The sequence below is a fragment of the Vidua chalybeata genome, chromosome 13 (assembly GCF_026979565.1).
Source record: "Vidua chalybeata isolate OUT-0048 chromosome 13, bVidCha1 merged haplotype, whole genome shotgun sequence".
NCBI classification, from domain to species: Eukaryota; Metazoa; Chordata; class Aves; order Passeriformes; family Viduidae; genus Vidua; species Vidua chalybeata.
In genome coordinates this window covers 8,174,818-8,401,139 of record NC_071542.1, presented here as the reverse complement: position 1 = coordinate 8,401,139, position 226,322 = coordinate 8,174,818, and the positions used below count along the sequence as shown (strand labels likewise).

At 37.0% G+C, this 226,322-nt stretch overlaps 1 protein-coding gene across 1 annotated transcript; it reads right to left on the bottom strand.

Moving 5' to 3' along the window:
- Nucleotides 1-116,881: 116,881 nt before the first annotated feature.
- Nucleotides 116,882-217,080, bottom strand: WDR72 (WD repeat domain 72). Its single transcript, XM_053954793.1, has 20 exons — nucleotides 217,022-217,080; nucleotides 208,458-208,619; nucleotides 207,305-207,411; nucleotides 204,239-204,317; nucleotides 201,304-201,478; nucleotides 200,751-200,827; nucleotides 198,959-199,078; nucleotides 197,720-197,865; nucleotides 197,258-197,358; nucleotides 194,778-194,921; nucleotides 194,252-194,497; nucleotides 193,516-193,736; nucleotides 191,981-192,176; nucleotides 181,100-181,302; nucleotides 164,373-165,190; nucleotides 161,506-161,597; nucleotides 160,006-160,088; nucleotides 155,318-155,429; nucleotides 122,904-123,002; nucleotides 116,882-117,106 (listed from the first exon to the last, which is right to left on the bottom strand). The coding sequence occupies exons 2-20, from the start codon at nucleotides 208,608-208,610 to the stop codon at nucleotides 117,051-117,053; spliced, it is 3,228 nt and encodes a 1,075-aa protein (XP_053810768.1). The 5' UTR covers nucleotides 208,611-208,619; nucleotides 217,022-217,080; the 3' UTR covers nucleotides 116,882-117,050.
- Nucleotides 217,081-226,322: the final 9,242 nt, after the last annotated feature.

The window sequence follows — 226,322 nt, the reverse complement described above, 5'->3', positions numbered from 1 at the left end:
TCCGTCCATCCATCCCCATCCCTCCATCCATCCCTCCATCCCCCCCGCTAAGCACACAGCCCCGCAGGCTCGTTGCTCGGTGAAACACGGGTGCTGCAAAGATTTTGGAGTATCTCCTGACAGAAGTGCTGAGCACAGAGGATGTGAAACCCAAATGTAACGTGTCTGTGAGTCCCCTGGGACTGAGGCCGCTGCCCCAGCAGGCGCTGGGCGGGCGCTGGGCAGCCAGGGCTGGAGCTGCTGAGTGCTTTGTTGTACTGCTGCCTTTCATTACTCTCTGCTTTAGCCAGGTGGTGAGGGCCACGCTCTGAAAAGCTCCCTGGGGTCCATGTTGTCTAATAAGTATGGATGTTGCCTGGGGCAGTTGGTGAGGTCCCTGTATCTAAGGCCCAACAAACTCAGCTTTATAATGATTGGCAGATTTGGGGTTGAAGCGTGGCTGCTGACATGACATCGTAATTCATTACACAGTGCTCTTTAACGTGTAAATTACCTGAGATATTACCAGTATTTTGCTTTTAACCCTCATCTGCTTGTACCTAATTTTGTTCTACAGCTGTGTGGGCTGACTTTGGTGAGGCTTTACTGGTGCAAGACAAATGCAGGGGAAGCCCTAAGCTGCATGTTTTGTTACATGTTTTTTCTGTAAAACACAGTGCAGTAAAAAATTTCAACAGTTTCAGTCAAGTTCAACAAAATGTTACAGCTATGACATGAATGTCAGACCTCAAACCTGGTATTTAATCACTTAGTTCAAAAGGAGCATTTTTGCAGTGGTTTCTGTAGAGGAACAAACTGCGAGCACTTCACAGTCACAAAAAAAGTCCCTTTAAAGCACAATCAGTCTATTCCTACACCTTTGTATGGCTTCCTCTGCCAATGTGTGTTCAGTTATGGAGTTGCAGATATTGCTGTTTATATGATATCTTTATGTTTATATGTTATCCTGGCCTGCACACAGACCAGGACCAACAGTGCTACCCCCTTGCTCACTGCCACAACTTACACGTAGAACCAGCAAGAAAGCAAAATTAAGTCTATCAAATGTAGCTGATGTAAAGTGACAGATATGATTAATTCAATGCTGGGAAAATAGATGAGATATTTTGAATGAATATTTGAGTTTTATTGAAGAATGGTGTATTTTACATAAATTAGCATCCCCAAGCCCATTCAAGCTTTCTCCTTAGCCAGGACAAGTTACAGAGCTTGTCATTAAAACATAGCATCTGATTTTGATAATAAGCTCTACAATGGTGTTTCAATGATGATATCAAAGGGTGCTGTCTGTGCTGCTTTGGCCACAGCAGCCTCATGTTGCCAAGTGTAACACACGTAGATGGAAAATGAAAAGCTGGCAGAATGTGTGGGGCAGGCTCCTGACCTCTCTCCCTGGCTGAGACCTGCTGGGCCCTGGAGCCTTTGCTCTGTAAAGCTGTGTTTTCAAAAATTATTACAAAATAGTTGATATTTATAACTTGCAGCTGCAGATAGATTTTTCAAGACACCCAATATTAGCCAGCCTGGCAACCATTTAATTCAATGCTGAGTGCTTTGAAAAAATATATCCTGAGAGTGTTGACTGTCCTTGAGTTTCTCTGATGCCAACAGAATCTGGAAGGATTTATAATCCTCTAGGAGGTGGCTAGCAAACTGAAGGATTCAACTCACAGGCCAAAGAAAAATAACTGGGCCTTGTTTCAGGCCCTTCTAGAAATCTGCAACACAGCAAACATTTTTTGGCCACCCTTATGATGGTACAGTACCACTGCCAATTTATACAAACACTTTTATCTCAGGCTTCAGCAGGAAGCTTTTGGCCTGGATATGACTGAGTTAGCTCTAATTTTTTTCTCTTCCTGCATCATAAATGTCCTCAACCTCTGGTGATATGCACTAATCTCAGATTCACTTTCACCTCTTCTCAGTCCTTATGAAAGTTTTCCTTTTGCAATGAAAATTCAAAAGAATGCCAACTCTATTCAGACTTTGTACAAAACCTTTACATGTCCAAGCTGAAAACAGCATGCACAGAGTGAAGTACCAACCCCCTCCTCCCCTAAAGCACTGAACATCTTTGCTCTGTAGTGAACAGATGTTTTTGGGATTGCTGCTGTTCACCACAAACTGTTGCAAGAGTTCCAGTACTGGGAAGCCTCAGCAGCTCCAAGAATAATAATGCTCTTTAAGATCCAATTTTAATTTGGATGCAGTGAATCATCCACAGGTTCCCAGCAACTCAGGCATTTCAATGTAATGTATCAATACAGGATGAAAAAAAAGAAGTGAAAGCTAGTCCTGAAATCTGGATATGGTTTTTATGTATCTGGCACATTTGTTTTGTCCTTTTTTTTAGATTATATAGATTATTATTATCAATAAGATAATTCTTATTATATAGATTCTTCTTGTCGATACTAAATATTTGACTAACCTAATTTCTTTTTTTATTTGTTATACCTAAACTGATTGCACCAGCAATTCATTTGGCCATAGTTTGAAAACAACACAAAGCATCTCTTTTGGAGCACTTTGCTCCATATCAAGGTAAAGTAGCTTTCCATAATCTCACCCAGGTTAATACAGAAGAGATCCCTCTTGTCCACTTTGAGTGGAATAGCAGCTTTAAGGCTGCTTATGACATGACAGGCCTGTTGCTACAGAAGCCTGTTTCCTCTTCATCCCTGGCCCTTCAAGACAAGTCAAACCCTGCAAGACACTGAGCTCTCTCAGCTCAGACCATGCCAGCAGCTGCAAATGTTCAGGAGCCACAGGAAGGATTCCCAGCATCACACTGGCAGGAGGGTGAAGGGGAATCTTCCCTTGCCACAGCTGAAATTCCACAACAACTCGTTTTTGTCTGTTTTCTTGCATAGAAAACAAGTTATTTTTAGTTACCCAAAGCAGAGTTTTTCGTTTTAACAATGTACATTCTATATTGCTGTGAGGCTGAGGAAGACGCTGGAGCTGCAACAGCTCAATACTGGGTGGTGAGAAGCAGAGAGCTAATCACTGCTGAGCCAATATTTCAATACAATGTTGGTGGGCTCAGTGCTATTTCTAGCCCCTCTGCCAGCTGTATTCACTGCAGCTCCTGTGACTGTTTTTGACAGAAGAGGAACAGTTATCTCTAGTTACCTGGCCAAATTCTTATTCTGGCAGTTTCATCCTCCCTGCTGACAAAACTTGCGTAATGTCTAAGGCACGAACGTGTTTGTGCTCCTCCTCCAGCAGCACACAGCAGTAGTGTGTGAGGAGGCCATGCACCTTTCTCCTACAGGCGTGTGCTAACAAAGGTGGTGAGTGATCCCAGCAGGCACATCCAGCCATCCACGTGGGGGTACTGCCATGTCCTGCAGCATTTCTGTGCTCCAGAGCCCCTGCTGACCTGGGATGTTGCTGCTGACACATTGCAAGAAACATCCTGCCTGGTGTCCTCTGCATAATTTAAATTATGGGCTCCTTGGGAAAGCAATCCCATCTCCTCATGCACCAGTTCCACTGTGGACACACTGCCAGCACCCAGAAAAGGACAACATTTTCCTTCCAGCTCTTTGCCTTCACTGAGTGCCCACTGCCTGAACAGGACATGGCAATTCTCTCCAGTGTTCATGAGGGCTTTTGTTTCATCACACACAGACCTGGGCCCAAAAATGAAATATACCCCTGATGTTTGAATTAACTGTTATATTAAAAGAGGAAACTTCCCATGTTTTTGGGGTTATAAGGAGATGAAGTAAATGTCCCATGGCATTTTAAGATAAAATTTTGAGCCTGCAATTTTAGACATTGTTGTTTTAATAAGCTGTACTGCATTACATTAGAGTAGATTACAGATTCGAGCATACCCCTGGCTCCTATATAATCTCACTATCAAATGGTTTTTAACACTAGGATCTTCAAATTTTGCTTTTAAATCAGATTATCCCCCAAAACAGAAAAAAACAATTGACTGTGGAGTGCTATCTTTCCCTTGCCATTTTCCTTTCATGACACAATTCAGGCATACAACAGAAGATTCTGTACATTCTCTTCCTCCTTCCCTTTTAGTGCTGATCTTTCTTTTATCTGAAAGATCAGGCAGCCAGGGCTCTTTTTCTGCACATAAGTATGTGTGTTTTTTTCTCTGTACTTTGAATGATACCAGTGAATGCTGTGTCCACAGGTACACTGAGTGTAAAGATATATATTTGAGAGTAAAATGCTCCGTAAGTCTATCAGTCATCTGAAAACAGGAAAGGATTTAATTGTATTTTAGCTGCATAGGCATTTCATGTGCCTTAACTGATAAAATAAAGAGGAAAACTTTCATTATCAGGTTCTGGGATTCAGCTGTGCATCTCTCCTTAACGCTAATAGGAGACTCTGCTGTTTCTGCCCACCTAACACTGAAAAATTACTCAATAAAAATTACTTGTCTGGTGCAATTACACCCTCATCTTTTAATTAGCATTCTCTATAGTAGTTAGAGTGGGCTTTAGAAGCCCAGTAAAGAGATATTTCTTGGCTGAACAAAGTCATCTTCTTACCAAGTAGATTGGTTTAGCTTCAGCCTTTCAATGAGCACGGGATCCCAAAAGCATTTCATCCTCATTACTGAATCACAATGCTGCTGCCCAAGTGTGAATGCGGATGCTTTGGTCTTCTGGGAAGGGAGAGCTTAATATTGAATAAACAACTATCTGGGGAGAGGGAAAAGAGACTGAAAGGAGCTTCTGGGCAGAAGAGGGCTGAAGCCAAATATTTTTTTTGTATTATTTTTCTTTTAAAATGAAATGAGCCACTTAAGTGTTTTCTTTGATTTGTATTTGGCTGACTGAATTATTGTTGGAGAGAGGGAAATGCCTGCAATGCAATCCTGAGTGGGAAGTACACAGCACATATAAAAAAAGCAGCAGAATCCTCAAAAAGCATAATGAACACAGAGCAATGTTTGCATGTGTGGAGCCCTCTCAGACATGAAGTTTGAATCACCCAATAAATTAGAACCACAATTCTATTTACACTGTATTTTTTTCCCTCATACTTTAAAAAATTTCAGGCTGATCAAAGTCTTTTTTTCGTTTCCTGACATTTTAAATGAAAAGTACTTTGGAAAAAAAGAAGCCTGTCCTAAGCAGCAAGGACAGTGTGATGGCAGCACAGAGGCAGCTCACTGGGGAGCTGGGTGAAGGCAGCGCAGCAGGGCTGGAGCCCAGGGACCAGTCCCTGGGGCTGCTCCAGGGCAAGGACAAGGACTTGTCCTCCTCAGTTCCCAGGTGAGTGACCCACCCTGCTCACACAGGATCTTTTCAGGTGAGGTTTCTATGATCACACCTTTCAAAACCTTTTTGTCTCATATAAATAATCATACATTAAACCAGGCAGAGGAATTCCTGTCCCCTCACCAACAGAGGGTCCTACTTATTGAGCTCCATAAATTATTTTCTCCCTCCTCTGGCCAGATGTATTTTTACAAAACAGTGTCCAGGACTGCCATCAGAGTTTTGAAACACATGGGAGCACTTCCATCCTTTACAGTCTTCATTATGAGGAAAAGTATTTATGAGCTGAAGGACACACAGTATGTGTCTCAATTTACAATGCAGTTAGAAACACTTATAAAACATCTAATCAATTAAAGGCTAGTAGTTTTTTGTTTTATTTCCCACAATTTCTTAATTAACAGCAAATAGCATGGTCTGAAAGCAGAATATTTCAATAAATCTTGATGTAATAAATAACTTTGAAAGGTCTTTGTTAGAAGATTTTCTGATTTTTCAATTACAAACAAAGAAATATCTCCAAAATCAGATTAAATCATAGCTGCTATTTTACCACCTAATGTGCCCTTCTAGACCTGGAATCTGCTCCACAGTGAGAAACTCTTCCACCAATTGTCAAAATTGGCTGATGCTGGAAGAGTAAGGGCTGGACCAGCCCAACAGAGGCTGACATCCACATGAAGCTGGATGGAAGTGGTGACAGCCAAGCCTGGTGACAGCCTGGTGACAGCCAAGCCAGGGCTATTGTCAGGGACAGGCCCCTGTCACACCCAGTGCTGCCCAACACAACCTGGGAAGGAAGGGACAGAGCAGGACTGAGCAGGAAGAGTGCAAATAGAAATCTTTGAGGTTACTCACATTGTTCAGTTGATGATGTTGGCTCCTATACTCTGGGTGGGGTTTTATTTATTTATTTGTTTTTAAATTACCTGATTTTTTTTTTTTTTTTTTTTTTTTTAGCTCTGTAAACTAAAAGTCTTGATATGGGCCAAGCTGCCAGATACACTTGACAGGAGAGGTCAGAAGCTGTGGCAGTAGCACAGGGGCCAGTTCCTGGGTAATCAGCAGGTTCCACCTTTGGCAGTGGTGCTTCTGGGAGCATGCCCAGCTTGTGCAGGCCAAGGTGAGCTCTGCAGAGCTCACACTATTTTTACAAGCTGGATGGGTTATAATAATCATGTGTATGCAGAATAAACATATTTTGATTGCTTTTCATTTTATCTTTGGTCTGTGTCAGAGAGAGCAGAAAGACCAAAAGATTAGAATAGAATAGTCTGGAATTATATCAAGATGGAACAAAGAATCTGTGAATTATCAACCAAGACCTATTCCTGGAAATTCAGTATGCCAACTCACCTCCCAAGCATGCTCAGATGAGATTTCTGTGATCAAAAAAAGAGACTCACTCACATCACCAATGCATTGTGACCTTGACGCTGCATAAGCATATTAACAAACTGGGTCATTTTACAAATTACACTGCATTCCTGAATAGTGAAATAGAATGTCATGAAAGCTCAACATTCAAAATACATACATGGAAATGCATGATGCTTTGTTCAACTGGAGAAAGGTAATTTCAGATTTTAGCTTTCCTTTTGTTGTATGTTTCTCTCAAAATCAGTATCTGGGAAAATGTGCATTAACTAGCATCTGTACAGTGGGAGGATGACCACACAGTGATTTCAAAATCATGCTCTCATTACTGCTAAAAATATAGTTTGTTATCCCAAGAAGGGATGTAACACCTCTGTAATTAGGGACTTCTCTGGCCTCGGGGGAATCCTAATAAAGCAAATTTCATACATTGATGTGCTTCCCATTGCTTCATTTCTTTGTTCTATCACCCTGTTGTTAATAACACCCTGCAGCAAAAAATGTTCATGAAGCCAAGAGCTGTCCAGATAAGAGAAAAGGTCATGATCCCCCTAGTGCACGTTCATCAGTGAATGGACACCAATCTGAAAATAAGAGGATGCCTGTCAATATGGAATGGAAGGCAGCAGCATAACATCAAATTAAAGCCAACGAATGCTCATACAGTTGTACTGGGCTCCAACCTTAACCAAAAATCAATAGTCAACAAAGTATTACAATATGAAGTGACTGAATCACTGGGGAAGGTGGTAGCAGAGGGAGGAAGTGCATGAAAGCTTTGCAAACATTATTATACTTATATACACATACGCACACAGATGATGAGGATGATGATGCTCTGCTGCCTCTAAATTTCAGCAGGAAGTGGAGCCTCAGTTACCAGGGGTAGGAAATACAGCACAAGATTCTAGTCATGCCACTATTGTTACTGGGGGTGCAGCAGGTGCTCCTTATACAAACCCACAAAATGTGTTACACACAGCTTTCATGTTTGATCACAGCCCCAAATACTAAGGGTTACTGCTGAACATTTTTCATGTATATTTTATGGCAATTTCTTCGAATGATCACAGTAGCAGTAAAAATTTCACAGGGCAAGCAATGTCACGTGGCATTATGGGAAGCAGGGATTTTTGCCAAGGAATGGCGGCAATAAAAACATTGGTCTGCCTTTGACTTTTTTTGATAAGTTATGTTTCTGAGGAAAAATGCTGTGGAGCTACTTACAGATAAGGAATCACCCATATTCCTAAGAGTTTGCCTTAAAATCCTCTCAATTTATCAGTAAATTCGTGAACTACAGTCAAATTGTTAATTTCTATCCCCAGATGTAACTTTTTGCTAAGAAATTCTGTGCTTTCATTTTAGGCCATTGATAGCTTACTTCAAAACCACTCACAAGCAGTTAGGAAACATCCAAAATCTTCAATGGAATTTGATTCAACCCCCAGAGAATATGGAGATGACTCCATCCCTAACTACAGGCAAAACTCAATTTAAAAATTCTTTATTTTTCCCTATCATTTTCAAACAAGAAGAATTCCAAGAAAGAAAAAGGCTAAAGAAATTCAAAACATGCAACAATCCAAACAGTAGACTTGTCTAATAACTATTTTTCCCTTGAGCAGCTGAGAAGGAAGAGCAAACCAGGAATTTCCTATTTGTACATTATTTTGTGGTGAAATGAATAACTTTAGCAGTAAGATGGCCCTCTGGTTTGGAGCTCCTCATTTTGCCCCACTACATGTACAAGATTAATTTTGCTGCCTCAAGGCCACCCTGCACATAATTAGGCCTGATGCTGGAAAATTACCTTAATTTTATCCATCAGTTTTGCACCCAGAGTAAGTACAGGAGCACTTTATAGCCCTTAGACATCTGATGACCAGATGAAACATGGAAATCAGATAGCTGGACATCTAAGCATGATTAAATTCATCATCACTAACTTGAATCTATAAACGCACACAAATAATTAATTTTAAAGTTTGTCATTATTTCTAAAGATAAACTGCATCCACAAATGCTTCTGTGCTCTTCTAGAATTTCCAGTAAAGATCTTTATAGCTTATCAAAGAAACAGGGCAACTTGAGATTTCTCTGGGTTTTTCAGGATGAGTTGCTAAAAAAAAACCCTAATAAAGGCGTTAATTGGGATAGGGTCCGGTTGTTCTAGGCACTGTACAAAACATGCAGTGGTCACCCAGAGATTAGAAACTAAAAAGAAAGACCTTGGCAAATAAATCACAGGAAAAAGGGAAATTGCAAGGTAGAAATCCCCAAAAGAGGAGACTGATTGCAAAGAAGTTCAGATCCACTGAATTTTGTTATTAAAGTTGTTTCTTTCCCTTCCCTTCAAAAAATGCTTTGTATTACGCATTTCATCAAGGCAACAATTAAGAGTTCATGTTTACTCATTTGTTTAATTGCAAAGTGCAATGAAGAAAATAGAAGTCAGTCTTATTTCCAGAAGAGCTTGGATATGAACTTTGCTATCTGGGCCTCCACAATTGCTCGGTGCATTACACAAGAATTGTGTTGTAGCCTTTTCTTATTACTCAAGCTGTAAATTTACAAGACAATTATGGTCTACAACCTACAATGCAGTGTCAGTTCCAGTAACCCAGGAACCCTCATCAACCATTTTTTGTTTGGTTTGTTTCTTCTGGAAACCTTGGGCTCCTCATTATCATGACAAACTCTACCTGGACCTTTTGGTGTCTCAACAGCTGCATCATAAGCAAATCTTCAGGTTTATTGCCCTGTTAATTAGGGTCACTGCCCACTAATAATTTATCCAATAATAGGATATTTTTTTAATCAGCCAGTCATTGCATTTATTATTTCCTTTGGCTGAAACTGTAATAAACACTATGAAACACTTTAATTTATGATACTTCTAACCATCATAAAAGCATTTAACCTGGCCTTAAATTTTCTTTAATGGTAGCTTCCATTTCTAACATTTTAGATCTTTTAAGGCTATAATACATGTTCTGGTAGGTGGACTTCACTGCCATTTAGTGTATTAGCCTTACTAGCCAAACCCACTCCATAAACGCTCATTTCCTTTGCTTGCTAACAAGGATTATAGCAGAGAACTGTCCTGTTCCTAGGCATCATTATATAGGCTGTGTTACTGTGTTAGGGCAGGATAAACATTGCCTACAGAGGATGCTGCAGACCAGACAGATCATTCTGAAATCCTGCAGGTCACTAGTCCAGAAAAGAGAGCAGGATTGCCATGGGAACTATTTAGAAACCTCGCTCTACTCTGGTGCCCAGGCACCTGGAGATGGCAGCAGCATCTGTGGGGCTGATTGCAGGCCATATGATCCTCAAGAACCTCTAGGAAAGATCTTGAAATCTTCTCAATTGAGAGCATCAGGAAACTCTGCCCTGAATAAAACAGATGAGTTCAATGCTGTTATTTTTCCTATTTTCATGCTGCTGTTAGAGGAAAGGTCTGAATAAACCTAATGAAGATGATTAGGGAAAGGGGAGGAGGAGGGCTGGAGTATTGTGCCACTTTAATGAAAGGTGCTGCAGAAAATGCTTAGAAGTTAGAAGAGGTGGTTGCACTTCTCCCACAAAGAACCAAACTTCTAAAAGTGGACACACACTGGATAAATAAATGCCAGGAGTAACTAAAGGTTTCTTGGAGTGTAACAAATAATCAATGGTGTATGCAGAATGCAGTGCCAGCAGCTCCTCCTGGCAAGCAGAGATAGGCAGAAAACCAGAGTAAGGCTCCTTTTATGAGGGAGGAGTATTAACCATGAAGATGTTTTTCCACACCACTGGGACTGAATGCATTAGGATTAGGAGCAGAGATGGGCAAAGCAAATCCTGAGAGGTAAGGAGCTTGTCAGCATGATACTGATGTCACAAGTCATGCTGATGCCCAGGTAGTAATAGCACTGTTTTTTTGGTAGCTGTTATTTGTATTAAAGTAGCTGAGATTAGGATCTCTTTGTGTTAAGCCTTTAAGCAAGGGAAAGTCTAACCCCCAAAGAGAATGTAGTCATCAATAATAAGACAAGCAAAAGCTGGGAACAAGGCCATTGTTATTCTCATTTTATAGCTGGAGAACTGAAACACTGAGATTAAATGATTTGTCACAAAAAACCCTAACCCAAAATAAAGCAAACCGTCAAAAATCAACATTTTGGCACAGTTGTGACACGGAGCCACATCTGATTCTCAGCTTCTGCTTTAGCCACCAGACCAGCCCTCCTCCCTGTACAAATGGTAATAGGAGGTAAATAACATACTACTCACCTAAAAATAACATGCTACTCACCTAAAAATCTCAAACCACTTAATGTACTAACTGAGCCTAACAATGATTTTAGATAACAGTTAAGTATCCTATTCAGCGACCTAAACAGGCTGGCTTTGCCTTCCCTTGTTCCAGTATTGCACATCATATCAAGAATTCCAAGTTTTCATCCTGTCTTTGAAAGTATCATCCTAAATCACACTCAGGATGTAGGGGAGGATAAAAAGTGTGACTTACAAACGAATGTCTGTAACCATACTAAGTACGCTGTCACTTGCTGGATTAGAAGGCTGCTTGTGAAGTAGAGCCACAATGTATACCTTGACTCAGATTCCTGCTAGCAACAGAGGAATACTGCAAAAGATTGCCTAAAACACCTACCCCAGCAGGAAAAGAATGAGAAAGCACAGGGACCCTTCAGAGCTGAGGGTAGCCCTTGATACCCCTCAGCAAGCAGCCCCTGCTGTGCCCCCAGCAATGGGGAGAGCAGCAAGGCTGGGCATCATGAGGGTGTAACTCAGCTGTCCAAGGGAGGGGCTGGGATATAACAACAGGATTTTTGTTCCTTAGACTAGGGTAGGCTTCTTGTTATAACTCAAATTGCAGCTGAATTTATGGCTTTATTTGTTTGAGCAATACAGGGTTAACATCCTGTGTGAGGAAAAGTAATGTTTCCTTCATTAGAACAGTCTCTTCATGTAGAGTCCAATCTGTGGGGTTACCAGCAGGCTCTGGAGGAGCAGAGCACAGTGAACCATGGGTAGAGTTTCAGCAGCAGCTCAGCTCCAGGTGCCCATGTGGTGGCCTGAGGAGCTCCAGCAGTGGCACTTTCCATGGGCTGGCACTGATGGAGCCTGCGAAATCAGAGCTGCAGAAATATTGTTATTCAGCAGCTGGGTTGCTGAGTACCACAAGGGTGACACCAATGCAGTGTAGTACCTCTGAAAAATGGAAACTGCTGTGAGCTAAAGGTCCTTCTGCACCTATGAGAAACACATACACAAAGGGTCCATGTATATGTGTTGTAAGAGGCCAACAATGCTGAGCACAAGAAAATAGTTAAATAAAACTTAAAAAATGGAATAGAAGGTTTTGTAATTACACTAGATATTCCACAATTCTGAGAAAAACCTTAACTTCCATAGTATTAAAGAAGCAGATGGGGATATTCTCCAACAAAACTAGTATTTCTATTTCTGCCCAAAAGAGAAAAAATGAATGTTTGTTCAAACAGATTGTTATTTCTGGAGATATTAAAAAGGAAACATGTTACTGTAACAAATTTGTGAGCTTTTAAATAATAATTTTGACTGACGGGTACTCCAGTGAGTGATGCACAGCCATAATTAGCTAAATATATGCTTTATGAAGTTATGACACTGCCTCCCTACGTTACTCAGACCTAGACTGTCACCATCTGTGCATTGTGAAGACAGCAAGACCTCATTTCATAATTAGCATTGGTGGGAGCACTGTGCCACATAAGCACAGTGTTCTACATAACTACAACGTGGCTCGATAACAAGCTTAGCATGTTTAAGCATAATTGGTTGGAGAAATCAATCCTCCTCTGTGGTGTGATTGTTGTGCACACAAGTGAGAAATAGGGCTGGACCCGAGAGCTCTGCTAGGTGGCTCCTTTGGCTGCAGGTTCATCTTTCAGAGCAAGGACTAAGGAATGTGCTCAGAAATCAGCTAAGGAGGGGAAGTCACAACGTTTCTTCTCCTATTTCTGGGCAGATCACAAAGAGTAATTGCAGCGAAAGGCGATTTCTCCCATCATGCCTTGTGCTCTATCGAGTTCACTCAAGATGTAATTGGAAAACAAATACAGCAACACCATCATCAGGACAGACACAAGTGTTTGTCTTGGGTACAAGCTGTTGTATAATGTGATAGGTCTTATTTCCACTGACACTCTTTATTCTTAGCTAATAAAATACATTGCCACAGCCTTTGTAACCTGGTAGTAATAATTAAACCTCATGCATATATATATTGGTGCTCTGTACACATTCAAAAAGATATTTTAATGACTATTAAACATTAAGAATTGGCCTATGTCCAGAAAACAGAATCTAGTTCATCACCAAATTATTTTGTAAGTATAACATTCTCCTCCTCTCATACACTTACACAGCACATAAAGAAGTTTAGAGTAGCAGCTAATAAAAGTGAATCTTAGTAAAAAGAAATGTTTTTTCTGTAAACAGTGTATCGCATAGAGTTACGGTGATTTTTAACCTTTCTATTTATACACATTTCCAGTGCACTCAGTGTAGTATACAAGTGACTCACAAGATTAAAGATGCATCAATACATTTACTATGAAGTCCATAATATATACAAAGAAAATAAAGAAAAAGAAATTACTGGTGAGAAATACCACACTTATTAAAAATACCATCCAAAGCTTAAAAAAAGCTTTGATGAGAATTTGATGAGATTGCACATTTGTATGATACATTTGTTTGATGGTTTTAGTCTTAACAGGTACATGGCTAAACCTGAAAATATAATTTCTAAATAAATGTGTAGCTATTAGCTGCTGGACATCACAAAAGCCATACCAGAATAGCATGACAAAGTCAAACAAACTAAAATATTTCAACAGACACAGTGACACTGCAGTGACTGCAGCCAAAAAGCTTTTATCTGCCTGGAGTAGACGAAGATTTTAGACTTGAAAGCATCTCTTGGCTGCCTCAAATACATGTAATTTGTTGTAAGGCTGCAAGTCTGTAGGCATGATGTGTAACATGCATCTGCACAGGAATCCATTGCATTCAGTGTTATTCACAACCACCTACTGCTATGACAGTGCTCTTAATTTATGTCACACCCACTAACAGGGGACCACAGAGGTGCATCATGTAGATGCAATTCCAACTGCACAGTGGCTTTAAGTGATTAAACCATATTCTGTCTATATACTGCGAGCAATGCACCTCCTTTACAAGTATTTGTATCACAAAGGCTCACCCCCACCCCTCTGCTGATAAATACAAATCTTAATATTTACTACAGATAATGCAAACATACAGAATTCCTGACGAAGCCTTTAGCCCTGAGTACACTACCACAATTATTTAGTTACCTTCTCCTGTTTGCTTCCTGTCTGCTAAGTGTGATGCTTTTTTTCTGCCTAATATCCTGTGAATGTGCCAATTATCCTGCTGCTTATCAGTTGAAAACTATGCTTTGTGCAAAGGGAGCATCAATTATTTGTGAGCAGAGAGCAAAGCACGTTTGAATCATAATGATAGGATGCTGGGGCTTCCAGCAAATAGAACATATCAAAAGGTAACATAAATCTAATAAAGTGTAGGTCATAAGGGATCATCTCAGAAGTCCACACTTCAATCTTTAATTGTTAAAATTATGTTAGTTTTGCAGAAGGCAAGTCTGTGAGTGCACAGGGGTTTGCTATAGCTTAATAATAGGAAAAACCCACAGCAGAAAATAAATTTTCTTCACAACATTGTCTTTAAGACACATCGTTTCTTCCACTCAATTCATTCGAATTGTTAGGCTTTCTACTTCGGTGCTGTTGTTTATGCTTTGATTCTACCCTGATAACCATTTTGCAGCAAAACCTCCTTGGTCTCAGGCAGACATAAACATGCTGCAAACCTGTAATCCTCTGCAGATTGCAGAGAGAGGCTGTAAATGATTTTGTGAGGACACTGGTCTCTTTATTTGGTATCAACATTGCCTTTACAAGCTTCCCCCACACACACTTTCAATTTCAGGCAAGCTTTTGTACATCGGGGGATATGGGACAGAAAGATTAGGTTATTCCTTGAACTACCTCTGTAAGGTCAACTCTTTATATGCTTTTGAAACCCAATTTGAAGGGCTTGTCCCTACTTTTTCCTCAAGGATTGTGATTCACAAGGGTTACTACAAGCGACCATTATCTTATCGTAACACCTGCTCCGAGTGGTGGGACTGCAGGGCAGCTCCTGCAAACCAGCTTCTTTACTATTACAGAACTGCTTACCTGCTGACTGACAGAGTCTCATTCAAATGATGAACAAGTGTGGCCCAACCATTTACAGGATTATCGTGCTCTCCTCTCACGAGGCTACTGCCCACCCCCACCCCGACTCAGGTCAGGAATCCAGAGATGCTACTTCTGGGGGAGATCCAACTCAGTGTGAAATGTACAGAATAAATATCACAGTTTAAAGCATGAGAGTCTTATTTTGGATCATTACTCTACTACTAGGAGAACAGCAATGCTGCTTAGAGACCTGTTGAAACTTACTAAACCACCCAGTGCAGAACATTAATTTTAGGCCACTGAGTCTTAGGCAAAAAGCTTCCCGATTGTTAAAAAATTCCTGGTTCCTAATGCCTGCCCAGACTATGACATTGGTACTGTAAGAGAAAAAATAGTGGTGTGACTCAAAGGAGTCATCCGAAACACTACAGTACTAACAAAATGCACTTGCACACAGACATTAAAGTGAGCCTCTAGTGATGGTCATCACCTGGCAATAGCTGCCACTCAGTGGTCAGAGGTGTGTGAGATGCCTGAAAAACCCAGGGCAGCAGATGTGACACAAAAAGCCTGATGGAGACAGAAGCAGAACGAGGCAGCTGAGGAATGGCACATTTTTCTGCCTCATCTCTGCACATCTCAGACCAACCTACAATGATCTGTGATCAATTATTATACCTGCAAGTCTGCTTAGGGATCTCAAGAAATTCAATATTGTGAGCTGCAGCTTTCTTCCCAGCAATTGCAGACTTCTGGCTTCCAGAAAATCCACCCCACACACCAGTTTGTGACACTGTGCCCCTTATAGCTAAGAGCATGCAGGCACTCTTTGTGCTAGGAGAAAATTCTGGCGCTAACACCCATTAATCATTAGTGTTCTTCAAAGGAGCTGATGGATCAGTCTCTTTCCTGTATTAATCATTTCCGTGAGTAACCACCACTTTCTATTTCCAGCAGTCATGAGAGGGGCACCTGCTTCCCTGTCAGAGCACAGCCATCTCCCATCATTTGCCCAAAGTAGTCAACGATTCCTCTACTCTGGCACAACACTTGGGGTACAGCCATCACCATTACTGCCAGGTCTTCACCCTTACTCCTCAATTTTGCCTCTGGAGGAATTTACCAGAACATGGAATTAGCTGCTGCTGAAGTTCTCAGATTACATCTTGGAAGTTAAAAAATGGCCCCTAAAGTCAAAGCACAACCTGCACTATGTGTTGCTCTGGCCTCCTGTACCTGCTCCTCACAACATGAGACTCTCATGTGGCCCCAGAGACCCTTAGTTCTCTCATTTGGGAGGGATCTGAGGGACTTGGGCAGAGCCAGACTGACAAGCTCATGGGATGGGCTGCTATTTCCTAGAAGTGAGGCCACAGATTCTTTCTGCTACCAAGTGGATAAAAGATGGGAGCAGTTGTGTTTCTCTGAGCCACAAGTCTCCCTTTCATATCCTTGGAGAATAGCTCAGTTCCTTGCAGCTTGCCTGGGACAGGGGGCTGCAAAACAATAACCTGTGTCACAGGCATCCCAGATGTAGGACAAGCTATCAAAGTCAAGGTACCTACAGTGTTATTCAAGTTATTTTTGAGCAGCACACAAATAGTCTGTGGGCAACTGACTGCTTTCTCCTGGCATTTACAGAGCTTGGTCCAGCCCCAGCAGCTATTGTTGCTGCAAGTAGAGATAGCCAAGAAATCTCGCTAATATGTATAATAAAGATGCAAGTTCATATCCACAGTGAAAAACCACAATCTTATCAGAGAAACAATTCTTCAGCTTACACAGCTTTATTCAATTCACAATTTCTGGGAAAGGATGCAAGATTAGACAGACCTTGCCATGACCATGAAAGTCAGCAAATTTGAGTAAGAGAGGAACTTTTTAGATGCATCATGGCCATTTAAATCCAAGCAGCTGTAGACAGCACAGCTAGACAGCCTGGGAGAGGCTGGTACCTGGTAGGCACCACCTGATCCATCCCAAGAAACCTTGTAAACCAAGCATCAAAAATTGGACAGCCTCTCTGATCATGGAGTGCACGTTCTGCTGCACATCCCAGTGGTGTCCCACTGTCTCCAGTCCGAAACTCTTCTTGCTGAAGCTCCATCTAGCTCTGCCTTCAACCAGAAGCTAGAGAGCTGCTCAGGCCCTTCTCCACCGCTGAAGGCTGAGACGTGGTTGCTTTGGGGACTCTAGGGAAGGTGTGGAAGGTCTAACAGCAGCCAAGGTGATGTGTCAGATCAAGCATTATGTGACTCTCCCTGGATGCAGAGGGGAAAGATCTCTCTTGGCCTCAGCTTTTGTAGGGACAGCATCAAAGTGAAAAGACAGGAGAGAAACTTTGCACAGAACTGACCCAGATCACATAAATTAGATATTTGCTCAGACTTGCTCTCTGCAGGAGCACATCTCTTCCTCTATACAAATCTTGCAAGACTGGTGTCATACCTTAGGCATTTAAGACATGTCCCTATGGGGGCTTACATGAAAATTTAAATTATTTTTCCTTAGTACATGACCTCTTTCTGTTGTGGCTGATACTTAGTATTCCAAAAGTCAAATTAAAAAAAAATAACAGGGAAAATACTTACATGAATGCAGCAGCTTCTAGGTTGAAAGGTAACATGAAGGAAAGATTTAAACACAACAGTGAACAAGAAGTCAACCCCATGCCCAAGTCAGCAGTGTTCACCCCAAATCCTGGGGCTCCAAGAAACCTTGTTGTCCTCAAGGGGGAGGAGAAGGTTTGAGCCCTCCCTACCTGCTGAAGACATCACAGGTGGCAAAAGCCACTATTTATCCTGCTTTCCCTCTGCAGCACTTACACTGGAGTAAATCTGGTGTTTCTGAAGAGGGAAGGGCCATCATTTGCTCCCCTCTGCCCAGAGGTTTATTTTTCAGGAGAGACTCAGCGGTATTACTATCAGCTGGCAAGCACATCAATAATGCTTGCTTCCAGCTGGCACTTCAGAATTCACACAATGTGGTTTGTGGAGTTTATAGGAAATTTGAGATCCCAGATCTTCTGCACATGCAAGAGGACCAGTAAAGAAAACTCCCAACTGAAACCAAAATGGGTCAACTCCAGGTAGCAAAAGAGCAAAGGAAATTGCAACAAGCATTATCAGTGCTGAAATTAAAACTTGGGCATAATTTATCTTACAAGATATATCAAGGTGTTTAGATAGGTTTTTATTTCTTCTGTTATGATTTTTCCATCTCAGCCATTTCATATGGCTTTTCAAAAATGTAAAGGCTGAATCATAAATGGAGATTCTGGTCAGCTTACACTGTCCAGCACTTCTGTTATATCTGTTTACTCTCCCATGAGTTGACATTTCAATAGAGTAGATTTTAAAACAAAAATAGAGCAAGTATGGACGCTTCAAAATACAGTTCATAACTGTCTCATTACTGCTGGTGCAAGTGGTTAATGTAGTGATCCATAGTGCTAATATTTACATGTCAATTATTAAATGTTTTAGCCAGCCCAAATGTGCTAAGATCTGCTTATGTTTAGGAACTCAAAAGTAGATCAAGATAACACATCTGGGTTGAGGAAAGTTATTTCCCTCAGGTACTGTTCTGTCTTTCTCATGGATCCTGATGACTCTAAGCTAATCACTACTTACAGTAAGAGCAATATATTTGCCTAACCATTAAAAATTGAAACTTTAAATTTATAGAGTTTGCAGACAGTCCCTGGAGTGTTCCAGGACACTAAGGATGAATGCCAAAGAAGAATTTTTTATCTCTATCCCTTCTTCCACTCTGAAACAATCATCAATTACCCTTATCCACTAGCACCATCTCATCTAAGTTCATTTTCAAGATGAAGTTTCCTCGTTGGATGGTGGCTGTCCAATCCTCTTTCTGTCCATCATGGACTGCTTTAGCGCTGTCCCCAGATTGACAGCCTGAGAGCGAATCAATAATAATTATCAGACTGCAACCACAGCGAGCTGTGTAATTCTGTGATGGGATAGCACTGAACAAACAGCCCCACATCTACTGCCTCAGCTTTAAATATGTGCCTGTCCATTTAACTACTCTGATCACGTGGTTGGTAGTAAGCTCTTGGCCTTTTTTCCATGCCAAACATGAAACCTTTAAAAATTGCCTGCTACTCTAATGTGACCGTGCCATGTCCTGCCTTTCACTATGCAAAAGCATTTGCCAGCAGACGTTAAATACAACCATGGAAAAGAGTGACACAAGCAAAAAGGAGGAATAGGCCAGTTTTCCTGGATGAGAGCAATGTGCCACAAGAGAAGTGAGAGGCATTTGCACACTGTAAATGATAAAGGTCTGAGGGTATTTCCATATGGCAATAATGTTCCTGGCTCAGCCAGGATGCTGCAGGCATCTTAGCCTCACTGCATGTACATACATACAGCAGATGCTGCTCAACTGCCCTGGCAAAGAAGCAGCTGGACTAATGGAGAAAGAGGCTCATATTTTCCTGGGGAAAACATCCTGGGTATCTACATGGCAAGAGGAGGCATGTGCACTCGCTGCCATATAGTCTAGGAAAAAAGAAATGAGTACATACACAGGTAAATTGGCACTGAAATAGTTTCCAGGTCACTTTTGAATCTTAAAAGCAAAACTAATGTTCTGCAAGGTACATACTTCAAGGTATGAAATTAAGGTGTAGGAGAAGGCACAATGTGAAAAAAAGCACTTCAATGAGTAATTTTCACATGATCCAGATGTTTAACAAAAGCATGAAGCAGCACAAAGTAGCACAAGAAGCAACAAAAGCCTTTTTATAACCATCACGTGGAGTAGAGATTGGTAGGCTTGTAGGGTGAAGCCCAGAAACTGAAGAATGAAAAGGGTACAATAAATAAGTAAGAGGCACTATCTTTTTACCAACTGTTAGAAATGTGAAATTAAGATTTCTTAGATAACAAGACTAATTTCTTGACACAAGGAATGGAAATTTTAAAAAATACATAAATACATACATAATTACTATACCATAGTTTTACTAAAATGGTATAAGAGAACCTTTATGCATATGATGTTTACAGTAAAATAGCTGCAAGCTGATTTTATGCAGCATTTCAGATGTTTCTTGCAGTGTCAACAACAAACCAAGCCAAGGTTTCCTGATGTGACAGACCAGTGTGAGGACATCTGAAAGGGCCAAGTGCCAAGACCAATCTATATTATTGACCCCACAAATGTTAACATATAGCTGGGGAGAAGTGGAGATCTACTGAAACATTAGGCAGGAAACAAGACATCTTCTAAAATATATGCACTTATAAAAGATATTGAATGTTAAATGGAGAGAATTCATCATGAAAAGAGAAATTCAATAAATCTTAGCCAACAACTTGTCTTCTCCAGAATTAGGAGGACAAGTAGAGTCTATTTAGGACCTGGACACCGGACACTGAGAGAAAGAGTTATAAGTTATAGCAAACCAACAACTGTAAGGCAAAGAGAAACCTTGGAAGCAGCTTCAACAGTGCAATCCGTATCAACAGCACAAGGCAGATCAAGAGAGGTGGTCTCCATAAATGACAGGAGATTACAAGCTCTTTACAGGTTCTACCAGAAAATGAGACTTCCATCAGCGTATTCTTGATCTATCAAATATTAAAATGTATGCAAAGCTTCCAGTACTTTAATTCTTACAAGATGAAGGGTACATTGATGTCAAGTAGAAACAACATTTTATTTTGAGTAAGATGGGGCCAGTGACAAAAAACAAAGTCTGCACTTCTAAGTATTTATGATGATTTTTTATTAATTTATCAAATGGATTATGAAGAGTTCCAGCACATGCACGTCAATAAATAGTTAAACACAAATAAAGCAATTTGAACTTTATTTCAAAGAAGTAGTAGTAGTTCAAATCCCCTCTTGTTGGATTTCTGTCTTTCTGCCTTGGTCAAATTCCCTGATTCTATGACCAAGTGAAAAGGTAGCTGAGTTATTGCCTGGTTAGCAATCAGAATAAAAACAAAGGCTGAGAAGAAGCTTAGTGCTTCACAAGGACGCAAGGACAGTGAAAAAATGGCCTAGTCAGTCATAGAGCTGAAGGTCAGGATGCAGTCTTGAGTGTTATCTACCATTGCTAGATATTGGAAATCCTTATAAAGAGTCAGAAAGGTGTTGCATATTATGTGAGAGGTTTAACAGAGTAAAGCTATTATTGCAGGAGCAATTTCTAAAAGCCTAACAGAAAATCTAACTCTTCAGTTCCAAACACAAAACAAGCTTATCATGCTTATCATTGAATTCCCACTGGAAGATCCCCAAATTCTACCTCCTCTTGTGGCTTTTTTCTCTTTTATTTTCCAGTGCCTTTTTTTTTTTTTTTTCCAGAGAAGTACCTACTGCCTTCAAACATACAGAGCTGCTTACTTTCTACTGGTAAGAAAGAAATTAAATGAAACAACCCAGAGGCAGGATATTAATGCAGAGTGCATTAAAAGAAAAAAAAATTATGGTATGAACAGGGCAGTGACTGATTTATAAAATCAATCACATACTTTTGGCTCGATGTCATGTTATAAAATGAACAATAACCCTGTTTACAAGAAGGATGTAAATGATGATGATAAATCACTGTTTTCCTATTATTTAAGGTAGGCAATTTTTATTTCCTTTTCTCTTTCATATTAGTAGGCAGTAACATAGTTGTTTTATAATATCAGTCGAATAATTATATTCTGATGATTGTGAATTAAGTGCACTGCTGCAGTTAAAAGGTCTGTCAGCAGAAATCCTGAAACGAACTTTCAGGCATCTCTAAGTAGATATAAAAATTTAATATTGGATTAAACTTAAATTTTATCAACTTTTAGCAAAGAATTAAATATTAAAAACTTGAACATAATATCTGTAGGTCACATTGTATAGCACTAGATATCAAGGCAAGCATTTGAGGCTGAATAGATACGTGGTAAGTGTTTTCCTTCACACATACATGAAAACAAGCTGACAAATTTTCAGGCCATTTAAAATGTGACTGCTCAAGGTGCGTCTGTTAATTATAAATTTTCCAAAGGTTATTACAAGTGTAAAAGAGGATTATTTTGTAGTTGGCTAGTTCTGATAATTGCAAGGTAATACCTGTTTCTGATCTTTCAAATCAACAATTCAAACCCTTTTACTTTTTAGAACTCAATAAAACTCCACAAATAGTCATTACTAACACATTTACTTCAAAACACACCAATTTTGTGGGAGACACACAAAAGGGAGTTATGTAAAGGAAATAAAGCAGTGGCACTAGAAATTTTAACAAGACCATGGGATGTCCATGCAAAACCATTCTGATTTTATAGGTCCTGCAATATTATTGCCACAATTGATAGCCAGTAATAGACATAGTCTTCACTCTGGTCTGAAAATGTGTCTATATCTCATCTGCACTAGTGTGGAGGTATAAATATGCAGTACAGTTCCCTTCCACAGTGATTTTTGTCAAAAACTTCAAAGGATTATAAACTTCCTCCATTGCTTGAGCAAAAGACAGCAGAAATGCAGAAAAATTCACAAATCCTTGAAAGGAATAATGCCTAAAGAAAAATCTATCAAAACATCAAAATTAGGGACTATAGTGTCTTCTCATATTTCTTGCCTACTCCTGTACCACAGAACTAAGATAAAACACAATTGTTTGTCACTTTATAACCTTATCACCCTCTGTGTTGTTAAATGCCAGCTGTAAAGTCGGCTCTGAACATTCTTTCATGGTAGGTTTTGGTCTAAGGCATTCCCTCTTTGAAATACTTTAGGAGATGAGCTCTTGCAGAGAACAGAAATCAGTCAACCAATGCATCCTACTTTGATAGACTTTGAAATACCAAAAAAAAGGAAGTTACCTGAGGATCCTATAAATACCCAAGATGAGGACAACCTCGATGAAACTCATTTTCACAAGTGACAAGAACCACTGAAGATCCTTCAACGGTTGGTCCGGATAAGAGAGGGAGCAGCAGAAAGGTTAAGGCTTGACTGAAATAGACCTAGAGGCTGGACTGCAGGGAATCATGTCAAGACATGAGGGGGTCTGAGAAGTCAGCCTTTCCTTTTCTTTCCTGGAGAATTCCCAGGTGGCAATCAAGAACCACATGTGGGCATGTGGGAAGAATGGGATTTCAAACCTGGAACTGCAGTGGGAAGAATGGGATTTCAAACCTGGAACTGCAGTGGGAAGAATGGGATTTCAAACCTGGAACTGCAGTGAAGACCCAGAGTTGCCCCCAGCAGATGGTGCCTGTTTTGTAACCCATGAGGCAGGAGCATGAAGGATGTGGATGAAGCTCCCAGTGATCCCTGTGCTGCTGAGACTGGACACTGCTGGGGTGGGACAGTCAGTGCCACGGGCAGGGAGGAGAGCACACGGCCAGTCTGCACTGCCTCTGCTGGCTGTGGCACCAAGGGGGAAGCTCAGCGTTTCAAAAAGGGCCGAGGAACAGCTTGGTTTAATGTATGCACTGTGAAAATATAGCTAGAGAGAAATTGCCTACAGCTGATTTCAGCTCCTTCCCTGTATTTCCTAGCATTTCTTCACTTCTTATGGTGCAAATTTTCACACTAGTACAGCAGTGCTCGATCGAAAGGTAATATTCTAAAATTATTTCACACCATCTGGGAAAGGATGTTGACATAAATGTTGTTAGTAAAAATTATCTCCTTCTACTTCAAAAAAGGTTAAGCAAGACCTAACAAAATCATGTGGTATAATATTCTAAAGAGGAACATTATTTACATGATGTCATCACAGAAATTTTAGCAATCTATAAAGTGCTGTCAATCAACAACTATTACAGAGATGTACTTGAGCTTCTTGATGGGGTTTAAATTGGCAGATATTTTGAGACAAAAAGCCCTAGCTACGTTTCACTATGATACACAATTCATTCAGGTGGTAGGACAACAAAGGATTGCTTCTTAGCCATGAAGAATATAAAAAGTTAATTAAATTCTCGTCAGTGGTGAAAGCACTCCTTTCAAATTAAACTTCATTGAATACCAGCCTATACTTACATAGTTAAAATTAGAGTGTATTAAAATAATTTATCAAAATAAGCACATAAATACAATCAAAATTAACTGATTAAAAGTCCATTGATTAAACATATGCAAAATGTTGTTAATGTAATAAAGAAGAAACAGCACTGTTTATAGAAAACCTGTATGTTGCCATTTAGATCACATAGGCTTTTGTTGTAGAGCATTTAATTTTTATTAGCTACTGTTTCCTTTGGAAGCTAGCTTTGATATAGCTGTATAAAAAAAATTATCACCCAGACTTCTTTTTATCCTTCAATTTTAATTTACATTCTTGGAGGATATGGTTTGACTCCATAACATTGCTTCCCTCCCTGTTGCTGATAGAACAATGTTCTTAAATGAAAATTGTTCTCCATTTCTACTATAAATATTTTTCACTTAAACTTTGCTTAAAGTTATCTCTGATACAGTCAATGTAAGTGTTGTCAAAAAAAGAAGGGGATAATACAAAGCAAACCCGAAGTTTAATAAAATGCAAAATATGTAATTGTGAGCAAAACTCATTTTTGTTTGAGTATCGCAGAGTCCTGACTGTTTCAGCTCAAATGGCAAAAATGTAGCTAAGGAAACAAGAATGTCAGTTTTAACTTCCACCTGAGATAAACAAGGTTTGAAGACCTAAACAGCTCCAAGAGGTTCCTTTTGCTAGTCTTGTCTATGATTCCTGTGGTCAGCATGAGGTGTTTGATAAGGTGATTTCAAAAGGTTTTCTTTCTGACTCAGGCAGGTCAAAATGGGTGTCAGTACTCAGTTACTTTCAGTGAGTTTTCAGTGAGATTTGGAGTCATCAGTCAAATATAAACTCTGTATTCATCAGTCCATCAACGATGGAGTTAGAAAGCTTGTGCTCAGACTTGTTTTTTATTCTTCTAATCTGTGATTCTGAAGTCAGATATTGTGGAACCTCACTAAATCCTCATATTGCTTATATGCTATTTTTCTTTTCTATTTCTGGCAATGTTCTACACCTGGAATAACCCGTGGGGCAAGAATAGCTTTGTCATTTCATGTGATCAAGCATCACCCTGAAAGGCAAATGCACAAGGTGCATCTTTGGTTGATTTCTGCAGATTTCATTTATAAATAAATGGTCTTTATGCAGCTATATCTTTGCAGTGGCATTTAACTGAGTTCTGTATGAATAATTTCTCATTATTAGTACAGAATTACTCACGGTAAATATTTGACAATGCTGCATAGGACTCAGTAAAACTACAAATTACCTTTCTAAAATCCAGGGAGATATCCTAGATTTAACTTAAACTAGTATGTCCTATCAAAAGCAAGTTGGAAAATCCTAAGATTTGCAAAGGAAAAAAACAGAAGCTGCTTAGAACTTTCAGGTTTAAGCAGCAACACAACATCTGATGCCTACACCATTTTTTCTCTTTCAAAACATGACTTTCTATGTATTGTTTCATTTGTTGACTTGTCTGAATTATTTTATAAACTCATACCAACTGACAAAGAAAAACCACAGAGAAAAACTAGATTAAATTGTTCAGATAGAAAGAATTCCATTTAAGCATAATTCCCCCGATAGCATTAATTTGGTAAAAGCCCTGGTACATGACCCAATCCTAACCTTATATTGAGCAGTCAAAGATAGCAAAAAAATTCATTGTCAATTCCAAGTTGCAATTGCACTTGCTTGCCACCAACAAAGGCACCTTATATCGCGTGTGCAAAGTAACTAATAAGTGCCTGATTGAAGTTTTGACTTCTATTAGTCCAGCCAAGGCCAGAGCAATTTTCTGGGTTTGAATGTCCAGGGTTTAGTTGGATTCCCTTGAGGATGAGCAGGAAATACTGCTAGACAAAAGATGCTCTGTGGCTGAACTGCTTCTTCTGCATTCAGTGCCATTGCACTGCTCCAGCTGCTCTAGCCGAGCTACTAATAATGTTTTTGTATGTCAGCCCTGGCTCCCAATAAAGACAAGGACATTATTCTTAAATGACACATGAAGGTTTGATAATCAAGACACTGCATTCAGTTCTGGTGGGCATTTTGATAGTGCTACTTCTCCAGATTATACAACAATCTTTTGTTCAGGTGCCACAGTAATACCTGGAGTGTAATTTGCAGACAGGCAGATGAGAATTAACAGCAACTCTGATGCAATTTTTAATGTGTTTGGGCATCAGTGAAATGATAACCACTCTAATGGAGAACTACTGATGATTCTAGAAATGTTACGCTGATCAGTGAATGCACAAACCACTCACCTGATTCAGAGTCTGTGTAACAAGCACTGACTTCAAAGGGATTTGAATCAGACTTTCAAGATTTGCTATGTTAACTGTGAATAGTCCACACTTCACTGCTATTGAAAAGCACGGTCATTTTCAGCCAACCTTCCCCTTTCTTATACCTTGCAGGGTTTACAGTGTATTGCAGGTTATTACTTGTTTTTATTAAATCCACTTTGAAGCCTGGGGCTAAATCCTAAAGTCCTTGCCCAGCCGTTCCCTTCTTTCCCCAGACAAACATCCCACTGCCTGAAACAGGAGCCTGAAATCAGAGCAAGTAGAAATAATTGAATCTGCTTAAATTTAACATCAGCTTTTTGTTAACTGGTTTATCATGATGTACCTTTATTCACTGGATAAATGTACTTTATAGTGGTGTTATTCTTTATGAGCACTAATAAGGAGGGAGGGATTATACACAGAACTTTTTTACTTGTTCTCTAAATTTGATCATGAAGTGCTTCCACCAAAGCAGATTTTATTGAAGCTATTACTTATCTTGTGATTCAGCCAGTGCAGACCCATAAGATCTGCAAAGTTTACAAGGTGCTAAACAATACCCAAACCAACCAGATTAGCTGAGATAGATGTCAGGGTAATTACAGGCAGTAATGCCTCTACAGAGTCCTGAGTGTTCAGAATGGAAGACAATGTTTTATATTTAAAGGATCAGATAAAATAAGATACTGTCTATCCTTCCTGGAATCAAAACGGAATATGAATTGTTTATTAAAGTTTGAAATCCTGACTTAAACAGTATTTCCTCTAAACCTACTTGAAATCACTATTATTAGGCCATTAACACACAGTGTTCCACTGAGAACAGAGCCACAGTGGTAAGGAGTGCTACAGAAGCAGCTGTTGTCTGTCCTGAGCAAGCATTGTTGGAATCAAATGAGCCAGGACCTCCACATTTTCCACAAGAATTATTTTAAAGTTATTTCCGTTACTGAACTCCTTTCTATTCTGTAGTACTCCAAACCCCTCTCTCTCTCATCCACCACGGCCTTGTGCCCACTTCACCAGTAGCTCCCAGCATCTGTGAAGTGTCTGAGGGCCTGTTTCAAAGAGCAGCATCTCTGTGTGCAGAATCAGAGTGTGCTGCCTCTCACCACTGAGGCTGGTGCACAGAAATTCCCTAACTGTCCCACAGTGCACAGAAAGTGCCTGTCAGTGCCAAGGGCTGCGTGGGGACCCCCCAGCCTCCTTATCTGGGACCAGAGAAAGTGAGGGACTCGTGTTTTTCACAGAATCTCTTCCACACACAGTGCACATGAGACCCCACTGGTGGTCCCAGAGCTGCTGTGTGCCTCTGTGTGGAGTGTAAGGAAAGACAGACCACTCCCCTCAATCAATAATTTCCCTTGCAAAAAGAGGGTTGATGACACTGGAGGAGGCTGATTTCCAGCAGGGAAAAAGTTCTCATGCTGAACATATAACAAGTGACAAAACTAAGATAAGAAAATTGCACAGTTCTGCAATTTGGCTGAAAGTTCTGCTTTGGCTGAAATAACACTCAGGTGAAACATACACTAAAAGAAAAGAAATCAAAACACCTGACAAACAAAAACCCCATCTTTTCCACATTTTAAAAAATAAATTTTTGGATTTCCTTGAGCCTACAAGAGTCTGTTCATGTCACCTATTACGAATTTATTTGTGCCTGGGGATAAGGGAAAGACAAGACCCTTCATTTCCATGCTAAATGGAGGGGACATGAGGGAGATTATTGCACAAACCCCCCCATACCTGCTGCAGTTACACCCAAGCTGTAACAAGAGGATCAACACATATAGGCTCACAATTACCTACACATTTTTTAATGAATACCAACACCTTCAGGGGAAATCAGAATATTTTAATAGACAAAATAATTTCAGTTCAGTATAGTTACTACAGAAGCTCATTACTTGCATGTCTATCATGATGCTGGAAATTTTTTTAAAGAAGCAATGATAAGTGAAACCATGAATAGAATGGTTAAAATTGAACCTCGTCAATCAGCTGATAGAACAGAAGCATCCCAGTTAATTTCCAGAGGCCTTTAGGCATGTATTTATTACTTGATTTCTAATAAAAATTATATACATAACAGGAAAAAGTGCAATTACAGGTCTGTTGTGATACAAAACAAGTCCAAAAAACTCTGGATAATTGCAGTTGCACATTTCTAAACTAATATACTTACATGCTGCCAAGACTAATAAACTTTATTTGATTTCTGGCTGCAAAGACCAATGATATATGTTAACCTGGTATCTGATTTTCAGCAAGGATACCTAAGTACTATTTAACACTGACAGTTATAGATAGCTTAGCATTTAACTGGAGTCTCCCTTGACCTCAATTACCACATTAAAATATTGTTAACAAATTTAGAGTCAAATTGGCATTTATTATACAAGATTAGGTTCACTCTGAGTAATTTACATATTGTCATCAGGTCTGCCAACTGCTTACATCTTCATGTAGTTTAGGGAAAGCAGCCAATGTTGATATCATCAGGGCAGATGTGATGACAAATAATAAAGTTTTGTACCTATGACAAAGTGGAATTTTCCCTGTGATAGGGAATTCCACCCACAGAAGCTATTATCCTATTCACTGCCTGCACCCTTTGAACCACAATTTAAAGAATTCATATATATAAAGAGGAAAATCTCCATAATTTTGACCCATATGAAGAGTTTTCCCCTAGTTAGAAGTGGTATGTGTGACACTGTAGCCCGATGCTTTTGTGGCAGTGATTGTTTTGTTACGTATTTCAGTTTCAACATCAGTACTGGGGGTAACTGGGGGTAAATACTCAGTCTGCTTCCCATAATTTTACATCCTTATGTGTTCAAGGTGACACATGAAAGATGAGAATGAAAATGTGTTCACACTCATGTATGAAATATATGAAAAATAAAATACATATGCGTGTGTTTCATTTGTGCCTCTTCGATTAACAGGTTTTCCGATATTTAGAATTGATGACTGTCTCCTGTTTCAACCTATTTTTGTGCCCTTTAAATTTTAGTCATAAGGGAATAAGTCACAGAGCATTAGTAATCTAACTTTGATCAGCCTTGGAAGTCCCATGGGGAAAAGCCATGAAGCCTCTGCTCAGTTTAAAGTCAATCCCTAATCAGACAAAATGCCTAATAATTTCAGTAATGATTTTATAAGGACTCAGGGATTTGTTCTACTCTTACTAAGCAATGCAGAAGAGGGATGATAGAGTATTTCCAGTTTGCCCTCAATCTAAAAGGATATTTAGTGCATTAGGGAAGATCTCATAAGAAATGCTTTCTTAAAGGCAGATTCGGCAGTCTGGGAGATTTCCAAGGTATGTAATCCCTTTAGCAGAAACATCAATTTATCTCAGCATGCTGTAAAAACCATAATAGCAAACAAAACTACAAATCCAGAGATCAGTTTCTGCCTGATATTCAGCCTTAAGTGTTTTGTGAGACCTGCAGATACTGACATTCTTCGGTTGCTTCTAAAAATTACTTAGCTTGCTTTCATTGTAAATCTTTGAAATTGCATGCAACTCTATGGCTGGTCTTCTCCAACTGCTCATATCACGGCTGCATATTTGCAATGCTTTCATTCTAGCTTGCCCAGCTTTGTAGATCTGCCATTTCTTAATCTTGCTTGTATTTATTTTTTCTACTTAAAAGGAAAAAGGGTTTTAGGGTGAACTAAAGGGAGAAACTTTGTATTGAAGTTTGTAGAGGTTCTCAAAGAACTTAATCTGCCCAAAGACATTTTTTACATGAATCAGTCAGAATCTGGAGGGCTTTTTGAAGAAGAATTATCACAAAATTCCCTGTAGACCTTTCTACTTGCAAAACCCAAGATGCTCCTACTAGTCCTGAACTACAAAAAAAAACCAAAAAAACAACCACCCCAAAATAAGGCATATTTCAATTCCAATTAAGGTTGTGACCCCAAAAGACACTCTGTAGACTTAAGGAGGGTCTTTGGATTTAGAACTGGAGCCATGCAGGAGTTTTGCTAGAAAGCCTTCACATTAGTCAAATTCAAAATACTTCTTGCTCATGGAGATAGGTTGAAATAACTGCTGTTAGTTGTCTGGGGGTTTTTTGCTATTTTTTTTTAATAAGGAAAATGAAAATATTTTGAAATAGTTATTCTTATTACATGCTTAAAAGTTGCAGGTTTACACAAAAGAAAGATTACATGAGTGATATTGGAAAATTATGCAGGCATTATAAAAGGTGAGAAGCTCCTTTTTATTTTAACAGCATATTCTGTTTATAAAGAGTCAGAACCCTCCAACAGCCTCATCTCAAGGGGCTGTGTTCTAAGTTATGTTGAGGAAAAAAATCAGACAATATTCCAAATAGTGAAAATTTTTGAGTAATATTTGACTCTCATAAAGGACTTGGGGAATTTCTGACCCATCAACTAAAAGAATTTCAGACTCAGAATGTGTAGGACTGTCAGTTTGGTCTTACAACTATTTTTTTGGCCTTCCCTGAGGACAAGACTGGAAGTCTCTGCAGGTTTTTCACAATCATATTTACAGCCAAGCAGGGAATCACAGAGTTAATGGAATTCCTGGTCTTCTGGAGTCTGGGAGACTCTGTTAATTTGGATAAAATGCTTTAAGTAGTGGCCTCTGTGCAAATAATGGCCAAAGGCCCTTTGGTATACTTCTGTTTAACTACAACGAGGTAAATTGAAGTACTTTTCAGAATAAAGTTTAAGCAAAGAACATTAAGAATAAATGTCACAGTAACTACTTTCCTGGAAACCTTATATACTGGCTGACCACTGATGACTAGACTGAAATAGTAAATTTAGTAAAATACATATCCATACACAGGAAATGCACTGTCCTACAGAAATCCCCTTAACAGACTCAAACCTCAGGCTCACCTGGACCACTAGTGCATTGTCAAACCTACTGCTGGCCTCAGCACTGGGGCTGTGAATGTGACTTGGCAGAAAAATTGCTTCCTGTGAGCTGCAATAGCTGCTACAGCACATTGCTGGATCCCAAACAGAGGCCTCTCTGACATTTTCAAAAAGTACCACCTTCTTTGGTGAACAGAGAACTGGAATTCACCAGCTGAGGCTTTCTCTCCCAGGATCCCTACAAGCAAACTCCCTTCAGTTTGGAATGGGATCCAACTAAAGCCAGTTTACAGCAGGGTTTGCCAGTGGATTAGTATTCAGCTGCATTATTCTGGATTCCCTCCTTCAACTGGGCATTCTTCACAAATCCTTGATCTTTCTAGTCCTTGGGAAAGCTGATGTTCTTATATACATCTTGAGATTTTCAGTGGAATTTAATGTGCTTGCTGAAAATGCTCCTAATACAGAGCGTAAGTGCCAAGTCACTACAACAATGGCTGGTGCAGCACTGCAGTAAGATTTATTGTTTGCTATTTGGAATGTGAATGTGTGCCTCCACAGTCTCTGAGGGACCAGGCAGTTCTTATACATTACAGTGCCATCCTATACACCTCAGCCTCAAACCTCCTGTAGATCAACAACTCTTACTATAAAATTCCAGTAACATAATAACAGTACGTCAGGCAGTTTATGAAACTTCCCTCACTCTGTAAATACATCTTCCAAAAGAAAAAGGGTCCTAAAACATACCCTATAACTTGGCCATTTCAAGCCAGGAGTAGATGTCATTCCAGAGCCCAAGACTCTCACAGAGAAAGCTATTGCAGCAATCTATGGACTGAAAGGAAGACAACTGGTTTTTCTTACCTTTCTATATAAAAGACTTCAATGTGCATCACAGAAGCTTTTCAATTTTATTATAAAACCTCATTACTTCTTTTTATTGCAGACTTAGTGGAGCCTTCTTGTAGAAATTAATCATATGATTAACTATGAGATGGTCTTTTAATACTGTATAAACCATATATTGCTAAATGTCCTTCTTGACCCTTTATTTGCAACTTGGGTATTCTCATAGGACAGAAAATAAGAGACAAATCAATGCAATAAGATATTTCATCCAGGGCTTCCTGCCCTACCTTAAACTCACATTATTTTAAATCTTATTATGCAGGGAAGGTATGGGATCAAATTCACAGCTGTCAGAAGCCATTAGAGTCAGGGGAACTCTACCTGCTTATTCTACCAGGGAACCTGGCCAACGTCATATGTTTTATTCTTGATTATCTTAACACCTTAAACAAGGGAAGTTTTGCAATACAATAGAGATGAAGCATCTCCAAATTAAAGACACTGCCCAACACAAAATGCATGAACTTCAGAAGCAATGAGACTTCACAAGACACTGCAGACAGAAGTTATCAAGAGCAGCAGTATTCAGAACAGACAAAACAGGGAAAATCTCCAACCCAGACAGAAGTTCTGCTGTCCCTGGAGCTCCATAGCTATGCACAGAAACAGCTCTTTTCATCTGCTTTGCCCTTTGAGAGGTAGAGCTGCTGCTGCCAGTGTTGCAGGAAATCCAATCTGCAAATTCAAAATGGATTCAAGTGTCTTTCTTGGAGGAGTGGCACTGAATGAGCCCATCCCCACCCCACATTGCAGCAGCTGTCCCAGGACCCTCTTCCAGTCCTGATCATTACCCAGAGCTGGAGCATTTGTCAGCCTATTAAGTGGAGCAAATGTCAGCCAAGACATCTGCAGCACCTGAGAGCTTTTTTCACAGCTTGAAGTCACAGTACATGAACCTTGCTGTGGAAGCTCCAGAGGCTCTTTGGGAAAGGGATTTTGTCATGTATTTACCCTGGATCCTGGGGCTGAGGCAGTGATGCTGCAGCCCTGCCACCTTCTTCCCAGTGCTCCAGGCATGCAGCTCTCCCCTGAGCACCTGAGCATGTTGTAGCTGAAATTCCATTTGAATTGGAGTAATGTTTTCACCCAAGGTGAAACCCTCTCCACTAACCCCCAGAGCCTCTGAGGTTACTTTTTGCTACTTCAGAAATTCTGTAATACTCTACTTGCTTTAATCAGCAGCTCTGCCTAATGGCCAAAGCAGTCCTCCAAGGGAAAGAAATGAAAGAGTTCTAAGACCTATTGAATATTTTTCAGACTTTTCCATTGGGTCAGCACAAGGAATTTTAGGGTTTTAGTGCTTAGGGCTTCAGTTTTTAATTGTAGACATTTCAAATAGAAATATTTAATGAAATACATGTAAAGTTTATGCTAACATTATATTTAAAAAAAAGTTTATATCCAGTGTACTCAATTGAGGATTTATACTGACATGTTTCAAATATGATTTTTTAGCATATCTCAGTTTACATATTTGTAGACTAGCCACACTAGTCAAAGGTATGCAAGTATCTACGAGGGCAGATAGGTGTGTGCTTAGACATTTATGCCAATCTACCATGAATTTTCCCTGACAAAAACATAAAACACCTACATTCTTTTGTAAACCTGACCTGGAAAGTGGAGCACATCACTGCTCAGCACTTTTGTGTCTGACAAAAGTACTTATAAAAGTCCTTAAAATATTAAGTTAGCTATCTGCTGTTGATGTAATGTTGTAATAGAATCTGTTGTGTGCAGATATTTAGGAGCTTCAAAACAGTGTAGGGAAAATGCAGCAACATTATTTCTTTACTTTAGAACCAAGTAGAATACAAATTGCTGACTTAAAATACTGCCTGCTAATCTTCAATCACTGGAGCATTTTCATAGGACTGCAGGATTCAATGGGGCTGAAATGCAGAATTTGTGGTGGGCTGGGTCCTGCAGTGAGAGCCAAGACATCCCTAGAGGGGTTCAGCACCTGGCAGGAACAACAATATTGTTCAGCATGTGGGTAACGAGGAAAAAATCAGCCTCAGGAGTGGGTTTCTCATCTTTCCACAAGTATAAAACAGGAATATCTCTTCTGAATTAAAGCAAGGTTGATCACAGAGAGAAGAAAATCAGATTTTGATGTATCTAAATATAAACCTAACATGGATTACTTTTGCCAAAACCTAGCTACATTTACTTTTTACCCAGTGGAGACTGTATCCAAATCTGCTGCTCACCATAATGTGTATTATGCAGAGATATGAAAGCTGATGTGAATGAATATGCATAGTCCTGGCAGTCTTCTCTAGTTTATTTTAGTAGATTGCAAGACAGTCCAATATTATCCACTTCAGTATAAACTTGTCTTTTTAGCTATTTCTACAACGAATGAGGTGTGTGCCTTCTACTGCAGTTCTACTCAAATCCATCTATCATTTTATTGACCTGCCGAGGAAAAAAATGTCCCTTTTTCCAGCTCACAGACAGACACAAGTTCTTCATGACCACAAAGCAGAGACATTGCTGAAGATATTTAGAAAGCTGTAGATGCTTTCTCTTTGTGTAAATACGTGATGAATAAAAAAAAAAAAAAAAAAAAGGACAAGTGTCCTTAGAGGAATTGTGTCCTGCAGAAAACAGGCTTGATCAAGGATAAAATCCTTAGTATAAATTAAAGAACCCCAAACCATAGAAGAAACCCAGCACTGACAGAGAGCCCAGTAGAGGAGCTGAGCAGCACATCAGATTTACCAATCCTCAGCTCTAGAGCAGCTGAGCCTGGCTTGTCCTTGGCCCAAGGCACCATGTGAGGACCTGCCCCACTCCGTTTGCATGGTGTGTCCACAGCCATTGATCCCCCACGCTCAGATTCACCACACCTCCTTCTTGGAAACTTTCTCTTCTTCCTAAGTCAGCTCAGACTTGCCTTGGAAAGGCCCCGTGGGCAGGGATTCTCCAGGACAATGGGGGATTTTCCTCTTGTGGGAGGAAAAGTCTCCTCTGTGGGTGGGAGTGGAGAGGTAGAAGCCCCACAGTCCCACTGCAGCAAGCAGTCCACAGTGCACCTGCAGCTTGTGGAGCTCTGCCAGGCAGAAGTGAGCGACTGGGGGCAGTTTTTGAGATTCAAGAGATTTAGACATTTTATTAACCCAAGCCCTCTCCTTTACTAATGCAATGTAAGGCATATCAGTTGGCCATAGAAGACAAAGCACACCTTTAATATAGGTCAGTTGGCAAGAGGTGACGTGATGTTGTACTTTGTTAGCAACACAGACTTTTCAGCTGTGCTCTTGCTCCTTGTTACAAATTCTGCATAACTCAGCTGCTAAAACATTTTTAAGTTTCCAATGCTATGAATTTTTTTAATGTCTTCCAAGCTTGGTGATGTATGTTAAGTTTCTTGCCTATAAACCTTTTGGGGTTCCTCACCCGTTTGGTTTGATAGATGGGTGACATGTGAACATGTGACCGAAAACACAGAATACAGGGCTTTGATGTTAGCAGCATTAAACCTGTACCTATGCTTTACCAGTAACAAAATCCCTAGCCCAAAATGATACATCAGCATTTTTCATAGAATGCTGCTGAAGGGAGACAGGGTATTAGTCTGAGTAAGCTGTACAATTTGTCACAATTTTTTTTGTGTGATCATGGACACACCATTTCATTTTCCTATCCACCTTTCCAGACAGTCAGTAAGGAAAAATAGCATATCAATACTTTTCAGAGCTGGATATTCATGCTTTCAGGATATTTAAATATTATTGGAATGGGACAGTTTTATTCCACAGATAGATGAGTATCAAATAAAGAAAAATCTAGATATTCCAATTGTCTATACTGATTTTGTTCCTTAGATTAATGTAAGTTTCATTATAAAGTCCTGAAGTCCAGTTTCTTCTATGGCATGAAAACACTGTTTGTCCCTTTAAAGCAGGGATCTTTTGGCAGCAATCCTTAAATTCTAATTAAAGACCTTTTGTTTGATCTTTTCCCCTTTTTCATTCCCAGTACCTGTCTTTGAGATTTTTCCTAGCAGCATCTCTCATTTCTGACAGAGATAGCATATGGCTGGCTGAGACATTCATCTCCACCCAGCAGTTCCTTGTACAGCAGGGAAACCCAAGCTGTCTTCTTACCACTGACAGAGAAACCTCAGTTCTGGGTTATGTCCCTATCACTGCCTTTGCTATATTTGTAGTTGAAAGAAAGTTACAATTTGGAACCTAAAAATCAATGGTAATTTTTTGGTCTTTGTACAAATTATTTTTAAGTGAAAGACTCAATTTCATCTGATATCATACTGATTGGAAATCCATTTTTACCAGCAGAAGTATTTTTAGGCGTCTCATAAACTCATCCTTAAAGACCCAGCTCCTGTTTTACAGGAGAAGAGCATTTGTCTCCACATACATAAATATTCAGATCTTAAAAATTCAGAAAAATCCAAAGTGATGTGTTGGAAATGCTAAATAGGCTTTGAATGACTGGACATCTATCCTGTTGTAGATCTGTGAAAATAGGAGAAAAGAGGCACGAATGTGATTGTTTCAAAATCTTTCTCACTACAGATAGTGCACAGTGCAACACAATAAATACACTTTGTAATCTCACTGAGAGGAGAAATGACAACATCACACACACATATATAAAGATATATTCAAGTTATAAAGTGTGTTGCTGGCTGGCATACACTCCTATCCTCCCCTGCTGCACCAGTCTTTCCAACTGCACAAGAAATTAGGGAGCTGAACATATAAACCCATCAATTCAGACTCTGCCCTTCTTTCCCTTTCTTTTAGCTGGAGTACGAGCAGGAACCAAATGAACTGCTTTGAACTCTTAGAGTCTCAGCCAGCATTATGCTCACATGTCTTCTCAGCAGCACTCAAGGCCATACTTTTTAAATGTACATATCTGGAACCCAACTTCAAGATAATTTCCTATGTCCTCTGACCTTCTTTAACACTCTTGCTCCACCGTCTCTGATTAATAAAAGGAAATACCCCACTTCTTTTCTTTCTTATTTACGAAGCACACCCTGTTTTCTCTATATCTGCTGACTCTCACTGCCAGAGGTAAGTTCCTGCCTCTCTTCATCTCACCTCACCATCTTCTTGTTTTTTTAAGGAATACTTACATCCTTTCCTGTATTGTCCTTCTTTGTTTAGTTGAGCTTTCCAGAAACCTCTGGAAAGCTACAGAGGGATTTTCACCTAAAAATCAGTTTAAAAGCCCTATTTTGTGTGATACCAGCCAGGCCCTTGACCAAATGAGTTTAGGCCCATGCTCAGTTACTGTCTGATGTTCTGGCCCGAGGCACCTGAGCCCCCCAGCCTCCTGCCTGCTCCCTGGCTGGACACAGCACCAAGCTCAGGGTCTTGGATCAGCAGTCATCCATCTTATGATAAGACAGTTAATAGTGGTCTAAATGAGCCTCAGACACGCCATTGATTTGGTGATGCTATATGATCTGCGTGGCACTAGAGCATATATCTATCTCCAGATGGCTTCAGTATTTTTTTTTGCCCATTCCAGGATTCCTCACTCCTCCAAATCTTTTTCCTCTAACTTACAGAATACAGGTCAGTTCAATCCTTCTTTATAAGTCATACTTCCACAACCTTAAATCATGCATTTGTTTGCCTTCCACTGCACTTTTACAAGCTCAGTCAGCAATGTCCTTCCTATAATACATTGCAGAATTGCAGATATTCCAAATGGAACCTGACTAGTGATTTTCAAAGTGGCAGAGTAACTGTAGTAGTAACAGCACACATTTGCTTGCATTTGTACTTCTGCCAAAGTTTTCTGTTCTGTTTCTGTATTTGAATCTCTGGTTTCCCAGAGCTAGAAAGGAGCTGATGCATCTCTACATGCAAAAGAAAATGGCCTAAACCATAATGGTAGGGATTCCTTCTGAAATACATTTCTCCAAAATTGGCAAAATCCCTTTCAAAGTAATTCCCATGTCTAATCTCTTACAAGCAAACTTAACATACTGAATATATCCACAGCAGTGATTTTAGGTGTTGTAAGAAGCATCAATATTAAATCAGTAACATTCATACCCAGTTAATCAAATGAATCCAGAGCCAAAACCTCAGAGTGACTCTAAGGGCTTCTACCCTCTTTGATTTCCTATTCTTTGGATGAGATGCACACTACAATCTCTTTAGTAAAAATCCCTTAGAGAACTTTGCAACAACCCTTCAGTACAACACTCTGGCTCAAATCCATCTGCTATAATTATATTTCATTATCAATAGCCTCTCCTTCACAGTCTTCCTCTACCATTCTGTAATACAGTCTAATACCCAATGCCTAGGAGCTGCTGCATTATACCTTGCAGAGGGCATCATTTCAATAACAAGGATATTAATCCTAATTTAACTTTGCTTAAACTGATGTTTAGGGCAAAATACACCAGAGAGAAGCACTGCTAATGATCATCACCTCTCTCCCAAGACTCTCTCTCTGTGGATGGGTTAACTGTTTAGTTCTGTCAGAGATTACCTACTCCCCACAACTCCCAAACCTGATACAAGTAGGGGTTCTTCACTGCCCATGTGTTTACCTGTTGACATGGCTGGCTGCCATGATGCCTGGCTGCTCACAAGTTGGTCAGACACTTCCCCTAAGACATAAGTTTCCAGGGAATATGAAAGCTTAGACAGGAGGCCTAGATAACATTTAAGTGCCATCACTTTTACAGGAAATCCTTTCCACTGTGACAGCTCTGCCACACTGGTGTCACATCCCTCTTTACACTTCATCACGCCTGTTCACACTTTGGTGCATTGATGAATCAATTAAAGCATTTTCTTGGCTTTTTCCCTCTCCCTTTTGCATCAATATGGGACAGTTGGCTCACAGCATGACAAACTTTCACATCTAGATTTTCAAACTTTTCCTGGAAGCTAACAGGAATACATGTTCCACATGTAAATGAACCAGTACAGCAGGACGTCAGTGGAGTATTTCTCTGCCTCTACTCTGTTTTCTTGCAAACTTTACAAAATGGTGGCTCTGATCTCCCAGAACTGGTAGACTGAAAGGGAGTATCTGGTTTACTTTTTATGAGTATGGGTCTTGCAACAACTACTACTATTCAAAGCTAGTATGTTTGGATTGTGTGTTAAAAATACCATATTCCTGGTGTCTGTTCCAAAATTTGGAAATCTTAATGAACACACATTAAATTCTGAACCTAATTTGGGTTTCTGATATAATTGACTTGAATTTCAGGAGTGATACATGCCCAGAAATTCCAATACAATTAGAGATACTGCCAGTACTCGACTGCTTGGGAAACAGCTTCTTCTACCTAGATGCTGAAGCATGGGATAGAATTTACATTTAGGCAACCATGTTCAAACATCTTTGTATTATTGAGGTTACCATACACACAGCAGTGTAAAACATGCACAGCCTTTTAATATCAAGTCTATGGACTGTCCAATTCTCATAATTTTCAAGATCAATTATGTCACAGTCATATCTCTGTGAAAATTAGACTAAAAAAATTACCACCTTCTCAAGGTTTTCAAAACTGATTAAAGACAGTCATGTCTCTGGTTACTACCTGAGACAACTCTCTGTCTAGCTGAAAGCTTGTCCACTTTTGAAATTGTGGGATGGAATCTCCCCCAAAAGGAAATGAATGAGTCTCAGGTCTGCTGCTCTAGTCCTGGACAGTCACACTGTCATTGCAGAGCCAGCTCTAGAACTGGCAGGACACAGAAACAGGCTCCTCACCTGTTCTTACAGATTATACCTACATAAATGCACACACACACACAGATGTGCCTTTATATATGTACACACAAATCAGAAAAACAGTGTGAGAAAACAGAGATATTTTGCATAACAGCAATTGAAGGAAATACATGTCAACTCAAGTTTGGTATTATGAGTGTCCACCCCAAATTATATTAGCCTTGCCCAAAGATTTACCAGTGCCACTCAAAGCTCACAAAATCTGTACTGCTGAGACCATGACAGTACTTTTATAAAAATATGCAAAGTAATCCAATAATTACTGTTTGAATGTGAAATCCTTCACTAAGTAAGAAGCAAAATAAAATTCTCTTTGCAGACAGCTACATTATCCTTTAAATAAAAGGATTTTTAAGCTATACTTCTCTTCATATATAGGCCCTTCATAAAAATAAAGTGTTTAATACTACAGTTTTTCTAATGAAAGTTGACCCTACTATCTCCTAGCAAGTTTTCTAAAAGGTGTTTTCATGATGGGTCCAACCCATAACATGAACCTTTGCAACATGGATTTAAAGATAACATTTTATCCTAAGCATGAATAAAACTGTTACATTAAAACATCAAAATCTTTCTTAACCTGTTGCAGCTGCAAAGAGGCAATCTAAGGCTTTTCCACAATACCTTTTCAAGAACACAAGGTAAAGGAAATGTGTTAAAGCTTCTGTAACCTCTAATTCACAAAATTAGGTATTTCCCAATTAGACAAGAAAGCACTTCCAGGAGAAGTGACATGTGAGTGTTTACTTTCTGTTTAAAGACTTTTTTGATTAAAAGATATCGAAACAGATAACACAACAAAATTAGTTTTTGCTGTGATGGTCAGGTTAAGGTTTATGCTGTTGCTAGGATATACTGCCCTATCACAGCCAATCTTGACGGTGAAAATTGGTGCCTTAATTTCCCAGTGGTCCATGCTACTTCTGACTTAGGCCTCAGTCTGGTTAATCATGCTGTCATTCTCACTGCAGATTGCCTTTTGACATCTTCATCTGCAAAAGGATTCTGTAGTCAAGTCTGACCATGGTGAGTCAATTCAGTGTTTCACTGGTGGTCAAGACTGAACTAGTGGTCAAGTTTCTTGTGAAGAGATTCATGAAAGGATGAGGAATGCAGTAACTGAAGTTATTTTGCTTGGCAGAGGTGGGCAGGGACCATGCATGAGCAAAATGAAATTGAAGCAGTGATCACATTTGGGTGCTGGTACTGCTGTGTCAGGAGCCATTGGCACTGTTACAGGAGTCAGGAGACAGAGTCTGCCCCTGCTTGTGCTGGTTTAAATAACAAAGCAAAGTTGCTTCTGATTTACACTTGAGAACAGAAGTGAGCATTGCTCCTGGTATTTTCTTATCTCAAATGACAGATCCTGCTCAAGATGCATGTTTAAACGGATTAGACAGTTTAATTCCCTAAAAATTACTTTCTCAGATTTTGCTGTGATTTCTATTATATTGTTCATAATGTGTGATCTGTTGGTGTAATGGATCACCTGTATAAATTCCTTCACAAAGTTGCAATTGGCTCCCTCAGCTACCTACACATTTGCCCCCTGTAAGAGTTCCATGGTGGTGTGAGATGTGCCCGATACAGCATGCCCTGCAAAGACATGCCTGCTGTCAATGCTGTTCAAAAGCCTTTCTGAGCATGAGTGACAGGTGTCTTTGCCTGAAGAGAAACATAAAAAACTCTGCAAGATTCAAAGAAGGTGACTTCCAGCAGGCTGAAAAGCAGGCATCTGGCTGAGAAATAAAACTAACCTGTATGTTATACAAGGTAAGAAATTAATTCAGTTAGAAAATCAAAACGGAGACTGTAACTTATGCATAATTATATCTAAACAACATGTTCATTGGTTTTTTCCTAAACATGTTATTGCTCTCACTGCCATATAAGTTTAATGTGTCCACAAATTACATTAGATCCCCGTTTCCACCAGAGAATATGAGTAGATGTCAAAATTATACCAGTGGAGAGATGCAACAAAACACTGCACTGTTTTGCTATAGGTAGGAATGAACAGGAAGCATTTTAGTATTTTGAATAATTTATTGATGCTTTTGAAAAGCAGATGTGCTCTCATTAACACTGTCTCTCTGCTCTCACCAGCAAGATTTCTTCTGGTGCCAGTATTCTACTATTTTCCCCCACAATTATAAAAGCAGACCACTTACTACAGAAAACTGCAAAGATACAGTACAGTCAGCCTTGCAGAAGATTTCTCAACAAGTACTATTATTTTATTAGACAAGAGCAGAAAGATCATCTGATGCTCTTAGCACCTTCCTTGATACCTGGGATGTATTCTAGCTGTGAAGATATCAATTACTGGTAGGGGAAAAAAATTCCTTATTTGTAGTAAATCCAATGAGCCAAACTCTGCCACGCATACTTGCAGTGGTAATAGCCTCAGTAAAGGCATCTAAAATTAAGATTATCTTTCTTTCAGAAAGAGGAAATCACCTCAATATAACCTATATAAGAACTTGAAGTTTCTAGAAGACAGCATAGCCAAAATTAATCTGACTAATGTAGGAGCTAAAGGGAAGTACACAGAGTTACAGGACACTAGAACAGGAAAGTGAGCAAGGCAAGGATTGGAAGTGTGGCTAATGAAATAATTCAATTTGGAATATATAACCCAAATTCAGAATGAAACCCAAATCTCAGTATAAAGATTCTTCTTTACAAATACACAAAGTGGCAAATAAAACCATGCATTTTAAACAAAGCATAGGGATCTGCTTGGTCAAAGAGTTTCCAGAAAGGGTTTCCAGTTAATATCATTACGATTCCTCTGTTAATTCATATCATCAGTAGTAAAGGCACTGCTCCTGTCTAAAGCAAGGCTAACACCAGTATTACCCCTCACATGTAATATTCACACACAGCACATAGGCAGCAGTGACATACATGTACTAAACTCCCAAACCAAGTGATAAATTGCATTTCTGCAGCACCTCTGATCACCTCACCTGCACTCTGCCCACTAATCCATCTTTGCCAGGACTACCACTAACCTTCCAAACCTATCAGTTGCTTGCAGACAACCATCATTTTTTTCAGATAATAACCTGCTAAAAAAATGTTTTCTTCCTTCCTACAAATGAGGAATTTGCCCCTAAAATGTATTGGTCTGAGGTTCAGGGCATTCTTGGAGCACTGACAAGTTTAAAGTCCAATATCTCAGAACACTTGAAGGTTAGAGCTGAGTACTTTATATAAATGGGGAAGAGGCACAAATTCATTCCCCTAATTGTTCAGTATAGGCTTGACCAGATGTAAAAGTTTTTATCTTAGCCATGGTTGATCATAAGTTGTCAATTTTTCAATTTGCAGTGCTGTGAGGTACAGAAAGGTTCTCAGCTCCTGTTTAAATGCTCCAAAGTTAATTATTCTGGTTCTCTGTCTTGAAAGACCTGTAAGATTAAGTTCACAACACTGAAGAAGGCCAGTACAAAGGATATGAAGAGAAGGGCATACACACACACATGAGCCTTAAAAATTGCAAAATACAACTACTGCCATGTGGCCCTATGCTTTTCCAGTCTGAGTTTATTCACATCAAATCAACTTCAGGTACATCTGAAGTCTGTCACATGCCTGGATCTAATTTTTTTTTCTTCTGTGGCATAAAAAAAATACCAGGACCCACTGGCAACATTTGTATTAACTCAGTGCATGTGCAGAGAACTACTGAAATCAAGGTCTGTGCTCTGCCTCAGTGGAAGGCAGGCATTTTATATTGGAACTTGGGCTAAGCAGCACATCCCTCAACTGCACAGATAACACTCAACCAAAACACCAGTGAAACCACTGTTTCCCTTCCAGTTCTGTGAAATGGACTGTGATGGAGGGATATACGACACTGTAAAACATCAAACTGCCTTTAAGCACCCCAAAGCTCTCACACACACTCCTAAGGAAAGCTTTGTCTGTCATCTCCCTGATCTACAGCTGATGAGTTAGCAAGGTCCAGCCAGTTGTAAGACTGGGGGAGAAGCAGACCTACACATGCAGACCTTCTGGCAGATCCTGAGACCGTGGGGCAACAGTACAAGGGATGGTGCAATTAACACTCTTTATTTAAAGACTGGAACAAAAAAGAACATTAAGTGCCAGAATCAAGATTTCTCATGACAGTATTTCAGATCATACATGACCAGCATATTTTACCTATTTCTACAGAACCCTAGTGTGAGAGTTACTTACAGGTCAATACCCACTGGGGCAATTCTATGCAGTTCTTTGGTTTTGCATAGGGTTAATTAAAACTAACGTAAATCTCAGAAGAATGTGAAGGTCTTGGTTGATATGGCCCCCTTCAGAAGATCTATATGTAAACCTAAATTCTACAGTCCTTGGTTCCTGCTTTATTTCAGTGAGAGTTATATTTTCATAGGACATGCATTTCCACAAGATACTGCAAACAGACCTTATTTTATTTATCATGTAGGAGTGAGCAGTTAACAGAACTGGGATTCACACCTTGGGATCAAAGGAGCATAGATATTTGAAACCTGATGCCTATACCATTAAAAGATCTGCTCTGGGACATTCTCTGTATGTTTGCCCTCTCTCCTCAAACAAGTTATATTCGGTAATAAAAACTTTATATTCTCAAGATTTCTGAATATCATAAATTTACCAGAGAACTCTGCTTTAAAAGAAAAAAGCTAAAACAATGAACTCTGGATGACATTGATTCACTTTTAATAACCTTTCCTGGGCTTCCACATGGTAGCAGCATTAGGCTTAGTCATAGGACAAAGATACTTTTACATTCCAAAAAAAAAAGAGTAGCTACTTGTGGACAGACCTTTAGCCAAACAGAAGGAAGGGATAAGAAATCAGTGACAAATAAACATTTTATTTGCTAATAGTTTAAACAGGAGTTGCCTGTAATTACCTAAGCGTTCATGGTTTACTAAAGGAAACAAAAATTTTTAGCTAACATTTGGCTTTATTAGAAGTGAAGAGGGTTGTAAATGGACTGTACTGTTATCCGTGTCTTCCTTCATATGTTGTGATTATGTGTTCAGTAAATAGCACCCAGACTAAAAAGACCTTGTTGTGAAATCAAGCAACATTAACTCATTAAGTCAATAATTCATGGATTCTTTTATCTAAAGTGGCAACATCACACCATCAATTCACAAAACAGGCACTTCTCCGAAGTGTATGTGATGATAATAATGGATTTTCTAACAATACACTCTCAGAGCAAGGTCACTGCGCACAGATGCGCTGGACGCCATGATCTGACCTAGGTCAGCAAAACAAGCTTTATTATTGAACCTAATTATGAACTATCAAGATAATGGCCTAGACCAAACTGTTTCCTTAGGGATTATTTAGAAACTAGTCAGCCTTTTTAGGTTCAAATCTACTGTACAGCACTACCTCCCAATGCAGAGCAAAGGCTATATAGGTACAGTATATTTACAGACACATTACACACCCATTTCTGAATATCCCCAGAGTTGCCAAAGACAACTCAGGTGTGCAAAGCACACATTCAAATCAAAATGAACTCAGTTTTTGTTAGGGGCAATCTAGTCAAGTGAAAACACAAAGAAAAAAGCATGTGTACAAATCTTCATGGACATCCACAAAAGCGTAACAATTCAAATTTTGCTTTTGGTTTTGCCTAAGTCTAGAATTAAAAGCCTTTAAATACATTCTGATAATAATGCAATACTAATAAGTAAAGAGAAACAAAGCAAAAAACTGTTTGGAATACCATTAACTGTTTTCAGACCAAGCACAGTAACACTCATTATGCTATTCATATATTTCAAATATATTCCATAACAGAGCTCATGGAGGAAAAGTATTTCATGCATCTTACATTTCCCATAATTTAAAATAACACATGGGATCAATGCTGCTTTGTGTCATTTTTGCTCGGCTGAGGGTATTTTTATCCTTTACCCCCCAACCCCGGAAGATAAAACATTTCAGTTGAGTTCACTTCTCCAGCCAGAAAAGTCATTAAAATGTTTCCTCCCCCTGTGTGCCTCACACTGTAATTCTCCCAGGTATATAGAACTGACTCATTATTATTTTATATTTCAGTCCATGTAATTATATCCAAGTTTCAGAAAGGAACAGTTCCTTGAGATCAGAGATCTTTTTTGTGTTAGAAGTAAAGCCAACCTCTGAGTACTCCTAGCAGGGGAAGATTGATTCCCTGTATGATTCCCTCAATTATTTAAAATTATCTTGTTTTTATTTAAGGTTTTGATTCATATGATAAGAAGAGACCTAGTTTAGAGATGTTTGTTTTTCTAAGATCAGAGTTATGTTGCTGTGATAAACTTCTCACCTTTTCAGCTTCCAGTCCCAGTGAACCAGTCAACCTGTATGAATTAACATGATGTGATTGACCCTGTACCTTGCCTGTGGGTTTGTAATGAGATCCAACCCATGGGAAAACGTGTAGGGAGAAGGGAGGGGGTGGCTCAGCCTGAAACCTTTCCTTTAACTGGTTGGCCTGTGAACCCATGTGAACTGGATCTCCCATAGAAGTCATGGTTTGAAAGTAACCCTTTCAAATCACACTTGGAAAGGTTTGCATGGCCCTAGTGCTAATACACTGGGGCAATTTGCAGAACATTTCGTATTCCTTCACTCCACACTGACAAAGACTGAAGGTTCACAAGCTCTAAGCCAAAAGAAGCCATAAGGGAAAAGCAGTTTTTCACAAAAATCAAGATAAAAGAATGACTTTGTCATACACTGATGGAAAGAGTCTTTAGGAATAAAATGTAAGATGGAAGGAGGGGAGAAAAAGATTACTTTTGCAGGGGCACTGCTGGAAAAGTATGTTCTTTTTTAAGAAACAGACTTTTCTCCATTTCATATCCTGAATTAGCCAGGCTATGTTTATTCTATATTACATAGCGTTCTATAGCAAGGCTTCTGAGTTTTTGTATAATTATTTAATACAGTCTGGAGGAATCTGAGAGTTGGGTTAGCAATAGCTGCTTAGGAGAACATTCCTAACCATGTGACTTAAAGGCTTTTGAAAAGTACCTTTTAAAGATTTGTGTAATAATTTATATGCTTTTTTCTAATAATATGACAAGAAGAAAGAGCAGAAACTTCCCAGCTAGAATTAGAGGCCCTGGTAGCAGCATTCTCACATGAAGTACAGGTTAGACAGCAGAATTTCATACCAGGTGTATTATGCACCAACTGGAGTACAGAAAAATATCAAGCATTCCTTCCAAGTCCTAAAGCAACCCAAGCCGTTATTTTACAAGAAATTCATAAGGAAAAACAAACATCAGTTTTAAAAAAATTAAAATTTACAAATTTTTTTACAAATAATATTACAATTATTTTCAAATAAAAAATTGATGCAAAAAAAATAATTCTAAGCTACTGAAGTGCCAAGGAAGTAGTTGGAAACACCAGCAAAATGCTCAACAAATGAGAACATGAAAGAGCAGAGGAAAAAAAAAGTATGGCTGCACAGGGCTATAGTACTGTAAAGAAAACATGGTGAAGTCAGTTATTTTGAAAGAAGTTTAAAAAAAATCCTGATTTTAAAAGAAATATTCTGAACAAAACGCCTAAATCTCCAAAAGATCCCCCAAGTATAAGGAGCAATTGCTTCTCATCTGAAATAAATATAACTATACCATCTTCCAACAGAAAATTCTGGCTCTGAATTTAAACCATCTGTCAGTGAAAGCAAATATTTGTGTTTTAATAGCTCAATAAAGAACCAGTCCTGTTGTGGTACAGTCCTATTTATTCTTTCACAATAGCAGTTCAGATACCTTTCAAAGAGAACTTAATCAAGGTCAATAAATTTGGGACTGAAGTCTGTCTAGGCATCCTACCTACAACATTATTTTTGTACATGCTGTACTTCTACAATTCTCATGGATTTCATGAAAACATGGAGCTACCTGATAATGTCCACATAGATATCAAAATACAGTTTTAGACATATAGTGGCAGGTAAATGAAATCTGAAAGCAAAGTTTTTCTGCAACTCAGTGTTCTGGAGCAATCCTGCCAACTTTCCCACGCCTTATCCTCTTGCTTTTTTCCCTTTGCCCCTCACCTTGCCATGGCTGCACCAGCTGCACCAAACAGCTGGAAATGAAAACAGGTGAAAGCTGAGGAATGGCACAGCAGGGAGACAAAGAGCCAGTGCTTAATAAGGTTTTTGGGCACAAAAATTTCTTTCCTTCTATAGGAAAGAGAATACCTCAGTTTTGCATCCTTGCTCCAGCAAGCCACCTCAATACTTTAATTATTGTTTTAAGACAAGAGGATGACACATTCTACTGCAGTGTCCTACTTTCAGGAAGCTGTACATGGTTTCCCTGCCACAGGCTGCAGGGAGCATGGGCTGTGAGCAAAACATCAGAGACATTAAAAAGAATCTCATTTATTTAATTAGACTTCATTGTTTTTTTGTGGAGCAACATGAGAACAGAGGGTGTGGAAGGCCCTTAAGTTACTGCATTGCTAATTAAAAATTTTGGAATCTTTCTACAAAGGTAACGTAAAATTGTGATAACTCCAAAGAGAATTTGGTACAGTAAATTTGTAAGATACAAATGATAGAGGGAAGCAGTGAGAAGTATAAATTATAAACATATTAGTCAATCTGGTTTTTCGTGTGTGCCCTCACCAATCTGGTTTTACGAGCACCCCCACTTTTGGGAAGCAGACCAAGCCTTTTCCATAACCTCACAATACACATATGCTGAATCAGGCCAATGCATTTCTTCATACATAAGTGCATGCAACAAAATCAATTGTCTGGAGCATTATCTGATGTAGCCAGCCAGTGGAAGGCACTTTACATTTTGTTTATGCCTATTCCTGTTCACTGTTTTAAAATAAAGCATCTCTAAATGGCGATAGCTTTTCACTATAATTCTGCTACATTTCCAGATTCCAGATAAGGAAGGAAATGCTGAATAGACACGATGACAAAATATTAAGAAGCCAAATACTTTAAAACATTAAAAGCACTGTGTCATTTAAATGAATTTCAAGGAGAATATATATATTCTCTCTCTCCTACCTTGTCTTGACTACAATATTGAAAATAGAAGTAAGATTGATAGGCATCAGGCCAATCCTTCAAAAACTGTAAAGAGAAACTTCTTGACAGACTGGATTATACTTCTAACACTGTTCTTCCTACAGTCCTCAGTTATTGCCAGATCCTTGCTGGAATCAACAGTTTTTATCTGATTGTGACTGTAGATAAGTATCAGGATAGTAGAGTTACCAGCTACAATAAGAGGATACACAGCTTTTGTGCTAATAAGCACTTCTGTTTAAATGTTAAGAGCAATTAGTCCTTTTGTGCCAACTATTGATTATGTAGACTGATAGACAAAAATCTCACACAGCCTCATTCTTCTTTCTCCTGTATTTCTAAAGAGCAAAACAGGCTTAAAGCAATTGTAAAGCAGAGTGATATTCCATCTTTGGAATCAAGAGCAGCTTAGCTGTTTGAAAGAGCAACAGTGATGGGTTTGACTAGGAGTGAGAAAACCAATTTCTGATGTATTTCTTTTCCAATGCTATTTCATGAAAATACCCAATTTTGATACCAGCTTTCTGTAACAAGTATAAAGAAGGTTATTTCATAAAAAGTTTTAACTATAAATAATTATAGTTGTTTCTAATTATAACTTTTTTTTTTTGCAATTGACTTTTGGAACAGTTAGTCTACATGCATTAAATTTAAAAGTTGCTTTCTAAAGAATAAACATAATTCAAAGTTTGTGGATTTGGAATCATCTTCTGACTTAAGCAAGGGGCACCAGCATGACATTATCTGCAGCCATAACTGCCACATTTATAGAGTATATATGTATCAAACTGCTTTATTTACAAATCATGTAGCATCAATAGAATTATTTTAGAGAGTGTTTTATAAGAAAAACACTTTAAATAAGTAACAACAAGCACATTGCAATAGTACAAATGCAAAATCTTTCTAAAATGTAAAAATGTTCATTATAAAAAGAGGTAAAATAAGGATAAAAAGATAAATCAAAGTTTATAAAAATGTGCTGTTTCAAAATAGCATTTGGATTTTATTTGCTCAATCACTTCCAGGTTCTGAATACATTTAAGCTAAATATAAAGAAACACTGAAAAAGCAATTGCCTGGCATAAGAGTCACAATTTTTATTGGTAGCAACAACAGAATCAACAGTTACAGCAGGTGTTACAAGCCTATTATTGTATTAACTAAGTGCTTTCTATTCCTATGATTTTTCCTTTAGGCATATTTTCATCAAAACATGGGAATCCTTGAAAACCCAGAGCAAGACAAAGTTGGAATTCAAAATCTCCAAATTTTCAGCAATTTGTTGAAGACTCATTTTTGAGACAGATATAATGTAGACTAAAAGAAAAGCATAACTTCTTATAATTTCATGTGAAAAGCAGCAAGGCATTTAATTTTGTATGTGACTGCTTTTTCATAGTTTTTATATTGCTGCACTGCTGCTTCTCACAGAAGTCACTGTGAAGCTATTTCATGAACTACTCATTGATCTCTATGAATTTATTACAAGCACTCTGGACCTTATTATAACAGCATCCTTGAAAGACAAGCATTTTGAATGTCACAAGGAGATGTTGCTGTAATAAAGGAGAATGTAATAGGCCTTCATGCACAGTATTTGTGAGCCAGAACATTTTCAAAGAGAATAATGTAAGTTAGTGCCTTATAAGGAAGGTGGACCCTATACATATTGCAGTTTGAAGATTTCTTGATATAGTACATTAAATCTATAGAAGGGCTCTGTTTTCAGACATGTACAAGAGCCTATCAGCCTGTATCATAGTCCTGTTTTGAAGAGAATACACAAGAAAATTAATACACTTTTATCACTATTTTACCTGCATGAAGATGAATATGAGCATTTGGTGTACATCACCAAAACCGATTGGAACATTAAATTCCTGTGGATGTATAAAAGATTTCTACAAATTAATTGTAATTTAAACTTCTGGGGGTAATGTTTTGATACTTCTAATGCTATACATGTTTGGAATCTCTCTAAATACAATATTAGGTGTCTAAAATCCTCGTGTGCTCTGGCCAGCATCTGGACCCATAACACAAGTATTCACACAAAGGAAATACAAATATAAGAGCTAAATTTCTATTCAGATAGCACATAAATGTCTTCAGGGTTATTGGTATTTGACACATGCAAAATCATTGCCATGTATTTTGGCAAGTACCTATTAGCACAGTCATTTATGAAGTTTAAATGTTTAGTATTGGTTTATTCATGGCAGCATTTTAAAACCAAGTAATCTAATTATATGACTCTGCCATATCTGATTAATGTTTTATTTTGCTAGGATTTTTTTCAGCTTAAAAATACCTTCTCTGTTGTTTTGCTTTCCATGAGCACTGTTGATCCCATTATTGAAATCTCTACTCAACCATTAGGTTACTTTTTGTAAGTGCATGCATTGCTTTTGAAAGCTGTTGAACTTCCAGATTTATGACACTGAAAACCTAAGCCATTGATCCACCAGGCAAATACATTACAGAGAGCACTGACAATGTACAGCATCTGCTTTACTGAAGAGCTATTTCCACAGGCTTCAGCCCTGACCTGGGGCCTGTCTCTAGAAAGGAAAAGAGTTGAGACTTCTTGAGTCACTGAACTTTGCAGTCTGAGCCAGAAAATGTACAAATGCCATGTATTGCTACAGTGATGGCAAATCAGCAGTGGTGTATACAGCTCCTTATTTAGAAACCTGGTTAGGTCATGGCATTCTCTAGCCAGAGTACACAGGACTATATTTGCAAGATGTATCCTTCAAAAATAGTGTACATTTCCTAGAAATGTGGCAAGTCTTTTCTTGAAGACACACCACATAGTCAGAAGCTTGAGCAAGCTTTTAAATGACACACAGCTCTGAAAACATACTGGGTTTGGAAATTGGTGCTGAAATGGGATTGCCCAGAACAAGTACTAACCCTTAAAGGGCAAAACCCAGATATGGTTGCTTTCAAAAATCTTGATGTCAAGTAATGACAAAATATAGGACAATATAGATAAATCAGTCTTGATCCACTGCCACTTTTCAGTGATGTTTTTAGTGCTCAGATGGACAGTAATATCTGAAATGCAATAGCTAGCTAAACAGCAAATATTCATTAACTGAAATAGAAAGGGTTCTGAACAGATCCTAAAAAAACACAGAAAAAGTTAGATACAAGTTGAGTTTTAATAGCTCTTCATAATTCCTCTAATGCATAATGGTTCCTGGAAGATTCAAACTTTTATTTGGCTGTAACTCAATGTTCAGAAAGGTTCATGTCTGAAGGAAAGATTCCCTCCCAAGAACAAGCAAAAGATATTGTAAACATAATACAAAAAACCCAATTATACTTAAGAGAATATACTTGGGTGTAGGAATGACAGTTGTAAAGCCACTTCCTTGAAAGCTTACATTGGGCTGTTCTGTTGGCAATATCAACTACATTTGACACAGTGAAACCATTTCTGCTGGTGCAGGATTGTCCTGATGTTCCACAATAGATGTGTTTGCTTGCATAAGTACATCCTGCATGAAGAGACCAGAGCCAAGAAATTACTCTAAGTCAAAGAGAAAAGCAGAAACCTAACTCCTAAAATTTTCAGCTTCTCCAAACCACTACATAAATGCGAAAAATACATGTGCCTCCATTTTCCTATTCTGGCAAATCAAGTTAGGAAGGGCTTGGAAATGAATGAGACAGACACATGGTGCATAATTCTGATCATCTGGGAAAGGTACAATTTAATGCTGTGGGGGGAAAAAAAGAGCAGATGCCAGAAGCATATTTATAATAAATAATGAAGCAAGAATAATATAGCATATGGCAAGTCTGAATGAGAAACATCATGGGATATATATTTCTCAGGACAGTGGTTCTTCAAGAAAAGAATTAAAAATTTCCCACCAAAAAAATCCTCCTGATTCCTTATCAAACACTTAAAAAGGTGTTTACCAAAAAAATATTTGCAGTGAACTTTTGTATCATTTCTATGTTCTAACTGTTGGAAGGTGATCAGAAAGAGGTAAAATGTAACATTTAAATTTGCCACTTGAAAGAGATGTATATAAAGATTTAGAAAGAAATACACATCTGTTATTGAACATTAGATAGGAATATACTAACAATTTACTGTAAAATTAGCAATTACAATTAATAACTACTGCTGAGGGAAGCAGATAAACATATGGTAAAAATTAGACCATTTTTAGACTGGGGACCTTTTTCCCTTGTGAACTTCTTTAAATGCCTGGAATTAGTTTCTTTTTTTCCTTCATTTAATGTAAGTGTTCTCTTATGTTTTATGCAATTGGTTTACTAAAGAGAAATAGCAGCTTCTGTATAATGTAATTTAGGACAAATTAGAAACTTTGAAATATGTTTTTGTGTTGTAAAAATGATCTCAATCAAGGTTTAGCAATAATATATTGACAATAATGTCTGAAATGTTTTCCTGGAATCAAAGAGAAAAATTCTCATTTTCATAATGTATCATTCAACCAAAAAAAATAAAATAATTGCACTACCATTTTTATTACAGTTGTAATGACTTCTGGAGAGTCTTCTACATTCATCAGGTGTCTGCAGGCCCCAGTTCCTGATCTCAGTAATGATTAGAGTCCTGTTGCTGTGAGAAGGCTGATTAAGGAACCCACCTGGAAGGGTTAGGATCTCTCCCCTGTCCTGCCAGCACAGGAAGATCCACTTGTAAGTTCCAAGGTTATCAGCACAAGCTTTGAGAAAAGCTCATTCAGCTTTTCAAATTGGTACAATTTATGAAAGTAACTTTCTACTTAAGGGCAGGAGAAACTCTTGAGTAGCTGTCTAGCAAGAAAGATCTAAGCCCAATTTTCAAGAGCAACTTTTTTTTCCCATAAAGAATTAATTAAGTTAAAACATTGTTCCTGCAGCCAAAACTTGATACACTGATGCAGAAAGATTAATACAGCTAAGCATCACAGAGATGAAGAATTTCCTTCTAATTAAAACTTTCTGGCAAGATAACTGAATTGCCCTCGTATTAAAGATTAATGCTTTTGATAGCTTTGATGGCTCAATATCCCCTGTAAATCATAAGAGTAAGATGCTTAAAAAATTGATTCAAGCTTATTAATTGCAAAAATAAAATATCACAGCATCTGCAGCAACTATAAAAAGTTGAGTAGCAATCACTGGCAAGTTAATTTTTATTTCTTTTTAACAGGCTGCATTAGTGAAGTAACTAAAGCATTGCTGCCTCAGGGCTGCATTTTGCAGCTTCCCCACATGTATTAGACAAACATTCACTGACCCATGTGGTTTTATGGAAACTGCTGTGCTTACAAGAATAAACTTATTTTCCCTTCAGCAGGTGCGCAGCTGGGCATTAACCTGTCCTTACCCAGAGAGGGTATACGCCAACTGGAAAATCAGCTTCCAGCAGGCGGAAACACAGAATCACTCCAAGGTTAAGCCCTGAGGATTTTTGTGATCTCATACTAAACTTTACTCCTTAATCCTATTTAATTTGAATTTATTGAATTTTCCAATGGTTAGCCAATAAAAGCAAACCCTTTCTTCACATAAAGGTGTCTTCATTTGAATGTGAGGAATATAACTTATTTCAACATGAATTCAGACATTGCAAGTTTATATCCTGCTCTGCTAGAAGCCCTACAATAGAAGTGCTTGAATTTCTGTTTGTGCCGAGCTCTCAACAATATTGACCTTGGACTGTATGGGGCTGTTTGTGGAAAATATTATACATTCTAGAGACTTCTGATTTTTAAATTTATTCTTTAAGACATTAATGACAAATCAGCTGAAGATCTTTATACAATAAAATTCAAGCTAGAACTTGTTTAAAACAGGATATTTCTCCTTCCTGATGTCCTGTCTTTTGACACTTGTGGCTAAAGCAAGAATATAAGGTATAGAGGCACCATCAACCTGGACATATTTCCAGTTCACAGAAAATTGAGAAACTTCCTGGAAGTTAAACTATTTCAACAAAATAAGTGGAAACTTCGTTCTCCTGAAGCAGGTGGTAATAACACTTCCAGGCTTTCTTTTGCAAGTGCCACTTGCTAAGAGGTTCTAGAAATTGAAATTTAACAGGAATATTTTTTATATTCCCTCACACTGCTCTTATTTATCAACTCTGCTCATAGAAAAATTACAGAAGCAATGCCAGGAATACAACAAAAGTGGTCAATTTTTCATCAAGCAAATATATCACCTGGAGATACAATTTTTCACCAAAGTGCTTTCTGTTTATTCTGGTCTGTTTTAGTAATTTTTTTCTAATCCAGTGAGTTATATGTTTGCCATATTTTATATTATTAGCCATTAGATGTAAAAGAGAGCAAAATTGGATTACATATGCTAAAGAACAGTACAGGAGACATTGTAAAGTTCATTCTCTCCTGCAGGATTTGGAGAAGAGAGAGCAGATTATGTGCATCAAGGCATATTCTGATTCTACGACTCACAAGGAAACTGAAGTTGATTGCATGCACAAGAATTAACCTACCATTTTTACTTATAGAAAACCTTACTAGTTTTTTTTCCACTGCTTCTCCAGTTAACACAAAATATCTTATTTATTTGTCTGAAGAACTAGTTGCTGTATTTTGAAAATAACATATATTTTGAAAGTAATATAGAAGTCTTCTATACTAGTAAAGTTTCTGTTTTTAAGAGACCTGGAGGCCTGAGATAAAGAAAACCAATGAAAATCTTCCAACCTGAACCCAGTAACAGGCACTGATATTTATCTGTGCTCTTGTTTGAGCACTTCACGTTCACAACCATTTCTACATCAGCCATTATAAGGTTGAATTTGAAGGCTGTCTGTATTTAATTGCAGAAGGAACAATAACCTATAGCCTGATCCAATACAGGTGACATTTGCCCTGTTCACTGGGGAGCATCTTTTTAGTGTTTGAAGGAACAACTGCCTACTGCACTAATTTAATGGCTGCTTTGGAATGAATCTGCAGACGCAGTTATGTACACCCTGGCCTGGTGCAGGAAAGAAAAAAAAAATCAAAAGGGATTGACACTAAACACTGAGTACAGGGAATAACACAAGCATCTGGGTCTTTGTGAAGCTGATGTAAAGGTTCTAGTTCCCTAAAACTGTGCTATAGTGTCGTCTCTGTAAATGGCTCAAGGTCTTAAATATGTAAGCACAAAAAATTGCCTTCAGATTTAACTTCTAATTTGAAAAGGTGACTCCAAATAGCTTAGAGTGAATATTTTCTTTTTTTTTTTTTTTTTTTGGCTCAAATACCAATGGAATTTAGCATAGCCCACTTTGACAACTAATACCAGCCCAATCTTGTTTTTCTGTTTTTTTTAAATTTCAATACTTGCTTACACATACAGGCATCCCCAGGCACTTCAAAGGTACTGGAGCAACAGGCTGCATAATTTAACTTAAAGCAAGTTAAAAAGAGTTGAAAGAATCCATAGAATCCTGCCTTCCCTTTTGAAGTTCAGGAATACTTTCTTTGGTTTTTATATTTATAGTTGGCCTATCCCAGCCTTTGGGGATTCAGATTCTGCACTCACTGGATTGATTGAATAAGACTGTTTCCTCAGTGGGGGCCTTGTACACTGAAAATAGTGGCAAACACTACCCCAAGAGTCCTCCTTGCAGGATAGAGCTCATTCGAATCAGAATTTATCATCCTCTTGCATATTTTTTAAATTATTTTTTTTTCTATTTCAGGTGTGGTCATGCCACTGTTATAGAGCACACCTGAGAGCACATTAAAAGTCAATGGAGTAACTCCTACTAAATTCACTGGGCTTTGAAATCAATTTCTTCACATTGATTTCAAATGGAGCTGAAAGAGGAGTTGTGTGGGCTTATGAAGTTGGAATGGAGGAAAAAAATACTGCATTTGCTCTTATTATGATAAATAAGAATGAAACAGAATGAAAATGGCATCATTTTTACAGCCAATAGCTCAGACTGGATAGTATCAGCAGAGATTTCCTTATTTGAAATTGAAGTCAGTAACAAACACACTTAGATGCCTGAAATTCAATGTCCCCAAAAAATACATGCAAGGAAGGAATGGAGATGAACTTCACTGTTCAGCTTTTCCTCAGACCAATATTTGAATGCATTGCAAAAGGTGATCAGGAAGAATTTTGCCTGAGAAACTTGGTAAGGAGCTGTAGTGTGAGTGGGGTTATGCTCCTTATACAATTCTTCCTTCTGGGAGGTGTGATGTGGATACACAGCATCCACTGAGGAGCAGGGAGGTCACTGGAGTCAGTGACACACAAGGTACAAGGTCTGTCCATGCACCTGTCTAAAATTTTGCTTGCCTTAAACAGTAGCAGCACCACAAGATCTCTTAATTGAGTGCTCCAAATTTTTTCTTCTCGTGCTCAGGCACCTCCCTGTTTTCTCGACATTGCCACCACTGGCTCACTAAAAAACCCTCCTTTTCCACTGGGGTGTCACTGCTCAAAACTACCATATTGTAAAAGGGGCTGTGTAACCACTGCATTTCCTGACTGAGAGGAGTTTGTCACTGTCAAGGAGAAGCCAATGAAAGAGCCATACTCTGGAAAATGAAGACAGTTAAAATATCTGTCTTACAGTAATGTGATCATTAAAGAGGGAAATACTCCTTGCATATTGCTTTGAACCATGCAGATGATATCCTCTGCCAACCCCCTTCCTACTCATGAAGGAAGATGGGAGACCATGAGCTCAAACAACAAACACTGGGAAAGGCATCATTCCCCATTATGCTGGCTTTCTAGGGATAGAAAGGTTTTTGGAGAAGTGACCCAGATCTCCTAGTAACAAAGCATGTTTCTCAAGAAAAGACAGAAGAGTATGTTTATTTTAAAAAGGTGACAACACCAAGGAATCTCACATTTTTTACAATTTACTGTTAGGAAATTAAATGGAAAATATTTACAACAAATATTTTCAAATGGTTGAACAAATAGCACCAGACATTAAGAACTAAGAAACACTGAGAAACATCAGTAAACTTAATATTTCTGCCTTTTCTAGAAATGTCATGGAATGGTAAAGATTCAAGTGAGGCTAATACACTGGTCTGACAGTCTGTTTTCTTTTAAAAAATAGCCTGTTCTGTCTGCAAGAATAGTCCCCAAAACTATATTCTTTTGTGACAGAAAGATTATTATTGTTTCATCTTTATTTCTCTCCGGGAAGAGGCAATTCATCTACAGCCAAAATTAGAGTAGTGAGGAAAACCAATCTGTGCCTGAAGTATTAGGCCAAGTAAAGCAAACAGTGATTCTTGACAATAAAAGTGAACTTTTGCAGAGTGTAGAACTTGAAAGTTTTCAGTCAGACAGAACCCTAAGGACAAATGGCTGTAATCCTGTGGGGAAGCTGGAGAGCTCTGGGGAAGCAAGCAGCTTTGTACACCAACAGGAATGCTCTTGGGAAGCATCAGACAAGGAACTGGACCTGGGGAAATCAGCAAGGTTCTACAAAGGCAGGAACTTCTGCAGGCAGCTATCAAAATCATTGTGTGTAAAATGAGCACACACATACAAAATTTAACCTCTAAAAAAGTACTCACTAAAAAATAGTATTAGTCAAAATCCTTGAAATATGACCTTAGATGCTTAAAAACCTTTCCCTCTTTTCTCTATTTTGCTTGGAAGCATGTTTTTCCTTAGAAACAATTAATTTAAGATAACTTTCTCTAGTTTTTGAAATATTATACCAAGGTTTCCTCAAAATCGAAAGCACAGATTCAAAAAGTACCACGTCTTCTAATTATGTTGCCCCCTCCCCTTGCTTACTATGCTTTGCTTACTATGCTTAGGATTCAATTGCACACAAAAATCTAAGGTTTATCTACCCATTTAAATATTGTCCAGTAATTATGCATGCATAGCAGTCTCCCCAGTGCTGGAGAAAATTCAAATGCATCAGAGTTCCAATCTTCCTGGATCTTCTCCCAAAATCTTTCTAGGAGAGTACAGTTCAGTTGTTAAAAAAAAAACCCAAAAAACCAAAACAAAACCCCAAAAACCATATATTTAGGCAGACCCATTGTGATGATTTTAATGCAGATTTCATCTGGACTGAACACAGACTAAGAAATTATGATTATTAGCTACACACAGGGTCAAAGTGCAACAAAGCAAATTCATGGAAGGAAAATGCATTGAGAGCTACTGAATAGAAAAGGTACCACAGAAACCTTTCTAAGCTACAAACCATAGCAGAATAGATCCATTTAATGAAGTATCACTTCATGCTTGCCCTGTTCTGGTTCTTTTTCTTAAGTATCTACTTCAGGTTCCACTCAGAGGTCAGATAACAGGCTCAGAATCATCCCAAGGTCATCCTGGTTTGGCCATTTTTACATTTCACCATTTCTCAGGCAATCTAAATCAAATACACAAGAAAACTGCATGTTCTTTGGTTCCAAATTGAAAAGAACCATTTCATCAGCATAGCTGTGTAAATTAACAGGTTTTGCTGGTAAAGCACTAACAGGCTCTTGGATATTATTCACAACTACCATCTAAGGTGAATAATTGTGGAATCAGGCCATCTGCCAGCTGAGAAATTCTGTCACTTCTACTTTAACTGAGTATTACTTTACTTTGCAAGTTGACCTGTAATGAGATTCTGATGGGGATAGATAGAAGCTTTTCAGCCAGCCTAACTCAATGATGAAAAATGATGGGTATGAAATTACACTTTTTTCATATCATTCCCCTGCTTCTTCTACTGCAACCCTGTAGCTTATTTTTTTAAGCTATAGATAAGAATTTTATTACAAATACCCTTATTATAAGGGTAATAAGAAAAAATATTACCATCTGAACAGTAAGGCTTGTAGCACTCAATGACATGGGAAGATTGCCCTCCAAGGTTTCCCAAAAAATGTGTTTTCTGACAGGCAGTTGTGTTTCATTACCCAGAGTTTCCCACAACTCCCTCAACACATCCGAAGCCTAACACACCATCACTGCCCAGTGCACAGAGTAAAAGCACACACAGCAAAACTCAGGGACTTTTCACAGAAGATCATTTGTTGGTTGCTGATACTCTTGGTGCTCCCAGGATGAGCAATGCCAGCTCAGCACACGGTCCTTGCTAGCAAAGAGGCATCTGAAGAGCAGCCTGACACATCACACTTGCTTTCCTATGGCACAGCTGATTCAAAGGCCAGCTTCATGTTCATTGTCAAGGTGGTTTCAAACTGGGGAAGGACAGATTTCAGCCCTCCCACAGTATTAAATAATGTAGAGGAGAACATGATTACCAGCAAGAGGCCAAATTCATTTTCTTCTAACCCTTACTAAGCTACAGAGGAACTTGGCTTTGAGATGAACTGAGGTGAAAATGTTTGATAGGCAATTTATTTCAACTTCTCTTCCAAAACCCAAAATAATTATATGTACAAATCAGATTATTTCATTTCCATAGGTCCGAAACACAAATTCTAGACTTTTTCTCCTTGTATGAGAAGAGATGGTCCACAGACCCTAATATACAGAAGGAGATAAGCCATCAGTTCTCAAAAAGTTCCTGCCACAACTGGGGATTTTTGTAACTTTTACAGGGGTAGTGGCCTGGGCACTGTTTCTCCTGAGCAGTGTTCTCACTACCAGAAGCTGAATAGCATAAGGAGTTATGTACACTTTTCTCCTGAGAAATTAGACTCTAAAAAGCACAATAGAAACAAGTGCGAGAAATTAGCATAGCTGGTAAGAGGAAACAGGCAAGATACTTTGGAAATGAGTTTATTCAGGTACAATTTTCTGGAAATATAAATAGAGACAATAGATCCATGAAAGTGTAAATATTTCCATTAATTGTGCAAACAGACCTGCAAGTGTCAACCGGGTCATTATTATCTTTTTGCTTCTGAACAAAGGGAAGTCTCCAGAAAGAACAGTGTATGACAAAAGTGTGGCCTTTTGTAGGAGGGGAAAAGCAAATTTTTTGGAGAAGACCAAGTTTTTTTATTTATTTTAAACACAGATCATCCCGGGTCCCTTGGTTACTTCAGGGTAGTTCTCATATTTCATTCTTTGTTCAAAAGGAATGTTTGGGCTGGCTGCCTTTACGTCTGTTCATCCTCAGCTCTGCCAAAAGTTAGTTTTGAGCTGCAAGCAATTGACCACAGAGGAATAGGCTATCAAATAATTGATTTCTCAGAGCTTGTATGGCCTCAAACAGGTTTAGAGAGTGCTGAAGCAAGACAGCGTTAAAGGCTGTCTCTAATTCTGCAGCTCGTCAAGATGAGAGACAGCTTTATGGGCATTTCCAAAGGAATGGCTCTGCAAGCAGCCAAACGTGTGGGGACTCATAGCTGAGCCCTGCCAGATAATACTCAGTACAGTCGTTCTCCACCTTTGCTGGACACAGTTTGCAGCACAGCTTTTGTTGTCGGGGCATTTTCTACTTCCTTTCAAAACTGAATAAGCAGCAGGATTTTCCTACAACCTCACTGCTTTAAAAACAAAAGTCTGGGTTTATTTAAACACTAATACAACACACATTATCATTATGCCTCCAAGACCAATACCTCCTGTGACCAATTTCTATTGTCTGCAGGAAAATGTGACAGAACGGTTCTAAAAATTTCTCAGTGGAGGGGAAAATGATAGATTTCCTGACCAAGTAACTATTTCAAAAAGTTACCAGTTTATTCAGCGAGGACCTTCAAGTTGCTTAGTTCGAAGGTCTGTGGCTTTGTTTTCTTAAAAAAAAAAAATAAAAATCACCCTACTAACTAAACCTTGTATTATCACACTTCCTAGCAGCACCATTAAGGGATGCTCTGACAGATCTGGCACCATGACTGAAAGGTACCTGAGCTCTTAAGACTTTTTTGCAATCCTGAGCAGTGAAGAATGGCACAGATTCACCTAAGGAAGCATTTCTTTGTCTATTGCTCAGAGGCATTTCAGAGTACCTATCTCAGTATCTCTAGGCTCTTTGTCAGCTATTAATGACTTCCGTAAAATGTGAAAAACTCTGCAAAAACTCAAAGCTCCTGTGATAGACAGAAATTTTGTTAATGTATGAATTAACTATACATGTGGTTTTTAAATTCAATTTAAGCCTGAAAATCTAACCTTGGGGGTTTGAAGTAATGGGACATTAACTTCACTGCCTTTTACAAACTACCATGAAACATAAGTAAATGACAAAGATGAATAAAATCAGAATGATAAATGTTTTATAGTTGGTATTTTTTTAAAATAATGTTATTGCCATTCAAAACCTAAGTGAAATGAATTCGGTCATTCCAGCTTAGTCCCTGGTGGACAATAGTCCGCATTTCAAAAGCATCACACATAATTTGGCAAAATTGGCAGCTTTGGCTCAGATGTGGCTTAGGGCTGAGTAAGCATGCAATTCCCCTAGTGAGAGTGCCCCTTTCCTTGAGGGTTAAGGTCAATGGCTAGTCACTGTGGGGTAGGAAGGTTGATATTGTCTGCTTGCATTCATCTCAACTGCAGCCCCGGAATTCCAGCTGCTGGTGAGGCACAGCCTCCCAGTGCCAGGAAATATATTATACTCTTCCCTTAAATATACATGCACCTTCCCTCTCTCCCAGATAAAACACATACTTTCCCTTTCCAGGACAGACAGCCCTTCAGTCAGTTTTATAATCCTTGTCTTCCCCCTCCTCCCCTTTCCATCCCACAGTAATATTTCACCTTATACTAGATTTAAAAGATTGCCCATTCTTGACCCAGAATACAGCTGGGCAATATACTAGTTTAATGGCAGGAAAACAGGGGCATCAATGGAAATTATAGAAAATCAAATTGAACAGATGTCAGGAAGCACATCAGGCATTGTAAATGTGAGGGATGCCCATCAGACAAGGTTATGGAGGTGAAAAAACAGAACACGTGAAAAAAGCAGAGCAAGAACAAGAAACCCAGCCCTCCCCCAGCTGCCAGTGACATGCTTTAACTAATGCATTGGGAAGGTTATTCTGTGCCAGCCTTCAAAGTGACACTGGAATCTACTGCCTTGTGTGATTATAAAATATGACAAACAAGTGTTACAGTAACAATGTCACAAAAAAAATTTAAAAATATTCTAAGACTCATTAAAAGTTAGTGAGGATTTAAATTAAGACATCTCTGATTTCTCAGGAATTTTCCACTGATTTTAACCTACACAGGGACAGATTTTTTTTCCCAGAGGTATTCAGACATTTAACACAGTAAATTGTGTCCACTGGGATTTCAAAAGAGCCTGGACATGTAATTCTTATTAGTTAAAGTTTTGAAATGCCCACTGTCATCTCATCAGCATTCTTGGCATTTAAATAACTTTACAGAATTGGTTTAAGTTGAAGACCTTTTGCCCTTATTATGGCAACTAAGGAAAACTGTAGTATCAGATTCAAATACTAGTAGTGTACAAGAGCTCCTTCCCTTCCAATCAGGTAACTCCACTCATTGTAACACTAGCACAAGTTTTGCTTTCTTTCATCTTACTAAGTCACATTTAACTAGAACAGTAGTTGGCTCAGGTTTTCAGAAAGAACAAACAGACCTTGCTCCATATTTTGAGACAATGAATGCCTCTCTGACAGTAGTGTTTAAGTCACAAGGCATCTTTTTTCATAAGGTTGACAAATCACATAATATTGCATAGAATTTTCTGTCAATACCTATGCTTTTTAAAAGACCATGTAATCCACATGAGAATAATTTGTTCAGTCTCTGTGAAGAACTTATTATTTAATTTGCTTTAACAAGAAACAGTATCTTGCTGAAGTAGCTCTTAAAACACCTTCTGTTAATTTAGGTATTTATTTTAAATGAGTGAAGAAATAATTACCATATAGTTTTCCTACTTTGTGCTATTATAACTTGATGAAATTGTTCTGCTAACAGAAAGTCAATAGGGAATGTCATTGCAACCCCAACCCAAGCCTGTGCCACCCCACACTCAGAGTGCTCAGCTGGAAGGCAGGTAGACACAGGCATTACGGACTGATGGCTGAGAGCAAACAGGGCCAGGGTGAATCTCTGCCTACAAGTCAGGGATGTCTAAATAGATCAGAAAAAATTATATTCATTTTAGACTACAAATTTGCTCCTGGAGCCCTGGCATACAACTGTGTGTTGCTTGCAATGAAGCTCAGGCATAGGAGTTTATAAAGGTCCTGTGGGACCAGACAGGAATCAAACGATGTTTGAAAACAGCACTACTTATCTATATGCACTTAAAAATATATAAAATATATTTCTGCATGAAAAGCTATCACCAGTCACCAATCAGATACTCTTGTTGAAAAGGCCTTTTATTTTTTCCACATATTGAGCAGCACTGTGTGCTAGTCAATCTCGCTGCACATAGTGCAGTCCCTTGTCTGTGACTTGGCCAGTCTTAGCTGACAACAGTTCCACAAAATATGCATTTTACTAATTTTGGGTATTTCAGAGAAATTATACACTAAAAATTAAAGGAAAAGACAAAATAGCACAAGAAAATTTGGCCAGAAAGTTCCAAATGCAACAGTTTCAAACTTTTCTTTAAAGCCAAAATGCTTTGAAATTACTAACAGAAGTTTCCCTTAACTGAAGATGTAGCCACGTAATGTGCAACTCAGGTCACAGTAGGAAGTTATGGTATAGAGAGATTATTAAGTTTTAAGTGCACTAAATCATGCCAGAGCATTTCCCTTTCCACCAGCCAAATCTACCTCCTTGCTAGAAATGAGACTTGCCAAAATTGGGATGTCTGACAAATGACATCTGAGATCAACATGAAAAAGTGTTCTCAAGAACACAACTTTTGTCCCCACCAAGTTCAAAAATCTGCAAAAAGATCTGTTTACTATCTGAAGGTTGCTATCCACCTTGCTCGTCATTTTGCTCATTACTTCCAGTTCTTAATTGTTTGGACCAAGTCAGACCAGCTCATCTTTAATTGGAATAAAGAGTTAATCTTTCATACAAAGGACCCAGCTGAGTCTTTGTATGTGTTTGAATGTGTAAAGGGCTTTTGGCAGTTTAGAGTGTGTGTGGTGTTAGCAGGATTTAGCTCATTAGCAAACCACAAAGGCTCTGCTGACACTGTACTCTGGGTAAAATACATGAGGCCAACCTACACCCTGTGGACATGTACAGCATAACTACATAATAAACAGGCATTTATTAATAATTTTATCTGTCACACATGTAGAAGGAGAGGGTGAGAAGTCAAAAGCTGTCATATGTTGCAACTAAAGAGGCATAATTAAAATGATAAGTGTCATGTGATTATAACCCTTGAAGAATTAATCTAGCATGAAACAACAATGGTATAAATACAACAGCATATGTTCCAAAAATTAATTTCACATAAGAGGTAGCTGATGTAAGCATTTAGACCCAATTATGTATGGCCATACAATAGCAGCTGATGTATGGAAAATCCCTTCTATAGTATATACTAGAATAATCCCATTATAAATGAATGAATGGAAAGACTCCTTTAGAGTCTTTGCACTAGTATGTATTTACAGACAAATCAGAATTTATGGAAATATTATGTAGCTTTAACTTCTCCACTAATTTATTTTCAAGGTTTAATTTTCAAACCGGATATTCTGCAGTGTCTCAGACCTTTTGCTGTTATGCTGAAGGAGGATTTGTGGTAACAGCAGTTTCAACCTGTTACCACAGGTTGAATTTCAAGGCTAATTTGTTTAGCCTCAATTTTAAACAATTTAAGCAAATTAATTTCCTAATTTCTACTTTATGTAAATTAGACTTCATTCCTAATATTGTTCTACCCAATTCTTCCTCTGAAGTTGAATCAAACAGAATACCGCAGACTGCAGAAGTCAGAATTGAAGAGACTAAAAACCAATGAATGTTGGAGGATAAATCTTGAATATGTTTGCTGTACTTATATTAACATTTTCTTTAATGCTATGATTAGGATTTTTCCTCATAGTGACAAAGTGTGAACAGTTTATACACAAATCAAGCATGTCTGTGCTTCAGTTTACACTGGTCATGTGCACATGGGCTTTGCTGTTTCTCTGTTGACCTCAGCTCTGCTTGCGTGCAATGCAATGTCGCATGCCAAGTTTCAGCTTGAGAGCACAATGTGCATCCAAAGTTTTAAACCTGGAAGCACTAATAAGAATTCAGATGTACACAGATTACCTACTGACAGTGACAGAAATAAACTTATTCGAGAGAGAAACTGACTTTATCAATTAAGTTTTGGCCCTGAAATCACTTTGGATGCTTGTAAGGTCAATCACAATGACCTACCATATGTTTCAATAGCTTTCTGTTCTCTTTCAAATTACACAACTTTTAGTTATGAACCTGTGAACATTTCTACTACTACCACTGACCAATGACACTTCATATGCTTCTGCTTAGAAAAGCTAGAAGCAAATTACATTCACTGTCTCTCTAGAGTCATATATTAAACAAGAGAAGAAACAATGGAAGTATTATAGCACAGTGACAAGTAAACAATGTTATCTGCTCCCTGGAATTAATGTTGAACTGTAAAGCAACAGTAGTTTGGGTGCCATGCTAGGCAAAAAAAAAATTCAGAGATAGAAACAGATATGGAATTATCCATTCAGCTGATCACATAAAAGTCTATCTGACAAATAAAGAAAAAGACAACACTTAGTGGATGAAGTCTTCATTAAAAAGGAAAAAAATTACAACTTGTCTCCAAGAATTCATTTGTAAAGTATGCTAGTAGTTGTTTTCACTTGGGTACACATTTTGTTCTTTCCCTGTGCTGAAGAATGAATACATACAGTTCATTAAGCTGATTATTAACACAGTTCTTAGGAACTAAAAACACATCTGGATTTTAAATAGAAGCAGCAAGAGGTGGCCAAGATTAACAGCAAACTATATTTTTTTAGTAGACAAACTCAATGACAGAACTGCAAGTCCTTTTTGGGAAAGTAAATAAAGTGTTATATCTCTGGGGAAAATAATGTTTTGTTGGCATCAGTGAATTTCCAGGTGGAAGCTGCAGCCAGGACCCAGGTGTGCTTTCATCTGTTACCTAAGTAGAGCTAACCCTAAAAGTTTCATAATGAGGAAGCAATATACTTGCACTTGGGGGGGCACTGAACCATGAGGGAGTGACTTTCTACTTTGGGGACTGGTGGACTGAGAGTGAAATGAGCAAGATGAAATAAACCCCAAAAGTACCACAGCTTTAAAAAAAACGCCAAAAACAAACCAACAAAAACCACCAAAAAATCCACCATGATACATTTCCTATCAGTCAGAAGAGGAAAAATTAAAAAAAAACATATTAAGGGGAAATAAAAACACTTGAGAGAAAAACAAAATCAGAGAAGGCCAGCCACTAATTGTTTACCTGGAATAGGAAAGGAGAGTTTCTGTTTAAAGTTAATGCATTTACCCAGATTTTGAAATTTCACTTGACATTTAATTCCAGCCATTTGTAAACTGTTGCTTCAATTATGGTTCTAAGAACATTGACAAAGGCAAATGATGCAGTACGACTTTAAGAGACTAAACCAGCCATGATTCCTGAAGGCAACTGTTAGCACCTACCTTTTTTACCTACCCTAAAAATGACACTTGTCTCCAAGATAAAAGTGTTTCAACACATTGTTACTGGCAAACTGTGCAAGCTGTGCTGAGGCAAAGCAGTACCTCAAGATATGGTGCTCACAAGAGCAGATCTCTAAGATAACATCTCTGTGAGAACAGGCAAGGCAGCCCCCAGAACACCCACCAGGCTGCTGGGCTCTGCAACTGCATAAACCACCAGATGAACCAGGGAACTGGTCCAAATACACCAACTGGATTGGCCCTGTGGGGACCCATTCTGCCAGGAAGGGATAATTGGACTTGGCTTATATCCTTGCAACTCCTGGACATGCCTTCAAAGAGAAAACCTCTGCAAGGACTTATGTACTAATACAGACCTGAGTCCTATTCTTGTGTAGAGAGATGTTCATGGAAGTCCCCATGAATGGGATGAGAAAATTCCCCTTGGCCATTTTAACTCTTTAAATTTTCAGCTAATTTTCTTCAATAGACATAAAATAACTCATTACCAAAGGGTAAAGGGAGTTTTTCCTATTCTACCCTGCCACTCAGGATTTGATGCATGTGATGGTGCACCAGGGGCTGTGTGTGAATGGTGAGTACAAGTGACCTAGCAATGGGTTTGATCATTTGAGTGTTTCAGCCCCAAAGCTGAGACACTGCACCTAGGTATTCCTGAATGAAATCTTATCTTTAGCAAACAAGGCCACACATTTGGACCTGGAACTAGTAACAGCTGTACCTAAGCGAATGTTATTAAGAAAGGAAATAACGAATTGGGAAGTATTTGAAGTTCTGACCTTTCACCTCCAGCACTATGATTCAAGCTAACCCTGAAGACCTGACTGTGATCTATCAATGATTCCTGGTTTAGATCCCCAATAGTTAATTTGTTTCACACTGGGAGAAGTGGCTTGATATGGTTTAAAAACTGGACTACTGGGAACAGCACATTATCTATTTGTGCAAAATCATGCACACAAGCTGGAATTAAGCACTGAATAAAGCAGCAATATACACAAGACTGTGGAATACTAAATTGAAAAATAGATATGAATTTTGAGCATGTTAGATTAATTTTTTTTTCAGTAGAAAAGTATTCAGTGAATTAGCAAAAAAATATTACTGGACTTCATGCCATTAAAATTAAAGCAATATCTAATGAATTTACAAGTAGTGGACACTTCAAAGGCCACTTCATTACATCTTTCAAAAATATTGCTCCATTAGAGATGGATGTTATCAGTTAGAAGGGTGACATTACTCAGTATTAATGAAATATAGCAGAACACCTGAGGATGTACATATTTAATTTTAAATGAAATAATTTTTTATGTTTTCATGGATAATAAAGAACATTCCTTCTGAGTGGGGAAAAATGCTAAGGAGCCAGAGGTTACGGGAGGATCATTTAGTGATGTTGTAAAACCCTGGCAGCACCAAAGTGGTAATAAGTATGACATGTTCCCTTCTTAATAATTGTAGAAAGACTACACAAAAGAGCTTTATTCATGCAGTTCACTTGATCTCCATTTGAATGGAACAGATTTTTTTCCTTGCTTCTCCTCAAATTTTGATGTTGAGTAAGTATTATAATTTTTCTTTGTCTACATCATATAAACTTCACAAATGATCTAAATAAGTAGCCAAGATGAAGGGATAATGTCTTATCAGCAGCTTTCACCCTCTTAACTGTTGTTTAAGAAGAATTCTGAGATAAAAAGGAAAGGTTATTACACTTGGACAACCTTAATTCTTCAGGGAAAGATGCAGAGTTTAATAACAGCAGTCAGCCATCTGCTACTCCCAAGGTCTGCATGCAGATGGAGCAGCCTTGCAATTGTGTCAGCTCAGAGACAGCAGATATCCCTTCCAGGACTGTGAAAAAGCCCTGCCAGGACGTAATCCCTTCTCACCAGCAGTCTGGGCTCAAAGAGCACTGGGGACTCTGGGTGCCACTGCTGAGCACCCCTAATCTTCCCTTCTCTAATATGGCTGCATCAAGGCTGTAATCACACATTCTAAAGGATAGAATAAGTTGGATTCTCATTTTAATGCTATGAGTTTAAAGAAAAGTTTACAGATTAAAGTTTCTTTATTAGCTTCTTAAGTGTAGCAAGTAACTGTCCACATGGCACAGAGCATGACAGTTGGGAATGGGATGTTGTAGGAGACACATGTACCAATTTTACTACAGTTTTATTAGTTGCTACAAGGAGAGGAGGTGGCAGGCTGGAAGCCCAGACTTGGGGTGTAGACACAGATCTAACACTGCAAAGAGACATGGATATATTGGAGATAGTCCAACAGAGGGCCATGAAGGTGATTAAAGGATGGAGAGGTCAGGACCTCTTTTCTAAGGAAAGGCTGAGAGATCTGGGGCTGTTTAACCTAGAGAAGAGGAGGGCTGGGGGGATCTTATCAATAGATATAAATACCAGAAGGGACTGTGCAAACAGGACTGAGCCAGGCTCTTTCCAGTGGTGCCAGTGAAAGGACATGAGGCAATGGACAAAAAACAGAAACAAAAGAAGTTCTGTATGAATGTCAGAAAATACTTTTTTTACTGTGAGGGTGACCAAACACTGGCACAGATTGCTCAGGGGGGTTATGAGATCTCCATTCATGGAGATATTTCAAAGCCACCTGGACACTGTCCTGGTAAGCTGGCTCTAGATGGCCTTGCCTGAGCAGGGTGATTGGACAAGAGCATCTCCAGAGGTCCCTTTCAACCTGAACCATCCTACAATTCTAAGATCAATAAAGCTTGCTTAAAAATTTGAAATAATTTTATATTCATTGGGAATTCCATTCTCAGTCATACACACTGGATGACCATTTCAGAAAGTGCTTTACCCAAGGAGGCATTGCACATTTACTCATACAGAGCTTTTTGATAGCAATATTTCCAGCAAAGACATCTCTGTAGACTATGAGTAGAAAGAGGTGGAAATGTCTTTCCTGAAAGTTCTCTGCTGGAGTCAGTATGTATTTCTGAGAATGTTAAGCTGAAGGTCACCGTGATGGTCTATTTCCCTTTCCCACAGAAATACTGGAAACATTTTTTTATTCAGGTTTACACATAGTGTGAACTCTGTCACAGCATCAGCTAAAATGACCAATGTAGTGTGAGAAACTGGAGCCAAGTCTAGTCCTTTTCTTATGGAGCTGCCACAGCAGCTGTTTTTTTTCATCATCATCAGCACTATTGGGGATAATAAGGGAGCAATAAGGAATTTTCTGGTTTTTTACACCTTTGCATCAGTACAAATGACCCTGTGTACTGTATTATTCAAAGGCAAAGAAACTCAGAAATGTCAAACTTCCAGGGACAACCCATAGGAAAGAGGAGTAAAAAAGTTATTCTCATACTTTAATTTTTTTTACTAGCCAACATCAAATAAAGATTACCATAACAGTGCAGAATTTTAATATGAGTTGACCAAGATAACAATAAGAACCTGTGATATTTGAACTTGAGTTTTTCTAAGGTTTGCTCTAAACCACACTGGTATTCTGTAAAGAGGATTTGGGACATCCTACTGCATTTTCACTTGCTGCTTGAAATAAAAAGACATAAGTGAATGTCCCTTTTCAAAGTGTGGATGCCAACACAAAATCTCACACTGCAACAGATTAAAAACCAATTGCTGTATACAACACTAAACTGATTTATTTTTCAATACTGAGACAGAAATTGTGATCCTAGGCACTTAGGGAACGGCAAGCACAGGGTTCCAGGAGTAACAGAAGCTAGAAAGAGTTGCAATTAATTCATTATTTCCTCAAACAGTGCTTTGACAAAGCACTGAAGCAGCATCCTCCTGTAGATTTGGGAAAGGAGTAAATAAAATCTCTATTAATTTTGTGCTGTTGGCCTATGAAGTGCAGATGATTACCATTGCCTTCTGTAAGCCAGAGAGATATGAAGTTCATCTGACATTCTGAGATAGTTTGAGTCAATATTATCATTGAATGAGACCCATTGATCAACCAAGTGAAGCAGCAAAAAAATGGATTCCAGCTTTAGGAAAAATTCACTTGGGAAACTGCAAGCCTGGCTTGACTTGGCAAAAGTGAATTTTTTGTGCATTGACTGGGTTATCACTGCAGCCTGCACAGCCAAATGCAGACAACTACAGCCTAGATTTAGAAGCATGCTGCAGTTAAAATAGCTTCCTGACCAAGATTTCACTTAGTGAGGTCAGTAGTTGAAGCTTGACCTGGCTTGAGTGGACTGAGCCAATAATAAGGTTTGATACAGTTATGTGGTCAGACAAAACACTAATTAATTACAGCCCTGCCAGAAGCTTGACTTTCTAATGAGAGCTGGTTGTAGCAAAACTGTTTCCTTAATCTCTCTTGCTTTTTGGTTTATCACACTTTAATAGAGAAGACAAATAGATTAGAAATAAGGAGGGGAAAGCAAATGAAGCAAAGGATGGAACTGAATCCCAGCTGGTCCAGAGAGCTCATATTGATAGAAGTACCTTCTAAAACAAGAGCTTCTCTTTGTACTGACTGCCCAGATCTGCCTCACAGACAACACTGTAAAGCTTTTTATAATACCTTTATGGTACACAGATGGCTTATTCCTCGAAGCAGCAGGGAAAAAGGCCTATAATAAATCATCACACAAGGCTCCTTTAAGGTATGTGATAAGTATGGTGAGCTAGGACTGAATTCTGGACAATAGTAGTGAGCCAGGAAACAAAAAAAATGGTTACATATCTCAAATTAGTGTATCCCTTTCTGTAACCAAGGGTGCACAATGATAATTCATTAGAAACATGGATATTTCTTTTAATTTCTTTCCCACTGCACCTATGAAGATGACTACTATTGATCAAGGGCTGTCCTCAAGTAAAGGTATTTATTCATGTCCCACTAAAAAATATTGTAAGCCATTTATTACCAGTTAATCAAATTTTGTAACTTTCATAAACATTTATCCCCACTTAAAATAAGCGTTCTATTTTCATCTTTCATTTGACTTTGCTGAACAGCAGAGGGAGATTTCAAGTATTATCAATAGTGTAGGTCCCTAGCTGTAACAAATAACAGCCACCAAGAAACCTATTTTTATACAACAGACACTGGACTAGAAGTGTTTTTTCCATTTGGTACAGGTTATATATTTCCTTCATTACCACTGCATCCAGGCAGCTTTTATTAAAACATGAACTAACACTACTAACTTGCTGCATGCAGTTGGCTCCTCTGAGCATCTCTCAGGAGAACATTGTGCATTCAACATGTGCATGCAACCTGAGTTTTTCTTTGTTCATTATTGACTCTCTTTACCTATCTGGTAACAATAATCTATCAGCCTGCAATCTTAAATATTCATAATCAAGTGTTTTACCACAATTGCATCCATTATAATCTTAGCTTTAGAAACAGAAAGAAAACTCAATCACATTTTCTGATCATGCCCACTGTTTAAAGAAATTCCCCAAAAATTTAACTTGCTCCTCAGAGTCAGCTGACATGTCCTAGACTCATCTTCAGATGTTTCTTGTACTGCAATAATTGCAGCAACAATCTCTACAGAGAGGAGAGCCCATTATTCACATTTACAGGCTATTTAAACATTGTCAGCATGAGATAAATGACAGCATGTGCTCGCTGCTGTGCATGAGCCCCAGTCCCGCATCAGGGGCCCAAGTCTCACTCTCTGACTCTGCTTCAAGTGCAAGCACTGACTTAATCCAGAAAAATATTTAAAACATACATTTCAATTTTGGGCACTTTATTCAAATCTGAAGGCAAGTAGTGACAGAAGCACCCTAGAAGATTGATATGGTTTGAAGCATGTTATGTATGGCTTTGCTCTTCAACTTGCAAGTAATTTGTAAAGCGGGTCTGTCCTGACTATGAAACATTGTATCAGTGTGATTGGAATCAATAGTTCCTGCACTGTCATTTGTCACATATTTACAAGCCTGAAAAATAGTTCATTTTGTCCTGATCCTATAACTCAAAAGATTGAATCAGAACCCTGGAGGGATCTTGAGTACGACACATTCATTACTGGTCACTAGTCTTTGGTGACGCTGCGATCACCGCTGCACCACAGAGGGAACACGACTTAAAACTAAAACAGGGACACACCTGTATGCGTTATCTGTTCTAATACATTAAAGACTTGTTGTTAGGCCGTATCTCTACTGTTTTATTGTAGTGAACTTATACTTATTTAGAGTGTACATTGCTTTTAAGTTTTAATTGCCCTTTTTAGAATAGCTTTCAGAATTTTTGCCTCAGCTTTTTACCATATTCCAGCTTCTGCAACAGTTTTAGGAATGAGCCTGAGCCATGACATAGTCAAACTCATTTACAATTTTTCTCTTTAAGCTTCCTTTGCACTCTTCAAAGTGTTTTTTATGTAGAAATTTTTGTTTGAAGCTTTCTCTTGAAAAGATTTTACCATCCACTATACATCTCCCCCAAATGCTGTACTTTGAAAGTTTGGCCCAGCAGCTGAAGTCCCCTTCAATCTCAAAGGCTAAAAAAAAATAATTTATAGCCCTTAAGACAGTGTGGTGCAAGTTAGCAGTTCACTGCCATGAGGTAGCACTCTGCCACGAGAACAATCTCAGATTCATGTCACAGATCATCTCCATGTTCTGAGAACCGCCAGGAACTCTGTGCTATAACTCTGAATAGGAGGCAGAGATTCTGTACCAACCTTATGTTAAAATGTAAACCCTGATACCCTCTGGGATACCTCATCCACCTCCTGCTGCTCAGCCTGGAAGCCATCCTCTGCCCTGTTCTATTCACAGAACAGGAGGGATCACTAAGTGGTGCTCCTTGTGTATGGGGAAAGCTTCTCATATTTATACAGCTAAACCAGCATCCAGGGAACACAAGACCATTTCCCCCAGTCCTCTCTCACTCTGCATATTTGGCAAATTATTGCTTATTTGGGAAGAAAAGCCATTAACATGATCAAAAATTTGAATATCAAGGTTATCAAAGTGTGAAAGGCAATACTGAGAACCTGTGCTCAATCACTGGATACACATATGGTCTGCAAATACACATGTGGCCTAGGGTGATAACACTTCACTGTTGTGTAGTTTTCTGGTAAATCACATTTTCTGATAAAATGGTAATTTTAAAACATTCCATCAGATCTAGTAACTTAAGTGTAATGTAGTAAGACAAAAAGTCACCTATATCTAGGAAATAAAAATGCAGAGTATTAGCTTTTGGATCAGGTTTAAAAAGCGAGTCCAACTCTTTGTATCCACAAAGAATTCAGTCATCATTTCAGCAAAAATTTCTCTTGAAGTTATCTCTGCAAATAAAACCATCAGAGTCATTTTTCAGAGTATGCAGCATAAGACTGTGTAAGAACCTCAGTTACAGTAATTTTGCTTCCCAGTTAATGCATCACAAAGACATGAGAAGAGGCAGCATCTGGAGAGGCTGGATTAATAGAACCTAAAGTAGAGTTTCATTAGAAAGAGGAAAGATTTACCAAAAATAGTTTCAGAAAAGCATAGTTTCACCTCTGACACATACCTGACCATCTTCAAAAGTGAAGCAACCATTCCAATGCTGTCTTAGGAGAAAAACCCCTCTAATCAGAACTGTGAGCCAGGATTCCCTGGGCAGACTTTGCTGTGGCCCTCTCAAGTTAGGTTATACCAGTAGGAAAAGAGCCCTTTATTTCTCCAGCTCTGTTAAAATACATTGATAACAGCAGTACTTAACATTGCCTCAAAAAGTTTTGAGAATTCAGTCGTAACAATCACTTCAGATTTCAACTTTTATTTGTTGTAATCAAAAGGTGCATAAGGTTGTATAACATATTTTTACAGTTTATTTCTATAGCCCTGTAGTAGTATTTTGAGTACAAAAAGAAGAGTAAGCAGAAGTTTCCACATGAAAGCTACAAGAGGACAACACCTTTGATGGCTCACACATCATTTTCACAGATACAAAAAGACTCTTCAAGGATATTGGGGGCACTAAGCAAACACAAAGAAGTCAGAATAAACACACTTATGACTAAGAAAAGAACAGAAAGAAGCCAATGCAACCCCTGGTCCCTTCTAAAGTAAGGCAGACAATCCAGACTTGAAATGAAGTAGAGAAAGAAACTATCATGGATACCAGCTTTGCCATTTTACTCCATTTGCCCTCTCATAAGGATAGGGGAGCGTGGTGACCCCCTCTCCTCTTCCCTCAGCATTTCACCTTGCTTTGGTGGTTTTCATTCTTTCACCAAAATAGCATTCAACAGCCCAGAATTTGCTGCATCTCCAGCCCTGCCATGGGGCTTCTCCCTTTCGCTCTTCTCAGCAAGCTTTCCCTAACAGTGCCAGCCAGCACTATACTGGCACCAACTCCTTCCCACTTCCTTCACAGTACTTGCCAGCTCCCTGCTTGCAGCTGCCTCTCTTACCTTTACAGTCTTTTAACGCCAGGCTTCGCGAGGAGTAAATAAAATTCCTCTTGCCACATACTTTGTTTCTCTCCTCTCCTTTATTTCAGCCTTTTTATCTCCAAACACATGGGCTTACCCTTCTTCCTCCCACAAAACTTCCAAAAACCTTTTTCTTTCAGCCCTTCTATTTTCTGTTGGGTTTCAAACACAGTCTTCTTAGCATCTCCCCCACCCTTGAGGCCATCTGTATGGGTCAGCCTTCTCCTTTTGTTTTTCTCCCAGAAGTGATAGAGCAGGTCCCAGAAAAAAGACAAGGTGGCTTTTACCAAATATTAATTGTAAGACTTCTCAGGTACCAAGATGCTTTTAGCTCAAGAGGTAAAATGATGAGTTTCAAACATCTAAATCTTCGCATTTCTGCTAATTCTGTAAAACTTCTGCCATAGTTTTATATTTTACACTGACAGTAACTATTTCCTCAAGACCCCATATGTCCACAACAAAAGCCCTTTTTCTTGCAGCTGAAGTAATAACAGAATGCCTGGATAAGGTCTATTTGTTATGTATAAAACAGATGACCCAGGTTTGCCTTTCAAGTCTGACTTGTGCAGTCTTAGTCAAACAGGTAACAACCTGCAGGCCACAGAGTGCTTCTCAATACTAGCCAGTGCTAGACATGTGCCAAACAAATTCAGAGCTAATAGGTCACAGAAAGAGGGTAAATTAGAGGTATCTAAAGAGCTGGGAGTTTGTCAAAGTTAACTTTATCCTTGCAATGATGTTCAGAGCCGAAAATCAAACCAAGCCTTTCTCTGTTTCCAGAGGCAGAGTTCCACCTGTTTCCAGGGTCTTCCTCACCCCTTCAAACCACATTTATGCTTATACTTCTTGTATCCCTTGTCATTTGTCAAAAACATTAATAGGATTTAGAGCCTGTAAGCTTTTCTTAATCATCACTCGTGTTAATCTGCACACTTCCTAATTCTTCATCTGTTAGCCTTAAACATCTGATGCAGTCTAAGTAAATCACTACCATCTTAATTTGTAAAACCAGATGCAAAACAGTTAATAACTCTGCTGTTTAATATCTTATCCCTTAATCTGTGCTATAGCATCAACCCCTAAGAAGATCAGGTTTTTTAATATTTGTCTCCTGACTTCACAGCAAACAAGAACTCCAGCAACAGGTGAAATGCCTTGCTTTAATTACACTCCTTTGCTTCTGAATTCCTGAGCCTTTACTTTTCATAAGAAATATCCAAGAATATAAAATGAAGAAACCAAAGCAGGAGAAGGGTACTGCAGCCAGGGTTGTGGCAACACAGTCCTGTTTCCTATATTTCCACTACTTTCTCTGTATTCTTAAATATTTTCTGTCATCAATTGCCTCACTCTTTTTCATCATGGAGCTGCACACTCCTTCAGTCCAGAAGGATTCAATTATATGAACCCAATAAGGGGTGAGCACCCACAGCACCCAACAGATCTCTTACCTGCGTCTCAGCCACTCTCCTCAGACAGCCCAGCAGGCACTGCACACCACTCTGGCTTTCAAGTGTCCTTATGCAGTCTGCCATGGAAAAGCATATGATGCCTTTTATCCAGCCTCCTTTGTCAGTACAGCTCCTTGAAGTATTTCTTTTTCTGTCCCAGAGTCATTATGGTCACTAAGCTCATAAGCTGCACAGAGAGCTCTGCCTGGAGAATGGAGGAGACAAGAGGCTGCTGCTCACTTCAGTCATGATGGCCTCAGAGTCAGATGAAGAGCCTCAGCTGTGGTGCAGCCCCATGGCCTGGCAGAAAGAGCCAGGAAAAGCTTGGCTTATGCAGCTGTCCTTAGCAAAACCTTTGTCTTCTTCATGCCAGGGCACAGCAGCCTCTCACTCTGGGACCCACCAAGGCCAGCCCCACACAGCTGCAGCAGCCCTGTCGTGTGATGTGCCTGCGTGCACAAACCATTCCTCCAGAGCACGAGTGTGGGAGCAGCTCTCTGGCCACAGAGAGCAACACACAACATTCCCAGGCATTGTCCCCCACTGGCATGGGGGAAGGCTGTGAGAAGATCAAAGAAAAGAATGAGAAACAATTACCTTCACTTGCTGCACCTGTTGAGAACATGTGGAAGGTGTTATGGAGATTTGTTTACCAAAGGGTGATTTCTTAATTGGCCAATGGTGATGGTGTTTGGATTGAAGGATCAATTGGGTCCACCTGTATCACCAATGTCTGTAAGGGGATGAGTTTCTTAATAAGTATAGTATAATAAAGTGATTGATCAGCCTTCTGGAATCATGGAGTCAATGCTAATTATTACCTGGCTGTGGACCTGCGGTGACACACAAGCTCTAAGCAAGTAGAAAAGAATATTAGTATTGTCTGAAATTGTCAAGCAACATGAAGATTCTTGACATGAGAAGTAGTCTAATAGAGATATACACACATATCTCCACAGAAAAATGTCATCAATTCCTGACACAGGAAGGGAAATATTAATACCATTAGTAAAAAATAGCTTCTCAGAGTTATTACAGACACAGAAGTGACCTAGTAACATTTTTTCCCCAATTGAAAAGTGTTTTCAGTCTCATCTCATATATCATGATACATCATTTTTACACTGATGTATCTGCATAAAAGCTCATTTTATGGAGAAGTAGAGCTCTCAATTCATCAAATCATAAACAGTTGACTGATCTTAACAATGGCAATCATACAGCCAAACAGCCAGAAATTCAACACCCTCAAGCAAGCTAACACCAACCCATGGATAAGATGTATTACTTACATCAGTGCTTTCTCTCAGTGTGAACTATTTTCTTTTACTAGCTTTAGCCGTGATTTCCTGTTTTTCACAACTGTGGAAGACTTTATAGAGTATTTAACGAAACCAGAAGCAGTGGAACTGCTGTCCCATGCCCACACTTATTCTGGGTGGGGAGGGAGGTTTTGATGAACCTGGAATGATGGGAGGAGGCTGTGACCACTCCTTCACAGCAGTCCTTCCTGACTTTAGATTCTGGTCACAAGCAGCCCCTCAAGGATGCCAGCAAGGGGTATTTTGCTTGCACTTACTGAACGTCCATTATTTTCTTGTGACCACAGTGATAAAGCTGTGATCACTGTCATCATGGTATAATTACAAATGACATGACACTTGCTATGGGATGCCTAGTATTTGCAGAAGTAAAAAAAAGGGGTTTTTTTGAGATGACCAGATAGGCTAAAGCCAGTCAGGCATTTTTTTTTTTTTTCTTTCCTTGAAACTTCAATAGAGCCAATGGGATTCAAAATCTAAATTTTGTAATGTGTCATTACTGAATGAGTAGAGGCCATTTTCAGTAACAAAGATCAATGTGATCAAGTGGCCACCTGGGTAGATAAGGAGCTGTGGTCAAGGACCATGGCCTCAGTGCAAACATGAGTGTAAACCTTGAGGTTTGGGAAAATGGCTGGGCAGTTTCAAGACTGTGTCCATCCACAGTCAGAAAATGCCATAACCTGCTAAGTTCAGCCAGCCTACAGAGGAATGGTATCTGCTGAGATATGAGGAGCATCTTTTACACATATCTAACTTCCAGACAAAGCCAAGTGTCATGGCAAACTACATGTTGCACCTAACAAATTCCCAGTCACAGTTTCCCAGTTATGGATTTAGATAGAAAATTCAACAAGTCAAGTGGAGGGAAAGGTAATTCTCTCTCAGGTTTGGTAGCAGGATGGGAGGTGATTGGATTTATGAATGTCAGGAATCAGAAAGCAATTTCTTTTCATATGCAGTAAACCAGATAGGAAAACCCCCCAGGGAACAAAGCAAGCAGGAGTGTACTCCTCACATTGAGTGATGAGGAGTCTACAACACCTTGGAAAGCAAAACAGGTATGCTACCACCTGATCATCACTCAGTCTCAAAATACACTGTGTCAGACAGGAGAGAGACAGACAGGCACAATGGTCACTAACAGAGAAAGGGAAAGAAGAGCTTATCACAGCGAGGGCACAGCAAAGAACTTCACAGGTTCTGCTTGAGACCAGTGTGCATATAACCCCACCCAGCTCCCATTCAGCTACTTGTGAAACAGAGGCTTTCTTAGCTTAAACAGTGATTTCTCAGAAAGTTTTTGATAGGACAAGCTCTCCAAAGGAAGTAAACAGAAAAGAGAAGATATGAAGAAGCAAGGATTCATGCCAAACTCTATTAAAGGAGCTGAATGAAAGCTGGACAAAGCTGTGGCAACGAAAACAATAATTCCTACCCTTCATTACTCCTGTATTATCTAAGCATTACTACATTGTAACTTGAAGTAGGAAAAAGGAACTCCCCGTGCTCTGTAGTTTTATTAACTCCCAGTCGTCAGGAGTAAGTTGTGACAGAGCCAGCATTCACATCAAGGCTTGCTTAGCTCTCAGGAAATGGCTTCTCCTCAAGATTGTGTTTCTAGTGCCAGTGAAGGAAGCAAACCTGATACTTATCTTCCTGTCTCCCTCTCCTTTGCAGCCTTCTTTGGGAATTTGCATGTAATCATATCAGCTGCACAGTAGCTTGCATTTTGTACAGCAGGGAGAGATTCAAACTTTTCACAGTCCTGGCCATCTGTTAGTGAAACTGCCTCTCTGAGTCAGAACCCCTAACCATGGGATGTTTGCTGCTGCTGAGATGCTCTTCTCCTCATGACTAGATCCATGACAAAGGTGAGACAGATCTTTGCACTGTATAGTCAGTAATGTGAAAGAAGCCGTAGATGCAGGAGTTCATGGATTAGTTTTTATGCAGAGCTCATACCTCTGCAATAACACATGCAGTGTGTTTAATAACATGTGTTTCTCCAGAGTAAAAAACATAGGAAAGGGATGAGGTATACCTTCCCCTCCATGAGGTATATCTTCCACCTACACTCCATTTAACATTTTCCAAACACATTCAAAGGGGCCTAGTACTCCTGTTTATACATGGTTCCCCACTTTAATATTTGTCACTTGACTATTCACACTGGGGATTTTGATACAAATAGCGATGCTAAACAACACATGTGTTTTAAATAGAGACATGCTCCCAACAGAGTTGCAGCTAGGAAACTCCAGGGAGCGTGTTAACTGAATTTTTATAAGCACATAGCTCAACAAAAACACAAGGTCAGTTATCTACTGTTTCTGAATGTCCTCAGTCTTCAAGTTCACCACTTACTGTTCAGATCACAAATGCAGTGGCAGCATCTGCATGCACCAGAGCTCTTTCTCTCCTTGTGGATCAGACTTCAGCACACTGTTTGTCAGCCAACTATATTTTTTTCACATGAAAGCAGACTAAACACCCTAACAAAAATATTCTTTCTCCCAACTATATGTGAAGCATTTAAAGAATTGATAATGATTATGGCAAATGAATTGGAAAAAAATCGGTTTTGTAAAAATGAAAATTCTAAAACTCCTTAAAGCCAATTGCTTCAAGTTTAGACTAAAACAGTAATCTTCACCATGCAGAAAAGTGTCAAAAGCCTCTAAATCTCTTGAATAAAATCTGCTTCCTCATTTTGATCAAAAAATGCCATGTCCAAACCAGTATAACTTTTTCATCCCGATTGCTGTTTTGTTGTCTCCAATCTGCAGTGATATAATGCTTCAGAGTAGTAGCTCAGGCCTGGGCCTTGCCTAATAGGAACTGCCAAATATGCCAAATAGTGGCAATTACCTGATGGCTTTGTGATCTGAACCATTGCCCATTAGGGACTCATCTTTGACAACCAAACTGATTTAACTTAGAATCTGAGGATGGATTATACAGAGCTTCCAAACACAAAGGTCTCTGCTGTTAACACAGTTTAATTGCTGCCATAAACATAAATACAGGCTTAAAATTATATTTTCTTATGGTTGATATATAGGATGCAAAATATCTCGAATATCATGTCTATTGGCTTAAACTTGCAAAAACCCCCAAATGATATTTAATGTTAACTTTTTTTTTTATATTTACTATTTAACGGGAAAAAAAATTAACTGGGTAAGATATTTACTACTTCTTTATTCAATGTGTTATTTAGCTAAAGACATAATCTCCTCATTGCAGAACCCTGAACATCACAGCACTCAGCCATGGACTGCTAGGATGATGCTCCTCACAGAATGCACCCTGGGTTTTCTAGTTGTCGCATATGTTTAATTTAATTACAATTAATGAGTTACAATTTACCCTCAGGGAAAACTAGCTTTTGTTGACAAAGAGGTGTTTAGTAAATGGCATTCAAATTCTTGACCTAGACCTCAAATTAACAGGCTGTCCATTAAGAATGCATGAGTAGCTTTAAAGACTGCATTTATCTGTCATAGTCCTTTAAGTCCTCTGTGACGTGTTAAAAAAAGACAATTGTAACTGTGCAGTACTACTAAAAAAGATTCAAACTTTACTTTTGATGGTACTTTTTTCACTGCAGAACATTATTGAGTTCTACTGGGTTACAGTCCATAAAGACACCACGATGAATCAAGTTCTTACTTTTAAATCCTGCTCTGTTTCTATTGCTGCACATCTAAATACTGATGCCACTTTCCTTCATGCAAGAAATAAAATACAAGGACTCCAGTGAAGCAAATTATCAGCCACACTCTTGCCTATTACCTAAGCAGTGGGGAACTGCACTGATGTGTTTTGAAGAGGAAATGTGGGCTCAAGTGCAATAAAAAAGGTGGGTTAAATTTCACAGCTAAGTTAAGCAAACAATTAAAATTGTATGTCCTCAGAGATTCTCATTCTAACTACTGTGCCACAAAACTGTTTTCAAATCTATTTTTTAAGATGTTAACTGGGTATAAAAGTTAAGAATACCGATTTCAAATGAAAGGGGAAAATGGTTTTTTTTTCATGGCACTTCAGAAATCTATGTGGTCAAATGACAATGTTCAAGAGTTTTTATGTGATACAGTAAAAGATACAGTCTAGTTCAGCTTACATTTAGCTAAACAATGCCTGTTTCATTCATATATTATTTTCTTATTTCAGGGTGAAACAATATGTAGGATCACATTCAGTCTAAGGAAAGCACACACCGATGAAGGTACCATAAAACTGTGTAGATAACTTTGCAAAATATTTTCAATTAAAGTGTAGTAAACACTAGATTAAGGCATGAAAATGTAGATTTGTGAGATTTAACAGTGACTGCAAAATCAGTGCCAAATGGCTGCCTATGTGCCATTGGTGTTTTTGTCTCCCCTCGACTGTCTAGGGCTGCCATGTAACATTAAGTTTCTCAGAAGCATGTGCTCCTGATTTAAAAAAAAAATAAATTATTAGGCCATGCTATTAAGTGGATTCTTAGAGCCATAACTTCTGACACATTTGTCCTTCATTTTGTCCCTTTCTGCTCATTCTAACACACTAAATCATTAATACAACACAAACATGTTTGTAGATTCAAACTGCTAATGTGCTATGGGAAATTAATATTTCAGTGTTGCTAAATTTGACAAAATTTGCCTGAATTTCCCTGGAAGAATATTCCATACCCTGCTGGTGTGGTTTTCTGTAATTTGATTACTGGGAAATAAGAAAGTTAAATATTGTCATGAGTAAGGTTTCCAGGGAACAGCCATAGAGCATTATCAGCACAATTGGGAAGTGCCCCTTTGTTAGAATGCTACAGAACTGCCATGAGAACAGTTCCTACCTGGACAAACTGAGAAAGGCTTTGCATTTTGTTTCAGCTCTTTCAGAGGATTCAAGTTTAATGGGTGCTGGTACTTTTGTGGGAGCTGGCAAGGACAGGTGTGTGCACAGGTGAGGGCAGGAGGAATTATCAGGTGTGTGCTGACCTCATCTCTCTCAGAGTGGGGTTCTGGATGCACACAACTCATCATCTGGACAGAGATTATCACAGAGGCTTGGCTGTCTGGATCATGGGAATTTCTGCAATTCACTGGCAAAAGATGTACACACAACAAAATCAGCTTGAATTTTCCAGATATAAAGTTGATCCTAAATTTTCAGAAAAGAAAAAAAAAAAAAAGTCTTGGGAAGCAAACGGATCCTTTCACTATTAGTGAAATTCCTTTCAACCTGAATAATTTCAAAGGTTTTACAATTTAGAAAGCTATCATGCAACTCAGATATATTCAAGTCCAATTTTCCAAAGAATTAAAGCTGAGATGCTGTTATATTAGGTATATGTATCAACATATGGTATTTTTGGCCCAATATTTATTCATAAGTATCCATATTTTTCCTTTATTTTGAAATTACTGTAAGTTAACAGTATTAACTCTAAGTTAGTTTTTGGTGGTAAAAATCAGGCCAATGATGGATGAAAGTAAGAATCCAGACACTTGAAAAAGATGGCAAAGTATAAATCATTAAGAGTAGAGTACAGATCTTCTACCAATATGTAGACCTTCAAGTATTCTCTTATTCCTGTGTGAATGGAAAGTAATAATAAAGCAAGAAAATGAACTGAAAAGAGCCAGACAAAAAAACTAGAGCAATTTGTGATGTACAGCATGCAGGACTTTATGTTCATCAAACTCCTATACCTGATATGTCACATCTTTCCCACATTTTTTAACTGGAAATGACCTCATTTTTCATTGGCTTGTTAAAATACACCATCTCATTTGGATATTGCAGTGTATTTGGTAAGAGAGATCTAGGGAACAAAATTCCATCAGTTCACCCCTATTTCCTACATAGTCTTGCTTAGAGCACTACAGATTAAAAAGGAAGTTCAGGAATTGTTCGGTGTGAATTTACTGATCTGTGAGAGTGCATTGTGTTTTAAGCTTACACGCATACAAAGCTGCTGTCTATATTGGGGAACCATTCTGAGAAAGCTCAGGTTAACTGTTCTCTCAAGATATCCACTAAAAATCTCTAAGTGTCTGAATGGGAGCTCTTTGCTATTTAGATAGTGAGAGATAAGATTTCTTCTTTAAATATTAGCTGTCAAACTGTGTTATGTCTTATTATGTTTCATCAGATTGGCATTCAGCATGATGAGGTTTAACAGCACATGCTGATAATGCACAAATAGTGTAACATAACTTAGGAATAAAATTAAAGGGCAGAAGAATATTTTCAGCTCAGACACCTGCTTATCCATGTTTCGAGAGAGAGCACAATTCAACCACAATAGGAAATTTAATTCATGTTCACAAAACTGTAAAGTTCTTTCTCAGCAGCCAGCTAATTTTGAACAGCAGCCATACAGACTATATTGGGGTTTGTGAATATTTTCAAACACCATAGTATTTGCACAGTATGGTCAAGATGTGTACGTTCTGTAGTTTCCAGAAGAAAATACTGCCACCTGAGACGGATTCTTTGGGTTACGTGTTTTGGGTGAGTACATAAGGGATGTGTTCTGTGTCCAGTACAAATAACAGTTTGAGAAGATGCCAAGAGAAGTTTCTAAACAGTTCAAACAGCCTACACAATCTCTCTTTTATTCTCCATTCTATGCCCCACAGATCATACAGCTATACATCCTTTTCATCAGGAAGGAAGGTTAGCAGTCCATAGACATAACCTTTGAGAGTGAAAGAGACAGACTGCTGATTTTAATAGGTTACTCAAGTCTGTAGTCAAATTCTTCTCCTAAACCTTGTTCCAGAGTTGTAAGAACTCAGCTGGACCTCAATTGTTACTACACTACTTCCATGCTAAATTTTATTTTCTTCTAGTTTTGACTGCTAATTTATTAATGTCAGATATTTTTTTATTGCCCTCCCTTTCTCCCCTAAACCTCAATTACAGGTTGCATTCCAAAAGATGAATATTTGTGCATGGCTGGGAATTAAAACGCTGACCTTCGCTATACTTTTTTTCCCTCAGTGTTTTTCCGAGTATCTGCTCTGTACCTGACAAATGAGGCAGTGAGGACCCTCCATATTCTGTTTGGGGTCTATTGGCTGAGGAACTCTTGGTCATCCTACCTGCCTGACGTCTAGGATCATGATGAATTGTCTCCAACTCCAGCCTCAGATTGTTTTTTAACATTTAATTTAGTTTCTTCCTGTGCTTGGATGAACATGGCCACGTTATGGATTTCTGCTCTAATGTACACCAGCAGGTTGGAAGAACAAGCCTCAGCAAGCTGTGGAAATAAGAGAGGCTGGATCAATAGTCAAGGTCACGACCCTGGCTCTGATTCTGTACACTGTCCTGAGATTTTCTCCCCTTAAAAGCCTCTGACTGCTTCTAATGTGGATCCAAGTGCATATTGAAAGAGAAATTCTTAAAAATCAACCCCACAAAAGCGTAAGTGTAGCAGGATCCTCTTGCCTTCTCTATCTTAGAGCTAACAAGGAGTGTGTCTCTCTGAATTTGGTCTAAAAATAATGTCTCATTTTAAATATCTTCCCATACGATCATTTTGATAAAGAGATAGATCATTGCAAATTTTGTCATCTGGCACTGTAAAAACATTCATTTATTCATTCGTTCATGGAGTGATTCTGATCCTACTAGAAACAATTTCAGATGGATATTAATGATAATATGACATTTCAATTCAGATGCATAATTGTTATATAAAATAAAGAGCAAAAAAATACTAATTTCACAAGTATGCCTGACTTGTACTAAGTAGAAAATGCTGGCATAAAGAGTTGTGATAAAGGACCAAAGATGCTAAGTCATTTGTTGAGCCTGCCTTTGTGCTGCAGATAGAGCTTTGAGTCTTCAAATACACAACTGTAATGCAGCAAGGCACATTTCTGAATGGTAGTAATTTTCCGCTGCAGAATATAGTCATGCTGAGATTTAGTGCTTAAGAAAAAAAAGAGAGAGAGAAAAAAAGATAGAAAGAAAAAAAAAAGATTGCAAAGGTATTTAATGTATCACAACAGCACCCCCCCTCATTATTGATACAGATAAATTGTCATATCTGTTAAAACCCAGCCCACAATGATGGGTAGTCAATACAACAAACAATTCAGTCTCCAGTAGAGATGAGCAAAAGAATTTCTCATCTACACAAGAAACCTTTTTGTTGCTTCTGCAAAAGAGTGAAAATAATTACATTTCAGTTGGCCCCTGTTGCTGAATTTCACTTAGAGCAGAAAGCTGTATATCTCCACGGAGGGGGAAGGCTGAAGGTCAGTCAAGAAATTCAGCTTGTTGCATCACACTGCCCTGGTCTGAATCTGATCCGCATGCTCAGCAGCAGGGTGGCTGCAACCAATATTCCAAAAAAAAAAAAAAAAAAAAAAAGAAGAAAGCATTACAAAGGTTTCCCATCACAGCTGAAAATTGTTTACATGTAAACTTGGCATCCTAATCAAGGGAACAGGAATTCATAATGATTCACATAGTAAAAATCAGGAGTTTGCTCAATGTGAGAAAGAGGAAGATAAGTGAGCTTTGTGAATTGGCACAGTAAGGTTGTCCAGAGGTATTTAGGTGTCTCATGGGATTTTCAGTCAATGTAAATTAGATGTGTAATGGTTTTGAAAAATCACACTCCATGTCTATTGCATGTTGAAGTGCCAAATCACTTCTAATAATAGTCAGTGAGGCCTGTTACCTATTAAAAAGGAAAGGTAGAGGACTCTGCTTGAGCTTTAGAATTGTCTCTTTGGTTCCAACCTCCAACTATGAATTTAGGATTTTCTCTTCTACTATGTTGAAGAGTAAATAATCAGACTTGTCTCTTGAATGAGACTTTGTACCTACATCCCTGATGGTGGGACCACCAGTCTCTGCTCCTTCAGCAATAATTTAGCATTTTACTTGCCCCAGTTGCTCCATCTCTATCTGCAGTCTATAGTATAAATACACAGTAATATTTCACCAAATCTCATGTTACAGGATTATGAGATATATCTGGATGAGGTGACTGAAGAGAAACGTTGAGAAATCTATTAAAAATCATGAAAGAAATAAAGCCTTATTCTTATAAAAGGTACCAAATTCTGCATTATTTAAAACAGATAAACAAGAAAGAGTATAGAGTCTGCAATATTCTAGTAGGGTACAAAGACAGCTATAACATTGTTACTGCCATGGAGTTCAAGTTTCTCCTCCACTGTGTCCCAGTTACACTGCTCCATCAGCAGACAGGGCTTAGTAACCTCACAGATATGATAAGAACTCATTTCCATGGATTTTATATGGATGTGCAATGCAAGCTCTGCACTGGACCTGTGCTACAGATGGAGCACCCTGCTGCAGCAAAGGATGCCTCTGGAAGAGATCTGGAATAAACTTTGTTCCAGTCCTTCAAATGTTTTCTGAGGTTTCTCTTGATTCTTACCTCCCCATCATTGTTCAGGGCAGCTCTTGTCTGCCTCGTGGTTTGTTTCTCATTTGCCAATGTATCTTGTTTCCCTAATTCACTTGGCTATGAGAAATATGTTTTGGTAACATTATTCCATACTGGCAAACTGCCCACTAGGAAATACATCTGGAACAACTGAGCATAAAATAGGAACAGTTTTGTTCCTTGATTCTGACTTGGATGATCTATATTTTAGTCAGACTCAAATTTTCATAAGCAACCCTCTTGGGTGGATCTTAGTTTTGCATATTCTGTGTTTGATTTTGAGGACTTAATTTTCTACCATTTTTGAAAACATGAAAATATCTGTAGATGTTAGTAAGGCAGCATCATCCATGTCTCCTCGTGGGATTCTCAAATTATCACCGTGCAGATGTGGATTTGATCCTTAAGAAGTAGCATTTTTGATAATGGAAAAAGTATCAGAGAGAAAAAAAGTAGGATCTAACAAATTCTAAACACGTAGAGATCCAGGAAATATAAAGGAAAGGAAAAGAAAGGACAAATAACTCTAGTCTAATAGAAACAATCGATGATTAGAGAATGCAGATTCCCTAAGGAAAATAACAGACAAATGTTAAGGATGACAATGGCAAATATTTTTACCTTCCTTTACAGACATAGTATAGAATGTGCACTCAGGTATAGTAAAACAGCACTTTCACAGGTATTTTTTGTGTGAGCATGTATCAAAATGGTTTTTACTTTTCCAGAATGTCAGTTTCTTACCCTTTCAATTCAGACTTTTTTTTTCAATGTATTTTGTCCCACTTTGACTGTGAATACCAGTTAGTTATATCTCAGTTTTATTCAAAGAAACAATGCCTTTTGAAAAACATTTGCTACTTGAAATTTTTCTCCTGTAAGAACTATTGGAATTTGGTCAGACAAACTTGGAATCTAGGTGATTTAAGGTGATAAATTTGAGAATTAGGAATATGCAATAGTAGTGTTATTGCTTAATAAGGTACATTTTCATCTGTTTTTTTTTCTTTAAAATCTACCTGCTGGGTGAAACTGAGTAGTCTCCAGTGCTCCAAGGAACCCTGAAGAGTTGCACTTTAACAACTGTATTTCCTGTCTTTTTGAAAAATCTCTAAGAAATTGTTTCATGTGGAAATGTTCTGTTAACAAGCCAGATGCCAACTGGATCATAAACATGTTTATTGATTTGCATACCTGAGATGGTCCAGGTTCCTTTCTCAGTTACTGGTGAGCTTTCTGATGTGAACAGAATTGCTCAGATGCAGCTCCTGGTAGAACCTGCCCTATTCAGTCCTGAGAACAACTGCACAATGCTATGTACTGCTGCCCCAAAATGTTTTGTATTTACACAGCAATACAAGATGCTGAGGAGCCTCCCTAGAGCAGTTCTGGGAACAGGAGCATAAACACGTACCCTAAGGTTTCCAAGCACGTCTAGCTCCCATGTACTTTTTTTTTCTTGTAATTTCAGCATCCCAGCAGACACAGCTCCTCTTTGCTATCCCATTTCCCATCATCCACTCTCAGCTGTAGTGGATGATTGCCCCCAGTGTTCCATAATCCCCAATTCATAATTCCAAACACTTAACAAAGGTTTGCAAAACACAGTGCATGTAAAACATGGCTGTCAGTCTCCAAGACCAAACCAGGTATTGGCTGTCCAGGAATTTCAGTGTGTTCAAGTTCCTCCTTTCACTGAGAGGGGACAGCAAAAGGCACCAATAAAGTCACTCCTGGTATCAATGCCACCTCAGAGCCAAACTTTTAAATTCTTACACTATTTTCTGAATTCGTATTAAAGACAAGAACACAAAAGTGTGTCTATTCTAGGAAGAAAAAGAAGAGCCTCATTCTAGCATCTGTTTCTGTCTCTCAAGTTCTTTTTATGCTGCAGAGCTGGTTCTATCTGATGAGACATAATGTCATAATAAATCTGTCTACCTCTCACTCACTCCACTAGAAAGTAGATCTTGCTTTTTATTGTGGATATTCTTTCCACTTTTGTGGGTGACTTTTTTCCAACACTTCTAAGCAAAGTGCAGAAGTCCTTTTGTTCTCAAGATGTACTTCCCCTGACATTAGTTCTGCCTGTGAATATCATGCACAGGGGAACTTCTGTGCTGTTAAAAAAAATTTTAAAAAATCAGCAGCAACCTCAGAAAATTTGCCCAATCTATTCTCTCATGTACCATCCAGAGAAAAAAATGCAAAATTCCTCTTATAGCTAAGCCCTTCCAACATCAGCCGTGTAAAAGGCATGGCTGCCTTTTTGCTGCAATCTAATCCACTGAGGTTAAAAATAAATATTAGAATGATAGTTTTATGATTATGGTATTAATAAAAAAATACCTTGCAAGTAAAAAGGGAAGAATTACTTTTCTTGGCTTTGGAAAAATTACTGTCTCAGAAGAAGCTCTTGTGATTTTTTTTTCAACATTATCCTTGTTTCATGACTTTCTGCCTCCTGTTTATGTCCCTGGTGAAACAGTCAGAACCCATGCATCTGAACTGACCTCCATCTCTCTCCTCTCTTGAGTACAGATGAAATAAGCGAAGAGATCACAAGATTAACTCTTCTGTCAAATGCACATCTTCTGCATGTTGTGAACAATAGATACATAACATGCAAGGCACTTCTAAATCACTACTCTTTTTTGCTGTTGACATCATCTCAGCATCTTACTTAAACTTTGCACTCTCGTATTCCTTAAGTGCTGAGTTCCTGCAACATTTCCCTATTTATAAGCAAAGAAAAGTCAGGAAAAAAAGCCATGCATGAGGAAATTCAGCCAAGGATAAACCATCAAGCCATGAAACAGAATAAACTCTGTCTCACTTCTATGAAAGTAAGAGAAAACTTCTTATTTACCTGACTCTGTATTTCTGTCAAAATAACAGCTATTCTTTATGTCTGTCTTCAGGTATCAGATCAGACACCTAGGGAAAAGAGTGTTCATGCTTTGTCTCTAGCTCCTTGTCTCCTTCACTGTAAATTCTGGAAACAGAACTTTGATTGGGCACAATTCCCTGGCCACTCCACAGACCAAACTGAGATGAGGCCAATTATGGGAGTCTTTCATCTTGTAGAAGTGAGATATCAAAGAGTGTAGTTTGATAGAGGCAAAAACTTCTAGCGAGACATTATCACATGCAGTACACTCACACATGGGACTATGGACATAAAAGATCAATGCAGAAAAGTACCAAAAGGTCAGTTTTCAAGATTTCCTGAATATTCAAGGATTCAGCATAGATTTCTTTCTGACTATTGAACAAAACCAATTTAAATTAAAAACTCTGCTTGTGGATTGCCGAGTCAACTTCCCAGACCTTCCATACTTGCTACTGTAGAGAGTCAAAACAAAAAAAAATTATAAAATGTCTATTATATATTTAAATAATTTTCAAAAGGAAGAGTAAGTCTTAAGTAAATTTTCTCATTAGCCAATAGTTTCTATATTTTCCTGAAGTGGTAATTTAATAAACACAGCTACAGGATTTTTTAAGGGCAAAAGAGATCCTCTTTAAAAAAAATAACAACAAATAAACAAACAAAACAAAAAACCCAAAACAAAAAACCAACAAAAAACCAAACAAAATCCCTAAGAAGCAAAAACAAAGAAACAACAACAACAAAAAAAAAACTTACCAAAAAACCCCAAACAATAGAAGAGATCCTTCTTTAAGGGAGAAAAAAAAGTTTATTTACTTTTTCTGGGGGGGTCTACTGCGATTATACTCTCTTAAGAAATGCCAATTTTTGTAATTTTAGTTATATAAATAATTCCCAAATTTTTTTTCCCTGATTTTTCAAACTCACACAAGAAAATTATGCAGTCATACATAGAAACAGGCTTTTCCTAGAGTAATTTTTGAAAAGGAGAAGCCTGACTGAAAGCTAAAGTCCTAAATTTTCACTGAGAAAATGAACAGTTGTGTCCAGGAAGAATTTGTAGATTTGCAGAACTTAAAGCAAATTCTGTCTTTCCAAAAGCTGCTTTTTGCCTCCTTGCTCTCTCCTTTTCTCACCCAGAAACACACACACACAGAGCAGACGGGCAGATGTTTGTGAAAACTGCAGTTTCCGCAATCAAAAGTACAACATTTACTATGGCTTTTATCAAAGATTTCAATTCCCTCATCTTAAGGAAAATGACCCTTTTATTTTGTTGTGGACATAAAATTATGGCTCAGGGAAAATTGGAAGCATTTCTGTTGAGGGAAATCAATTTTCTCACTGCCATATATGATCAACATGTCACAGCCATCACCTAGATAATAATAGTAAAGTACAAGTAAAATGGCTGGTAATACTGCTTCAGGAAAAAAAAAAAAAAAAAGAGCAAGATAACACCTTTTTTTTTCCCCAACATGTTTTCAATAAAAAAAATATAAGAAAGAATGCAAAGGTTTCTCCTGTGATCATAGCCTTTCAGAATGAGAATGTTTTTTTTTGTTTATTGATAGTCTGAAGTGTTGATGAATCTGATGAGAAATTTGGTCTTCCTGGAAAATAGTCAGCGCTTTGTGTAAGCTGTGCTGGCCCCTTTTCAATCAGCTTGTTAATGGGTGGCTAATGGTGAGGAGAAGTGACCAGCCTGAGATTACCCAGGAGTATGTTTATGTAGAGGCAACACTCAGAGCAGAGAAGCATCTTCTTAATTTGGATACTACAAACAAAGGAAACATCAAATTTGACCTTGCTGGGGAAATGTTAATGGCTTCTGTTCATCCTCCTTCTGCCACTTAGCATCTCTTGTGCCCCACCTTGGGAAGCTTCCCGGCAGAAGTGTGCATTAGCAGAACTCTACCCTTACAAAACACTGGCCCAGGCAAGGAAAAAAACATTACAAGTGATTAAATGGTCTTTTGATGTTCACTTCAACAGATGTAACAGGTCACCACAGTTAAGCACATCTTCAGTGATGCCATAATAGTATATACAAGGTAAATCAGAACTCTGTAAACAAAAGGAAATAGTTTCATGTTTCAGGTTGAATCTTCAATGTTGTCAAGTAAAAATCAAGAAACTACAGCTGCAAAGGTTAAGGAGTGCAACACTGAAATGCGAATACATACCAACACTAATTTTAATTCATTGAAGAAATGTAAATGTGACAGAATCCTTCAAACCCTGGTGGTAATTGAGAGTAAATAATTTCTAGGGCATAAAATAATAATCATCTCTGCTCTTCCATTTCTGTTGTACCTTGAACTTTTCAAAATTTAAAGATGATGTCATTCACATCATGCTTCAAGAATGGTAGTGGGCTTACAGAACAAGCTGAAAAATTAGTGTAATAAGGTTTGTCTTAAGACAGAAAGGGAACAAAGAAGAAAATTAGGGCTAATCCATCTCGCATAGTTTTTGTTCATGATTCTAGACGTTGCTACTGTTCCTACTGCTAAATCCTGAAAGATCATTTCTATTAACCAGTTGTTTTAACATCTGCAGCTGGATGTAACTAGTTTTTACCTTTGAAAATGGAGTAGGTTATGCATTCCTAGGAACTTAAGTGTGATCCAAGAGCAAAATTAGTGACATCAGATCATCAAATGAGTTGGGGTCCCTGAAGAAAGGCATCAACAAACTGGCCTCTAGGTGTTTAGCACCAGTTAAGTGCTGTTTGGTAGAGTGCACAGAGGAATAATAAGGAGTGATTTTCCTTGGTTGTGCTTGACCCATGCCCTCAAACTACCCCCTCCAAATATATCCGAAGTCGTATGATTATGTAGGGTGGTGTAAACTGGGATGATTATATATCAGGATATGAAAAAGAAATGACAGCACCCAATTGCAGTCACTTCAAAGTATAGCTTTCCCTGACATACCTTTGCCAATAGTTTCTTTCAGAAAAGCCTCTGTTTCCCCTCAACACAAGAGAAATTGGTGCTTTGGCTGCCAAATTCCCATGAGAATTCTTGTGAGAGGTAGTCAGAGAAAGGACTCAATTTGTGTTCTTATTAATGACAAAAGTGAGGAAGGGACTTTCTACTTGGGTTTTCAGGCAACAAAACCATCTAATTTAAACACTCTGGTAGTTGCATTCTTCACTAAACTGCATAAAACAAAGCATATATTTATATTTTCGGGATGACTTATTGTGAATTGCATGAAAGTCCACTATGTCCTTGATTTGGCAAAATGTTTAAGAATAAAACTAGTGTGAACCCTAAATACTTAAAATCAAGCATCTGCTTACTTAGATGAGGAGCTGTGTGTAATAATTGATGAAGGTTAAACATTAAATTTTCCAAGTCTATCTGATCATTCTAAGAATGTGCAATGTCATGACATGCTTCAAATTTAAATACAATCTGTAAGTGTGTGTCTAAGGAGTAAAAAGTATAACTGAAATGTGCTAAAAATACAGTGAAGACCTTTCAAATCCTTTTTTAGCCTTTAATCCATTATTTAGCACTTCATTCTTTAAAAGAAACCTGCAGAGCTATATCCTCAGAAGCACAACCTTGAAACAAAGTGTTTTTAGACATGCACAGAAAGCATTAGCAGCTTTCATTGCAAAATGACACCTGTGTGCCCGTATGTCCTGATCCCTGAAGTCATACTTCATAGTATAGACTTATTCATTCAAAAACACTTCATCTGATTTATATCAAAGTACCTGCTCCTGTCTACACAGACTAAGTAAATGTCCAGCTCAGACAGCAAACATTATTGTCTTGAAATCTTTCATTCTGGTGTATTATCATACATTTATCATTATGGTGTTTCATACCCACATACCCATAAATATTTGGTTTTGGTTGTAGGCAGACCTGAGTGTCATGGAAAGCTGACCTGCAAGTAAGTAAGAGAAAAATCTTATCTGTGGCCTTGGAGAAAGGGAGATAAAAATGAAGGGAAAGTTTGAGCAGTGTGAGCAAAACTTTTTTAAAAGGTAAATTAAGTAAATGTCCTGTAGTCAGTTATTAACTTCACATGGTTAATGCTGCTGTTTGGTCTAGGAAGGTTATCTGCTGTAACATTTCTTAACATTTTCATAATGTTATCAAGAATTAAAAAGGTAACATTTATCAAACATTCACAGTGTCTGTGAGTCAGAACAAAGAGCAGCCACACAGTTGTGATAATGTCCGGCTGTCAGTTAGAAGCGAGTCCAAATACCTTGGAGATATTTGCTTTTGGATGATGCATTCTCTGTCATGTAAAAATGTAACTTTTCAAAGTACACATGTTACTGATTAAGTTAAAGTCAGAAAATCTTATTTCCTTCTAATTACTCCTAAAGCCACATGCAAAAGATGGAGAAGGATAATCAACGGGATGATCCAGATAAAGGAGCCTTAACACGAAGAGAAATCAAAGGGCCCAATCCTCCAAATCCTTCTATGATTAGTCTTTAATCTGCAGTGAGATTGCTCATGTGAAACAGAAGTTACAGGACCAGATCTTAAGTCTCCCAACTGCATCTTCCTAAGAAAAGAGGTGGATTAAAATCCAGACCTAATGTCTCATTGTGTCTAGCAGAATCAGAGAAACAATGGCAGCAGCCATTGAGTCTACAAAGATTTGTACCATTCCAGCAGGCTTTGATTTGGACAGTTAGGACTAATCCTCAATGCTGAGAAGGGAAAAATTTGATTACAGCACTTTGTGTTAAAACCCTTGCCAACAAAGCAATTGAACCCATGCAAGTGATCAAGCCAAAGGCAGCCAAAAAGCTAGGACTCACAAACCTTTTCACTACAGCAGAGCATAATCTCTGATTGAAAAGCTTACTATCATTTCAAAAGAAGAAAAAAAAAAAAAAAAAGCTAGTTGCTCTGCCTTCTAACATTTCCATCAATGGCTATCATTGCTGTTAGAGTGCTGGAAGTGTCTTGAGGCTCAGGCTAAGACATTGTGTGCTGATTTACATTTTACATTAACAATTATACATGTGGAGGCTATTCCAAGAGACAGCAATGTGCAAATTAGGGAACGGAGAGGCTTGTAAACATGGAACTAAACAGCCTTGACTACAACTCAGATCTCTTTTAGGTTCACCTCCAACCATTCATTCCCCTGTTCAGGTCTGGGCAGATCCTGGCTCTTCTGTATTAACAACTCTCATCCAGACCTATTTTTAGTCAATAATAAATAACTTGGGATGAGTAAATAGGTGAATAGAATTGCTAGTTATAATCTCTAACAAATTAAAAGGTATCAAATCAATATCATGTTTCAGCAGAACTCCACGCTTTCCAATTCACTCGATACTTCCTAAAATTATAATTTCACTAATTAATCAGGGATTAATTAAATAATGTGTTAACAGTGGCTTTTCTGTCAGTGTGTCTCCCAATATGCCCAGTAAAACCTGCATCAGGAAGTGGGACTAGAAGAGGCACCTGCTGATGTTCCTCAGTGTGTAGGTACACACAAAGCCTGGATTCTTCACATCCCTCTTTGGTTGGCAGCCCCTCTAATGGCAGGAGCAGCAAATAGGTTGGCTCTGCTTCTGCCTCAGTAGGACAGGGGACACGGACAAAGGGAGCAGCACAGGACAACTCCTACTACTTCTAGCTGTAGAGCTCCTTAGGACCTACAAATGCCTTGACTTCTCGGGAAGGAGAACGTACTTCTGCTCTACATTTTTCTTATTTCCCACATTTGCTACTATTTTAATGTAAAATACATCAAAATTATAGATGGCTCGGTGTCTTCTTTCAAGATGTTACCAAGGTTTCCTGATGTTCTGACTCCTCTGTGGAATCCAACAGGTCTTAGAATAAACCTACTACTCAGACCTGTAGATATTACCAATTCTAGTTCCATTCTTGACAGGCATGACACAAAATCCCTGCTCAAAATACATTGTGGGTTTTATAGCAAAATGCAAAGTAGTAGAACAGCTTTGTAAATTTATTGGGTTTTCTAACTATGGAATTGAAAATATTTGCTATTTTATTTAATATTTGGTATTAATTACAACCATCTATATTCTCCTTTGAGAGGTGCTAGTCCAGCATGAGCAATCAATTCCAGGCCAAATTATGATCCAGGTTATAACCAACAAGTACAGGATGATATTTTGATTTCAGTGACATTGCTCTAGATTTACTCTAATCTAACCAAGATCATTACCAGGCTTTCTTTAAAGACATTGTTCTCTCAGATGCCTTTCCAGATTAATTGGCACAATTACATCCTTCTTTCTCTCTTCCCCCTCAGGTCGATCTGTATGTCAGAGGGCTACAAGTTCTGTTGATTCAGAGCTGAATGAGTCCTGTAGGGAACCGAGTTACAAAGATCCTACTCATCTCTAAAGGCCCAAACTCTTTTAGTTTTGATGCAGCAGTCACAAAAATACAGTAATCTTTCATTCACCCAGACTTCCTTTTCTTCATTTGAAAGGTAAGAGACGCTTCCAGGAAGCAATGGGCTGTTGAAGCACTTCCTGAAACCCTTACATGCACTTACTACTTCTTCAGCTTCCAGAGTAAAAAGACTATTGGCATTTACAGTCAGAAAGTAATTTTTCAATGGGAGAATTGCTAGGCCAGAGGGGATAGCTTAGTGACCTGAACATTGAGGATCAAATTAAGCCTTGGTGCAAGAGAAAGCAACTCATCTGACTTCAATGGAACTGAGCACATTTACATCAGAGGTGAATTTGTCCTGAGAGTCTGCATGGGAGCAGAGACGCAAATCCCAGCAGCCACAGATAAGGGAGGAGTGGATTGTCAACTCAGCAATATGAGAGAAGATTTTGTATGAATGCTAGCTTAAGAATGGCTACTGTGAATAAAAGTGGAATCCTTTTGTGAAAGATGTGGCACACCCAGCAATGAAGAAGGCTTGCCTTGGAAATGTTTACAAATACATGGCATATAATACAGGAAAAAAAATCCCTCCCCCTTTCCTTTCACAATTTATCATTACTTTATTTCCTTCAAATATTATTTGAAGATATCAAGATATTTTAAAAAAATGTTTATCAAGACATCTTACCAAAATGTATTCAAACAGGGGTTTCCCTTATATAAAAAGCTATTTTATCTAGTAAAAAGCCTCAACAACAAAGTAAAATGAAATATAAAGAGACATTTACAGTTTGCTATGTGTTTACCTAAGTCTAAGTAACAGCAACCAGAAAGATACTTCTGTTAACTTTTCCTGAAATTTGTGATAATAGTAGTTTTTCCTCTTCTATTTTATCATTCAAATGCATTGGCTAAATAGCTGGCAAATTTTCATCAGAAGAGAATACTGCTAGATGTATTTCAATTGACCATCCCATGTGGACTGTGAATAATGTAAATTAAAAATCCATTAAATAAGCATTTCTGAATATCCCCCACTTTTCTGCACAATTTTTCAGCTGTTGTATCCATTATGTTAAAAAATTAAATAAAATCTTCTTTTCTGCCACAAGGGAGCAATTAAAACAGCTTTTTCTTTTTTTTTTTTTTTTTCTTTTTTTTCACTGCCCTTTGACTATATTCATTATTTCATCAAGGCTAAGTAATCAATATTTTCATTTAAAAATAAAGACAAAAATCTTTTTACTAAGAACATAAATGCCATTTTCAGACCTGCTGTATCAGACATTCTTAGGGAAAGCAGGAGAAATCAACGACAGCTCCTATTCTCTCCTGTGTTGTTTAAATTTCCAGGGGAAAAGGCTGTGGGTTAGTAGCATTCAAAGACAATGTTCCAATATTAGAAATCTCCCAACCAGAAAGTTGTATTTTGGGCTTGTGTTTCCCAGACCTCTGCAGCAGCAAAATCCCTCATTGCTCTTGGATGGCAATTACACTTTAAGCAAAAAGATATTGCAGATCATTGATTCCTGCAAATCTCTTCCCCTTTGAAGTAGCAGCACTTGCTTATGAATGAAGATACACACACTTTCACCTTGAAATCACATCAGCCTATTTTCTCCATTTAGTCCTGGAAGCACATGAATTAGATGTGCCAGATTGGATACATCTCATCAGAAGAAAAGAGGCTTGGTCCTGAGAGCCTTCCTTTAAGAAGGTGAGATACTTGCCTGAGGAGTCTTAGCAGTATGACTGACACTATTTGTGGGAATAAGAATTACAAACAGGAAGCTTGTCTTGGACCTGAACACCCCCAGCTCCACTCAGGTGAGGAAGATCCAAGTCCTGCTGAAGCTTTGTGTCTGAATGTTTGTGTGTGCAAGGATTCCTTGCAGGAAGAAGGCTCGCACACCTCCACTGTGTGAAATTATGCAGTTGATTGACAGAGAAAAAATAGTTGAATTAAGCTCTTCTTTGATTTTACAGAACATTGACTTCTGCAAATGTGACCTTAAATTCAAATTGATTTGATCTTAAATGCAGGAGATTTCATCTACCTTCCAGGCAGATATGCTCCATATGTTAAATACCAGTAAATATAGTTAAGTTCTCCATTGTCTATGAATGGAATACAGAACAGCTTTTCTGTAAAGACCAGATTCTCCCTTAGCAGCAGAAGATTTAAAAGGTCAGAACTGGTAATGATCAGCTGAAAACAAGGGCTGGCATGAAAGCTGTTAGAGTTTGCATTTCCAGTAGGTTCTAAAGCTTGACAGTCCTTATAGAAAAACTTAGGTGAAATGGCACCTTGTGGATTTTTTTCTTTTGTTCTGGTGATGATTGTTTCTTCTCTACGTTCTGATGGTGAACAATAAAACTTGAATCCTGTTTTTAGGACATATCATCAAAATTCAGGTATTTCCTCTGAGAAACTGCCACAGGTTCAGTATTTAAACTGACCACTACTGCAAGGGGTAAGAAAATAACTTTTAATTAATTAGCTCATAACTGCTTCCTGTAAGGTTTTGTAATATTTCTTAAGGGTATTGTACTGCTTGACACCCAAAACATATTTTTTCAACAATTTTGGCTACTTATTTGTTATGCATCCCTCTGATATCATTCTGGATAGCCTCTATTTTTAGCTCTTGGATCATACATCCTGGGGAAGGAGAGTGAGTCTGTTCTCTATCCCAAAGATAGATTGCCCCTGAGTGCCAAAAGCTGGCAATGGAAAAAAACAAAAACAGCAGCAAAGTGCTCATGGCAGAAGGCTTGATGGAAGCTTTAGGGGACTAATTCTGATATGTTTACTTTATTTTCTTTTTAATGGGTTGTCAGCTGAGGAGAACAAACAGCTCTTCCTGCATCCAGAAGTATAAGCATTTATTGGTCCAGATAAAGCACAGAGAAGAAAAATTGTTCAGGGTGTACTATAAGTCATCACCATGTCTCTTCAGGTAAAAAGCCAAAGTATTTCTGCTGTACAGTTTTCACTGTGCTGCTCTGTGCAGCACAGACTGGAACCAGAATGTTCCATGGCCATTGGAACAATGCAGAGTTGAATATTGAATATAACCTCTGAATCTCACCCTGCAGGAGCCACTCAGGTGAAAGCATTGCTGATATCATTAACAGAAAAAGCAGGTCCCTTGGGAATGATGTGTATACTTTCAGGAGAAGGGTGCACACTCCTATGCACATTCAGAGCCCTCCTGAAGCTGGGAGGGGTTTGGGAAGTTTGAAGGGTCAAGGTTTGCAGTGTCTCAACTCTGACAGACCTATACTGGGAAGCCCTACTGTCTTCGTGCTGTTAAACTAGTCCTTCCTGTGCAAAAGGAACTTGCTGTATTTTCTTCTTCACAATCCAAATCACCAGTAAAGCCTTGATTTTTCACACTGGCACTGGATCAAGCAAAGGATACACATGGAAATCACTTTCCTAACTTTTCAGGATAAGGACCTTCGTAAAAACATGGGGGATTGTTTTTAAAATGCCTGTGAAAGAAAATCACATTGATATTGTTTAACTGTGTTTCAGAATGTTGTCAGTAAAAGTGCAAAACTACATTTCCCCATGCCCACATTGGAGGTGTCTGGTAAATGTACTGCTGAGCTGACATTCAGTGTCCTTGTAATGAATCAAGTCTATGTCTTTACAGAACCTGGGGTTTATAGCAGTGCTCTGAGTTTATAGCTGAGGGTAGTCTTAAAGATCCATGTTTCCTTTATGTATTTCAAATTGATTTGAACCGTAAGCCTTTCTTTGCAAAGAATTCTCTAGAAAGTAACCTTACTAACTACCTAGTATATTCTGGACTAGGACCTTAGCTCTCTCAATAGGTTACATTACAACTGCACCTGTGTTGCTCTGTAAAACTCGCCAGAGGGAGATCAGAATGGCAAATAAATCTCATTTCCCAAATGACAGTTCTTCTGGTCAGCTTTGGAGTGGTTCTCTTGAACTGGTCAGTCCTGAAACTTGCGGACACTGGTTCTTTTTATGACCACCAGTATTGTGCATGTCAATGAGCCAAACACTCTGAGCAGCCTTTAGCTATCTGGTGCGTCCTTGTGGTGACAATGACATTACCCTCAAAGGTAACCCAAGGACATTCCCAGACTGAGCAAGCAGGTTTTGATGGTAGTCTAAACAGATGCTGGTGCCAGGCTCTCCGAAGGAGCAATGGAGATGCCAGGTGTCAGCATAGAAGGAATCCAGGGAATTGCTGGAACCCTGTCAGACACAGGGAGAATACGGCCAACGGGGATCAGCAAAAACTGGCTGGGTAACTCTTGAATTCCACTGTTTTAGGGATGTGAGAAAGGTAAGGTTGTCATTTTATCAGCAGCATGTCCAATAATTCCAGTCCCACATTCTGCTCAGGCATAATCATTCATCTATATCTGTTAATGACAATTTAATTGCATATCCTTATCTCATAAATACAGAAATATTTGTGTATAGTAATATGTGCTAAAGAACACATTGAACTTCAGTTTGCCATCAATTTCAGTTTGCTATTTATATACAGCATATGGATTTCAAGTTTTCCCTTGATACTGGCATTGTTGAAACAACCACTTGATCTATTAAATTTTTTGAGTAGCTCTTTAAATTATAAATAGTGCCCAGTTGTTTATTTCAAGTGCTTTCAATACTCCAAATGTGGTTTAATTGTATTTGAAAACTGCCAAATATCAATGGAGATCAATCCCAGCCCATTGATCTGTTTATGCAGTTAAACATGTAGAATATCAGATTCAGGCTCTAACATATTTAAATACTCCTCTATTGATCAGCTGCTGCCATGATCCAGCACAGATGATGGCATAGATGATTACAGGAAACTGCCTGCTCTGGTTTGCTCAACTGATACCTCCATCTTTCAAAAGGCAGCATGGAAAAACTGACCCACAGCTCAAAACCAGAGGGTGGGTCAGATCAACACATGAGCTTGCTATATAAAAATGTTTAATATCCATGGAAAGATTTGAGCATCTGATGTGGGAAAAAAAACACATACTGAAAAGCAGAGTACATTAAAATCCTGCACCTTTCTGCCTTAATGGGACAAGAGATGAGTTAGGGACATCAAATAATCTTTGTTCCTTCCCAAAAGCAGACAAATACCCTCCAGGGCTGCTTGTCCAGCTACAGGATAAAGGTCTAAACTTATGATGCAGGACTGTCTTCTTCTTTTGAACATATGGCAGAAAAATGCAGTAATGCCAGATCTTGCAATGATGGTACTTCAGTGATTTGGATGAGTATGTGATCCTGATTAGAGAGCTCTACAAGCAAGGGAAAAAGACTTTGCGTCAACCCAAAACACATATGAAAAAATTTTCAAGAGCTAAGTAAAGGTCCCTTTTATTTGTTAGCTATTTTGATTATCCATGAAGAGGCTGACCAGGAAACACTGACCTGTTGTATTTGTAGTTCAGAACTAACAGGGCACAGAAAGAGTGAACGGCTAAGGACAAAGTGTTAGTTCCTAATACCATGTACTGATCAGGGCCAGGTATCAGAGGAAAATCACTCTCTGGCCAGTGGTGAGGCTTCAGTGGAGCAGTCAGTTCAGTGTTGGTATCTCTCAGTCAGCAGAGGGGAAAGAACCTCACATAACCCTCAGACATCCAGAGAGCTAAATGAAAGCTGCAAAAGGCAGAGGAACATGAGGATTTAGATCTTGGGAAAAGAGGAGGAGTGGGATGGATTAAAGAGCAAACTTGCTCTAAAGGATTTGCAGAGCCTTTCTAGGTAAGAAGAAGAAAGGAATCTCATTTATAGTTCCATAAAGTGTCCCATGCATGTGACAATATTTGAGAGAGAGGAATGATGCAAGGAACTGTCAGGAGTGTGGTCCTCCCATTCCTAAGCACAGGGACTCAGAAAAAAACCAGCATTGCAGTGGATGAATGAGCAGAGTTCAGGCAGTTCAATGGCTCTTTCTGAGACGTGAATGCTTTATTTCTTGGATTTCTTTTGAAATTTCAGCTAGCTGTGTAATACTACAGTGAGAGCAAAAAACGAATACATATAAATTGCTCTGTGGTGTTTCAGGTGAGTGAAATGCTTGGAATGCAACCACCCATCATTATTATTATTGTGCTTTGTCTCCTAGTTAAGGTAAGTAAGAAATCGTCCTTGTCAAGTTTTCTTCAAAACTGACCCTTGCTTCAGGCCTTAAGTAAACAGCCTTCTCTGGGAAAGCTGCACGTGGTACAGCTGTTATCAGATAGGCACTTTTTCCTGAATTGTACACAAGACAGTGTTTGAACAAAGTCTAAATGTTTTTCAACTTCTCCTCATACCATAAAATAAGACTAAATCTGGTTTAAGGTAACTTACATAGCTGTTATGACAACCTATTAACTGGTCCTGAAGCTAATTCATATGGTCTCAGATATAAAGTAAAATACTTTTTCATTATTAGAGAGAATTATTGTTTTGTTTACAACAACTTTTGAGGACAATACTTCATCTGCTTTAGACACAGGACTTCACAGTTGATGACTGTCTTTGGCAGGATTTAAATATTTCAGCAGCTGCTGAAAATGAATTTTATCAGCGATACAACACCAAAAGTATTTTGCACATTAAAATATGAAAAAAGGAAAAGTAAGACTGTGTTGAGTTTAGAAGACTTCCTTCTTATCAGGAGTCAAGCATTGCAGGCACTGCTGGTAGCAACAACCTGAACCAGCACTCATCAATATTTCTAAATTACTAAGAAGAATCTAGTTAATAATTTGTTTCTTTACACCTTCTGGCAACTTGCAAAGATTTCTATGAGTTAATATAAATCCCATAAAGTTCAAAAATGTCGTCTGACTACTGAAACTTTGTGGGAAACACTAATAACCAACCTAGGGGTTACACTACAGAAGGTTTGTTGAAGGTACCTTGGTATCTGCTGTGGCTGACAGGGTGATGAATGATGATTGCTGGGCTGGCTTTGAACAAGAGTTCTTCCTTCAGCAAAGTCAAACAGACCTTGCAGAGGAAGTTATGGAATTTGCTTTCTGTTAAGGCAACTCAGAGATTAAAATCCATATGCCAAAACTTGGAAGCTTGGAATCCAGCTTCAGGAGTGGATGATTCTTCTCAAAAGAATCTCCCTGGAGCTCTCTTGTCACTGCTATAATAGCTAAAGTCTCTGATACCCCTGTGCTCACCAGCAGAGACGTCACCAGCAGAGCCCAGCACAGCATTCAGAGGAGAGATGCTGCCCTATCCTGTCTGCCAGGCAAATGCAAAATACCTGCCCAGGATTGGTATAAATAATATTTGACTCTGTGTGCTCAGCAGATTCTTTGCTGAGAGCTTCAAAGCAGGCAGAGAGAACAGTAAATGTTGTCTTTGTATGTGTGGATTTGAAAGCCTCAGTTAAAATTCACCATTTATGTTTAAAGGCTTAACATTCACATGATCTCTCTTCTTAACACAGCCAATACACATCATAGCATTCATTCATAAATGCAAGCAGACTGTCACAGAAACTGGAAAAATAAGGATGGAAGAGGGTAAAATATGCAGGAAGCTATCCTATCCCCCTATGGCCTGAAATTTGCTCAGGGTGTTATACATGTGATTAGCAACTGTCTGTCATCGAAAGGAAAAAAACTTGGGAAATTTAAGGAGGATATGGTTTTTACTGAAGATGAAGTAGTCAAATAATAAGGAAATAAAAAAGGCAGCATTGTAAATTTCAGCCTGAAAGATGAAGTCTTTGAAGACAGGGAAGATAAGTGGTTAAGATTCTTCCATCTTTTGTTTTTTGGCATGTTTGCTAAGACCTGCCTCATAATAGGATAACATTTCAAATGTGAAGCTAAGTCTATCAATTGTATTGTTGTGGTCTGATTGTCAGGGCCAAAATGAGACACATTTATTTTTAAAACACCTCTAAGAATACCTCTAAACATATGTGTGTATATAGAAGTATAGAAGAGTTTGATGAGGCAATAGTATTGATCATGAATGCACACGGGCTAATACACATAAAGACTGGTGTGCAATACATACATGCAGAGGGAAGAGTTAAGCATTGCCACAACCATTCTTTCTGCAGTCCTAGAGCTGACATTTCCTAATATAATTGCAATCTTCACATTCACTATTAAAATAGGACTAAATACGGAATATACAGTAGTGGATACAAATAAATGCCTACATATACACATGTTGTACATGTACACAAAGCTTGACTCAAAATACTTTGGAATCAGTAAATCTGTTTTAGTGGGGCCACAGCAAATAAATGTAATGTCTTAACATAAACCTGCAAATTTGAATTTTAATGCATTTTAAAAACCTAGTAAACATTTTAATTTAGCATCTGTAATAGGAGATATTTTACACCTTCACATATAAATTTCATAAACTAGACATTCATCATAAGCATGTATAATTTTGTCTCTCTGGCCACAGGATTTTCTGGATTTATGGGTAGGATAAACTCTGATAGTCTATTCACACCCTGCATTCTTAAGATGCCACTCAGAATATCCCATCGTGGATTCAGAGTTATTGCTGTTTCTTTAGGGTTCGCTCTACAGTTTATTTCAAAAGTACAATGAAACTTCTTTGGAGAAGGAAAACTACATTTGATCTCTTAATATAATGACCAGGTATATGAATCCATTTACGTGCATTTGTTCCATTAAAGAAATATAACAGCTTAGTTTCAAAATGTCAGTGACTTCTGAAACAGTCTTGATTCTCTTTCTTGTCGGTAGCTGAGAAAGAACAGAGACCACTCTATTCTCAGCAGTAAAGTGGTTCTGTCTACTTAGCTAATTTCCCCACACACTTTGTAGTTCACTGGTGACATATGTCCAATGCTTCCCCGGGCTTTAAAGAAAAGGAACTCACATTTTGCCAAAGAGACAAGACCACAACGGAGATGAAATATAAGATAAAGTAGTAACACTACAGCGGAGTGAACCCAAATGGGACCTTGATTTTTTTAAAGTGACGTATTACAGACATAAACCCTAGTTGGAGAGATCAAATCTATATCAGCAGCAAGAGCTAAGCTCTCCAAAATTTAGCAGGGCTCAGATCTCCTGGCTGGGCTTGCTCCCATCCTTCTGTGAGATGAAAATGTAATAGGAAACTCTAGCAAGAACATGTATTTTCAGCTCCATGATTTGATTAATATTGGTAGAGCACTTTCAAGATTACTCATATTGCATAGCATGCATTTCTCTTGAAGAGGGTTCAATCCACTTTTATCACATTCAGGAATACACAAATACTATGCTTGACATATATTCCATCATCCTGTGCACACCCTTTGTAGATGTATCTGTAATAGCAATGTTCCTCCGTTAGTTTTTTGGCAATACAGCCAATTGCCAATAGAACTGAAAGTAAGTTTGAGTGAAAAATTATTTTAGCCCCCAGAAAAGCATGGGCATGTTCAGACATTTCCTATCAGACGTGGAGTGTATTAGTTGTTAGTTGAACATGGAGATTGTTCCATCATTTTATCAGTTTATGTAATTTTCCATATCTCAGAATGTTACCTCACTCTAATTTACCAGTACAGATACAGCACCTGTTTCTACAGTCAACTTACAGCAAGTAATACCTGCTCATATAAGTACATAGCTATAGTACTAAAACCATGGAAAAGAACATAAATACCTCATAAGGAAAAATAGATTAGTACTTAATTTCACATTGAGCCTTGTTGGGCTCAATAGACCAAGGCTGTCAGAGAAGCACAGTTATAGATTAGTTACACACATTTTCATCCTATAAAATTTTAAGCATTTTATTTTCATTATTACTTATTTTCTAAGGATAACTCCAGACACCCAGGTTTACTAGTGTGATTTCATTAGTAGAATTTCATTCATTGGTAGCATTTCAACTGATAGGTCTGAGAACAGAAAGAGAATAGAAGTGCTCTTGCCGGGAAGGAAGTGTCTGAGGGCAGAGGAGGATGAAGTATCTGCTGTGTTTTTCTTTGGATACCACTGCAAAGTTTTAGCCATGGACTGCCACAGAGGACCTTATGATAGCTTTCACAAGAACAGTTCAATGCATTTCACTTAGTTGTCACTTTTTTCCAAAACACCGTTGTGCAATGGCAGTGGTGTGGAATAGAAGTTGAATTTCACTGTAGAGATAGCTACATTTCAGTGGTGGGTGAAGTGATCCCAGCAGACTTTGTAAAGCACTTTGGGATTCTTACAGATGAAAGGTGCTATATAAATGTCAGGTATTGTTATATACCACTTAGAAAAAATGTTCCCATTTATTCCTCTGGATTTACTGTTGAGCATTTAGAGATAATCATCATTGCTGATAATAACAGCAAGAATAGTATCTTGAACGCCGCAGACTGTGCAGATTGTTCTGTATTCTGCTTGTCTATAGCAGGAGGTCGCATACAGATAGGAAGGAGGAATTTTTTGACAATGTGATTATAGAGAACAAGCTATTTTTCATATTGTATGGTCAAAGTGCAACTGTCAGAGTTATTTACATGGCTGCATCGTTTACAGCCCAGGATTATTGAAAAGACTCAGCTGAAAGGTAAGCTGCTTTCATGACAATATTCAAAACAGCACAGTACAACAGCTGCTTGTAGTAGGGCCATTTGTTTTACTGTATTACCTCTCTATACTTGTCTAAGTTCTACTCATTCATTTTATTAATAGAATTTATTTAAATGCATGACAGATGTTTCTAACAATGCTTACCCAAGCACTGATCAGAATTTGTTAGAAGGATTCCAGTGTTTATCCTAATATGAGCACCTTTGGATTTTAGTGTTTTGCTTAGGGCTGGGGGGGGCACTGCTTTTTAGCATAACAGAGTTTCTAATGTAGTTCAGTATTGATTTTAACAGGAGTGTAAAAGGCAGACAGCTTTTGCCAGGTAGATGAGTAATTTCAGCAGTGCACTAACAGATCAAATGGTCTTTATAGTACTGGAAAACAATCCTGCCCCAGCAATTCTCTCAAGTGAGTAACACCTGAATATAAAGAAACTCACATTTTCCCTTCCTCTTCTGCTTCCCAGTCTCTCCTCTCAGATTTCTGTCTTCCAGTTGGGGTATCTAATTAACCTGCAGGCTCTATCCCTGCCTCATTATCTTCTCCTGAACATCTGAGGGAAGCAGAAGTGAGGCTGTATTAACCCACTGATTGCTGCTGACCGAGTGATGCCCCTGAGCCCTTTTGGAAGCAGCTTTGGCTGAATAAAAGCTGCTGGAGGATGTGGTCCAGGACTGACTACTGGTTAAGCACAGGAGTAATCTACAGTGGGGATGTTGTAGATGTTGTGGGGATTCCTTTTATTAAAACCTTTGGCAAAACCTTTGTGTGGAAGGGAGCTGAGTCTATCTCTGAGGAAGGCATGCAAGCTTCCCTGCTATTCCCAATGTCTTTTAGTACAGAAGTGTAAAAGCATTAAAATATACAGATCTACCTCCTCTCCTTCCTTCTAGCAGTAAGGGCACTTTCCAGCTAATCCAGAAAAATCACCCCCTGGAGAAAGACTAAATGCTAAAGAAAACTTAATGTTGCTGAGATTCCTTTTACAGTCCCATACCCCTATCAAAAATGCGACATGAGAGCTCAGTGCCCCCATCAGCATGGGTACTGTACCCAATACCTGCAGGATTGTAGCTACGGCTCTATGTATCCTATGCAAATTCCCAGAAATTTCCAGTCTTCCTAGAGTATTGACATTTACACTCACCTTCAGAGAACTCTTCAGAATTATCATAAAAGATCAGAGTGCAGCTTGGAGGGCAGTGTAATCATAATTTGACCATGCTGGTATATTTACTCTAGATAATAGAGTATATTTCCTCTTATTTTTCCTTTTGCTGCTTTTACCTTGGTCTCTCCCTGTGGAAGTTTAACCATTGACTATCATGGGAGGAAGAAAATCTCAAAATTCTGGAAAAAGTGCGATAGATTTTTCCCACACACAAAGGAAAACCAGCCAAATAGCAGGAACAGAGATTAGCATCTATAGATTAAGAGGGATAACACGGGATGCTACATGTTCCATGGGCTAAGCAAAAATTTAACACCAATTATATGTGCTTAAAGGACTTACATAAGAGAAGGCAGTTTAAAATGAAAAGTCTAGAATGAAACCTGTGAAGTACTTACGCAGTTAGTCAGACGTGATTTAAGATATGAGGAAAGGCATTTCTAAAATTTCATATAAAAAAACCCACACAAAGCTTAAGGTTTACTCCAACAGTATCATAAATTCTCCTCACACACAGGGTTAGTACAGGAGAAACCAAAAGCATAGAGTGTCTTTCAAATATTGACTCTTTTCAAGTGAAGTAATATTCTTAAGTATTTAGTGAAATAAACATGTACACAGAGTAGGACACATGCTCATCATATGATAGCTGGTAGATCCATCTAACTCTTCCCAGAAATTTCTTTATGGAAACCACCGAAGAACCTCTGTAATTTAATCACTGGCTGCTGCAACTGGCTGCTTGCCTGTTAATTGCTTGGACAATACCCAAATTGTCAGACCAAAAGACCACCCAGTGATTCATTGGGCTGTCACTTCATATAACCAAAGCAACAAATATAAGAAAGTGTGCCTGAAATGAAATCTTTGCTTGTGATGTTTTCTCTGATATTTTCTCAGTATCCAATTCATTAAAATTGTTCGTCATGTTCTTTAAAAAGCTTGAAATGTTATTGCTGCAAATCTCAAGTTCCTAAGGAGCAGTTATACTTGAAAGTGATTCTGCAAAATTATCTCTAAGGAAAGCTCGTTTGGTAGTAATAAGAGTTTCTATATTGTATTACTCAGGTGATTTTGCCGCTTAAGCCTCGTAAGTTTGGACAGAGATAATGAAAATCTACCAACATTTTTATTATGGAATTTTGCTTTTGTATTACAAAATGCCAGGACAATCTTTTATATATCCTTACAAAACTGCTCCAATGTACTACACAGAGGTAACACTAACATGGTGACAGTTATTTTCAGTTCCTAGGAGCTTTTAAAATATATTTTCATTATAAGTCATGAATAATCAGCACTAATATGAATTGTAAAATGTATGCTTGGTTGCAAAGCATGAAACTCTCCCATAACTACAATGAGTATATTACCAATGAGGTAGAGGGAAGGTGAAAAGATATTTTTTATTACTTAAGCAGTGGCATAATTTTGAAAATATAGGAGAAAAAAGTGGATTTGGGAGACCCTGAAGCAGCTTTTTGACAAATATCTGCTCAATGAAATGAAATCTAAGATTGATTTAATGGATGCTATGAAGTGAGAAGCAAAACCCATCAAATCTTCAAACTATATCCTAAAAGCAGCAAAAAAATATTTGCTCTCAGTATGCATTAGTCTGGAAGACATTTAAGAAGAGAAGTGCTTTTCCCATTACCGATGTCCAAGGCATTGTACTCAAATGTAGGAGAGACAAAAGCTGCCTACTCCAGTGCTTTGATGCAACATGTGTCCAGTTGCTGCTCTTTTCTCATCACTCATCTACTTTTACTCTTGTCACACATTTTATCAGCCAAGAATTTCTGCTTTCCCTTTGTAAATCCTTTGCCTGAAGCAGTAGTTAAGGAGTGCTGTCACTCCAGGACAGGTATCACAACATCTGTACCATGTTTTTGGTCACAGCCCCATTAGACATTAGAGGGTTGTTTGGTCAGAGTCCATCCACTGAGTGCAGTTTGAAGCTGTGACAGATCCTCCCATGTGGAATCCTGGCCTCTGCACACTGTCTGACAAACAGCTGGACAAACCCTGTGCCAAGGGTTTCTATTTCACACCACACAGCAAGGGCATAGAGGGATATCAGTTCCCATTTGTCTCCCAGCTTCTGCAGAGGGTTAGAACAGACCTGCCCAAATCTGCAGCTGTGGCAGCTGGATGGGGGTGGCTCAGTGCCACAGTCTGCCCACTTTCTCAGTTACTTCAGCTGATCTCAAAGTCAGTATGGCTTAAACCTCCATCCAATGCATCCTCAGACAGGATCCTATGGAATGAGATATGCTGTCCATTGGATATTTCATCTCCCTCTTCAGCTGCTACTGGTCTAGAAGCATTGAGGGAGCTAGTGCTGATCTTCTTTGTATGACAGCTCACTATAACACTTCTGTTTGCCCCCAACATTTAAACAGTATTTTCTAGTTCAAGGCACTAACATCATTATGCTTTCTTGTGCTAGTTTTCCCTCTGTGCACAGTTACACATATAACACCTGCTTTTATCTCTGAGGGCCTGGAGATGATCCCACAAAGTCTCCCTGAGGTTTCAGAGACTAAGACTACTAGACAGCTTTGATTCTGAGTCTCAGTTTTGTTGCTTCTCTTTCAAAATATCTCTCCTTCTTAGACAAAGTAAATGTCAGTGCAGACAGTTCTACACTATGCAAAGATAAAGATAATTGGACCTTCAAAATGTTTTTTTCCCAGATAATTCACAATATTTTCTACAAAGCACTGCAATTAGTGGAACCCAAAGCACAAAATCCTACACTGTGTATCCCACTACCTTTATCTGTCCTTCCTCTTTGTATCTTTGACAGGGATGTCCACAGTCAATAGCTTTCCTGCCAGGGCTGCTGCTCATTCTGCAAGGAAATAAAATTTTCAACTTTCAAAATCATCCTTGTGTCTTACAGCCTAGTGCAGCAGGAAGAATTCTAGAAATTTAATACACGGGAAAAACGTCAAAATGTAGAAAGAAAATAACAGTGGCAATTATGTTAATATAGACAGATATGACTTACTGTCTTCTAAACACTCATATTACAAAGTTAAAAGCTTCTTTAGAGACACATGTTACTAAACTAACATCCATCTTTAAAATAATCAGGCTTTTACTTTAGTCTCAGCAATAATATTCTTAAAGATGTTTTTTTCTAACAAACTCAAGAAAAAGCTGGAGTGAATTTCAAGGCTTGAGTACTGCTGCCATCTACATGGCAGGAAGACTATAAACCAAAACAAACAACAAAAATCTCTATGTTACATTTACTGGTCAGAGCTGTAAGTCTGCAGATCAGTGTGATGATAGAAAATACAGTTCTGAAGCTAAACAGAATCTTTTACTCTCCTGAGTTTCTGTGAGGAAAATTCATGATGATTTAGGGTATGATTTCCCTACATCCTTATTATCAAAAAGATCATACATTATTTAGATAAAATTTAAGAATAAATAAGGAAAATATCACTATTTTACTAGTTTTGGATATTGTTAATATTTTTCTGATGAGCATTATGTTTTTAAATTCCCTCCCCAAAAAAAGAAAATCTGCCAGTTGATGTAAAACTGGAGGGACTAATATACTTAATGTAACAACATATACTTACATATACTGGTTACTCCAGTAAGGTTATTTTTCACAACTGTCTTACTCAGAATATTGCAGAGGAAGAAAACCAGGTTTTATTGCTGTATTTGCATGGCACAATGCAAATTCAGGCAACACAACTCTGTATTCTGAAGTTAACCCTTCTTGAAAAACATGAAAGAAAAAGATAAATGTAATTAAATTTGTACTGCTAAGAAATTTTTTCAAATGCACAGTTTGCTCTAAAAAACTTTGCAAATGTCTACTAAGTTTCATAATCTTTGACACTGTTTAGCAACTCACATTGCTTCACCTTGGCAGCTCTGTTTGTACTCACCCATCACAGCCACATCCATCAGAAGGTGCTCTTGCTGTGCCTCTGTCCCACAGCACAGCACTCAGACACACTTTAGACTTTCCAGCAGGTGTCATTCGAAAAACAAACTTCCCATGGGCCCCAAGAAGACAATCTCATGCTATTGTGTGAATTTTATGTTGCATCCAAGTTCAGAACTACTTCTCCAAAAGTAAAATTGATGAATTTTCAGTTTGGGGATCTATGAATTCAAATGATACCCCAACCTAAATGCTAACAGCAATGCTAAGATCCTTGTCTAGCAGTTCAGACTACATATTCAATGAGGAGTATAAAAGGGGAAGACTGGTCCTTGAAACTCCTCTGCATCCTTTTCAGCCTCTGCATCCAAGAAGTATGGCCTGTAAAATCCAGCAGAAATCTCCATTACAAGAAGCAGGACTTTGTCTTCACAGATCCTCCACCATGGATGTGGGTGCAATGCTATTGAGCACTGGGGCAATGACTCTGGGATTTGTGCTGGAGCTCACTGTCCTGTCTGCCTTCAGAGAACTTGTTCTTTCAAAAGGAGTAAAATCCTGGGCAAAGGCAATGCTGTTCACTGAACTGTCATCTTCTTTTCTGAATTTTCAACACTTAGCTCAGTCAGACTTGCAAAACCATTTCCCATGCTAAACTGCTGCTATTTGGAGCTTGTAGTCCCATTGCATAGTGGTTTTGTTAAAGCATCTCTTTATTCCAAACACTGAATCTCATCGAGTCCCATGCCAATGTGCTTTGAGAACATCTTTCATTGGATTAGGGAAGGGCATTAGTCCACAAAATACAACCCCAAAATGGAAGCAGTTTATTACAATGATCAAATTCAAAATATGTAAATGGCAGAAGAGATTTCAAAATAGAATGTTTGGATTTGGAGACACAAATGAACAGTTCAAACTTTAGGGAGGGTTCCAAACAGGAATCTAATTCATTGACCATTCAGTATGACCAGTCGGACCAAGTATGAATTATTTGGAAAACTCAAAATCCCTCAAATAAAAGAGATGCTGAAGAGTTTTGATTTTGTCTTATACTAAAAGCAGTAAGTGTCCTTTAATTTTTTTAAAGTCCTTTAATTTTTTTAAAAATAATACAATGAACTGTGCATGTAATGTAAAAAATGCCTGTATGATTTGAAAGACAAAAGTCTATGTTTAAGTAAGACCCCTGCACATAGCTCTAAACTTCAATTTCATGCTCATTTCTGTGTGAACTGTCCCACATTTCCACTCGGGATTCCTTGTTCCTACTCTGGTCTTTGCACTGAAGCCAGTGCTTGCCTTGGCACAGCCTGGGCACACAAGCAGTAGTGCAAACATAAGTGAGGAGACACAGAAGCCTGAGGCTGGAGTGGGGACAAATCCCCCTGACTGTGAAACCACACCTTGAGCCACAGCTTATTGGACCCTGTGAGTTCTCTATGGAAAAAATCCAAGCCACACCAAAACACCACATTTCTTAAGCAGTTTAGGTATTCATGAATTTTCCACCCCATATTTTAAAAACTATTCAAAAATATTAGCATACTATTCCTTTTGACAGGATTCCTTCAGAGTAGCACAATAGAAAAATACATTCTTAATTGCCTTGGGGCTTTGTTGTAAACTCCATCTCCATAAGCATGAATGCAGTGGTACATCAGTTGACACTCATGTAAAATGCTTCTTCAGTTTGACTTGTAAAAAATTATTGCAGGAAGTTCATCTGTATTTGTGTATTCAGCTCTGAAATTGCCACTTTGTTGCAAAAAAGATTTTTCTGAGTGAGTTCACTGTGAGCACATATTATAGAGTTGGTTGTTTGAAAGACATCCAGAAGACAAGGGGAATATATTTGCTTTACTGGGAAATAAATGTACCTAATAAAAAAGTTCCTGCCTTACCTTACTGATCCTGTAATGATAATTAGCAGAAAGCACGCACAAGCATGTGCCAAACACCGATCATCACTGCACAAACCATTCCAGAGGGCTGGCTCTATCGGCAGGCTGCTGATGTGCACTGCTTTGCAGAATTAAAGACCAGCAATCAAATATCATGTTGCACAAATGTAATTGCTCCTACAGCAGTACTGGGTGTTATGGACAATGCCAATTCCTTGAGCTATGAGACCTCCTTGAACACATCCATTTTTGAAATATCTAGATGAAAATGTTTTCAAAAGATTTGTTATCCTGGCCCAAGTGAGCAGATGCTGATGCAAAGCAGTGATGCTTGCTGTGAACAGACTTTTTAATGTCCATGGAAGAGACTGCTGCAACAACTGGATGTGGTTGTTCACAGGGAAGAGGAGCAAAGGAGGGAGACGGGTCCATCCTTTTTTGCATTTTCTTCTACTGTCTGCAAGGTTCCTGTAGAGCTACTAAGTTCCTGTAGGTATATTTACAATTTTATTTTTACCTCCTTGATGTTTGCAACTCTCATTTAGCCACAAAAGTTAAGAGAAGGATATATGTTAGCTAAAGACATGTTCTGCTCTCCATTGTGTTGTGCAAGTATAAATACATAATGATATTATTCCACACATCCAGGACAAGAAATGCAAGAACAAAGCCATAGCACTCAATATTCAGTCATAATTCAAATACAACTACATATGAATAAAAGATACATTTTAAAGAGGAAAACGCCTTCTATGAACAAAGAAAATTGTTTCTGAAAAATACCAAATGCATTAAAAACATCGAATTTTCTGCCCAAAGATGCCATTTTTCTGCATGGTATTCACAATCACAAAAAAATAACATTAACTATCTTTATCTTCTCTGGATTGCAGCCAATTTGAATTATATATGCTTTAGTTAAATAAAAACTGGATACTTCTTCTCACAATGCCCTTTCACCACCCAGTGTGTCAGAATACCACACACTGCACTGAAGGACATGGATTTATGGGATATAAAAACCAGGAGGAAGAAGCTTTCATGTCTGCTTCATTCAAACTATACTGTGGCAACAGAAACCAGGTTTTATCACTCCTGCAGCCATGGCAATTCCCCACAAGGAAAAAAGAGATTAATTGCCAGAGAATCTTTTCACGCTGAAGAAATCTCCACTCTCCTAGTTAAGGGATCTTATGCCTAACGTGACAATTAGAAGGGATGAATCAGACCAGGATTTCCACCATGAGGTACAAATCCATAAGGCACATCTTCAAGACCCTTTGCCTTCAGTAGCACTCCAACTCTTGGCAACAAAGAAAGTGAGCTTACTGCTCTAAGCAGAAATTATTTGTCAAGTCCCGTTATTAAGTCCCACAGAATATCAGGTGATCAATGGATTTAATCAGTTGTATTCATTCTACAAATATAACTATGTATTTTTTTAGAAAAAAAAAAAAGTTAAAAAGGTATAGTTCCTTTTCCCAGTGAGCACAAATTGATATTCAATGAAGTATACAATTTCACAAGAGGACTCCAATTGGCTTCTCCAGTTCCATACTGGTACTACATTTCTACAGATGATGCTAATGGCAGTATTCAGAGAAAATGAAAATTTACATCCTAGACATGACCAGATTTGTTATCAATTTCCCATTCTTTCCAGTGCACAGAATACTCTTTGTTTTTAGTTATTTCTAAATATTCCATGTTTAATTCTAACTGGGAACTTCTCTTTTCAGTGAAAACAAATCTTCTAATTATTTGAAATGCATTTGGTTTTGCTCAGTGTTAAAATGCTATTGATAAGAAAAGTCATAAGGAAAGAGAGAGAAAAATTCAAATTTTATGTATATAAAATAATACTAAAATTTACATAATTGTTTAATGGCAATCAAAGTTGTAAAGATCACTACATAAACAAGTGAATGATATCTAAAAATGAAGAGTTGATATTTTCTATATCAAAATGACTCAAATTTAGTTGAATATATATAAATCTATCAGTGATGGAAGTGTGAATTGAAGCCAATAAATCAGCCAAAAGAAGGTGATCTTATGGAAGGTATTTCTTCCAATTCAAGAAAATGAATTGTTAAAATTTCCACAATAAATACAAAAAGGCATTTCCTGTTCACCACACCACATATGTCCTATTCCTTGGCTGTCCTTCCACATCTTCCAATTCTTTTGTCTCAGTGGTTTTTTTTCTAACACACCTTACAGGAGCACACCTTAGATATCCAGGGATGTTGCTTCATGTCATCTGGAAAAGAAATGCATGACTTAATGATTTACAATTTGAGGCATAATGATTTTACATTATGAGGTAATAGCTGAGACTTTGTTACTAAAATACATGATATTTTACAGTCTTTTTATAGAGTAGCAAACTCTATAATTTTTGTAATGGAATAAAAACTTTCAGCCTCCTCATATTAGCATTAAAAGTTGCAGAAATCTACCTCCAGAAGACTGTTCACATTATATCTGATATACCACAGGAAGCAATATGGAACCGAAAAACAGCTCAAGAGAATGTATGGCATTCCTCAAAACTCTTCTGCACAGACTTCTGCTTCTTCCTTTCTTTTGTTTTAAAGGAAAGTGCTCCAGTGGATCAGCAGAAACACAAATTCTATTTTAAATTAATAGGGTTTTATGTTTTCTCTGCAAAAATAATTGTCAGACTATATATATTTTTCTCTTAGCAGAAATAATCCTACAATAGCTGTAAACAGAAGTAATGTTATATTATACTTTAATCGTGTCAAGGTGTTTTAGAATTCCACAGAAAAGCTTTCAATCACTGATTTTTATCTTCATAATTTCTTTTACTGTGAGGTACGGTAATATTTGCAACCTGAATTTTAAATATTACTTGCATTAGAAACACTGCTCAGACAGGTACCACCACACCTTTCATGACTAAATGAACACTGCGAAAGCAGCACACATTATTTTATTCCCATCTAATGAATATCTTGTAAATTTATCATATTATCTGTGACCTTTCTGTCTATCTGCATCATAGACACAGAGACATATGCATTTTCTTGATGACTATTATGCAGTCTTCTGAGTCTAAAGTTTAATTTGCTATTAAAAAAACAAAACCAAAAGCAAACAAAAAATCACAAATCAAACCAAAACATGAGAGTCATGATTCTGGTAACCCAGAACACTGATAAGATACGACACTACATCTACTGCAGTGAAATGATGATGAATTCATCCATACCTACGCTGGAAATTCCAGAACCTTCTGGACTAATTCCTGGGCACTGGCATTTTATATACAGTCCCTGGGCCATCAGTGCCTGTGTCCAGTGGGCTGCCCCTACATTGCATCTTCTTCCTGCTTCATCATCCTCACCAGCAGCAGCCTCCAGCGCCCCATTCCCAGGTCAATCCTCATTTACTACCTCCTGCTTTTCATAAGCATGCAAACACAGAAAAGCATGACTTTCTAGGGTGCTTTGTACCTGGAAATTTACTGAATATTTACTTTCACATTCTGCCTGTGTTCTGATCAACAGCCACAGAGGTGACACAATGCTTATTTTAAAAACACTCTTCAGTGGATGAAACTTGGAGCTGGTAAGTGAATATTTGAGGCAGTAATTATAAATTGCCTAATAACAAGATAGTCACACTTTAAGTCCTGTATTTTAAACACAGTGTGGCTAATAAGAATCTGCTGTTCTTCATATATTTTTATTCCTATTTGCTGCAGTTCTGCCTTTCACACACTATTTCAGGGACACTCAGAGACCTTTCCCATTTCTGTGCCAAGGTCTCTAAATAAGACAAGTAATTAAGCAAGACTGTGAAAACTGCTTGGATTTTTCCTATTATCTGTTATGCACCCAGAATTACATTCTGTCCTGAAAAGTGAAAATTTGAAGAGAAAGAAAATTTAATATGGGCAATGGTTTTCGAATGAAGGGATGGCAGAGATCAGGAGCTGCAGAAGGGACCAGGCAGAGATTCAGGCAGAGACTCTCTGATCTAAAGGCCATAAGCATATATGGGTTTTACTATTTACGTGGTTTCTATCCAAAAGATGGAAAACACTATACTTTCCATCTACAGCTTCCAATTAAATCTTCCATTAGTGAGGCACATTTTCCCTCTATTACCAAGTGAAGTAATAGTCTATTTCCTACTCCACTGCAATGTGTCTTTTGGGGAAAATAAGAGGGAAGAGGCATCTGTGTCTATATGGTTTCTTGTGACTTCAGCTCAAAGCTATTCCTTTTTCCCACAGGACCTGCACTTGCAGAACTGTCCTTAGTGGGACTGGCTCACATATGAAAGCTAAGACACTTGAAGCTGTGTTTAGTCCCACTACAATCCTCATAGATTTTGACTAACAAAATTCAGAGCATTTTCAATCCCCTCAGGAACCATTTCAAGCAACTCCCTTTGGACAAGATGATCTGCATCTGGGGTGTAAATTTTCCACCACTGTTTGTACAAGAAAATTCAGGTGTATAGCTCAGACCTAGAAGTCTAACACATCCATGGACGCTCACTTTCAGCTTCTTTTTCAGTTTCCTTAAATGTGGAAAATTTGTCTCGTAAAATGGAAAACTGCTAGGAATATTTATTTAAAGAAAGAAGCACTTTAAGGGATAGTGAATTCTTTAGGGGAAATATGACTAAAAGTCAAGTTCTACAGAAAACTGTTGCAATTCTTATCTGATTATTATGTTCAAGGCCAGAGCAGAGACAAATTTGAAAAGCCAAGGCTTTGCATGTCAAACAGGAATAGTCCTCAGCATGTGGGGAAAAATGGCAGTGATAAACCTACTATTAGGCATCTGGGAGAGAAGCCCAGCATCTCCTCTGTGTGGGGCCTAAAATAGACAGGAGCCACTATCACAGATAATGGCAGCCTGTAGCCACATGAAGGGAGAAACTAAAATCTATTTCACTTAGACAAGAAACTCCAGTCTGATATTTACCTGTGTCCATCACTTGTGAAAAGTGTTTACTGTGAATTATCCAAGAGAAAAGTGCAGGTTGAGGGATTTCATTACCTATCCAAGAGTAGTTCAGATCACACATTAAACACAGGAAATCACAGGTAAATCTTGGATTGGTGTCTTGGGTAGTCAAACGGATTCCTGCTATTCATCTGAGTATCTGCCTCCTACAATTGCTGGAGGCCAACACGCAGAGCAGTGAGAACATGTGCAGACAAAGAAAATGTGAAAGTAAAACAAACATAGTAAGCTTCATCTTCATGTGATTTTTGAAAACAAAGATCGCTTTGGAAATAAAGCTCATTCTAATGTCAAGGAAAGAGACTGCACCTTTCACCACCAAGGAACACAATGTAGAGACAGATGTATTAATGGCTGCTCTACAGCCTTCCTGAATCTGGTAGAGTAGTAATAAAAAAACTATTCTAGCAATAGTTGGAATTCCTTCCAGGTATATTGTCATATTTTCCTCTTTTCCTCATCAGAAGAGATAATAAAATATTTCTCAACATCACTTTTGTACCTATGACAACATCTTGTAAGTGAAGCACAAGAGACTCTCTATAGATTTATTAATAAAAACTTATAAATTAAGTTGGTAAGTTTGCCCAGACTTTGGATATGTGTGAGAGAGATTCTTAAGTCACAGGTTTCACCAAATGAAATGCTGACTTCCCAATCATTCTCAGGTTCCATGATTCAAAGTTAAAGCACCTGAGAAAATCATAGCCAACTGAATGTCATATAATTGTTTCAATGTTTGCTACTAAAAGTAAATGGTAAGCTTTAAGTAAATGTATTGTGTTACCAAATCTTTCCTTTCAAACAAGCACTTCTGTCAGAAGTGTCTTAATTTCTTATCACAGAATTTCATCCGCACAAGGAGCAATAAATAATTCATGTTCCTAGCTCTTTGTTGTGTGTCCCTGAACTGCATAGAGCTGGAAGGCTGACAGCTGTGTCAGGACAAGCACCAAAGATCTGACATGACAAGTGACTAACAAGTTTCTTTCAGTCTATAGTGAAAGAAGACAATGGCATAAAGTGCAAAAACGAAATCCTGAAACAAAATGAAACTGTTTCTTTCTCTTTACCTAAGTGTTTGCTATGAGCTTATTTCCGACCCATAACCTCTGGTCATTTTATAGTACTGCCCAACCCCCTTTACTCCTCACATTCGCCTGGCCATTTACGCCTGTCCACGGATCAATATGAGCAATTCTTGGAGAAATACGATGTCTCCATGACAACCAAGCCACAAATTCTCAGTGGAAAGCAGTGAGACCAGTAGTGAAATCTCCTGAGGTTTTCAGACCTATAAGACAAGATGTCTTAAAATGCAGGAATGGACAGAAACAAAAGCCAGAGTAATTCATTGTTTATTACTAGTTTAATGATGTCAGATGGACCGATTGGAACTCAGTTTTTAAGTTTGGATGCTTTATCAACATGTATTTTTGCCAGTCAATATTCACCTCCTGAAAGGCTTTTATTCTTTCCATTACTTCATATAGATATGCAGAGTGGGAATTGGATATGTAAGTTCCCATCCAAACAGGCACACTTTGCCAGAGAGAATTAATTTAAGGTTAAAATTAGTGTTATCTTCAAGGTATATTAATTCTCCCCTAAACACTGTGGTGCCACCTTGCTTTAATCCTTCCACACTTCAAAACTGATCAAATCCATATTTCAGCCCATAATTGTTGTTGAAGTGACTACAGATGGTTTCTTAAGGAGATACTAAACATCACAGATTGTCAAACCTGGCTCCTTTCTGAGTAGATTATTTATTTCTTTCTAAATCTTATGCTGGTTTCTGCTGGACAACATTGAGTCCAAGTCTATGTGGCTTTAAAATGAATAGAGATTTACAATTCATTGGTTTCAATTATTGTAACATATACTGGTGTTCATTTCTCTGGAAAAGATGAAAAGGGAATGTAGTTCAAATCAGGTATATGACAGTAGTTGAACTCCCAAGGAATCTTGGAAGAGTGGAGTGTGCTGAAATATAATCCCCCAGACATGGGTCCTATCCGGGTTCTGAGATGACTTAGGGGACCTGACATGGATTTCAGCCTGCACCCTTTGACTGAAAATTAAATCTCAGCAGTGTTCCTTGGGGAAGGATCAGGGGACTGTTGGCAGCTGCCCCCTGTCAGCACAGGCTGCAAGATTTGGAAATCTCTTAACTAAGCTGACAGGCCACAGAGACGATGAATCAAAAATATGATACACGGATCAGCACACAAAGATGCAGGAGGGTACAGAGAAACCAGATAAAACAGGAAGGCAAATACCAAGTGAAGAAAGATGTTTAACTCTTTCACTAATGAGGACTGTGTGCAGGTTATGTGTGTGGTGTATATTGGTCAAGTGCACAGTTTGCTTAAAAGATCTTGGTATTTAGTCACACAGAATGTTTTTAATCAGCTGTGACTCGATACAATTTATATTTAATTGTTTCCTTTTGGGATTCATTTAATAAATTTTGTAGATGTTCCATAACGAGAAAGATAATGAAACTACATGAAGATAAATCTTTCAGTTACCAAAAAGGATGCACTTTATGGATGTTCCTGTATTTAGCTGAATCAATGTTAAGAGTCATTAAAATGAAATAATGATTGTGAGCTGATTTAAAGGAAAGAATCAAGCTATTTAATGCCACCAATTTGCTTTCCTCCAGAGATATGCTGTTTGAGTGTCCACTGCTGCATTCAGCTGCAGTATATACAGTACTTCTAATTTTTCATAATCTCACACTACCTTCAAAGGGTCAGACATTGTACATATATTAAGCAAGCAGTGTAGTCCAAAAGTAATTATAATGAACTAGTAGTGTCAGCTTTCTTTTTGGTCATAAAGCCTTTATCCTTTCTCAGACCTGGACTCCTGATGAAAGAGGAAAGGATAACAGCTCCACACTGTGACCCCTGGAGGTGACCATTAATTTGACATTGCAGCTGCTAAAAAGGAAACAGCATTACAATCTGCTTTTTTTACAGACCCAAAAGCTGTGTCAGATTTATCACTTGATACTTGTGGTTGTCTTTAAATGCCTCTCACCTGGACTCTCAGACTCTTCCAAGACACATCTGTCAGACGTATTCTCCACATTCTGGAAGTTTTCTGAGCTGGAGCTCTTGTCATGCTTCAGCACACTGACTGGAGCAATAAGAATAAAACACAGGGAGGGAGAAATGTAATGTATGCAGAAATCAACACTTCCTGGTTTTCTGCAGAGCCTTCAATGCTGAAGACATTGTAAACAAAAATAATAGACTGAAAAAAACCCAGAAACACAAACTACTTATAAGCAACCACAGGAGAGTTGAAAAATCTGTAAACAAGAATGTATGCAGGGTGAAGTTTGAGGCATCAGCTTAAATGAGGTCCCTTTGAAGTAGAAAACTAGTTTTTTCTTACAGAATCCTAAAATAATAAAATAATTAAGAAGTCATAAAAAGTGCTTGTCTGTTTCACCAAAGAAGCCAGTAAACAACATAAAAGAACAATTAGATGGTTTTGTAATTACTGGAGTCTTTCTGCAGGAACAAAAATGGTGTATGTTTTAAGATGAAAATATGTTGCATACAACAAGCTGGAATGTGTAAGAAAATTACTGATAATTCCAAATTGCAGTAAAACCCAGAGTTGCAGTTTAAAGATTACCAAATTTAGTTACATGTTTTACTTAACTGCTAAAAACATTTCCATTTCCGAGCATACAAATATTTCCAGGGAAACAATTACCTGTCTATATATGATTTTTTAATTCACTGGGCTTTTGAACAAATCCCACATAACTTTTTCTGAGGAGAAGAGAGGTGTTTCCCTTGTCAAAGCCCATTTCCCTCTTTTCTGCTTCATATCTCTACATGGAGCCACAAATACAGCTTAAAGATGAAGTACAATTATAAGTAGTATATTATAGTACAATTATAAGTACTATATTATAGAATAATAGCACAGTAAAGACTAGATCTTGATTTTTCTGTCCTGTTAGAACTCTTAGCTGATCCTATTTCAAAAGAGAAATTCCTTCCCTTATAAATTTTGATGGATTTTTTTTTTAGACCAAATGAATATTTGCTGAAGGATTATGTAATTTAAACACCAATTTAAATTTTCCAAGATTATGAGTGAATCATCAAGGCCTCAGGGCAGTATGCAGACATGAGGAACTCAAAAGACACATATTCCACTTCAGTGCTCTGTGCTTTCCATGAGTTTGCAGCTATTGATCCCAGGTCACCAAAAGGTTCCATCATTCTTGACTCCTGCAACTACACAGACTCTGTTTGAAGCAATCAGGGCTTCAATACTATTGTGGAATTAGAACCTTGATAACATAATAGTTAAACATAATAAATAATAAAATCTATGATAGTGACACCATGCATTTCACCTGAAAAAACAAAAAATTCTGCTTAAAAGGTTTGCCTTGGATAGCAATAAATCAGTACATCAAACCCTGCCCAGGCAAAGCAGGAAGTGTTGACATGATAATCTGCATGGGGTGAGTTGAGGAACAGTTAGGAACAGTTTAAAGGGAATGGAAAGCAGGGGTGGAAAGGGTTTTCATGGGGACAAAGAGACAGAACTCTGGACAACTTGTGCAAAAACAGCTGTCAAAGAAGGAACTTCAGCAAAGTGTGAGTGAAAGGAGGCAAGTGCTTGTTTCAGAAAACCAGGAGACAGGCCAGGACAGGCTGGGAGCAGGTCCATGGTGCAAGTAAGGGAAGTCTCCCTCAGCCCTGTCACCTGCTCAGAAGTACACACACCTCCCTAGGCAAAACCAGGCAAATAAACTTCACAAGACCCTGGTTTATGAAGTTACATAATAAGTGTATGCAGTGAGCAAGAAAAGGGACCAAGGCAGAGACCTTCAGATCTTCCTTTTCTGAAACATCACGTTATATGCTCAACTGGGAAAAAAAAAAGGTTTCTTAAAAATATCATAGAAGAACAAAGGGAATTGAAAAGTTAAAAATAAGGAAAGTACAGCCTGGCCCAAATAAAGAGTGAAAGTAAAAATGGCATTATATAATCAAGGAAAAATATAAAAAAATCTCAGCACTAACACCTACTTTACTGCATGTTCTCTTAAGGGAATAGGATTTTATGCACAAATATCAATAGGAGAAAGAGTGTTCTGAATTGCTTATACTGAGGATGCTGATAGAATTTAAGTTATTTAAACATAAACAGTGTCATCTTTATTCAGAAGACACTCTGTCCTACTTTGGGTTTAAATGGACCTTAAAATTACTTTTGCTTCCCTTTGAAAGGTAATCTCTGTAGTCAAAGTGACATAAATAGAGTGTAAATGAGCCCCAAATCTATGAGTCCTAAGCAAGTTAAAAACCATTTCTGATATTATAACTCCAATAACATTTCCTTTCTATTCAGTGCAGTGTCACTTCCATTGTTACACGGACAGTAGAGATTACCTTTGTTAGCATGGAAATAAGGTAAAAGCACATATTTCATTGAAGGAAATGACCTTGAACTTAGCATATAAAGATGAAATAAATCTTCATTGCACAGGATCAATCTTGAGAATTGTAGTATTTTTTTCTGATGTGTCTTATTGAGCTCTTAGGATTTGTTTACTGAACTTGATACCCATTTTCTTACATTATTGAAACAGAAAATTCATTAAAATAGATATGGGATTTAGAATAGTAAAGCAATGTCATCACATTGTAGCATTTAATGAAACATTTATGTATCTAGTTTCAAAATATTTCAAAACAATTCCACACAATAAAAACAAATAATTTCCAAAAAGATACTGGTGATCAGTCTTTAAAAAACAATCTTTGAACAAACTGTTGAAGCTGTTCTTTGTGAACATAGCCTAATCACGAAATACAGCAACAACTCACCATGGTCATTTATTTCTACATGTTTGGTTGAAACTCTGAAAAGCCTTGTTCCACTCTGTAAATATCCTGCACTAAAGTTTAAAAAACATGCTCTGTATACCAATTTTTAGAAGGCAGACACACTGGAGAAAGAAGTTTGCATAACTCAAGCAAATAAAACATTTAGTATTTTCTGATAAGAAGCCTGTGTTATTGATAAAGTGGATTAGTGACTTAAAGACAGTCTGTCTGCAGGGAAAACAAGAACTTATTTGTCATTCAAAATGACTGGATAGGGCAACAAAAATTATTTTTCATTTGAAGATGTTAGGCAAGAGAGGATACAGGTGATAAATGTATTTAAGGTTCAATATGGAATACAAAGCAACCTGAATCTAAATAAAACTGCTTTAAAAAAAAAAAAAAGCTCTAAAGGTAAACAAAATGGTGGTATTTTTTTATTTTTGAAAATGGATAAAACAATTGTGCTGTAATGTCACTTCTGAGCTGTTTGGCTTCTAAAGGCACTTACTGTATTATACCGAAGAAGCTTGATGGACCAATAAATGCTTTGAGTACTATTTTAAAAGCACAATTCATAGATATCATAAAAATATAATGAAAAGTTTAAGAACAGCTATATATGCTGAGACTAAAAATTATCAGTTTAAAAGTCCAACAACTATAAAATAACACTTTATCAGAAATTTCTCCTAAAGTACAATCTGAAATTCAAGAAATTACAAAGAATTTTTTCCCCTTCTGTAATAACTTAAGCAGATTTCTGTTTCACAAATTTCTTCAGTTTTTCCTTAAATGTGGAATTTTTGCATCTTTTACATCCTACACCCTAACTCACTTTGACATGGCAAACTCCATAGTTTTCTCACACAGGAAGGCACCTCATTTTGTCTGTCTGCCTTAATGTGCAACTTCTTGTTTGAGAAAAGGCACAGGTATAAGCCCAGCACACTCTCTCCATAACCCCTGTGGCTGAAGTCCTTTATTTTCTCTCTTTTCCAGACTGACGGTTCCTAATCTTTGCTTTCTCCATGTGTGGATATTCTCAGCTCAGTCAGAGAGAAAAAGAAAGGTTTTTTTAACCAGGCAAGAGCCTGGGAAACAGTTGGGAAAGGATGTAAATAATTCTCTAATCTATCTTGTTATTCATATTTTTTATAGATATGTTCAGCTACTGTGTGTCATTCACTGCACACCAATGGTGTGGGATGTCTTTACTCTAAGACCAATGAAATTAGTCTTCTCAATGTTCTCTATATATAGAGTGGTACATTTGAAATAAAGGGAGAGCTCATTTTCTTTGCCTTCTGATCTGGAGTTCCCCGTTCCCGTCCTGCTCAACGGCGTCATCCATGTATTTCCAGCCAAACTAAAAGGGTAAGATTATTTCACAAATACTACAAGAAAAGCAGAACATATTCATGAGCTGCCAAGAGAAATATCAGCAGAAACTCAGCAGTCCCAGAGACACAGGAGAGGTGGACACTGAGGTGACACGGTGCAGATGGCCCAGCAGGCAGGAGTCTGCCTGGGTGGGCTGTGCCCCTGGTGGCACCAGTTCTGAGCCCAGTTCAAGGATCACTCACAGGTTTTCCAGGTGACACTCCCTGGTATGGTGCTTGCCTTTGTTGCCACACCAGGAATGCTGTTGACTCATGCTCAGCTTGTGATCCAGATTCTTTCCTGAGAAATTGTTATCTTGCTTTTTCTTCGCCATCCTGTCTCTTTGCAGAAGATTAATCCTAGCTCAATCTAGATCCCTGTCATGATCCTTACTGAATTGAACCATATTTTCTTTCTAGGCCATTTCTCAGGCTCTACAAACCAAAAATTCATTTCACTGACAGAAGACATCAGATGCCAGTAATTTCATAAATTTTAGTGTAATTTGCAAAAATCTGCACAGATGTATGTAGTTGTCATTTAATTAAGAATAGCTGGTTGTTATCTTCTGATGATTAAATATCACACTGGCCCAGTTTTCATTAGATTTTAATTAAAAAAAAAAAGATGAAGATATTAACCTAGAGAAACATATTATTCTGAAATGAATACTGCAGTACATGGAAGTTGAAATAAGCCAGTAGGGAACCAGCCAAACTGGAAGGTCCTGTAACTTTAGTCCATTACAGTGAACGCAGAAGTAGGACCTGATGGCAGAGCTCAGTTTGCAGGACAACCAACCCACATGCCTGGGAAGCCTGAGCTGGCTCTTGCACTTCAAAGGCACCTGCAAACAGAGCTCATGCCGCTCGCCAAGTGAATTGCAACTAAAGAACATTTTTCCTTCTGTATGTGAGAAAGGTTTTAATATATCAAAAAACCCCTCAAAAGTCCATTTTCCTTTCTCCATATGTCTGTGAGGGAAGCAGTCCTCCAAACAGAAAAATTGAAATTCTCAGTGATTCTTTTCCCAATATACCTTGAAGTTTTATTCACCCAGAGGGACTTCCCTACTTCTCTCAACTAAAATATAATGGCATATAACAAATTATGCTCTCAAAGGACATCCCATTTTTGTTTCATTAGTGCAATGAAACATTCACTCAATTTTAAAGCAGTTGTCTTGATCTTAGTTGTGATTTATAGCAGATTCTGTCCATGTATTCTGTGTAGTATATATTATAAAACACCTAACTAGTTAAATTTGTCTCTGTGGGTTCTGCTGCAAGAAATAAAATGCTTTCCCATAAAATTCCACACAGCATCTACTGCACAGCTCTGAAGCATAAGCTTCTGTAAAACTTAGGAGGATTTTAAGAAGGAAAATGCAACCCCAAACAGCCTTTTATTAATTCTTCTATTGTTATATACTGTTTCTTCTTCTCAGTGTCCTCTCTGGATAGAAAGCCTAAATTTCTCTTTTCCAGTTTCCCTAAGTGTTTCTTTTAACCAAACATGATGTAAGACTGAATTATTTGATTAACATTATTTATCCCTCTCTCATTTTTTTTCCCAACCAGTAATTGGGAACAATAGGGAAGAAAAAATGGTTACAGAATTAGTAAAAGCCAAAAACTGCTAGTTACTAGATAATCAGTCTATTTTTAAATTAAAGTATATAGCATTTCCTCACCTATCCAAATTTCTAAAAATATCACAGAATATGCTGAGATGGAAAAGACCCACAAAGGTCATCAAGTACAACTCCTGGCCCGGCACAACACCGTGCCCAAGAATCCCACCCTGTGCCTGAGAGCATTATTCAAACTCTTCTTGAGCTGTTTGGCGCTGTGCCCACTTCCCTAGGGAGTCTGTTCGAGTGCCTGGCCACCAACCACCAAGAATGAAGAACCTTTTTCTAAAGAAATACAGCAAAATTCCCCCTGGTTTCTGTACATTAGACCAGTGGTGCTGCAGAGCACACAGTGGAGATGTGAATCCTAGCACTGTGTCATTAGCACCTACAAAACCAACAAAGAAATACTTCCTATTTTTAAAATTGCATAATTGACAGCATTGACATTATTATTTTCATGATAGTAGATTGATTTGGTATTCAAATATAAAATCATTAATCAGGAAGCTTGTAGAGGATTCTAGCTCAGTCCCTTTCTACAGAGAAATTCTTGCTGTAGTTTGCATCAATTTGCTTTTAAAACCAAAACTAAAGTGTGTAGCATGACACATGACACTGACACATCCCTGTGCATAATATGAGTGTTGCAGCTTTTATAGTTTTCCCATCTCTCGATCAAAGCTGTCCAAATAGCTTAATCCATGGGAAAAAAAAAAAAAACTCTTTATTAACCTCTTCTGGCCAGATTATTGTTATTCTTTTGCATTATGGCTTTGGAGATGTATTACTGATAGGGAGGTAAAGCCAACTGCAGCACAGCATGACTCTGCTGAATGGCTGCTGTAGGAAAGTGGAAGTACTTATTTCCAAGACATTTCTGTGATGCTCCCTACTGTTAAAATGTTATCTGACTTTAAAAGATTTTCAGTTCAATTGTAAGCAATAAGTAAACTCAAGCAGTACAGAACTGTATACTGAAGAGTTTCACTAGCTGGTCAAACAGGCATTATTCCAAGAAACTAATGTTGTTTAGGACTGCTTCCTGGTGGCTGAGACCCCTGATTGGCAAAAGACAGTGGACTTTTCAGTCAGCAAGCTAGTTACCCATGGATGTGGCTCAAGGCTGACACACAGATTGACTGGTTCACACTAATTTACTTCACACAGATTCCATTTATCTCCTAGAAGATCCCCTGGCAGCAGCTTATAATGGCATATCCTAGGATGCCTGCCTGCATGAGTTTTTAAAGCGGCAGAGCTTGATGAATCTAAGTCCAGAAAACAGTTCACAGATTGAGGACTAGGTGCAATCAAAAAACATCAAGTAGCACAGCTGGGACTTGCTAGCTTGCTTGACTGGTTTGAGCAGCTGAGCATTAACTACGCTTGCTTTCCTGCTGGCAGCCCTGTGTCACTAGGACAAATCGGAGCACTGTCCAACAGAGGAGGAGAAAAAGAAAAAAGAGGAAAGGAAAGGAAAGGAAAGGAAAGGAAAGGAAAGGAAAGGAAAGGAAAGGAAAGGAAAGGAAAGGAAAGGAAAGGAAAGGAAAGGAAAGGAAAGGAAAGGAAAGGAAAGGAAAGGAAAGGAAAGGAAAGGAAAGGAAAGGAAAGGAAAGGAAAGGAAAGGAAAGGAAAGGAAAGGAAAGGAAAAGGAAAGGAAAGGAAAGGAAAGGAAAGGAAAGGAAAGGAAAGGAAAGGAAAGGAAAGGAAAGGAAAGGAAAGGAAAGGAAAGGAAAGGAAAGGAAAGGAAAGGAAAGGAAAGGAAAGGAAAGGAAAGGAAAGGAAAGGAAAGGAAAGGAAAGGAAAGGAAAGGAAAGGAAAGGAAAAGGAAAGGAAAGGAAAGGAAAAAAGGAAAGGAAAGGAAAGGAAAGGAAAGGAAAGGAAAGGAAAGGAAAGGAAAGGAAAGGAAAGGAAAGGAAAAAAGGAAAGGAAAGGAAAGGAAAGGAAAGGAAAGGAAAGGAAAGGAAAGGAAAGGAAAGGAAAGGAAAGGAGCACAGATTGCATGGCTACTATTTACAGATGCAGGAGTAACTCATCAGAAGATTTAATCTCGTTCCAATCCTAGGATTATTAAAGTAAATAATGTACCATTACAAAATAATGCATGTTTTGAGGCTGTAAATTTGGAAAATTTTCTTTTGGTCGTCATGACAGTTCCTAGGAAAAAGACCTGAACGAAACTAAAGTTGTTCTCATTTCTTTCTTATTGAAAACAAAATATATTAAATGTACAATTCATGTACATTGAAAAATAGTTATTAATATAGTTGATTATTCATTACAGCAATGTGAGCTACATGTCAATGCATTGCCTTGCCCCATGGAGAACAATAGACTTCAATACATGCAAGTTTGTAAGCAGTATTTTAAAAAGACTAAAAATAAAAGGACTAAAAATACAGTCCTACACTCTAGCTCTCCAAACTCAGATAGATAGAGCCTATTCTAAAAAGTACTTTTAGCAAGGAAGCAAAAATTAATATTATCAGAGAATAACATTTGACAGCAAATATATTGTGAGAGATCCAAAGCACATTTAGTACTTAGAAGGTTAAAGACTCAGCTGTAGTGCTAGTTGATGAAAAAGTAGGATTAAGGCTTTAGTATGAGTCTTGACATGATCATGTTGTCTGCCTGCTGTCTTAAGCTTTGAAAAACAGCTGGGATCATCTTCTTATAAGCTCCAACTCAAAGATGTTTAAGCAGTTCCAAATCCAATTAAACAGAGGTAAATATAAGGAAGGGCCCTACTGAGCCAAATAATCTTATTTTTTTAATGAAAACCAGCATAATTGCAGGTTACACAACTCCTTAATCTCACTTTAAACCTAACAGACTGCTGCCTTACAGTGCACATGGCAAGTCCAGTTAACCCAAGCATTCTCTATTGGTGAGCTTAATTTTTGATCATTATCCTTTATTATGTTACTTGTAATCCTAAAAGCCTATGATTGTGTCCAGATATTTGGCAAGGATTGTACCTGGATATACAGGGATTCCTCTTCTAAGAGTAATGGATTAATTGGATAGCACCGTATGACTAGTAGATGGTTTGCAGTGAAACTGCTGTGCAGTTTTTAATTTGTGAACTCTACTGCCTTCTCCTTCTGTGCCCATCCTTTAAACAAATTGCCTTTTTGAACATTAGCAGTGTTGCTGGAGTAGCCTATCTATTGTCACCCCTAAGGTGACAATGGATTAGCAATAACACTGCCCTTTGGAGTGGGCTGTTTACTAAAATCCTCTCCATAAAAATTAATGGAAGATATGGAAATTGTATTTTTCACAGGGAATTGCATATTCAATTTAAAAGTAGCTATCTTATGAACATGACCCAATCAGACTATGATTACTTAAAGGCTTAGAGCATTAGACACTTTATTTTCCATAGAGTCAAAATATTTTTGAGGTGATCATACTGTACCCAAGGTATGTATTTTTTACATTAACACATTTAATACCCTAAAAGCAAAAAACACACATAGGTAATCCTTCTACTTTGTCCTATAAATATGTACAAGGACATTCTCCAAGGATGAAAAGGCAAAATCTCATCAGGGACTACTTCAAATACAAGCTCCTCGTGTGAGTAAGAGCAAGAAGGAAATTTGAATTATCAGGAGCGGACTGTTTGCAGTAGTTGTGTTACATTATGCATGATTCTTGGCTGCACAGGATTTAATTAATGATTTCCAGTTACATGACTAAGATTTGTAGTGAATTAGTGTTTAGGGCAGCAAACTCACATCTCACACCATAATTTTGTAATTTTTCCCAAACATCAGTTACTAGAGGTTGCTGTCCCCTTTGTTTTTTTGTAGCTGAAAATCAGTTTTGTATATATGGGAAATAATTCTGGGCTCTGTTACAGAAGCATGAGTTTAGATTAATTTCAAGGCAGTTATTCTCCTGTTGCAACTTAGAACAAAATTTGGTCTTTGCTATTCTCTGAAATAATGAGCAATATCTGTTGCTATGTGTAAATATCAGAAAGGTGTTTGTTGAACGGTCAGATTATACATAATTATTTTGGTAATGAACTGGTGGATCATCTGCTGCAGTTACCACAAAGTAGACACAGGTTTGGGAAACAGGCTGTCCACTTTAAGCACCACTGGTGTATCTCCAGAAAATGAATATGGCACTCCCTCAAATGAATAGATAATATGTGAGGTACTTAATGGGTAAAAGATGACTGCTGCCAAATACTGCACCTTCACTTACACTCAGCCCTATTCTTCAGGCCATCAGCAAGACCCATCTGTAAATGAATAAAAGAGCCTGGAGCCTCTCCTTTGAGACAGGTAATAAAGAGGCAAGACAGATACCACAGGCACTTCCAAGAAGTTGGACATCTAAGGAGGTGACTGACAACTGTTTCTGTGCTCCAGAGGCTGCGTGAGACCACATGTGCGAAGAACTAAAAAGCAAGGGTCCAAAAAGGGCAGCTGATCTGCCTTGCCAGGTAAGACATTGTATAAGTTCACATTCTTATTGGAGTTAGGGACCATGGTGGGATAAAGAGCCAAGGAGTAACACAAGTGTGAGCTTTTCCATGAGCTCTTTGATGCATTCAAGTGTCATGTATATGTGAGGCAGGAATTATCTAGATAGAGAAGTGGCAGGACATTTTAAAATGTCAAATTCACTGCATTTTGCTTAAATAAGGTTGGTCAAATGTAACAGGAAAATGTTGCTCAATACTGCCAAACTGAAAAGTCTGTAATCAGATTTGGTATTGCTCACTTTCAGCATAGGACTCAAGCCTCCTGAGGTATGAGGTTAAAAAAAAAAAAAAGAGAGAGAGAAAAGTGTTCTTTAGGTTCTTTTTTCACTTGTTTTGTAAGTGTTAGCCTTTCTGGGTGTTGAGCCTTTATTCCTTAGGAAGAATGACTGGATATAGCAATAATTGCATACTATCACTTTGCCATATGAACTGGGACTTTTGAGAAAGAAACACAAAATACCATAAAATTTACCATAAAATTATGAGGGTTGGTGAAACATTACATTCACTGGCTGCATTTATATTAAATCACTAATTAGAATTTGTTTTTTTCATGAATGTCTGATCATTAGTTTCTTGTTAGTTCTGAAAATAAACATTTCTATTGCTTTTTTTATTACACCTTGTTGAAAGTATCTGGAGTATCTTTATTTCGGTGTTCTGGAACTTAAGTCTACTAGAGTGTTGTTTATTTGTGCATATCTATAGTCCAATTCACACATAGAAAAGGTAGGTATACACTGACTATTGGGAAATTATCCAGTCCTCCAAAAGAAATCCTATATGGAAGTGTCCTACCAGTCTGCTGCAGACACTTCAAATTGTATTGCTGGTAATTTTTTTTACTGGTTGATTTGTTTCTGTTCCTATTTCCTTTCAACTACCAACTTGTCTGCACATTCAGAGGTGAATCTAGGGACAGTCATATATATCCTTGTTCATATGGAAGGATAAAAACAAATTTAGTGTTTCAGGATACAAAACTGCCAGTTCAAGAGATCACTGAAGGTTGCACTCCAGCTTGTAAGATGAGTGAAGTGGAAATGCCAAAAGGGCTCCTGCACAAAAAAAGGTACAAATGTGCAGCAGGACCTTGACTGCAGTTTCAAAAGCACTGTGCAATGGCTGTAGCCTAATTAACAGAAAGCACAGCAGTCTTGTAAAATAAACCACAGAATGCTCACTCTCTTCTTCACCTCTGTGTTGACTAGGTACACTTTTATAAAAAGCAAGAGCTGCTCTTGATTTAGCACAATCTGAGTTTGGCCAAGGTGACCGAGATGAAACAAGCAGGGTAGAAATTCTAATGGATATGTGAAAAGGATTAGAACAGATACTGTAAAAGTAAGATGACTTTCCATAAGTATGTTCAGAAAAACAGAAGACAAGTTCACTTATAACTGACACTCAGGAATCTGCTTAATCTTTTCCAAAATAACTCAAGTAAATTCTGAGCTTCAAAACAGAGCTTCAGACTTTTTATTCCAGTGATTTGAGACTGCACAGCTGTAGCACCACAGTGTAACTGCTTTCAATTGTTACTTAAATGCACAGAGCCCACCGAAGCTCACAGGCACCCCATCTTTGCACATCTTTTATCGCAAATGACAAATGCAGGTGAACCTCTAGCCATAAACTGCTCCCAATAACCCAAAGATTTTTCCAGAGGAGAATAGCCTACCTCTGGCAAGAGAGCTCCACATTTTTACATTGCTACAGAATTGCAGGAACTCTTGTGTCAGTCTGTGAAAAAATACCTACAGTGCATATGGCCTGTTGGACTTAAGAGGGTGCAAACAGATCTACAGCTGTGTAAGGCATTAGTACCTAGTAGTATTAATTACCTATAGAAACTATTTTCCCCAGAAAATATGAAAAGCTAAGAACAGATTTAAATCATTCTTACAATGGGACATATTAAATTCAGTATTAAAAAATTTGGATCAGCAGTATTTACCATACTGTATTGTTATAAAAAACATTACCGCTATCTACCTGACACTTTTATAGTTGCATACACAGCTGCCACTTCAGGTTCCATTCCCAGGGAATTACTCATTCAGAGCTAAAGGAAAGTGAAAATGTGGTTTAGAAGAACAAATTACTTGATTTGTTTCAGCTCATGAAGACAGCTACAGAGTGTATATGAATAGGTAAGGCTCATTTTCCTTCTTCTCTTATTTTTTATTCTAACAATGTCACGTTCTAAAAAGCAGATTTTTTTATTGGTTTCTTTGAGACTGCACCCTCTTTTGGATACGTATTTATTTTCTTTACTTTTGATTATTAGGGAGTTTCACTTACCACTCAATGTAAAGACAGTAGAGAGGTTCTCCTTTCTCTTTGTTCATTTGGTTGATACTTGTAAAGACAGGTCAATCTCTGCCCAGTTAAATGTTTGTTAAAAGAGGAATATGAAATTTATTTTTGATTAATCTGTTAACTACTGTTTTCTATGCGTTTTTCTGCTCATTATACGTCTGTAAGTATTACTGTTGAGTAGCTCTTCCCTTTTAACTAGAGTATTACTTTCTTTCATCCAGCAATTAGATGGCATTCTCCACATTTCTCAAACCTAAATTTTAGAACTTTTGAAGTGTTTATATGACACTGTGAAATCTAAATTTGGTTCCTTCTGTACACAAATCTCCTGCAAATTATCTTTCATGGACATGTAGCATTCATAATATGCGTAAGAAATAATGATGACTGAAAGAATGAAAATGCCTTTTTTCACTTTCTAAAGTACACTGAGATATGTGCTTGAGCATTTCACAAATGTTAAGACAGTGTTTGTCAAACAAACTACTGGGAATATTTATTGCACCATGATTTTTTTGTTTTGTTTTGCATGATAATAAAGGCCGGAATAGGACCCGGGTTTAACTCACATATGGCAGCACATGGCCATGTTTCTAGAAGATTCAGAGGGAACACTGAAAACTCTCCACACAGCTCATCTGTACAAAACATTGGGAGCATAGTGTATAGGTAGGAGCAAACAAATACTATATATAAAATTACAGAATACCTGCAAGATACAGACGTTACTTATGAACAAGAGAAACACTTCGCTTCAAACAGTCACAGGGCTAAACCCTGCATTTCATTAATACCAAATGGTTTTAACTTTTAGTTTAAAACAACCCCACTACAAAAACTCTAAATGTACCATCAAGACTGTAATGAGTACAAGACTGTTCTTAAAGCTAAGGAGTTTGTTAAAAGGACTACTGCACCCTATTACAACTCTCCCCACAACAAACAGACTTTCAGCTTACCATAGTTAGAAGAAAACACTTAATTCCAACCAAATGTTGTGCACACCTTGACATCTTACTAGTATACATTTTTTTCTCTCCTACTAGAAATACCAAAAGAGAAGAGCTGATAACCTTACTGAAGACTAATTAGTGACAGAGCTGCATTTACAAAAGTGATTGAAACACTAGAAATACAGTATTTGCAACAATTTGAGTATCTACATGAATACAGATATTCAGGGTTTTTTTATATAATTTTATCACTGCTCTTTCATAGCAATTTTCTTCATTTATGTACATATGATTGGTCATATTTAAGATAGGTACAAATACTATTACTTAAAGAATTTATTTTACAGCAGCATTTAAGAAACCATAAATTTATGATAGCATTACTAGAGGAAATCCATTTCTATGGAAGCTGTATATTTGCAGTACACTGTTGAAGTATATATTGCATTAATACTTCACTGTGCTTCTAAGCGTTAATACAGGTTATTTGTTTATTACTACGTCAAGGTTATTCATCATATGCAGTGTCAGAAAGCACAAGCTGACATCTCATATTGTCTGCTTCAAGGGCAAGACCAATGTGACCTTTGGCTCCTTCTTTTAAAAAGGATGAAATCATTTCAGAGGGATGATGCTGAACTGCACAGCTCCCTTTAAGAATCAATCTGCCATTTATGGTGTCCAATTTTCCATACTGTAGTATGGCTTTTTAAGATCTCATGGCTAATTTTCTCTTCAAAGTTTAGTGTTCTAAAATACCCCAAATATGTTTCTTACTACAATGTCACTTATGCTTCCTGTTTTAATCATCACAGAATTAAAATTTCCGATCATCAGTTCTTTTTAATTTTGCTAGGGTGCTTCTGGATTCTGTTTGGACTAAAATCATGCTGGCCAGTGAGTTCCTAGATCTAGATCGCACCTTGAATCAAAAAATATTTTAGACTCAATGTTTTTTCTTTCCGGATTCTGTTAAAATCTCCAAGGAAAAGTCTTCATGTTTATTGACTTTTCTTGCTTTACCATGCTTCTAAGCTTTCCTATGTTCAACTGACACAGGTGTGCAACTGATGGTAGAAGATACAGTTACCAGTGAAAATATGTCAGAAATAGAAACAGTTAATAGGTTACTGTGAAAAAATATGGGAGTGATAAAAATGAGATATCAACTGTTAACTATGGAGTTCTGCATTCATCTACCTCTGTACCACGCCAGGGGAAAGCAGATGCACAGTCAAATCATGAGCTAGATGTGAAGCTACGTGTGTTATTTCACAAGGATGACAAGGTGCCTCCATGATCTTGAAACAGACATATTTGTACAGGCAACTCTTCCAACTTCATCAACCTCAAAGTGAGTACATTTTGGGAGAGAAAGGATGAGATTAACGTGTATTGGTAATTTTATTATCTGTGCGTGATACTGATTTCACTATAAAATTCAACCAAGGAGAATGCAGCATTCTTTGACCTAGCTGATAAAAGGTCAGAAAGCAATTTTGAATAATAAATGAGACCTGCTGACCTCATGACCCAAGTCTGGCAGGGTCAGCAGCAGCCCTCTCACCAGATGCTGATGGCAGATATACAAACGCAGACAGCTCAACTAATGAGCTTCCCGGATAAAGGTTTTAGATCCAGTGACATTTAAGTGCTATGCAGTATATAAAATAAACTTACAAATAATCTGTGCCATAAAAAATTAAAGGGATATTTACAGTGAGGTGCAATATGACATACTTTGTAATCTTCACTACAGTGATTATTTTACTGCTTCTCCTAGGTAGCCATTAACCAGAAAATATAATACCTGACTAACATTTCTTCTAAGGTCTTTTCACGCTTATATGGTTCCCATTCAGTGGATGTACTTTGAAAAGACAGACTTTCACAGTGCATTTTCTTGGCACCTTATTCAGTAAAAGTCAACAAAAATTACTTTTAAGACAAGTTTGAATTTATTTTACTTAAATTCAAACCAACATATTTCTTCCTAGTGAGTAAAAGACAAGCTTAAGGTATGCAAGACTAAGAACTATTTTCTTCTCATTGCTTCATGAACACTTCCATACAGAAATGAGTTACACTGTACATGATTCATGAAGAAGAGAGGGAAGTGTGCTAAAATTCATTCTCTCCCTGCCCTGATATTTCACTCTGCAAATGTGTTACTCCATTCCAGACCTCAGAAACCCTGAGTTTCAACTTCACCCTGGGTGCTGGGTCTGAGATCCATGAACTATCATCTCATTCCTCAGGTATATTACGGCTGCTTGCTTGAATTTGTAGGAATAGAACTAGATATTTATGTTCTGCATAAATTAGCAGTATAAGGCCAAATTTCTAAATATAATTTTTGAGATTTGATTTGTAAGGAATGATAATTGATTACTTTATCTTCATCTGCAAATAATTCACTGTGAATGCAATTAACTACAGCAACCACAAAAATTAGTTTTTCTGTCTTTTTAAAGTCACTATTAATAATTCTATGGAAGATTTCTTTTAGCCATTTACTGACGTCTAGAGACTACATTAAAAATGCTACAGAAAAATTATTCTGCTCTATTCAATTCTGTGTTCCTTTGCATAACTAATTTTAACTTATACAACAACTGGTGTTTAAGAACTTAGAAAAATTAAAATACTAGCTGGAGATGGAGGAAAAAATACTGTCCCATTTAACTGAAGGGGAATCTGAGACACTAGATTACACAAAGAAATATTTTCTTTTAAACTTTCCAAAGTTTCAGCCTTTCAATTTAATTGCATTCCTGCATGGTCTTGAATTGTGAAAAAGGATAAAGAATGATTAGTTGATTTAATTTTCTCAAACAATATGTATACTTCTACAATATTATTTCCCATTTATCTCCTCTTTCAGCTAACTAGCTTTTAAAATTACATTTATATTGTTAAATTTTTTTGCCTATCTCTAAGGTGTCCTCTATTTAAGCCATAGCTTTTCAGAGTCAGTAAAAAAAGAACATGACCTCTCCAAAAGGCCTCCCAATCAATGTACATAATAAATTTGTAATATTTGCAGTGTTATTTACATTCTTCTTATATCTCCACAGTACATCAGCACTTCTGAGTGCCACTGTACAACTTTTGACTGAAATGTTACCCCTGACATTTATAGATGGAATTTACCTACCCAGTGGTGACTGGCATACCACTAGGGAGAGAGCATCTGTATCCTTCTGATCCAGGGGCTGCCAGGAGCCATTTAGATCTTTTTAATCAGTGCTGATTAAGGCAAGTCAGATGACTACCCTCAAATTTATCACTGCTTCTAAAGACCTTGTAGCTGCCAGTACCTTGGGTAGCTCGCGCAAGGGATTGTCTTGGCCACTCGCCTTTCCTCTGCGCTTGTGAGGACTTTGCAAGGGGAATTACACACTGTCTCTACATAATCTATCCCAATTTTTCAATGAGTCAAGTGTGTGCCCAGAATACAATTCTGGGACTTCAGTACTGTGTGTAGATACCAATTAAACTCATTGTTAGTGAACCTAGCTTCTAAATCTTAGTGCATTCATTTAGGGAACCAGTAACAGTAACCAGCTCCTGCACTCTCAGCCTGCATGCAATTGAAATAGAATTTGATTACAAATAGATTAAATTATAAAAGTTCCTCAAAAATCTGCCTGTAGCTTTGCCTCATGTATTTAAAACAGCAGTAGCTTCCACTACCAAGAAAGATTTTCTCACTGCATCCAGTGCATCAGTAAAATGTACTCAGTCTTGCCGTTTTGATTTCTGTCTTTCCACTAGACAATTATGTGTATTGCTGTGAGTCTGCTAGATTTCCTTAAAACATTACATTCAATCTGCCTTAAAATGGCTTCTCCATTTCATAGCTATGAGAGTTCAAAAATTTTGGAAGAGTTGTTCACAGTAGCTTCATAAACATTTTCCCCCAACAAGACACTACAAAGCTGTGCACCAGCAGAACCTTCTGCCTAGCAGAGTAAATCTTTCACTACATAAATCAGCCGGACTTATGTTAATTGTTTACTGGTGAAATAGTGTGAAGCCGAACAGAGCAATCTGAAATTAGATTCAGGGTTTAGAGATACATCTCTTAATGAACACCTCAGCATATAATTGAAGAGAGAGAGGAAGACTCAAGAGATCCACCCAGTGGGATCACCTATGAGCAGAAATTCCATTTAGCTTTGCTCAGCAGGAGAAAACAAATGCAAATGACAGAGTGGATCTCACTATTGGCTTGCAAGGATATATGTATGGAAAGGAGAATCAGAAAAATTACTGTACCCAACTGGTACTGTAATAACAGGAAAAAATTCTCTTACAGAAAATCATCCTAGATAGTTAATACATACTAAAGTTGTTAAATAAATCTAGCTGTGTTTTGATGTACCCTCTGCCCCTGCACAATTGTAGTGACAGCTAATGCATGATGGGCTGCTCTTTTCCACTGCTTGTCTTCCTTTTCATGCAATACAACACCACCATCCCATTTCATTTTTTATTCTGCACATTTATGCTGTGACTACATCCACCAAAGGATCCATTCTACCTCTGTACTCTAAATGAAGAATGTGTAAATTAGTACTGTTCACTAAAGATCAACATGCTTTTCAGAGTGTACAATATTTATTCTTCTTAACCTGGAATAGCGTATTCCCAAAAGCAATTAACGTGTCTTATGCTCTTTCCTGTCCTTCTCCTAAAATCACTACAAAGAAAACTAGAAATTAGATCTTCATCTTGGTACATTTTATCCCAATACAGGCCAAAAATCAAAGCTGTAGTTGCCAGCTTTCTAGCAAAATTATGCTTCAGAAGAGCCACATTCATATATTCCAGAACAGTTTCTGCTATCTGTGGCTTTCATTAGCTTTTAAGTAATTACATTTTTCCCTGAAAAGATTGTTTTATTCCAATTCTGAATGTGTACTACAGTTTTGCAACTTGAATGAACTAATCAGCTGTGAATTTTCAAAGTAGAACTTGCATATTATCACAGTAATAAACGTACTGCAATTGTTTGTTTTTTTTTTTTTTTTTTTTAATTTCAAAGAAACAGCTTCTCTGCATATAAGCTCCAAGATATCTAACAACCCAAAACATAAAGCTTTTACTTGTATTCTCGTTTAGGACCTTAATTACCATGACAGATTTTACAAGTGTTTTGTTATAAATCACCATATTTTCTCAATCCTTAAACTGCACTTAATTTCAGTCTTCTCTTTTGAATGTCACTTAGGACTCGCTCACAAATCAGAGGCAAGGAAACACTGGTCTTCATATATACTTGTCTAAAAAAGTATTAGAAATTTATACTTCTTGTTCATACAGATTCCCTTTAATTTTATTCTTTATACTTGGCAGCTTATTCACTGAGTAAAATCCAGTTTTCTAGGAGTCCATTGTATGCAGGGAAGCTTTCAAATATTACCATTGCCATAGAATAATAGAAAAAAAAAAAAAAGAAGAGATAATCAGAGCCTCTGGAATAATAATGGGTAAAAAAAATGTTTCTGATGAAAACAATTAGTTACAAGCACTACGAGTTGAAATTCAGTTCAGTGTTAAGGAGACAGTTTAGAAGCACATGGTACATTTATCACAGCTCCACAGACAAGTTATTGAGCTGTCTGTGAAAAACAGAGCCAAACAGGAAAGCTTTCAGCAGAAAGCAGTGGTTGAGGTCCTTGATTGATAGAGTTAGATGATGCAAAGCTGTCTGATGGCCTTTCTGCAAAATAAAGTGAAGGAACTCAAGGTCTTTCATGACGATCTCTGACCACAGATGAACAGCTACTTTATTACAGCGCAGATTGAGGTTGCACCTTAGTCCATATTCTGCCACTTTTGGATGCACACGGTTAACTTTACCAACAACCCACTGTGTTTAACATAAGTGTCTGCCATCTTTATACGATTTTAAAAGGGCAGCAGATTGCAGTAGTTAGAAGCTTAATCTCTTTTCTGTTTAACTGTGGTGATTGAAAAAATATAATCAGTTTTATCACAGGGTTCTTATTGCAGTGATAGGGCTGATTGTTCAGGGAGAAGTGCCTCATTTAAAAAGATACAGCAAAATCCCTGCTATGTGTAAGAGCCAAAATCTAATTGTGCTGCCTCCCTCAGAAAGGATCTAATTTACTTTTTCCAAAATGTAAATACTATCTTCCTAATGACTTGAGGGTGGTTCCATTCTTCACTGATGTGATGCTACAGATATCACAGAATACATCTTTGCAGAGTCTGAAGATGATTATAGCACATTTACTTTAATCAGAAATTGAATATTTATCTCCATGTTTGTGATATTTAACAAACATAATTTTTTAGGAAAATATACTACACTACCTGACCAATATAAAGTACTTACAGCCACCTAAACTGACTTTTGGGGCACAATTCAGACAAGAGCAGTGACTTCACAGTACGAACTGAGGATATTTTGTCTGGGGTTCTCACAGATGCCTGTGATTCATACTGTCTAAGGCTGTACTGCCTGTTTCATTTGGAAGTCCAACTTGGATTCAAATACTATGACCCAGTCACTTCTACACTTCCTGCATTGACTGGCACTTCTGATTTTAGAAAAGTAAAAAATTCCACAAAGAATTTTTAGAGTACATGAGTTTGACTCTGGGCTATATTTTAGTTAAAGTTCCTATTAGCTTAATTGGCTAACGGGGTTGCTAAAACACCTTTCCAGAAGTTACTCTCATTCATTCTCTTCAACTGTCCTTTGAAGAAAAGTATGTTTTCAGATATTTAAAGCCCTTTCTCCTTAATTATAGGTCTCTTTCCTCACTGACAAGGCCAAAGTAAAGTCCTGGGCTAAACAATCATTGTAGGCTCCTTCCAAATAAACTATTCCAGTCTAGTGCAATTTATATTTGAAATGCTTCAATTTATCCCTGCATTCATTTGTAGACATCATTCTGGGTTACTCTCTCAGCTCCAGTGCTCCACTGTGAGCATCCTCAGAGCAGAACAAGTTGCAGTAAAGCAGTAACCATCTCTCCCCAGGAAGTGTCTCAGTAAGCAACCAAAGTGCCATTGACCGCAAAAACCTCAGTTCTAACCAGGACAGGTTCATATATTCAGACACTGTCTACAAGAATTATTCAGTTTTCTAACATTTTCTGTTCTGCAGTGATGAGTCCTGCTAATACCAACACATCTACTCTCCACGTCTTTGACAGCCTTGGTTTTAAAGTCAGTGTTAATCACTACTCCCCAAACTCTTTTCCTCAGAATAGCTTTTTCTTTCCATTACCTTAGTTTAATATTTACTTTAGAGGCTGCTGCCTAAATTGTCTGGTTATGGAATTCAGTGTGTCATCTATCAAAGGACTGACAAGAGGAAGCCTGCACTGAAATTCTGACTTTTGAATTCACAGAACTGCCTAGCTCCTTTTTCATGGTTGAAGTGGCATACAGATACTATGACCTATGTACTCAGCTTTCAACTCAGTTATTCTACCATTTTTACAATGACATACACCAGTAGTAGTTTCAAATTGTAACATTTTAAACACCTCACTTGATATTATTTGGTCGGATCTATTCTGACTGCTGAAACAAATGCTGCAAGTCTTGCAGGATTTTTATGCAAAATGAAATTTAGAGTATTATCTAGGCTTTTCCTCCTGTATCATATAAAAGACTCCTCAGCACAGTACCACCTAAAACTTCCTAAAAAGGAAGATGCTCTCAATTTCTGAGTTTGATACTGGTTCAACAGAGTTGAGGAAAATAAAAACAACACTGAGTGCTGTCAGTAGAGACAGGCACCGGGAAATAAAAAAATATTTCAGTCTTAAACTTTAAACTGATGCTATGTGTTTCTAACAACAAAACAGTAAACAACTTCTAAAGCATTTACTATTATCTCAAAGTAGTCTTTCCCTCTGATTAACATTAGGAATACTATGTTTTGACATACTAGAGGCTGAACTATGAAAAGGATTGCTTTATTATACCTTGGTTGCGTAAGTTCAATCTTGAAACAAAAAACCCTTTAAAAACAAAACACCATGTCTGATTCATATAAATAAAGGTGTTTTAAAAACATGTATTGACTTTTCAATGTTATTAAGCTTTTTAGATGAATCCAGTTGTTAAATGGTTGTTCTAGTAACTGGCCTGTCATCTGGAAATGTTCTTAGATTGTTTTTTTGACACAATGTCCCTGCAGAAAGTTGGGCAGTGTGACACAGAGAGCACAGGTTTGCCTATCACACTGATTACTTGATGTAATAGTAAGCAAGCTTAAGTGAACTGTGTGTCTTCAATCTTTCCAATCACTTAGGGATGGGCACCAGAGGATACCATCCATCATCCATGGCCTGAAACATATGGTGCATCAGCAATCTTAGGCTGACCTAAATGATAGTAAAAGCTGCTATGCTGTTCACAATAAGGAATTGTTGTCCACTGAATTACAGGATTGTGATTAGATTGCTAACATGGCCAACTTGATGTATAAGTGAAGTGTCCAGGAAAGATATTCCCTAGGATCCTTTGAAGATTAATTTATACCCTTGAAATGTGCACCAATCACAGAATGAAAAAATATGTCAAGGTATTTTTCTTGTGAACAAAAAAAGCACTGCAGTGGTAACAGCTATTAATTTATTTTTGGCAGTTTTAGCCAACAGAATTCAATAAACAAGGTTCTTAAAGGTTTTTGTTTTGTTGCAAGGTTTTTACTGCTTGACTCCTAAAAGCAGTGAGTTCTACAACAATGTCTTTTATAAGGAGGACAGTTCCCCCTCACATTCCATTCTAAAACCTGATAAATAATTTTAAGTATTACACAAAGGCAGCAAGAAAGAGACTGAAAAGTCTTAATTTTGTATTGCTGTATTACTATGTAATGGGCATGTAAATATACTGCAGTATTATGTATCTATTTTTAAGATAAAAAACATACACATCTGACCACTGATCCCAAAATTATCAATTTTGTCTCTCTGTAAATTAGATTATGCTTGTCATGTTATTCATTCATCAATTTAGGAAAAATAACCCACATCACAGAGCTAAGGCTTCAACTGCAGTATCAACTCTGGTGTGACTCAGGGCAGGGGGCAACAAGGAAAGGGGGAGTTATTATTCCATAGTAGCTTTATCCCTTAAATTCTCTTTAGGTAGCAAAAGAGAGATAGTGAAAAGCACATTTGAGGAAGCACAGACGAAGAGTGGAAAAGCACATTATCTTATAATAGCTATGAGCTGTATTCAAAAGTAACTAAAAACCAGCATAAATTTGTGCTGACCATCCAAGGCCATTCAAAAATCAGCCTACTCCAGGCTAAGGGAAATTACTCCCTTATAAGATATGGAACTTAAAGAAATTGTTTTGCAAATATGTCTGCTATATGCAATTATCATGGGAAAACTGGAAACAATGGTCTTCTCTGCCCTATCTGCCAGTCTTTTTTTTGGAGATTTGCTTTCCTTATCCTGGAACATGTGAGGCAGATGTGCCTGCTGTGCCTGGCATAGACCTTAGCCCAGACCTTCTGCTGGTGCTTTTACTTTATTTCTAATGCGCTTGTCACCAGTGTAAGTCCCTAACCACATGCAAGTCCTATTTTAAAACATTCCTAACCATACAACTAAACCATTAAATTTCATTTCATAAAAGCACAGGTTTAAAGTCATGGACTCTTTTTTAACTATTCCCCAATATAATCTGCTGACAGAAGAGTAATTCATATAATACTCTATATATCACACCTTGACACAGATAACAATGGTCACTAGTGAAAGGGGGGCCTATTGAACCTTTCAAGGGGACATACTAATTAAATAATAAATTTTTTTCTGTGCATTGAGAATGGCCTTAATCTGCTAAAAATATCTGAGACACATCTATTAGAACAATTTGCCTAAAATATCAAAATGTTACTTTTCACTGAAAACACAAGCTAGGATCAATGTCTGTTTAACTTATATTTTAAAAAAATTGTCTTTTCAGTCAGGATAAAGACTTATGTTCATTGCCAGCATTAAACTTGACAGTTTGGTGAGATGCAAAACCCTGACAGCACTTCATGTCCAAAAGAAACAGAATAATTTTAGCATTAGCATGTTATTAGTACATTAAATTGAGCTTGCATGCTTTAATTATGTGAGATAGGTTTTGCTTCTCTCTTTTTACACTTCTGCAGAGAAAAGGAAAGGAAAAAAGAAATCCAAAACCTATTCAGATAAATGAGTGGTAGAGAGGAAAGAATACACAGACAAGCTACTAATTATTCTACAGGAAATACTTCCTGGATTCAGGTTCCTACTTCACCCTCTTCACTAGGCTATCTGAGCATCTCCTAGTAGTGCAGCAGGTGATGTGACTAACATCCACCATATGAGAACAATACTGGCACCTGGTCTTTAGGGAATTAGTGATACATATCTTAAGTGTGATATAAGTTGGATTTTTCCAAGAGTAGGGAGAAAAAATTCCTCTGCTGAAACATTTGGAATTTGACAAAAAATTTCCTCAGATACACCAGAAAAGTTTCTGTATTCTTTAATTCTTACTTCATTACCAGCAATACAATTAAAGAATTAAAACATGATGCTGAAGCAAGATAGGATACATGGTGGACGTAACTTTGGTCCTTAAAATAAAGCATACAGTGAAACACTGAATATGAACCAGCCATGAGAGAATAGTGAACAACTTAAGTTTCAGAATCAGGAAGTAATTGTGTGCTGATTGGTTCTGTGCACCATACAAATATGAAGTACTATTTCTATTAATGATGCTTATTTGCTTTGAAACAACACATAGTTTACTTTTATATAACAAAGAGAAACAGATTCTGTACACATGAGACATGAAATACAAATAGATGCATTAAGCCTTCTAAAAATGTGTACAGGTGCAGAAGTGTACCCAGAGATGAACACAATGGTCCATCCTGAAATTTAAAAGTTCAGTTGAGATACATTCTAGTGGTGATGGATACTTATGTACCTCCAACTGGTTCAATATTTTCTTGATAAGCTTGGTAGGCAAGAAAGGCTTCTTTTGAGCTATTTCTGTTTTTGTTTGCCGAGACAGATACCTTGATCTCATTGCTAGAGACAAGCACAGTTGACTTGTGTTAATCTCCTGTGTGTTAGCTGGGAATCTCTACTTCCATACTAATAATGACTTGTATAAATAAAGTAGTTTTACCTTTCAGCATGTTTTTCACAAAACACATAATGAAAAATTTCCATCTTACTGAAAACTATTAGGAATAGCTTGAAGTAATTTCTCTTTCTGCAAGTTTTTTTTTTTAAACAAACAAAACTATTAAAACATTTAACTGGTCTCACTGACAGATAATATTAGTAATTCTGTTGGTTCAATATTTGCATTATTAATTTTATAATTCCCTTCCAAATAAGGTAGGCGAGTCTGTTATTCTGGAATTCAAGGACAGAAACATTTCAAATATATGCAGTTATAGACCAGGTTCGGGAACACATTCTGTATCTCCTAAAAGTTTAAAAAATATAAGATGCAAAATTCAAAGGTACCTTGCTTCATATATCATTAAAAAGAATCCCTTCAATAAATTGTATTCCAATTACATGACAGAAAACTAACAAAAGCATGACAAAAATTAACAGCACGCTGCAGATTGTTCTGCCTTCACTACTGCCCAGTAGAAGCCATAGGTAGCTGCAGTCAAAATGTCTCAGAAAGGTTTTATTCCCCATGATAAGGAAAATTCAGACAACAGAGCCTGAAGAAAATATTGCCAAACTCTTGCAAGCATTTTTCAAGCATGGCAGCAATATAATCTCATAATGTGGAGAACTTCTGCCTGGGGATCATCCCTTTATCCATGCTGTTCTGAACCACTCCTTTCTCAGAAAGGCATCCAGCTTACAATCTTTCTAGGGTAGAACCTATTTAAGTCTTTCCAGGGCTTTGTGTACCCATAATATCCTACACGAATATCGAACAGCAAAGAAATTAATAAAAATAGTATCAGGAGATTACAAAACATCAATACAGCACAGAAAAACTCTAGATGGTGTCTTATAAATATGAACAAGGTATTCTGATACTGTGTTGTTATTTATGGCTGTTAGCACAGAGCTCAGTTTCAGTGTTAATTATGGACTGTACACAGTAGTACTTTTTTCCCCCTCCTCAGCCTGCTTCTTATAATAGACCCATCTAGAAAATCTCCAGCTTTGCAAGAACTATTTGCACAAAAAATTCTAGAGGGAGTGCTACAATTTAAGGAATCTATTTTTGCTGTTTTATTCACAAGATTTTACAGAAGCTGGGTGAGCAAAAAAGGACAGAGAAATATGAAAACATTGCTAAGGCCTATGTGTTCTTAAACAGTGTAGACAATAAAGAGGACAGAGTCTGAGCACTTAGAGATTGATTATTAGCAAGTTAAAATTGTAGAAGGACAAACTTCAAAATATAACCTAACCAAGGCGAAAACCTTCAGGTTTTGTTCTTTCTACCTTTGTGAATAAAATTAACACTATATTATACAGACAAAAATTGATTAAATAGGAGAGTATGACACAAAGAAATTAAAACATTACTTAGTAACTTATCCGCTTATTTCTTATGGTATGTTCACATGTCTTCCAGTTGTAAGGGTTTATTTGACCCATGGCTCTGTGTACTAAATTAGTCACAAGAAATCCAAGGCTCCAACTAAACTATAAGGATTACAGATAATATACTATTAGCAAGTCTGAACACTGTGTTCAACTAAGAACAACTACATAGGCAAGGAGATATTCAGACTAAGGAAAGAGATGTGAGGAGAGGCTCCTCAAAAAAAAAAAAACCTCAAACTAAATAAACCCAACAAAAGAACAAAAACAAACCAAAAACAACCAGTAGAAGACAGTCTTAGAGGAGACTAAGCAAGTAACAGGGAATATTTGCAGTTCTTTCACTCACTATTTTGAGGCCCCAAGTCAGAACTATGAAATCTTTCTAAGATTAACATTGCACTTTGCCTCACCAAATGAACTTCTAAATAAACAGAAGAGACTAAAAATGAACCAATGATATTTTTATATGTCTGCATTACTAGCTCCTCCCATCTCAAAGTATTTACCTCTAAAGATTTAAATAGAGCATTAGAGATTCCTTGCATTCAGTAAACACTGGAAAAGCACATAGAAACCAAAACTGACATTGTGCATTTGAATTTAGAATATACGCGATCCTCATGCCTACTTGACCAATGAATCCTTTCTATCCTAATGTTTTGTAGGAGTCTGAGACGGCGCCTTTTGAATTTGATTTTGTGTAAAAATACACACCAAATCTGATTTCTGCTACATTAAGGAGTCCTCTGGTAAAATATATGACGCATGGAATGAAATAAGCTGTAGTTCTAGAATGAGTCTTTAAGCTTACTTCCTTTAGTACTTGACCACTAATATTAAAGAGTACTGGATCAAACTACAGTTTTAATTGGATATATAGGACATGATACAGTGGTATAGTTAAACTGCAAGTTAGATGCTAAAATATAGCATTGATTTGTATTCTTTTACTGGAAATATTTGTAATATGAAACTAGGATACAATACACTCATTTTTAATACATATTCCATACAGAAGAAAGCTATTGCTGTCACCAGGTTATGCTCAAAGTACATTCTTCAAATAAGTGTTAGATTAATTGGTTTTCTGTTTCTCAGTCTAAAATGAGACTACAGATTAATCTAATTCACATTAATAGTGATGAAATGTTGATTATACAATTCTTACACTGCTTATTGCTAATGCACACATGTAAAACTGGCCTGCCATACCATTTTTAAAACATCCTGATGTCTAATAATCTAATGAATTGTTATGTATAGGAACTTGCCCAAGAGCACAAAATATCAGTTCCACCTAAAAACTTTGTTTTATTGGATGAAATGTTTGCGCTAATAAGAAGACCAGATTGGATAGAGAAAAGAAATTTCAGTTTGGTGATAATTTACTGATTCCTCAGATTCTGTTGGAGTTTTCTAGACATTTAGTATCTCACCAGAACACAAGCAATAAAACTTATATGAATGTGTTCATAGTTAAAACGTGTCAATGCATCAACACCCAAGAAGTTACTTCCCCAGCAGTCAGGCAACAGAAGTTTTCATTAAAATCTTGTGTAACCTTTGCTGACATCAGTGATCCACATGAGCTAATGCTCCAAGTCAGGATTATCTTTTGGGTCTTTGATTGTTCAAATGCAGAGTCAGAATGCATATCTAGACCAATACAAAAAGGCAGTAGGTTATAACAAGATGACAATGTGAAAGAATAGATCAGAGACAGAATAACCCTTCTCTTTGGCTGCACTTCCTTGACAAAACCTTCAGACAGCAAGCAGGCAAGGAGTTTAATTTGCTATATAGAAAGACAGACACAGAATTATTTCCTAAGAGCTGACATAAAAAAAGCCATCTGCAACTGGACAGATTTCTGAAACCCTGACAATGAAGTGTTTAAAGCCCTGCTGCAGGTCACTATTCCTCTCTAGTGAGCAGGAGCTGTTATATCCACCTTGCATTGATTTACTATTACTGAACGGATTCCTCATCTTAACAAAACATATAGTTAGATTCTAGGTAAGTCTTTCACAATTCTTTACACTGGCCTATGGAATTCAATTGCCACAATTAATTTCATTCCAGTATTTATCAGCAGAAGCTTTTGTCCTGCATGAACCAATTAATTTAATTGAATAAAGGGCTCCAAAACCACATAAAAAAGATGAGGTTATAGCTAACAGCTTTCAAATATACTTAAAAGCTTGAATCATTAGCCGCTGCTTAAACTAGGAATTTTTAAGTTCAATTTATTGCAAACTAGTCTTAGTGTTGTGATTTTTCACATTTCATTTTTTCACAAATACAGCAGGCAGTTAAACGATTATGCTGTATTTAGGAATAAAGGACAGCCTGTACTTTGCTGTCCTTCCACTTTTCCCATTTTTGGCATTCCTGGAATATCACATGCATCATTTCCTTAATTTATTATCTGAGTATTAAGTTCTTAAACACATTTATCCCCACAATTTTCTTAAATAGTAAATAAATCCAGTTCCTCAAATTTCACAAAAAACTGAGGCACACAATTCCAGAAGAACTGGAATGCTGTAATGCTGTTCCAGATAAGAAATGTTTGGCTCCCTATGCATTAGAAGAAACAGGCATCAAAAGATGGCACATGGGAAACTGCTTCAGTGCAGTAGCTATTGGGAGATTGCAGTCCTACACACAAAATGCACCTGGAGGTGGAAAATCTCATTTCTATCTCTTAACTGTGCAAATATTTGGATATTTCCACAAAAAAAGGGAAAAAAAATTCTGTAGATGGCTCATTGCTGAATGCCCTGAGGATAAGCAATGAGTTACCACTGAGAAAGATACAGGTTCAGATCTACTCCAGGAGGGAATATCCAATTTCTTTGTGTCCAATCAGTGAACTAGGGAATGACAACAGTGATATTATCCCCACACTTCCTCTGATCAAAGAAGTTCTGCATGTGACTTGGTATGGATTAGGTATGTATGTCATAAGATCAAACACTACAAATGAAAAATGAATGCCAGCATAGTTCCTCTTAGCTTTATGCTATGTGGACATAAAAGTGGATAAATAAATTTTCAAGACCTGAAAATCACTGTCTCTGACTCACATGAGAGTGGAAAACAACACCACACTGACAATCTGTTAAATGGTACAGAAATTATTGCTGTGAAGAAAAAGGCAAGAAGGGATAAAGTCCAATATACTCTTTCAGAATTATGATTAATGTAAAAAAAATTAGGGAAAACCTAAGCTTCTTTGAAGAACTGAAGAAAATCTTACAGAAATCAATAGTAAGATTGCTATCAATATGTTTGGAACAGGTCCAAAATTATTATCTCTAACATTAACATAAAGCAATTGCAGCTGTTTGTATTTATAATTCCTTTTAGCAACAATGGAAGAATGTACTAGGACAGAACAGAGTTAACCCTTTCTCTGGCATGCTTACATGCACAGTTTGGGTTTTTAAAATTCCTTATCTTAGTTTCTGGAAAAATATGAGTTTGGTGACTTGGGCTTTTTCTTTTGGTTTGGTTGTGGTTTTTGTTTGTTTGGGTTTTTTTAATCAAATAAGTAAAATTCTGTCTGTATGGAACCACAGAAAAATATGACATTTTAAATTATTCATCAAGTGAAGCTGCTGTCTACATTTGATCACCCTTAACCATGAAGTAAAGATGTAGGAGCTTCAAAGGAATAAGTATCTTTCTGAAAAAAAAAGTCCCAATTATATAATATACTATGAACCTCAAAGATTAAAATTGAATGGCAAATTCTAAAAGTTTGTATTTTGAAAAAAAAAAAAACAAAAAACTCCTATTCACGTCAGTGGAAATTTGTTGAGTTAAATAATATTAAACATCTCTAGATCTAACCTATTAATTCCAAGTAAAGAAAAATGCAATACAATGCAATGGTGATGGCATCCAAGATTCAGATTCTTTTACTTTGGATCAGAGGGCACAAAGCCAATCTTGAACTATAATTTAAAGACCCAAAGCAATATTTAACCTTTACCTTAATATTGCACAAGATGCCAACTACTGTACAGCCCATAAATACAGAGTATTTTATTAAATATGACATACCTATCAGATAAATTACTAAATCTAGACATAATTACTTGTCTTAACAATTACACTGGTTGTGGACTTACTCCTGCATGGGTTTTTAATAATTTCTGCATGTTATTACAAGACACAAATCGTTATACTCTTCCATATATTAGAAATAAAAAAAAATTGTTTAATTCCCTATGAACTCATCATGTTCTACAATACATGTGACAAAACACTACAAGCTGAAACAAGAATACTTCTGCTATTTACATACTGTGATAAATAATGCAACAAACATAAGTGGAAATGAGAACAAAAAGAAATCTAATATAATATTAAATACAGTGCAAAATCTCTTTTCCAATCATTCTGTATGTTTTCTGCCTCTTTCAGACTACATTAAATTCTAAATATGTAAAAACATCCACTCTTCTTTACAGCATGTATTTATGTAGTTCAGATCATGGAGTAGGTACAAATGCTTATGCATATTTTTCTCCTAGCAGTTTTCTAGTTGTTTTTTTGAATAATCATCAAATAATTAGGTCAAGAACAAAATAACAGTAAAAACTATCTGTTACTAGACAATAAAAAAATCCCCCTTTCAGAGGGTGGAAGTAACTCCCCTGAATTCATAACTTGTTTGAGACTTAATTAGAATTAAACAACAATTGACTAATAGAATCATACCAGCACTTTTTATGTAACAGAAATGTTCTTTTCATTTACTACAGAAAGTTTTGAAATAAACCCAAAGATCTAAACACATTTGGAGTTTGGAGACACCTGCATTTGCAACTTTCAGTTAGTTCCATCTTAGCTGTAAATCTGTGTCAAAATACTTCATTGAAATAGACACTGAAAATTCAGGAAATTGGAAATTTAGTCCATACATGAACTTTATAGCTGGGGCTGCTTTACTTACAATGCAGCTTGAGCCAAACCAGATAAACAAAATTATTAGAAACAATATTCAATGTAAGCAAAGTATAAACTCATATATGACAATCACTGAAAGTGTTTTGCATTTTAAAATTATAGAGACACCTCTTTGTATTGTGACCTGAAGCAAGTATCACTGATCATTTTTAGTATGCTGGAACAAGGATATTGGTAACAAATTTTCATGACAGACACACACACTCAATGAGATAATAAATTAGTTTCCCAAGTGAAGGCTCACTAATAAGATTGGATCTAAAATTTAGGTCACTTAATTTTAAGACTCAGCTAATGGGCTAAAAAAAAAAAAAGAGTATAACTACATAACATAAATTCAAGTTCAATCTTTTTTCACCATAAACATTAGCACCATTGTAAAGTTGCAAAGAGTAAGCTTCTTGTAAAATTAAATGATCTAATTGTAAAATGCATTTGATATCTCCTTGCACGGAGGTTATTTCTAAAAGAAAAATAAAATATTCTGTATTACATTATGAAGTTATAAAATTTAAGCAATTAATTTTTAGTGCTGTATAAGGTCTGATGTCACTGGAAAGATAAATTTGTAAAACTTCTTTCCAATATGATTTATTGATTGTATTTCAAATACATTTTGAATTTTATTTGCAAATATCAGACCTATTATACAATCAAAGAAACTTTACTTTTTCTTCTTGACTATTCAGAGGTGACAAGAAAGTGTGAAAGTCCTTTAACTCCTTGACAATCATATGAGAAAACTCCTAGCCTGATGAAGTTAGAAATAGGCCATTTGGCTTGTCTCACACACAAGTAAAGTATTGTGAACTCATACTCCCAAGCTTTTTCTGATTTCTAGAGGAAGTTCTTTTAAAATAATACACCAACAAATTTTCCACCTACAAGGAAAAGAAAATTTTCTGAGAGGGACGTTTTACAAGGTTGCATAGTGATAGAACAAGGGGTAATGTATTTAAAGTGAAAGAGGATAGATTTAGGTTAAACAAAGGTGGTGAGGGACTGGAGCAGGTTGCCTGAAGTTGTGGATGGCCCATCCTTGGGAGTGTTCAAGCCCAGGCTGGACGAAGCCTTAAGCATCCTGGTCAAGTGGAAGGTGTCCATCCCAAGGCAGGCAGTTGGAACTGGATGTTTTCTAAGGTCCTTTCCAACCCAAACCACTCTATTATTTTTAATATATTGCAAATCCCTCTCCTCAGTCTTTGGGAGTGTCCAAAACTTACCATTTCCATTCTCTGCTATAGCCAATGACTCTCTGCAAATTGCTGTCTTTCTCAAGGGATTAATAGTCCTTTGAACTTCTGCCAGCAGCACTGCTTGCATTGCCTCAACAATCTGTCGTAAATGCAAATTATTATTGGATGATATCAGTATCTCAATTATTTATCAAAGTATTTGACAATTTTAACCAATTTGCACAAAATCTGGAGACTGTCCTGGTGAATGTCATTAGAAAAATAAGTCTTTCAGGCAGTGATAATCATGTGTCTCTACATACACACTGAGGAAAAAAAGGTTAACTAGATAGCAATAAAATAGTGTAAGTTGTCAGTCAGGACTTCTTCCCAATAAACATTCATTTTCTTTCATGTCAAATCTAGAAACAGTCACCTACTGCCTCCTTGATTTCAAGGATAAACAATTACTAACAAAATAGTAAAACACAAGGTGATAACAGCTAATAAGTATCTTCATTCTTTTTTTCTGATGTGTGCAAAAGGGCTTGATAGACTGAATAATGACCTTGTTGTCTTGGGGTAACTTGGTTTTGACTATTTTAGAGTTTCTGGCATCTAGCCTCTCTGATAAAATTAAAGAATGTTTTGTTTTTAGTGGTGATGCTCTATTCCTCTAGCTCAAACATAATACCCCCAAATTTTTTATCTAACACAGAGAGAAATATCATTCCTCAAACCCCTCTTATGGAAAAGAAACACGTCCTGGAGTTGTGAGCAGCCTGTAAATGGCACTTGCAGTAGCTGATGCACCTCATGTGGGCATTAGGACAATGCAGTGTGGAGACAGGCTGACAGAGTTAATACTTTCCTTCTCTTTAGCAAAAGGGTGCCATAAGAACTAAGGGCATTTAAAGATGTAAAGACATTTATGAAGCACGTGAAGACCTTAGACAAAAGACCCCAAACCTTTCTAATTCTTAGTCTAATTTTCAGCATGGTGTACTTTCTTGGCATTTGGTATTTCCTTCAGAAAAGGAATACAATTTTTCCCATTTGGGAAGGTATTCATTCTCAAGTACAAGAAATTTCCTGACAAACAGGGTGAATCTAAGGTTTCAACTTCAACTTAAATATGAATTTAAGTTGAATACAAAAACTTGAAGTTTAATATATGTTATTATAAACATCTTAAGCTTATACACTATTTATATTATAATAAAGCTATTAAAATTATTTAAGTTTCATATGGCTAAAAGTTGATATAGTATCCTTCAAACTGCCTGGAAGAGAGATCGTTTCAACTCACTAATCAAGTACCTCAAAAATATCTCTAAATGCCCTTGTAAATTCAAATCATTAAGTGGAACAAAGTCTGTGGGTGTCCTTTGTGACAAAATCCTTTATTGTAGACAAATATACTATAGTCAGGTCCACAATGTAAAAGTTCACTGCAAGTGAACCCAGCCCTATGTGATTCAACACAGCACAAACCTTCATCTTGTTATAATAGAACTTTATTTTACAGGGGACACCAAAGGCAGTTCCCAGTTCCTCATGTCTATACAGCCCTGAGCTTTGGGGATTACAGATCCTGACTTTGCAGCAGACTCTTACAATATATCTATAATAATTAAGAAAGAGAAAGAAACACGGACACATTTTCATTGTCCTGGGGAAATTTTTGACAAAACAATTCTTACAGAGGTACACAAAAGAGATCTGCTAAGAACCTGTCACTAATCTGGATTAGATGATCTTTATTTGTATCACTGCTGTGCATGCCAGGCAGCATTTGTAATAACTTCCTCTAACATCTTAAAGCAAAAAACTGCAACAAATGGCACAACATGATATTATTGTAGAGGCACCTGTAGATGTCTCTGCATGTTACTTGACTGTGACTGTATCTGTAATTCCACAGTGCTTGGTGTGGTTTCATGTTTAGTTTTGTCTTCTCATGGAATCTTACTCCAAAATTTATATACCTCATCTAGCCTTATCACCAAGTTTAATAATCTCCAGTAGTTTTTCCTGTTTATAATGTAACAAATCTACATGAGCACCTTTCATTTTCTCTGATCATTTCCACTTTATCTTTAGTGTCCTTCTAGATATAAATTAGCTACCTTATTGGCTACATATGCTTTAATTTTTTTCCCTATAATTGTAACTGCTGTTGAAAATACGATTTTTTTTTTAGTTTGGAATTTTAAATGTGACAAATTATGCTGCTTCTTTGACTGAGGAAATATAAATACCATATGCCGACCTATAAATACTGATATTAAAAGTGAAAGATAATTGTTTGAAGTAGCAATAATACAGAGTAGTTCAAAAAGACAAGTGAACAAAAGTTGTACTGTTACATCCATACTAAGTTATCCTGGCTTTCCTTTCTACACTTTATCAATTACTTCCAAGGATTACTATTCTCTTTCTGATCAGTGGGTTTAAAGAGAGAAGTCAATAGATATCACTCCTGGTTATTGCTCAGGCCATAACCTCTACAGGTCTGAGCCTTGCAGAAACTGCCTCCCAGGTGCCTCCATAACACAGTCACATCATGGGGGAAAAATACACATCAAAACATCAACTTGAATGATTCAGTCTGCTTCACTCTAATTCTGCACAGTAATTGTCAGGACAGTTGTCTAGATACTTCCACTGAACTGTATATTTTTCCTTCATATACCTATTTGGAAACATGAACACATCAGTCATTTCTGGGTGGGATGGGAATGTGGCAAGGAATGCTATAGTTTATCTGAAAGAACAGCAAAACAGAAGATGATGACCTTTCCTTTCAAATCATCTGGGAAAAAGAAAATACTAAAAAAATATTTTAAAAACATACACATTTCTAAATTTTGATTTAGAAAATTACCTCCCTACAGCCTTCAACTTCAACAAGTCAGTAGACCCTTGATAAAAAATTTGCAGCAGTTTTTTTCAGTTTGTTTGCACAGAATCTGTTACGGTGCTGTAAGGAGATGAGGAACCAATAATCGGTAATTCCTTTGGGTCATGTTTGAGAATCAGTATCCATCACGGAAGATCACAATAGAAAAAGTTTATAAAAACTAGCCTAAATAGTGATGTTTTTGGTAAATGTACATGAGCACTTAATTAGGCTGCTCAGCATTAATAAATTGGGCATTAAACTGTGAATGCATAAATAAAGTTTTAACAAAACCTTATTGTCAACAAGAAACTATAATTTCATATAACTACTGGTAACTAAATATCATACCTACCATCAACATATTATTTTTGAATCTTAGAAGATTTATGGCACTTGGTGGGCAAGCAACCCAAAATCTGTGCTACTAAGTGGGTTATCAAAACTCAGTGCAGCTACAGTGCTGTACCTGAATAATGTTAAAATTTGAGAAGCATTGAGAGCATGATATTTGCAGTAGTTGACAATTTCAGTGTCTTACATTTAAAGTCTTTTCAGGTAAAAAAAGCATGAGGCAGCTTATTCCATACCTTATCTTTCAGCACACTAACCTCCTCTGCTAGATGAGACCAGGATCATTGTATACACTGATCAGTTGCTAAATACTCTCAAAAATATAAATACCTAGATCTCACATAATCAATTATGCTACAAACACAACTTCATAAATATATTAACTATTCTCTGAAGAGTTTCAGTGGCTGACCAGGTCAGCAAGAGATTTTATGCATTCCACATGACAATTGCAGTTATTGAGGTTTGAAAAGAAAAAAAAAAAATCTTCCTGTAAGAGAAAGGGGAGAGAAAAAGAATTCAGAAATGGTATGGAAGATGTGCAGACAGTAGGAATATAATAAACAACTGATAAGCTCAAGATGAAATGCTGGAATCAATTGCATGTGAATATTTGCAGAAACTATTTCTGTCTAACAGAACAGGGGACTATTACTGGAGCACCCCTGCAAAACTCAGCTCTGGAAAATATTCTTTGCATTTGAAGTAGCAGAAAGTTGCATTCAATTTCAAAAGTAATATCATAAACTAGATTTGTAACAGGTATTTCCCCTTTCTGGAATAAAATCCATTGTGGTCAGAGTATAACATCTTGAGTTTTGTATCCCTGAATATTAACTCATTCAAATAACAACACAACTTTATTTAAATGCATATTTCCAAAATGAAAAATGGTCTCCAGATTTCACTGCTTAGATTGTTGCACTGCTGCCTGTAACTCTCAAAAAGTTCTTTATCTCTCAAGACTTCAGGTTCTTCACTAATAATAGGAATGACCAGAAGAACCCATAATTACATGGCTTGCAAGTTATTCTTAAAGACTATTTCAATAATTAAAGACTCAGGATTTTTGCCCTTCACTACGGCATTTTCAGTTTCTTCTATAATAATACACTAATATAGGACACTGCCCTTATTTTTGACTTTTGTTTTCATGGAGCCAAAAATGGCTTTTTTGATGCAAGTTACAAGTGGTTGTTAGAGAAAAAAATAAGTGTAATTTATTAAATAAAAGCTATGAACAAGAGCACTTAGATGAAAGATTAGTAGGAGAGTTACTTTGTCACATCTAAACATTTACTTTAAGGCATACTTCATACTGTAATGCTAATCTGCTTTCCACAGACCTGAATGGCATGACTTATGTAATAGTTTCCCCATAAATTGTAACTATTAGGTCACATTACTGATTCCAAATACTAAATTACAGTAAACGGCACTTAGGATTACATTGCTACAACTGACACAGGCTATTTCCTACCTTTACAGATTGGTCGTTCCAACAACAAATGAGTTTCAGCAATGAAATGCTCCCAAAGTCTGGGGAATGACACCTACTCTTACCTGAAAAACACATAGATAGTTAATGAACTGACAATATATAGAGAAGCACACAAACAGAAAAATATTTTAACATTTTTAAGTTTTCAGCAACGCACCTGAAAAGATCTGAAAAAATGTAATTTCTTAGAAAATGCTCTCATCCAATACAATAAGCACAAGGTGTTCAGACAATCTATTGCTTTAACATTTATTCTTATCCTAAGTTAAATTAGTGTTGGGTTTTTTGGTTTTTTTCTTCTTTTTTTTTGTTAGGTTAGTTTTTTTAAACAGAGAACTGATATTCCATGGAGTACTCTTTCATCACAATTTTCTAAATATATTAAAAATACTTTCTATTTTGGACTACTTAACTATGCATTCCCTGTTCTGCTGTGCAGTCTGTCCTTGATGCTGAAGAACAGGTTGTTCCTAGAATCTCTGAGTCCTGCAAGTCTCAGATTAGATTTCAATTTATAAATCTGAACAACTGTATGAACTAGGAGATATGGCATATGAGTTAGATTACCTTAGAATTTTTAGGTCACTCAGTAAATATATTTTTATGTTCAGGAACATTTTAGTCACCATTTCCATGCATTTCCCCTACTTATTTTCTATTGTCACTTGATTTTATGTTCCATCTCTTTTTTCTAATGGACATTTCTCCTGTCATTGCAAGTTCTACAGTTGTGGTGCATATTAGAGAAGGAAAGGTAACTAATTTTTGATGGGGATATTAAGGTTTACCTACACAGCACAGTATCAAGATTTGATGTAAAAGAATTTGTGTTTTCAGCCTAGGCATGGCTTATTCTGTAAGAGGAACACTATATTTTTCAGGTACCACGTACTGACAAATGTCCATATTCTGTTTAGGTTTTTATTTAAATGTTCTTTGGTTAGTTACATATTGCAAGCAAACCAAGGCTGGCTTGCAAAGCCAAGATTGACGAGCAATGGCCTGTGGGACATTAACAGGAACAGATTACTTTATTCTGCCCTGAGCCAGAAGTCTAAAGGCATTATTGAACAGTCAGGATGGTGCTTGTATTACTAAGGCAACAGTTTGCTTGGAGGGCTGTATATATTATTGGGTGGGCACGTAATGGTGATGAGGGAGATGGGGGAAGGAGATGAGGGCAGTGTTTGTCTTATTACATTGCTGTTTTTCTGATTGCTGGGAAGTGTCTTTAGAAACTCAACTAAACATCTTGTCGTAACAGGAAAAAAAATCATTGATTCCAATTAACACTTTGTTTACACATTTCTTGTGATATTCACAAAAGAAACAGAGTAATTCAGTTTCTCTCTTCACAGATGGGACAGCATAAAGAGCAACATTTTTTATCATTACTGAAATTAAAGTCTATATTATAGCAACAAAAAGCATGCAAAACCAGAACACTTAAAAGTTAATACTGCCAATTCACATACTTACTGATTGGTAATTCTGCATAAAAATTGGGGCATGAAAGTGTTATGGCTTCTACATTTCGCCATTTGTCGTGTACAGATTCTGGTTTCTGTGGACTTAAAGAATATGAAACTATTAAACAAAACCTGAACACACATATGAGCAATCTTATGTATTAAGGTAGGGTTGGGGGTTTTTTACAGCAGGTATTCTGATACCAATTACTATCAACCCCAATTAAGTTTCTCCTCAGAAGTCACATTCTTTTGTCTACAACTAGGTATTGAAACATTCACAAATATACAACACTGAAATGTCTCATCTAAATGCAGGAACTTAAGCCTAATAAACTTTGAGCCAAATGTGAAGCTTTATTTTGCAATAAAGAAACAAATTCATATGTAAAGAACTGAATTAAAATACCATTTTCACAAAAGAATTTGCCTGGGTTTTTTTCCAAATGCACAGGACAAAAGTTCAAGGGAAACAAAAAGGCTTTTTTTATAGGTTTTCCTTTTTTTTCTACAGTGGTAAATAATTTAGAGTATCATTACAATACTTGGGATTTCAGTGGATGGCTACAATTTAGGAGACTAGTGTGTACATATTGCTCTTTCTGAGTCACTAACTCAGCAACCTAACCCTTGAAAACAAAGGATATGGATGGTGGAGAAAGAAAGTGAAAAAAAAACACTCCAAACCCTTGCACAATTTAGAACTATTTCTTTTAAATAAACCACTATAGTGACCTGCAAAAACTACATTTGTGTGTCATTTTAAAAATAATATATTTGCCTTTCAAATTCACTACAATGAACAGTGAGTTGCAACACTTCAAAAGACTTTACAATACCAAACAACTCTGAAAGCTTCAAGCTTGAGAGCTGTAAGTTCAAGACACAAAAAAAAGCAGAAGAAAACAAATTTGTTGAAGATCTTTTCTTCCCAGCTTCTTCCTGTCTCTGTCCCACTTTTATGATCTGACACATTTTGCTGCAGGTTCCTTTATTTTGACAGGTTGCATCAAGTTGCAAAAAATGGCAGCAGAACCCAATCAAGCTGTGAGAGCTGTTCTACTAACTACTTTTGCAAATACTGTTGTGAATTAGAATTCAGTATGTAGGTTTCTTTTCCCTTGAGCATACTGCAGTTTTGGATAAAGCAACTGTCCAAAGAGGTTTGGCTGCATACTGTACTTTTTGAAGGAAAACTCACCAAAATAACATTTGTTAAAGATGGTAGGGTTTATATCTTTATGTATCCTAGAGAAAACATAAAAATATATAGCATTGTTCTGGGGGAAAAAACCAAACAAACAAGAAAAAGGCATTTTTTCCCTTGCAGCAACTTTGATACTTATAATTTTACAGGATATATTTCCCAAAGTCAGGATGTCCTTGTCTGGGAAAAATGTTTGATTTTGGTATGCTAATAAATTTACACAATGTGTTTCCAAAAGAGTGCTGCACAAGGCAAGCATAAAGTACTTTTTTCCATGGAAGAGGATTCATGTTCAAGCTGGAATCCTGAAACAAGTATTAATGTAAGAGTTTGTACTGAATATGGACCAACAGACAACACAATTAGCAGCAAAAGTGAATAAGAAATGTGTATCTGTCCTGTGGGATAGTGCATATGTCTTAAGAGAGGCTGAGTGCCTAGAGCTTTGTGGGAGGTGCAGATATTTGCTGCAAGATCAATATTTTCTGTCCTCCCTTCTTGCCTTGGGGCCATAGCATCACCAACACTGAAGTTAATTGTCCCTAAAATACTAAATACAAACCAACACTATGTTTGTCAAACAACAAAAAATGCATGGACAATATCCATTGCCTGATTAACATGCTCTATTTGGCTTGGTCAAATAATGTTGAGCATGTTATTTTTCCTTTAATGCTGAAAAAGTATTTAGTCAATAAATTTGCTTTGAGTAACATAAATGCTATTTGGGATGGCTCTCACAACATAAGGGCTGATGAGGCATTCATTCCCAGGAGCTGCCATCATTACTGGGGGCATTGTACTTCAGATAGGATAACTAGGGCAGACTATTCTTCTCTCCTATGTTTTATTTATCTGTGAAGTCAAGGGTTCCATGGCAAAGGAAGTTTATTGCTTATAGGGAGTGGAAGTTTAAACAGCACAAAAGTGCTTAATGCACATCTCACTATGCACCTAAAGAGACCTCAGGAAAAAACTGGGTGTGAAGCCAGATAATTCAAGTTCTTGCTCTTTTGAAAAAAATCCTGCATCAATTCTTATCTGCTAAACAGAAAAATGTAAAGACACTTATATCCTGATCACCTTTTCTTCAAAGAACATCTGTCAAAAAGCTCTAGAGAAAGAACATAATCTTCATTAAAGAAGCACATATTTAAGAAAAGTTGTTTTCATTTTTCAACAACTACAAAGGAAGAGAAGACTTCAGAATATCCTCAGCTGGAAGGGGCCCAGAAGCCCACCTCTTAAGTGAATGGCCCATACAGGGATTGAATCCATAATATCAGTGATATTAGCACTCTAACCAACCGAGCTAATCTTGGAGTCCTGCAGAAGGAATGCAGAAACTGAAAATCTGGAGATGTGCTTGTTGAAGATCCTCTTCCCAAAACGTATGTGACTGGCTGTGTGTTACCTAATAAGCTTTTCAGAGGTAAGGTTTGGGGCAGGAATAATACCAATTCAATAATTTATGTTTAGAGATTACTCTGCTCTGACTTGTTCTTTGAAATCAAGGCATTGGCTTGGTGTTTTATTTTAAGGTATGCTTCATTTTTATGTGTCTTTGGGACAGAAAAGTATAACCAAGTGCATTACTGTGACTAGGAGGAATTTGTTTGGATGTAGAGACATTAGAAAATACAGTCCACTCATAATGAAGAAGTTCTTACCTTTTGATTTTATCTGTAACTGCTGAAGGTGTGTTAATTATCCTGTTGATCAAAGCTATTCTACTAAATAAGAAAAGTACTGTTTCCAAGTCCCTTGTTCCATAATCATTATTCTCAGGTCCATCCTTCTTTCCAAATTGCCCTTCAGTTGCAGCAAGGTATTTGTTTGATAAATCAAGGACTCTTTTTGAAAACAAATTGAAAACTCCATGTTCTTCTAGCATGCCACAATCAGTGCATTTCCATCCTGGCAACATCAGTGAGAGGTGGCTTTCATCTGACACAAGTCCAAAAGAAACAGGACACCGAAGCCTCAAGATGTCCAGGTGCCTTGCACAGAAATTGTCTATTTCTTTATCTATGCCCCATGGTAGGAGACATGACAAAAGCAGTTTAGCTGTATCGGTTGCGATGTTCACATCGATGTTTCCTGAGGGCTGCATTCTGATCTTTCTTGAACTCTTAGTTTTTTTCCATTTTTTTATGCCACCACTGTCTTCCATAGGTCTAGCTGCATTATTATCCCTATGAACTTGGTCTGAACAAACAGTCTCTGCCTGCCCATCTACTTGAGGTACGAAGGCAGCAGTTTTATTTCTTTTTAATGTCAGTGCCCTTTTCTCAGTAGTACTTTTAGCTCTTTCTAGAGTGCATTGATTGTGGAATGATTTTGATGACTTTAATCCATTAAGTTGAGATGATAGAAGTTCCTCAAGTTTTTCCAGGTCAAATAAGAGAATATGAAAGTTTGCATTGTTCCATTTTGTCTTAGCTGGTAAAATAGTAAAGGGCTGTTGGATGCAGCTGGTATCAGTCAACTGAAAGAAAAATATTAAATGTCCAAACAAAAATCCAACAGTTCTTTGTAATTTTCAAGATATCAACATAGAATTGCCTATGGAATAGAGAAAATCTATTAACTCCTTTAAGTTCAATTAAATTATAGTTATTCAGTTTTGATGAAGTAAAAAAGATTTGCTTCCAAATAGCTTAAGAGAGATCCATGTGTAAATAGTATAAAACAAGATCCTTCAATTACACAGCCGTACCTTAGATTGCACGTATCTGCAAAAACTCTAGGCTGGTATTTCTTCTGCTAAGTCTCATTTCAAGTTAAAAGGATTTTTGGAAAATTTTAAAGCATAAAACATTTGGTTTTTCAAAATAAAGCCAGAGAAGCAAATGCTACAATGGCTCAAGATTCTTGCAAACCCTGAGTGTTTGTATGCCTTTTTGCAATTTGCTATATGGAATATATATATAAAAATATATATTGAGGGGATTTGTATGGGATAAAGACTAGGTCTTTTGCTATTTCAAAACATGCAAAGCTGTCTAAAACTTCCTTCTGAGATAAGTCACAAACCTTCTTCTGAGATAAGTCACAAAGCAAGAACATTAAGGAACCTAGGTAAATAAATCCCCCCACACACAAGTAATTACCTTAGCTGAAAATGATTAAGAGAAAAAGGTTTGAAAAAAAACAGTCAATGTTTGTGAACACCTGACTTTACCTTGTGCCACCGTATTTCCTACCTGCATCTTTTCTAGAATTCTCCATACTTTCCCCCAAAATTTAAAGCCCATTCACATTAATGGCAATTTATAAAGCAAACTTTCAATTCTACATACTAACATAATAAATACACATGGCTAATTACTGTTGTTAATAAATGACCAAAGAACATAGTTTTTGAAACCAGAAGATCTGAGAAGAGCTACAGCTGCTCTCAACTTTAGAATCACATGTTAAAATGTAGAAGTAACTTAATGATGATGAACCATCAGCTGAACGTAAGGAAATATTCAAAATTATTTCCACAAAAAAACCCCACTCGGTTTTAGCCTTGCAGATTCATTATTTAAATGATAAATTGTCATTAAGAAGAGAACTTTCCATCTTTTCTTTACCAGTGCCCTTGGCATAGTGTGGACACTATGCTGTGACAAACTCCAATGGAAGGGATGTCTCCAGGCACTTTGAAAAGGAACTGATGAGTTCACACAGTGACACATCATCTTATATCATCATCATCCTGCTGCATCTACCAAAGAAGTATGTTTTACCTTCAGGGAAACACCAGAAGTGAGGGAATATAAACTCCTTGTTGACACTTCTGCCCTTTTCTTTAAGCATTTACAACTGGTATGTTTTTATTGTCCTGCACAAGCTTATGCTCTCAGCACCATGCTCAGCCTATTTCACCTTCACAAGCAGAAAGACACATCAAGAAGCAACTTCTCATCTCTGTAATACTTTTGCATACCATAATGCCAGTTTCTATATCACAAATTATAAAGAAATTTCCAGATCACTCTTAGTTTTAATTTTCTTTTGACCATTTGAAGCATTCCACTAATGCAAAGAACTTTCTGTTGAAGATAGTTAAATCTCAAAATAAACCATCAAGTGTTAGTAAACAGAGCAGCAACCAGCTCTTGCTGGAATGCAACACTGTTTATCTCATCTTTCTCATGACCACCTTACCTAACTCCTTTTACATTACAAACTATAATTTTATAGGATTAGCTATCTTTAAACTGTTAATATTTTAGTACAAATAACACAAAAAAAAATCAACTGCATAAACTCTATGACATGTGACTATTTTGTTTCAGGCAGTAATATAATTTGGCTTTTTGTTATTTAGGGAATGATGCTCCCAACCAGATGAGAATGTACTCTAAATACATAATCTCATTTAAAGATCTCCATAGGGAGTCATAAGTAAGAGATTATAACTGCTTGTTCAGGTTTTTTTATCTCTTTCCTTTTTTAAAAAATAATACATTGTAGTTAAGTATAAGGATTAAAATAATCTTTAATTATGCTGTTTTCTAAGAGATAGGGAGAACCCCACGTAACGCAAATACTGGAATGCACAGGCTAGCTTTGACATTAATTGAAGTTATTATTATTTAGCCTATCATTTTCTCTTTCTATAGACTTGTATTTGCTTGATTAACATTTAGAAACCTTTAGTGAAATCACCATCCAAACAAAGGCAAACATAGTGACAATATCAATCCATTGAGACATCTGGTGATGCTACTACATATGAAGTCACAATAAACATTCATGTTTTATTTTCAATATGAAAGCTTATTGACATTGATCCTAAAACTGTCTGCCAAGTTCTTAGCTCTCTGCCACAGGCATTTCATTCCAATGAAGGAAGGTGGGCATCCAAAGCTTTAGACATAAAATGCTATTTAGGATGGATGGGCAAGCTATTCTCTGCAATAAAAGATTACAGAGAATGGAAAAACACCCATAAAACTAACTACAAACCAGAGAGCTGGAAACTGCATTTGTTGACTACTGAAAAACAGATTAACAGATATTTATATTATATATTGTACCTTTCCTTTTCTATTTTAAACTTTTCTAGTTTTAAAGTTTGACATAGCCTATTGTTAGCTTTAAAGAAGCAAAAAGTCTGACTACAGACTAAAATTATATCCTGAGACTTGTGAACCTCCTGTGCATCACTGACCCACAGCAGAAAAAGCTTTCTATATTGAGGAAAGAGCAAGATTGAGGGAGGCTTTGAAATGCCAAGCTATTTTCCATGCATGGCCAGTGTCCCCTAACATCCCTCCAGCTTGCCACTAAAGATGTTTGAGCTAGGATCAGACAAGAGTTAGAATAAACTATTTCAGTTGGAAGGGGACCAACAGGATCATTTAGTCCAACTAGACTCTCCAAATGCCCCTTAAACATTCACTGGCTTGGGGCATTGTACACATCTCTCAGAAGCTTATTCCAGTTTTCTGGCAAGCAATTCATCACTGCTCCGCAAGTTACAACCCTGCTCCTCTACATCTTTTCTCCTTTACTCATTCTTAACACCCCAGGAAAAATTTTCCTGTAACTATGGGAAGGCGGCAGCAGGGGGCTGTGCTTACTGTGGCCCCCAACAGCATCCAATACAGATTTAAGACAGATATATCACATAAAAATTTCATGGGAAGTACAATTCAAGTGTTATTTTACCTAGCTGCCTTCTCATCTCTAAAGGCCTTTTTCCACTGGGATCCAGCTTATTCTGGGAATGGTATTCCACTTAAAATATACACTTCCATTAGCTGACAGGGATTCCCATACCTTTTCAGCTCCTCATATGTATGCACTTTCTCCACGTATCTGCTTTCTTTTTACCAGAAGTACTCTATTGTGGGTTTTGTACTAAAAACAGATTTGACAAGAATGATATTGACATTCCTTTTACATAAAGGAAATAAAGTGGCAACAAAAATCACAAGGTAGAAATTTTAAAAGGCAAAATAACACCACCAGCATTCAAAATATACTTACAGGTTGCTTTGATACCACTGAATAGAAGCTGCTCAGTTCTCACAGCACAAGTATCAACTCCTATGCCAAGCAAGTTCTGAAGTATTAAATGTGACTTTTCTTCCAGACTTATGGCCTTCTTTATTCATTGCACTCTCACTTTATCCCAAACATAACAGGATAGATGTGGCAGAAAATTGGTCCCAAAGCTGCCAGTGCCTTCAGAAAAAATGATGATGTACAAAGCCTAAGTGGGAGCTATCTGTTGATAGCCCATATGATGATTCTAAATAAGTTTTTTAAGTATGTAATATTTAAGGGGTTTAATTCTGCTCCTTTGAGCTTTCCCCTTTGAAAGAACATATTTTGATTCATTAACACTGGACAAGTTCAATCCCCTCCTTTAGCCATTGCTTGCCACCTGCAAAGGCTCAAGAAAATATTAGAAATTGAACAACTTTAATGGGATTTTTTAGGCAGATTAGACAGGGGGAGACTGGAGAGATGTGTGGAGCTTACATGAAATAACGTCAAAGAGACTGGAAGGTTGTTTCATTCATAGAAGGTGCACTGCTATTTCATTTTTCTTGGGGTCAGGGATTTTTTATTTCTGATTCACTTGAGAGTTTTTTTAAAGATTTTTTTTTTATTTTGACAGCAATTAGGCCATTGGCTTTTAATACAGATACAACAGCCCACTGAAGGGCATGATAAAAGAGTCTTATCTGATGGACTTTTAGAGAGTAATTGTTTCATTATTAAATAATCTTACTATTAATAAATTAATGCAAACTTAACCATTAAAATACCAGCACCCTACTGTTTGCTCAGTGAAGATACTCTGTGAATATCCCATTGTACAATGTATTTTCAAACAAGAGTTTTTAAACAAAACCCAATATAGAATCATCAAAACCACCATATCTTATAGGAAGTTTTTTGACATAATTTTTGAAATCTCACAATGATGTTTGATAATATCAATATGCTCATTTAAATGAAATTTACAATTGGCTTTGTCATCTGTCTTTACTGTAGTCTTTTTATTACATTAAAAAGAAAATAGAAACTGTAAAGACATATATATATAATGTCTGAATCAGTCTTCATTAACGCTGTAACAATCATTAACAGTAAACATTTTGCTTTTAAAAAACTAAATTGTGGAGAACCTGTTACAGAAATGAAAGAGGAGGGTAGTAGAATTTGCCAAACAGAATTTATTGATGGGTGAGAATTTTCTGTGTCTTGATCAGGCCAGTCACTGGACTGTCAACAGAAGTTCTGAAGTCATAGCTTCTCAGAATCACATCTCATCACTGATCCAGCTCTGGGCTCACAAAAAAAAAAAAATAAGTACATCACACACCTGCTTGTAAAAGCTGTTTAGGTACTCCTACCCTCCTGTTACATTTGCACTTTGTGGATACTGAAGAACTGTTAACTGAAGCATGGTTACCACAACTAAGGGTCTTATACATTATACTGCCAATGACAGCTCTATTTTATTCTATATAATTTATTCTACATAATTTTTTTATTCTTGATGGTGGGAAGGAATATCTGTGTTATCTTTTGCTGGATTTGGGTTTGCATTTTTAATCTGTTTTTAACTACTGAAGAGGTTAAAAATAATCTTTTCTTGCAAAAATATTTTTCTCTTCAACCTTTTAAATGAAATAGTAGCGTAACAGAAAGTATCTGCAAATGTGCCCCTAAAACATAAATCTATCTCATGCATAGTTTTGCAAAATAGGAAACTTGTAACTGTCTCTTGAATTGTCACAGAAAACAAATACATAAACAACACACAAAATGGCTGGCACAGTGTAAATTAAAGCATTAAATTTATTTCTAAATCCTCTGAGCCCTCAGTTGCTAGAGATGGTAGTCGATAGGAGTAAAAAAAAAATTGCCTCCTTGAAATGTGCTTGGTGAACAGCAGCTTGATGATTGGCAGCACAAATAGAAGACAAACGAGAAAGCCTTCAATCTGCAGCTGATGCACAGGAAGAACATGGGGAGCTGAGTTTACAATAGAGAAAACATTACCAAGCTAATGGCACAGGCAATCGTTTGACCACCATGCATCTCTGATAGCAGCAGGGCATCCATTTTCAGTTAAGTGTTAGAGTACCTTTTTGCTTTCTCTGACCACTGCAGGGGTAAAACAACCCAGTGCGTGAAACCCACTGACTGGTAATAAATTACTATATTGGATACTTTTTGTTTTCTTTCAGCAATGACTTTACTGTGTATTCTTGCTATCATTACCAATTAAAGTGGAGCTCACGTTAGCAAGCTGTATCTAACTGTATATCAGTCCTACGCTCCAATTGCTTTGGCAAGAACCACGGGGTCAAGAGGCTCCTTTGACCTTTATCAGCTATGTCTCTCTGACCACTCACTATTTGAAGCAATCTCGACTGAACAGATGGACACTTTTGCAGACTCTATAAAGCTTAGAATATAAAGATAAATGAAATTGTGTTTGGGGCTTCAAACTGGTTTATGAGCATAAAATATCGTTAGCAAGTTCCACAAAAAACTCAGATTTCAAATAGCACATCTTAAACCTACCCCATGAACGAAACACCTTTTTATCTACTGGGAAATTGTATCTTTTGGATGTGTCTTCTACATATAAAATTAAAAGCCTGATGTAACTTATGAGTCTTCTTAGCATTAAGTACCTTCCAAATTTAGGAAGCCTAATTTCCTTGATCACTAAAAGACAAGCAAGAAGAAAAGCTAGTATCACCTTTTCCCATGACAGCATAGCATACAGCACATGATCAAACATCATTCAGTGGAAGAGTAGTAAGAGAGTGCACATCACTCATCTATTTTATGACTAGAATTTTGATGCAATAATTAAAAAAGCAAGGGCTTTAAGAAATGTAAGATAGAGAAATCTGAAATGGGGGTCCAAGTCTTCCCTAAAAGAAACTTCAAATTCTCAATGTCATGCTTGAAGAACTGTTAAAAGTTAGATAGAAATATGGTCTTTCAAGCCTATTTACGTATTTGTAACTTAAAAATAATCTAAGCATTGAATCATGTCTTATTTCAGGTAAATCCCATCAGCAAACCTGCTTTCTTGAGTTGATAACCTTTTAGCAAATACACAGCTATCTTATTTTCTTGCCCTGCTGAAAGGTAAAGCAATCTAGGATATGTGCAAAGATGCATTTATTCAAAAATAGTTACAAGCAGCAGGTATACAATTGAAATAGCACTTAAACATACACCATACACCATCTCTAAAATAACCTGCTGAGGAAAAAGAGATGCAAATTATTGGCTACACTTTCATCTCCACATAAAAACCATATGCACTTCCTAATCCAATATTAGCTCCTATCAGCAGTCCACATACCACACCCCTGTCTAACCCTGCCCACCTCCCGAGCAGGAGCATGTGAATTTAGGAGCATGTGAAGACTTTCTGTCACTAAGAGGATCAATGGTCTCCCAAAGTGTACAAAGAGGCCAGCCTACCTGCCAGAAAGCAACGCTGGCCTCTTCCACAGGGTGAGCATCACACAGTTACAGCACCACTACCCCAAGGTCATTCATATTCCTTATCTTCCTAGACACCTGACCTAGTCATAGGATCCTTTGATGGCAGCATTCAGAACTTTTTTCTTACTCATTTACCCTTTTTATAGCTCAGTACTCACATATAAAGGACTATGTGTAAAAAGCCTGGAGTCAGTAGTAGTGCCCCAGTTTGCTTTCACATGCAATTTATGCTTGACCTGAGGCTGCATCATTTGGACAATGCAGTCTCGAGCAAATGTGTCAATTCATGATGAATTTTCCCATATGAACTAGTATAAACAAGCTGTTTTGAACTTGCCTTGCATTACTTTTATTATGGTATTTATTACAACTCTGGTTGCATTACTGAGGATGTCCAGATCCCCCTGTGAATCCACCTCCCAAGAAGAAAAGGCTACAGTATTTTTTGAGTTTGCACCAGTGTTTATCTATCAACTTAATTGCAACATAAGCAGAGTCACCCTTTTTCCTCCCAACACTGTAATCTTTCTTTTTTCTTTTGTTAAGTCCCAGTGGAAGGCTTTACTATCCCCACAGCACTTTGAACAGTAACTGTAGCATCACTGCTGATGCATCTGTGGCACAATGTAAGTAATTAAGCCAAGGAGTCTTCAGACTCAAGCTGTGTGATGAATAGTCTAAGCAACTGAATAAACCCTCTTTTTATCATGTATGGAAGGCCACTGTCAGGCAGATTGTAGTCCAGATGGATCTACTGGGCACAAAAATTTCAATTGTTCAGGAAGAATTGCTAACGCATCTATTCAATTGCTCAATGTGGAGGTCTGGTATGAAAATTTAATGTTTTGCACATTTTGTTTTCAAGTTAACACTCTCTCCCTGTAACACTCATCTTATAGTTTTCTATTGGATTTATTTAAAGTGTACATATAAAAGTGATTCTGGAGACAAATCCTTAAAAGATATCAAAGAATTACAGGCAAGTAAAATTAATATCCTGAATATCCTTCACAATTTTTCAACACTAGGAAACAAGTCTATCCTTTATTTTTCAGAAGAATATTTGAAGAAATGTATGACTTTACAAACAACTTTTGCTTTGCTCTAGAATTCATATCTCTAGCTGTTGTGTTCCAACACTTTGGACAAAATCTTGTCTAATAATTTTATCATAGAAAGAATATAAAAGTGAACTGTAAATCCACTCATCTCTAACATCCATTTATGACATGGACAGTCTTGGCCTTGAAAAGTTTAGATAGAAAGAAGGAATAAGATGTTGTTTAAAATTAAGTAGTATTTATACACTCAATATTCAAATACTCTGCCTACATCTTAACATATTAATTATTTTGAATGCAAAAGTAAATTTCCTAACCATGTCTTTAGAAATATTTACAGCTCAGTGCTGTGTGGTAGTGAAAAATGTCCATCCTCACTCAGCATTTTAGAAAAAAAGATGGAACATCTCCAAAGTTTTCTTGATCATCAACTGGACAAACCATGCTACAGCAATCCAAAGCCACAGACTGCTGGCTCAGGATTTAGGAATTATCATATTGAACAATTTACTGGATGAATGAACATCCTAGTATCTGTGAGATATAATGCTGAACATAGAGATACTGCCAACAGGACCTTTGTCGGAGCTTGAGAATATTGCTTTGTCCTAAGAAGGACTGATGCATATAAAAATTAAGTTATGTCTGAGTGCTGACTCCAACGGAAACAACATATTTTCCCTGGGCTGTTCTGAGTGCATTTCCCATCTTGAATTAGAAGAGTCCCACCAGAAAAATTACCTACATAACAGTTCTAGATCAATTCATAAGCAAGTGACTTTCTACTAAAGAAAAAGAATCAAAAACCATAAAGTCCTGTGTATTCTAGAAAGCGCCATTTTTGAGATTTTAAGAATAGGCAAGCTGGACTTTCTTCAGATCCTATAGCATTCTGAGATGTATCAGGATGGCAGCTAAGTTTCTGTACCCATAGATTTCATACTGTTCTTTCCTTGTAAGCTGTTCAGTTTTACTGCAGAGGCTTCCAAAAGGACAGGTTTTAGAAACAAACATTCTCAGGTGTCTGCTTACATGATTCATCTTTTCCCCTAAGTACTGCAAGAGCCAAACCTGACTACTGGAACAAATTAAAGTTTGAGTATTAATATAAAAAAAATATATATATATATCAAGAGAATGAACACATAACCACTGCTGTTGTTTTGTTTGTTTGAAATCAAACCATATGTTAGCCAAGGATTTTATTTCTGCTATATAACTGATTCAAGAGTTTCAATTAGCTATCAGAAGGAAGCTAGCAGATAACAAGTCTTTCTTTTGCAGGGTAAGGTTTGTTTGCTGCAATTCCTGTTTCTAAGTTGCATGTAAGATGACGATGTGCTTCTGAAAAAGTCACTTTTTTTTTTTAATAGGTATGTGAGGTGGAAACCTAGGAAAGAATCTCATACTGAATTCACTCTGAATTCTTGTTAATATTTTTCTTCACTAAAATAATACTAATTAAACTAGAGACCAGGGAATTAATGTTTAGAATAGAAAAGGTGATTATCAAAACTGTAAAGATTCCACCATATCACTATAATGAATAGTGAAGAATTTAAAGAATACCATTGAACAACAAGAAAACAAAGGTTAAAACAAAGATCACGTGATTTGTTTTAGAATTAGGCAGAGCACTTGGAAGGAAAAATCAATTAGGCTGATCTACAGAACAAGTCTTCTACACTACAAAAGTAGTAAGGGTAAAATCCAAAATAGGAAAACTCAAACTGCGCCCAGCTCCACAACCAGACCTAAAAGAAACAGTCCTAAGTGGCAAATATATAATGAACACCACTTCCATAAGAGAGAAACTGTATGTTTTTAATTCTAAATCCCTAACCAAAATGCAAACTTTGCTAAAGATTCCAGGAGACAGAAGAGAATTGCAGCATTTCAGAGGTAAAGGAAAAGACAACAATAGCTAGGTTAGCTTCAATAAATCATCCTTCAACATCACAAGGACTGTTGATATTGACTTTAGATTTATTTCTAGTAGGATACTATAGCAGCCTCTTTAGCTTTATCACATAGTCCAATTAGCTGTCTAGGAAGGGGAAGAAGTTTTAAGTCAGTCACCTGCAGTATAGTCAGAGAGTAGAAAAGAATCAGCGTCAGAAGCACTGAAATAAGTAGTTAAGACTTATTATTACATTTCTGACACCCTGTGTTAATTGCTATCCACATGTTTAAGACTAAAATGTGCTACAATATCACATTGGCAACTTTTTGGTTTCATTTTGTTTTGAGGCAATCAATGGAGAAAACACAAATCATCAAATTCTTGAGTTGGTGTACTAATTCAAAAACTACATAACTTCCATGAAAGATGGCATGTGGTCAAAGCTATCAATATCCCTCAGCATCATGGTTCTTTTTAACTGCTCCCAATTTAATCTCATAGCTCCCAAGTTATTACTTCACTGTAGTTATGTTGCTACTTTGGTCCCTTGATAAAATACTTAATTGTAAAATTTCTCAGGAAATGTAGTAATAAATATTTTGCAACTGAATTACAGAGAAAAAAAAAACCCTGTATATATTGAGTCCTTTTTTCTTCACTCATTTTCCTATTACGCTTACTTAATAAACTACTAAATATAGCTACTGAACACTAGTTCCCGAAAAAAAAACCCAAAACCTTGCAGCAGCAATGCAATGTTACCAACTTTAAGAAGAAATACTCTACTACTTTCTATTTTGCTTTGTCCTTAGTAATCCACTTCACATAAATCACCAAGATCTGTAATTCTCCATAATAATGCTCTAAATATTATAAAAGGAAAGAAATTAAAGGAATCCATGTCTGTGACACCATTGTTTATGGTGCCACTCCTGATTTCCTATTCGCTAAATATTATTTTGTATTTGTGCTTGTATCTTATTTCCATTTTTCTATCAATTTTTCCATCAGTAAGATTTAACTAGCAGCGATTTTCCAGACTTCCAATAACTATTTTATTTTCAAATTGCTTCCCTTGCTATACTAAAACAAATAGCTGCTATTATCCTACAGTCTTCATTTGCCTCTTACTTATTCTGTGCAGCAACAAAGTAGATATTTCTTTTATTATTTATAACTTCTGGACATTCTTGCCTTTACATATTTTTGTTTAGAGCAGAATATGTATACTATTATGTAAGAGAGTATCAAGTTCTAAAGGACTCCTATTACAACACGCATTAAGAAATTGCTGTGTTAATACATCAAAAAATACACATACAAGTCGAAATATAAATTAATGTTTCTCTCCCCATCTTTGCCTTGTCTTATATACACAGTAAAAATATCTCTTTTCTGATCTAGATTTTCAGTAGTATAATTTAGGAGTTCAAGCTTCAGCAACCATTGCACAGATTTTATAATCTTCTTTTCCCTCCAGTATTTTTACCCAGACCATACTGAAATCACTAGAAACACTAGTGCATGATAAACACAGGCTTATATCCAAAATATTGAAGCTGAAAAGGTAGGAAACTTTCCAACATGAAGGGTTTCTGGAACATCAGGAAAACAATTCCCAGACACGTCCAGCCTTTTATGTGCATCGATGAAATCTTCATATGATGCACTGGAGCATTTCAAATTTTTTTTTTTTTAAATCAGTTTTTCACAGAGCTCCAATTTTCAAACAGAAGTATGACTTAGAGCTATAATGAGAGCTAGTTCCATATGAACACCATGAGCACAGTCTAGCGTGTATTCTATTGTAATTAAGAGCAGTGATTCAATACCTATTGCTACTGGCTGGGTATCATAGCAACCTTGTGTCACTGAATACTGCTGGAAAACTGTTCAGCACTAGCAAGACCATGCTTCAGGAAAATCTACAATGGCACTACAGATTGTCAACATCTGTGGGGGTTGTTACAGAGAGAACAACAAAGAAACCTGCTTTAAAAAAACCCTATACTTAGAAAATTGACAGGGATACTACAGTAGCACTACAAAAAGAAAAAAACACAGAGGAAGGAAAGAACATTTTTTGTCATTAGTTACACAACTTATGCACCCACATCCTAACATCTACCCCTATAAATAGAGTTGCAATAATGCTGCATCATCACATTGTTTATGTATATCCACAAAGCACTGTCTTTTACTTTTTAACTAAACACAAGCATCATTCGCCACCAACATTAATCTGGAAATAAAACAGCTTCATTTTCAAAATAATATTTAAACTTTCACAATTGAACTCTAGATAGTCTTGTATAAATCTGCAAAAAAAAAAAGAGAAAACAGGTTACTATGAACAAGAACCCAATATTGATTTTTCTGCGGTGCAGTAAAGCATCTCCATTCTATTTGGATGCTGTCAAAGCCACTCTTTAACAGCTGGAGTCAAATTGCACTATTTACAGCAAGAGCCCTTGTCAAGTGGACCATAAGTATTCTAACAATACACTATTCAAATGGCACTTTGCCACACAAATTGCTGACTTGATGAATACCCTATGTCAATGACTAAGGCCAATATAAAAGTTTCATTTTTATGAGAGGTTTTACATTCACACATTAAGTAAAGCTTTCTTGAAGAACTACTAAGCTATATATTTTGGGTCTTTTGACATTAAAAATAATTAAAATCTGTTTAAATATATCAAGGGGATTTGACAACATTAATATGGATCTTGTGTTAACTGCATTTGTCACACTCATCTGTTATTGGTACTCCCACTGGCACGTGCAGCACAATAAAAGAATTAAAATGGTCAAAACACCATGAAATCAAAACACTCTGCTTTTGTATCCATGATTTACATGATGGCAAAAGTTCTGAAAGAAAACCTTTGGAGCTGGACTACTATGTGAGGATATTTATCTTTTTAGGATGGAGGAAAGAGACCATTCTTTTGAAAACCATTCTTTCATCTTAAATATGATATGAATGGTAAAACAATGTAATAATGGCAAGAATAAATGCTGAATTTTACTTGCAATCTTTATGTGGATAACTCATTGTACAAAAGGATCATTCTCAATTACAATACCAACAGGACAGAATAGCTACCCATTCAGTTTTCCTGTCACATACATCTTCTGAAATTGAGTTCCTTAATATATGCTAAAATTCATGATGGGGTTTTTTGATAGAAAAGTATTAACAATTTAGTATGTTGTTAAATTTCTAATACACAATTTGCCAAAGAAGGAAATTGATACTGAAATACTCATTCTATATTAAAATCTGCTGATAATCTCAAAGTTTTGTGATATTTTTACGTGTGTAGTAATTATATGCTTTAATTAATAGGGCATGAAATGTTGAAGTCTGATAAGCACAGTCCTCTCACTAATTACATGGGATCTGAATTTCTAGAATATTTCAAGATGCTAAAATAGAATGATGCAAAAGAGTCAATAGAGCACTTTTTCAAAAACCTTATAAATTTTTTTTCTGCACAAAACTTAAGAAAAACAGGAGACTTTATAACAAGTTTTCAATTTAGCAATTGAACAACAGTGCAAAAAATGCTGCAGAGTTCCACACTCCTTTTGTGTAGCCAGCACTGGGCTTCTGCAATAGCATTAAGGGGACTTCCATTGTTATGTTTTTCCCAGGTTCAGCTACACTAAATACATTTAGGCTCCAACATCTCCCACACCAATCTACAGAACCCTCTCCAATGCAGATGCAAGTGGGAAGAAGCTCTGAATGTACTGGATGACACATGTTTGATGAAAGAAAAGTGCTTTTCCAAGTACAGGACTTAATTTATTATGAATTTAGACAAACCTAACAGGTCTGCAGTGACAAAAAAAGAATACGAAACTAAAAAAAATATTTTGACAGAAGAAGTCTAAGAGACATCAATAGTATTCTTAATAAGTTTGCATTTGGACAAAACAATAAGCAATATTTAAACATGAATATAGAATAATATTTTGATAAATCAGAGCAGACAAGATGTATAGCAAATCAAAAAAGCACTACAAATTGCTAAATTTCCATGGTTTCCTGTTGTGATATTTCTCCCAATTTAAGATCATGATAATTCCTAAAGCATGTTAAACTCCACGCTTTAAAGTTTACAAAAAACTCTTTTCCCTTATTCCATAATCAGCACATTTTCTTTCCTCCCACCTTGTTAAATCCATGCATTTTTTATTTTAATAGTCATACCTAAAACTACTTACCAAACAACTACCAAAACTTTTTTCTTTTGTTCCTATTTAAGAAGGCAAGAAGAAACTATTCCTTTTAACAAACTAACAGGGAGATCAGATTCTGTGTCAATGGCCAACTAGTGCACCATCTGCCCCACAACATGCTCAGCAGGATTACGCACTAATAAGACTTTTCAGAAAATGGGATCAAAAAGAACTTTAGAAATCAGACTAAGGTTAGTAAAAGGTCAAAGAAAAATATTAAGAGTTAAACTACAATCATTAAAAACTCTATGTAATATGTAAATTTGAAGATACAAGGAAGAAAAGAATATAAAATTCCAGAGTGAGGACTTGGATCAAGCTGTATTTTATCAGTTTTGAAATACCTGCTACTTCATTTCCTGTAATTAATAAAGCCACAAATAAAGGCCAGAGACCATTCTGAAGGCTGTTTCTATGTGTGATGGAAGGCAAGCATTTTTTGCTCTCAATACTTGTGGTAAAATACCTTTTATGTACATTGAGGGTTGAGGAATAGCAGACATGACTTCTGTTTATTGCAGAGAACAGAATTCCCAAAATCCATTAATTAAAAAGTGGTAATCAAGAACAAACAACGTAAGAGCCCTATTCTTAAGATACACTCTAATCAAGAGTTCAGTGAATATATTACCTCCTGGTGCACTAATAGGGTTTAAGAAAATAAGTTTGTACCATTTTTTTGCCCTATATGAAAAAGGCAATGTCCATCTCATTGAATTTGAGATTGTATTAAATTAGACATAGTTATAATAATCAGTTTTAAATTAGCAAATACCATATTAATTTTTTAATATCTACAAATAACTGATAGAAGTACAGATTTATCTAGGCCACAAGAAAATAGAGGGACTATTACATTTTTAATCTTACTTCTTGTGATTTGATGTCTCAGTACTCATTTTCTCAGTTTTAACATCACAATCACACTACTTTAAGCATATTATTTGCTTCTATTACTTATTCAAAACAAAAAGAAAGAGCACATTTTTTCCATCCGTCTCAATTAGCTGGTTTAATGATTTTGGTAGGAAAGTATTTCTAGATAAAGCCAAATACAAATTTCTCCCTGGCCAAATCTTTCCTGAAGATGATCATACCTATTTGCAGCCCAGTACCTCACAAGAGTATTACCATCTTCTTTTTATCCAATAAGGTGCCAAATTTAATGACACTAATAAAAACATAAGGCACTTGCAGTCTATTCTGTGATGATGCTGAGAGAAAACACACAGCCCATAAAAACTATCTCTGATTGACAAGAGGGATCTGTGGTCTCATTAGAAGAGCAGTAAGAGAAAGACCAAGAGCATGGGATCACTGTGTGCTTGTTCTCAAGACATACACATTTGAGTGGGTCTAAGGCGTATTCAGCTGTTGTCAGGGTACTACTGACAGGTGCAGTCACAAGCTAGAGGCACGAGGAAATAGGATCTAACTACAGGTAACAAGGTCTGAGAAAATCCTTTTGAGATTAGCTACTAATGACCTTGCCTAAGTCCCTCTGCCACTTTTCCTCATTTGTCTATGAAATGGGGTTGAAGGCATAAAAACTGAGCTAGTCAGAAGAAGCCTTTATAAACTAAAAATGAAGCCACCATCCCACTTAGTCATCAGTGGGTGATATGGTAAAGAATTGGAAGGAATCACCACTAATTGCTCTGGAAAAATGCTCTCTCTTCACTTTTACCTTATCTGAAGATTTCTCTATATGAGCGGGATAAGGGCCCGTGCCATGCTTATATGAGCTGGAGTGTTTGTATCCAGAACTCTTGCTCCGTTTTGACTCCTGAGACACAGGAAGTAGAGCATCTGCCACTAAGTACTCTGAATCTTCAATGGAAGTAAGAATTGCTCTTGCTGCGTCACCAGTTTCATGCCGTTCCAGTGTGCCTAGAGAAACACAACAGAAGTTGTAACTTTTCCAGTGAGCTATACTATCACATGTCTATCATAGTATTAATAGAGTACACGACATGTGAGCAAATAAACCACAAAATATTTACAGATGAGGCAAATAACTACTCTTTTTAAAACTAAAAATATATTCTACACTATTACTATTAAAAAATAAAGCTTAATTTCTAAAGAAACCACTACAGCAAAGCAAATAACTTTGTGTCAGACCACAAGCAGCTCCAGATATTTTATACATGTGGAGTGAGATGCAGTTTTCAAAGGGAGCCAAAGATATTCACAAAAATATCACCTCCCCTAACTGCTCAAAACAGTAATTTGTTTTCTCTTCACAAACCCCTCCCACAGCACCTATATCATTAACAGCGTAAACAACAACACATTTATGTAATATTTTAGTGCTGTCCTCTAGTGTTCTGAATTACAAATAACAAGAGAAAGCTCAATTTTTTTTCATTCCATTACTAAAAATTTTCAGACATAAAGACGGTTTATACATTAATATACATGTAACTTAGTCATTTGGGATATGAATGTGATGTTTCAGAGACTACTTCACTTGTGTGACTCTCTGGAATCTAAATCCTCTAGATGTTATACCCAGTTATTACTTTAATTACTTTAGTAAAAATTTTATTTAGTAATAATTTTAGTAATACTATTTTAATTATAAATAACATTCAAAATATCAAAACTGAGCTTAAATGTGTTTGAAATCAGCTACTATTATATACTACACATATCCTGTAGGAATTAAAAGAAATTGCTGAAATAGCATGTTTCCTATAAATATCCTAGATACAATACATCTGAAGGGTTTTTCAAGTATTAAATATCAGCTATAAAATGAAATGTTTTTCCCTTAAGTTTGAATTCTTTCTACCCTCAAGTAATGCAACATGAATTTTCCCTTTCACGGCTACAAGAAAAAAATGTGTAACATTGAAGTTCTATCAGTAACACCTGCTAAAAATATTGGACTGGGATTGAGGGATCTCATACAATAAGTCTTTGTGTGTATATGTGTGTATAAAATCTCTTTATCTGAAATTATTTCTCTGAAACTCATCCATTTCTTTTCACTGCTGTATCACCTCTACTACTCATATGACAAGTCTTTGAATTCAGAGCAGAAGAAAATAGGGCACCTGTTTCTTTGTCCCCTATAAAAATCAGTTGAACACCACAGACTACCACAATATTACACTGAAAGAAATAAGAATCAGCCCCAGTTGTTTTTAACATGCCATTCTCTTAATTCTTCCCCAGGACTTGCAGCCAGTGCCAGGGACCATTACAGAACAGAATGGTTACTGAAAGGAAAGTTAAGTTGCCCAGAAGGTCTTCATAGTTAGACTGTCTACCAAGCTCCCAAGCACTGACACATTTCAGGAACACAAAGAGTGTGTCTATAGATGCCTACAAGGGATGATTGTACAGTTCACACTGGACATGAGCAAACATTCTTACAAGTACTAAAGCATTTACAAAGTGAAGAAGTTTGGAAATAATACAGTCATTCAGCTAATATTATTTTGCCTTCTTTATATATGTAAAGTTGCCTTTCAAGCTATAAACATGCCACAGAACTATGTAGATTATTCAGAGCACAATATGTACAAAACTCAAATAAATCATTGTGCTTCCTACTTTTAAGTGGAGGGGTCTATCACCTTCTGTGGCAAGTCCACTACACAGTGAATATTTGTACGCATGTATATACAAAGATATATCAAACCTTGCTTTCTGTAACACTTTTTTCAATACAATTCACTGCTGGAGTCCTCAAGACTATCATAATATTCCTGTGAAATTACCGGGTATCCTGTTCCTTTTAAGAGAAATTACAGTAAATTTTTAATAAACCCAAGACTTTTGGGGGCATGGTACAAAATTTTGACAACCTGACTATATATAGTCTTTGGTAAGAGCTTCCAAACATGTCTTGGTAGCACCAGATGCATATGAGTGCTTCAGCAGCAGTCGTCCCTCAGAGTCAGACCATTCTGTGGGATAATCTAGTGGATATATAATAGAATATAATTTAGTTAAGGCTATCACACTACAGACAGACTTGGGTTATTTTCCATATATCAGAGCTTTTCTCTGGCAACAGCTTCAGAGCCAATTTTTCGACTTCTGGTTGAAGAAAAAAATTTTAGTTGACAGAATAAGAAACATACCAGAAGTAGTAAAAGGTACAGAAAATCTGACAGCAGAATTTAACCTTGGGAGGCAATGGCCTGAATAGAATATACAGGTATTCTCGATGTACATTAAAGCAAATTCATGTTTTATATATTTAACACACATCTTATTTTAAGCAGATGACAGATATGGTTCTATATATTACAGACTTACCAGATGCAAAGTGAAGTTGTTGGGTTACTGAACATTTCTGCTGCTACTGAACATTTCTGTTGCTAACAAACTTTTCTTTAAGTGCATCAGAACAATGCCATTGCAAGAATACCATTGTTGAATAATTTGGAGAAGGGAAAATTAACATCTTATCAACTGAAAAAAGCCCTTCTGGGTTTACACTAAGCAAGAAACAGGGCTTAGCTTCTCACATAGAGAACTTACAATTGGTCTGTTTTTTAATTTTCATTTGTAAAGCACATTTATAGGGAGGAACATTGAATAGCAAATGCTCTAGACAACCAGCTTATTTTCTCACTAACAGAACACTATGACACCCTAAAATCAACTTGAAAAACTCCTGTTACATATTTAAATCATTTATATATATCTCATAACAGCTATCTCAAATCCCTTTAAAGTAGCGCCTTCCAGAAAATGCCTAGTTTCTTAAAAAAACCCCCATCCTTTCTTGCATATACTACCCAATCCTGTTCCCTATTATGAACATCTGTATGTACAAATTTTGTGTACAGCTGGTACTGCAATAAAATGGCACAAAGTGCATAGGAAAATGCATGATCCTGAAAGTGTTTATATTTATAGTATATAAATATTATTTATATTATATGCTAAACTTTACTCTTCTGAATAGCCCAAAATACTCATTTACAGAGCAAATAGTTAGCAGAAACAAAATAAAGGAAGAGACCTATAGTCTGTGATGCCTGAATACATCTGAGAAACAAACAGGAAAGATGAGGGAAAAGGATTTAGAAACCTGTATATATGACAAAGACTTTCTGACTACTGCAAACAGGTAAAATAATACTGGGGTGGGGTGGTTATTGTTCAAAAACTGTTATTTGTTAGGAATATGCTTAAAGGAAAATAAAAATAAAGAGTAAGAAAAGAAAGCTTGTAGATGAGAGTACAGGAAAGAGGACAGAAATAAGATTCACTCTCAAACCTGAAGTATTTAAGTACAAATAAGCCTAAAGGATTTTGATTGAAGAGCATAAAATAACAATGGATGAACAGGAAAAGATAGGGGTATCCACACAGCAGCAACACTACTGCTATGACCCCCTACTATACATACAAAATACAGGAAAAGAAAGTCTTTATCTCTCTAAAGCTGTGACCATGGCAACCAAGTCTCAGGAACAGACAAGAGTGGAGTATTTCACTCTCCTGGGCAGCTCTGGACCACCAGATGTGACTGGCTGGAGACTGCTACAACATCTTATTCTTCCTGTGGACCAAGTACTACAAATTGTGTCTCTTGGTGCTAGTGCTGTCCACACAGTTCTCTGGGTTCTGCATACTGAAGGATGCATTTTTACTGGAGAGGTCATGCATATCATCCTGCCTCAAGACAAGGCATTCACTGCCATCACATGACCTGTCATATCATCAGGCTCCAGTGCTCTCTGTTTGCTGTCACAGCTAAAGTATTGAAAATCCTCAATATTGCACTGTTGCTGTGACCTAGTAACTCAGATGACTCTTACAGCATAACAGTGCTCTGTGAATGAGAAATTATTTCAGAATTGATTTTATTTAAAAACAGCATGTGGTTGAGAACAAATCCTTTTCTTTACTAGTAGTCAAAACAGAAAACTCAGCATTCAGAACAAGTACCATCTGTAATGTTAGTTGGTTTATTTTCTGTTAAGATCTTCTCTTCTATAAATACCTATTTCACCTGAAAAAAACCCTCCCAACACACTTTCTTCTATGATGGTAGAGTACGGCATACAGAAATTTTGTGTTCCTTGCTACAAAAATACTTGAATTTTACAATTCTACAATCTTGCTCCAAGACAGCTGGCAAGCACTTTGTTTGAAAAATTTCTCCTTACTGCTAGTACTACCACTCCAATATCAATTGGCCCAAAACACATGGAACAAACACTGCATTAAGAATATATATTCCAAACAATATAAAGACAAAAGTAAATGCCATCTAGCAAATAGAAATACGATAGATTACACAAAGTCCAGCCTATTAAAATAATTAATAATATTTTAAAAGGCATTTTACTTTAAGCATGACATTAAAAATGGAGATGCCCTGTGATGTGTCTTTGCAGACCCTCCTTACTCATTTTTGCATTTGGAAGATTTCTGTCATGTCCAACTCTGTGTGTTATTGACATTCTTCAGAATACACACTTTCAGAAGAGCATTAGCAAACTACTGTCAATATCCTTCAGCTGAAAAAAAGCAATGAACATCAACACAAAGAAACCCACTGAAATAAAATTTATAATGGTAGTTTATATATGTGGGTAAAAAGAGCAATTCCCCAATACAGCCAGTCCTTACCTCAGGATTTCTGATGCAGGCACAAGACCCCAAAAGAAAGGACACTCCCCTGTTCTCTCCCTGACTCCATCTAAACTATTCCAAACAGTTAAGGACAATAAGCCTTTGAATGAATTGTTAAGATGCAATAAATGTGCTAAACTGGGCTGAATGGAAGATATTAACTTGGCAGCTCTGAACTTGGAAGATATGCAAGTAGTTTCCATCTACTCCTTTATCACAAACTGAAAGATGGAATGAGAATCCCTCCCTTTGTGTCTGGAATGAAACCCCACCCTGGCATGCACTCTTCTGATTGCACTGGATCATAGCAGTTTTCAGTTACACTTCTTATTTATAAATATATATGTACACACTTATAAAATCCTATTTATTAATAGTAAGAATTAAGATCAATTGTCAGCTGGAGGGAACAGATACATACAGCTAAATTCCATACCTGTTCCACTAAGTATACATAAAGTACATAAATGTACATATGCATGCATATAAATATACACTCTTGTATACTGACAAGAGTCAGGTATCCTCAGCTTCTGCAAATTGGGGAGAAGATGACACTGCCTTTTTTTTTTACCTTGAGACAGACTTTCCCAAGCTTCACTACCCTTTATTATTCTACATCAATAAGTATTTACTGAACAATGACTCAAATTTACAGAGCTATGAAATATTCAAGTACAAGCTACAGACTGACCCGAGGCTTACACATATAAAATAGAAGATACAATAAAAAAAGGCAAAACATTAGTTAAATTTTACCTTAAGACTGACAAATTAAAACAAACAAACAAAAAAAAAAAAAAACAAAAAAAACCAAACCCAAATGCTAAGTTCCACAAGGCATATATATTCATTTTTAAATCTGATTTTGAGATTTGCAGATCTTTAGGCTATGCAAAATTCATTAAAAAAGAAACAAGAAGGTAGTGACTGCTATGACTTTGACCCTACATCGTGGCCTCTAGCAGATGAAACACAACTACAGGATTTATCAGTTAGGCCACAATCACCCACTCAGATCTAATTCTGACCAATGACCTGAAGAGAAAAAGAGAACAATGGAGAGACAGGGAAAATGAAAAAGATATCAAAAGAGACTGTAAATCCCTAAATTTTACAAGGACAAAAAGTCACAAAAATGTAATTATTCTTGGTTCTGCAATTATCTAGGCAAAAATCTTACTAAAGTAATGACCAAGTTTACTTTGATAGAATTCTAAGTTTCATTCAAACTTTACAGCTTATTTTCTCACAGCCACCTGATGAAATCTAAGCCTTAACTTTCTAAACAGTTCAATCCCTAATACCTATATGGGATGAGAAAAGTTGTTAGACATACTAAATAAAGGTCTACTTAGGGAAAAAAAAGGCCAACCAAACAACCCAAACCCCACCCCTCACGCTGTTCAACTCATGTGATACTTGCTGTTTACTATGAGTTTAGAAGTCACACTGTTGGCATCAATTATAAAAATATTGGAGCATATATAACTACATAATCAAAGGCTTGATCCATAACATCATCCCTGCAGAATAATTTCATTTTCTCTATGGCAGGTGCACTTCTGAAACAGCAGAAGTTTTATGCAACATTTAAATTAATCGATGTGTCATTAACACAACAAGAATTACTTGCAGAGTATTTTCTTTTCTAGTTTTCATAAAAGTTTTTTATGATCATACAGATGGATTTGACTAATGTTAGACACTATATATTTTATCAGGGCTGACAAACTCATTAAAAGGCTGGTTTCTTTTATTGATACCTGTGTAGCTTTTAAACACTTGAGGTAAATTTTTCTATGCTTGACAGCTATCTTAAGGTGGTATGATTTTTTTTCCTTTCTCAGCAGAAGTGTCTCAAGCCATTAATCCTTCTTGTTAAAGTCATGAAACATAAGTGTTTCAGAAAAACTTCATGCCTTAAAGGATGGACTCAAAGCTGAACATTCACCTTCTGTGAACTGAACCTCCAAGCTGACGCCTTGCTCCCACCACAGTGCTAGCATTGCTTAAAGCACTGTTGCTTTTCCTGCTTGCTTAAGCAGGAGAAGTCCATACAACCATTCCACATGAAACAGTCAGTCTCCTTACACCTCTACCAAAAACCCTGAGATAAATACATCAGTATCACCCTGAAGCTACATTTGCAAAAACAGGTAGAAAGAGCAAAGAAAACCTCTGAATTGAGGTAGCAGGTACTTCTACATACACACTCTGGTATGCTCAATGCATCAAAAAATGGGGGGTTTAAAATTACATACCAGCTAGAGTGTTCACAGAATAATTCTGTAAAAAAAACTTTCATTCTTAGGATTTCTGGTTTGTTTAGATGCAGACATTAGAAGCCAAGACAACTGTAACGCTTCTGCACTTATAAAGAAAAGGGCAGAACTATTGTTACTAAGCACTCAGATACTGTGCTAATAAACATGTCAAAATACAAGGAAAAGTATTCTATTCAGAAAAGGATTCAGGTAGAGCACAGATAGGGAAAGTGATACATGAATAGTGTGGATAAAGCAAAATACTCTATATTTCATTATTGTCTATCATTTATTGATGATTTTTTACCTTTTCTAATAAGGATTGTAAGCAGAGTTAGTTTTGGCTATTCAGGAGATATGACCTCATAAAAATATTTTTAGGCATATGTTTCAATTTTTTTTTCATGTTGGAGCTAGTAGTTTGTAAGATAGCTCTGAAAATTTGCACTCCCTGGGGGAGTACGAAAAAACCACAACATAGCCAGTGTAAAGCTAAATACACAGGATGAGAACTGAACAATAAATTCAAGTTTTATTAAGTGATGTTATTCTATATTTAACCCAAACTAAACATATCCTTAACAAAACAGAGCAAAGCTTGCAAGGCAAAATAAAGTAACAGCAAATTAGTAAATGATTCATTCTGCAAGTATTATTAACTTCGAGGAATAAATTCACTTTAAACTCATACAAATTGAAAAACAATTTATCACTGATAAATGAAGATTATTAACTCTGAGCAAGGAGGATTGCTATTTAAAGCCCACCCATTCATTCCTCACTCTTAACACACATTGGATCTAAAGACAGCTTGGCAGACATGTTGCCATATGCTTTACACAGCAAGCAAAAATCCTTTGATTCTTTTATTACTGTATCTTATTGTAATGATATTTACTTTTGTAAAAAAAGCAAAGATAGCAACTGGTTAGGAAAATGTAAAAGCAATACAGATAACAGCTAATTTCCTTATTGAAGGGGTTTTCGAGTAGTGGCTATTGGAAGAAATATTCTGCACTTTAATTAGAATAAAATTTGTTATTGATTTTCATATTTGTCTTCTAGCACACAAGTTTGGAGAATATCCTGTACACATACTATATTAATATTCCAAATGTATGATTAGATCAATATTCATTGTCATGGAAAGATATTCCACTGTAATGGAAAGTTGCTGTATCCATCTATTAAAATGTAGGTAAAATACATTAAACTACACAGATATTTCATGGCCCCTGTATTGTTTTCGGTATCACTAGCCACATGCAGGTGCAATATCAACATTTAAACTTAGAATAATTTTACTATGCTCTGTAAATCAAGGGAATAAACAATATAAATAAATATATCTAATTCTAGACCTGTAAGAGCAACAGACAGTTATCTTCTTCCTTTTTATCCCCCACCTTTTTTAGACTTGTCTCGTAGTCAGTGGGGAAGAGATATAGACCTGTCTGAGACTTAAAGTCAACTATACTCCTAGTATTTGATACTTCAGCATAAGCTACGCTGAAATCCTATTTATTTAGGACATATGTAGACAACTGTACTCAGAAATCTTCCCAGTGATCATGTAAAATAAGGTCATCTTTGTAAATCTCATGAGAGTACAAGAAGTTGTATACGAAGTAGCACTGGTTTAGAATTTAACCTAGGACACAAAGTTTCCTCTGCCTCATAAAGTGATAATTCTGAAAGCCTGTTGAGACAAACATTTTTAAGTCCTTTAGAATGCTTTCTGTAAAAGTGTGTCAACCTCTGTCACAGGAAACTGGACAATGAACCATTATGCACAATGAAATCTTCCATCTGCTCTAGGGGCCACCCTATTAATTACCTGATGGAAGAACCATTCTAGAGTCAAAGTGGTACTAAGCCGCGAAACTTTTCTAAAGTCACCTGTCAAACTCAACAATACAGATACAACAATAACACAGAATTATTGCTGACTCTACAACAGTGTAAATACTGAAATATTCATTAGAAGTTTTTTAATCCACAGCCTGAAATTGTAAACAGACTGGTTGTTTTCCCAGCTATCCATTACCTTTTGCACAGGAACACTGTTCAGATTCGTTTTTTTAACTGCAATCAGTGATATATGAGTCTGACACAGTACTCCACTGACTTTGACTTAGAGGCAAAGCCTAAGTCATGAAGCTAACTGCATAGCCAGAAGAAATATAAACACTTTTTAACTGTAAAAGCAATAAAAGCTATCTTATGTCCCTTCCCATAACAGAACTCATGCGCAAGGCTACCACTCAGATTTTATCCTATTTAACTGAGTTAGGCAACATGTTCAGAGGTAACTCTGTAGGCAAGTGGGACTATGCTTGGTCGCCCATTTATTTGCCAATAGATGAAATCCTAATAAAAGGTGCTGTGCTCCTGCAGAGGTGCCTCAGTGATGCTGTGGCATCTCTGTCACACATCTGAACAATGCTTTGTCTGCCTGAGTGCCACTGAAGTATCTACATAGCTCTTGATCTAGGTCAGGCCAATTTCAAGGATCAATGCCATGACCTCTTGTGTTCTGCTGCAATACAGATGTAATTCAACATTAAAGCAACTACAGTATATCCTACTAGGCTTTCTCAGGTATTGACCCTAGATGGCATCTTTTAGTCAGCAATGCATAACAGGAGCCACAACAAAAAAGACTTGTTAATTGCTACTGTAAAGCAAATAACAGCATCTTTTCCTGTGTGAGGTAGTGACTGTGGCACTCATTCTTCTGTGATACTCGTAACAAAAGACACACTTTTAGCTATCTGTACCCTGTCTGAATATGCAATATGCATGAGCAGTGGTATCAATTTTATTTCCTCTTTAATCTTGAAACAGGCAATGGCTTTATGAGTAAAGGAGGGACAGTTCAAATATACTCTGATTTTTCCTGTTTTGTCTAAAGCAAACAGTGTAGATAGTGTGTTGTAATAACCTGTAAAACAAATTGTGATCTCAGGGCTCAGTTAGTAAAATTGGGTTTTGATACAGTTTTAACATGCTGTGCATTTCAGTGGCTCTGGACTCAATGCACCTTCCTGTTCTCAGGACACACAGCTCTGAATTGCCTAGACACTCGTAGTGTCTAATACCATTATAACCCCTAATAGTCCTGTCTGTCCAAGCTCAAAGAAGTACATTTATTACCCACATGAATCAACATTGCATTATCAAATCACCTGGGAATCTACAGTTTAACCTGAAAACACTCACCTTTAGTTTTGCTGACTACACGGTTATGAGCTTTGCAATTATTTTCCACTATTAACTGATTATCAATTGCATCAAAAGATCTCAGATCATGATTTTTTGAAAGAAAGCATAACTTTGTGCTCCAACTTGTGACAGTTTAGACCGAAAACATCAGTCTTTTTAATAAGTGTGATTTTTATTTATAGGTCCCAGGAGTATTCTACTCAATTCACTGCCATGTCAGCTAAACTTCTGATTATCAGGATGGGACTTATGCCATTCTATTTTACTAGTGGCATACCTTGAACTGTAAGAAAATTTTCTTTTTTTCTTGCTTGTATAAACATTGAAACACTCCCATTCATATAATCAATGTGTTACTACTTCTACTAATGTTTTGGCCTTCTATAAATAACACCATGTGGCAGACAAACCTTCAGGAAAGTGAGCAAAACATTGAAACAAATAGGATGACCCCTTTGTGTTATTACCTGTTTCAATTTCCCAAATATAAACTGAATTGTCTTCACATCCAACAATTAGCACATTCTCAAGAGGGTCAAATTTTATCTTCTTCACAGGAAACAGATGCTTTCTGGCATGTAAGAGACATTGTCTCTTCTGGAGGTGCAGAATTGCTACTGAGTGGTCACTGCACACACAGCATACTATACTCTGGTCTTTTACCTGCAAAACAGAAAACTCCAGTTTCAACACTGTAACCACATTCATAACCACATCATTTTGCCTGGCCTAGTAAGAGTATTCCAGTAATTTCCTTCCCAGAACATATTCATTTTAGAAAATTATGTTTTATGTCAGCCAACATCTTCAACTTGTTTTCAGCAGGTTGGCTATACAACTCATTTCTTGACAGGAAAACATACCTTCATCTTTGTTTTTTCAGTATTTTAACTATAATAATTTAAATTCCATTTAGTCATAGTATTTAGCATATCAAAGCTGTGATTATATAACCAATTAAACAGTAGCAGTTTTTCTAGAAGAGAAAGTTTTAAAAAATTACCTTAACAATTACAAACTAGTGTTCATGTGATATAAAATTATGTCAGGTCTAAAAAGCCAATGGTAAGGTATTTCTAACAAAAAAAAAAACTAAGTTAAATTCATTTCATACTGTATGGATCTGATACTGCAAAACCTTCCCTACCTGCAAGTAATTTTTGGTGACACACAGAGGAATTCCCCCACAGAACAATTCAGCTCTTTAAACAACACAAACACAAGCCAGGCAGGCATTAAATCCTACTCAGTTTTCAGAATAAAGATGAAAAGGAACCTTACACATATTAAAAACTTTTTTATTGCAAATAATTTTTGACCACTTTATTTTGGCATGTAAGTGAACTGTGAGTCATTCATAAGTATCAAATCTGTCTTTGCAGGCTTTCTAATGGAAAAATGGAAATCCCAGCACCACAGAATACAATGTTCAAAAGTTATATAGAACATTCAGTACAGTAAATTTTCACCTAAATTTAACTTCAAAATTCAATTAGAACATGACTTTAAATTATTCTAAATACCATAAAATGTAAAAACATACACACAAAGGACCAAAGATGTGTCAGGAACCAAAATGAAGTATATATATTTTAGACCCACAGACAAGATTAAAACACTATGTTCAAGCTCCTAGCCTCAGTAAGTAAGTTTTTTAAATTTCAGGAGGCAGAGTTAATCAGATTGACTTATAAGTCAATCATGATAATAAAACTGGTGAATAGAATGTTATTTGTTATTAAAATGTTAATGAGAACAGAATGTTCAATTTGATATGTCACAAACTCAAAAACTCAACTCCCTGCAATTAAAAGCAACTTCCAGCGACAACAATTAAGAGAAGGTAAATGAAGAGTAAAGTGGTATGGTCTAAAGTACTGCCAGACAGTGTTTTATTTTCTCTTGTATATAAATATAAACACACACACAGATAGGTATACAGAGGTTTGTTTTTTGTTTTTTGGTTTTTTTTTGAGACATCATTTATTATGCATTTACTTACTCTGTAGGGTTCTGGGGATCTCAAAAGCTCTGTCACTGCACCAGACTGCAGATTAAACTGCTGTAGGATGCCTCCAGTAAATATATCCCAGCAGATCACAACAGAATCCTGGCCCCCTGATAACAGCCAGCTTGGATCAAATCTTACTGATTTGTCATGTGGATAAAGCAAGCAAGTGACTCTGCTACTGTGCCCATTCAGAACCTTATAAGGTAGATTATCTGAAACAAGATGACACATTATTTTTGCTCTTTAAGAATAGGAGTTCCATATTTTACAGCACATTTCCTGAAAGTCAGGATAAGTATAACCAGCCTTTACATGATGTCAAAGAATTTTGGTCCTGTTCCTAAAAGGGAGAACAAAGGTCTGCACTCTGAGCTTCACTAGTGAGAGGTACCCTTTATGTTCCCTTCAGTGGAATGATCTTTTAGAGAGCAAATGAAATAGAAAACTGCCAATACAGTGACATGCCACATTTCTCACTTCTAGGGGACATCCAATCCCACAGCCATTCCCAGATTCCTACTACTGGAAAGCACCTTGGTTGTACTAAGCCAATAGATCAGCTATTGGAGGAGAAAGATCATCATAATCTTCCATTTTCCTCATTCCATTCCTGACTGCCAGCCCTACTTTACAGAGAATTTTTACAAGGATCACTGGAAGTGATGCCAGAAATATGAAGTCTTCTGTGCTTGACTGAGATGAATCTGAACAAATTGTTAAAACTTACCTTTAAGAAAAGATATGTTTTCTAAAAGTCTTGCTCTTGCAGTTTCTAAACCTAATGTTACAAAAATTTTCCCATTTTCACATCCACATACAAGCTTATCAAGACCAGGTATGTACACAGAGGAACTGACAACTGCACTTCCAAATCCATCTTCAGATTCACAAAGTTGATCAATAAAGCCCTCTGACATGGAATGATGTTTATCAAAATTATCCTGAAGAGTCCACATGGTTGTAATTGGGATCTCTAGAGGGTAGGACAAGAGAGAATTTTTTTGTTTATGCAAAGCAAAATATAAAAAGTCAAACTAAACAAAATACACCTTTTCATCTCTTGATCACTTCCCTTTACTTATCCTTTCTGCAGTCTAGGGTTGAAAAGGCAGCAGTTACTACTCCTTCTAACTACAAGCAATCACCACACAATGAATAAATGAGCATCGCTTTCTTAAACTTCATGAGAATTTTGATTTTCATGAAAATTGACTCCAAGACATAAGGAAAAATATGGTAGTAAAGTGCCAAACCTTTTGGAGATCCATCAAACGTTGACACAGGAACATCAGGAACATGCCATAAAGTGATTCGTCCTGAAGCTTCACCAGAAAAAAGAACCTTGTAGAAAGGCTCCTTTCTTTCATTCACGAAGCCCATGACAAAAGGAAGACTCTGTCAAAAACAACAGTAAGTCAATATTCGGAAAGAAAATGGATAAAATTATGTAATAATTCCAAATGTGAAGGAGTTTTTTTTTTTATCAAAAGCTGTAAAAATACAGAACAAACCACGGTTGATTCCTTTTCACCACTAAATCCTGCTCAGACCAAGTCTACTCTCCCTGATACAAATCTCTCAAGGATCACCTCTGCTTTGGGTAAACTTACATCCTAAGTGGAAAAGTAGACTGGGAATTCTCCCTGTTTTATAGTTTGACCACCATAAGGACCAAGGTCAGGCTGAGAAAACAATGCAGTGAAATACTGATAATCTTTGCATAAAAAAAAAAATTCATTAAAGCTTCAGTCATCACAGCTTGCATGACTACAAATAATGAAAAGTAATAATTATGCTTTTACACAGGTAATAGCCTATAACACCACCATTCAGTCATGAGGTAGTGGAGCATTTCCAAAGAGCAATGAAGATGCTGAAGGGTGTGGAGCACAATTCTGGGGGGGTGCAGCTGGGGGAGCTGGGGTTGTTTACTCTAGAAAAAAAAAGATGCTTAGGAGAAAGCTTATTACCCTCTACAATTGCCTCATATGTTAGATATACTTATTTAAAACATTGAAATTTGAGAATAAGTTCCAAAATAATTAGCTGTGCTGTAAAATGGTTTGGTTTATAGTCCCAAAATGGAGTTCAAAACAGATCATCACACAGGACTTGGCTGTCTCACACATCTATTATAAAAACTATTCAGGCAGTAAGGCAAGTATTAAAGCAGAAATATTAAAAAAGAGCAAGTCGTCATTTTTTAAAAAGCATGTATTTGGGGGGAAGCATATGTGAACTCTGTACCAGCACTGTAACCTTATTATTTGCTAAGCCATGTGTTTTGGCTATTTCTTTTCCCTCACCTTTCCTGACCTTTTGGCATCCTTCAGCAGTTATCCTATCTGATTTTTAGATCACAGCATTTGGGAAAAAGCTGAATGGCTTATTTCCCTTCAACTTAAAATTAAATCTGTCAGGCTTCACAGGATTATGCAACAAACATGCTTTTAAAAGCCTATATTTGTTAACAGAAAGAATGCTAGAAAACCTCACACAGGTATATATTTAGCAATGTTTCTAGTCAGCTACAAATAAAAATAGGTTTTTGTTGCATATCTTCAGAAACTGCTTAACAAACTGCTTGAGCTGTCACACACTCAAAGCAATTTCAGGCAGGAATTAAATCCACATCTTCCAACAATTACAACAGCATTAGCAATCAGCATTAGCAAAAAAAAAAAAAAAAAACAGAACCAAAGCTACACAGAAAAATGCGTTCTATTTGCTCCAGTTCATTTTTTGCCCACGTAAGAAGGCCTACCACATATCTTTCCTGTCCCCCATTCCCTGGCTTCCTAATTATAATGAATTTTCTTATTTTCCAATCATCTGGGTATCCTTATTTATTTGTGATCACAAAAAGCACAACATAAAAAGTGAGTGAAGATGTAGGTTTCCAACACAGCTGTGTCCATTTGAGATACCCATCTACACAGTAACTTCAAGTTTTAAATTCGTGTGACATGCTCTGCTAAATATAAATTCTCAAACAAAAATATAGAGATCAGCTACTTTTTCAGCTTCCTCTTTTCTTAACATTAGAGGCTTCTTCAAGCCAAGACCACAGTTCTGAAGAGAGTCATATGTGTTTCATTTTATGCACTCTGGGTATATCAGTCTGCTCACAGTGCAACAAAGTTCTGCATGTGATTATGCCTCTGAAGGTGCAAGCCAGTAGTATTCTGGATAAAATGCCACAGATTCAGACCCCTTCAATTTCAGGCGGATACACAACCTATTTATATAGTTACACTGAAACATGCATACATTCATAAAACAAGAACTAAGTAACTTGCTTACATTTTGCTCATGGGTTGCCTTTTTTGATTTTGATTTTATGGCATGGTTGTATTTGTTGAGAAATTTTATTATTATTAGTTTTTACAGATTTGAAAGTAGAAGCTTCTAAAAATATTTTAGACCACATCTTTGTTAAAAAATATTTTTCTTTTTGCCAAAATTAGAGAAAATAAACAAGAACCAGTCTACCTGGAACTGAAGAGATAAAGGCATTTTTCCACTGCGGAAAAAAACTAAATATAGCCAAAAATCAGACAAAATACATTATGAGCCTCTTCAAGTTTGTAATTAACAATTTAAAAATGAAGGAATAAATATTACTCCTTGTTTTTATAGAACAATTAAATCTGTTGATGAATTTATAAGTTCTTCTGGGATTATTCAGGTTATTGCAAACAGACAATAAATAAACTTTCAAACCCTTATGAATTTACCTTATTTTCCTTCATACCAGTAAAGCTGAGTAAATGAGCATAAACTGTTTCCTTCAGCGCCTTCCCATCAGCAGGGTACATGCTTTTAGAAAGGCCACTGTATAATTAAACAAGAAATTTTAAACTTACAAGCTTTAGAAAGTCATTTTTTAGAAACCAGAACAGTAACATCCAAGAGTCCCAAGTTCAATTAAAGGTAACCAAATAAGTAATTACAGGAGACTTTTTGAAATCACTGCACCAGCTGCCCAAGTTCTACATGGCTAATCTTATTCCTATGTCCCCTGCTGTGTCAAACAAAGACTGAGGGCTGCCAAACTCAGGGTAAATCTTTGAGTGCCAAAGAGGTTTTGTTCTGGTTTTTGATCATTTGCAACATGCAGAGATTTTCCATAGTAACCCTCCCAAAGTTCATCTTGTACCTGAACTTTTTGTGTGAATTTCCCATCTGAGCCCACCTGTTTAGCAGCTGGTAGATGTAACTGTGGCCATCTTCTGTCCAGATGATAAGTCTGTAAGCTGCCAGCACTTCCCCACCAGCAAAGCACTGACCACTCTTACAGAATTCAGTACAAAGCAAGGAGAAATCACAATAATCATAGACCTAAGTTCAGAAAAACAACAAAATATAAACAAAGAGTATTGGCAAATTCATAAACCTAAACTGGGTTTGGGCACTGAATCAGGAAGTAGAACATGAGTTCCACTCTTCAGAGTTGAGCAACTATTTTTAAAGCCTAACATGTTTTGAAAATAACAAACTACTGCAAAGTCATAGTCAAACCATACTGTTCAAAATTAAAGAAACTGACAGTTAAAAAAGAACACCCAAAAGGTAGCACTAGGGTCTTATATTATAGAAATTAATAGAAAACAATGCATGTTACAGATATTTTCCCATGAAAAGTGGAAAATCCATTCTACACATGAACTTCCTCTATAAATGCTTTCGTATAGAATTTAGGTAGACCAAGAGGCATCTCAAAGATAGCCTACATTATTTGAAGTTGATCCAGGTATATGGGAAATTTTTTGACTCATTCCTGTACCCACAGAGATGTTGGAATCAGGTATACATGTTAAAATAAATCTGAGTGATTAGTGTAAGAGAAATTTTGTAGCACTGGAAAAAAAAAATACAGATTTTTTTTTTTTTACAATAAATTTCAGTTTAAATAAGTAAGTTTCCTCTAAAACTGTTATTCATTTTTCTTTAAATTTTAGTTCATTTATTATAGCTTCAAGAAAAAGCAATATAGCCTGGAGTCTTCAGTTTTGCTGCTGCTATCAACAAACAAAGGTCCTCAACTACTGAGGACTTGCCAACTGTGAGTACTTCTGTCATACTTAAACAGGGATTTTTATTCTTTGTCTCCCTTTCAAATGCACTGTGGAGGGGACTATAATGCACTCAGTGCTCTAAAACTGTCTAATACTTAAATCCCCCTTCTATCCAGCCAATTTGGAGTTAAACTTTAAAAGCAGAATTACATTCATAAAAAATAAAAGCTTCATCTCTTTCACACAGTTAAGATAAGCCAAGAAGTGTTGCAGGCATAATTGTATCTGAATTTGTATCTGAATTTGTGAACACTTTCTTTAACCTAAGGAGAAAAACAAGTATCTGCATGTAAGAATCATAATAGCTTTTCAAAATGAACAACATTAAAAAGAAAGTGCGATTCTCAATAACGTACCTGCCAGCACATGGAGGACACAATAAGAAGGAGCCTTTCCGTGTAAGTACAAAATCTTACTGCTTGACAGTTTATACAGTCCAGAGATTTTGATTCCTTCTCGCACACACTTTGTTTCTCCTTTACAGCACAGAGGGGAAAAAAGCTATACAATTTGTTTCAGATATCTGAGCTTTTAGGATAGAAACAACTCACTGAAATTTCAAAATTCAAAGCAATACATAATTCATAATTAACAAGAGAAAGACAACATGTTCACAACTAACATGTAAACCGAAGAATGTAAACATTTAGTGTGGCTCAGACTGTGATCTCACTTTAAAAAATGCTAATGAACGTGGAGAAGGACCAAAGGCAGGGAGTATCTGCTAGGTATTCTTCAGTGAAAAAATAGCTACACCACCTATAAAACAGAGGATCAGACTCAGAAAAGCTGATGAATATTTTACTTTCCCACTCATTCTTCTTGCAACCCAGACAGTGAGACAGTGGTATTGCCATATGTCTTGTTTGCTCTTAACACCTTTAAAGGTAGTGCAAAATTAATTCATTTTCTTAGCTTTGTATTGCTTTGTACTGTTAAAAACAATATATGTATTTTCACATTTTTTTGTGGGAATATCAGACATATTAAAGTCATCACATTCAAAATTATTCTATTGGAATTATATTTATCAATTATTGATTTAATCACTTAAAATGCATTTTTTTTTCTGTTTAAGATACCAACAATCTCAAAACTTCTCAGAGAAGAGAATGGCTATAAAACTGAAAGCCATTTTCTTACAAGATCTTGCAGCTTCAGTTAATTCCAAGTAAATCCAACAATATTTATTAAAATGCTGCTTTTTAGAATTTAGCTGAATTGTTACGAACTTTGCAACAGTCCCTCCACAAAAGGTGCCCTCAGGCAGTAAAAAGACTGCACCACACCATATGTTCCTCTGACATCTGTAATCAGTTGTTAGAATCCTCAGAATTTTTACAACACAGCAGTGGGGTTTGCTCTAGGAATGTCAAAAAGATGCACCCACTCCAAAACACCACAGATAAATCAAAAACACCAGGATGGTATCAAATGTGGCATTCACCTCAGGGGCCTGATTCTACCCATGAACAAGTAGTGTTGCCCACACCCTGGCCTGTCCAGCCAGGCAGCAATGAGTTACCAATGTTCAGAGAAGTCTGTTGATATTTTGCCATTTCTGTCTCACTGTTGAAGTCCCTTTGTGAATCTAGCTTTTAGAGCATAACTAAAACACAAAAATTGCATCACAATTCTAACACCTGTTCATGGAAGGTGACAGATGCTGAGAATATTAACCTAAAAAAGAGTGAGTTTGAAGATGGAAAAATAGGACACTTGACACAGCAAGAGTCTTTTTCAAGTGAAGATAGCATTGTGAAAAGCAGACCGAGGAAAACAAAATCTAAAGGACCGTTTTGAAGAGAATAACAAGGGTGAAGAGGGAGTACAAAGGCCAATATTGAAGGGCTTTGAGTTTAAAGGACAGAGTGAAGGGGCTCAAAGACATTATCAGGATAGCAGGAAAGCACTGCAGCTTAAACACCCTGGAATATGAAAAGACAAGAAGCCTGGCCAAAAGATAGCACAGTTGTCAAGGCGAGAGCTGTCCAATGGCCCAATTTTAAATAATGCCATGAAGGTGTGTTTTCAGAATTTTCTAACAAAAGTAATACAATCTATTTAATACACATCCAGAAGACGTAAATTCATTCATATTCTGCTTCAATGTAGCCTTTACTTGAGAACATTCATGTTAACACTGACCTGAATGCTATTCAGAGATGAAGACAGGTCCCATACTTTGAGAACTCCAGCTACAGACACTGCAACTAAAGAGTCTTCTGTGAAAAGTTAACAGTGAGATAGTCAACTTGAAGCCAAGTATAAACAGGCCCTTTCTATTCAGCACTAAAACAAGGATTCTTCAGGACACTGCTTATGTGAAATATCAGTTTTACACAAAAAAATTAAATTATATACAGAAATACAAAACATGTAAACAAGCAGTGACTAATGTATTAACAGAAGGCACAGAACTGTGGTATTGTGCCTTTAATTTACCCAATATTACAAAACTTATTTATACTTAAATCCAAGAGCTTACAGCCAGTATAGAACATGCTTTTTTCTCTAAAAACATATTAAATAAAAGAGGAGCCTTAAAAACACCTCTTGTGCTATCAATGAAACCTTAACTTCTTCTACATAACAGCTCTGTGAAACAAATTAATATCAAATCAAGCAGGAACATACCATCTATGTAGAAATATTTTATCACAATTTGATTTACCAATATAAATACATGTAAAACATATACCTTGAATTCTTGCAGAGTGGACAATACACATACAATTTATCCAGTCAGAAGACTGAGATGATGATAAAGTGTGAAGAACACCCAAAGTTTTAGCATCAATAATTAGAACATCTTGATATTCTCCACAACAAAGAAGCCAGCCTTCACCTGTCATTCGGAATGAGCAATGGTAATACTGTCCAAATGGAAAGCAGAGAGTCAGCACACAGATACACAAATGGCATGAAGATTTTTCACACTGAACATGTCATAATCAACATTTGTAGCATCACTAAAAAAAAGCTAAGGCATATGTGAAACCATACCCAATATTGCTAGTGACACTAGCAAGGCACACAGCTTAGTAAAAGGTGCTTCAGCCTGAAAGCAGCACCTGTCCCTCCTAAATATTAGGATTTTTGTAATTTTTGGAAGAAAGCCAGGTGTTAATTTTGCCTATAAATTGCTAAGGAGTTTGAGACTTGTTTCTCTGAGAGGCCCCTCTCCAAACATTTCATAAAGCTCCTGTCATCAACAGTTATATGAAAAGGAAGAATCAGATAAAGATGCAGAATATTCATAATTAAATTTTTCATAATTAATTGCTGATTACTCTCCAGGAAGGATTTATACTCCATAGGATATTCTTCATTATGACATTAAACACCCAGTGTTCAGAAGATTCTTTCTCAGCAATCACAAAGGGAAAAAAACCAACAGACAAAGCAAAGAAACAGAGACAGAGTACAGAGTGACTATGAGGATTTCTTTTTTGCTAGGTGTTTTATATGTGCAAGGACATCTGCATTGCATCTCTAGCTGTAATTGTAAACAATTTCTATAAATGCATAAGCAGACACCTCAAAGCAGATTTACATTTAACACTAATCTTAAAGGAAACAATCATCTAGTCAGACAAAAGTATCAGACAACCCAAAAAAACTGCACCTCATTTACAAACTTTCTGTATCGTTTTAGTTATATAATAATTTTTATTTTTTTTCAGTAAACTAACTGAAGTGTGTAGTAAAAATAACTGGAAATAGGATAAATAGTACTACAGATATAATGAATAAAATATATGGCAGAAATTATTAGAATTTACAATTACTGTTACCATTAAATTAGGCTTGAAATACAGGATTTTTATAGTCAGTAATTCCTGAGAAAATTCCACACTTGTTAAGATCCACAAATGTTTAAGTGTTGACCCTGGTGTTAAATTTCATTTCAAATGGCAAATATTCAGTTTGCACTACTTGACATCTGCCATTCATAGCTAAATCATCCACACTGAACAAAAGGAACCTACTAGAGCAGATAAGTTAGTAGTTCAATTAAAACCAAACATCAACTACAGCACAAGCAACCATTCCCCATGGAACAACAAGAAAATAATCTACAACAAAAAACACACACAAAAAACCACAATTTATTATAGTATCTGAAGGCTGCATTCTAAGAATACTTTCCCCTCCCAGCAACACCTACTTTTCCCTAAGAAAGCTTTCCTGTTAGATGTTCCTATTTTCCTTCAACTGTCTTGCCTAAGTTATTAAACAAATATTACTAGCCACAATTAGGTTTAGCTCACTTCTAATAGAGAGGAACTACCTATTTTCTCCAAGTATTTGCTACACTTATTTGAAAGGCAAGAATGAATATTCTCTCTGATCTTCACAAAAAAATGTACAGATTGTCAGCTAATCAACTAGACCAGATTTGCCTACTTCCCTGCAGAACTTGTCGGTAATTTCATCTATTAAAATCTAATTAAGTACTAGAACCTAGTACTAGCAAGTCATATTGCTCCTTAAATTATCATTTAAGTATGGCTTTGTTTGTGTACATACATCCATTTAAGGAATCTATATGCTTTAAGCATATGCACAATAAAAGTGCAGAATAATTCTTAATTTATGTCCTTATACACATATATATCTGTAAAAAAATTAAGAAGTTAATCTTCCATTATTTTTGTTGACAATATATCCAAGGTTTTTCCTCTTCCCTTTACAATTAACAACCGTATTTGAACTCCTCATATCAAAGTAGTGTCAGGAAAAACACTTTCTTCTGGAAGCTTTAAAAATTTTGGTTTCCAAATTGGCTGTGCTTTGGTGTTACATGAAGGCTCAGATACCCATCATTTGGAGCCTTAGTTCCATCTTCGACTTCCTCACTGAAGAAAACCAGCATTTTAACTAACACAGGAACCCTGAGCTTCTCCTCCACGAAGATATCCAGAAAAAAGCCACATCCCAGAATCAAACTAATAGATGTTGGGCCCCTCAGTCTCACTCACATGTGTATTTCAAACTCTCCCACACTCCAAAATCTAGATACTTCTTTTACCTGGATACAGTTTCAACCAGACACACAAAATTATCTGAAGCAATATTGAAAGTCTCTGACAATAAGGGATTTGTCCTACAGTTCTGCAGTGAATGAAAGTGTATTTTTGAAAATCAGGTGAACTCTCTTAGAGGTCATGAGTTCTGCACCAAAACCATTCAAAAGCTTAAAAATAAGTCTTTCAGCAGACTGTCTCACAATGTTTGGCCAGATTACTTGTACTTTTAAAATGTCATGAAAAAGTCAACATCAAACTTGAAGCTTCCATGCAATTTTAACAAGACAAGAGCAAAGATTAAGAGCATTTCACTTGGCTACCTAATACACAAACAGTAAGTTAATCAATACTGCATTTCAAATATTTGCAGCTCAAAAATAATCAGTCTGATTTGATTAAGGAATGCAGAGAAAAGTAAAAGTCTCAATTCTTTTCTTAGGAAAAAAGAAACTGAAAAAAGATATAAAAACTACTTATACTGTGATAGGGTCTTTTCTCCTATATTACAAGCCATACATTTAAAACTGTTTCTGAAAAATATCATGTTAATAAAGCAAAACTCTTGTAATGAACAGAGACCCCATGAAAAGCTGCTATACTTACATGGATTGCTGTATGCCTATAAGGAAGCTTTGCGTTCTCAATGCACTGTCCACTAGTGACATTCCAAACACACATCTCCCTGCCAAAGATAACTTCGTATTATTCTCTGTCATTTCCACTCAATTGGCTGGAATAATTTTGTGCCACCAAGTTTTTCTTTAATGCTGTATTTAAGTGCAGTCCGGTCATTTATAAAGCTTTTTGTTACAGATTGCTGGGTAAGAAAATGTAGTCATTAGCAGGGGATGACATACAGTATCTGTTTCTTTTTGTTTTGGTAATTACACCCTGCTGCCTTGCAACCAACCTGACTTTAAGACCAACTCTGGTCTACAACAAATTGTAGGCATACTGCCATTACAGCTCGTCAACATGTCACTGTAACTATCTGTCACTGCAACTACATCCTCCTGAAAATGATTCATTTCACTGAACTTAAACCACACGTTTCGGAAAGCATCATGCATCTTCTCCCACATCAGACTTCAGTTCTTGAGGAACAACGTTTGTTAAGAAGAAACAGTGCCATCATGAGGCTGTTCCCAAAATCTGCTCTCAACACACTCAACCACCTGAGTACCTGTGCAACACTACAGCTGCACTTGGACACATTTAAGGTTGTTTGAGAGAGACTTTGGCACACCTTCCTTATCTATACATTATTCAACATGCAGTGGGACTGGATTACAAGAGACAATCAAATTAAATGTTGTAAATGAGGCTGTATACCTTATCATAGCTCAGCAACTGAATGTTAAACTTTGATGCTTTTAGATTTCATTAAAAAAACAAACATTACTTCCAGAACTGAAACATTAATTTCATTATTTCTGACATTACATTGTAAGAAATTTTCTGTATCAAGACTTAAAGAATACACTGGAGAGAGTATTTTATTATATAAGAAATACTACTTAATGATTTACATTTTAACTTACCCACTTTCCCATTTGATGCTAAACTCAAAGCATTATTTCTTAATATTTTTCAGCTGAGCAATAGCAGGATCAAAGTTGGTAGATCCAAAGACAGAACTAAAGTGAAAGCTTTACACTGTTAAATATTTCAGAGCAGTGCTTTTCTCTTTGTTTATATCAGAACTTTACTGCTTTAGCTACATTACTGTGATACATGTATCACAAACATGTAAACATGCACAAATGAGACCAGAATGTGAGAATATAACTTCAGCTTCTGGATAATGCAATCAATTTACTGTGTGTACTAATAAGAAGTGAGCAATATCACACATTCCATAGAACATATGCTGTAGGAAAGGTCTGTCACTCATAGGACATCACTGAGAACTCATGAATCATTAGAGATTCATTTACAAACTTTCATATTAGAAGTACAAAAAATAATGTTCAGTGCTCATTCTTCTGGGATTAGTCAGTTATAGAAACTCTGAAAATAATCTGGAGTGGAACAGGGAACATGATCATAGAATCGTCTTCCATAAGATTTCTTCCATCCTTACTACAAGGAGATAGAAGCTTGAAAATGGCAGAAGTGAATTATTCACAAGCCAGAAAAGGCATTTTGGCAAACTCTCCATCTCCTGAAGACAAGGATTCCTACTTGTAATTACCTCAACTTCATGTTGCAACCTTACAGGAATCAGTATGCTTTGCACTTATGTAATACAGGTGGGAAGTCAGCAGCAATTTGGTAAAAGTGAGCATTTAAAGGGGCCAGAAGACAATTCAGTCCGACCTACACACATTCCAAACAAGTCTAATGATCCCTTCAGAGCTATAATCTTTAGGATGTGAACATCCCTGTATGGTATATCTACAGCAATATCCTCATTTGTTTCTTAACACTTCCCACTCCAGTTTTTTTGGAAATATATCTTTGCTCCCAGTATGATCTGAAAGCAGTATTGCACTAACAGAACGTCCAAACTGGGATGAAAAGCAGCTTCATCTCTTCATCTCAGAACCCTTGGATAGAACTTAGAAGGGCAATAAAAAACTGGTTGTGTAGATTTCTCACCCTCTCTGCACATCAACAGTAATGTTTACCACTACCTGTCCAGCGAGGCTGTCTAATCTTTCAAGATTAACAAACCTGAAATAGTTTTTTTGCAGGTTACCCCTTTGTAGTATATTCATGATTGAATGAGAGACTCCACCAGGGATCCTAGCAGCTGGAAAGGATAAATAAGCTACTCAGTGAGAAACCAGTAGCCTTAAGGTGTTGGGAGGTACAGCTTAAAGGACAATTGACAGTTACTCTTCATGGAAAGCCATTTTAACAGCACTGCCCTGTTAATTAGAAAAGATGAACCACCACCCCCCCCCCCCCCCCAAAAAAAAAGGAATATAATTAAGCAGCAAGACAAAATTGCTTAAGAAAGCCCTTAAAGGAAATAAGCAGCTAGCCCTGTTTTCAACAGATGAAATCCTAACAGGTCTTCAGACTGCAGCTGAAAAGGTTATCAAATATTCTTAAGTGTAACCTAGCAGAAACACAGGAAGTAGTTTGACTCAAGTGACAGGCTATGTCATAACAAACACATAGCAGAAAAGCTGCAAGATCAGGGCCCTCTGAAAGGATATTCTCCAAAACAGCACATCATATTTAAATACAGAAAAGGAGCACATATGCCTTTAATTCATGGCCATTCTGTTTCCATACATACTGACTGAGGAACCATAAACCAAATTAGAGTACATTAGCCGTTTTACTGGTTCAGTTCTCAAGACTGAGCTCAGGAAGAAACAGAAAAACACCATGATATTCAAATGCTGTTGAATTGCTGATGCCCCCCAATAGCCCATTAATTTCCCTTTGAATAGGGTCTAGCCAACCCCTTTGAATAATTCCTTTTTTCTGTCCATTAAGTGGATATGTGAATTTGCCAAACCTTTCTGTTGCCCACTGGAGAAGCTCTTAGTTGGACCATTGTATATTAACAATGTAGTCACTATCCTAAGTAGCTGCTATCATTTTATTATCATGGAAGCAGATTGAAACATTTCTGCAAATGCAAAATCTGACCTACACTTGACACACATTTCATGATTTAAGAAAGGAATAATTGAATATTCAGTTACCTACCCATTTTCAGCAGCACTTACTACATATGGCTGTTTCTCAAACTCTCTTGCTTTTGCCAAACAAGTCACAGAAGCAGTATGGCCAAAGAGAATTTCTTTGGATGAAATCTAGGAGAATAATATAATGATTTATCTTAAACAATTTTTGTATAAACTAAGGATATCATACACCAAGAGAATATTACTTTTTTTATAATTACTTGTGTTTTTATAATTACTTACAATTATATATTACAATATATCATTGTCAAGCTGCTTCATAGTCTTACGTTCTTCCATCATGTTTCTGGAATGCAGAATGACGTGGAAAAATTTTTATGCAGTTTGCATAAAGCTAAGTTTTTGTATTCACTGCATTCATCTTCTGAAGAATGTATGGAACATCAAATGTTACAAAACAGGCAACCTGCAGGACATCTCTGACCTTCATCCTACAGCATGCACCAAAAGTGGCACAGTGAAGTAAAAACTGATAAAGCTCTCAAGCACGTGTTTCATACCACATGTTTAAATAACCTGATTATCATCACTACATGCAAAGGTCTTAACTGGAAAAGGTAGCCTCATAAAAGTGCAAACTTTCAGACTGTGTTTGAGTCCAAATGGGGAAACTAAATATAAAAAAAAATATATAAATATAGTTCTAGAAACACAGAATAAAAAAAACCCCAGGAACTGTTTTACTCTGCTCCATTCTGAGGAAAATAAATATGAAATAAAGCAGTAATTTGCATCTTGGTTATATCAAAAATAAAAATTTCATCATGCTGCCTCCATCTTGGTAGACAGATTTTGTTTTATAAATATTTTTTTCTTTAAATGACAGGTCATGCTTAGCAATTGATTTACAAAAGAAAAAAATATTCACAAGATATGAATCATGGTAATTGTATATATTTACTTGTTGTCATTGCTCAGAGCACAGTCTCAAATTATAATCCACTGGGCATGCTAATCTGAAAAATTCTCCAAAGTCTGCAAATAACAGGTTGCTTACAGGTGCATTTCACTTTCTGCTTCATGAGTTTCCTATAACAAATATCATACTATCTTTAAAAATTCATCTCAATAAGCACAAGTCTGGATAAACCTATTGCCAATAATAAAAGATAAAACTCCAGTCTATTTGGCAAACTGTTGCACAGTGCACAAACCTGTAAGTCTGATGAAAGATCCCAGAGACATATTTGTCCTTCTTGGCTCCCTGTAACAATGGTCTGCTGGTCATCTGTGATCATCACAGCAGTGATGCTGTGAGAGGGAGCTCTTCTCCCCCACACAGCCACAGCTGGTACTGATGGCTTCATGGTCAACACCTGAAAACAAACACGCCATCATCATCCTAATTAGGATTAAACATAAGAAAATAATCTAAAAAAAGAGGGAATGTAATCAACATCTGGAAGGGAAGTTGCAAAATATTGCTGTAAGATGCTGATAAGCATCTTGAAACACTTTCTTGCTGTTGCCAACATCACACTAACAATTTCAAGGACCAGTACTATCAGAATACTGAGACATCAGCAACAAGAGTCTTGTGCTGCCTCACACAGCCTGGCTCAGCTCTGATGGACTCATGTTGCTCTCCCCAAATGTGGCTGGTGGAATACACACTTCCCCTGTTCCCTCCAACCAGCAGTGCTGCTCATTGGCAGCAGCAGTAGCCAACTGCTGAAGCAGAGGTGGCACAGGAGCAGGGTGTCCATAAAGACTCTGTGATTTCTAGGAAGGTAAGACAAGATAATATGGCCAAAAGGAGAGAACTAGTGGTGAGTCAGGGAGGAAGAGAAAAATGAGGCCCAAGATGGCAAAGCTATACACCTAACTATATACTCTACCATTCTGTAGAATGTCCTAGAGACAAGAAGTAAGGTGGCAGCAGAGGTGCAAGCTGAGAAACAGAGAATGAATAGACTTTGTTGCTCAAGACATGAGTCCCTTGCCCAAAAAAATTTCTCATAGATTTGTCCCTACTGAAAAACATTGATTTAATGGGGTTGTCCATCTGGCTGAGAGCAGTTTTGACTCCCACCAGCTGGGCAACAGACAGACAGATTGACAGCAGTTGACAGATTGAACAATGTCAAAATTGTTTGTATATGTCAGAATGTTATTCTCAAGTGTCAGAAGGAACAGATTTTAAGCTGTTTCAGATTCACCATTATCTAGGGTCACTTAAACAAATATTTTAATTTTTTTTTCCAAAAGTACTGTATGCCACCTATGTCACATTTCTTTTAACCCAGACAGCAATAATATGATTGAAGACATATTTCAGAGCAACCACTTTTCAGCCACTAAACAAAATTCACCTTTCAGAAAAGGTGTGCTTCAATTTGTCCTAGACAAAGAAGAGACACCAGAGCCCTTTGAACAGCCTTAGGAAAAATGAAACAAGATGATACAGTAGTGCAACTGGGAGAACTCAGTCAGAAAACATGACAGTAAAGCTGAACTTTTGTGAGGAGAGACAGGAAGTGGGCAGAACAAAATGCATGACAGCCAGTAACAGTGAGTCAAAGGAAGTAACACAGGAATGATGAGAGATGACATGAAGAGCAGTTCCTGTGATAATTCAGAAAAGACCACAGGACAGAAATGGAGCACAGAAGCAGCCTTTTAAGCTATGCTTAAGGAACCTGTAACCAGCACAACAGTTGAAAGCAGGGACACAGACAAGAGGTATCTTCATGGCTACTACTAAAAGCCTAAAGTGACACAAAACTAAAGAAATGGTATTGCTTCCTGACAAGAAAATGAGATAAAGGCCTCATCTACTGAGAAAAAAAGGCTGAAAAGACTGGTATGGCAGACTATTGAGGTCCTGCCATACAACCTTGACAGAATGCTGAGGGCAGAGGAAGAAGAATCTAAGAAAAGATTGAGGTCATGAGTTCATTAGGCTAAATCCCACTTAGTTTCATATAAAACCTCCTTGTGGATATATAAAAATACTGCAACATTTTATTGTTCCCACCACTAGAATCTGACTTTTCTAAAACATTTTCTTAAAATCGCCAGTCACATGAAGTTACTGGTGAACACTGAAATCCTTTTATCTTGCAGTCTATGCCCTGAAATAAAAGCTGTCCTGGACAATCTTTAATGACACATTTTTTGTTATCAGGTAAGCTTAAAAAGGTTGCCGTTTTCATAGGGCTAATAAAGGGATGACTGCCAAAAGAGTTTGATAAGCCAAATCTTGCATCTTTAAAATGCATTTGCTTGCATATCATGTAGTCTTTTATAGTCGTACCATGGGAGTATTCAATTAGTGTAAAACAACACAAGTAAGCACAATTCAGGTTTGTACTTATCCAAATATTGAATATTAAGTCATAAATTATATTTTTTTTTATATGGGGAGCATAGAATCAGGCTCAATAGTCTTAGCCAAAGACCTACTGCGGAGCAAGTGATTTGAGAGAACTCAAATCAACAGATGTTAAAAAGAAAACAAGCTGATAGAAATTGCTAATGTGGAGATGATTTATCTGCAGACTGTTTAGTTACTCATGAGTAACATGAATAAAAAACTACTGCTAATGACAAAATACTGGTTGTAAGAGAATTGATTTAGACTGAAATGTTACAGGAATATTTTGTATGGTTTCCTTTACATTACGACTGAAGCCCAAGAGAAGGAAAGCAGAAGGCATATTAATTTTTGTATTAATACAGTCCTTAACTTTTTTTCTCCACTTGCTTCTTGGTTTTTTGGATTATGATATTTTGATGCACAAGCCGTTTGAATGAAACCTTTGCTTCTTAGTATAGCATGACTTCACTAGAAATACAGCATATCCACATGGACACATTTTGACAATACTTAGCTTTACCAAATTTTTTAGTGACACTGATGGCACCTAAAGCTAACTTTTTTGAAATAAAATCAACAGATATTTATCAGACTGCTCCTTTTAAAAAGGTAAAAGCTGTTTTCACAAAGTCAAATATTGCCCAAGGCATATCAGAGCTGCATGTAGCTTATCAGCACATGTCAAATTCCTCCAGCTCTACCCACTCAAGCATGTCTGATTTGCAGTATTAACCCATAATTCAACTAGAAATCATGTTTCTCAGTCCTACTGCCCATTTTTCCCTGCTTACAGCCTAATAAGCTTATTTGTGCTGCCCTTATAAGCATACTGCCAACGAGTGCTCTCTCATTACCGAAAAGCTCTAGTTTTAGTTAAAACCATACCAGCCCATCTCACCACTAACTTGTTCCATCACTACCATTCTGTCTCTATTTCTTTTCACACTGAAACCACACCACAAACCATTGTTAACTTGCAAAATCATCCAAATTCTTACAGCTTCAAGGACTTTGGTTGTACTACTTTGGTAGATTTGGACCATTTGTGTAGTATTAAAGTTTAATTTGGAAAGTGGAGTACATAATCTCTTATTCTACATGAGCCATGAGATATTTAAAAGTCTAATCAAAAGCTTTAAGAGGCCAGAAAGCTGAAGGTCTGACCTTGAATGCCTTACTAAGCACATATTTATGCAAGGTCTTTTCCTCATCACTCAGCTTTTTTGACTAGGACTGGTCATGAACTGATGAGAATGAAAAAGGTCAGATTATACCACAAAGAATCAGTGCCATCATAACTTAACATATACTTTCACCATATATAGTAAGTGTATCTTGACTTTGACTCTTCTACTGACCTTAAAACAAAATGAAACAATTGTTAGTTTCTCTATTGGGCTAATCTCAGACGCTGCCATCACTGCTACATAATTACTGCTTAACCTCAGGCACACTCTCCTTCCCCGAGCTGCATTTTCTCAAAATAAAAATTATATCCTTAAAGCCAGTGGCCTGGGAACATAAAAGGTTAGAAGCACAGAGTGGCTGAGGTCTCAGGAGCATGCACACCCAGGCACTCAGTGGTCTGAACTGAGAAATCTGGGTTCTGTTTTGCCCCACTGAGGACTGCAGCACACATTCCATATTGGTTCCTTGCATTTCCAGTTCTTGCTAGAGGCTAAAGAAAGCTTTACTAAATCACACATCCTCAAGATGTTAAACTATCAGCTACAGTTGTAACAATTACACTTCTTGATAAAAAAATAAATACCCTGATCTTTCAATGAGTTCAGAAATAACACTTCTGATAAATATATATATATATATACACCAAGGTCCTTAAAATATAAGGAGCTAAACTCCCCCCAGGGACCTAATCTCAAACAGTTTACCTTATAAAATGCTGGTTGTGACAAACTTCTTTCTCATCACTATAATCCATAAAAAATCTACCAAATACAAATTTATAATTTATTTATAAAAGGAGAAAGACTTCTTACAACACAGTATCACTTTACAGGTAACAGTTAACCTGTAAAAACAACATTTTTGAATTTATAGCCATACTCATTTCATGTTTCCTACACCTTCCAAGCTGTCAATAGAAGGTCACTTTCCTAAAAGCCCAGTTAAATGTCTGGCAATCAATGCAGGCACAAAACAAAACCATGTATAAATTTGCTTATAGTCCTGAAAATAAGCTCGTATCAGAATTTAGCTGTTTGTATTGGATTCAGTAAGTTCCCCCATGCATACCCCATTATATTCATCTTTGTAGTAAAGGCAACCTTAAGGAATTAAAATCTAGGTAGAGCCTAAATTTTTTAATGAGCAGTTCTTATGGTTTTTGTGCTTTTAATCTATCTCATTTTCCTGATCCTGTCTGTTCTTTCATTTCATCTGAAACATTCTTGGTTTCTATACAAGAAAATAAAGTTCTATCAATATTGGTTTTACACTTAGTAAAAAGCTAATCATTTTTATAAGAAGTAGCTTTGCAGTCTACTGGTCCATTCTATGCTGCTTTCACAACTTTCTCTATTTTATGATGCAAATGTTGCACTCTGCTTAAGGATGTTGCATACCATCTCTGGTAATCCATTTTAGGATGTGATGGGAGTGGCCTCAAGACCTGTTGGACTACACCCTAAAGGGCTGGAGTCACTGCTGAGTGACACCCACAGCTCCCTGGGGATGGGGATGTCCTGCTCCTGCAGTCCAAGGGAGCAGAGCACTGGGACCAGCAATCGATACAACCCATTTTAACTAGCAAGAAGCACCTGGTAATACCTTGTTTGTATTTCTTGAACGAGTGACACAAGAAACACTTATTTCATTCCACACAATAATTCACCACAATCAGAAGGAGCACAGTAAGGGCAATACCATCTCCCAGCTGCTGATTACATCAAAGGTTTGCAGCACAAATTCAATTTTATGATGTTAATCTCAACCTGCCACTCAGAAATTTTCTCTGAGGGATATGACTTTTTTTCTCTGGATTTCATTTTAAGAATGATTTTCTTCTTCTACAATCAATAAAGATATGTTTTCATCAAAAGACTCTATCTTGGCAGAATTCAATTGGCCATCTCAAAACCTTTTGGTGACACAATATTAATTAAGATAGTTTATGTTGCACCTAAGCTGGAAAATAGGGCAGTTGAAAAGCCAGCAACTCAACATTTGTGCTGTTCACACTGTCGTAAGATACAGTAAAAGCATCTTCACTTCCTTGAAGTTTTTTTACCTCAAAAACAGTTACATTATATTAAGCTCCCCAGAAAAATATCACAGCATACTTTTTTACTAAGTAGATATATTAAAATTGTGTCCAAAACTATAAATTTCCATTTTCTTCAATGGTCATTAAAGACTTCAACAACATAATAGTTGTTTAAACACATTAGACAAAAATTAATGCATGTGAGCTAACAAACTTGGTTTTAAATCCCATATATCAAGGATCTAAACTAAGTTTAATAAAAAAATATATTATGCAAATATGTGTGTAGAGCTGTAAAAGACATCTTCTCTTAATTAAAAAAAAAACACATTTACTTTTACCATCTGAAATACGGTATCTGAATGTCCTATCAACTACAAGAATGGATATGTCCAGGAAATGAAACCTTGCTTAGGCACTATGCAGAGCCACACACATGCGAGTTATTTGTCACCCCTAAAGCATCAATCATAGAAAAATTATCACCATAAGCCATCTCCAGTGGAGTTACATCCAAATGGCGAAATGCTTTGCAGCAGCAGACTTTCCATCAGGTTTTAGGACAATCACACATCAATTCTTACAGGAAAGCACGTGTGACAGGAGGGGCCATCAGTCTCTGCAGAATGTAAGCTTTGATTTCTATGAAATTCATCTTATTCAAAGATTTTACCCTCAGTTTTATACGTGTTCAGTTATGCCTGGGTTTATTGAAAATAACAGTTTTCCATGCAAGTAAGTGCTCCATCCTTATGCTGGTAAAGGAACAGCTCCTTACATTTCCTTACTTATAAATTGTTTAATGAGCAGAAACGCATTTATGCCCTTTAAAGAGTCAGTGATCCAACATAATCCCAGGTGAATCAAAGGACCTACTAAGGTCGTGTCATCTCCAAGTTTATGGCCTCCAAAACTTCAGGTGTAGAGAGGGATAAACTTTGAGTCTGTGTCAAAATATCCCACAGATACTAGCAAATTCATTTGTAAATGACAGAAGCTTTGATTGACCTGTATTTTTATGAAAGATCACAAATTATGGTTAGCTCATTACAGAACTAGCCAAAATGACAAAATTCATCTTTATTTACACCATTTTAACACAAAAAACATACAATCTGGTAAATTCAAGACACATGAAAGCTAAAACCAAAATTTACAATTATCTCAATCTGACAGGCAGGGAATATGAATCAAAGTTTTATGTCAATAATTTCATCTTCTTTAAGTGACCTTGAATTCATTTAAGACAAAAAACTATGTTGAGCATAGAAAGGTGATGTTTTTGGTTCAGCTACACTGTACTCTGGGATGTTTAAATAACAAACAAAATTGGAATCAGATGGCTAAAATAAAACAACCAGAACATTTCACCAGCCTTTTTTTCAATTGCCATGTAAAAATCATTAATCAATGGTGTAAGCAATTGCATCATAGTGATGATTTCTAAACTCTGACAAGGTACTTTTTTGTCAGTTTTACTCTTTGGATACTCTCAATTAACATACAGATCTCTCTACAGTGTTCTTTGCTACAGGTCATGCAGCTGTTTAGTGTAAACAACTCTGAATGACCTGTTATAGACACAGTCTCACCTACTTCAGTAAAAAGACACTGGTTATTATGAAGCAGGATTGAAGTCCAAAACTTACTCAATGCATTGCAATGCATGGATTGCAGTTTTCTTTACAGTGAACTTCAAACTCTAGCACTGAAAAGTCTTTAAACGACAAAAAAACTCCTGTTGTCACGTAATCAATCCTACTGACACAAACCTTTTGAGCAGACCTACCTCACCACAACAGCCATTTTTTGCAATGAATTAGCCCAAAAAGACCATTGTTCTGTACCAGGGACATCACTGACATTTTAAAATTTCACGATATATTAAGATTACTACTCTTTCTAGCACCAACTAGAAAAGTAATCATGACAGAAATGCCCTAAGACTCTAAGTGAGACAGCCTAACTAATTTTTAATTGAGCAAGTCCCAAGAAAATCCCACCCTTCTACCAGAACAATTTGCAAGAGGAAAAGGGACTGCTGGGAAAAAAATCTGCATGTTACTGCTTTGCATATCCTCAGTAAGGAATACTCAATAACGAATCAACAAAATAGCATAACACTTCAAGGAGCGAATATTTTGCACTCTATATGTTATCACAGTACTAGTTTTCTGCAATAAAGCCTATGAACAGATACATGCCGAGGCAACTGATGGAATCTACGTCATTCACTAAACTCCCCTGAAAACAGAAGTAACAGACATCTAACATCGCTTACCAGACCTGAAATTTACAAAGCCGGTGCTACACGTGCAGAAGACCAACAAAACCTCCCAGAAACCAATGAAATTTACCCAAGTAAGAAAGAATGAACATCTCACCGGCTAAAAAGGCTTCTCACCCACTAAAACAGCCCTGGAGAGCCCACTATTTCCAAACCTGACCTGAGGAAGCGGAGCCTTACCACTGCACAGGGCATCCCCAGCGGGATGAGGGGCAGCTGCCCCGGCAGGGAAGAGGAGGGGTATGAGGGGCAGCTGCCGGGAGCTGCCCTTACCTCCGGCGGCTCCCAGGCACCGCGCACGGGGCAGCGAGGGTGCTGAAGGGACGAGGAAACAGCCGGGACAGGTTTTATCCCGCTGGGGAGCGGTTTTATCCCGCTCGGGAGCGGCAACACCCGGCACGGGCGGCGCGGGCCGGATCCGGCTGGCGCTCCCCAGCGGCACCGCCGCCCTCAGCCCAGCGAGCGAGCTCCCCCGGCTGCTCCCTGCCCCGCTGCTCGGGGCGAAACACGGGCCGGAGAACCAGCGCGTAGGGAAAAGCCGGGCTGCAGCCACTACCGCTGCGCTGCCCTGACGGGGCAGCACTCGGCCTGCCACAAGACGGGCAGGGAGGCCCATCCCACCCCTCAAAGCTGCCCCGCGGGGCGATGAGGCACAGGAAACTGCTCCTCTACCCGCCCTGCCTTAAGTACGGTGAAAAGAACATTTCTGCTGGCAGGAGGAGGGCGGGTGTGATTTCCCGCAGGTGTGGGACCCGCAGCAGCTCTGGGAGTTCGAGGGCCGTCGCCCAGCGCGCTGCACCTGGCGGCGTGAGGGCCGTGCAAAGGCCAGGATGCGTCTTGTAAGGTTCTATTTGAAAACAATTCATAAACTGCACCGAATGAATACCGTAAGAACGGGAAACGTGATACGTGTTCAGTCTTTTTCTTTTTTGTTCAAAGGTTAGTCCTGGAGGAGCTCAGGTCTGCAGGAGGTTCTTGTGAGGAGCGGAGCTGAGTGGGATGTGCGGTGCACAGGTGAGTTCATCTTAACCGCTTAATTATTTATTCACAGGCTCATCTAGGGCTGCAAACAACATCGTGAGACTCATTATATTAAAAAAAATTCTATTTTCAAAAATCATGTCTTCCTACATTTGTTTGCCTAAAGTCCACAGGGAATTGGAAAGATGTCAAAAGATTTAACTATATTTTTATTGCCTATGGTTTTTCTTTTTTAATTCAATAAATGCACTAGCTGGAGTGTGCAATATTTTTATTTTAGTATTATTGAATTCAGATTTACACCAAAATTATTTCCCCAAGATATCTGCCTTGATTTAAATAGTAATGTTCTCAAATATGCTAATGTGATTAAAGTCTGCATCAATAGGTTATGTTTTATACGTAAGTGAATGCACTAAATAAAGACAAAAGCAGGTAAAGTTTGTAATTTGTTGATACATATTTCTTGCAATCTTTTTTCCTTGCACTTCTGTTTAGAGTTTAGATTTCAAAATATTTTTAATACAATAAAATAAAAAACTTTGATCATGAGACTTCTTAAATCACTTCACCATATGAATAATTTTATGTAGACAAGTTATAAGTCATGAAAACAGAGCTTTAATGTAAGGGGTGATATTTCATTAAAGTACATCAGGCCAAGTGTTGAACACTGAAATGTGGTATGCCAGTTGAAAACTTAGAAAGGTACCTCTTTTTTTGGGCTTATGGAAATTTTAGTAACAATCATATTGAAAGCAAAATGAGATGATACAAGTCAACTTACTTTAGGAACCTCAATACTATTTTTCTCAGAAAAGGTGAACACTAGCCCTTTAAAGTCAATAGCGGTAACAGGAACCTCAGCTAAAGTTTTTATAGTCAAAAAATGCTATCAAGAAAGTTAAATAAATGTATGAGACCAAGTAACCTAATGGATAAACTAGATATTGCTTGTGCTTTTTGACACTTCATGTAAGATATGAATTCTGCCTGTGAACCTAAATAAATTATTTTGACAGCTTCTCTTTAATCATTGATACATGGAGGTTTCCATAACACAAACTGTCACATACGTTTTAGCACAATTTGACACAAAGGGAAGGTCACACCAAACACTTTAATTGCATCTTATGCTCAGACAGGGTCACAAAACTGTGTGATTTCTATCTTGTCTTTCAGCATGGTAATTGTTGTCTTGGGAAAACAACTCACTCCATAAGAGTAGTACACATTAATACCACAGAAATGTATTTCATACAATCCTAGAATGGTTGGGGTTGGAAGGAACCCTAAAGACCATCTAGTTCCACGTCCTGTCATGGGCAAGGATGACTTCCACTAGACCAGGTTGCTCAGAGCCCCTTTCAACTGGGCTTTGAATCCTTTCAGGGATGGGGCATCCTCAGCTTCTCTGGGCAGCCTCTTCCAGTGTTTCACCACCCTCATAGGAAGGAATTCTATTTACTTTCTTAATTTTTGGTCTGCACACCACTTCATCTCATTTTATCCAAACGTAATTCTTTGTAACAGAATGAGTAAAATGCAGTTTTTGTTTGGAAAAGTATTTTTCAGATTCTTTTGTTGAAGAAGTTTTGTTTTGGCTTTATGAACTAGTGCTTGATTCAGAAATGCAATGTTGCGCTGCAGACTTGAGTGTTCTTATACTTGGGAAATACTGCAGTATTTACACATTTGCCCATCAGTAGTTTACTTTTCCCATCTCTAATTCAATAAAACATTGTATTTACCTCCCTTGTGGAAAGCTTTGGCAGTCATTAATGAAAAGAACTTCAAGACTTTGAAAAAATCTGATACAAATATGAAAAACTGGGCCTGTTTCTTATGATCTGGGGTTGTATAGGTACCTGTACATTCATACTTCTCACAAAAAATAATGTTTACTCACTATTTTATTAATAATTCAGACAATATATTAATTTCAGTCTCTGTTTTTATTGTCATTCTCACCCAGTAATTAATTTCTCTAGTTTTCTTCTCTTCATCTTCTTTTAAAGATTTTTCTTTTTATCTGAGTGGGTGGCAAAGCAATTTCAATAAACTGAAATATTTATATCTGGCATCAATTAGCAATCAAGGCATGTTTCTGAGATGAATAAAAGCAATTAGTGGTTAACAACATTGTTGACAGATATCACATATTGAAATATGAAACAGCATTAGCTTAGATTGCATTATGGGATAGTTGTCAGGTAGTAAGAATTTATTGTATTATCTTATGTATAATCCGATGAAATATTGATGAAAAAATGTCACATTTCATGTCAATGGAGGTATTGTTTTGCAAAGATAAGCTATGGGTGTGTTCACCATTGGCTAGACTTCCGGAGAATGCTGTTGATTAAATCAGCAAACCTTTATGAGAATAAATGTAATTTCACAAATTGCTGTCAGATAAAAGTGAGATAAGCCTGTACTTGTTACATTGTGGAAATAATGCCAGGCAGTGTTAGGTAATACAGAATTCAACATCTTAATAATTTTCTTATTGTGTTTACAAACTATAGTTTTTGTTTGAGCTTTTCCCTGAAAATGATAAAACTGTAGACACTAGATCTGTCAAAGGGGTGGCTTCAGAACGTTATTAATATTAAAATATTAGTAATAAATACGTGTTTATTTATTGTAATTACCAAGGACTGTCATACTCAATTTTAGCCACGAGAGGGAGCAAAGTGCAAACAAGGTGGAAGGTAAGAACCCTGATTGATTCTTTTGCTCGGCCTGCAAAACGTGACTTGCTATGGTCGAATTGCAGTTTAACGGCATTTGGAGCTCACGGAAGTAACCTCCTTCTTTTGTTCTTCTCGTAAATATTTTTGTGCGCTTTTTCCTTGCTGTACTTCCTGCCTTCACACTTTTGCCTTGCATTATTGTATGTATGAAATGGATTTATTATGCATTCTTTGTGCTTTTCTGAGGAAAAGAGTGGAAAGGGGGAAAAAGAGAAGGGAATTTTTGTAATACTTTTCCCAATTTTGAAATTTCTCATTTTAAGGATGATGACCATACCTTTTCCAGTATTCTTGATACTGTAAGACCACATATATTTGGTTGTAAGAGTTCCTTGCTTAATACTTTTGTGGGACATAAGAATCCAAGAGAAAGAGATTATCTATTGTTTTTCTACAAAAACGGGATGGGAAATTTATGGAATTCTTGTAGATATGTATTTAATGTGGCTTCAGGGTATAAAGTATTTTTTTTTAAAGAAAAGGCTGAAAAAGCTGAGCTATAATGGACACTTTAAAATATTAATTTAAAGACTCCCTTGTATTTATTTAATAGGTACAGAAAATAAAGACACCTCAGATTTTTTTTTTCCTATGGTTTCATGGCTTCTTTTTAATACAAAATAAAAACTTCAGAAAATCTTGGTTAACTTAAAGTAGATTATAAAAAAGAAAGCACCTATAGATTTATATTTCCTTGACATGCAAAATTTGTACAAAAAAAACTCCTAAGGTTAATAAATTCTATTTATTTCTAAAGTTTAGGACCAAAATAAAAATTATATGGTCTTCTCAATACCTCTATTCAATTATGCAAAATTCTAAATTTGAGGCACTTATTTTTAGTTTGAATACCACTTTTCTGCAATATAGTAACAAGGCTGTGAGATAAGTCTGTTTTTAGTCTAGCACCCTATTATCTCCTGTGACTATCACAAATATGACAGGTGAAATATGAATCTATGACAAGTTCTTATATTTTTGTTTGTTTTAAAATTTTAGGGTTTTTTATTGCTGTGGCTTGACTTCACTATAGTTCTGGAGATTAATAACAGATACTTAAATAAAATTTATATTCTTGATGTTTAATAACACATAACATTTTGAAGGAGGGCCCTTGATATGTTTCCTCTTGGAAAAGGGTCAATGGAGTGCTTTGAACTCATTTATCAAGGTGATTCTTGTGAAGCCCAGAATACACAGTCGTGCCTATCTTTTGGAGGCAAGGACAAAACTGATCTAATTTGTAGTTCCTATCTTCAATATTGCTCATGGTATTTCAGGGTCAGAAATCAACTGATTGATTTTCTGCTTATCCTGTCACTTTGATGATGTATCTCTTGATAGCATATTTTGTTACAGAGTTCATTATTTCTATCTTTTATCACTTATGAAGTCTACTGAAAATTATAGTATACACCTGGGAATGCAGAATCTATATTTCTGAAAGGTAGAAATGAACTGCCTGGGAAAAGTGATTTTTTTTTTTTTTTTCTTGCTTTGCTGGTTGAATTCCTGTTCATGGGTTTCAGGTTTCTGTGTCATAAGGATCACATAATGATAATATATCTATTTATCTTTGAATTTGATCAGAAGAGTGTGTCATTTTTTCCTCATACTAGACAAAAATCCACTAGTTCTTATTTTAAGCCAGTAACTGGCTTCAAGGGTAATGCAAAAAACCACTTCATGACCCACTCTTCTCAGGTGACTGGCATATTTCTTCATGGGCAAGTTTTAAGGAGGTTCTGATGGATTTTGGTCAGCTAAAAAATTCACACTCTGAATTAATTTGCAAAGGAGCAAATTTGCTTTCTCCTCAACGGAAGAATTTCAGAAAAAAGAAAATTTTGGTGTTACAAGGCCATAATTCTTTAAAACTAAACATGGGTCTGCATAAAATTAGCCAAGAAAAGGGACCTCCATGATGGTCTCTGGCAAAAATGTAGGGGATGCAAGGAGACTGTTCCTACACTCTGTATTTGTAGCAACAATTGAAATTTGGATTTTTTTTCTCAACAGTTTTTTTTAAATATTCTCTTCTATAACTGAAATATATTTAAACAACAGTAAGCTATGTTTTTATTTTCCTGTGAAAACTGGGAGGTTGTCTTCCACATTTTTTTGCAATCAGTATTCAAATGTGCTCTGTTTTCCTTTTGTAAAATAGCATATTAGAATCTATGAGTTCATGACTTAATTATTGCATTACGAGTATCCTGTAGAGGAGAAACTTCCTGAAAAGAACAATATGTAGTTTTAATGCCAAATAGGTGAATCATCAGTGAAACATCCTAATAACAGACATCCTTAATAATGGCACTATACCTAATTGTTCTCTTCTGTGGAATAGTGAACTTAAACTATAAGCAGTTTTGAAATAGTTTAGTTAAAAAATGCAATGTAAACAATCAGTTTTGCTTTTTTTTTTCCTACTTTCTTGATTCTTCATATAGGTCTGTGATGTTGGGACCTTTTAACTGAAGTCAACATATAGGACTGAAGTGTTATATTAAATATATAACACAGGCATTAAATAATAACTGTGATATCGAAAGGGGAAAGCCTTGGGGATGGCATGGCAGAGTGATAGGGTAAGTACTTGAGGTACTGAAGCATGGATTTTGTCCTGCAGCTTCTACTCTTTAGCCACACACCATCTTGACAGCTTGTTCCAGCACAGTGCTTCTCACTATTCTTTTGTTAAATATAATAAATGCTTTTTCCAGATGAAAGAGCACTTGTGCATGCCCTGTTCCAGGTCCACAGCGACCTTCTGCCTATGTTCAGGTATTCTCTTCTTATTTCTTACCATAAAATCATAACATCTTTCTGAATTGCTTATGTAAAAAAAACCAATCATGGCATCATCACAGTAAAGTAAATGAATAATAATGGCCACAGTTGCAGCTGCAATCCAAGGATTCAAGGAAGAAATCTGCATTCCATGTGATGGGCCCTGATATCTGAGAATAGGCATGGAAGAAAGGAAGAAGAGCCGAGTTTGTGCAGTTCCAGATGGATACAAAGACGCAGCTGTGTAAGTTTGATTTGTGCTAAGGCTTACTGTGAACTCTACTTACCTAACCTTACTAAGTAGTGATTAGGTTTTTGTCCCAAGTAAATATTGTTTTTCATGCGATCCAAATGTACCCTTGGCATCAGTGCCTTATCCTGCGTGTACCAGACTAGCTTTGTTAAATTCACTAGAGCTCCATTGTTTGCATAAGGTGGAAACCTGTCTCTAAGATTATCAGTTTGCTGTGGGAGACTTGGTCAGAACAGAATTCAGAAGAGAGATATGCAAATATATTAATCTAAAACAAGACCAAGATGTAATAGGTTAACAGCTTCATATTATGGCATAGTACCATGACCCTGAAACAACATAAGTACTTCTTATGACACTTCTATGGAGGGAAAAAAAACTACACACATTACGTATAGAGACTGTAGCCTTTCATGATCTCCTGAATTAAATTTATTTCAGTGTCACTATTAACCATTTGACCTTGTGGACTATCACAGAATCACAAGGAGGGTAACTCTCAATATCATCTAGTCCAACATCCCTACTTAAAACAGGGTCAGCAGGAGCAGGTTGCTCAGGATTGGGTTCAGTCATGTCCTGGATATTTCCAAGGGCAAAAACCCCCACAGCCTTTCTGGACAACCTGTTTTAGTGTTAAACTACTCACACAGTAAAAAAAAGAGTTTTCTGTTTCTGTGCATTTCAGTTTGTGCCCTTGGCCTGTTCACCTGTTATTAAATAAAAATAAGAAGAGTCAGTCTTGTTTACACCTCTCATCAGGTTTTTATAAACATTGATTAAACCCACCCCATCTCCCCAAGCTTTCTCACAGCCTGGATAAACAATCTCAGCTCTCACTTGTATTTTGAGGTGGGCCATCTTCCAGACCCAGTTTCTTCGAACTGCAGACAGCCACTCCTGAACTCCTCTCTGATCCAAGGACACTCCCCTGCTTGATTTCAAGACTTTAGCCTTCACTTATAAAATGATGGAGACTCAAAAATTTACAAAGTAAAATATCCTGTGTCTGTGGAAATATATATACTGTTAACCACATTTAGAAACCAGAAGGAAAAAAAAGGCAATATAATGTGAACAAGTAGTCATAAACACCACAGTTTTTGTAATATTTTCAGTGTTGTTGAGTTTAATAATTTAAATATTGTTGTAAAATGTTTTAGCATTTCATGAAACTGTTCATTATCTTATGAAGTGCTGCAACAGAATGAGAAATTCATTAAGTATAATAAAATTCAATTCTTTGTGCAATATTTATTTATGCTATTTTATAAAATCACTTAGCCTTAGCTATAGCATAAAAAGTGTTCTCTGTGACTCTACAGTAAAAGAAAAAAGCCTTAAACTTTCTGTATTCCCAATTGGTTGTTTTGCAAGTATCAAAATCAAAGCTTAAGAGCTCCAAGAGTATGTTCTTAATAAAATAGTTGCACTGAGTTTGTTACTTCTGGAAAAGATGGCATTAGGAAATGTGTTTAAACTAGAGACAGCTGCATGCAGCAGATAGAAGCTGAGGAAATGAGGGTAAGGAAACAGTTGTAATATTTCTCCTTTCCTCTTCCATGTCTGTGTGCAAAGAAGGAGAAGCAATTAGTCATCTCTGCTCCATCAGTTGGTTGGCTTCCCTCCATGTGAGCCATGGGAGGAGCGTGCTGCAAAAGTGAAACACACATGCAGTGAGGGAGCAGCAGCAGAAGAGTAATTTAATTAAAGCCAAACTGTTTCTTTTCATTTTGTATTAAAAAAAAGCCCTGAATTTCAAAGTGTGGTCTTTAAAATATTTTTTCTGCTGGAATGGAACTTCTCTCTGTAAAAGGTAGGTACTTTATCAAGCTTCTTCATCCACGTGACAAGTATTTAGTACGTAGCTATAAGAAGTAACTTCAGAGAGTGGAGATGTGTGTTGCTCATTTACGTTGATGAGATTATTCCTTGCAGTACTTCCTCCAAGGGAAGTATGTAAATTGTGCTCTCTCATAGAGCAGTTGAATTGCTGCAGTATTTGGCCTCGGCAGCTCAGCAACTCTTAGGCCCCTCAGCTTTTGTGTTGAAGGTTTCCTGGGCGTGAGATGTGATGGAATTATTCAGGCTGACAGACATTGTGCCAAATATGGTGCAGTTCCATAGAGTTCTTGGGGGATATTTAGGGAGAGATGAAAGCAAGAATAAGTAATAGGAAAGTACAGGTGATTAAGCAAATGGAAAGGATATTGGAAAACCATGGCAATCTCTTGGGAACCTTTACATTGTAAACTTGTGGACTCATAATTTTGTTTTATTGGCAATTACTAGGTCCTAAGTATAGCAATAAAGTATATGATGTATATGTGAATATATTCATAGAGGAGGTTTAATTATTGTAGGACTACAGTGATGTTTCATTCAGATTAAACTGAACTGTGGTACATGTATTGGCATGGCAGGGAAATTGAAAGAATATTTAATATTGTTTAAAAGACTAAGTTTACTGAAGTTAATTAGTCAGACACTTGATACAAAATTGTGTCCAGGTTAAATTTTCATACCTATGACTACCTGAATCACAATCCTATTTGCTTCAGAGCATTTTTCATTAATGGAAGAGATACCATAATGCGGAACTTTAAGTTCTTGAGCAAAATCAGAAATTGAAATGTTCACTTTTTATTTGGTAAGGAGTTTACTCAAGTATGTCTTTTCTAATGGGCAGAAGAAATGCACTGTAATAAAGGATTCATTGTAAAATGATAGAAGTTATTTTAGATTATATACAGACTTCTGGGACTGTTATAGGGAAGAATTAAGAACTGGCATTATGAGGTGATGAATAAGTATAATACCCTTCCTGGACACCCGACCTCCATTGTACCCTCTGTGTTTATGAAGTTCCTGTAAAGTACAAAGAATTTTCACATGTCTTCTTTCCCAAAGAATTCCAAACAGTCCTGTTATCTTCCTACAGTGATACTTTTTAAAGATTACTTGTTTTCATTTTTGGTTGAGTTTTTTTTATACTACATAAATCCCTTAGATTATATTTTTCATAAAACTTGTTGGAAAACAGTGTTAAGGTATTACCTGAAACTAATAATATGGTTTGTTTGATTTTTTTTTTTTTTAATACAGTGAAAAAAGGAAGGTTGGATAAAACAACTGGTAAGTCTGGTTCCCCCTTCAATTTCTGCTTTACGTTTTTCTTTCTTAGGCATTGGGTTCTGAAGAATCATTTAAGTTTGGGACTACTGTGACACACTGGATCAACAGTACAGTACAAAATAAATGTGTAAAGAATTATGCATATATTTTAAAGATCAAATTATCAACCAAAGTTTTGAGCTGAGACAATTTGTAATTTTAAATTATGAAATGTTATTTTCTTGCAAGCTAGTGATATTTAAAATATATTTCCACTACAGCAAATTTTT

Coding starts and splice junctions, on each gene's coding strand:
- WDR72 (XM_053954793.1), bottom strand. CDS start 208,610: ATGAAGCCATCAGTACCAGCTGTGGCTGTGTGGGGGAGAAGAGCTCCC. Junction 199,079..200,750: donor CATCTCTGAATAGCATTCAG/GTCAGTGTTAAC, acceptor TGTGCTGTAAAG/GAGAAACAAAGTGTGTGCGA. Junction 155,430..160,005: donor GGAACGACCAATCTGTAAAG/GTAGGAAATAGC, acceptor CATTTACGACAG/ATTGTTGAGGCAATGCAAGC.